This window comes from Schistocerca nitens, chromosome 4, assembly GCF_023898315.1.
Source record: "Schistocerca nitens isolate TAMUIC-IGC-003100 chromosome 4, iqSchNite1.1, whole genome shotgun sequence".
Lineage (NCBI taxonomy): Eukaryota > Metazoa > Arthropoda > Insecta > Orthoptera > Acrididae > Schistocerca > Schistocerca nitens.
In genome coordinates, this window is record NC_064617.1 from 108,165,739 (window position 1) to 108,454,096 (window position 288,358).

At 40.2% G+C, this 288,358-nt stretch overlaps 3 protein-coding genes across 8 annotated transcripts; 1 reads left to right on the forward strand and 2 right to left on the reverse strand.

The window, feature by feature from the left end:
• Positions 1-8,935: 8,935 nt before the first annotated feature.
• LOC126253382 (NADPH-dependent diflavin oxidoreductase 1) lies at positions 8,936-95,882 on the reverse strand. 4 transcript variants are annotated; one of them, XM_049954673.1, is made up of 9 exons: positions 95,584-95,882; positions 66,300-66,365; positions 61,701-61,833; positions 61,303-61,453; positions 59,878-60,114; positions 53,748-54,002; positions 41,553-41,717; positions 27,078-27,304; positions 8,936-9,401 (listed from the first exon to the last, which is right to left on the reverse strand). In XM_049954673.1, the coding sequence occupies exons 1-9, from the start codon at positions 95,615-95,617 to the stop codon at positions 9,170-9,172; spliced, it is 1,500 nt and encodes a 499-aa protein (XP_049810630.1). In that variant the 5' UTR covers positions 95,618-95,882; the 3' UTR covers positions 8,936-9,169. The 4 variants fall into 4 exon arrangements, with proteins under 4 accessions (XP_049810630.1, XP_049810629.1, XP_049810628.1 ...); XM_049954672.1 differs by having other exon boundaries at positions 61,701-61,932; XM_049954671.1 differs by having other exon boundaries at positions 61,701-61,952.
• A 48-nt stretch (positions 95,883-95,930) lies between these two features.
• LOC126253383 (26S proteasome regulatory subunit 8) lies at positions 95,931-140,538 on the forward strand. 2 transcript variants are annotated; one of them, XM_049954674.1, is made up of 8 exons: positions 95,931-96,067; positions 107,407-107,551; positions 114,750-114,973; positions 118,717-118,909; positions 131,595-131,727; positions 131,807-131,960; positions 140,049-140,258; positions 140,344-140,538. In XM_049954674.1, exons 1-8 carry the CDS (start codon positions 96,047-96,049, stop codon positions 140,482-140,484), a joined length of 1,221 nt encoding a protein of 406 aa, XP_049810631.1. In that variant the 5' UTR covers positions 95,931-96,046; the 3' UTR covers positions 140,485-140,538. The 2 variants fall into 2 exon arrangements, with proteins under 2 accessions (XP_049810631.1, XP_049810632.1); XM_049954675.1 differs by lacking the exon at positions 95,931-96,067 and adding an exon at positions 96,084-96,207.
• Positions 140,539-140,551: 13 nt separating this feature from the next.
• LOC126253380 (DNA endonuclease RBBP8-like) lies at positions 140,552-234,844 on the reverse strand. 2 transcript variants are annotated; one of them, XM_049954668.1, is made up of 8 exons: positions 234,538-234,844; positions 197,729-197,834; positions 186,253-186,353; positions 166,493-167,480; positions 160,799-160,966; positions 140,933-141,044; positions 140,750-140,855; positions 140,552-140,670 (listed from the first exon to the last, which is right to left on the reverse strand). In XM_049954668.1, exons 1-8 carry the CDS (start codon positions 234,698-234,700, stop codon positions 140,561-140,563), a joined length of 1,854 nt encoding a protein of 617 aa, XP_049810625.1. In that variant the 5' UTR covers positions 234,701-234,844; the 3' UTR covers positions 140,552-140,560. The 2 variants fall into 2 exon arrangements, with proteins under 2 accessions (XP_049810625.1, XP_049810626.1); XM_049954669.1 differs by lacking the exon at positions 140,552-140,670 and having other exon boundaries at positions 140,751-140,855; positions 140,941-141,044.
• Between the last annotated feature and the right edge of the window lie 53,514 nt (positions 234,845-288,358).

Sequence of the window (288,358 nt, forward strand, 5' to 3'; positions counted from 1 at the left end):
GCATTAACAGGTACTGTAATACTTCTTCACTTTCACTGAGGACACCAATGTTATCAGCAAATCTTATCACTGATATCCTTTCACCCTGAATTTTAATCCTACTTTATTTCTTTTACTATCATCATTCCTCCTTTGATTTACAGATTGAACAATAGTTGCAAAAGACTGCATTTGTCTTGTACTTTTTTTAATCTGAACACATTCTTGGCCTTCCATTCTTCTCGTTCCCTCTTGGTTTTTGTACTGATCGCGTACTACCAATCTTTCCCTATAGCTTACAGTATTTTTCTGAAGAGATTCTAATATCTTGCACCACTTTACATTGTCCAACTTTTTCTCTAGTTCAACAAATCCTATGAGTGTGTCTTGACTTTGCTTAAGTCTTGCTTTCATTATCGTGCGGAAGATCAGAACTGCCTCTCTGGTGCCTTTACCTTTCCTAAAGCCAAACTGAACTCAATTTTCTTTTCCACTTTTCTGTATATTGTTACTGTCAGCAACTTTGATGCATGAGCTATTAAGTTGATAGTACAATAGCTTTTCCATGTATCTGCCCTTGCCATTTGCAGGATTGCCGGAATGATGTTTTTCTGAAAGCCTGATGGTATGTCTTCAGGTGTGTAGATTCTACAACCCAACTTGAATAGGCATTTGGTTGCAGCTTTCCGCAAATGATTTTATACATTATGCAAGAATCTTATTTATGCCTTCTGCCTGATCTGATCTCAAATCTTCCAAAGCTCTGTCAATCTCCAAATCTAATACTGGATCAGCTATATCTTACATACTGACTCCCATTTCTCCTGTAACATCATCAGACCATTCTTCCACATTGAAGAGGCCTCAAGTGTACTCTTTCCACCTACTTGCTCTTCCCTTTGCATTTGGGAGAGGAATTCATCTTACACCCTTAATGTTAATGCTCTTGCTTTAAATTTTATTGAAGATTTTTCTACCTGCTGAAATAGTCCTTCTGACAAACATTTTTTTCCAATTTCTTCATAATTTTCCTGCAACTATTTCGCTTTAGCTTACCTGCACTTATTATTTATTTCATTCCTAAGTCACATATATTACTGTATTCATGTCTTGTCTCTAACATTTTTGTAGTTCCTTCTTTCATTAATCAACTGAAGTATTTCTTCTGGTATCCAAGCTTTCTTCACAGTTACCTCCCTTGGTTCTATGTTTGCCTGCCCAACATTTCTGACTGTAATAATTTAAGAGTAAATGACACCACTCACTGAATAGTATCTGCAACCTAAGAGGACTTGAAATAAACCTCCTTAGAGCACTTAATATACATCTCATCATTCCTCAGTACTTTTGTATCCAATTTCTTTTCACACTGATTCTTCTGGGCAATTCCCTTCAACTTCACCCCACTCTTCACCATTACTAAATTGTGATCTGAATATACATTTGTTCCTGAGTACATTTTACAATGCACTGTCTTATTTCGGAATCTCGTCTCACCATAATACAATTCAGCTGAAATCTGTGCATGTCTCAACGCTGTTTCCAAATACGCTTCCTCCTCTTGTGATTTTTGAATGCTGTATTCAGTATTACTAGTTGAAATTTATTGCAGAATTTGATTTTTCTTTTTCCTGTCTCATTCCTACCACCAAGCTCTTTTTCTCCCACAACTCTGTTTTCTATTCCTTCACATACAACAATGTTGTGCTAATCACTCATGTTCATCAGCACTTCATCTCTCTTTACACAATGAATTACATCTTCAATTTCCTCTACATTTTCTCTCTTTTTTCGTCTTCTGCTTGCAACACCAATATTAATACCTGAGCTATAGTTAGTGTTGGTTTGCTGTTGATTTGATTCTGATGGGAATAAGCCTATCACTGAATTGTTCTCAGTAGCTCTTCCCCTGCCCAATCTTCCGATTCCTGACAAACTGCACTGCCATTTTCTTCTGCTGTTGGTATGACCCTACACTCGTCTGGCCAGAAATCCCTATTTCACTTTACTGAATTCCACCATACCTAGGCTAGTCTATTCATTTCTCTTTCCAGATTTTGTAGCTTTACTACCACAACCAGACTTCAGACATTGATCTTTAACACTTCTGCTGAGAATTCTTACGGGTTATATGGCCGTGGTCCATGGAACTCTTCTATACCTGACGTTTTGTCCAAAGCTACGTTGGATGTCTTCGGAGGTGCTCCTTGTTGTGCTGAGTCTTGTCGGTTGGCAAGACTCAGCACAACAAGGAGCACCTCCGATGTCATCCAACGTAGCTTTGGACAAAACGTCAGGTATAGAAGAGTTCCATGGACCACAGCCATATAACCCAGAAGAATTCTCGGCAGCTGAAACATCTGGTCGTGAAAGCCTTCATTGTGTAGTTATCACTTCTGTTGGTAATTCAATCTCTTTCCCAGGGTCACTCTCCCCTTGGCAGGCCCCTACTGGAGATACGAATGCGGGACTCATCTGGAATTAAAGCACTTTTCAAACTGCTGGGCACATGGTGAGTATTTAATGCAGTGGTTTCTGTTGCCTTCTGCATCCTCATACTGCTGATTCTTCTGTCTTTTAGGAGCAATTTACTACCCCAAGGGCAAGAGGGTGCCCCGAACCTTTGACCAGTCTTACTCCCTCTTTCAATAGTTGACAAAGCGAGGATGACTTCTTATGTCGGAAGACTTCAGCTGCAGCTGATTTGTATTCACAATTTAAGCAGTGGGTGTATTCAAACCCAGGAATTCTTGATTACTAGACAAAGACACTACCCCCTACACTCTGGTGTTTGCCCTTCATTACAGGGCCAGAAACATGCCTTCTTCACCAACTATTTGACCTTGTCAGTAAAAACCAATCCAACACGAGCTGAGATCTACAGAAGACTCTCCTATCTCTTCATTTATTTGCCATGCTTCTCATATGGTTTTCGGTATTTGAATATTCATGTGTTTAAGTTTCCATTTCTCACTGTGAGCATATTACTTCTCATCATGACTTGGTCGCAGTAACAGCGCAGCTTATGAACCCATAATATTGTCTCAACCTTGTGAAGTGAAATTTCTTGGGGTAGGTGTCATATACTGTATCTTGTGCTGCTTTGTTTAGTGATGCACATGGCAGAAAAAGTTCTTCTGTGTTGTATTTTTATGAGCAAGCTATGAGGCTTTCTGCTGAAAAGATTGTGAGTTCCATGGCTTCTGTAATCCATAGGAAAGTCATGTTGTCCCTTTACGATTCTCTGTGATGGCGGCTTATGATATGGTGCCAAGCACAAACTATATCAAAGCTGTAGCCTACACATAAGTCAAGCAAGAGTTGTAAAGACAACTGTCTCTTGAAAATAAAACATCTTTACACACTGTCTGGGAATGTACTTGCTTGTAGGCTTAACGTAGAACTTCCCTAGCCTATTCTTCCCTAGGTCTCAGAGTACTAAAAAAGTGTCTAGGAGAGAGTGAATTATCAGTATGTTCCTGTATTAAGGTATGTTTGCAGGAAGGCAGACTTCACACACACACACACACACACACACACACACACACACACACTCTCTCTCTCTCTCTCTCTCTCTCTCTCTCTCTCTCTCTCCCTTTAAGGGTAGGAATAACACGTAACTTATTCTGACAGAGAGCCAGTGCAACTTACAAGTATGTACAGAGAGATGATAGCATTTCCTTTTTTCCCCCCTAAGTTCAACTGTGGCAAGAAGTATCACTTTAAATTCCAGGAAATCTGCTCCAGTAGAACAACTGGCCCATCCCTAACAGCCAAGTAGAGATAGAAAAAATATATACCTGTTGTATATCAGCCGTAGGCTGCCTACATACACTGCCAGCATGAAGTCTTCACTCTGCAGTTTGCATACCTGTGGCCCACAGATGTGCCTCCTCTGGAGACTACTGCACAGAGAGTGCATGTTATGGATGTTGTAATGTATACAAACAGATGATTGATACAATGTCTGTTAGACATGCCACCAGAGGGCGTGAGCCACAATTCCAAGCAATGCACACATTGGGAAACTGGCACTGCTGCTATCGAGGAAACAGGTACCGTGCACACATCAGATGGCCGCGGACATATTTCCACTTACTGGATACATAAGGCCAAGCACAGCCTGCAGCAGCATTCAATTGGTCACTCAGTTTTGGGACAGGAACTGGCTACAATCGTGACTCCCCAATCTAGACTCACCGCGACCAGGCCCGACACCACACTGCTTCACGGTTCTCAGCACAGAACAGTAAATTTATCTGTGAACTTGGGCTGTGAATATTCTTCACTTCAACATGGCAATCATCATTACCACATCATGTATCAGCCAAACAGGACCTAAAAATAACAGCAAAGGCCTCAATAATACCAAACTTCTCACATAATGACTACGGAACACAAGGGGAAAGGAACAAGCAGTTTTTGTATTTTAAATGAACTCTGCCAATGCTAACGTTAAAAGATTACTGTTTGAACAGATACAGTTGAGAGTAGTGTAAAAATTCATATAATAAGCCTTATTTGCCTCCTCTAATATCCACGAGAGGATTCTATTTTGAAGATCACTGGTGCTGTGTGAAGTTCCTTGACATAAGATGGTATTATTAACAATCTGAAACACAAATGAAAAGCTGATCCTCCTCCTTTAAGGGTAGTACATGAGTGATTTGTCACTCATGCCTACTTACATATGCCGGCCGCGGTGGTCTCGCGGTTCTAGGCGCGCAGTCCGGAACCATGTGACTGCTACGGTCGCAGGTTCGAATCCTGCCTCGGGCATGGATGTGTGTGATGTCCTTAGGTTAGTTAGGTTTAAGTAGTTCTAAGTTCTAGGGGACTGATGACCACAGCAGTTGAGTCCCATAGTGCTCAGAGCCATTTGAAGCCTACTTACATATAGTTAGGGACAGGAAAATTTCATGAAAATGATAACATGAAAAAATAACACAAAATTAATGGTTTTTAGTGGAAAAACATGAAACCAGTGACTTTTACAACATATTGCAAAAATTTGTAATTTTGCATTGCATAAAAATGTTACAAAAATAAGGATGACAATTTACTAACATTCATAACTGATAGTTACTGAATGTCCAAACTTATTTTTTGCTTCTAATCTACTCAAGGCTGGGGGTTCATTTTTGATCTTACAATAACAGTTGATTTCCTGAATGATGATCTTTGATTTGATGACGGAAATAGCACCAAAGTTAGCAAAAAAAAAGCAACAAATTTGGCAAAAAACACAATCAAATTTGTCAGAAATCCATCGAACTTGGAAAAAAAGCAGCACTGAATCTAGCAAGAAACTATCAAATTTGGCAAAAGAACGACAGTGAATTTTGTAAAAAAGCAGCACACACAATGAAATTGGCAAAAAAAGATAGACACCAAATTTGGGAAAAGCACCAAATGTGACAAAAAAATTCACAGAATTTGGGAAAAATGACACATAATTCGGTCATGAAATGATTTTTTCCTGTCCCTACATATAACCAACCCACCTATCACCACCCTTACACAAATTGCACAAATCTCAAACCTGGATTTATAAGTGCTGACTGCTGAATGAAAACATATAGCTGTTTCTGCCATCCACAAAAATATATGCAAATGAGTTCTTCTGTAAACTCAAATATGTTTTTTCTACATTCATAAACTGATCACTGTCATGAAAAATAGAAGAGACTGACATTGTTCAACTTGTGACATGTTCATATTTGTTTGTTGTCAGTCTCAATTCCTTTTATTAGGGGGAGGGGGAGGAGAAGGGTGAGGGGGTGAGAGGAGGTGAAAGATGAACAGTTATGCTTTGAGCTAATAACAGACAACTACGAAACTGAAGTATAACTTACTGTAACAGAATTCTTTTTGTAATACTGAACAAAAGTTAATACTGTTATTGTGTATGGATTTAAAAATAGTCGGGTCTTTTGTGATATACACACTGTCCCTATAAATATCCCTGAAACAACTGAAATTTCAAGAACACAGAATTGCTGTCTATAACTTACCTTCAGGAGTTGACATTGGAGTATGCTAATAATGCACATTTATAAGCAAAGCACACAATTCCTAGCTTTCTGAACTGTTAGCGCTTCCTTCAAGGAGAACTAACAGATAGGTTTTAGAAGACTGGGAAAGGACTGGGAGACCACTCAGAGCCTTGCCTCCTCTCAATGCTGATGAGGATTCACCTTTGACAAGGCAGTGCCAAAGCATCTTGATCAGGATAGCAATTCAGGACTTTCATCTGTGCCCCAATGCTCTTTTCCTGAGTATGGAACAGAGAAGATACTAACATATGTCAGTCTGGAAAAGTGTTAAGGTATCCATTTTTCACTTTGAAAAGCTATCAGTTACACAAAGCGCAAAATATTATGTCTGAAAAGCTGAATAAAATCTTTCTCCCAGTTCACACTGTAACCAAAATGACAACATGAAATGTGGAGCACTCCATTTTATTCAGTGGCTCCTGGTAATGTTCTGTTTATTGTTGGCATTATTTTGTTAATTGTGTAGAAGTGAATTCTCCGTGAGGTTTATTTACCATTTCTTATTATGAGAGAATCCATTTGCAGAGAATCATCCAATAAATCAGTGAAAACTTATACAATTTCTTCCATTCCCCCCCTCTGTAGGAATTGAAATAATTAGAACATATGTGTCACATGTGGAATGTACAAACTCTGCTTTATGCACAGTCCAGTTTCACTCACAAATGAAAGCAATAGGGGTGGAGTCCTATTTGTGATTTCTCCAAGTCACTAAAATTCTTTCTCCTCGTATTTTTCTGAATTATTCATGACTCCTCTTTGCATCTGTTTTGTTAAGTGTGATCTGCACCAGCTGTTTGGAATCCCATACATTCCACAAAATTTTACTTTTTATAGGAAATATCATTTAATTATGTTTATTATGGAGAAAACCCTCCAATTATGATATACTACTTAATGCTCATAATATAATGTGAACAATAAAAATTACAGCATCAGTCAAAAATTGCTGAATACGTTATTTCTGCTTAAATGTGACAGTACAATTGAGTGCATGAATTTCTTGAATGTTTCACAAAATGTGTCAGCAAATGGTTCACTGCTTCCCGTTTCTGGGGTAAGACGATGTCCATGAGCGTTGGATACATTAACACAGTAATATTAGTTTTCCCAGTAGGCTTTAATGGTCCACACACTCACATGCTTTTGCAGGGTTGCAGGAAATACAAAAGAATAATTTTTAACAATAATGAAAATTCATTGACGGAGTAATATGCAACATATAGGTTGACTGTTACAGAGAAGACAGCATGTTATGTTTGTGATATCGCCATCTTTGTCTACATACTTCCATGTGGTGAACTTCTTGGTGTGTGAGTGATGCTCCAGATTACGTGTATACATATACTTAAAAAAAGTGCACCACACAGTCTTTCCTGCTGTGTCAGCACTGGAACGTAATGGTGTGGTTTTATTGATGACACCATCACCCCATAGGAAATTTCATCAGCTGGGAAAACAAAAAGTGAAATCTGTGTACCTTAACGTGAACTACCCATCTGAAGATGAACCTTTCAGTTCAAAACTGTTAACAGTGCTATTTAAATAAATAAACAGCATTGTAAAAAGTGGCTGGTGGTGTTGTCTTTCAGTAAGAGTCAATCTTTATTCTGTACACAGCCGTGGGCTCAGAATGTCAGTCTTTAACAAAATAGTAATGTGCAACATCTTGCAAGAGTCACTGAGTCTTCCCATGGCCACAGGAGTGAGCGTTTAAGTATCTGTGTGGTTGTGTGTATGTGTGAACGAATGTATTTTTGTTTGAAAAAAAGCTAGTTCTTGAAAGATAGTGTGATTGCTGTTTTCTGTTACATGTTTCTGAGCTCCTTGCATTGATCTGTTTTAGGAATGTTATTGTTATAACTTTCAACTTACGATTTTGCAAAACATGCAGATGAACCCTACCTACACACACACACACACACACACACACACACACACACACACACAGGCACTGAGAGGCAACAAAAATTTGATTTTCAGTGATTCACATAATTATTGATAAAATTTAACGTGATGTTGAAACAGTTTCTCGCTGCCAACCCTCACAGAATAATGAAAGGAAGAAAGTGTATCACTTTCTACATTTTTTGCTGTTCGTGCAATAAAACTTCATCATCAGGCTTGACATTTTAATTTATTACTTCATTACTACTAACTATTTGCAACACATTTTGCAAACAGAATCCACGTATACCATTGCATGTATCTGCAAAACTATATCATTGCATGACACACAGTTCAGGAGATATGATATCTTACACACTGAGATATGAGAAATGGATATTTCATACCCGAAGTTTGATTCTTTAAAGAATAGGAAGTGGAGGGAGATACTGGTTTGCACCTATATTATGTAAATATATGAGATACAATATTGAGAAATGCCAAAGGCAACAAAACCCCTGCTCAGTGAGACTGGTTAAGAAAGAATCTCACAGTATCTGCTTTAAAGCTCCCCCTGTGCTGTGGCCCTCTAATATATTTCAAATGCATTCTGTTTACCCTATATCACAGTAGTAACTACACAGTATTTCCAATTATGAGAAGTAAATTTAAGAAATTACACAAAGTTTGTGACATGATCCTGATCAATCAAAGCACATCCTTTGTGCTGAATTACTTGCAGATAGTGCATCAACAATATTTCTGATAGTTTGTAACCTAAAGAAATAACTTTTTTCAGAAGAAACAGAAGATATTCATTCATATTATTACATTTTTGTGAACCAGTGATATAAATGTATATCAAGCACACACAAAGAAAAGTGATCCCATGGCTAATGTAAGTGTGGAATTACCTTAAACCATACCATAAAGTCAGAAATAAAACTTAAATCCACTGGAAGGACCTTATGGAAAATATATCAGGATTAGATAAATAAATATTTTTGAAACAATTAAGTATGAGAATCACCTTTATATAACAGCAACTATGAACAATACAGCTCTTAAATTTAACAGTTTTTAAGCCAGGCCTTTGGAAAACTAGCTGTTTTAGCAAGGCATTTAATTTATCACAATAACAGGTAACATACACACTGTGCAACAATCATAGTACAAAAAAAGATCAGAAAGGAAAATTAGACAAAAACAAAAATATTGGCAGTTCACACAACCATAGTTTGATACTTTCAGCTCCAGGTTTCTGTCTGATATCTTCCATTCATCTCTAGTTGTTCAATGAATTTTGTAGCACTTGTCTCCGGAAGTTCTCCTGCACCACCACAAACGTGTGAAATAAAAGTATCTCTGACTTGATCTGGCATATTTTTTGAATTTCCAGCAACATAAATGTATGCACTCTTCTTATTTAACAAATCCCACAATAATTCTGCTTGCTCGCATAATACATGTTGAACATATCTGCAAAGTATAAATCCATTACCATAGTTACAGAATTTGTGGCAGCTGACTTCACATAAGGCAGCAAAAATAATCAATTACTGACAACATAATATAATGGATACATAAAAAGTCTATTCACCAAGAGGAGCAGGAGAAAACACACACACACACACACACACACACACACATGAAAAAAAAGGTTTAACTTTTACAAGCTTTTGGAGCATGTGGCTCCTCCTCCTGGCAGAAGAGTTGAATGGGAGGGAAGAAGGGTGAAGGAAAATGACTGGAGATGTTTACAGAAAGGGGTACAGTTCAAAAAAGTCACCCAGAACTACGGGTCAGGGAGACTACCTGACAGGATGAGAAGGAAAGACTGATTCCTTCCCCTTCAACTCCTCTGTCAGAAGAAGGAACCACAGGCTCCTAAAGCTTGTAAAAGTTCAACTTGTCTGTTCTCCTACCGCCACTTGGTGAGTAGATTTTTTATCTATCCATTTACATTATACTGACTTCATAAATGGGCATTTTAGATTGGAATCTTGATTTGAAGACAAATAAGCAGCAATATTAACACATAACCAACTGCACTGTTGGCAAGTCCACGCAAAAGACATACTTTGTGGGCATTCCACAATTTTTGCTATTTTGAGTGGGATAAACTAATGCTACAGTGTTCATCTTTGGTACATTACTGTACAACATGTCACAAAATACTGCTACATAAAAAACTATGCTTTTTGAGAAGAAAAGTTGCTACTCACTATATAGCAGAGATGCTGAGTTGCCGATAAGCACAACAACAAGACTCTCACAATTATACCTTTTGGCCATTAAGGCCTTCATCAACACTAGACACACACACACACACACACACACACACACACACACACACACGTACGTGCAATCCCAACTCGCACACGACTGCAGTCTCAGGCAACACTGTGAGCAACAGCACCAGTACATGATGGGAGTGGCGACTGGGTGGGGTAAGGATGAGGTTGGAGCAGGGAGGGGAAGGAATATTATGGTGGGTGTGGCTGACAGTGAAGTGCTGCAGGTTAGACTGAGAGCAGGGGAGAGGTGTGTGTGTGTGTGGGGGTGGGGGGGGGGAGGGAGGGGGTGGTAGCAGAAAAGGAGAAAATAAAAAGACTGGGTGTCGTGATGGAATGATGGCTGTGTAGTGCTAGAATGGGAACACGGAAGGGGCTGGGTGGGTGAAGAAAGTGACTCAACCTTTGTTAGTCACTGTCCTCACCCATCCGGCCCCTTCCGTGTTCCCATTCCAGCACTACACAGCCATCATTCCACCACCACACCCAGTCTTTTTATTTCTCTCCTTTTCTGCCACTCCATCCCCCCTCCCCATCTCTCACATGCCCTCTGTCTAATCTGCTGCACTTCGCTATTCCTCCCCCTCCCTGCTCCAGCCTTCTCCTTAATTGTTGACGAAGGCCTTAATGGCCGAAAGCTATAATTGTGAGAGCCTTTTATTGTGCCTATCTGCGACTCAGCATCTCTGCTATATGGTGAGTAGCAACTTTCCTTCTCATAACATTGTTACATTCCATTCTGGATTTTCCACTGTTTGAAACTATGCTTTCTGTGTGTTTATTTACATATGTAAGTTGACTCCAGGTTTTTTCCCCCCTTGTGTACGACTACATGTGCCTAGCATGTCAGACCTGTGTGTATCTATCGATAGTGCTATGTATTTCATCTCAGGAAGGTAAATATTAGTCAGCAGTTCAATCTCATAATTTATTAGTTTTCTCAACTGAGTTTTCCTTTTGGTCTACAAGATAAGTTCAAAGAAAAGTTTGCCTTTTATCTATCACACAGAATGGGTGCATGTTCAGAGAGAAGTCACCATTTACTGATATTGCAGACAAATATAGTAAGCAATTCCTCAGTTGAGTGAATAGTTTTTTGAGATATTTGATGTATAAAGAAGCATTGTATAGATTTGGAGTGAGATTAATAGCCAGATCATCCCTGAAACAGATCAGATTTAATTTTTGTTTTGTAGAACAAAAGTGGTTTCTTCAAACAGAAAATGTATGGTGCCATTCGTTCATAGGAAATTGCCAAGGGGAATGCAGGTAAAGCAAAAGAAGGCTTATATCAACTTAAGAACCCGGAACACTATGCCCTTGGTGTAAGCAATATTCATATATAACTGTTTTATTCAGTTTGAAAGAAAATAATGTGTTGCTACTGCAGTTTGACTACCTGATAACCTGAATTGTGTGAGCTGTTTACAAATTTTGCAGACACTAATAAAACCTTAACAAGTAAAAAAAAAAATAAAAAATAAAAAATAAAATAATAATAATAATAATAATAATAATAATAATAATAATAATAATCAACAGCCTTAGGCAAGAAGAAATTAAGAGGCAAACTAATAAACAAAATGTAAATTAATGTCACCCAGAAATAATTTGGAAAGAGAGGATGAAGGAGAAAGAATAGTAATTTGGATATCTATTAAAGCATAATAAGGAAATGTTCAGTTGGTTTTCAGTTACTATAATTTTGAGACAGTTTGCTACCAGACCAGCTGATAGCTTAAGAAATCTCCTAAACTGAAACATACTAATAGTAAAATCATTTTCAACATTCGAAACAGTTACATTTTTCTTGGTTTGACCAGATGCATTATTTTCAGATTATGGAGATTTACATTAATGTGGAAAATGATATTTTAGACAGCTAGTTTAACATTTTCAGACAAACGAGTAGTGAGTAGTAATACTGTTGCCAGCCGGTTCAATATTTTCTCTGTGTGTATGCCCATAAGTATATGATTTGTAATGAATTTTTACTACACTACTACGATGACAACAAAAAAGGAACGAGAAGGTAAAACAAATATTAACTAGCTCCGAGATCTCTCGAGTTTATTGCCATCAATTCTGAACGCAATAGTGGTGTTTTGCTATAAGCTTACATCCATTTATCATAGATAACCTATAAAGTATAAAGCTGACATGACATGTAAAGGGGTGGCCATGCGAAAAATAAGTGGAACTCAACATTTTGTGACATTTTAGTGTGATAATTAGATAATATGATGGGTATTTCAGCATGATGCACATTTCTTCTTCTTTGGAGAGTGTGTGGAAAAGATATATAGTCATACTATTACTGACAATTAATACTTTATTTGTCCAGGGAAATTTATGTAGCTGTGTTATGAGAACTGGTGCAGAACGAGTGACTTACCTATGCAGCACTTTAATAAAATACAGAACACCATTGTAAACTCAAAACCCACAACAATTACAGCAGTACTATTACTAAATGTGCATCTATAAGCCTCATGTAAATGCTGTCATTGAATAGTTATTAAACAACAGACAGCGTCATTCCAATTGGAGTCTGGTTTTTGAAGCAGTAGTTAGTACAGACATATTTTATTATAATGAACTTGACTCTTGCATAGAAGTATTGTAGAAAGGAACTTTAGAGACTAATAATGAGTAGAGAGTAGTACAGTAGTCTAGTTACTGACTGATCGGATAAATACTTTAGGTGACTGTTTTTAGTGTAGAGTAGATTTATTGCTTATTGAAATACGAGTTACGTTCAGAAGGTAAACTCCACTTCTACATCTACATCTACACTCTACGAGCCACCTTATGGTGTATGGTGGAGGATACTTTGTGTGCAACTGTCACCTCCCCCTTTCCTGTTCCATTCATGAATAGTTTGCGGGAAGAATGATTGCCGGTAAGCCTCCATGTGTGATCGAATCTCTCTAATTTTATCTTAATACTTTTTCTGCAAGATGTACACAGGAGGAAGCAATGTATTTGTTGACTCTTCTAGGAATGTATGCTCTCAGAACTTCAACAGTAAACTGTACAGTGATACAGAGTGCTATCTCTTGCAGTGTTTATCACTGGAGTTGGCTGATCATATCTGTGATGGTTTCATGCTTACTAAATGAATCTGTTCCTTTCTGTGACAACATTACAATCGCAGTTCAATGTATCGGCAGTAGTTGCTTTGAACCGAGGAGAAGGAGATGACAATTTTAAGTTCTACATGGGTTGTTTAAAACAGCAAAGTTGACTGCAAATCTGGCTGCTTGTGAGATTTGATCTGTAATCCATTTTCTGAATGTGAACAACACTAAACCAGTCAACATTAATTAATAGATTTACAGAGAAAACGTGATGAGCGATTAAAATGGTAGATGGCTCCAACGTTCAACGAAGGACATGATCAATTGCTTGATGATGAACAAAGTGATATTCCATGTTTGGTTAATGTACAACTGATTCATTTAGTTGAAGACATTTTAAAAGAAAACCATAAATATACAGAATTCAATCTCTCTAAGAACTTTCCACAAATTTCAAGATTACTTCTTAATGAAATTTTTTCTGAATAACTGTATTTTTGAAAAATGTGTCCTTGTTATGCACATTGTATCACCAGGAAAGACTAAAACCAAACAAATCTTGACACATTGAAAAGTTATGTGCACAGTCTTTTGGGATGTACGTAGTGTTTTACTGCTGCATGGTTTTATTGTGAGGTGAAACAATCAACGCAAATGTTTACAGTGAGATGCTTACGAAACTGTGTTTTGCAATACAGAATGAGCTTTGCAGAAAGCCCACAAACAGTACTGTTTTGATTCATGACAATGCCTGACCTCACGCAGCAAACAAGACAGATAAGCATTACAGAATGTAGCTGGAGCAACTTTGAATCCTTCCTTGTTGAGCTTTCATCTTGTCTGTATCAATTTCCGTATCTTTTTGCAGCTGAAAATGTCCATTAGTGGTCAAAAAATCAACAGTGGTGACAAACTTGAAGAACATTGCGATGTGCTGACACGCCAAATTCCCTGCATGTTACTTCTATGCCTCAGTGAGGAAACAGAATCCATAGATACAATATCATATAATGCTTGCAGGCTACAAGTTGAAACCGAACAATCCAAGCATGAATCACAGTTATCTGAACACAAATTGGTTGGAAGAGTTACACTTTAAAATGAAGAGAAGAAGATCCTGCAGCTTTTCTATGTTCAAACCACATGGCCAAGTACACCTGGCGATTTTTAAAAATCGTTTGAAGGCGGATTTCCTTCCTCTTGGGATAATCAGAAATGTATACACTGTACAAGTCACAGAAATGTATACATTTTATGAGTTATATACAACATTTAGTTCAATTTTCTTTGCTTCTTTGCTAAATACGGAAAAATTCCAAACTGCTGAACAGTTGAACTAAATCTTCTTCTGTGTAACTTGAAAAACGTATACATTTTTGGTTATCCCAAGAGGAAGAAAATCCACCTTGATTATATGACCAAATATTTGACAGACAAAGTGCAGAACAAGCCTAGATTAGGATCACTAGGCCATTGTATATGTAAGGATAGCTCAGTAGGCTACAGAAATTTCTTGGGGTGACATTTAAACCAGGCCATGTACTCTGATGAGCGAAAAAATACAATAAATGAAGCACAGCTGATTTAAGCACCAATTAGTCGATTGCTGGATTGTGCAAGAGAAAACTTAGTCGAAAAGAGGCGGTTGCACAACACTTACTTGAGTCGCTGGACCAGCTTGATTATTCATATAAAATCAAAGAAAGTAATGATACAAAGATGACACATGGGTAGAGGTGAGAAGAAATAATAAAAATTCACATCAAAATCAGAATCCATAGGTAAACTCTGCACAGAAACCAATATACCAGAAGTAATGGAAGGCCAAAACCTTTCATGACATGAAGTGAACAAAATAATTTTAGGAGTGGTGCACCGAGCAGGATAATAATCAAGTCCATGGACACCCAAAAAATAATGGTAGTGATTAGTACTTTCCTTAGGTACCAAGGGAAGAATGTTCGAACAACAAGAGGTGCACGGGAAGAAAGAAAAAGTATGTTAAACATAAAAGAAACGATCAGAGGAGAATCCTTTGATTTCATAGTAGATACTGCATCAAAAGCACACATTAATGCTATAGAGGTTTGGAAAAGAAATAAAGTGTGGATAAGTCCACACTATCTATTATTTATCTATTGCATGTATAGCTGATATACGGGAACTGAAGAGCAAAATGTTAGGATCAGAGGTGCCGATAACTTTTAAAATTAATAGACAAGTATTCCAAAAATTTTTGTTGGTAATTCCCTACGTGAATATAAATGTGTTATTAGGGGTAGACTGGATGATGGAAAATGATTTAATAACGAATTTGAACCATGTGGCAATGAAAATTAATAATGATAATGGGAGAGTCTTACCTATATTAATTAGAGAAAATAGACAAGAATCAATCACGCTTTACAGCAAATGGGAGAGCGGTGGTAAGCTCTGAAAACACGGTATATGACATGAAAACAAGTCCAGGTCAAAAGTAGAAAATAGTGGACCAAGGAGATTACAGACAAGTGTAATGAAAATACAATTTCAGACATTTCGACATGGATGAAAAAGAGCAATTGCAGAAATTAATATCAAATACAGAAATAATATGGAATCACTTGCTCTATATTAGAACCAGTGTAGCACCCAGCAAAATTGTGAAAGGAAATACTGAAGAGGTATCAATATTATCCCTAAACATATGGAGACAGGACCTAAAGTGGATAACTTTTTTTACTAAATTAAAACACAATGGCAGAGTACAAAGTCATAAAATTTGAGGTGGGAGGTAAGTAAAAGAAGTTGCTTATCAAAAGATGAGAAAGGAGATAATGTATGGTTGTAAAGTCATAAAAAAAGTGACAAAAGAGAGGGGAACATTACAATGTTTTCCCCCTATATGAAGAGCCACAGACAATAAAAAATATTCCCCATTTCAATGTGGAGAGGTTAAATGATCCAGAAACAGAAAGTACCAGAAAAAATTAAATGGGCAAGATGTACAGCCGTGAAGATCACCATACATGAAAACCAACAACGAAGTTGGAAAAGCAATAGGAAAGGAGATATCTACCACAATAACTAAACAAACTTCTATAACTAGTGTGCATGAGGTCACCCAGGTACAGGAGACTCTAAGGAGCATCTGTAGAAGGTACGCAACTTCTTGCATATAAAGAGTGGATCTTTAAAAGTATCCACGAATAACAAGATGGATGTATATATTGAGGTCACAGGTGCAGGTTAATAAGAGAGTAGCCAACAAATTTGTTTGCTGAAGGAGGGGATACGGACAAATTTTATATACTAAAAATAAGACAAATGCAGAATAGGAATATTATAATGTATGCAAGATGGTACTCTAAGGTGAATAAAAATCTGGAGAAGGCAGTGTGACTTATAGGGTTCAGCTTGGTACACTGTTACCAAGAGTCACTGGAAGAATGGAGGAGGCATCAACTAGCAAGGAGTAAGCAGAAAGTGAGAGTAATATTAAGGGTAAAAAAAATGGAAAAACTATTCAGATTTTCCTGCTGCAGGAAAAGGATACCAGTCTACTTACATGTGTTAAATGTAAGGTATCACAGTGACACAGAATGTCAAGCCCAGCAAGTTGATAAGAGCATTCTCAGAGGGAATGAGTAAGTGACCCCATTCCAGAAATCCAGCAGGATCTCCAGTCACCCCTACCACTCCCACACTCCTACCTTCTACATGCTTCCTAAAGTCCATAAACCCAAGTGCCCAGGATGCCCCAGTGTGGCCAGTTACTGTGCCCCCACCGAGAGAATCTCTGCTCTTGTAGACCAATACCTTCAACCTATTACCCAGAACGTACCCTCCTATATAAAAGATACCAACCATTTCCTCCACCGACTCTCCACAGTTCCTGCCCCTTTACCACGTGGTGCACTGCTTGTCACTATTGATGCCACCTCTCTTTACACTAACATCTCTAATGCCCATGGCCTTACCACTATTAAACACTACCTTTCCCAACTCACGATGGATTCCAAACCAACAACCTCCTGCCTAATCGCCATGACCAACTGCATCCTCACCCATAATTACTTCTCCTTTGAAGACATTACTTACAAACACACATAGCACCATCCTATGCCAACCTATTCATGGGCCATCTAGAGGAATTCTTGCTAAATATCCAGAAACCTAAACCCATCGATTCATTAATGACATCTTTGAGATCTGAATCGAGGGTAAGGACACCCTATCCACATTCCTCCAGAACCTCAACAACTTCTCCCCCATTTGCTTCACATGATCCTACTCAACTACACACCCACCGTCCTAGATGTTGACTTCCACCTCAAAGATGGCTATATCAATACCTCTGTCCATATCGAACCTACTAACCAACAGCAATACTTCCACTTCGACAGCTGCCACCCGTTCCATACCAAGAAGTCCCTTCCGCACAGCCTCGCCACCCGTGGTCATCGCATCTGCAGTGGCGAGCGGTCCCTCTCAAATTATATTTAGGGTCTCACTGAAGCCTTCACAGACCATAATTATCCTCCCGACATTGTACAAAAACAAAGCTTCCGTGCCTTATGTTTCTGCTCTCCCACCACCTCCGTAAGTCCCACCATCCAGCCACAGAGGTACAGTCCCCTCTTAACTCATACCACCCAGGACTGGAGCAACTGAATTACATTCTCTGCCAGCGTTTCGACTACCTCTCGTCATGCCATGAAATGAGTAATGTCCTGCCCACTATCCTTCCCACACCTTCCACAGTGGTATTCCGCCGTCCACCGAACCTACACAATATACTCATCCATCCTTAGACAACCCCTGCTCCCAACCCCTTACCTCATGGCTCATATACCTGCAATAGACCTGGATGCAAGATCTGTGCCATACATCCTACCACCACCACCTACTCCAGCCCGGTCACAAACATCATCTATCACATCTACCTGTGAAACCTGCATGTGATCTACAAACTAAGCTGCAACCACTGTGCTGCATTCTATGTGGGAATGACAACCAACAAGCTGTCTGTTGCATGAATGTCCACCTACAAACTGTGGCCAAGAAACAAGTGGACCATCCAGTTGCTGAGCATGTTGCCAATTGTGACATCCTTCATTTCAATGACTGCTTCACAGCCTGCAGTTGCCTGGGACTGCAGTCATGTGTGATTTGTGTGTGTGTCACACACACACACACACACACACACACACACACACACACACACACACCTATCTGTGACTTAGCATCTCCGCTATATGGTGAGTAGCAACTTTCCTTTCCTTTTCATAATATTGTTATAATTTTCCAGCAATTTTCACTTTATAAAACAATGTTTGTTGAGAAAAAAACTGATGTAACTGACATAAAATGATGTCTTCATGAGATTGGTCTTCAAGTACTGTTACACAGTTAAGTTTCTTGACACCAGCACATCTGAATCAGTAAAAGCCTGAAGAATCCATGCTTTGTCTCCTACAACTGCCAAGCTTTAGTCGGCATGGTGGGTGATGGGAGGAATGAGGTTCCTTCAAATAAATTGATCAAAACCATTTTCAAACTGTCCCTGATGTGCATACGCAGCTTTGTGATCGCCATGACACCTTTGCATTACTCAAACACCTCTTTCATGTGTTTCGTTGTTTTGCCACTTGTATAGCTGCTCTCTTTGCATTGTTAAACTGTTTCTGGTTTAAATAATGAAACACTGCACCAATTACGTATTTTTCATACATTTATAGAATTTATTCTTACTGTCAAATGCAAATATTTATGTAAGTAATTTTTTGTGATGTTTCACAAACAGTGTGAGTGATGATTTGAGTATGTGTGTTTACTGCATAATGGAGGAGGCACAATATACTATACAACCTCAAAAATACTGCTACATTGCAAGAGAGGCACAACAAAACCTATGCAAATAACAACAGAAAATACTTATGTAAATATCTGCACTTGAAAATGAGAATAACTTTTCAAAATGTGTTGTTCCAAGCATGAAAAAATACGTAACTTGTTCAGTATTTCATTATTTAAATTATGAGTGACACTTCTCCAGGCTTTCCAAAAACCCCAATAATGATGAATGAAATTAAGTCAAAACAAATTCAGATAAGCTTTATTAGATAGTAAAAAAGTCCCTGGCAAGAATTTTGATGCCTATTACGTATATCATCATACATAAGATATGAAAATGCATGGGGGAATCCTATATCCAACTTTTGCCACTGAAAAAGTTATTTCCTATATTTTACATAATTTTTAAAGTCTCCTCAAAAGTGTAAAAATGGGGTTCCACTGTATGTATTTTATCAGAAAACAATTTAAAATGAGTATGAGTGTACAAATTGTGGGTATCAGGCTGCTAATAGATGGTCAAAGTAATAGTAACTTTCATGGTGTTACAGACAATTTGAAGTTACCCGATCAGACTGAACAATCCGGCGAGATGGGGTGTGGTGTTTTGTTGGTAGAGCACAGACTAGTAGGAAGAGGTTGGTTAGCCTGAGGAAGAGGTTGATTAGCCTGTAGAAATAATATAACTGCACAAAAAATTTTCCCAAGCTACTCTTTAAATCTGCACTGGTCACAGGTCTTTTAGAGAACATGTATTTATTGAGAAAGATATAAAGACAGAAAAGTCCACATTTTGGATCATCTAATGACCAGAAACGAGACAAAGTGCCACAGTGATTGGAGACAGTGGAAATATTAACTTCTTCAATTCTACTCAAAGAAACTGGTGATTCCTGTGGAAATTTGGAGAGCATTAAACCAGACAATATCAGTAAGATGTGGAAAGGTGTCAAGAGTCTTCGCCATCCTGCATCCAGGTAAAGCATTTGACACCCTAAATAACTTCTGACCAATTTCCTTACTGTGTGTTCCCATGCATATTTATAAGGGGAAGATTGTAAAAAGTAGAATTAACCTACATTTCATGGCTATACTTCTCTCAAATCAAGTGGTGAACAGGAATTAGTGAGATCTTCTTACAATCTATGTTGAGAAATATGAAGGAAAAATTAAAATTGTAGATATACTTATTGAACACCATATGTTCATGATTCAGTACCATTTCAGGGAATCCTGGCCAAACTAACACCAGATGAAGGCACATACGTGTTGAACTCGGAAATATGCGAATCATATGACAGCCTAAAGTTAAACCAAAAGAAAGGCCAATGAAAATAACAGATGAAAATGGCATACTGCAGGAACCAGTGCTGTTTCCCCTTTTACCTGTATGTGGTCAAAGTATCAACTTATAACATCATGTGAGCCAATCCATAGTATGCTTGGCAAAAAGGTCCATGATAACTTACATCATAATTCAAATAGGATATGAGGAGAGCAAATAAAAAGGTACACATCTGTATCAATGAGCTATGAAAAAAGCACAAAGACAGGCCAACATAATAGATAATGCCGTAGCAAACTCTCTTGCATACATGCCAGCTGGTAGGGATGAAGTACAAACTGAAGACCTGAAGTTCTATTTTGGCTGAAGTGGCAGGCGTGTTCTGGGTTGTGATAAAAACAGCCTGACAAAAAATTAGTCACAGCAGTGTGCACACACAAATGAATCATTAAACCTTTACAGATGGTGCAGCAATTGAGCCATGCTCTCGACTGTGGGTGCACTGTCTCTAGATGAGCATAAGGCAGTAGTGATCAGTAAGACACTCATGTTTCAAGCGGACATTGTACGTAAACATGGGTAAATGTAAGGACATGACAGAGTTGCAAAAAGCGGTAATTGTTGACCACATGGAAAGTGAAGTTGCTGGATTTGTTGGTGTTTCACAATGGACTTCTCAACAAGTCTACAAGCTGTGGTGTAACGCACCTGGCCATGAAACATGACGTCGCAACTGCAGTCGGAAAAAGATCATGATGGAGAGGGATCGGAGACGTGTCTCATGGCTTATGAATCAAAATTTCTTCCAAGCTCGACAGAAATTGTTGCAGGCAATGAATGAAGGCCAGTCCTCCCAAACAGTTAGTGTGAGAACACTGTGATGAGAACTGCATGTAATGAACATTTGCAGTCGGCCACCTTGCAAGAGGCTATTGCTCACACAGGCACATAAAGATGACAACAGGAAGATCATGGGAGTGGAAGAATATGTGACTGGTTTTCTGAACACTCCCCCACCATATTACATCTTGACTGGTCTGCAAAATCACCTGACTTGAACCCTACAGAGAGGCAATGGGACATGTCGGAACAGCAGTAAAACACTGACATCAGCATTCCTGCAATTTGGTGCAACTACGTGGTCAAATCCTCAGCAAGCAGCTTAACCTGGATGCAATGTACCTGCACAGCCTTGTGGACTCGTTTCCTAACCAAATCCAGGTGGTTATTAGGTGCCAAATCCAGATGGGAGGCAGTCTAGGGGTGGAACTACACATTGCTAAATGATGCTTTTAATGATAGCTCTAGGGGTGACTAATTTTTTGGCCGGTGATCCAACTTTTACTCCAGTACTGTAGGTACAGCAGTGGTAATATTGTTAGACTGGATGTCCAACTGAAGAAGGCAATGCAATAATGTCAGGGGGCTGGGCACACAATGCAATACGGTTCTGGTCCTGGGCCATCTTACACCTTCTGCAGTTACAATAACTACAGAGACAGCCAATAAGTACAAGAAGATTGAGTACAGCTTAAAACTTTCAAAACATAAAAATCTTATAGGCATCAACGGCCTCAAACCCAGACTCCTATTACAACAGAAAGATGAAAAAATAGCAATTTGATCTGAGGAACAATAAAACAAGATGTGGTATGTATCAGTTTCTAAGTACCATTGTGACTGAAGCCAGCCAGTAAGATGAAAGACCACAATGTAATTAAAAATTTGGATGTAGTTTAATCAAGTACAAAAGAAAATGGGCTCATGCATGAAAATGTTTGATGGATTCTACAAAATGATCTTCCTATATTACTGAAGGGTGCAACTTGTGAAATATTTTGTGCAATGCTACGTATCTGAATGGACAATGCTGTAACAAATTTGCACAGCTCTCCATATGCAGAACTGCAATGGCCGCATAAAACTCCAGTCTCGAACTCTGATTTTTCTTTTACTGTTTATTAATGTAGTTTATGTGCCGAACAAGACGATAAATAAAAAACTAGCACTGTAGCTTAATTCTCACGGTCCATATATTCACACTCAGTTTCAGATAGCATATACTTTAGTTAAGGGGAGTTGGAATGCCCTATCTCGCCAATGTTAAATTTGCTAACTTTGTGTACCTTTTTCTTTGGAACTATTATCTTCAGAACTTTGAAATTCTGGCAGAGGTTTTCAGCATATATTGTGAGCCCACTGAACTAGAACCAATGTTTTCTTTTTGTTGGTATAGTATTTATGAATTTTTTACCATTAAGCCATTTTTTATTGGAAAAAGTATAACATAAACTTCCCTAGTTCAGAGAATAAGCCAGTTCTTGTCATGATTCTAGTTCAGTGGCCTCTTTGAACTGTTTTGCAGCATTTCTGAAAATTTGAATGTTGTTGGTTGAGTGGTTTATGAGATAAAGGTACATGTAACACTAAAAATGTCAAATGCCAGAAAATGCGATTAAAGTAATTTATTATGAAAATTCACAAATACCTTTTATTCTATTATCAAAAGTGTCCAGCAGAGTAATCAGGGTCATCTTCTAGTTCTTCTTCTTCACCTAGAAGCTTTCTTCTCCTTGCTGCCCTTGCTTTTTTTGTATTAAATTCAGCTGCATACTGAGCCTTCCTTACTCGCACGCTGTCCAGAAGCTGAAGACCTCTGATGGTGTTGATACCAGGAGCAATGCCGAGCCTTGCCATGACCTTTAGCCTACCCATATGACCATCATTGAATGAAATAACAGCATCACTGACTCCCCATTTCAATGTTTTTATCCCAACAAATACATTCTTAGGTACACGAGTCCAAATGAGGTTGTTGAACGACTCGTTTTGATTCTGGGTACAACCATGAAGACATTTTCGCAGAAGATCAGGATGCCCCAAGTCTCTATATATTGGTTTAATTACTTCCATAACAGCCAATGGAATATAATTTTTATGGTGATAAGGATCCCCAGTAGCTTGAGATTTTCTATAATTGCACCATGACTGAGGACCATCTGGACAAGCAAAATGTTGAGGATTATCATCAGTTGATGATCGATGTAAATATGTGGCCCATACAGCTTGTCTCATTTCCTGCAAATTATTTGCATTATTTCTTATTGCCATACCATAGTATTGTTGTAATTCATTTATAATTTTATCTGACAGGCGACCTCTAATGGTTTTACCATCTGACAAAATTTTGTCCTTCAGATTCTGTTTCAGTTTCCTTAGACGAGTGCCCATTCGTTTCTGAACATGACCGACACATTCTAGTTTAGTTATTGTCTTATTGACATATGGCATGGATTCTGTAACACTTTTGTATGCCTTGGAGTCCCCATCTCCAAGGAATTTTGTGTAAAATACTCCCCGTTCTTTTTCTGATCTGCTAAACATTTTCACAGCAGCGGCAGCCTCCATGCCTCCACTCGTACCTTCATAATTCTTGCTACATATGTGAGCTGCTTCTTTCTTACCAGATGCACAATGGTAACAATGTTTAGTGAGCACTTCATAGTCCAAAACTTTACCGCTGTCCACACTAGTAACAGTAGCAACAGCATTTTTGGATGTGTGACCCCTTTTCTGCCAGGTTCCATCAAAAGCAACAGGGATATCTGGGTTTCCTTCATTTATATATTTTGCTTCACTGGCAGCAGCTTTCATTGATAAATCTGCTACAGACTGAACAGCATCTCCTATCACTTCAGTGTAATTGTCAATTTTAGCAGGTGGAGGTGGAAGATTCATTATGGCACAAAATGTTTGAGCAGCAGTATGTCCTTTACCAATTGCTCTCATTGCATACATTAGCCTGATATTACTCTCAAACAAATTGCTACTGCATGTTTTAGAGCTCCAAAAACAGGTCTCATTTTCACAACTGGCACAAACTATAGCAATTTTGCAGGAAAGTCCTATAGAGTTTGTTATGTTCATATCAAAAGAACCTCCACAAAGATTACAACACAAACATTTCTTCATAAACTCAGTAAAAACAGGAAAGTCGACTAAAACATATTGTTCATTAGAAGCTTCATCTGTAATTTCACTTGCACAGTTTGATAACTTCTTTTTTGATGCACTGGTGGGCGTGTCTCCTTCACACATCTCAGCTGTACAAACGTCAGAACTTTCACCAGCATCAACAGGTGCTGAAGCAGAATCACTTGAACAAACGTTATTTGTAAATCTATTACCGCGAAACTTTCGCTTTTTAAATAATGATGCACTCCTAGGCATCGTAGAAACTACGCACTCACCACTGAAAGTCAAAACAAGACAGATAACAAACTCCAAATGAGCGACAAACTAAACTCGAGGCTCAAAACAAACACTCACAGATCAAAAACTGAACAATAAACACAGCTAGTCGTAAAAACAATGGTACCTATGGAAGGATCAAAGATTCTACAACTGAAGAGTGAAATCCACAGCCTTCTATATGTAATGTTTTCGGAAATGCGAAGATTTAAATGTGTACAAATCACAAGATGGGTAACTTTGCTGGGCGCACATGTAATTTTGAAAAATTAAATAAAAATACTTCCAATTGGAATTTCTTAACAAATTTTGCACCATTTTAAGCAGAAAATTTCAAATTAAGTTATAAGGTTAAAAACTGAAAATGTGAATTTTTTCCATTTTCCGGCATTCCAACTCCCCTTAATGCACACTCCCAACACCCAAGTATCGCCTTCTTTAAAAATTACATACACAAATCTAATTACCTTAGTGTCCCATAGTTACAGAATGTGTATTTAGTTAATCAACATACACAATTTTAATTTTAGTACTTAATTATTCATTTGCTTCTCATTCCGTCTCTGTAGATACAAATGCAGGGTGGAGAAAAATTGTGTCACGAAATTTTAACCCTGGATAGCTGATGCTAGTAGGAACCAACATTACTAATGTTGTGTAGGTCAACAACTCACAATTTTTAAACTACGGAAACTTGGGGCCACACACTCCGATTGGTCGTGGAATTGGCCTGTTGCCCCGTTCATCGGTTGATGGGCAGTGCTGTGGTTGTCGGTTCACACATACAAACATGCCTTGCCCCGTCATTGCCCCAACGTGACACGCATACGTATCGAATAGGTTTTGCTGTTTGTCTTCACCTCACATCAGAGGTATTCACACGCGTAGGCTCTACTTCAGGGCACACACACGTCACCTGCGATTTAGTCATACAGTAAGCCACCTTGAATACATCGGGATCTCCAGCAGGCAAAGCATTTGCGGTCATGCATTGTCCAGAGCATCCGGTAACAGGGCAATCCCGTAGCCAATCGGAGTGCATGGTGCCAAGTTTCTGAGGTTTAAAAATTGTGCTTTGTCGACCTACACAACATTAGTAATTTTGGTTCCTACTGGCATCAGCTATTCAGGGTTGAAATTTGGTGAGAATTTTTCTCCACACTGTATAGTCAAACCTGGGTAAATGAGAACACACACACACACACACACACACACACACACACACACAAGGTTATTGTTTCTCTGCATGACAATAATACTTCATGAGACAAAGACGAATCAATCAACAAATATCAATTTCTGAGGAAGATGTGTCACATTCTCAATATGTCAAAGCAAAAAATTAAAGAGTTTTCATCAAGCATAACATCTGGAAAGTGCTTGAGGGTAGCAAGTCACAAAGTGAGATTTTGTGTGCATTTGGCTTACCTCAGTCCACTTCTTACAACATCATAAAAGACATAATGGCTCCGTGACTTGAGAGACATGGAAATATTAAGAAAAACAGAACTGTTGAATTTATTAATGTTGACAGTGTTTTTTGGTGTGGATGAAACAAAGCTTTGGAGGGTGTGGGGATTCCCAAAGATGGACCATAGTTGAAAGGAAAAACCAGAGTCCTGCAGATGCAGAATTTTTCTATCTAGCTATGAATATTTAGGCTGTTAAAAAAAAAAGACTTTTTTCAAGAAAATCAACTTGGAAAGCAAATGTGGGTCAAGGTAAGTGCAAGCAGTGGACTGAAGATTTACTAATTTTTTTAAATGCGTATCATCCAGATAACACAATGCAGATGAACCTGGTTTGTATTGTAAGTGCCTTCTGGATAGCACCTTTATGTTTAAATGAGAAGAGTGCCACAGAAGTACACAAAGTAAGAACTGCATCACCACTCTCCTCTGTAGAAAACATGACTGGAACAGACAAGCTGCCTCTTCTTATCATTGGGATATCAAAATGACCTACATGTTTCACAGGTAAGTTTGTCACACCATATTTCACATCAGTTTAATACACTGTCTAAGCATCCCATTCAGCATGACACAAGGAGTACGGTAGTGCACTGGCAAGTTGCCAGTGCAGACTTTCCTCGCAGTAATACTGATGACAAAAAACATGTCTTTTTTGTCGTACAAGTGAAAACCTCTATAAATGAGAGCAGCCACGTTTGAACGTATATAAGTCAGGAACCATGTAACAACCATTGTGAGCAAGGAAGCAATATGACAAATAAGAGAACAGAATTTACTTGAAAGAACTTAAAATTCTTAAAACTGAAAACATTACACATAAAATTCGACTAAAATTCTGTAATAAACTGTCCTGGTTGTGTTGGATGCAGCAGTTTCATTCTGTAACATACTACTGATAGTCTTTAACTGCACAAATATTACAAGAAAATAAAATGTACCTCTTCTCCTCCTGATCTCTGGAAAAAGCAACAAACAGCGACAGCTGCCCATTTTGTTCAAAGTTAAGCCACTCTTCCCGACAGTGGAAATCTTGTCTCGAATAACGACAGCCAAAGAATAAGTAAAGTCTTTCAGCTCCAGCTTCACCAAGTGCCACTCTCTCTGTAATAAAACTACGGAACGGAGCTACACCAGTTCCAGGCCCAATCATTATAACAGGAATGGACTGAAACAAAATTGCACAAACAACAATATACTACAAATGTAATACTTCATCATCATCATCATCATCATCATCATCATCATCATCAAGAAATGACCATCTCACATCAAAGATAAGATTTATAAATAATGTTCCCAATAACTTTTGGCAATCAAAGAAAGACCACATAAATATCACAAATTAACATCAATTAAGCAGATTTCTTATGAAACAGTTTTGAGGGACAACAAAGTTTTTGCCTATTTTTCAGGGTACACATTGTTAGTAGATCCAGAGTTTGGTTCTTGATATGGCTCTTCAGTTGATTAGACAATATTTTCTGTCTTGCACAAGACATCCAAAGATATTATTAATTAACTGGAGCCATAGTGTACCTTTTGTTAATTAATGTATTTGACTGTGCCAGTTATATCTTTAGATGATTTGAGTCATATATGAGCAGTAAAAAGCTGAAGGTTGCCTTACACACTCTCGCCTAGCAAGAAATGAGAGGGCATTCAATTGAGATTAATGTTATTTGGGGTATCCTGCTAAGACCACTTTTTAGAGACCTACCTACAATTACAGCAGATACTCTGCAGCGGCTATGTTTGTGGACGATACAAGTGATTATTAATCAAATTGCGCGCATATGGAGTATTATCTCAGTTGTGTGACTGGGTTCGTGATTTCCTCTGAGAGGTCACAGTTCGTAGTGATAGACAGTAAATCATTGAGTAGAACAGAAGTGATATCTGGCATTCTGCAAGGTAGTGTCATAGGCCCTCTGCTGTTCCTGATTTACATAAATGATCTAGGTGATAATCTGAGCAGCCCCCTTAGATTGTTTACAGATGATGTTGTAATTTACCGTCTAGTAAAATCATCAGACGATCAATTCCTATTACAAAATGATCAAGAGAGAATTTCTGTATGGTGTGAAAAGTGGCAAATGGCACTAAACAAAGAAAAGTGGGAGGTCATCCACACGGGTACTAAAAGAAATCTGAAAAATTTTGGGTGTGCGATAAATCATACAAATCTAAGGGCTGTCAATTTGACTAAATACCTAGGAATTACAATTACAGGCAACTTAAATTGGAAAGACCACATAGATAATATTGTGGGGAGTCGAAACAAAGAATGTGCTTTGTTGGAAGAACACTTAAAGATGCGACAAACCCACTAAAGAGACAGCCTACATTACACTTGTCCGTCCACTGCTGGAATATTGCTGTGTGGTGCGGGATTCTTATCAGGTAGGATTGACGGAGGACATCGAAAAGTGCAAAGAAGGGCAGCTCGTTTCTAGATTATCACCTAGATCATTTATGTAAATCAGGAACAGATGAGGGCCTATGACACTACTTTGCAATAGGGGTGAGAGTGTCAATGATATGATACGAAAGTTGGGGTGGCAGTCACTGAAACAAAGGCAGTTTTCTTTGTGGTGATACCTATTTACGAAATTTCAATCACCAACTTTCTCTTCCGAATGCGGAAATATTTTGTTGACATCCACCTACGTAGGGAGAAATGACCATCATAATAAAATAATAGAAATCAGAGCTCGAACGGAAAGATTTAGGTGTTCCTTTTTCCCGCGCGCCATTCGAGAGTGGAATGGTAGAGAAGTACTATGAAAATGGTTCGATGAACCCTCTGCCAGGCACTTAAGTGTGAATTGCAGAGTAACCATGTAGATGTAGATGGTTACCGATTCACGCCAGGAACTACTGTCTTACAACGATGGGATAATTAGTGAAATGGAAGACATCAGATTTTTGGGATGAGGTTAGTTGATAAGTTTTTGGGTAAGATACACACAATCAACGTCCCACAGATTGAATGTAGCTACATTTGCAACTAGGATTTGCCCACGTTCAGCATCAGTAATACAAAATTCATTTACTTTGTATGTCATCTATAATAGTTATGGATGCCTCAGTTCATGTAGAAAGAATATTTTCAGCCCAAAAGTGAGCCATCTGGGTAATATATGGTGTTGATTCAAGAAGCTCATGTAGGCTTCTGTTTAAAAAACTAAAGGTCCTTACACTGACATCAAAGCACAGCTAACTGCTATGACATTTGTGGTTGGCAACTTGAAAACAACAATGTCTATTCAGTGAACACAATACAGCTGAATGATTATTAATGTTGTGAGCACCCATTTGCTGATGATACAAGTACACAAATACAGGGGCCAAAGCCACCTCAACAGAGAGCCCAAATTATAGCTTAACAGGCCTACAACTGGCTCATAGCAATCAGTTTAAGTCTTAAAATCATAAAAATTCATATTATGCACGTTCAAACAAAAATGACCTGCTGGCATCAGAAGTACATTTTTATTAATAGTTATACACTAAATGAAACACTGTGGACCAGTTCAGTAACATGTTTAATTTGACTCACCACAAAGATAATCATGAAGATCAGTTTGGCACTTTTTGCACATAATATGTACCTCTTATTGTGTTACATTAAAAATAAGCATTTTCCCCACTGTCCCATGGAATTATCTTCAGGATCAATGCACCTCCAGAAAATATACTATTTTGTAAATAGTGGGCAGTACAAATATTCTGTAAGGTAAATAACCATGCAGCTCACAGAGGAATCTATAAAGATCTTGGCATTATTACACTTACTGTTCAAGCTCATTCACAATATAATATTTTCTGTTGAAAACAATTGCTTTGAAATTAAGTGTGATTTTCACATCATAACATAAAACACAAAAATTATTTTTAAGTAGGCTTTTCTCCCTGTCTAGGGTTCAAAATGTTGTTCCTTACTTTGAAAGGTTTTCAATGAGCTCTCATCTAACGCAAAGCAAGCAACTAAAGATCCCTACTAATTCAAAAGAAGATTAAAAAGCACACCTAACTAGAAATTCCTGTAAATTATCTGATAATATAGAGGCACACATTTAACATTTTTGGCCACTGCAATTTGCTAAATCTTACTGTATAGCTGCATGGCAATTATATTCCTCAGAGTAACTGTCCAACATCTTCAGGTGGTTGAACCTTTCTGGTGGCTAGGTAGGACTGATGGTTGGTTGGTTTGAAAGGAGCGGTGGGGGGGTGGGGCCTGAACTGCGAAGTCATCGGTCCCCTGTTCCCAGAAGAACAACTACCCAATGGAAAGAAGAAAACAAAGACAACATACGGCACAATTACAGGAGAAAGGAAAACAAGAAAGCAGATCACCATGGCTGGCTGACCATGAGAATAAAAAAAGGAGAAGCCAGCCATTCTGCAACACATTAAAACCAGCACTCTAAAAGCCCTGGGTTGGAGGACACAGAGGGACAAAGGACACTCTCACAAATAAAAGGTAAAACTAAAGCTGCTGTTGAGGCATTGTCGCCCAACACCGAAGGTAGGGTGCTGGGAAAGTTAGAAGTCCGCCACAGAGCGGCTAAGTGTGGGCAGTCCAGCAAGAAGTGGATGACTGTCATTTGGGAGCCACAGTGACACTGAGGTGGGTCCTCGCGATGGAGGAGGTAACCATGTGTGAGCCATGTAGGGCCAAAGAGGAGCCGACAAACGACAACAGATTCCCTGCGACAATCCCTCACGGAAGACTTTCACACATTCGCAGTCTTCTTAATGACATGCAGTTTCTTGTGCATATTGTTAGGCCACTCCGCCTCCCAAAGCCAAAAAACCTTGCAGCGCAAGACAGAACGCAGGTTGTTTCAGAGATGCCCATCTCCAGGAGCAGTTTTTGCATAGCCTTTTTCGCCAGCTGTCAGCAAGTTCGTTGCCTGGGATTCCAACAAGTCCTGGGGTCTACACAAACACCACTGAACGACTGGACCGTTACAGGGCAGAGATGGACTCCTGGATGTTCGCTACCAAAGGATGGTGAGGGTAACACTGGTCGATAACTTGTAATCTGCTCAGGGAGTCAGAACAGAGAAGAAGACTCACCAGAACAGGAACGGATGTACTGAAGTGCACGAGATATGCTCACAAGCTCTGCAGTGAATACACTGCAGCCAGCGGGCAAGGAATGCTGTTCAATATAGCCTCTGTGGTCATGGCGAAGTCAACATTACTATCAGCCATCGAGCCATCGGTGTAAACATCTTCAGAGCCATGGAACACGTCATGAATCGAGAGGAGGTGACAGCAGAGAGCGGTGGGGTTAATGGAGTCCCTAGGGTCATGCAAAAGGTCCAGATGAAGCTTCGCCAAGGTGTACACCACGGAGGTGTATGTGAATGTACCTCAAGAAAATGTGGTGAAGGGAAGGAATCCAGTTTGGAGAGAAGGGATCGCACGCGAACCGCAATCGTGAGGCCTGACCTGGGCTGCCGATGCAGGAGATGAACTGCCACGGTTGGGAGAAGGAGATGGTAATTTGTATGCTCAGGAGAACTACAAATGTGTGCAACATAACTGGCGAGCAGTTGTGTACATCGAATCTGCAATGGAGGGACTCCGGCCTCCACCAGGACGCTCGCCACCGGACTCGTTCTAAAAGCTCCCGTCGCTAAGCGAACGCCACAGTGGTGCACTGGGTTGAGTAAACGCAACGCAGAGGATGCTCCTGAACCATAAACCAGACTCCCATAGTCAAGGCAGGGTTGAACAAGGGCTCTGTAGAGCTGCAGCAGCGTAGAGTGATCTGCACCACAGTTGGTGTTGCTCAGGCAGTGGAGAGCATTGAGGTGCTGCCAGCACTCCTGCTTAAGCTGACAAGTCAATTGGGTGTCGTAAACCAGTCCTAAGAATCGATACGTCTCCACTACAGTGAGTGGATCATCATTAAGATAAAGTTCAGGTTCCGAGTGGACAGTACGACACTGACAGAAGTGCATGACACATGACTTTGCGGCTGAAAACTGGAAGCCGTGGGCAAGAATCCATGACTGTGCCTTGTGAATGGCTCTCTGTAAGTGCTGCTCAGCAACACCAGTACTGGAGGAGCAATACAAATGCAGACGGCATCCTGGCATCCGCACACAGAGAAGGGGAGACCAGAGCAGCTACAGTTGCTGCTAGGCCGTTAATGGCCACTAAAAATAGAGATGCACTTAATATGGAGCCCTGCGGAACACCTGTCTCCTGAATACGGGGAGGGGAGGACTATGGGAGGCACCAACTTGGACATGGAAAGTATGGAGTGACAGGAAGTTTAGGAGAAAAATCGGGAGCAGGTCCTGGAGACCCCACTCAATCAAAGTGGCAAGGCCAGGTCGTGCTGTATGCTTTGCGTAAGTCAAAAGAGACGGCAACCAGGTTTTGGCATCTGGAAAAGGCTGTTCGGACGGCAGACTCAAGGGACATAAGATTATCAATGGTAGAGCGATCCTGGCGGAAGCCGACCTGACATGGAGCCTGTAGGCCATGTGACTCCAGGACCCAACGCAACCACCGACACACCATACATTACAGCAGCTTACAGAGAACATTGGTGAGGCTGATGGGCCGATAGCTATCCACATGAAGTGGATTTTTACCAGGTTTTATCACAGGAATGATGGTGCTCTCCTGCCATTACAATGGAAAGACGCTATCGCACCAGATCTGGTTGAAGATGACGAGGAGATATCGCTTACAGTCAGACGAGAGATGTTTAATCATCTGACTGTGGAACTGATCCGGCCCAGGAGCTGTGTCGGGGCAATGTACAAGGGCACTGAGGAGCTCCCACTCTGTAAATGGGGCATTATAGGGCTCACTGTGGTTTGTAGTGCACAAGAGGACTTTCCTTTCCAACTGCCATTTGAGGGGTAGTACTCTGACGCAGAGGCTCGAGCACAGTGCTCAGCAAAGCGCTCGGTAATCAGGTCTGCATCGGCAGAGAGCACACCATTGATGTTAATGCCAGGGACACTTGTTGGGGTCTAGTACCCATAAAGATGTCTTATCTTCGTCCAGACTTGGGAAGGTGATGTATGACACCCAATGGTCTACATGTACTTCTCCCAACACTCCTGTTTCCGTCGTTTTATAAGCAGGCGAATGCGGGCATGGAGTCGCTTAAAGGCTATTAGGTGCTCTAGGGGAGGGTGCCACTTATGTCGCTGTAGAGCTTGCCGATGCTCTTTAATTGCTTCAGCAACTTCCGGCGACCACCAACTGACTGTGTTTTGCCAGGGGTACCCCCAGAGAACAAGGGATTGCGTTTTCCGCCACAGAAATTATCATTGTAGTGACCTGCTCAATCACAACATCGATGGCACCACATGGGGGAGATTCAACGGTAACAGCAGAGGTGAAGGCTACCCAGCCTGCCTATTTAAAGCCCATCAGGGTAGGCGTCCATGGGCATGACGCCAGGGGAGTGACAGGATGATGGGGAAGTGTTCACTACCACACAGGTTGTCATGTGCTCTCCAGTGGATAGATGGGAGATGTCCTGGGCTGCAAATTGATAAATCGATGGCCGAGTAACTACCATGAGCCATACTGAAATGTGTGGCGGCCCCAGTATTCAAGAGGCAGAGGTCAAGTAAATGACAGTAAATTTTCAACATCTCTGCCACGGCCAGCAAGCATGGTGCTACCCCACAATGGGTTATGGGCATTAAAATCTCCCCAAAGTAGGAAAGGTTTAGGGAGTTGATCAATCAGTGCAGCCAATACATTCAGGGGTACCGCACCATCTGGAGGGAGATATACATTGCAGACAGTTATTTCTTGCGTCGTCCGTATCCTGACAGCCACAGCTTCAAGAGCAGTTTGAAGGGGCACAGGTTCACTACATACTGAGTTCAGGACAAAAATGCTAACTCCCCCTGACACACTATTCAAGTGACTACAGTTCTTGTAATATCCCTTGTAGCTGCTAAAGGCAGGTGTATGCACTGCCGGGAACCAGGTTTCCTGGAGGGCAATGCAGAATGCATGTGTAAAGATTAACAGTCGCCGTAGCTCAGCCAGGTGGTGGAAAAAACCGCTGCAATTCCACTGGAGGATGACATGATCATGAGACTGGGAAGGCATGAAACACTCAATGAGGCAGTCAACGCCTGAGAGTCACCTGCTGCCACTGACTGACTTCCTGAACAGGCTGTATCCATTGTGTCTGAGGGTCTGGGGAGATCTAGGTCCTTAGCGGATGACAGGATCTTCACCTCATTCTCAGACGCAGAGCTTCTAGGCAGTGGTGGTGTGGGTGCACAGCAATCCATTGGTCTTGGGGGGTCTTCTTTCTGGATTTCTCTCACTGACCGTTGGGTTTCTCTGGCTGGGAGGCCTTCACTGATTCAGTCTCTGGGGCTGAAGATGATCGTGAAGCCCTACGACCAGCTGGTTTTGGGCACTTCAGCCACTGGCAGGTGTCATCTTTCCCACTAGCAAAAACCTGGGAAGGGAGTGACCCAAGGGACCCCTTCCTAGAAAGATGAGCCGAAGAAGACTTACGCTTCTCCGGCTGAGAAGTGGGGACTGGTGTTCTCAATGGTTGTGGGAACAGTGCTCTCGCGGTAGGTGGTGCGGGAGCAACAGGGAGGGAAGTGTCCCCCACCATCAAGGGGGCATGTGTAGTCTTCCGGTTCTGAGAGCCGATTGGAACTCGCAGAACTGATGGGGCTACAATGTTCTCTTAGCGCAGTTAGTACAGGGTCTTGTATTCGATGATTTTCCTTTCTCGCTGTAAAATCCTGCAGTCTGGTGAGCAAGAGGAATGATGTTCTCCACGGTTGACAGAGATGGGAGGCGGGGCACGTGGAGTACTGGGATGGGATGGACGTCCACAATCTTGACATGTGATGCTATAAGTACAGCAGGAAGACATATGGCTGAACTTCCAGCACTGTATTGGGGGATGGATATATGGCTTGACATCACAGAGATAGACCACCACCTTGACCTTCTCGGGTAATGTGTCACCCTCGAAGGCCAATATGAAGGCACCGGTGGCAACTTGATTAACCCTCAGGCCCCGATGGACGAGCCAGATGAAATGAACTCCTCGTTGCTCTAAGTTGGTGCACGGCTTGTTGTCAGACTGCAAAAGAAGGTCCCTGTGGAATATAATATCCTGGGCCATATTTAAGCTCTTATGAGGCGTGATAGTAGTGGACCCCCAGCTTGTCACAAGCGAGTAATGCCCGTGACTGCAGTTTGGACAAGACCTGCACCTCCTCAAAATTGCCCTCAAAATGCTCTATAAAAAACTGAGGCTTCATTGAGACATATGAGTCCCCATCAGCTCTTGTACATATGAGGTACCGGGGCGAATAAGGTTCGCTGCCATCCTTAGCCTGGCGTTCCTCCCAAGGTGTGGCCAGGGAGGGGAATGATTTAGGATCATACTTCCTTGCATTGTACTGAGACTTGGAATGCTTAGACACTGCTGGCATTTGATAAGCAGCAAGTGATGACGTGGTACGCTTCATCGCGCATCTTCCACCCTGATGCCACCCACTCTGACCAGGGACCCTCCCCATAGGCACCACCCAGCCACAGCAAAGGCCACCTGGCAGGATGGCCATTGCCGGGAGTCCCAATGCCCCAGGGTGATGGGCATCTACTCCTTGGCATACGTGGGGAGTTAACAGTGCAGGTATCAGCAGAGTGATCCCTGTGTAGTCAGGGGGCTACAACCGCCAGAGTACATGGCGGCCTCACCACAATGGACTGGCTACCGTGCTGGAAATGAGGTGCAAAGAATTCCATGGTCTTCGTTGGCACAGAAAACGACACTGCATAGTGGGTGGAGGAAAACGCACCCAGGAAGGTGTCCTCACTCATGAGATAGAGGATGAGTGGGACTACAATGCCACAATGAGAAAGTGGGATCACAATCTCAATGCACAATGGACACTATGCACCATGTAAGGCGCCCTTCCCCAATCGTCTTGCTCTTCTGGAAAATTTTGAAAAATGGAGGTCAAACCCTACAGGGAACCATCACATAAAGGTCAAAAGGTGTAAGACTCCTTTTAGTCGCCTCTTATAACAATTAGGAACATCTAGAGCCTATTCTAACCCCTGGGCCAGCAGGGGGCTATGACCAGTGGCATCCACATGTTAACTCCCCTGTATATAGAACACGAGCGTGAAGAATGTGCAGGTGCAGAAATAACACATGCGCAATGATTTGCAGATGGATGGTGCCATATTCAAACGCCTTCTGCCATGAATCGCAGGAGCCCCTCCTGTGCATGCGCTGTATGCTGCGTTTACTAACAGTGCGACCAGGCGTTACTCATTAAAAAACCATACCAGACGAGTGTTATGATGGGTCTGTTATAAAAAAACCTTGATTTTATCACTGAAATTTAATTAGCAGCCAATTCAGGGTTTTAGGCTGTGCTCAGTTGAAATACCGCATCCCTGTTGATGAGATTATCAGCTGTATGGATATGTATTGCTTCCTTAATGACGCAGTCCCAGAAAGATGATGCTGAGGATAAAACTTCCATCACTTCATAAATCATGCGATGTCCTGTATTCAGATAGTGTTACCAAATTCCCGACTTTCCTGGTTGGTGTATACACGTATGACACTAATGTTCATCGAAGTGTTCTTGCACTGCGCGACATGTCTGGCCTATATGTGCCGCCCCACACTGACAAGGAATATTATACACACCAAGTTTCCTCAGGCACCCTTAACCAAACCCAACAGGTTTCTCAGTTTTGCAGATGGTTGAAAAGCACATTTAATGTCATGTCTTCCGAGGCCCCTTCCGATTCTTGATGACATGGCACCAAAATATAGGAAGAAGGCCAAAGTGGTGGGTGTCTTTGTATCTTCATTCTGCTCCATGTACTGAACTAGCTTGGGCCTGGACGCATTATGTTGCTCTCTCTCAGAATAACCATTTTGTCAGAACACCATTTTCAAATGTTGTACCTCATTCAACAGGCTTTCAGAATCAGATACCACAAACACTCTATGAACTAACATACGTAATGCCTATCGCATTGTGCAGGGTGATTGCAGCTTGTGACTCGCAAAAATGGGTATGTACGTGTTGGCTTGTGGCAGATGCTGTGTCCCAAGGTTCCATCTGGTTTCCTTCATACCAAAACATCAAGAAAAGGTAAAGTACCACCTTTTGGGCTTCCATTGTGAAGTTTGTATTCGGATGGAGGGAATTTAAATGCTGAAGAAACATAAGAAGAGTATCCAGTACATGTGGCCACACCACAAACATATCATCCACATACCACAGAAGACAAGAGGGTTTGAGAGTGACTGACTGTAGTGCTTTTTCTTCAAAGTCCTCCATAAAATAATTGGACACCACAGAAGACAGAGGACTTCCCATGGCAACACAATCGACTTGTTCAAAATATTGGTCATGAAATAAGAAGTATGTTGAAGTAAGCACCTGTTTAAATAATGCCACTATGTCCTCCTGAAACTTCTTGCTAATGAGCTCTAATGAGTCCTCCAACAGCACCTTTGTAAATAAAGACAACATCAAAACTTACTACGAGATCCAACAATTGCAATCTAAGTGTTTTCAGGTGACCTATGAAATCCTCAGAGTTTCGAATGTGATTGTCACACTTGCCTACAAGAACTCCCAATAGTGATGTCACACATTTAGCAACAAAATAAGTAGGTGCTCCTATGTTACTTACAGTGGGACAGAGACACACCCCATTCTTGTGGATCTTGGGTAGGCCATAGGGTCTAGGAGGATATACTTCCTGTTGACGGAAACCCTAGGTGACTTGTGCTGGAGTCAAGCTCTTCCTGATGAGTTCCAAAGTCTTTCTCTGGATCCTACCCATCAGATCATTTTTTAATTTAATGTACGCAGAATCATCAAGAAGTTTGTATATCTTGTTATTATATTCCGTGCACGAGAGAAACACAGTAGAATTTCTTCTGTCTTCTGTGATGGGGAATTATTTCATGGAGGACTCTGAAGAAAAAGGTGGATGATGCGTTTGTGGTGTGGACAAATGGACTTGATACTCTACCTAAGTTTCTTCAGCATTTAAATTCACTCCATCCGAATATTAACTTCACAATGAAAGCAGAAAAAAATGGTACTTTACCTTTTCTTGATGTTTTGACACGAGGGAAAGCAGATTGAACCTTGGGACAAAGCATCTACTGCAAGCCAACATATACAGATCTATATTTGCAGGCCACAACTATCACCATGCACAATGCGGTAGTGCATTACGTATGTTAGTTCATAGTGCGTGTGTAGTATCTAATCCTGAAAGCCTGTCAAGTGAGATACAACATTTGAAGTCTGTTTCGACATAATAGTTATTCTGAAAGGCAGACACGTAATGCATTCTGGCCCAAGCAAGTTCAATCCATGGAGCAGAATGAAGATACAAAGACACCCTACACTTTGGCCTTCTTCCTGTATTTTGGTGCCATGTCGTCAAGAATCAGAAGAGGCCTCGGAAGACATGACATTAAATGTGTTTTTCTACCATCTGCAACACTGAGGGATCCATTGGGTTTGGTTAAGGATGATCTTGGCCTGAGGAAATGTGGTGTGTATAAGATTCCTTGTCAATGTGGGGCGGCATATATAGGCCAGATATATCGCACAGTACCAGAGCGCTGCGATGAACATTAGTGTCATACACATCTACGCCAACCACAGAAGTCGGGAATTTGGTAACACTATCTGAATAAAGGACATCGCATGATTTATGAGATGATGGAAGTTTTATCCCCGGCATCATCTTTCTGGGGCTGCGTCATTAAGGAAGCAATACATATCCGTACACCTGATAATCTCATCAACAGGGATGCGGGATTTCAACTGAGCACAGCCTAGAACGCTGCATTGGCTGCTACTAAATCACAGTAATAAAATCAAGATTTTTCAATAACAGGCCCATCATAACATTGATCTCGTATGGTTTTTTAGTGAGTAACGTCTGGCCGCACTATTAGTAAACATAGCATACAGTGCACGTGCAGGAGGGCCACTCTGCGATTTTCACCAGAAGGCATTCAAGTATGTGCCACCTATCTTTAAATAACTGCACATGTGTGATTTTTGCACCTGCGCGTTCTTCACATGTGTGTTCTTCGTACGGGGTGCCAGCGTGCAGATACCGTCAGTTGTACCTGTCCACCAGCAAGGTTCAACCACCTGAAGCTGTTGGACAGTTGCTCCAAGGAAATATTGTGGAATTTGCACAATGTCATCTGGTGGCAAACCCGTGAAGACTATTTACAAGTTGAGTGTACTGTAAATAGGCTTTTGTTATTTGATGTAGGTAGCTATTTTCTCGGAAAAACAGCAACATGTTCACACATTTAGCTGGAATAAGGACACACAATATTGAGCTATATAGTGCTAGTGTACAAAATAAATTTTTTTGGTTGCTTCTCTTTTGGTAGTTTAAGATGAATAGCAATTTTTTCGTCTCATTTCATTCATTTGTTAATTATCTGATTAGGATATAGGAAAATACATGAAATATACTTTGCTTATAATTATCTAAAGAGATGAGACAGTTTTCTAAAGTGTCCCCCCCCCCCCCCAAATGAAGTTATATTTACATAAGACTGATAATCAGTGACATCAAAAGTTATTCATTCATCCTTCATGCACTCTTTTATGAAGTGATAACATTTCTGTGTTGGGGTACCATGCAGATTCTTTTTCAGTAGACCTAACTTCGCCTACAGAATATTTTTGTCATTTATTCTGTTGAAGTTTTTAATTCTGGTATATTGTGCAATCTTAGCACACAATTTTGACCAATGAATATCAATGAAAATTGACTATTTTCATTGCCATATCTTTGTTTCTAGTACTATATGCATGCTTTAAAATAAATAATTCCGATGTTATTCAGCAAAACATTATCATCTCACAGAAGGTACTTTTAGGTGTTCCAGGATTTAAATAATGGACTTTTGCTTTGTTCAGAGTCAAACCATTTAGAAGATCCTTGTTTCTCAGCTATTATGCAGTCAAGGGTTTTCTGCTTCAGAATTTTCAAATATTTAACATATAACAGAAAATATAATAAAAGTGAGAAGAGAGCATTGAGTGCCACCTTGTGCAACTATCCAGGATTTTGAATGATAATTTGTTACCTTTGAGGAGATAATTACCCCTTGCTTTCTATTACTTAGGCATGATGTAAGACATCATAGTGCACTGCCCCTAATCTATAACTTGACTTGTTCCACATCCCTGAGGGTTTTTGTTGATGATATCAATGAAACATGATGCATAAATTACTGAATGGATAAATGAATAAAAGCTTAAATTTCTGAGTGACAAACTGGAGGTTTTAAAATCTAAGTTTCAGACTTTTTTCTCCCAAAATGCTGCTCTTCCTTGCAGGAATACTTTAGTTCCCAGATTTTCTATTGTTTTGGTTCTACTTAAATGCATTATGCAAATAAAATTAACTAAAAGGTATAGAATAGTACACAATGCTTGCCACTTGTGAGTGCCTTTCCACTTAATTGCTTTGTGGTGACTGTAACTCACTAAAACATACTTAAAAGTACAAAACTATTGTCCACATAAATTGTATATAAACTTGGTCACTCTGATAGCCTGATCTGTGAATTCAATAGTCCTCTCAAGTCACTACAAATGAATGCAGGGATGATTCCTACAAAAACTGGGTGCACGTAAAAAGGCAACAGTTCAATGTGTTCTGCAGAGAGAGAGAGAGAGAGAGAGAGAGAGAGAGAGAGAGAGAGAGAGAGAGAGAATATCTTGCGGCATCACCAATGTGTGTTCTGTTTTTGTCCCTTGCCTCACACTCCAGCCACTGCCTACCCTGGCAATTGGCAACGCAGAGGCAGGGGTGAGCGTTACACCCAGCCATCAGCCATTCTTTCTGCTTCTGAATCTGCTTCGCAGAATTTACATGCTCAGGAAACTATCACTGCCGCTTCTTAATGTAACACTTGTGTTTGCTTTATACCATCCCTAATGAATACTATAGTGGCTAAGTAACCTCACTGTACCTAAATGAACATTAAAATCAGCACTAAATGTTCTTCATGCACCCCGAAACATGTGGTGCAGACTGATGCAGAAGAATGATGCTATTGGCAGAAGCATTATGTAGTACACTGCTCCTTGCTATTGCGCATCGTCCCAACACCCTCCGTCTTGTTTGCACACCACTTTAATATGTCATGTTTCTGCAAGGCAACAGCACATATTTTTACATGTAACGTCGTGGGAGAGGGGAGAAGGTGCAGGCCAAAAGTGAGTGCACACCAGCAAATATGAACTGACGTATATGGTGGGTAAAGAGGAAGCAAGCGGTTACAAGCATTTTACAAATTTTAATTAACACCTAAAATATAGATCAATGTAGTTTCAACTTACTGTGTCTGAAGGAAATTGGAAGGAGCCTTTCTTTACCCATACAGGTATTCTTTGATTCAAATTTAATGTTGCAATCCAATTGGAGCAAAGGCCCAGACGTGGTGCCAATAATTTTGTGCGATATTTGACTACTGCCACAAGAATATGAACTTCATTAGGATGACCCTGTAACAAAGTTGTCACTAATGATGAATATGCATAAGAATATGTAATAGTTAATTGTATGTAAAGGAAAATGTGCTTGAAGAGATTGTGGGTGTACAAGACAGAATTGTAGTTAGTCGAATAGTAGATACAACTTGTTTTTAACTCATTCATATTGTTGAAACCTTTAAAGACAGTTTTTCCAACAAAAATTATGATGGGTAAATTTTCGATAGTTGAAAAATTTTGAATTTTTTGAAGTTTTAAAAAATGCTTTGACATTTATTTCCTTTTTAAAACGGGCAAAAAATTTGAGTATTCCAATTTTTTTCCTGCGCCCAAAACCCAGGGCACTACAGTTCATTAAAAGTATCAGTTTTTCGAATTATGCGCAAAATGGCAATATACCTTGGTTTTGAGTACTTTTATTTCAGATCTGTTTATATACTAGAAATATATATATTATGTTATACACTGGAATTGAACATCTCACTTTGCAGTACATCTACTCCATGTGCAATTGGGTGATTTCTGGACTCTTATCAATTGTGATTCATACATCACTAGCCGAAATTAAGCTCCTGGGTGTCTCAGCTCTGACTCGTACACATTTATAAAACTACATTATTTACTCTTTATGTTTCTATATTAAAAAACAAATGACAGAAAAATAACTATCATTTGCTGAAACAGGCAAGGCAAAATAGGTCACTAATTATACTTGCATGAAGAAACCGTGTGATACAAATGAAAACTATGTAGCTTTATTATAATTGAAAATGTGGTAATATGTAAACATTTATTACTATCATCACTTCTGACAGTGTAGTTCAACCTTGCACTTGAGGTAGATATATGAGTCACTTCCAATGTTTCAACCGGCCATGTTCCTTGATGTCACCGTAAATGCCTTGAGTTAGAAGAACCAGGACATGAAGATGGATTGGGCCCCGGATCAACATCTTCTTCCAACAGTAAGTCAGCCTTCTTCTAGTATGTTGATTTTGACATCTGTTTCCTCAATAATTTCCATAGAAACTAACACTTCTCCATTTTCTTCATATAAAAATTCTGGCATGCTTTCATAGTTGACTCCACTGCAGTTCTTGCAAATGGAAGAATATTTAAAACCTGATTTTCAGCAGGAGCATGCTCTTCTACAGATCAACTTACATGAGGAACTGACTCAGATGCTGGATCATGGTTCTTTACAGTTTTACAACCTTTTAAAAAGGAAATAAGACACCAAAGTGCTATACACACAAGAAACAGATTTTTGAAGAAGGCGAAAAAGAGTCCAATATTTTCAATTTTTTTTTTTACTAAAGATAGTTTAGCAAACAATTTTTGTTGAGAAAATTTGGTTTTCCAGTCTTTACAACCATACAAACGTGTTTAATAAATAAAATATTCTACCTCACTTTTCGCAAGGGGGGGTTGGGGTTGTTTAGGGGAAGAGACCAAACAGTGAGGTCATCGGTCTCATCAGATTAGGGAAGGATGGGGAAGGAAGTCGGCCGTGCCCTTTCAAAGGAACCATCCCGACATTTGCCTGGAGCGATTTAGGGAAATCATGGAAAACCTAAATCAGGATGGCCGGACGCGGGATTGAACCGCCATCCTCCCGAATGCGAGTCCAGTGTGCTAACCACTGCGCCCTCTCGCTTGGTTTTTCGCGAGGTATAGGCTTTTTTTTCCAACAGTTTGACTGGGATATTGCCAGGTAGCACCAGCTTTCACGAGGCGAAACACTTAGTACTGCGTAATTTTAAACATAATGGTTTTCACTTATAGTATATCTATGAAGAAATCACTCCTCATGTCACATTATCCTGATTTTCGTGAACTTATTTCTTAGTGAAAATGAAACAGAGTTAAACAATGCAGTAAATTTAATTATTTGCTTACTGCATTTACTCTGAGGATAATTGTCCTGGCAGTGTAAACACAAACATCTGTTCATATCAGAAAGAGTCATTTCAATTAATTACAATAATTTTCAAATTACTTTCTGTCACCACAAGCATGTCCTTGTACTGAGAACTTCCTTATTTACAGTTTACGCTGTGATTCAGAAATGTATGCACTTGTCCAAGAATGTAAACAGTCTGGATCACATCAAGTCATTTCAACAATGATAATGCAATTTGTTTTTCACTGTTTTAGCCATTCTGTGTGTTAGTGCCTCAGTGTTAGTGACAGAATATTCTTAGACTCTACCGTATTTACTCGAATCTAAGCCGCACTTTTTTTCCGGTTTTTGTAATCCAAAAAACCGCCTGCGGCTTAGAATCGAGTGCAAAGCGGAAGTTCTGAAAAATGTTGGTAGGTGCCGCCACAACTAACTTCTGTCGTCGAATGTATGTAGCGCTTCGCAGGCACAAAGATAAATACTGGCACCAAAACCTTTGCGTCAGGAAAAAAAAAAGGGGGGGGGGGGTGGAAGACGAGCTCTTTTTTCTCCGCCCTGTGTTTCGACCACTGCATTTTCATACATTATCCAATGAAGTAAATACAAATTCCATATTGTTCATCCACAGTCTAATATAATAGACTGTGGTTAATCTTCAAATGTAGCAGCATTTCAATGCACTACGAAAATTTGACTGGCAAGACTGTTTGGGATGTTTGTCAAAATGGCCAACTCTGCGTTCAGAATTTTTTTTCCTACCTGTGAGAAGAGATGGTTGCTAATAGGAACTTTTATAAATTGTGAATCACATGCAGTATTCTCTTCACCATAATAATAATAAATATAAACATTTTGCCATGTATTCTTTCGTGTTTGCTGCTATCTCATTTAAATCCTGCCTGCCTAATGAACTACGAAACTAGAGTGAGACAACAGCAAACGCGGAAGAATATACAAATCATGTCATGTTTATATTCGTATTATTCTTATGGCGAATAGTGATACAGTCAGAAATGAAGCACGGCAATTGATTAGATTTTTAAATCTAAGATGACTCTAATTGTCCGCAAAGATTTTCAAAAGGAGAAAAATTTTCGCTAAACTTTCGTTCAGAACATCTTCTATCATACACAGTCTATTATTTGGTTCTTGTTGATCATTATTAAAGAAAGCGGCAGTGTAAGTAACAACAAATAGCAGTCTCTTGCTATTGTTTCGCTAATGAGACAATTCCTCTCTTTTTTTAAAAAAATTGCAAGCGGCGGTAGCGCGCACAAAAGCAAGCCATTCCACGAGCGGCGACAGGTCGTAAACACTCATTATCAGAATGCGACAAACAATGCAAGACACAGTACAGTAATGGGTCATTCCATATCAAATCACCCAATAAAAAATAAATTTTACACCCACCTCCTTAGATTTTCATGAAATTTGGCTCAAATGGTTCTAATACCATCCTGACAACACCTGCAATTTTTTTTTGCTGTATCTCTTACAGTTTTTTTTTATAAATTTTTAAAGTTTTTATGTTTTGCGTTTTCTGAACCTTCGGAAATGGCCAATTTAATTTGTATTCAAAACTTTAAATTTGCTTATCTTAAAAACCCTTTTAGATAACATCATGAATTTTTGCAGCAAGTTTATTTATTATACATATTTGAAGATAAAAATGATGCTATTAAAATAAATTAATATTTTCTATGAAAAAAATATATATATGTATTTTTTTTCTTTTTTTTTTTTAACGGATGTTTTGTTTTATAAGAATTGCAATATCTAAAGTCTCAGACCTGATAGAATGCTCAAATTTGTTTTAATTTACTCTTAAACATATAGGCTACTTGATAAAACAAAAATAATGATGGCTTTTTAACATGTTTATTAATTATAGTAGATTACATTAGAATTATGTACGAAGATAGTTTACTTATGACACTTATGTATAACCCAACTGATTGCTTGAAACATTGAATTTTTTGAGTAATTTTGTCTTTTTAATAAACATTAATGCTGATTGAAACTGTTTTTCCACTTCATCCAAGAGCTTTCAGTTCTTTTGATACAGTCTTTTTTGAAGTAATACATTCTCCCAGTGCCGCTTGATTGAGGTGCGTCTACTACACAGACTATGTGCTCCAAAGGCACTATGCAGGAATCTTCTCTTTCAGGCCAATAAAATGATGCAGCGGGTCCTGAAGGATGTAGAAATAGAATTTCTGCATCTTCTTAATCATTGAATATTGTTTTTACCAGTCCAAAGTACCAGTTACCATCATAATTTGCAGCCACATAGCAATTTATGGATGGTTCAACACGAACCCAATCAGAAGAAGAATGGAAAGAAAAGACTAAGGAGGGTTTTACACTATCTGTAGTCCTTCTAATTTCAAGGTTGTTTGTTGGAAGTGGTTTGAAGTTATGAAAACTTCTAGTTCCAGGAATGGTTCGGGTTGCTGAAAAACGTTTTTCTAGTTTTAACTGTAGCAAATCAGCTTCTTTTTTGTCAATAAAGTGAAAATGAATGTTCTCAATATTTTTTTCACAAAACTTATACACATCGATTGCTGTCATTATTTGTTCTATGTCTGAAAGCTGTAGACTGGCTTTCCATAAAATTCTTTTAATAGTTCCTCCTAGGCCATCACAAATTGACTTCCAATGACTTGTTGCAAAAAAAAGAGTGTTGAACCTTCAAATTAAAGTCTCTCAAGTGTTCAGTCAAATTTTTAAAACTGTTTCTATTTTTGTACTGCCCAGCACAACCATCTGTAAAGTAGTGAGCTGAGTCAATGTCAGTATGATGTAATGACAGCCACTTTGTAATTTCTTTTTGTACAAAGTTAACAAAACCAGTGTCATGTTCTTGGTCATCACTAATAAAACAGTGGTTAGAAACAAAAACATTGTTTTCCTCATTTCTTAGAAAAACTCCAACTGGGTGTAGAGTACAACCACCTCTATTCCAGTGGTAACTTTGGATCTCATTTTGTATAACAAAGGAATAATTTTCACTGAAATCCATCACAATAATTGCTGTTTTGGGTGGTGGGTCTTCTTTCAATCTTTTAAAGGCTGCTGATTGGGATTTTGCTATAAACGAGTGCGGGGTGAGCTTTTCCAATGACCTAACCAATAAAGAAATGTAGTCTTCAACACTGATAGACTGTTTGATCATTTCTGCCCTGTCTGTGTTAACCCACTGACTGATTACAATTTCTTCTTCTAAATCATAATCTTCACTTAGTTTTTCAGTTAAGTACTCAGTTAGTGCAGTATTTGCAGGACAGCTGTCGCAATGATGTAGCATGCAGTTTTGGTTTTCCGTGTTGCACACAAGCATCTTAATTAGGTCTTTATAAGATTCTTCAATTTTCACAGCATCCAGTAATAGTTTAACATTCTGGTGGATACTGCATACACATACAGTGTGTGTGCCTGCAGCACCAGCAAGGATACACCATTTAGGTCTCAAGAAACAAAATTTTGAAAATCCTACTTCTACCTCGGGATTCTCCCATTTGAAAGAACAACAGAGTTCTCTCAAGTTACACAAAATGAGTCTTTTTTGCATGTACGCATTTTTTTGAACACTTACTTTGTCTTTTGTTCCAGGTTGCACTCTGGAACTTTCATCCTTTTCATAAAAATCTGTTACAAGTCTTACTGTGTTTTCAGAAAGAGTTTTACCTTTTTTTGGACCAGGAGTTTCCAAAATACCCTTTTCAGATTTTAGCTTTCTAGTTTGTCGCACCATGTACTCACTTACATTAAATTCTTTCATCACTTTATTTCGAGTCCAAGAATCTGGAGCCAAGGTCAGAATCTGGATTTTTCTAGACCTCCGAACAGATGAAATCTTATCTTTCATAAGAGAAATCATTACATCAAAATCCTTTGCTTTCTCAACCACACTTTTATCTTCTTCATCATCATCAGAACTTGGTGCATCATATTTTAATGCTTTTGAAACCGCCTTTTTTGCAGTCTTTTCAATACTGCTAACCTTCCTTTTAAAATAAGACCCTTTACTTTGTTCTGAAAAGCCATGAAGCTTTATCGGTGTTAAACCTAAATAATCAAGAGCAATGTTTGTTTGTACGAGGGATTCATTTCTGGATTCCAATGATTCTAATTCAACCATGACTTCATCATCTGTTTCACTTTCATTGACTTCAACTCTTAATTTTTCCTCACAAAAGTTACGGCATGTTGAGCAAAGCTTTTGTCCAGATTTTATGCTAATATTTTTTGTCAGTAATTATTTAGAAAGATCCAAGCCTACACTTCTCAACGATTTTTTGATGGGCTTTTGTGTTTTTTTAGTGGGTCTACACATGTTGTTTGATACTTTTCAAAAACATTTAAAAAGTAGTAGCTGTGGTGTGAACATATATTCTTAAATTCACACAGATTAATTCCAGATCGTAAGTGGATCAAATCTTTTTCTTCCTCACTCAATTCTGATACCGGTTGTAACTTTTTTGAAGGTGTGTAGGTTGTTTGGAAACAGATTTTTTAAATAACCCTACACTACAGGTTTGAATATCTGACATACTGATTTCACTTTTGGTCTGATTACTGTTCTGGTTACTTTTATAGGATATTGGAAAAGAATAAACTTAATAAAATACTATCCAAGCACTATTTAACACTGTAATAATTTTTTACTTCAAAACAAAGGAGTAACAATACAAAATCCAAGTGTACATTGTTACTCCAAGAAGACAAAAACTTATTTTCGGTGTCTAAGTCACTTGGTATTTTTTATTTTTAAAATATAATTAATATTATTTTAAAAATTAGATAACTATTAAACAGGTTAAAAAGCCAACATAATTTTTCTTTTATCTAATAGCCTATACAATTAAGAGTATTTTAAAACAAATTTGAGCTTTCTATCAGGTCTGAGACTCTAGATATTGCAGTTTTTGTAAAACTGAACATCCGTTAGCTAAAATAAAAATAAAAAACTTGAAAATTTTTTTTCATTTGGAAGAATTTAATATATCTTTATGGTAATTTTTTTTAACATTTAGATATAATACACAAACTTATTCCAAAATTTCGTACTGATATCTTGAGTATTCTTTAATATACAAATTTTTTTCGTTGTGAGGACACATTTAAGTTACAGTTTCCGACTGCTGAAACAAAAAACTATAAGAGATAGAGCAAAAAAATTTTACAAGTGCTTTCAGGATGATAAAAGAAGTAATTGTACCAAGTTTCATCAAAATCTGACATGGTTGGTGTCAAGGCCTGGGTGACTTGACATGGAATGACCCTAATGCATTTTCAGCGTTGAGTGATGTAAACACTTATAACAAAGAGAACGGCACTTATCAGATCAAAGAAAAATAAGCAATCAATTCAAACCAGACGAAGCACGTGAAAAAAGAAGGGTACCCGTATAAATACGGACGGAGCGCCTGACGCATAGCAACGGCTACTTGGTAAAGCTTAACTGCTAAGCTTACGACTCGAACCAAACTACTGTAGCTGTATCGTCATTCATTCGACCTAAATTGTGTCTCATATTACAATGGACCAACTTTGTTTCGATTTGGAGGTGCGACCTAAAACTTTTCTCTCCCCTTGAATTTCGAGTCTCAGATTTCTGGTGCGGCTTAGATTCGGGAAAATTTTTTTTTCCTCGATTTCGAATCTCATTTTTCAGGTGCAGCTTAGATTCGAGTGCGGCTTAAATTCGAGTAAATACGGTAGTTATGGTGAACATTATGGTGAGGATGGTGTCAATAACAGTAACTGTTCTTATAAGTTACAACTCATTTATTAGAAAACTTCAGGCTGATTAGTGGCGCAGTGGCTGCTGTACTAATACATCAGAAACAGAACAGCATCAAAAGGACTTCTGAAGACAGAATATCCAGTGAGGATATGATTGCTGTGAACACAGCTGCATCAAAAGTGCAAACTCTGAAGTGTTTAAAAAACCTTGCTACGAACAAAAACAACATATAAATGTAGGAAACTATACATATAAATAAATGCAGTATATGACATCATGTGAAGGCTGATGCTCGCAAGACATATTGAATACATCATCATGATTCTCTAAAAGACTGTTGTAACAGAGATATGGAGTTGAATTTTGATTAGCAATGACATCTTTGTCCCAAAGAAAGACAATTTATGTAATCTATCTTATTTTAAGAGAATCACTGTGGAGAAAGGAAATAACTGCTTTCTTATTACTGAATTCAAGTAACTCCTAACCCTACTAGTACTCAGATAAGGTGAACTGAAATATTGCGAAGAATAGTGAACGTTGTTATCCCTGAAAAGTTATTCAGAAAATAATAGGAATTTTCTTATTGGTTATACTGTTGTTTTGTTTGGTGAAGTTAATTATTTTTCTTCAAACTCTTCTAATAAAATAACAGCTATTTCTTGCATTAGTAATAAGTCAAGAGATAATCACAGACCCTAATGCTAAAAAGAGTCTTTGGAAATTATCAATCTAGAAGACAATGTGTGATTGATTAACAATTATGATAAAATTTGCCTGACCAGCCCTAAACAAAATTACAGAATAGTCTTCTGGTCTCTCCTCAATTGATAAAATGAATTTGGTGCTGAGTTGTAACTTAATGGAAGAGAAATAATCAAATACTCATAACACAATGGAAGGTCTAGCATTATTATGAAAAGGGTAGATTGTTACTCATAAAGATGATACATTGAGTCACAGATAGTCACAGACAACAGACTGTTACACATTGGGCTTTTGACAAAAGCTGTCTTCAGAATCAAACAAACAAACAAACAAACAAACACACACACACACACACACACACACACACACACACACACATACCTGGCACACCTCAAGCGCGCGTTGTTTCTATCTGTGGCAGTATGGCTAGAATGCAACTCTCGCATTGAGCAATAGCACCAATCTGCAGTGGGCCAGGAAAGGGGGAGCCATAACAGGGGAGGAAGGGGGAGAGGGGGCGCGATAGAAGAGCACTATCTGGCAGAGCATATAGCATTGTCTGGCTGTGGGGCAAGGAGCAGGGTGCAGACGGGGCAGGGGGGAGACAGTGGACCTGAAAAAGAGAGGAGTGGAGCAGGGGAGAAATTCTAACAGCTGAACATTAAAATAAAGTTTTAAATTTTCAGTTCTTATCACAGTACAGAATACCAATATTGTATTTTCATTGGTCGTCCGTGCAATTAACTGACACATCAGTTTCAGCATTTTTTATGTTCATTTTATGGCCGAAAATCATAACAGACAGAGCTTCGACTACAAGGCCTATCTACAATGAAAATAATGTGAAAAGAAGGGCACTGCATGCTTCCTTGTAATACCAGATTTTATTTACTTTCAGTCTGTTACAGTATCTATACATGTTATAAGAGTGCTCGTGACACTAGTAACAATTGCAGAATATATTTATTGTGGATAGATTCTTGTAATTATGTGTCTTAATGTGTCTTAATTTTCAAACAGCGCAAATCAAACATATGCTAGCAGAATTAAAGGCATTGCTTTTTTTTTTGTAGAATGGAGTTCTTAAAATCACAGTTATTGTAGCAGTGAATAGACTCACAGTAATCACATAAAATGTGAATGAGTCATTCTCTCCCCGTATATCTTAAGACATTTCAAACAGATACGAGACGTGTCGCAGCACAGGCAGACAGCTGCAGCAGTACCGCAAGCAGGGCGCTTGATGCAATGGGGTGCTAAGTTGACAGGTTGGCCTGTCAGCTCGCTGGCTCCAGTCTGGTAGTCTGCACTCAGCTGGCCCGGTAAAATGGCCCACAACCCATAGAGGCCATGCTGCAAGATACGGGCTGGGCAGGCTGAAACCAGCACCGTGCATTACTCTACTGTACACCACAAGCATCACACATTGGATCATCCTTATGCTGAAGCAAAAATCCCACAAGTCATAGGGCTGTGTCCTATGTGAAGACGAGTGAAAAGGACGTCGTCCCATCTGCTTGCCTCGAAGAGGTACGCCGTGGCCATGTTGTGTACTTTACCAGATGTAGCTTATTGTCTGTCACTCATATTTCTATACACATTCACCGCCATTATTTCAGGGTTCATTATATTTTTTCATGAGGTTAAAATTCCCATATCATACTCGGCTGCTAAAAGTCCACTAACCGATTAGTTCACTATATTCTGCATGTCATCATCACTTCCAAAATATTTCCTGCCTAGGAATTCATTGTACTTCATGAACAGGTGGCACGCACAATTTCGTTCTTCAAAACATCTCTTATGAGTGGCAGACAGGTGAGAGAAGTTTCATCATGCACATTTCTTCATCCATTATTGAACATTTCCCATCACTTTTTCACATTTTTTTCATTCACTAATAGGGTGCTATACAGTTTGATTGGTTGGTAATACATTTCAACTTCTAAACATTCAACAATAGAACAACATATCCTTTGCAGAACTTCGTATCACAGATTTCACTTATCAGATAAAGCACAATAACAACTTGTAAAATACAGGAAAGGCATCCACCTATGCTCTGGGAATTGATGCATGGAGCACAGAAACATGCAACAGAAAACAGCACCCACACCAACCCTTGAGCACCAGCCCTTTGTCTCTCTCTCTCTCTCTCTCTCTCTCTCACTCACTCACTCACTCACACACACACACACACACACACACACACACACACACAAACTGCACAGACATCCAAATGCACACTTCCGTGGCCATGGCTAGAAGTCCCTTCCATGGAGCCAAGCTACCATGGCCATTGCCCCTGTAGTAATGATCAGTCTCTCTCCAAATGTGCCAAGAAACTCCCTGAGGCCTTCACAGATCAAAATTACCCTCACAATCTTGTCCAGAAACAGATCTTTGTCTTATCTCTCCACTCACCTACCATCTCCTACACTCCCGCCATCTGGCCATGAAGGATCGCCTCTCATGACTCAGTACCATCCAGGGCTGGAGCATCTGAATCACATTCTCTGCCAGGGTTTTGACTACCTCTCATCGTGCCCTGAAATGAGGAATATCCTACCCACTATACTCCCCCCCATCCCTCCCATAGCAGTATTCTACATCCTACTGAACCTATGCAATAATCTTGTCTGTCCTCACTCCACTCCTGCTCCCAGGAATAGACCTAGATGCAAGGCCTGCTGCACACGTCCTCTCACCACTGCCGCCACCACCACCGCTGCCTACTAAAGACACGTCGCAGGGGTCTCCTACCCTAGCAGTGTCAGGACTACCTGTGAAAACCAAGTGATCAACAAAATAAGCTGCAACCACTGTGCTGCTTTCTACGTGACTATGACAACACACAGGCTGCCTGTCCACATGAATGGCTGCCGCCAAACTATGGCCAAGGGACAGCTAGGCCACCCAGACGCTGAACATGCTGCCCAACATGTGCTTCACTTGACTGAGTGCTTCACAGCCTGCACCATCTAGATCCTTCTTACCAACACCAGCTCTTCCGAATTGTGCAGGTGGGAACTCACTGTACAACATATCCTTTGTCCCGCAATACCTTTGGACTTAACCTTTGCTAGTCACAGTCCTCCACCTACCTATCACTTCCCTGGTCTCACTCCAGCACTACACATGCTCTTCCCCTTCTCTACTTCTCTCCTTTCCCCTCTCTCTTTTCTGCTCCCTCCCCCTACCCCAACACAGTGCCCCAACTTTTTAACAGCAGCTCTTTCCTGTCCCCACCATGTCCCTGCATACTCTAACAGGCAGCACACCACCTTTCCCCACCCCTACCCCCTATTGCCAGGTATCCCTCATCCTCTTCCACACCCCACACTGCCTCCTTACCGCTGCCACCGCCACCACCTACTCCAACAGTTGTATCCCGCAAACTGGCCACTGCGGCAGAGACAGTGGGCATGTGTGTTTGAGTAGTGCTTGTGTGAATGTGTGTGTGCTTTCTATTTCCAAAGAAGACTTTTGGACCAAGAGCTTAAGTGAGTAGAAGTCTTGACTTTGTCTGTGCAACTCAACACCACCTCTATGTGGTGAGTAGCAATACATAATTTTCATAATATTGTTGCAATTCCAACCTGGACATTCCATTGTTCAAAATATTTGTATAATTTTAACACATTAAATGCAAGGTTAAAAACTTAAACAATATTTCACTTACATGGGGTGAAGAAGCTATAGAGAATGCTCTCGCTTTAATAGGTGTAAAAAGCTCAAATAAATAATCGAGAGGGATTTTTGATGAAGTATTGGGAAAGTCCTGCAAAACTTCCAACAAAGTTCTCCGAGGACGATTACAGTAATTAAATAAGTCTTCCTGGCCTTCTGAAGATGCAAATTCCTCCAACTTTTCTTTTTCCAGCTCTAACTCGGCAAGAAATGCCATCAGCTCAAAGAAGTATCGCCTGGGAATAGCCTGCAAAAAGACCAACTCTTTGTTAAATAAATCTGCATACATAGCACAAGGTTTATAGTTATAACAGGTACTCTAATGTGCAAGCCACAAAATACCATTTTTCAGCATTTCGACACAAGCAGAATTGTACATTATTTTCAATCCTAATAGATTAAAAGTTTATTAAAACAGTCGTACAATAAACATTAAAAACATTTTGATGCTATATTGAAAGCTTATAAGGAAATTTCCAATAATAGGTAAAATAATGTATATGTGTTTCACAAGAACATACCACATTAAGTGATAGCTGGATTAACACTAATACATTTCTGAACGAATTTATGTCACCTTTGAAGCCACATTTCCCAAAACAAGCAATTAGAAACAGTCACGTAAGCACTGTCAATAAGTCATGGATCACTGCAGGAATAAAAACATCCTGCACAACTTGTAATGATCCAAGGAAATGTCAGCGCTACACTCTTTACTGTAGCATCCTAAAGAAGGTAATAAATAAGTAAAAAAATATGTGCATTAAGTCTGAAATTGATAAGCCTGACAACAAAATATAAACAATATGGAATGTAATAAAGTGCAGGAGGGGGGAGGGGCACACAGGACACCCATTGAAATTAAACAAAGTACCAATATTGTAAAGAAACCAGAAATGGTTGCAGAAATCTTCAGCAGGCACTTTTTGTCAGCAGGAGAGAAAACAGGCTGTAAAGGTTCTGTGGACGAGTCATTGGCTCTTCTACAGAAAGATATCAGCAACAGACCCCCACAATTACCCTTACCTCATGTTACAGTAAAAGAGATTGAAAGAATTATTACCTCATTAAAAAATAAAAAGTATGTCGGTGTGGACAATATTTCCTGTAAAATAGTGAAATATTGCTATAAATATATAAGTCCAGTCTTATGCAACATATTCAATACATCTCTGCTAGAAGGAATAGTCCCCAACAGGCTAAAACTAGCTGTAGTGATATGACTCTTTAAAAAAGGTGAGAAAAACAATGTTACAAACTATCGCCCAATCTCCCTCTTAACCATCTTTTCAAAACTTCTTGAAAAACTCATGCACAGGTTGATTGTCAATCATCTTAGCTTCCACAATATCCTAAACAAGAGTCAGTTTAGATTTTGTGCTGGTCTTTCTACAGAACAAGCAATATTCTGTATCTCCAACCAAGTTCTGGAAGCCATGAACAAAAAAAAAAAAAGTCTTCAGTAGGTATTTTTTTCTGACCTCTCAAAAGCCTTTGATTGTGTAAACCATCTAATCCTTTCGAAAAAGGCAGAATATTATGGTTTGGGTGGTACCATTGGTTCGTGGCTCCAATCATACCTAAAGGACCGAAAGCAGACTGTGCTGCTGAATGGCTCATCCAGAGAACCTGCCTCATCTGAGTGGGGCTCAATAAGTTGTGGTGTGCCACAAGGATCTGTTTTGGGTCCACTGCTATTTCTCATCTTCATTAATGATCTCCCACTTTGTTCTGATACAAACAGTAAATTTGCTCTTTTTGCAGATGACACTACAATTCTAATTGACGATTTTACAGACAACAATCTTGAACAAACTACGAATAAAGTTTTCAATGATATTGTAAACTGGTTTTCTTCAAATGATCTCTCACTCAATACAGATAAAACCCATTATATGATATTCCATACTCCACAAAGGAATTTGGAAGAAATTAACATTAAGTGCAGATGTCAAGAAATACAAAAGGCTGTGGTTACAAAATTCCTGGGTGCTTATATAGACAGCAAATGTAACTGGTCAACACACATTCTTCACCGTTATAAAACACTTAGCTCAGAAATATTCTCACTATGGGTTATTGCTTCAGTGGTTGAAGTAGACACCATTAAGGCTTCGTACTTTGGCTATTTTCACTCATTAATGTCATGCTATTATATTTTGGGGGAACCAACCTCTCGCAAAGAAAATTTTCACTGCACAAAAAAAAAAGCCATTAGAACAATGAGTAGTGTCCAACACAGGCACTCTTGCAGGTGCTTGTTTCGAAAGATAGGGGTCCTAACCACCTCCTCATGATATATCTTTTCCTTGTTGACATTGTCTGTAAAAACCCTTCTATCTACATAGATAACATCCAATTTCATGACTATAACACAAGAACCAATAACAGTCTGCACATTGAACTGAAAAGCCTCACTATGGGCCAAAAAGGAGCTTATTACTCCAGCATTAAGCAGTTTAATGCTCTCCCACCACACATCAAATGCCTTCACAAAAGATTGCCAGCATTCAAACAAAATCTCAAGGAGTACCTGAAAGAGAAATCTTTTTATACAGTTGATGAATATGTGAAAGAAAATGTATATAATCACTAAATTAGTAAATGTTGTAAACTTAGTATAATTAATTTTATTTTAAGTACTATCACAGGCATATGACAATTATTTATTAGTATTCCTGTATTTCCTTTGGAATATATAGTTTATCTTTACTTCTGTATATATTACACATCCTTAACATGTGAAACAAAAATGTTCTGTTAACTGAATGTGCTGTTGTTTAGCTGATATCTTATTTACATTGTATCTTTTATTTATGTAAGATATATTTCAACTGTGTACAATCTGATACATTCCTATCACAGATACATTACTCATCCTTAACATGTGAAACACAATTTTCTGTTAATTGATTGTGCTGTTGTTTAGTTGATTTTTATTTACATGGTATCTTTTTATTGTATTTATACAAGTTATATTGGAACTATGTAGAATCTGACACGTTCCATATCCTTGCGATTCACAGAAGAATTGGGTTGTCATTAATCAGACTTTGAATAGCAAGTACGTAATTGTACAATTGCAAAAGGCTTTGTTAAGCCTGGTTACCCAATTAATAAATTTGTTGCTTGCGAGAAATGTATTCCCCTCCGTACTTATTCCAAAAGTAACTATTTAGTATAAAGGAAGATTGTCTTCAGAGTGAGATTTCTGTTGAGGAATTTCAATTCCATGGTCAATAAAGTTGAAAGTAACCCTTGCAGCAGCTTAGTCAGATATAGGCTGAGATGGACTCCACCTGTGAAGTTGACTAAACATGTTCCACCTTTGTTTTTATCTTTTCTTGTGCTTGTAACATATGAGGCCATCTCAGCAAGTGGTGTGAAAGGCCAGCTCCTCCTTTCTAATCTTCTCCAACCTACCCCTTTTTTTGCTCTCTAAGGAAGAAACTAACAGTTCTGATAGATAGGATGGATTTATAACACTTTTATGCTTGTCTATTTGCAGTACTTAATTTCCACCCATTGAGCAGCCACACTGTCTCACTGTAGTTTTATAATTTTCTCAAGTGGATTTTCTTTCTCATACAATTACTCCATTCTCAGAAATAATTAAGCATGCTGCATGGGGCTAAAGATTCCTCAGTGCAGTGCAGTGTCCACTGTACAGTCTGGTACCTGTACACATGTTATATGAGGTCTATTCAAAAAATTCCAGAATTTCATCCACAACATTTTTCTATGCTTACCTTTTACTTATTATGTACTGTCTCCTTTGAAATACACTCCACCACAATTTATACACTGCTCCCAATGCCGTTTCCACTTCCAGAAGGTGTCTTTATGTGCCTTTTGCTTAATCGTGTGAAGTGCCGCCTGCAAATTTTCTTTTATCTCGTCTATTGTTGCAAATCTTCATCCTTTCAAATGGGGTTTTCAACTTTGGGGGGGGAAAAAAAAAAAAAAAAAAAAAAAAAAAAAAAAAAAGTCCACAGGGGCCAGGTCTGGAGAGTACGGTGGATGAGGCAGCATAGTGATTTCATTTTTTGAGGAATAGTCACACAACAACGAGGATGAATGTGTGGGTCAATTATCAAGATGCAAGAGCCGTGAATTGTCTCGCCACATTTCAGGCCATTTCCTCCTCACAGCATTTCATGACATGACCAACTGAAATGTTACATTCTTCTGCAATCTCTCTGACAGTCAGTCTTCAATTGGCCTGCACAACTTTATTGATATTCTTGACATGGGCCTTGTCAGTATATGTCAAAGTGCATCTTGAATGAGGGTCATCTTTAACTTCCGCCTGGTCATTTTTAAATCGTGTGAACCATTTGTAGCACTGAGTATGACTTAAGCACCCATCAACGTAGGCTTCCTGCATCATTTGGTGTGTGTCTGTAAAAGTTTTCTTCAGTTTCACGCAAAATTAAATGCAGACACATTGCTCCTCTAACTCTGCCATCTCAAAATTTGCAAACTGTGTACTGAACATTAACTAACAGGCGTACAACAATGAAATTTCTGGCAGTTACACATTAAACACGGGCGTATACACAGATGTCAACTGCTCCAACACACCACTGGCATGAAATTATGAATGTTCTGGAATTTCTTGAACAGACCTCGCATAGTACGAGTGATGTGCAACAGTGCATTCACAATGTCATGCTAGTGTCCTGGATGGTAATGATGCCTCTCAAGACAATAACACGTTTACCACCACATGTGTCTTGTGTGGGAACAGATGAAAAGGAATGGCATCATCTTGGGTGAGACTATCATCGCATCATCTGCTGTGCCAGGCAAGTCTCGATCCTGCTGAACACTTGGGACTTTGTAGATAGGTGTCTCCTCATTCAAAAATTTCCTGACCTTTACAGAGACAGTGCCTGTCATATCATATGCATGTAAGGCACGCCAAAAGACTGTTTTGAACATCTCATTCCAACAATGTCATGTACAATTTGTGTTCCATGGAAGATAAAAGGAGCACCAATATGTAATTTGCTGGGTCTTCACAATGTATAGAGGTTCCAAGAACAATTCAGGATTGTAACATCATAAAACTACTGTGTGCCACACTGAATGGCACCTAGTTATTTAGTTAAACTGAGTTTGTTACACATGGATGACAGTAAATCAGTATCTCCAGAAGAGAGAGTAGTGCAGTTCAAGCATAATTCCTTTATTATGGAATTTCCGCATTATTACTGCGTAAATTGTATGGTGCATTACAGTAATGACTGAGCATTCTCTCTAAGTAGTACTACAGCCAATGATGTGAGACATTCTACACATTGTTACATATGGAATGAATGAACTTTAATTTTCAACACCTGAAAATACTGCACTTCATTCTTAACATTTTTTAAAGTTTCAGCTACCCAGAGACAATGAACTATTTCAAGCAACTACTAACATGTCATATGTTTCAAACTTTCATCAACTAGCTGAACCCCAGTAAGTGCACATTTCTGCATCTCAGAAAGGTCTCTCTCTTCATTCAGCAGTTATTTTGCATATTAGGATGTTCTCGGTTAAGGATCTGTAATATACTTGTAAATTTTATATCATCAAGTGCAATGTTGCTGGTGAGTTCTCACAACTGTTAATAAGTGATTGTTTGCACAAATTCTAATAACATTATCTGTTTGATTCTTACTTTTGAAATTTTCTTAGCATCAGTTTATGTGGAAATAATTGAGCTACCAAATGAGTGGAGCTTATTCCATGGGGTAACACAGATATACTTTTTGCCTGTCAAAAGCAAATATAATGTCTTCTCTTACTCTGAAACAGAGTGTGCACTATTTTTAAATTTTCAGACATTTTAAAATGAGATTAGTATTTGACCCAGCACCTTGCCTTTTGCAGTTAATGATATTCCACTATCTAGGCACAGTTCATGATTCGCCCTCACAATTTTAATCTGTATGGAAGTTCAAAATATAAACTCAAATGTTTCACTGTCAACAAAATTTTCTCTAGAAATTTCTAATTGGCATATCCTGAAAATTGACAGAATATATTACCCAAATCACATTATGGCATGCAGTCATTTTTAACACTCTTACCCGTAAATTATTGAACTTCTAAAAGTAAGTAAATAATCTTACACTGAGGTCCAGAAACTGTTCAACACACTTCTTCATGCTGAATGGTTTCCTCAGCAGAATCGGAACTGGAACATCAGGACTCTTTTCTGTTACCGATACAATAGAATCTGGATCAAACTGCGGCAGTAATTCAAAGAATTTCTTTACATTTTCTGCAGAGTTATGTGGGGTTACCATTAAAACATCACCTGGGTTATATGTAAGCATCGATGTTGAAAGACGCAGCAGTCTCACATCCTGTTACACATAAAGAAATAAAAAAGAGAGAAAGTCAAAATTAACAAACAATTATCTATGAGCTCTTAAAATTGCAAATAATTTGAATTAAAATTGTTAAATTAGTTTTAATATATAACACACAAATGTAAGCAACACAGACATAATATCTGATATCAGCAGAGCATACGCAATACAACAAATCTCACCTTAAAGTCTCATAATAGCCACAAAGATTCTATGTATAAGCACCAGTCTACAAACTTTCAAGTAAAATGTTTATAAGTTATTTCAGAGTATGAGGATACTTATGCACACATTTAACACACACTCTGAAATCAACACAACTGATCCACCCCCCCCCCCCCACCACCACCATCTCCCCCCACCCCCACCCAGAGAGACCACTCTTATGACGTGCATCACAAAAGCTCAAGTAAGATTTTATTTATCAGGAAGAAAAAATTGCACTTCAAGGTGTCAGTCAAATGTAAGTATAAACCAAAGTAGAACATCAGGTAGTTGTTGAAGCTATAGTCTGATCTCTGACACAGCATGAGTGGACAGCTTCGTTAACTTTTCCATGCTCTCTGTGTCACTAGAGCACCAGCAAATGAAATTAACTAGCTCTTACAAACACATTTCTCTTTCTCTGCAGAGAATTTTCATGTCACTGAAAACCCAATTTCAAACAAACTGTTTTATGAAAGTCTTTTAGGAAGAACATAACAACAAAGGCAATTTCTGCACATTATGCCCTCAACTGAGCCACCCCCAAAATTTATTTGCGTCTTCCATAATTGAGTACACAAAGTATTTTTGACCAGATCCAAAACAAAAATCTACAGTTACTAAGTTTGTAGATAAGCAACAGCCCTTCTCTATGAGAAACATGTGGTTTCCATCTAATGGCTGAAATTCAACAAACTGGTTAGGTGCACCACAACATTCTGTGCATCTACTGAATATTCTCACGGATGTGCCTATAAATAAGGTACATCACTCTCTGCACTACATGCATAGGCAAAAATAATGACCTCTTTCCAGCATCTTATCAAGTTAAATGTGACCCACTTGGCAGCTTAATTTCACATTTCAGGAAACTGCGTAATCTTTCATGAAGCCCTAATAAAAATTATCACTTCCTTTTATCTTTACATCACAAAGAAACAAGTGAAGAATACCATTTTTAAAAAAAACTAAACTAACCTGAAAGTGTGATTCAGATGTTGTTCTGTGGTTTTCAATAACAGAAGCTTTGATCAAATTTTCCTTTATGATGAATGGATCTTCTGTGCCCTGTATCATTGACATCAGTCCCTTATGTAAATGCTGTGATGTTACACACGTCACAGTCCATCTGAAAGACATTAATGAAACACATTTCTTCTTAGTTAATTAGAAGCATCACTGTCTCCTTCAAGAAAAATTAAAATTTCAGGACTCACAGACCTATGAAAGCTCAAGTAGCAACGAAACAACTAACTTTTTCCAATAAGCACCTGTGTCAAATTAACAAAAGCCATCTTATATTATGCAAAATGTAACTGTTATAAACTGCTAAACACACAATAAGAATTAAATGCAATGTTTTCTGTCATAGTTACCTTGGTGCATATACATGGCTTCTGTCCAATGGTTCTGCACCTTGGGGTAATGGAAACAAAGTGAGCAACTTGGCCCACAAGTCTTTTAGCCATGGGTCCACTACAGCATCCACACCCAAGTCATGTTGATCATCTGCAAGTCCAAGATTCACTATATTCTTTCCACCAAGTTGTAGCAAACGTCGATAAAGTTTCTTCGCAGCAAAATTGAATTTGGCATATGAAGAATCACCTAAGCCCAAAACAGCAAATCTGGTGAGAAAGAAGCAATATGTACAAGAAACACTTCCAGAAATGTGTGACTGTACACTGAGAGCAACTGAATTAGGGATGGCTGCTGTGCATGAGAGAGAGCACTACAGTTATCTCACAACTTTGTGAATGGAAGAATCCTGTTCTCGTGTGATCACAGTCCCATCTTATATTGCACTGGCTTTCCAGGTAACGGTAGTTAAATGATGAGTTGCAGAGCAGCAATTCATCCACTAATTCAGTGCTGGACAACTACACGAGTGCATCCACACCATCCACAATGATCTTTTTTTGACGGGGTGTACAGGGACCACTTCCAATATGGTTCTATCTGTTCTGAATAGAGATTACAAGACACAGAGATTAGCAGGGGTATAAGAACATAAATACTGAATTATTGAAGAGGGGACTGGGGTCAATCAAACTAATGTCATGATACATATTGCTTAATATTATCGAAATAAGTGCAAAATAGTGAAGCCAAAACCCAGTGGGTTATAAGTCAAGCCAATGATGGTATTCTTCAGATGCAGGGATAGGAAAATTATCTTTAAATGATTACATGATGAATTATGTGAAAGAAGCAGTTTTTAATGACATCTGAAAAACAATAGTTTTTAACAAGAATTTCCTTTGCTTGAGAGTAAAGCCATTTGTGAATCTGAGAGTGGCACTTGATTAATAGTGGCTTTATGCAACAAATTCCTTGCCAGATACTAAAGTAAATGCACTTCTTGTAGAAACAATAACTGACAAAGCATGCAACAGCGATTTGATGAAAATCATTTTCTACCTAGTATGTCCATGAAAATTCCTCTTCACATTAACTGTATTCAAAGCTAAAACAGCAGTCACAGCTTTAGTATTGAAGGAAAAGATTTTTTTTCTGCGAATGCACTGAAGCTTCTAAATAAGGACAAATCCTACACATTGAAGTGAAGCAAAATACTGAAGCAAAGACCATAAAAGATCTGACAGACCTAAATCACAAAATGTTTGTATCTCTATATACTTGCTTATATAATAATAAATTACATAGGAAAAATTCTGTATGTACAGTCCAGAAGGATTATTCCTCTGTAATTATCTGGGTTGGTTTTACCTTCTATTTTAAATAATGGATGGATTATTCCTGTGGTCCAGTGCTGCAGAATTTTCTGTGGGATCCACATTTTGATTAGATGTTGGTGGAGATTTACGATTGCACGTCTCTCTGCATTTTTCCCCGACTTCTGCACAGATTATACATTTGCCACTTACTGTGTAATTTTTTAGTTCACCACATTGAAGGTTTGAGGATCTATCAGATTAGGGGAGGTTAAAACTGATGTGTCCATGTTTAGGTCAAATGTATCTTTCCGCATTAATGTTGAAGGGTCTTATTTTTTTTTAAAGATATCTGCCAAAAGTTTTATCATATTTTTTTGACACAATCACTTTTTTATGATACAATCAAAACCAGTTTCTGCTTTCAAAGGCTATCTTGATTTGATAGGGCAGCATTCGATGGACAGGTGTTCTCGTCTTAGTTGACAACGCATGAACACTTGTTCATCGAATGCTGCCCTTAGCACCTGAAGATGGCCTCTGTACACGGAACCAGTTATGAATGTATCATAAAAAAGTGACTTTTGTGTGTGTGTGTGTGGGGGGGGGGGGGGGGGGGCACGCACACACACGAGGGGTGGGGTGGGGGTGGGTGGGGGGAAGGTCAATTAATATTCCACAAATGGAATGTCCCCCCCCCCCCCCCCCCCCCACACACACCAAGAAAGAGTCGTGTGACATAAACGTAAGTTGGTAGGCATGTTTCTATGTCTGAAAGATGATGTCTGTTCAAATTTTGCACCAGACGCACGGGAATGGCACTAGTAGGGCCATTATGAGGACACAAATCAGGTTTGTTTTAAATAGACAATGTAACGATCGTCAGCATTGGTTACCTTTGAGATTGGATGTGATGAGCTGATATTAGTCAAGAACGCCTTTAAGGTGACAAAGAAGCCATTATCAACATCTCATTGAGTTTAAATGAGATCATGTAATAGAGCTATGAGAACTTGGATGCTGCTTCTGCAATACTGCAGAAAGACCTGGCAGGAACGTAGCCACTGTACATGACTGCAGGCAGCGGTCGTCATGAGAATGTATGGTCACAAAATGACCAGTCTTCGGATGCCCTTGTGGCTCTAAGGAGAGGGAAGCTAAGGAGAGTGATGCCCATGGTGTTCAGCATATGGCTCTGGTGCATCATAACGCATCTGCAGCAGCAATTGGCACCACAGTGACACAATGGTCTGTTACAAATCGGTTACTTCAAGGACAGCTTTGAGCCAGACACCCTGCACTGTGGATTACACTGACCCAACACCATTGACATTTGCAACTTCAGTGGTGTCAAGCAAGAGGTCATTGGAGGGCAGGGTGGAGGTCGGTTGTGTCTTCTGATGAAAGCTAATTCTGCCTTTGTGCCAATGATAGCTGTGTGTTGGTTAGGAGGAGGCCAGTTGAGAGCCTGCAGCAACCAACCTGTCTGTTACACACACTGGACCTAGGTCTGAGGTGCCATTTTGTATGACAGCAGTAGCACTCTTGTGGTTATCTCACACACCCTGACTGCAAATTTGTATGTCAATCTGGTGATTTGACCTGTTGTGCTGCCAATCATGGACAGCATTCCAGGCTTTTTTTCCCCAACAAGATAACACACTCTACATACCATTGTTGTAACCCAACATGCTATACCCAGTGTGTCGACACGTTGCCTTCGCCTGCTCAATCAACAGATCAGTCTCCTACTGAGCAAATATGGGACACCACTGGACGACAACTCCAGCATCATCTGCAAACGGCAGACAAGAGCAACAGGCAGGGAACTCCTCCCACAAACTGGCATCCAGCACCTTCTCAACACAATTTAAGCTTGCATTCAACAGTCTGGCAGTTACACTGATTATTAATGTACTGCCTGCAATTACATGTGGTTTGTGGTGGTGGAGTGCAGTTGCATGTGGGGGGCCCTCAGGAAAGGTTCAACAGTCATCATACTCACAAGAGGTTTGGTTGTGTAGTTTTTCTGGTCTACCATCGCACCTAATCAACAGCCCACCATCTATCACTTAAATCTGGCACAAATTCACTGTGTATACAGTTAGGCAGTCACACATAAAAGAAGAATGAATGAAAAGTATCTTCACTAGGCTTCTCATCTGCCGTTAATTACTTTTGATGACATGCTTCTGTCCACTTTTCTCACTCTGATATTGGAAGGCTTTTCTCCCCATTTTTGTGTTTCATAAGTTAACGTTCTTTATTTTCTTCAGAGTGGGGCCCCACATAGCCTCAAGAAATTTGAAAAGTGAGATGATACCACCAGGCTGTGTTTTAAATTACTTTATTCACACTACTAGTTTCAGACACACTCCATTTTTAAGTGCATCTATGATAACAGACGTGGACACATTGTTGTCCACTCATTAAAAAACCACGTGCCATGCATACCTGTGCACAGCATGGTCATCTCCTAAAATATAGGGTGCATGACATGCAAAGTGCTTTCGAGAATTACAACATTACTGTATTATTAAAATGTTAAATCAAGCCAGAAGCAGCAGGGAAACAAACCTTGTAATGTTTGCTACAAATCACACTCTATGCACTTATTCATATGACAGTCATAGTGCATATAGTGTGATTTACAGTAAACATTACAAGGTTTGTTTCCCTGCTGCTTCTGGCTAGATATAACATTGTAATAACACAGTAATGTTATTCTTCTCAAAAGCATTTTACATCATGTGCACCTTTTATTTTAGATGATGACTGTTGACAACTATGGCTGCATGCAAATATGCATGGCATGCGATTTTTTAACAAAATGATGATGATGTATTCACATATGCAACCACAGATGCACTTGAAAATGAACTGTGTCTGACACTAATAGTGTAAATAAAGTAGTTTGAAACACAACTTGGTTGAGTCACGTCACATTCAAATTTTTTACCATACTTTGCTTCACTTTCTACTCCTAACATGGAAAGCCCTTTACTGGAAGCACAATATCCACCCCTCATATACGTGTAACAGGAACTGCAGCTGCTGCATCTTGTGCTTGTTACTGTATGACTTTTACATCTTTAGTTTATTAAGTGGTAATTTCACAGACATATTTGTAACACTATTACACAATTAGAAGGTAAATAATATTAAAGAAATGACAATAATTACCTTACAGCCTGTAACGAATTTTTTGGGAGATTTTTTCTTAACAGAAATTTCCAAAATTGTTTCATATTATCAGGCTCTTCACCTTGCCCTGTTGTTGAACAAACAAAAACCACTAACCGTTCATATATAAGCTGACTGACAGGATAATCATCCATTGCTCGCACAGGACCCATGAAGTGATATCTGGAAAGCAATTTTCAATAATTAAGAGATTCACATTGTTTATTTATTTATTTTGCATATGGCAATACAGCGACAATATTTTACATAAGTACAACAATATGTAAATGAAATGTATAAAACAAAACAATGTGTAAATAGTACATGTGTAAAAAAAAAGGATAAGGTACAAACACACAAAACAAAATAACTACACATTAAAAGTTGGGCAAGCCTGACTAGAAACTCATTCATATATTTAAAGCTCAATATCTAGATTGCACAGCCAATCCAAAGCAGAGGGTTTCACATTTATAACCTCAGAGATAGGTCCGGCGTATCTTCTTAAGGGGCATTCCTCAATAATATGGAGGACGTTCTGTTTGGGTGCTCCACAGTCACAGGCTGGTGAGTCGCATAGACCCCACTTGTACTTATATGCATTGCATCTTGCATGGCCAGTTCTGATACGGTTTAATTTAGTCCAGGTACATCTCTTCAGGTCAAAGCTCGGTAATTCCAGAGTAGAATCTTTGATACCTTGTTCATTAATTCCAGAATCATTCCAAAAGTGCCGCTATTGCTCCTTGATGTCAGGTTGATGTTCTTGTGTATTAACCCATATAGGCTTCTGTGACTTCAAGCCTATATGGGTTAATACACAAGAACATCAACCTGACATCAAGGAGCAATGGTGGCACTTTTGGAATGAGTCTGGGATTAATAAACAAGGTATCAAAGATCCTACTCCGGAATTACTGGGCTTTGACCTGAAGAGATGTACCTGGACTAAGACAACCTCCAAGATGGTGCACCCCAGGCAACGGACTGCGACAGCAGGACGGCAGAAAGTCTACACAAATGGCGGCCAAACTAGATCATTGATCTCTCACGGCCACGCACAGCGAAAAAACAAGAAAAAGAAGAATGTACAGTGTGAGAAGCTATTACTGTAAACAAAAATCATTCTTATGTATCCTTCCTAAATCCACACAACCCTGCCCTCTCTTTGGTGGTGGTCTCTGGGGATTCAAAATGGGAGTTTGAAGAAAATTCAAACCATGTGCTGTAAAAGATGAGGTGGTGGTGGTGGTGGTGGTGGTGGTGTTACAGGAACAAGATACTAAAGGTAGATGCAGAAAGAAAGATCTACCTACATGTTGCTTAAGTGCAAAGTGTCCCTGAATCATAATCCATTCTTTAAGCTACATAAAAGCTCTATTATGCACAGCACTTGTATTTAGGTGTTCCATCAATGACAGGAGAAAGATTTCCATGCGCAAAATTGCCAGTTTCAGTACTGCCAGCTAAAATTTACCCCTGGAGGCTGGAAAATAATACCACAATGAAACATTGTTTGCTATTGTGAGCTTTGCAATATGTGCCTGGACTTAATCCCTCAGTTTGGTACTACACACAGCTGGCCTAAACTGTGCACAGAGAGGTTTTTTTTTAAGGATGACCGAAGAATTCAATACTACATCAGCAGAGACTCTTCTTGTTACTTTGGGAATATATCTGACTGACATCACTGTGAGATATCTTGCTGCAACATATTAGTTAGGGTGAGATAACTTAAAGTACAAGAAATTACAGGTTCCAGAATAAATAATAAGTCAGATCTCTGAAACTGGACACTTGAGAAATGGCAATGGGATTGGGAAGCTGGAAATACAGAATTCTGGGTATACAGTTTTCTTCTGAATGTCAGAAAAAGACTACAAATGAATAACCGCTTTTAAAGTAAAATTCAGCTGTTAATTAAGACTACAGATACATTTATATTACTGAATCTTGTAACAAAACACATACCAAAGAATGTACTAAACAAGTTCTGAGTAAATATTAAAGACAGAAACACAAGTCTAAGTGATGTTAGCAGATGAGGGGTGATGAGTGAGAGGGAAGAATGATCAGGAGCTATGAATAGACATTAGTAGTATATACATCAGTAGCACCGATAATGAAAACGTAAGTGTCACGGTGAGATATGCAAGTGACAATGATGAGGAGTAAATGCATAAATATAAGCTTACAAGTAGCTCAAAAATACTGTGCAATCAATGAAGGGATGTATTGTTGTATAACAGCATATTTAGTTGGTTGGTTAGTTAGTTAATTACATTCCTACTCCAAAGAGTTCATGAGGAACTCGATCAAAAATTGGCAAATACTAAGCAGACTACTGCTTGAAGTTGTATAGAACAAAAATTCAACTTAAAAACAACAAAGTGCTCAGGAACAGCCAGATCATATATTCCTGTATGGACTTCAAGAAATCATATGATTCCATCGATGGGCAATCCCTTTTTGACATCTTCAAAGAACAAAGACTCAACCCAAAAAAACCCTAAATTTTATCAAACGAACACTCATCCACACAACCTACAAATTAAAGTTCATGGGTGAGTGTTAGAGCAATTTCTGATCAAAATGGGTGTTTGGCAAGGCAACGGCCTATCTCCCATCCTTTTTAATCTGGTTTGGGCAAAGTCATCCCAAAGTGTGAAAAGGAACTTAAAAACCAAATCTATTGAAAACCCATACAACTCGATATACCTAAAAGTGTCATCCAAATTTCTTGCCTAGCTTTTGCAGATGATTGAGTAGTACTAACAGACAATTTGACGATAGCACTTGAATAGGCAGAGGCCATCAAGGAATGCAATGAAAGAGTCGGCCTCCAAATAACCTCAAAAAACAGTACATCTGGTCAAAACATCCTACTCAGAAACTGATCACAAAATAGAGACAAATCGAGAGTATTCCATACTTCCCAAGTGTTCAGTCAAAATTCTCAAACCTCCATGGGGAGAAAAAATGGCACACATTATTTGGATATAAACAAAAATCAGGCACTATATAACACAGTTATAAAGCCTGAAGTCTTCTATGCTAATGAAAGACATCCACTCCAGAGAAAAAGTAATCTGGCAGATAAACTAAATGGAGAATGCAAAATTCTAAGCAAGATGTTGCTGCTGCTGCTGCTGCTGTCGTCGTCGTCTTGCTTCTTCAGTCCAAAGACTGATTTGATGCAGCTCTCCATGCTGCTCTATCCTGTGCAAGCCTCTTCATCTCCGAGTAACTACTGGACCATACATCCTACTGAATTTGCTTAGTGTATTCATCTCTTGGTCTCCCTCTACTATTTTTACCATCCACACTTCCCTCCAGTACTAAATTAGTGATCCATTGATGCCTCAAAATGCACCCTATCAGCAGGTCCCTTCTTCTAGTCAAATTGTGCCACAAATTCCTCTACTCCCCAATTCTATTCAGTACCTCCTCATTAGTTATGTGATCCACCCACCCAATCTCTGACTGGCAACAGACATCAGAATGGGAAGACTGAAATTTTATGGATATACCCACACACTTCCAACAACTAGACTCACTCACATAATTGTGACATACAAAGAACAACTCAAAACCAAACCCTGGATCCATCAGGTGAAGAAGGCCCATATAAGTCCATTACACTTTCAACAGAAACCCATACAGACAAAAAAATTAGCAAATGGAAAGTACTTTCACGCAACCATGGCCCCTTTTACTGCTCATAACTTCTCTGTAATGGCCATCCCATATCATTCTCTGTTCCTAGCTTTCAAAAGCTGAAGATACATTGTTGACTGGAAGTCAGATCGTGACAGACACAGCTCCAAGATTTCCATCTCGGTAACCTCCTTTGGGGTAAGTCCAGGCGGAGCTTTGTGTCAGGTAGGCACTATTAGATGAGAGGGAGGGGGCAGTCTGCAAATATGACCTAACCAGGTGATTCCTTGGAGTATGGTGGAGGATGGACCAAAAAGACCATAGACAAGCTACTAAAATGACACCAGACCTTACTCGCATTTACAAGAGTTGAATCCCCCTGTTGGGAAAAGGGATATGGAGTTTGACGAAAGGAAGATCAGTGTCTGACATCCCATCAATGACAATGTCATTAGAAATGAGACATAAGCTTGGACTGGGGAAGGAAATCAACTATGCCCTTTTAAATGGACCATTCTGGAGTTCACCTTAAATGATTTAGGAAAATCACACAGAACATAAATGTAGCTGGCCAAACGAGGATTTGACCACTGGCCTCCCAAGTAGGAGTCCAATGTCACACCACAGTACCATCTCTTTTGGTAATATGGTAATTTAACTGCAAACAAATACTGCATACCAGAATGAGATTTTTACTCCGCAGCGGAGTGTGCGCTGATATGATACTTCCTGGCAGATTAAAACAGTGTGCCTGACCGAGACTCGAACTCAGGACCTTTGCCTTGGACCTTTGCCTTTCGCGGGCAAGTGCTCTACCACGAAAGGCAAAGGTCCCGAGTTCGAGTCTCGGTCGGGCACACAGTTTTAATCCTCCAGGAAGTTTCAAATACTGCATACTTCAGAACTAACAGCTGGCATCTCATCAGCGAAGTTGGGATCCCAGTCTCTGCCAGGAAGCTGTCCACGGGGCTTATTGAACAGCATTAGTTGGTCTTCAGGGAACAGCACCCGTAATGCCATTGAGGCAGCAAATCCAGCTAAACCAAATTCCTATAATCTAATTAAGATAGGATTAGATTCATGAAGGTGGAGCAGCCCTTGCCCCAAGATGTGTGACTGACACACTGAAGCCCATTAAATTTCAACTGGCATTTCTTTATATGTTGGTGAATATGTTGTAGCTACATTGACTGAGCATCAAATGAAAGTTCCAAAGAGTGATACGACACTATCCCACTGAGCAGCTTATAACGAGGTTAAAATTCTGTGTATGGATTAATAGTTATAAATCAGTAGAGCTGATTAACACACGTTTCAACAGTGTTACACAGGAAACTGTGGATGAGGGACCAAGTCTGTATTTTCTTTGTGGTGCACTGCATCTGGTGTTCAGCAACATTCGCAGTTCAAGAACCAGTAAATACAAAAGTTGTCAATATATAGGGACAATAAGGCCATATGCCCCATAGCTTCAGCAAGCCCGTTGATCACAATCAGAAGGAGGGCCACACCCAGCATGGATCCCTGTGAAATTCCATACTCCTGTGCACTGTCTCGACTATGAAACAATTGGAGAGATCTAAAATTCTGCATGAAAATAAGGAAGTGTCTTTGGAACCCGTTCAGTATTCCTACCTTTCCAGAAAGTGTGACACAATGCCATACTGTTAATAAAGGTCCGAGCATATTGAACAGGATCTAAGATATGTGAGTGGCTCAGTGATTTTTAAGTAACAGAACGCAGTAGGTTGTTCTAGACAGTGAGTGTTCATCGGAGGCTTACCAGGAAAGTGTAACAGGGCTGTTCTTGTTCTCTATACATGTAAACAATCTGACAGAGGTTGAACATCAATCTGCATCTTTTTGCTGATGATTTGTAGTGTAAAGTGTCATCCTTCGTAGGAGGGTTCTACTAGACAACATGGATATAATTACTACTTGGTTTGATGAATGATAACTTGTACTAAATGTGTGAACATGTAAGTTAATGAAGATTAGTAGGAAAACAACATTATAGCGATTGAATACAGTATTAGTGATTGCTGCTTGACATAGTCTCATCTATTAAACATTAAGATGTAAAACAAGCAGGTAAGGTCAGTTGTTTGGAAGACAAATTGCTGTCTTTGATATACAGGGTGAAGTCTAGGAATGTGTAATTTATCCGTAAAGGTGGTCACCTACAGAGCAATTGTGGTGACCCATTCTTGAATACTCCTCATGTGTTTTGAATCCCCACCAGGTCAGATTGAAGGAAGACACTGAAGCAATTATGAGGCACACTGCCAGATTTTTTACTCATAGTTTCGATAACTGGGCAAGTATTATAAAAATGGTCTGTGAACTAAAATGGGAATCCTTGGAGGGAAGAAGAGGTTATTTTCGCAAAACCCTATTGAAAAATTTAAGAGAACTGGCATTTGCAACAGACTGCAGAACAATTTTGTCACCAACATACATGTAGTAGAAGAACCAACAGCATAAGAAAAGATAGTTTTCATACATAAGCATTTAGACAGACCATTTTACTCACTACAGTTGCAAGTGGAGAAGGAAACGGAAACTTAAAAAATAATCACATAATTGTGAGATAAAGCACGTTGGGTACTGCACAATAATTAATGGTCACAAGAGGTTAAGAAAACTACATCTTTCTTCTAAACACTAAAGTACTACACAGAAAACATGAAATGGTCTGAAAATTTAAAAGTTCTCAGAGAAAGTCAACTGCCAATATGATGACACTAGATAAAAGAGCGGTGCTGTATGAATAGTCTTCTTAGTGCTGATCTGTCCAGAAAAACATCTTCTGCAAGCTTTCCAAGTGTGAGGCACAGAACAAAGCCACTAATTCGTCACCGCTTATGCGCCAGCACAACACCAATTTTACCAACATGAGACAACAAATTTACTGTCTCTCGTGGGACAAATAGACAGCAAAAGATGCAAGGGAAAGGCACACTGTTATCACAGAGTGTACCGGCCTAGATGTGTGGCAGATCAAAACTTGGGTAATACCCATGTGGACACCACCACTTGCCATTCAAAATGTCTTGCAGCATTAAGCACAGATTTACATACCAAGCTGCATAATATGTTTAGAGACGGTGCAGCATGGTTGAGCTTCAATACTTTACAATAGATGTCTCAGATATGACGTGCATTATCGCATGGTGTGTCTGTCAGTGCATGCCCAGGGGCGAAGTCCATGTTCTATTCATCCCTGTAGTTTGTGACTGTAGTAGGTGCATAACTGGTCACATGGCAAAATTAACAGCTTGGGGCGGAATTAGGTGGCTGAAGAAAGAAACTCGCTGTATTAGGAGACAGCTGTAGTGAGCTAGGAGCTAGGAACATATGAAAGTGTTAAGACTGATGTGTAGAGAAACACCAAAACACGATCACACAAATACCCCCCCCCCCCCCCCCCCCCGGTCACGAGAGCAGATAACTGAGGAGGAGTGATGTGGGAACGATGATGACTGGTACCACTGGAGGGGTGTGTTTACCAGTGATGAGGCCAAGGGTGGTGATGAATGATGCTGAGGGTGCTGGTCATACGATGGAGGTGGGTGCCGGAATTCAGGACACCGGACAGGGCAGTTGGTTGCTAGTAGCGACGATTTCCTGTGTGATAGCAAGAACCGGAACGAAATCAGCAGCGAGTGTGAGGGATGAGGAAGCTGGCAGCGCATGGGGTGGAGGGTACCGGGTCAGTTTGGCCTGAGTCTGTGTTCAGAACTGCATGTGCAGTGGTGAGCAGGTGCTGGACATGGTTGCCAGTGTGGGGAGGTGAGAGTGCTGCAGCATTGCTGGGTGGTTGTGAGAAGAGACTGATAGCCAAGATGCCTGCATTTGACAGACAAAAATCCACATGTAAGATACTTCGATGTGAATCAGTGGGCCATGAAATAACCTGCTCTGGGAGTGGTGGAATCATCAGAGGTTGTGTTGGGGTCTAACGACTGTTGGCAGCTGTGGAGGGGAACTTGCTATGATGGGCATAGGCTGCAGGAGCGGTAGAGATGCAGGAGCATGACTATCCTGGATGTGCCTTTATTGTTGATGACTGGTGGTCCAGGGGTAGCAGCAGTTTAGCTCGCTGGGTAGCCGGTGACGTCCTTGGCAGTAGTGTGGTAAGCTGGCATCTCGCGAAGGTTCTGTAATGTGGGTGCTTGGAGCAGAGTTGGCGGTGGCGCTGCGCATAGCGTCATTCCCCAGATGCCAGCAGAAAAAGTTTAACACGCTGAGGAAGTGATCGAGGTGCTTGAAGGTCTCAAGTAGTGGAAATTTCAGGAGGGGATGTTCTTGATTGGGCAGGGCATGTGAACTGGTAGCAGTGGAGGTATGGCCCAGGAATACCATCTTGCTAACACCGAAGACATGCTTTCCAATGTTGACAATGATGCTGACATCCTGGGGGTGTTCAAAAAATACTATGGAGTTGTTTGCAGTGTTCCTCACACATCAAGGAGAAAATGAGTATGTCATCTGTGAAGGTGCCATACAAAGGCAAGCCACATAAAATGGCACCCAAGGAATGCTGCCTTGTTTGGCCAGCTTTATCGTGGCTGTAGGTCATAAAGGCAATTTCACAGAAGTCAAATGGCGTGATGATGGCCGCATTCTAGACATTTTTGGGTGCGACTGGTATCTCGATGAAATCTCTTATGCAGTCAATCATGCTGAAGTTTGTAGACCAAGCCAGCATGTTGTAACTGCATAGTAATGTTATTAGGTACAAGTTAGGGATGGTACGCGTGGTTAGCTTCCAGTAAACACCGCATTGGCACCAGGAGCCATGCTGCTTCTTGACAAGCTGACTGTTGGATGCTCATAAGTTCTATGCAGGGCACATTATATTGGCAGCAAGTAGCTTGTTAAACTCGGCATTTGTGATCTTGACCTTATCAGATGATAGGGGCCGTGGCTGGCAGAAGATGGGTGGCTGGGGGCATGGTATCAATGTAATGGACAGCTGAATTGCAGACCTCACGTAACGTGCTTGACGGGCATTTGAGAGTGGGATATTGTACCAGGAGGTCAGTGCATGGGCTGGATTATGCTACCTGATATGCATCGAAGAAAACAGCAAAATGAGTGTGGACTTCATTGATCTCCTGGTATTGTTATCAATGAAGTGTCAGTCAGCAACACCAGGAAGCACCTGGTAGTGCCCAATGAAGTTCACACTGATAATGGGATCAGTGACATCAGTGATGGTGAAGGACTTGGGGAGGTCCTATTGCAGGCTGAGGGTGAGGAAGTTATGATGCATGCCGTAGGCGCATATGGTGGAGTTATTTGTTGCCATCAGGAGGATGGCTGAGGCAGTGCAAGAGTCCCATACGAGCCGCAGTGTGAAGATAGACAACAGCTGGTACCGAGCAGGAATGCAAGGCAGAGCAAACATCGCAAACGAACACGTGCAGGTTGACTGAGCAGCAGCTGGCAGCTGTTCGAGTTTGGGTGCCAAGAGCAAGGGTTCCTGCATTAGCAGTGTCCAGGCCAACCCACGATGGCACTGTGGTGGCCAAAGATGTCATACTCCCAGCTGCTGGACACTGAGCTGTATGCCTGTGGAGAAAGGAGCAGCTGTGACATCATTAGCAGCATGTTGAGTGATGAGGGAGACCACTTGGCGGGGTGACTGGCAGCATGACAGCCATCTGGTGGCATTGAGTGGGAGTGCAGTTTATGCACAGCAGCAGAGATCGCAAGCAAGGAGGCCAGCATCTCATGCACTCTTTCGTTGAGGTTGGCGGTGTGAGGGAGAGGTCAGTCTTTTGATACTGCAGCTGTCTGTATTGGTGCCAGATGGTGAACTACCCATGAGTCATACAGGAAATCTTTCGAGTCCACGTGTGGCTCCGTCAGGCTTTAGTAGTGGCACAAGAATTGTGAGCATTGCTGGTCCCTGCACTGCTTGAGTGTATGGAGGACCCTGATGTGCTGCATCTTGGAGGAAGTAAGTTCCATCATGAGGTGGCACTGGTGTCTCATAGCGATTGGTGACTGGGGGTGATGAGATGATGTCACAGAGCTCCATCGTGTACGTCGGCAGGCTGATCACTGACGTGAACTTGGGTCACTTTGTAAGTTATGATGTAGCCAGCGAAGATAGCATCCGCTGCAGAAAGCCACAGCTGCAGGTCCCAGGGACTGAAGGGCAGCAAGTGAGCCATAGCATGGCCAGACTTATTGGTGAAATGTGAGGTGGGCTTGGGCATTGACGCCAGGGGGACAATGGCAGCACTTATTCAAGAGCTGGTGTGGGTGTTGCCGTGGAGTCCAGCACTGGGGTTGGGCTGCTGGTTGTTCATCACTTCAAGTCACCTACATAGATCGGCGTTGCAGGCCTGCGAGGTGCGCAGTCAGGTTGTCGATGATGTTGGAGGTGCTGGAGATGTCAGAGGTTATTGTTGGGTCACCAGTGTACAAATGTTTCCCTTTCTAACTTAATAAAACAATCACAAAATTGCAACATGAGGCATGTTGGGTAATGCGCAATGCTTAACGTTCACACTACATTAAGAAAATGACACGTTTATTCCAAAAACTGAAGTACTGCAGAGGAAATGAGAAATGGTCTCAAAATTTAAAGGATCTCAGAGTTAGTTACTTGCCAATACGATGATGCTAGATAAAAGGGTGATGCAGTACGAATACTATCCTTAGTGCTGACTCAACCAGGAAAATATTCTCTGAATGCCTACAATGTGAGTATGGGACACACAGTAAAGTCATTAATTTCTCGCTGAGTATTCACCAGCAAAACACTGATTTTACTGACACGAGGTATGGGACTGATCACCTGTCGTGGGAGAAATGGCCATGGCAAGACCTGAAGGAAAGTTATCAAGTGAGAGTACTGGCCATGACAGTAAGAGTTCAAAAATTGGATAGTACCAATAAGGGCACTAACACCTGCCATTTGGAATGTCTTGTGGTGTGATACACCCATTTACATACTGAGCTGAGTAGCAGGTGTAGAGAAGGCCCAGAGTGGGTGAGTCTCCATACTTTATGACGGGCATCTCAAGAGACAAAATGCTTTGCCACGTGGCACATGCGTGGGAGTGAAATCCGATGCTGACACTACAAGCGGAAGACCAAGACCGAGGGCAAGGCTAGGTCAGTGGAAGCCTCACTACAAAAGGGGCTATTCTATTCATCCCAATAAGTAGCAACCGTAGTAAGCAGGTATCTGGTTGTATGTCAGAATCGATGGCTTGGGGCAGATATAGACGCGAGATGGTTGTAGTGAACTAGAAATGCCCAGAACTGCTAACACCAATGTGCAGCAAAGGGCCGCCACATTAGTAAGGTTGTGGTAATAATGTGTAAATCAACAAAGACAGCAATGAGGCACTGGCAGTGGGTGCACAAATTGATAAACTCACACAAATGACTCTTAAGTTAGGTTTGCATAGTTGGTGGAATGTGCATCAAATTGGCAACCTTCTGTGTAAAGTCCACACTTTTGTAAGATTTTGAGGGAATGGAGGTCAGATGCAGATGCAAGTATCAAATATGAGTTAGTCAAAATGATAAGAAACTATGCAGACATCAAAGATAGTACTCATAATCACTATTCTGTAATTACACAAAATTGTCTACAAGGAGAATGTCCTACATATCAAATCAAGGTCTACTCCCAGCCATAAATGACTGGGCACCTGAGGTGATGAATCTGAAAGAGCAAAGTTAAAAACAGAGCACAAGAGAGGGAAGTACTTGAAAGGGCTGGGGGGAGGGGGGGAGGGAGGAGGAGGAGGAGAAGTAAGTACTGAAAAGTACTAAACTGAGATTGCCAGAAAACTTACGAACTGCTTTTGCAAAACAGATATCACAATACGAACATACTTGGCTTAACCCCTTTGCACTTTTACTAATTACTCTACAAGTATCATATAGCTAAGAAGTGTTAAGTGCTTGTCTTTTCTGTGTACATTCAAGGTTTGTCAACACAACATTTGGCAAAATTCATGAGGCACCTACCATTCACAGCAGCAAGTAATTTAACACCATATATCATTAGCAAATGGACAAACTAATTCCTATGAATTAAATCATATTAATCTGCAGAGGGAGCACTATTTTAAGGTGCCAGTCAGTATAGCAAATATACCTTTATAATTCAACTCAGATGTTCTTTTTGCCTAAATGAATCATCAGAGTAAAACTACAACAAACTATATTAGGAACAAATGTATCAATGGTGAAGTACTTGCTTAACAAAATTTAGGTAACTATGTTGTCTTAATTCACAGGCAAGGTTTTCATCACTGCTTTATTAACACAATTCTAAACTTTAATTCTTATTCCATTTACAAAATTTGAAATGAAACTTGTTTCACAAACAATAATATTATATATCGACAGAAAATTGACTATAATTGTTCTGAAATCACAACTTTGGAATGAGGTGTTACTGTTAAAAACTACAGATCAACCTGTCAACACAATGTTTTGAGTTAGCGACGTCATGGCATGTTGATTATTAGCACTCACAGTGGAGGTAACTGACCTGCCCAATTTGGAGTTGGCTGCTCCACATATCACAATGTGGCTTGTGGCGATGAACCTGGCACTACACAAGCAATCAACATGGCACATGGAACTGGACAAGGCACACGAAGACACATAATGACAACAGAAGCCTGGCACTCCTTACTGTACTCGTAAACAGCATCAGTTATCACGTCTTGCATCAGAAGTATGAAAATTGAAGCTATTAGTCTTAAATGCACCATTGAAGACACTGATGAAGACACAGTTACTTCTGCAAGCAGCAGCACTACCAATGACATGAAGACACTGAGCACGACTGTCACCAGAACAATTGTACCTGAAGGAAAAAATAAACTGATGCTGAAGATGGATTTTTACTACATTTTTGTTGTCATAGAGCAAGTGAAGCACTGATGACAGTGAGTGATCCACCATTATTACACCAAACGAAAACAGCACAGAACTAATGCCAAAAGAACCAGCACCAACCTCCAGTGAGCCACCAGTGTTGCTGATTGTTAGCTTTGACATACTCAGATGACTATATGGAGTTCCAGAATATGGTAAAAGAAGTTGTTTCTTCATTAACCACCATAATTGTTGTTGCCTTGAAGATGTGTGGGAAATGTTCCCGATTACAGTGCTGTGAAGAAACTTGTGGTTAGCAAATGTTACCCTACTATTCACATGTCATCATGTCTCAGACGCTACTGAGGATTACCTGTCAACATCAGACTCACTGATGTCTAAAAATATTTGGAATCTGAAGCCTGTGACAACAGAACCACGTAGCTTTTGAATCACCACAGACACGTAGATGGAAACCTCTGGCGAATGCAATTCTCATCGACAACATCTTCAACAGGAAGATATATCAGCTTAGATATGTTGGCAAGTCTAGACTGCTGTGGGAGAAATCAGAGTAAAAAAGAGGCTTTCCAGTGCTTTCAATGTTCACGTTTCAACCACATTGCCAAGTACTACAGCATGGCCATAAAAGGCACCATGAGAGTAATGGGCCACAGCACCGGGGAGTGTCTGATAAAGAAAAACCCAGTTGTTGCTTGTGCCAACTGTGGCAAAAAGTATGTTGCCAGCTATCATCAATGTTTAGCATTCAAGTGCGCTGTCTCCAAGCAGTGATGACAACATGTGATTCAATCTACGACAGCAACCATATCCAATACCCGATTGGAGCAGCAACCCAGAAGGCCTGGAAGGATCACCAAGAAAGACCAGAGAAGAACGAGTTGAGCCAAACCATGCCCTCACAGCAATGATAGCTGAGATCACAAGGAGCCTGAATGATATCTCCAGAGCCCTGACCATTGTCTCCGAGGTGATGGCCAGTCTCCCAAAGAAAATCAGTGCTGCAGTGAAGTTTACCTTCCAGATGGCCTTGATGCAACCCACCACTGTTAAACAGGGCTGCTAGACCCCATGTGCTTATCATCTGCAGATGGAGCTGCAATGATATCCATGCACATGATGCAGAATTCTTAGAGTTCATGAGATGACATGGTCAAAATGTGTCTGGTGTATGAGAATCACCTGAAATCTGAGGTAAAGGTTAATGTGTCTAATTTCAGTATCAGCAGGAATGACCAGCCAACAGCAGGTGGAGGGATTACCATTTATGTACAGAACAGACTCTGCTATCATATAATATAGTTCCACACACTGGGAACAATGGGAGCAACAGGAGTTGTGGTGGAAACAGTATGTCAATTTCATTGCAATATACCATTCTCTACGTAGAGCTCTTCAACCTGACAACATCGAAGCACTACTTGCTCTCTGTGGCAAGCTATTCATCACAAGGGACTTCAATGCCAAAAGTGCTGCTCGGAACTCCCAATTTACCAGTAACATTGGAAGACAATTTCAAAGGGATTCAGATGAAGGAAGGAATATTCAGGTTTAACATCTAATCTAACCTAACCTAACATCCCATCCTCTGTAGATCAAGCCCCCATCATTACTGTAGGCCTCTTTGACTCTAACACGTATCCTGAAAGTGGCTAGCCAGTTATTCTTGATACCAATCAAGGGCATCTTGTAGACAGAGCCACAATGTCGAATGTGTTGCCCTCCGACAGTTTGGACAGTTCTGTACCAACACAACAACATATAGACTTCAGAGGAGTCAACTGGGATGCATACTGTGCTGAAATCAGTGCAGCACTGGAGGCCCCCACCCTCCCTAGCCCTTTTTAAAGACATTCACGTTGTAATCCAACAATTCACAGACACCACAGCGGCTGCTCTTCAACAACATTGACCTATGCGAGAACATTGCCATAGCACATCTTGGACCTCATCGCACACAGGAATAGAATTCATAGGGAGTGACAGCTCACCAGAGACCCTGTGACTAAATGACAAGGAGTTCAAGGCATTAGCAGATGCTCACTGGAATAAAGAATGGTCACAGAGTGTCTCTGCACTGTGGTTAGATGACAAAATCATCTGAGAGGCCACCAAAAAGCTCCTGCGATCCAACAAGCTACTACCACTTCAAGCTGGACTGGAAGTGATATGACATATCTGTTGCTTCAAGAGTCACAAGACAGTAAGGATGGCCAAGTGATGAATCACATGATGAAGTTGCCGCCAGAAGCAACCAACATGACTGCTGACATCTGCAACCTTATCCTTACCAGCAGCTATTATCATACTGCATGGAATCATGTAGAGACAGTAGCCATCCCCAAGGCAGAGGCGGATTTGCTATTACCTACAGACCCATCAGTTTACTTCCAACACTTCTGATGATCCTCAAGCAGCTATACTGTGTGCATCAACTGCAACACATGCAACAAACAAACAGACCCGAACTTTTCGACTCTGTATGTGCAGAACAAGGAATCGGTGATCATAAGGCCGTTGCAGCATCCCTGAATATGGAAGTTAATAGGAATATAAAAAAAAGGGAGGAAGGTTTATCTGTTTAGCACGAGTAATAGAAGGCAGATTTCAGACTACCTAACAGATCAAAACGAAAATTTCTGTTCCGACACTGACAATGTTGAGTGTTTATGGAAAAAGTTCAAGGCAATCGTAAAATGCGTTTTAGACAGGTACGTGCCGAGTAAAACTGTGAGGGACGGGAAAAACCCACCGTGGTACAACAACAAAGTTAGGAAACTACTGTGAAAGCAAAGAGAGCTTCACTCCAAGTTTAAACGCAGCCAAAACCTCTCAGACAAACAGAAGCTAAACGATGTCAAAGTTAGCGTAAGGAGGGCTATGCGTGAAGCGTTCAGTGAATTCGAAAGTAAAATTCTATGTACCGACTTGACAGAAAATCCTAGGAAGTTCTGGTCTTACGTTAAATCAGTAAGTGGCTCAAAACAGCATATCCAGACACTCTGGGATGATGACGACATTGAAACAGAGGATGACACGCGTAAAGCTGAAATACTAAACACCTTTTTCTTTCTCTAAATCCTCGCACAAACGAAGAAATGACTGACATCGAAATAAGTGTCAAAGGAATAGAAAAGCAACTGAAATCACTCAACAGAGGAAAGTCCACTGGACCTGACGGGATACCAATTCGATCCTACACAGAGTACGCGAAAGAACTTGCCCCCCTTCTAACAGCTGTGTACCGAAGTCTCTAGAGGAACGGAGGGTTCCAAATGATTGGAAAAGAGCACAGGTAGTCCCAGTCTTCAAGAAGGGTCGTCGAGCAGATGCGCAAAACTATAGACCTATATCTCTGACGTCGATCTGTTGTAGAATTTTAGAACATGTTTTTTGCTCGAGTATCATGTCGTTTTTGGAAACCCAGAATCTACTATGTAGGAATCGACATGGATTCCGGAAACAGCGATCGTGTGAGACCCAACTCGCTTTATTTGTTCATGAGACCCAGAAAATATTAGATACAGGCTCCCAGGTAGATGCTATTTTTCTTGACTTCTGGAAGGCGTTCGATACAGTTCCGCACTGTCGCCTGATAAACAAAGTAAGAGCCTACGGAATATCAGACCAGCTGTGTGGCTGCATTGAAGAGTTTTTAGCAAACAGAACACAGCATGTTGTTATCAATGGAGAGACGTCTACAGACGTTAAGGTAACCTCTGGCGTACCACAGGGGAGTGTTATGGGACCATTGCTTTTCACAATATATATAAATGACCTAGTAGATAGTGTCGGAAGTTCCATGCGGCTTTTCGCGGATGATGCTGTAGTATACAGAGAAGTTGCAGCATTAGAAAATTGTAGAGAAATGCAGGAAGATCTGCAGCGGATAGGCACTTGGTGCAGGGAGTGGCAACTGTCCCTTAACATAGACAAATGTAATGTATTGCGAATACACAGAAAGAAGGATCCTTTATTGTATGATTATATGATAGCGGAACAAACACTGGTAGCAGTTACTTCTGTAAAATATCTGGGAGTATGCATGCGGAATGATTTGAAGTGGAATGATCATATAAAATTAATTGTTGGTAAGGCGGGTACCAGGTTGAGATTCATTGGCAGAGTGCTTAGAAAATGTAGTCCATCAACAAAGGAGGTGGCTTACAAAACACTCGTTCGACCTATACTTGAGTATTGCTCATCAGTGTGGGATCCGTACCAGATCGGGTTGACGGAGGAGATAGAGAAGATCCAAAGAAGAGCGGCATGTTTCATCACAGGGTTATTTGGTAACCGTGATAGCGTTACGGAGATGTTTAATAAACTCAAGTGGCAGTCTCTGCAAGAGAGGCGCTCTGCATCGCGGTGTAGCTTGCTCACCAGGTTTCGAGAGGGTGCGTTTCTGGATGAGGTATCGAATATATTGCTTCCCCCTACTTATACCTCCCGAGGAGATCACGAATGTAAAATTAGAGAGATTAGAGCACGTACGGAGGCTTTCAGACAGTCGTTCTTCCCGCAAACCATACGCGACTGGAACAGGAAAGGGAGGTAATGACAGTGGCACGTAAAGTGCCCTCCGCCACACACCGTTGGGTGTTGGGTGGCTTGCGGAGTATAAATGTAGATGTAGATGTAGATGAACTAGAACATCTGCTGTAGGACACACAATTTGGATTTCAAATGGGCCACATGACAGCTCATGCAATAAACCATTGACACCTTGGAACGCCGTGAATACTCAGGCACACTGTTCCTCTGTATCTCCCAGGCATTTCACTCTGTGTGGCATGAGGGGCTCCCGTTTAAGCTACTTGATCTGAGAGTCCCAGTACCTCATGTCTCGCTCTTCAAATTATATATGGCTGGCACGACCTACAATCAATGAGGAGGTATCTAACAAAAGATACATCCCCACAGGAGTAGAGTAAAGATCTGTCCTGGAGCCAATATTTTATATGCTCTTATGCCCGATGTTCCAATGAAGGGCTGGGTTTTAGGGCGCACAACTACAATGGTCATTAGCGCCGACACTAAGTTATGAATGCACTGCAAGACACAAGGTTAAAACAGCAACTAAAACTGACAACACTATAAAAGGCATATTAACAGGCAAGGGATTAAAAGAAAACAGCATAATCAAATGTGCGTAGACAGGCTTGTCAAGTGGATAAAATGAAGAATGTGAGCAGCTGCTCCTGGGTCATCCGCTAAAATGGCATCCAGAGTACACGGCAGGCCAAGATCAACGCGCAGTGTATTAAAATTCAGACAGGACGTTAAAATGTGGCGTATCGTCAGCAATTGCCCACACGGGCAGAACGGCGCTGGCGTGGCCTTCAGCAGATGGCGATGGCTGAACCGGCAGTGTCCAATTCGTAACCGGGCCAAAACGACCTCCTCCCACCAAGAACGGTGTGAAGAGGTCGTCCAAGCTGTGGGAAGAGGTTTCAAGGCCCGAAGCTTGTTGTCTGTAAGTGTAGCCCAATCGGCATGCCACAGCGATAAAATGCGCTGACAAATGACCCTGCTAAAATCAAATGAAGGCACACAACAAGAAGCTGTCCGAGGCTGGAGGACTGCAGCCTTGGGCGCAGCATCTGCAGCTTCGTTCCCAGGGATACCAACATGGCCAGGAACCCACATAAAGGTAACCGGAGAACCGTCGTCTGCCAGATGCTGAAGAGAGCGTTGGATCCGGTGCACGAAAGGGTGAACCGCATACAGATCACTGAGGCTCTGGATGGCGCTCAGGGAATCAGAGCAGATGACATAAGCAGAATGTTGGTGGCAGGTATGTAAAGAACAGCCTGGTAGAGGGCAAATAGCTCAGCTGTGAAGACCGAACAATGGCCATGGAGCCGGTATTTGAAACTGTGTGCCCCGACAATAAAAGATCACCTGACAGCGCCATTGGTCTTAGAGCCATCTGTATAAATGAAGATCATATTAATGAACTTCGAACGAAGTTCAACAAACCAGGAGCGGTATACCGAAGCTGGGGTAACCTCCTTTGGAAGCGAGCTGAGGTCAAGGTGAATGCGAACCTGAGCCTGGAGCCAAGGTGGCGTTTGGCTCTCGTCCACTCGAAAGGTTGCAGGGAGTGAAAAATCAAGATGCTGAAGGAGGCAACAGAAGCAAACTCCAGGGGTAGCAGGGCAGATACATACAACCCGTATTGACGGTCAAGACAGTCGTCAAAAAATGAACGATAACACGGGTGGTCGGGCAGTGACAATAGCCAACAGGCATACCGACAAAGCAGTATATCACGCCGGTAGGTTAGTGGCAATTCACCGGCTTCAGCATGAAGACTCTCGACGGGACTAATATAGAACGCTCTGATCGCAAGATGTAACCCCCGATGTTGTATAGAGTTGAGGCGGCGTAAGATGGTCGGCCGTGCAGAGGAGTGTACGAAGCTCCCATAATCCAGCTTTGAGTGGACGATCGACTGATATAGGCTAAGTAGGACGGTTCGATCCGCTCCCCACGACGTACCGCTGAGAACATGGAGGACATTTAGGGAACGAGTACAACGGGCAGCCAAATATGACACATGTGGAGACCAGCTAAGTTTCCTGTCAAATGTAAGACCTAAAAATTTTGTTGTCTCCATGAATGGGAGAGCAAAGGGACCGAGACGTAAGACGGTGGGAGAAACTCTTTGTAGCGCCAGAAGTTAATACAGACCGTCTTCTCGGCAGAAAAACGGAAGCCATTGGTGACACTCCAGGAGTAAAGACGGTCAAGACAACGCTGAAGACAGCGCTCCAGGAAACATGTACGCTGCGCGCTGCAATAGATGGTAAAATTGTCCACGAAAAGGGAGCCTGATACATCAGCTGGAAGGCAATCCATTATTGGGTTGATCGCTATGGCGAAGAGAGCGACGCTCAAAACTGAGCCCTGTGGCACCCCATTCTCCTGGTCAAAGGCGTCTGACAGGACAGGACAGAACCCACACGTACCCTGAACTGTCGATCCATTAAAAAGGCACAAATAAAAAGAGGGAGGCGACCGCGAAAGCCCCATGTACGCATGGTGCGGAGAATGCCCGCCCTCCAACAGGTGTCGTAAGCCTTCTCCCAATTAAAGAACACAGCCACGGTTGGGCGCTTCCAGAAGAAGTTATTCATAATGAAGGTCGACAAGGTAACCAGATGGTCAACAGCAGAGCGGCGCCTACGAAATCCACATTGTACATTGGTAAGTAGGCAAGTAGGCGTCGAGATTCGAGCAGCCAAACCAAAGGAGAGTTAACCATTCGTTCCACCACCTTACAGACACAGCTGGTAAGGGAGATGGGTCGATAACTGGAAGGCTTAGGAATCGGGACAACAATAGATTTGCGCCAGCATGTGGGAACATGACCCTCAATCCAGATGCAATTATAAGAACGAAGAAGAAAACCTTTACCAGCAGAAGAAAGGTTCTTCAGCATCTGGATATGAATAGAATTAGGCCCTGGAGTGGAGGACTGTGACCGCGCAAGTGCATTTTCGAGTTCCCGCATGGTGAATGGGGCATTATAACTTTCAAGATTCAAGGAGCGGAAGTTAGGTGGCCTTGCTTCCTCTGCCTGTTTTCGGGGGAGGAAGGCAGGGTGGTAATGACCGGAGCTCGAAACCTCTGCGAAAAAGCGGTCGAAGGCATTGGAGACATCCTCAGGAGCCACAAGGACACCATCAAGCCAGAAACTGGTGAGTGGACCTTAGTGCCAGATAGCCGGCACAGGCTACCCCAGACAACAGAAGAAGGAGTAAAACTGTTAAAGGAGCTTGTGAAAGCAGCCCAGCTGACTTTCTTGCTTTCTTTAATAACACGACGACACTGCGCACGTAATCGTTTATAATTGATACAATTCACCATCGTAGGGTGGCGTTTAAAGGTGTGTAAAGCATGTCGACGAGCACGTAAAGCGTCTCCACATGCTGCGGTCCACCAGGGGACCGGTACGCGACGTGGAGAAGAAATAGTGTGAGGGATGAAATATTCAGCAGCAGTGAGAATGACTTCTGTGAGGTGTGCGACCTGACTATCACAGCTTGTGAAGGTTTGATCCTGAAAGGTTGCCCTGGAAGAGAACAGCCCCCAGTCTGCTTTGGAGATGTTCCAACTAGTTGAGCATGGAGAGGGGGTATGATGCAGGAGATGGATAACACAAGGGAAGTGGTCGCTCGAATACGTATCAGAAAGTGCGTACCACTCAAACCGGAGTGCAAGTTGGGTAGTACATATAGAGAGGTCTAAATGGGAATAGGTGTGAGATGTGTCTGAAGGAAACGTAGGGGCACCAGTATTGAGGCAGACAAGATTGAGGTGGTTGAAAAGGTCTGCTAGCAGGGAGCCTCTCGGGCAGGATGCTGGAAAGCCCCAAAGGGGATGGTGGGCATTGAAGTCTCCAGTCAACAAAAATGGTGCAGGTAGCTGAGCAATAATTTGCATCATGTCTGCCCTGGTAATGGCAGACGACGATGGAGTGTAAACGGTACAAATGGAAAATGTAAAAGTGGGGAGAGTAATTCGGACGGCAACTGCCTGCAGGTCAGTGTGCAATGTGATGGGATCGCAGTAAATATCATGCCGGACCAGCAACATAACCCCTATATGAGCCGGAATACCTGCCACAGGGGGTAGGTCAAAACGCACAGAGGCATAGTGTGCCAAGTCAATTTGATCGCATGGGCGTAGCTTCTTTTCCTGGAGAGCTACGACGGGTGGACAGTGCAAGCGTAGCAGCAACTTGAAGTCCTCTCTGTTGCAGCGAATATTCCAATGAAGAAGTGCCATTGAGAGAAGAAAAAGAAAAAGGAAAAGCAAGAAGGGGTGACCTCGAAGGACTCTGAGGACCTGGCTTCGAGCGAGCACTGCCGCCGCTATCAATTCAATGGGCGGAGAGTCATCGTCCATTTGTTCAATAGGTTTGCTGGCCATCGTGTTAACATGGCCGGGAGGGGGAGCTTCCTCTGCCGGTGAACGGCCAGACGTTCGGCTACCAGCGGTACGGCCAGGCGAAATGGACGACGGCCTGGGGCGGTGCAGGAGAAGAAACGCGCCGTGGCGGAGGAGAACTTTGCTTCGTATGAGCCTTCTTGGAAGGTTGTTTAGTTGAAGTACTGGTCGATGGCTGGGAGTTCGAGGTACATAGGAAGTCTTCACGGGACGGTTCCTTCTTGAAGGCCCGTGCATCTGAATCAGGGGCTTAGTCTTGGCAGAAGCTGATGAAGGTGCTTGTGTCTTAGTGGTGACGGGAGGAAGAGGAGACGCTGATGGGGCGATCTTAGCACTGGCCGAACGGACGACCATAGTGCTAAAGGTCAGATCGCATGTCGGCATCGACATCTCCCTGGTAGTCCGAGGAGAGGCGAGGACAGTACTGTATTTCCCAGCTGGGAGCAGCGTGGGCTTCCTACTAGCAAATAGCTTGCGAGCAGCTGAGGTGGACACTTTCTCTTTGACCCGAATTTCCTGTATACAGTGTTCATCCTTGTAGATGGGACAGTCGCGGGAGGACGCTGCATGGTCACCCTGACAGTTCACGCAACGAGGAGACGGAGGTGGACAGTCACCCTCATGGGCGTCCCTGCCACAAGTGACGCGTTTAGCTGTATGAGAACAAGACTGGCAGGTGTGATTAAAACGCTGACGCTGGTAGCAGCGTGTAGGTGTCGGGACATAGGGGCGAACAGAAATAACCTCATAGCCCGCTTTGATGTGCGACGGCAGCTGAACACTATCAAGGGTCAAGAAAAGTGTCCGGGTCGGTACAAGGTCATTGTTGACCTTTTTCATGACCCTATGGACAGCTGTCACGCCCTGCTCAGAGAGGAAAGATTGAATCTCCTCGTCAGTCAATCTGTCGAGTGATCTAGAATATACCACACCACGCGACGAATTCAAAGTGCGGTGAGCCTCCCCCCGGACAGGGAACGTGTACAGGAGTGTGGCCCGAAGCAGTTTTTGTGCCTGAAAGGCGCTCTCAGTTTCTAACAACAAGGTACTGTTACGCATCCTGGTACAAGACTTGACAGATCCGGCTATGGCATCTACGCCCTTCTGAATAACAAAAGGGTTGACAGATGAAAAATCCTTTCCGACCTCAGATCTAGAAACTACGAGGAACTTTGGGGCAGGCGGTAGTACTCTTGTCACTGGTGGCTGGTCAAGTTTCTGTTTTTGGGCAGAAGTCAAGAGAGAAGAAGAAGAGAAATCCATTGCGGAGGAATCCCCCATGATTGCCAGCGTCTCCGATGGCGCGCTCCTTCCTTGTGGGGAACCTCTCGGAGGGCACTCCCGCCTTAGGTGAATGTTTACACCTCAGGTCACACCTCCCGAGAAAAGGACGGAAGGACCAATCGGCATGGTCGGAAGGTGTCAGCTCAGGCAATCACCCCTCCCTGAGCCTGGCCTTTACCAGGGGGTACGTGCGTGCCTTACTTCTCTACCCAGGGCAGGGAATTACGCGTTACCCCGTCACCGGCTACGCGTGCGAACGCGTGGGTCGGCCTTCAGGCATGCACAGGAAGGAAAGAAGAAGAGGAAAGAAAGGGAGAGAGGGAGAGAAAGGACAGACTGTCTCAAACGCCAAGGCGGAGACCAGAGGGTGGACAAGAAGGCAAGGAGAAGAAGGCAAGGTAAAAAGTAAGGAAGACAGTGAGAGGGAGAAGGGCAAAGAAAGGAACCAAACAAAGGAAGGAAGAAACCAGAATAAGTGAAAAACCAAAATGACCACAAATATAAGTCGTGGAACCGTCCGTCTCCAGATGCAGGCGCAAACTACCCCCTTGAGGGGGAGGGACTCCTTTTAGTCGCCTCTTACGACAGGCAGGAATACCTCGGACCTATTCTAACCCAAGGACCCACAGGGGTGATGAATGGCTGAGTCCATCTAGCACTCTATGCTGATGACATGGCCTCATTCACAAGAAGTATCAATGCTCGGGCTGTTCAATGTAGACTCCAAACTGCTCTTGATGAACTAGAATACCGGTGAAATAAGTGGAGACTTCAGTACACTGCTAAGAGTCAAGCCATAGTTTTTGCCACAATAAAGTTCCAGTTCACCTGCCACAGCTAAGAATCAATGGTGGATATATCATGGGGTCAGTGACAGCAAAATACCTCAGTGTCACATTGAACTGTGGACTAGAATGATGCCAGCACATCAAGAATATCTGTGGGAAGGCCATCTGCCAACTGTGGACTTTATTTCCACTACTTCATCCAGGCTTCACACAGTCACTACAAATAGGATGTGTTCTATGTATGACACTAGTCAGATCATCGCTTGACTAAGCATCACTAGTTTAGGGAAATGTGGGTGACACCCATGCCAAGAAGATGCGAGTCAAATAATGGGCCCTAAGGCTCACTTCCCATCTCCCATGGAACTTGCCCCTCAAAATACCTAGCACAAGTTACCAGAGTCCCAACACTTCACCAGAGATATTATCAGACTGCGTGCCAATTGTACAGAAAAGCGACACTTTCAGAGAACTGCCTCATCAGGGTGTCAGGTGAAAAAATCCACCTCAACCACATGACCAGATGTAATTTGCACAAGATTAGTTAGTATTATCCTAAATACAGAATACAAAGCAATAAAATTATCACAACACTCACTACAAACTAATGATATCTGGAGGGCAAATTCAAAAATGTGATGCTGAACTCATGCTTCGCCAGACGAGATCTTGTGAGGCAAAGGATACTTTAACACAGGCTTTATTTTACATTCACATTTACTACCTTTGCCAACTTGCAACTAACGGTCACTTGTCAATGTCAATGTAACATAAACCACAGCTACACTATAGATAAGTTCGTCGCAATATACGGCCAGAAGGGGGGATGTGTTTCAATCACAAACTACTTATGAGGATTAAAAGAAATTATAATAATTAAACAAATGAACATACAGAAACTGAATGGCCAATGAAAAGCTGGTATGACAAACTGCCTATTGGCTTCTGTCTCGGGTTCTTCGGCCGACGTTCATCTAATGATTTTTCTGACGTTTCGCCAGCACGAGTGGCTGGCATTGTCAAAGCTTCACCCTCCATTGCCGGTGGTGAACTGGAGCCGAGCTCGCGGGCGCAGACTATATGTACCTGGCGCGCCAACGTCCGAGGGCTTCTCCGCGGTCATTTCCAGTGCGGTTCTCCTCTTGCTACCTGCGACGGTCGTTCGCTGCAGTACGGGAAGCCAGGATCCGTTTACCTTAAGGCTTTCCTCTTTCTTGTTCAAACTGTTCGCGTGTTTTTGTATTTCTACAGCGTCTCTGAACAAGCGCGTGTGATAGTGGTTCTCTACAGCCAGAACTTACGTGTCGGCGAATTTTATTACGTGGTCGGTCTCATTCAGAGCGTGTTCTGCCACGGCCGATTTCTCCACCTGCCCCAACCTGCAATGTCGCTTATGCTCCTTGATCCTGGTGTTAATGGATCGTCCAGTCATCCCGACATAAACTTTTCCGCATGTGCATGGTATGCGGTATATTCCCAACATTGCAAGTGGGTCTCTTTTCTCCTTCGCCGATCTAAGACACTCTTTGATCTTCCTTGTCGGTTTGAAGATCGTCTTTACGCCATGTTTGCGCAATATACGGCCGATTCTGTCCGTCACTCTGGGAATGTACGGCAGAAAGGCCGTACCCGACATTTCTTTTTCTGGTTCCTTACTTCGCCGAGTGTTTGGCTCAGTTACACTTCTAATATAATTTGTGGAGTACCCATTGCTCCTCAGGACTGTTTCCAGGTGTTGCATTTCTCGTTTGAGGTGTTGCGGCTCACATATTCGTCCTGCTCTCGTTACGAGCGTACTAATCATGCCCCTTTTCTGGCTCGGGTGGTGGTTTGACAGTTTGTGCAGGTATCGGTCCGTGTGAGTCGGTTTCCGATACACGCTGTGTCCCAGGTTTTCGCCGTCCCTTGTGACCAGCTCATCTAGAAATGGCAGTTTCTTGTCCTTTTCTACTTCCATGGTAAATGTTATGTTGGCATGGAGGCTGTTCAAGTGTCTTAGGAAGTCACCGAGCTGTTCTTCACCATGGCTCCACACCACGAAAGTATCATCGACGTACCTGTACCACACCTTAGGTTTGCAAGTCGCCGAGTCCAGTGCCTGTGCTTCGAATTGTTCCATGAAGAAGTTGGCCACCACTGGACTGAGAGGACTACCCATGGCGACGCCTTCCAGCTGTTCGTAGAAGTCGCCATTCCACGTGAAATAGCTCGTGGTGAGACATGCATGGAAGAGCTTTCTGATGTCTAGCGGGAAAATGGAACCGATGTGCTCCAGAGCGTCACTGAGTGGCTCTTTCGTAAATAACGAAACAACATCAAAGCTGACCAGGATGTCGTTTGGCACAAGTTTCAGTTTCTTCAGCTTCTCAATGAAATGTCCTGAGTCCTTAATGTATGTGTCGGTCTTCCCCACGTGTGGTTGGAGCAGAGAGGCCAAGTGTTTTGCCAGTTTATATGTCGGTGATCCAGGAGCGCTAACGATCGGTCTCAGTGGAACGTTGTTCTTATGGATCTTGGGTAATCCATACAGCCGAGGTGGTAGGGCTTCTGTGTTGCGCAGGTTTCTCTGTATGTCCGCCGGCAGAGAAGACGCCTTGATCAATCGATTCGTATTCCGTGTGATACGTTGCGTCGGATCTGCGCTTAGTTTTCGGTACGTCGTCGGATCTAATAGGTCTCGGATCTTTTGCTCATAATCTTCGGTCTTCATTACGACGGTCGCATTCCCCTTATCGGCAGGCAGTACCAATATACTCTTGTCGGCGCTGAGATTCTTAATGGCTTGTACCTCTTCTTTCTTCAGGTTGCAAGCTGGCGGTTTTGCTCGGCGCAGTATCCTGGCTGTTTCCGTGTGTATTTCCTCTGCCCTTTCACAAGGAAGGGCACGAATGGCTGCTTCGGTGTTGGCAATGATGTCCTCCATAGGTATGGTTCTCGGGATGATAGCGAAATTCCCTCCTTTTTTAAGAACAGACACTTCCTCTTTGGTCAATTGTCGTTCAGTGAGGTTGACCACTGTGTGTGACATGTCGGGAGTCGCCTTGTCGGTCTGCTTCCGGCATCTTTCAAACTTTTTCTTCTGTCGCTCGGTGCAGCGCTCGAGTTCGTTCTGCATGCTCCTGTGAGTGATGCTGTCGATCTTGTCCCAGTCGTCTCGATGCATTCTGCTACTTAGTTGATAGAAAATGTCCAGAAGTTCCTGATCCGTTCTTGCCAAGTCTCTCCGTGTTGTATGTATTCGCTCACGAAGAAAAGCTCGTTCCATTCTGTCGTAGATACGATGTGCTTGGGCGGTGGTGAATAGGCGCTTGCATCTCAAGAACTTCGGTGTAGCACATTCATCTCGGCACCGTGACAGAAACGCGAGAGAGGACATCAGTCGCGCTTTCTTCTTCCGTCGTTGGTCAAGGCGTCGGTACAATCTGCAAATCTCCTCCCCGTAGAGGCGTAATACAAAATTGTTGAGGCTTTCGTGGCCACTTGTTGACAAACTGCCTATTGGCTTCTGTCTCGGGTTCTTCGGCCGACGATCATCTAATGATTTTTCTGACGTTTCGCCAGCACGAGTGGCTGGCATTGTCAAAGCTTCACCCTCCATTGCCGGTGGTGAACTGGAGCCGAGCTCGCGGGCGCAGACTATATGTACCTGGCGCGCCAACGTCCGAGGGCTTCTCCGCGGTCATTTCCGGTGCGGTTCTCCTCTTGCTACCTGCGACGGTCGTTCGCTGCAGTACGGGAAGCCAGGATCCGTTTACCTTAAGGCTTTCCTCTTTCTTGTTCAAACTGTTCGCGTGTTTTTGTATTTCTACAGCGTCTCTGAACAAGCGCGTGTGATAGTGGTTCTCTACAGCCAGAACTTCCGTGTCGGCGAATTTTATTACGTGGTCGGTCTCATTCAGAGCGTGTTCTGCCACGGCCGATTTCTCCACCTGCCCCAACCTGCAATGTCGCTTATGCTCCTTGATCCTGGTGTTAATGGATCGTCCAGTCATCCCGACATAAACTTTTCCGCATGTGCATGGTATGCGGTATATTCCCAACATTGCAAGTGGGTCTCTTTTCTCCTTCGCCGATCTAAGACACTCTTTGATCTTCCTTGTCGGTTTGAAGATCGTCTTTACGCCATGTTTGCGCAATATACGGCCGATTCTGTCCGTCACTCTGGGAATGTATGGCAGAAAGGCCGTACCCGACATTTCTTTTTCTGGTTCCTTACTTCGCCGAGTGTTTGGCTCAGTTACACTTCTAATATAATTTGTGGAGTACCCATTGCTCCTCAGGACTGTTTCCAGGTGTTGCATTTCTCGTTTGAGGTGTTGCGGCTCACATATTCGTCCTGCTCTCGTTACGAGCGTACTAATCATGCCCCTTTTCTGGCTCGGGTGGTGGTTTGACAGTTTGTGCAGGTATCGGTCCGTGTGAGTCGGTTTCCGATACACGCTGTGTCCCAGGTTTTCGCCGTCCCTTGTGACCAGCTCATCTACAAATGGCAGTTTCTTGTCCTTTTCTACTTCCATGGTAAATGTTATGTTGGCATGGAGGCTGTTCAAGTGTCTTAGGAAGTCACCGAGCTGTTCTTCACCATGGCCTTTCTGCCATACATTCCCAGAGTGACGGACAGAATCGGCCGTATATTGCGCAAACATGGCGTAAAGACGATCTTCAAACCGACAAGGAAGATCAAAGAGTGTCTTAGATCGGCGAAGGAGAAAAGAGACCAACTTGCAATGTCGGGAATATACCGCATACCATGCACATGCGGAAAAGTTTATGTCGGGATGACTGGACGATCCATTAACACCAGGATCAAGGAGCATAAGCGACATTGCAGGTTGGGGCAGGTGGAGAAATCGGCCGTGGCAGAACACGCTCTGAATGAGACCGACCACGTAATAAAATTCGCCGACACGGAAGTTCTGGCTGTAGAGAACCACTATCACACGCGCTTGTTCAGAGAAGCTGTAGAAATACAAAAACACGCGAACAGTTTGAACAAGAAAGAGGAAAGCCTTAAGGTAAACGGATCCTGGCTTCCCGTACTGCAGCGAACGACCGTCGCAGGTAGCAAGAGGAGAACCGCACCGGAAATGACCGCGGAGAAGCCCTCGGACGTTGGCGCGCCAGGTACATATAGTCTGCACCCGCGAGCTCGGCTCCAGTTCACCACCGGCAATGGAGGGTGAAGCTTTGACAATGCCAGCCACTCGTGCTGGCGAAACGTCAGAAAAATCATTAGATGAACGTCGGCCGAAGAACCCGAGACAGAAGCCAATAGGCAGTTTGTCAACAAGTGGCCACGAAAGCCTCAACAATTTTGTAAAAGCTGGTATATTAGGGAAGCGAGAAATTTTAGAAAACAAGGGTAAGCCAAGGATGCAGCAGACCACTGAGAAATAGAATCTGCTGGTAGATTACCTATGACAATGTGGGCCTGATGCTTTGATCTGCCTCTACCATAAGTTCAAAAATGGCTCTGAGCACTATGGGACTTAACATCTATGGTCATCAGTCCCCCAGAACTTAGAACTACTTAAACCTAACTAACCTAAGGACATCACACAACACCCAGCCATCACGAGGCAGAGAAAATCCCTGACCCCGCCGGGAATCGAACCCGGGAACCCGGGCGTGGGAAGCGAGAACGCTACCGCACAACCACGAGATGCGGGCTCTACCATAAGTAAATCTTCTAATCGCATTTACGTCCCAACGTAATGGACGATATAAGGACCTGTCACTAAAATTTGTGGCCAATTTAATCAACTAATTCATTATCATACTGCAGGCACACGTATCGCAACATATTATATGGGGAGTTTTTTTCGTATTACCTCCGTGCTTCCCTCCATATCCTTTCTGCAACATCTTGAGCTGATCCCGTCTGGCTTCCGTACAATATAGTGAGTTTCCTCTTGCTCATTATTTCACTTTTCCACTACTTACATGCGACGCACGAGCAACTCGTACATACAGCAGCCTAAATTTGTTCTTGTTACTAATCACAGTTTTTTAGAAGGCATACACCACTACTTCTAGTTTCTTTTTCAGGTACTGTGCTATTGCACCATGTTGTTAAATTTAATTACACTTTTCCCATCTCCGCCCAACGATAACCTTCCTAACGAGTAACGACAACGAGTAACGACACATAAACATATAGTAGCATCTTTGATTTGCAGCCAGAGATTTCTATACGACGAAATAACTGTTTGCAGCTGACAGGAACTTCTTTATATCGTAAAGTGTTGGCGCCAGTTAGTATTTATTGTGGAAACGTGAGACAGCAACATAAAAATGACGCATACGAACTTTGAGGTTTGTATTCAAGATTTTAGCGCACATTATTAAATAGAGCTATCAGTCAGATATGCATTTTGTTAATAATCCAGTATCTGGAGAGGCATAGTGCTGAGTAATCGTTACTGTTAAAGCAACGCAGTGTGCAACATTGAAAGGTTCTTCAAGTTAGATTATTGCAAATGTTATTGACATTCTTTATTTACATGGTGAAAAACCTCAAATAAGTACTCAGGGATAATTCATGTAATTTCAGTATACGATGACAAGTACAGTAGATTTGTTTATTCGGAGTACCGAAACATAGATGTTTCCTCGTAATCCGTGAAGCATTAGCTCTCATATTATATAGTTTCGATAGAAAAAATTATGCTGCAGATAACCATTCATTCCGAGGGAAGTTATTAAACTACCGTGTAAATCGTACCTCGGCTACTATCACGAAAATTGGAGAAATTTCATTTTCCTGTAAGCTAGCATTTGACTTGACCGAACGATTGGCATATTGCAGTAAGAATACAAAATGAATTTTAATCGAATTCTTATATACAGGCTAATAATTTCTATTGCTTATTAGGGATGCGTTCTCCTCATTATAGCCTCCATCACTGCCAGTTCTGGCATGAAGAACACAATATGCTCATGGAATTGAAAATGAGCTTCTCGAAGATATTTTCAAATTCTTTGTGATTTTAATATAACAAGCGTATGTATGTCACATAGGTCTTTCAGTCATCTCTTCCACAATTAGTTAAAAATCTACATGAGTGGAACAATTGTCACATTCCTCAGTGCATCTTGTTAGGGTAAGAGTCGCAGCATTTTCAGTTATCTGTGACTTGTTGCCTAACAACAAACAAAACTTACTGAAAGTTTTCCAACCAACTTTCTTGTGCTACTGTGATATAGTAGACAGTTCCGTTTCCTACAACCCACTTAGGAGAAATGTCTTGTTGAACTCATTAGATGGGTTTGTATTCCCAGGCAGTGATTGTGGAAGATGCATATTTGTGGGCCTATAGCCTACTTGCTATCATTGTATGTTTGTCAGATGGCATTGTAGAATTTGGTGAGATGATTCTTGTGTAAACGCTTATACAAGTGGTGTAGATGCAAGGAGTTGTTATAGAACTTGGAGACAATGTCGGGGGGGGGGGGGGGTCCATAGGTTTGCATTAATGAAGTTTCTAAGTACATCTCCACAGCTTTACAGATTTCTTTTTATAGCAACATATTGTGAATGCTGAATCAACTACACACTGTTAGACAGTGTTGAGAGGAGAGTGTGTGTGAGAATGTCAGTGTTCTGCAGTTGGTGCTAATATCCTTGGTAAAGACTCCTGTATAAGGTCCATATTTTTCAATGGTTATTGTTATTTGTTCCTGCTACAGCCTTCTAACTGCCACAAATAAGGTTTATATATATTTTACATTCTTCAGTTTTTGGTAATTGGGTTTAGCAGGCATCAGTAAATATTCAGTTTGTATGATGAGAGGTCGACAGAAATGAGATTGTTGTTCTTCCATTTGAAGTACTTAATGGGAGTTGGAATGCCCTATCCCGAAAATGTTAAATTTAGTGACTTGTCTTACCTGTTTTTCAGGAATCACTGTTGCCATTGACATGAAACTTTTACAGGACATTAAACTGTATGTTCTGAGTCTACTGAACTACAATAATTGCATTTCAGCCACTGCTTTCGGAAATACAATTGTTTAATTACACGGTTAAAATTTTGTACTAGGCTACTTTTTTTCTACGTTATTCCAAATAATTTTAATTATCGATAACATTATGTTCTTCTTTTAGTTCAGTAGACTCGGGCTATGTATGTTATTACTCCCTAAAAATTTGAATACTCTACTCGAAGTGGTTTCTGAGGCTTAGCGAAAAATGCACTGAAAATGTAAATTTTCAGGAATGGTTTCTAAAGTTTCAAAAGACTGTAACTCATTCAATATATGCTTAATTTTTTATTTTTAGTCACTCAGAAGCACCCTGCACCATACTGTGTACCATCCTCTTGATCTTTTTTCCGAATTTTTTCTTCTTTACTTCTTTCTGGACTCCTTAGTGGTCAACTATGTTGCATACACTGCTTTATCAATGTGAACCTTGTCCATCCGTTCAAGTTCTCTGGTGCAGTTTGCTCCAGAATTAATTCCCATATGCTGTAGCAATTTCACCCTACCAATGTTGCCATCATTAAAAGCAATAACAGCATCACTGACTGCCCCCTTTAGTGTCTTTACTCGAACAGAAACATTTTTTGGTAAGCGAGTCCATATAAGATTATTAAACGACTCATTGGAATTTTCAGTCTGACCATGCAGACACTTCTTCAGTAATTCAGGATTTACCAGGTCTCTGTAAATAGGTTTTATGATATCTATGATTGCTGCTGGGATGGAATATGTATGGCTGTATGAACTGTTTGAGTACTGGGCATTGCGGTAATTGCACTGTGAATCAGGTCCAGGAGGGCAAAGGTGGTGTACTGGTTTTTCATCAGTTGACAGTCTGTGGAACAAGGTAGCTTGTACTGCCTGCTTCATTTTCATCAAATCCTCAGTAAGTTACTATGGCCATCCCATAATACTGCTGTAGTTCATCAATCAGTTTGTTTGTCAGCCTACCTCTGAGTCATTCCATGTCAAATAAACACACCTATTTTACCTCACCCTCTTAGATTTTTGCTGAAAGTTGGTATACTTATAGTGGGCACTGAGACTAAGAAAAATACCAAAATTCAATTTTTTTTATCTCAAACCATTCCTGAAATATGGCTATATAAACTTTTAAAAAACCAGCCAAAAATGTGTGAATGGGCTTTTTTTTAAATTGTCCTAGGAGCTGCCCTAATTGAGCTAGAGAACTGGGAAAGGTGTCATTTTGCAGCATTTTGCATGCTCTTTCCAGGGATATACAACAAAACATAGCTTCTAATTAATAACCTTTTTCAAAATACTAATTAATATTTTGATTTAATTTTAATTTTTTTACAAAAAGAACATAATTTAAAATTTTCAAAATATTTCCATATCTACTTCATACTATTGTAAATCACATGGCAAAATATAAATCTGGGATGATGATTGGTTCATTGTTAAAAAAATTATTCCGGACTGTTGTTTTTCACTAATGGCCCTAGTTTGACCAAATTGACCTTTAACAAACAGGAATTTCTTTAAAATATACTGAAAGGTAAGTAAAAAAAGTATTAGAAATACCAAAACATCATCTGATTAAACCAAATCTAATCAGCATATTTTATAATTAAATACGCAATGCTTGTTTTTGAGTAACAGGTATCTGTACATAGCTAAATTTAACACAATAGGTACTAACAATAATTTTGAAACAACTTTCTATAAAATATACATTAACACTAACCTGAGACAAAAATTAAGTTTTGAGTTGAAAGCAGTTTCCCAGTAAATTGTCTTGTAACTTCACATATTACATTTTAATAAAGCTGACTGGGTTTGGTTTACATCACTTTCATTAAGAATATATGTTCTCCCTGTCGGAGTAAATGGATTCACTTTTGTGAGAACATCCACAACCCACACCCACTGGACATCTGCTTTTGCAGGATAAGAGAATGACTTAGCTGGTCCACATGGATGAAGAAAAGTTATTTTCACTTCATCAAGTTCTTCGTGTTTCTTTTCCTCTCTAAAATGTACCCAAGCCACCAGTTTCTGCCATATTGAGTGGTGACTTAGCCTGATACATCTAGTATCTTCAGTTTGTCTGGTGATATAGTTACTTCCCTCTCCCAACTCTACATATCACCTGAGAAGTATTTGACTATAATTTTGATGTAGTGTTGGGAATGAAAGCGTGAAATTGCTGTGTTCCTTTGATTGTCAATGCCTCTTCAAGTCGGCTTTTTAAGAATATTTATGAAGGAGCGTAGTCTTGTTGTTGTTGTTGTTGTTGTGGTCTTCAGTCCTGAGACTGGTTTGATGCAGCTCTCCATACTACTCTATCCTGTGCAAGCTTCTTCATCTCCCAGTACTTACTGCAACCTACATCCTTCTGAATCTGCTTAGTGTATTCATCTCATGTTCTCCCTCTACGATTTTTACCCTCCTTGCTGCCCTCCAATGCTAAATTTGTGATTCCTTGATGCCTCAAAACATGTCCTACCAACTGATCCCTTCTTCTAGTCAAGTTGTGCCACAAACTTCGCTTCTCCCCAATCCTATTCAATACCTCCTCATTAGTTACATGATCTACCCACCTTATCTTCAGCATTCTTCTGTAGCACCACATTTCGAAAGCTTCTATTCTCTTCTTGTCCAAACTGGTTATCGTCCATGTTTCACTTCCATACATGGCTACACTCCATACAAATACTTTCAGAAACGACTTCCTGACACTTAAATCTATACTCAATGTTAACAAATTTCTCTTCTTCAGAAACGATTTCCTTGCCATTGCCAGTCTACATTTTATATCCTCTCTACTTCGACCATCATCAGTTATTTTACTCCCTAAATAGCAAAACTCCTTTACTACTTTAAGTGTCTCGTATCCTAATCTAGTTCCCTCGACATCACCCGATTTAATTTGACTACATTCCATTATCCTTGTTTTGCTTTTGTTGATGTTCATCTTATATCCTTCTCTCAAGACACTGTCCATTCCATTCAACTGCTCTTCCAAGTCCTTTGCTGTCTCTGACAGAATTACAATGTCATCGGCGAACCTCAAAGTTTTTACTTCTTCTCCATGAATTTTAATACCTTCTCCGAATTTTCCTTTTGTTTCCTTTACTGCTTGCTCAATATACAGATTGAATAACATCGGGGAGAGGCTACAACCCTGTCTCACTCCTTTCCCAACCACTGCTTCCCTTTCATGCCCCTCGACTCTTATAACTGCCATCTGGTTTCTGTACAAATTGTAAATAGCCTTTTGCTCCCTGTATTTTACCCCTGCCACCTTCAGAATTTGAAAGAGAGTATTCCAGTTAACATTGTCAAAAGCTTTCTCTAAGTCTACAAATGCTAGAAACGTAGGTTTGCCTTTTCTTAATCTTTCTTCTAAGATAAGTCGTAAGGTTAGTATTGCCTCACGTGTTCCAACATTTCTACGGAATCCAAACTGATCTTCCCCGAGGTCCGCTTCTACCAGTTTTTCCATTCGTCTGTAAAGAATTCGCGTTAGTATTTTGTAGCTGTGACTTATTAAACTGATAGTTCGGTAATTTTCACATCTGTCAACACCTGCTTTCTTTGGGATTGGAATTATTATATTCTTCTTGAAGTCTGAGGGTATTTCACCTGTCTCATACATCTTGCTCACCAGATGGTAGAGTTTTGTCATGACTGGCTCTCCCAAGGCCATCAGTAGTTCTAATGGAATGTTGTCTACTCCCGGGACCTTGTTTCGACTCAAGTCTTTCAGTGCTCTGTCAAACTCTTCATGCAGTATCTTATCTCCCATTTCGTCTTCATCTACATCCTCTTCCATTTCCATAATATTGTCCTCAAGTACATCGCCCTTGTATAAACCCTCTATATACTCCTTCCACCTTTCTGCCTTCCCTTCTTTGCTTAGAACTGGGTTGCCGTCTGAGCTCTTGATATTCATACAAGCGGTTCTCTTCTCTCCAAAGGTCTCTTTAATTTTCCTGTAGGCAGTATCTATCTTACCCGTAATGAGATAAGCCTCTACATCCTTACATTTGTCCTCTAGCCATCCCTGCTTAGCCATTTTGCACTTCCTGTCGATCTCATTTTTGAGACGTTTGTATTCCTTTTTGCCTGCTTCATTTACTGCATTTTTATATTTTCTACTTTCATCAATTAAATTCAATATCTCTTCTCTTACCCAAGGATTTCTATTAGCCCTCGTCTTTTTACCTACTTGATCCTCTGCTGCCTTCACTACTTCATCCCTCAGAGCTACCCATTCTTCTTCTACTGTATTTCTTTCCCCCATTCCTGTCAATTGTTCCCTTATGCTCTCCCTGAAACTCTCTACAACCTCTGGTTCTTTCAGTTTGTCCAGGTCCCATCTCCTTAAATTCCCACCTTTTTGCAGTTTCTTCAGTTTCAATCTGCAGTTCATAACCAATAGATTGTGGTCAGAATCCACATCTGCCCCTGGAAATGTCTTACAATTTAAAACCTGGTTCCTAAATCTCTGTCTTACCATTATATAATCTATCTGATACCTTTTAGTATCTCCAGGATTCTTCCAGGTATACAACCTTCTTTTATGATTCTTGAACCAAGTGTTAGTTATGATTAAGTTATGCTCTGTGCAAAATTCTACAAGGCGGCTTCCTCTTTCATTTCTTCCCCCCAATCCATATTCACCTACTATGTTTCCTTCTCTCCCTTTTCCTACTGACGAATTCCAGTCACCCATGACTATTAAATTTTCGTCTCCCTTCACTACCTGAATAATTTCTTTTATCTCGTCGTACATTTCATCTATTTCTTCATCATCTGCAGAGCTAGTTGGCATATAAACTTGTACTACTGTAGTAGGCATGGGCTTTGTGTCTATCTTGGCCACAATAATGCGTTCACTATGCTGTTTGTAGTAGCTAACCCGCACTCCTATTTTTTTATTCATTATTAAACCTACTCCTGCATTACCCCTATTTGATTTTGTATTTATAACCCTGTAATCACCAGACCAAAAGTCTTGTTCCTCCTGCCACCGAACTTCACTAATTCCCACTATATCTAACTTTAACCTATCCATTTCCCTTTTTAAATTTTCTAACCTACCTGTCCGATTAAGGGATCTGACATTCCACGCTCCGATCCGTAGAACGCCAGTTCTCTTTCACCTGATAACAACGTCCTCCTGAGTAGTCCCCGCCCGGAGATCCGAATGGGGGACTATTTTACCTCCGGAATATTTTACCCAAGAGGACGCCATCATCATTTAATCATACAGTAGAGCTGCATGTCCTCGGGAAAAAATACGGCTGTAGTTTCCCCTTGCTTTCAGCCGTTCGCAGTACAAGCACAGCAAGGCCGTTTTGGTTAATGTTACAAGGCCAGATCAGTCAATCATCCAGACTGTTGCCCCTGCAACTACTGAAAAGGCTGCTGCCCCTCTTCAGGAACCACATGTTTGTAGTCTTCTTGAGTGTAATATGCAAAATCAACATTTGTGACATTATCTACTGCCCACTCAAATAGATCTCGTGCGGTTTGGATCTGATTTTGGTATGGCCTTTGCAAACTTGCACGAGCTGCCAGTCTCTTTACTGAACCCCCTGCTCCATCACAAGGCCCTTTCCCATGTGCTGTGGCTGAAAAGTGCCACCCAGCTTTTATGTTGAATTCTTCCTCATGAAGGCAAAGGTTCAGGAAGTTTTTCTTATTTTTATACTGAGCGGCAGAACCATCAGAATAGTAGTATATCTTTTTTGGAATCTTTTAAAATTTATTTATTAGATACGAAATTAGCTTCTTTTGAAAGGTGTAAACCGCAGTTGTATTGTGCTCCAGGCAATCAGAAACAATGACAAATCTCATATGCTCAATTTTGTCTTCCTGTTTGTAATATATAACAAAAGGATGAATGGTAATCTGTTGTCTTGTCCAGTGGAAACTCTGAGCTTCATCCTGTAGAACTATACTATAATTTTCTGAAAAATCACATATGACAACAAATTCAGATTCCATAAGGTTTTCCCTTGTGGAGTTAAGGACTGTTCGTTGTTGCTTGGCAATGAAGTCATGCCGAATCAAAGTCGAGCTCTTACTACAAAATAAATCTATGAATTTTTCAGAAGTTTTCTGAACAATTTCCAGATTACATCGGTTAACTGACATCCACTGTCGGAACTGAACTTGTTCAATTAAGTTTTCATGAAAAGAGTCTTTTAAAATTTTACGTATGGCAGTTTCTTCTGGGCAGTATACACAGTTTCCCATGTTGCAATCAACTGATGATGATGATGGGTTGCAAAGCATTTTGCAATGCACTGCTTATAATTGTTTAAGCTGCTGTTTATTACTGTATTTAGTTTGGCATTTTATGGTTGGTTTGTGGAATTAAAGGGACCAGACTGCAACGGTCATCGGTCCCTTGGCATTTTCTATCATTAATTTTATGTTTTGGTGAGTTGTGCACGCGCAGACAGTGTGTGCCACTCCGGCCAGCTAATACACAATGTTTTGGTCTCAACTCAGCAAATTTAGAGAAACCTATTTTTATGTTACTTGTCTTTTAAATGCTTGTAAGCTTCTTTAAGGTTACACAAAATAAGTCTTTTATATTTTTGTTTTATTTCCACTTGTTACTGTAATTGTCACACAATCTTTAATACCTGGCATTGCCCTGCTAACTTCATGATTTTCATAAAATGAATGTACAGTTTTGACAGTTTCTGTTGGTAAACACTTCCCTGCTTTTGGGTTTGGACCTTCCACGAATCCTTTCTCCTTCAAAATTTTTTTGGACTGCCGAACAATGTAATTAGGAGCATTAAATTCCCTCATTATTTTCCTGACACTCCACTTTTCAGGTAAACTTGTAAAAATCATTTGTTTTTTTGCTCTACTTACAGGATTTTTGAAGTTTCTTTTAAGATTTTCAATAACGAATTCATCAGTATCGGTATCTGACGAAGTTTCAGGAGCAACAAAAAGTTTACGTGTCATTGATGAGATTTTCGTCACTTTTGATTTGGCGTAATGCCTAGATGTTAGTTTTCTCTTGTCAATTGGGGACTCACCTAGTTCTTGAAGTGTTGTGTTAAATGTTTTAACAGCTACTGAAGTTGGAGTGAAGTCAGGCTCTTGGTCTCGGATGATTATTTCTGATCCAGAAGATTCTTCTTCAACACTTGCATCACTGATGGGCTCTGGCGTATTTTTCAATTTGGTTACATCTTTCCTACATTTATCACAAATCTTGGCACCACTTGGTATTTGAGGAAATAATTTGGGCATCCATGTTGTGACATTTCTCAGTTTTTTTCTGTCTCTAATAAAATGATTTGACTTCTTAAATGGATTACAACACTGCACTCTTAATAATGCTGTAGGCACACAGTCTTAGAAGGTAACATTGCAGACTACATCGTCTCAACAATGGCTCCAGTCTCTGAATTACTGTACAGACATCAAGCCCTATGTATACGGTCCTCTACTGACGTACTACCTTAAAGGTCAGTTTGGTCAAACTAGAGCCGGTAGTGAAAAACAAAAGTCCGGAATAATTTTTCTTTAACAATGAACCCATCATCTTCCCACATTTATATTTTGCCATGTGATTTACAACAGTATGAAGTAGTTATGGAAATATTTTGAAAATTTTCAATTATGTACTTTTGTAAAAAAATTAAATCAAAATATTAATAACAATTTTGGAAAAGTTTATTAATTAGAAGCTATGTTTTTTTTGTCTATCACTGGAAAGGGCATGAAAAATGCTGCAAAGTGACACCTTTCCCAGTTCTCTACCTCAATTAGGGCAGCTCCTAGGGAAATTTTTAAAAAGTCCGTTCACACATTTTTGGCCAGTTTTTGAAAAGTTTATATGACCATATTTCAGGAATGGTTTGAGGTAAAAAATTGAAATTTGGTATTTTTCGTAGTTTCAGCACCCACTGTAAGTATACCAACTTTCAGCAAAATCTAAGAGGGTGAGGTAAAATTTTTATTCAAAATGTGTTGATTTGACATGGAATGACTCCTCTTATGGTTTTGCCATCAGAAAGTTTCTGGTGTCTCAAACTTTGTTTCAACTTCCTCAGACTGGTGCCCATCCTCTTCTGAACATGACCAATACAAACACGTAATTTAACCTTTATAACACAGCAATCCACAGTGTTCTATATAAAAAAGAACAGATTTTATTAGATCTTGAAGTAATGCACCTAAAAATTTTAACATTTTCAACCGGTGTAAATTAGATTTAACAAAATAAAATACTTCTCATGTTAGTTTATAAGTGATATATTTATCATTTTATTCATAAAATTGCAAATTTTATAATGAGATAAAAATCCGAAAATGTAGAAAAAAAATCCATTGTAACTCCCCTTAATAGGCATTTTATGAAGGCTAATTACAGATTGACTTGTTTGATATACCTGAGTGACTTGAAGGTGAATCCTACCGTTTTATTCAGATTCTGAAGTGAAGTGAGCTACTAAAAATCAAATTTCCAAAATGTGTGCAGTCTAGCTTCATATCAGTGCTAGGTGCTCTGTTTTGTGGCATACTGTTCTGCAAACACTGGAACAATAGAGCTTTTATCAAGAAATTTAGTTCTACACTGATCATTAGATTAATATTGAAAGGATACTTGGGACCAGTATGGATAATGTATGAAAGCTCCATAAGTTACAATTATAGCCTTTAAAAACTGTGGTAAGAATGAGAACCTACATACATTCCTAAGGACTCTCTCTTCACATAGTTTGTGTTAAGAGTCAACAGTACTTGCTGGAAAATAATGGCAAACAAGGTGCAAACCAACTACAAGCCAGAGGTGATCAGTAAGTCACATGTCAGGCAAATGTGGATGTTAGGAAACTTCATTGAACAAGTTTTTCTTTGAAGAGATGTTTTACATTTCTTTACCGCGTATAGTTGGGCGTTCTCCTGCTGGACTGGAACGTGTGGAGGTAAGCCTTCCTGGTACAGCGATTGATTCTGAGACTTTATTTGATACGTACAAGTCCCTCTTTCTGCACAAGGCAGTGGATCATCGGTGCAGGCGTGTCAACACCCATCACAGTGCTTCAGTGGTGAATCAACAGTGTTTATGAAGCTTTATTGTCAGTTGTAACATTGTGGACAAGATGAAAATCATCCCAAGCTGTGGTTGCATTGTGTATTCCAGTCGCAGTGTGCAACACTTTACTGCCTACTGGTCTCACATGTGACATTGTATCATACCCTTAAGAGCCCATATTTTGCAGCATGTGGCAGCCACATTTCCCATAGTTCAATCATTCTTCCCATTCAAACTCTTAATATTCTGTCATTACATCTTTTGACATCAGAGAAACATAACTGGCACTGCTTTCATGTGTGCACTTTATTTGGCAGTGCTTCACGATTGAAGTTTGACATATCATTGTCCTTTTCTTTCAAGCACTGCACTGTTGCAGTTGTTGTTGACTAATATGAATATGATCTGTTGTCAGAACCTAGACGCACACCAGTAGGTTCTTATGACATTAGGAATCACCATCAAACCAATGTTTTACGCTTAGGTAATCACCCAGCCTCCCAACAATCAGGCACTCACGTTTTGTGAAATGAAAATTTTTGTTCTAATAGCACCCAGTTCATTTTGGTGCATGCTGTAGATTTATTATTTTTTTATCCACTGATAATTATATGTTTTTTTTTTCCAGATGGAAGTAGATGACAGACCAAGTAAGGGTGAAGGCTTTCGTCAGTATTACATAACAAAAATAGAGGAATTACAATTAGTAGTTGCAGAAAAAAGTCAGAACTTGAGGCGACTCCAGGCCCAGCGTAATGAGCTTAATGCCAAAGGTAAGTTGTATAAAATATGACTTTTTATTTTTTGTGGTTGAATTTATTTGGCTTACAGCCTTAAAATGATGTTATTCTGGATGTCTAAAGTATGTTAATATCTGAAACTTCCTGGCAGATTAAAACTGTGTGCTGGACAGAGACTCAAACTCGGGACCTTTGCCTTTTGCGGGCATATGCTCTACCAACTGAGCTACCCAAGCACGACTGACGCACTGTCACTGTCACTGTCACTAGAGAACTTGTCTGCAAAAGGCAAAGGTCCTGAGTTTGTGTGTCGGTCCGGCACACAGTTTTAATCTGCCAGGAAGTTTCATATCAGCGCACACTCCGCTGCAGAGTGAAAATTTCATTCTACTTCATATCTCCTCCCTCCCCCCCCATTCTACCACATGTTAAGATTTCTTTCTGGTCCATTAACATATGAAGTGTGAGAAGAATTACTACTTAAATGCATTTGTTCACACTGTAATATATTTAATGCTACCTTCACAGTCTCTAAAGGAGTGATATTTATGGGGTATAGTATATACCTAGATTCCAATAGTTCTAGAAATTTTGTAAGTATACTTTAACAGGATAGTTGATCTCTTTTCAAGAGTCTGCCAGCTCAGGTTTTTCATATCAAAAGGGGAATTCAGTAGAGAATATTCTTAAAATTATAGAGACCGATGCTTAGTCAGTTCATACCGTCAGGAGGCAAAATTCCAATATCTGCATCTACATTTATACACCGCAAGCCACCGTATGGTGCACCTCAGAGGATACCATGTACCACTATAAGTAATTTGCAAATGGAGCAAGGGAAAGGCTTTTATATGCCTCCGTATAAGCCCTAATTTCTCTTATTTTTGTGGTCCTTAAGCAAACTGAAATGTATTTTGGCGTTGGTAGAATTGGTCTGCAGTCAGCTTCAAATGCTGGTAACAAAGATGTTCCAGAGGTCAGTGGTACAATGCAAGACTACAGTGGGTCATTTTAAAGGGTGGAGGGAAGAGGGGATATCAGGAAGAGAAGATTTAATTTCAGGGCTTAACATGAGAAAGTCATAGTCTTGATAGAATGATGTATTGTGGCATTTGAGGCTTGGATGGTACAGGGTAACAAGGACTTACTTCTAAAGCCTTTTGATAATGCAAGCTGTGTCAGTCGGAGGATAAGAAGAGGATACTGTGTGGAAGATTTATTTGTGAATAAGATCTATGTGGTAAGTCCAAAAGAGGAAGGACTGGTTGAGGTTGTCGAAGTAAGCTTGAGATTTTTTGGAACTTTTGTGGCACTCTTTCATAGATCAAGCAAATTAATTAGTCCTGTTTGGTATGGGTTTCACAAGAAGTTCCTGTGTCACCCATGAGTGTCTGGGAACTAACTGTACCAGCCTTTATATGTGACCAGACTTTCTTTATGTTTTGTGAGAATTATTTCCCCAAAATTCTGCTATGATAGTTGAAATGCTTCAGACATTCCCTCTTTGACATGTTTCAGGTAGCATCGATCTATTTTTAGTCCTCTGCTGTACTTTACATGTCTTGTGCAGTAGTTACTGATTTCTTAGAAGTATCTGTACAGAGAATAAATAGTACGATGGTGCTTCCCAATCTTAACTGTTCTGTTAGGCATATATCTATCCAGAGCTTAGTTACATATGAGGGTTGTCCACAAAGTAAGTTCCATTCCTATTTCTATCCGTGGCAGCACTATGATCGTAGTTCCGAGCATGCGCGGCAGTTACTCTGACTTACGGAGAAGACATGTACTCCATTTTTAGATCGCTGCTGCCAATGTGTACTTTGTTGTGCTTCTGTATAATGTCAGCCATAATTGAAAATGCTGCTGCATGTGAAGTCAGATCTGTGATTCAAGAAAGTTAAACCAAAGGAAATTCATCGACAAATCTGCGAGGTTTACGGACAAAATGCTGTGAGTGATTCAATGGTTGGAAGATGGGTCAGACTGTTCAATGAAGGATGTGATCAAGTGCACAATGAAGAACGAAGTGGACACCCATCTGTGGTTACTGATGAACTGGTTCACACAATTGAAGGGAAGACTTAAGCACAACTTTAAGTTTGCACTTAGTGCCCTTGTTATGGAAGTTCCGCAAATCTCACGATCACTAATTCATGAAATTGTTACTGAAAAACTGAAATTTTGAAAACTTGGCTTATGTTGGGTACCCAAAATTCTTGCTGAACAACACAATAAACAACGGATGGGCAGTGCACTTCAGTTTTTGACACGCTGCAATGAAGAAGGCAATGGTTTTCTTTCTCAGATGGTCATGGGGGCTGAAATTTGGGGATCATACGACACCCTTGAAACAAAACGGCAGTCAATGGAATGGAGGCACTCTTCATCCCCAATGAAGGTTAAGCTTAAGCAAATCTTGACACCTCAAAAAGTCATGTGCACCATTTTATTGGGACAGAAAAGGCATTTTGCTGATTGATTTCGTACCATGAGGCCAATCAACAATGCACATGGTTACTGCAAGACCATTAAGAAATTGCGCTGTGCAATGCAGAACAAGCGCCGAGGATTACTGTCAAAAGGTGGTGTTTTTCCACGATAATGCCCGGCCTCACACGGCAAATGTGACCAAACAACTCTTACGGAAATTTCATTGGGACGCGTTTGATCATGCTCCATACAGCCCGGACCTCGCTCCTAGCGACTTTCCTATCTTCTTTCGCCTCAAATCTGTCCTTGGTGGTCAACATTTCAACGATAATGACGAGCTGAAAGAACATGTTACCACATGGTTGAATACACAGGTGACAACCTTCTAAGAAGAAGGCATACAAAAACTTGTGCCACGCTATGACAAATGCCTACAAAATTTCGGAGGATGTGTAGAAAAATAGTTTAACCGTTGTAGGTTTTTGTACAATAAATATTTTTTTTCTGTATCTGTACACATTTGTTTTGTATAATCAAATGGAATTTACTTTGTGGACATACCTCATATAGCGCAAAATCCTGGATGAAATAACAATATAAATATTAGGATAGATTGCTACCCACCACATAGAGGGGGCATTGAACAGCAGACAGGCACATGTAATACCACACGGGTAGATTTTAACTGTTGGACAAAGTCCTACATCAGGCAGAGAAACAATACATACTCATTTGTACATGCACAACTTGCACACACATGGCACTGCCATGTCAAGGCGCTTTTGTTCCACAGGGCAAGTAGTAATCTTTGCAGGGACAGGTGGTTGCCATATGGAAGAGATGGAGTGAGGGAGGGATGGCAGAGTAGGAATGGGGGAAGATGATGTAGTGGTGCCTGTGGCAATATCCTGGGATGTGACATTGCCAGGATGATGGGCTGCTATAGTCGCAACGGTGAAAGAAGATCCCTCATAGCTTGCAGTGCTCTAGCCATATTTCAACCGTGAAATGCTAACAGCTACAGAATTTCAGAGCATGTATTCCAGGCAGCATTTTCAAATACTTTCACTAAATCTATAAATGCTATAAACACAGGTTTGCTTTTCTTCAGTCTATCCTGTAAGACAAGTCGTAATGTCAGTATTGCTTTATGTTCTCCTACATTTCTACAGAACCCCAGTTGATTTTCCCAGAGATCAGTCTCGGGAAAATTCAGGATCCATCCACAGAGCTGTGAACTGCGGTGTTGCCATACAGACATTTACAAAATTGCGTTACATTATTGCTTGAGGTAGGCTCACGAAGCTGCTACATCCAGCCAACTGCAGTTGTCAACGATCTCCTTATGCTGACTCAATCACAGTTGCATAATCAGGAGGAGTGTGCTCGGAGAGGAGAGTGAGAGGAGACAAGCAGAGAAAAAGAAAGAACCATGCAGGTGAGCTGGGGAGTAGAAGCAGTGTGTGAGGCTGGAATGGGAGCAAGAAAGGGGATGGGATAGAGGCAGATGGAAACTGGGACTAGCAAAGATCGAAGATTGGGGGTGGGGGTTACGGGAATGAAGGATATGTTGCACTGACAGTTCCCACCTGTGCAATTAAGAAAAATCTGGAGTTGGTGGGAAGGATCCAGATGGTAATGGGTAGGTGCTGACAGGTGTGAATATTACCAAACCGTCAATTTGATAAGTCATGATTGCAAAATACAGACACGAATTATTTACATAAGAGTGGAAAACTAGTAGAAACTGATCCCGGGGAAAATCAGTTTGGGTTCTGGAGAAATGTAGGAACACACAAAGCAGTACTGTCACTAAGGCTTGTATTACAGGATAGCTTGAAGGAAGGCAAACCTGTGTTTATAGCATTTTAGATTTAGAGAAAGCATTTGAAAATGCTACATGGAGTACATGCTCTGAAATTGCAAAGATATAATACAGATAGTGAAAGGTTATACACAACTACACAACTTGTATGGAAACCAGACATAGTTTTAAGAGGCGAAGGACAAAAGGGCAGCCATAGTTGAGAAGGGAGTGAGATATGGTTGTAACCTCTTCCTGATGTTATTCAGTCTGTTAATTGAGAAAGCAGTAAAAGAAATCAAGGTGAAATCTGGAAACTGATTGAAAGTTCAGAGTGAAGAAATTAAAACTTTGCGAGTTAGGAACACAGAATTTTGTCAGAGACAGCAAAGGACTTGGAAGAGCAGCTGAACAGAATGGATAGTGTCTTGAAAAGAGGCTGCAATATGAACAATAATGAAAATAAAACAAGGTAATGGACTGCTTTCGAACTAAATCATGTGATTAAGGTGTGATACATTAAAAGAAGTTGACGCATTTTCCTTTTTGGGCAACAAAATAGCTGATGATGGACACACAAATCAATTACCATTTGAAAATTCAGTCTGCACTGCGTAACATAGGTAGAGGGGTAAAAATTTGACACACATGCTTAAATGATATGCGGTTTTCTTGAGACAAGAATATGCACAAAGAACAACAGATGGTGTGATCTACATGCCTCGAGTTGCCACCATCCTGCGAATTTAAACGGGATGCTCAACACACTGGTTCATAGGGCATACTCGATACTGGACGAACAAAGTCTGCACAAAGAACTCAAACACCTAGAAAATGTGTTTCACAAGAACGGATACAGCAAACGACAGATTCAGACAGCCCTCAGACGACGGAAACACTGCAGAAACCCAGATGAAGAACAATCTAAAGATGAGGAAACAAGCCTTGCCTTTCTACTGTATGCAGGCAACGCAACATAAAAAATTGGAAGACTGCTAAAACAACACAAAATTGACACGGTCTTCCGACCACCATCTGAGATACGGGCCCTACTGGGGACAGTGAAAGATGGATTTGGCCTCAAGAGAGTGGGTGTATATAATATTCCATGTGGTTGTGGCAAATGCACATTGGTCAAATAATCTGAACAGTCGAAGACCGCTGCAAAGAACACCAACGCCACATGCGCCTAGGCCAGCCCACCAAATCGGCATTGGCAGAACACTGCTTGGAACTGGACACAACGCGAAATACGAAGACACCAAGATTCTGGCCCCTACCAGTTTCTACTGGGGCAGCATATTCAAGGAGGCCATTGAAATTCGCGTAAAGGACAATCTCATAAACCGAGGCACAGATTTTCAACTAAGCAAGGCATGGCAACCATTACTTAACTCCATCAAGGAGTCACGCCACAAGCGGACACAAGACCCTTCTACGACGGACGCAGAGGACACTCCACAGGATTCTGCATCTTCCACCACCCAGCGTGACCCCTGGGTGGGCACGGACCTGGGTCGGCAGCCGCAATCGAAGTGTCTGCGCAGGGAATCGAAGCCCGACAGACGGGCATAAATAACACTGACAATGAGCAGACAGACCATTCCATCAGAACCACCTGATGATGGTGGAAAGGTTATTCGCCGAAATATCGTGGGACTTCAACGATCGCATCCGGCTGGACACCTGAGAGCCCTGGAAACAAAAACAACAACAGATGGTGTTTTGTACGATACAAAAGCAATATTAGCATAACAGTTGATATTTAGAAAAGGCAGTGTTATCTATAACAAATGCTCAACATGTTGGCCGTCATGCATCAGTAGTACGTGTAATTGAAGGACAATGTTGTGAATGGCACTGCACAGCATATCAGTAGGTCGGATGGGATATTGCTGTCAAATGTTTTTTTAGGCATCTCTAATGAAGTCAGACAGCTGCAGTAGGCTAGTGATGTTTGGTAACCCCACAACCAATAATCACACAGATTGATGTTAGGGGACCTGGGAGGCTGAGCGTCACAGAAGTGGTGGCTCAGCATATGATCCTCACCACATGATGTGTGCACAAGAGATCTTTCACAACTGTAGTAGTATGGGATGGAGTGCCATCCTGTTTTATCAACTTGACTAAGGATGATGCAATTCTGTAACACATTGGTGTACATCACACCTGACGTGTTGCTGTTCAGTGCCACCTATTGGCCAGGTTTTGCACCCATTTTTGTTCTCAGTAAGATCCCATGTAACTTCAGGAATGTGTGTCAAGTTTTACCTCTCTGCCTACATTATTCCATGAATTAGTGCATTTTCAAATGTTAATGGACATTTGGGGCACCCTGTATTTGTGTGTAGCCTTGTACAGAAGGGAAATGCGGATGATAATTAGATGGCTAGATAGAGCAACTAATGAAGAACTACTGAATCGGATTTGGGAGGAAAAAAAAAAATTAAGATTCAACTTGAATAAAAGAAAGGATCCGTTGATAGGACACACCCTGGGGTACAAAGGAATAGTCTGTTTGGTAATGGGGGAACAAATTATAAGGGAAGACAGGTCTTGACTACAGTAAGCAGTTCAAATGGATGTGGGCTGCAGTAATTATTCAGAGATGAGGAGGTTCAAACAGAATAGACTAGTGTGAAAAACTGCATCAAACCAGTCTTTGGACTGGAGCCCACAAAAACAAGTCTATTTTGAGCAAATACAGCAATCACTTCATAAATAACGTTTTGTTGGCTCACTTTTCAAATGCTATCTGATGCATGTCTGTTTAAGAATTCCTTAAAATCAAATGTGAGTGAAAATTAATAATCTTTTTGTTCTTTGATGTACTAAATAATTAATGCTGTGTTTAATATTTGTGAAATGAAATAGCTTGCCAAAAATTTGTACCGCAATAGGGCTAATGTCTGTAGAGTAAATCTACTGTGTGGCTGGCAGGCAAGAGTTATTTTTAATAAGATATCATTTAGATCTGGTCTTTCTTTCCAGTTCGAATGTTGCGTGAAGAACTTCAGCTCTTGCAAGAGCAAGGATCTTATGTAGGTGAGGTTGTAAAGCCTATGGATAAAAAGAAAGTCTTGGTGAAAGTGCACCCTGAAGGAAAATTTGTTGTAGACTTGGATAAGAACATAGACATAAATGATGTAACAGCAAATTCTCGGGTAGCTCTTCGAAATGAAAGCTACACCTTACACAAAATACTTCCTAATAAGGTAAGAATATCTAGTGTTTAATAGCCTTTTAAGTTTAGTTATTTAATTTGAATTGGAAGGTTGTGTCACATTTTTGAATAACAAATTTTGGAATATTTTCATTACACAATGTTCCACAGCCTCATTGAAATGTTTGAAGGCCTTTACCACTCTGGGCTCTAAATTGCATTGTTGGTATGGCAGTTTTAACCTTTAGGTTATTCTCAAGTAAAATCTTTGACATACTGTTGGCATATACCATACACAGAAGGAATGGCGGATTCAAAATGAATGTAACTGTTCCAATATCATTATAAAAAAATATGCATAATATTAATACACATCATATGTAGACATTCTGTATCATAGCCAGGATGCTGACTGGTTCACCAGGATACTACTGCAGTTGCCCTAGAGCAAAAATGAGATGAAAAGTAAGGTGCTCACAAGTGATCAAGCCCACAACTGTCTTGTGAGCGTGTGTGTGGCAAACGTGGGGACCAAAGACACTGCAGCATTTCTTCTTACTACAAGATGCAGTTCCCCTACCCAACCATCCTTCCACTACGATTTGTAAATCGCGATGGCTTCTTTGATGCAGACCAAACTTATCCTACATTTCACATTCTGGTCACACTTCCAACTTTTTAGGCAATATTGTATCTCTTTTTCTGACTAACCACCTATGGTCCCAGTTTGATCATCCACTTTTTAAAATTTTCTCTGAAAAATGGTCTATGGGTGAGGCCACCCAAAGTGGCACACATCCCACCAGATGTGCAATTCCACCTATTCACCTAATGCATGGGATACATGCAAAGTGCTTAAACCCCAACACAGTAGTCAGCCTGTTGTGGGGGAGAGGTTGTCACGTATTTTCATGGCTATTGCCCCCTGACCACACAGGTATAGCACTGGGGCACCCAAGTTGTCAGCTTCCAATAAATGGCTTGGAGTGTGTGTTCATTTTCTCTGGACAAGGGGATTCCATGCAACGAGTGTGACTAAGGTTTTAAAGTTTCGAGGTGTGTCTGGACTCTGGCCTCAAGTTTTAGGCTGGAGGTTTTAGTGTGTTGCAGAGTGGCTGGCTTCTCCTTTTTTCGTTCTTGTGGTCAGCCAGCCATATCCACCTGCCATATTGTTGTAGCTCCTTACACCACTTTCTTCCTGTGTCATTGGTATTTTACTACCGATGCAATACTTCATCCCGTGGTTCTGTCCGGGTACGCACGTAGTTTTCCAACTTTTGGTATCCGTGTTTTACATGCTGTTTTATCTTCCTGTTTTGTGTATTTTACTGACACTCATGTCAGTCAGTTTCTGCGCGGGTGCTAAAGATCTTGCTGTCGTGTGCCAATACGAACATGTCCATGTCCATATCCTCCATAAAAGTGGTTTTTATTTCCAGATATAAAGTTTTAATTAACTGTTGGAACAGGGGCAGAGTGGTTGTGGTTGGGACCTCTCTTCATGTCCTCTTGGTCTGGGGCCCCATGACCACACACACATGAAAGGACCACCCCTTTTTCCCAGTTTTTAGATTTGGTCTCACCTTTTATGCCTTTTACTTTGTGTATTTCAACTTCATTATTTTATAGTTTGACTCCCAACTGGATCCGTCCAGTTTTAGCGGATCCTCTTTCATCTGTGACTCGCTTCGGAATCACGGAACTGATGATCTCGCCATTTGGTCCATAAACCCTCTCAATGAATCAGTCAACCAAGGACAGGCTGCATTGAGACTTTATACTGTCTCAGATGCAGAATTATGTGCGATATTGTGGGCACTGGAGCAGATGAAACGTTCTTTTAGTGCTAAATTTCTTGTCTGTTTCAATTCTTTGAGTGCTCTTCACTCTCAATATTGTTTGTACCCAGCAGATAAAATAGTCCAGAATATCCAGGATGCCCTCCTCAAACTACAACAACTGGGGTAGGAGGCGTCTTTCTGCTGGGTGCCAGGGCGCATTTGTATTGCAGGGAATGAAAGGGCGGATCTAGCAGGCAAGGTGGTGTGTTGTGATCCTCTGTTGTTTCGGTGTGCCATCCCCCTGCATGCTATCTCTGTTATTTCAGTGTACCATCCTCCTGCATGCTATGGCCTCGCTTTTGAGATCCATAGTCATGCATAGGTGGGAGAATGCATGTTTGGAAGTGATTGACAGTAAGTTACGTCTAGTAAAGCCCACAGTGTGGCTATGGCGTACCTTCTTCCAGCTACATCACCGGGACGAGGTCCTTCTTACTTGTCTTTGCATAGGCCTCAGCTCTGTGACACGTGGCTTCTTGCTCCAGGGAGAAGACCCTCCAATGTGTAGTGTTTGTGGCATAGAGATCACTGTGCGCCTCATTTTATTGGACTGTGTTTTATTTTCCGACCAAAGAGCCGCGGCGGATTTGGCGCTGGACCTGTCCTCTATTTTAAGTGACATTCAAATGAATGTGGTTCAAGTTTTGTGGACTGTCCAGCATTTTCCTAAGATTTTAGAGAGATGGTTTTAATGTGTTAACAGGGTGACTGGCTCTGCCCAAGTTTTTTTGTAAGTGGCAGTTCCTTCTGCTTTTGTTTTAGCTCCTTTGTCATTTTATTTGTTTTTTAATTTCATTTATAGGTAATTTTCTTCTTTTTAAGTTGTTTTAGCTCATGTGGTATACAGTATTGTGCGGTCCTTTCAAGTGCTTGAGTGTGCAACAGCTTTAGAGATCATCTCCACATTTGTTTGTTTTAATGAGTATAAGGCAGCTGATGACATCACCGTTGAGCACCCATAAACCCCAAAACACACACACACACACACACACTTTTCCACACTTTTTTTGGACAAGATGTCAGTGACTTGATTGTCATTTTATTCTGTGTTATAACACCATAATTATATTCTGTTAAAATTTGCTGAACTGAGACAGTTCAGTTAACACTGCCACATGTTCAGTGTGGAAATGTAGCCAAGGACCAATGGTGCTTTGTAATTATTGTTGTTTAATATTGATGTTTTTTGATGGACAGTGTGAGCATATTTCAATAGAATTACCACCACTTATACAGCCAGTATCCATCATTCCATAGGCTGTAAACAGTTATGTAGAGGGGTTTTGGGGTTTCAGGTACACATACTACAAGTCTTAAAACTGTCTTTTGCCTTTACTTTATTGGCTTCCACAATGTCTGTACTGCATAATACACAACTTGGTCATAGTAACCTGTTGTGAACTTTCAAAAAGTGTACCTAGGAAATTCCCAAGAAGACAGAAAGAAAAAAAAATTGCTTTCTGGTAATTCCATAGTTTCATCCAAACTTCAAAAGGACTGTTTATGCTTTTATGAAAAAAGACACTGTCTCTATGAGGAAATCTTGATCACTTCTTGTTTGCGATAGAATTTTTGGTATCAATCTGAATAACTAGTAGACTGATCCTTGTGGCTAATAAATACTCCAGTAATTGTTCTTGTGCTGGATTTAATGTGTTGGTAAGAGCTATGTTATCACCCTTTGCCCCACTCAAGGAACTGAAACCAGGAAGCATGCTACATATCTTCACACTTAATATTCTTAAATTACTAGGAAATACAATACTATAGATTTTCTTAAGCAAACATTAGCGCTGTTTGTTGGCACAACTAGGAGACCTATGTCCAGATATAGGGCTTTTGAGAAGTTCTCCTCTTTCTGTGTGATTATCTCTCACTTTATTTTCAAATGACCTTAATTGGAGCTGCATTTTACTCAGAATTAAGTATCTTATAAGTTGCTTTTTTATTTCAGGTTGACCCATTAGTCTCCCTCATGATGGTTGAAAAGGTGCCTGACAGCACATATGAAATGGTTGGTGGCCTAGATAAACAGATCAAAGAAATAAAGGAGGTTATTGAATTGCCAGTGAAACACCCAGAGTTATTTGATGCATTAGGCATTGCACAGCCAAAAGGTGTTCTACTTTATGGACCTCCAGGAACAGGTAATATTTTTTTCTTTATGGTCTGTAATCAGTTCTTTAGCCATGTCATAATTATTTTCTTGGTGATCTGTCATGAGTTTTTAGTCATGTCATAATTTTGCCCACTTTTTTAACTACTCTTGAAATGTATTAATATGCCATTCAGTTTTGCTTATTGCTCCTGTCCAAGATATTTTAATTTTGGTCCTTTCAAGTGTGTGTGTGTGTGTGTGTGTGTGTGTGTGTGTGTGTGTGTCACAGTTTTGTACGTTTGTGTTTCAAAGTAGCTAATTAAATTGCTTTGTGACACTTCTAGTAAAACAGTTCTATAAGAATCAAAATTTGCAGGTCCTTGGCTACTGTTGCTGGCAAACAAGGAGTAAATTACTTGATTTTTTTTTGTCCAGTTCCAGATCTCCTTAATTAAAATAGAAGATTTTTGTCTGGTATCACATTAAAGGAAAATTAACTCACTTTTCTCATATGTCACAATGCTTAATAAAATATATTACCTTTACAATAGCACAGTATTTATAGCGAATGCTTTCTGTATCTATGCAAAATCTGGGTGTGACAGATTGCTTCAGGTGTACTGTTTTTGTTTCAGTTATATCTAGTTTGTTGTTATCGGTATATAACTGAAGCCATATGTTTTATTCTGATTCATTGCTCCTCTTAGGCATTCGAAACAACATTGTGGTCCAGGGTCCTGATGAGTTATAAGTCTTCCCGTGGAGGCTGCAGAAACCAGCTTTGATGATGAGGGGCTAGATCAGGCCATGTCTTTTATGCCCACACATTGTCAGACTCTGTGGTGTTCAAACCAGTGTTTGATACCTGGACTGCTTTTGCAGGAATCATTTCAAATGCTAATTCCCATACACCATATACTGTATTTATCCAATTATAAGATAATATTTTTTCCCAGTTTCATCATCGGAAAAATAAAAGGTTGTCATATTCACAGATTAAACTATTGCTGGTAAGGTCAACGTTTTTACATTGTTTAATGGATTATCATTAGGGTCACTGTACGTTTAAGGAGGGGAGTGTTAGAACGTCAAGTTTAACAAATATATTTCAGAACGACACAACACATATAAGTCACAGAGTAAGTTGACAAGCAAGACATGTGTACACGTTAGCATTCGAATGAGCACTGAGTCCCAGTCTAGCGGCCGCTGCTCGGCTGGCCGCTTAGGTGGCGCAGCTGCTGCATGGCTGGCAGACAGCGCCGCACGTAGAGGACGCGCGTAATTGTGCGGCGGCGCTTTGAATGATCGGCGAGTCACAACAGGGAGCTTTGGCCACTGAGGTTCCATAGAAAATTAATTTTGGAGAATTCCGAAGAGTAGGGCTTAGCAAAAACTACTTGTTCGAATAGGCCCAAGATTTTCTGATATGCCAAAGTGCTTCATACAGTATGGATCTTACTCGGAACGGTCACATGACATTTGACTCGCAGTACTAGTGCAAGGGATAGTCGAGAACTTGTGAAGTAGTTACCACAACAGACTGATGCTGTGCTTTAAAATTGACAATTTTGTGAAACCCAAGAGAAAATAGCATTAAATTCTATGAACTAACAAGGTGTTGTTTTTTTTTTTTTTTACTGGTTTGCAATAAAAGTTCTTGTAGATCTTAGATACTGTAAACATACATTTATGCTGCTTTTTAAGTAAAGGTAACACTCAAAGGCGAAAATGTCCGTCAAAATCCATTACCTGATTCTGAACTCCAGTCAGTATTCATTTGGTTCTGAGAAACTGTAACAATTTACCAAGTGGGTTGTAAATAAGAAATTTGGTTGCTGTTCACATCTTAGAATCCTGTGGGGGAAAACATTAGCAGCTTTTGAACAAGAGGGTGACATTCAGATGAAATGAGGAAGAAAATTAAACCAGAGTGAAATGTCTAACAAACAGTAATCACAGTAAGCAGACAGCAGTTGTTATCACAAGAATAAATTATGGCAGAAAGACCTGTTGTAGAAATAGCACAGACAGATGTCACAGGAGTATGGGATGAGCGAAATTTCGAAAATTGTACTGAATCGTGATTGGGATCTTTTATTTACATACTAGTTGCTGTTGTTGCATATGACCTGGACCCCAGAAGATATTGCTGTGTGTGTTTCACTGTCGCTCAAGCACAGCACAATGGAATGGTTGCAGGGGGGTGCAGTCACACCAGCTTGGCTGAGAAGTTGAACTACGATGAACGTGGGATGGGTGGGCATGCACAGGCAGCAAATTTCACTGTACTGCCAACCATTGGAATCTACACGGCATACTTGGGCTTTTTATGAACATCTACTATGTTTAAACTGCAGTTTGCCTGAATCCATTTACACTCACAGTCGAACTGACTTTAAAATTGGACAAATACTCAACAATAGCACATACTTCTACGGGAGATGGTAAAAGTCTAGATTGGAGCTAGTGCAGCTGTGTTGTCGATGCTCGTCGTGATGTATGGCGGGGATGATAGGGGCTGTGTCAGCTGATAGTTCTAAACAGCCAATGAGAGATTAGTGGACAGATAGTATGTTTGGAAGCAAGAGACATTGTAACATTCTCACACCAGTATAGAAGCAAAATCCGCTATTCCTTCAGGGAAAAAAAGCTGACTCAGGTCCCACCATAACCACAGCCAAGTACTTCTGATTATGAAGGTATAAGTTTCACAGCTGTCCTCTTAGGATGCTGAGAATGATGATGGTTTAAAAAAGGGATACCAAAGACGACAGGCTACCTAAACTAAAAAGGCAGTAAAGATAAAAATTAATGTAAACATTTTCTTTTTGTTTAGTTCTTCTTGTATTATCAAAATACAGTCTGTCAATAAATGGCAAAGTTTAGAATATGTGTAACGTAAACATTTTAGGCAGATACCTTAGGTCAATGAAAGTATGTAACTTTGATTAGTCAGAATACATAAAAAATATATTTTTCCAAAGAAGCCTCTTAAAAAAGTGGGTCATCTTATGCTCATGTAATATGGTAAGTCCTGTTTTTAGCAGTTTGTCATCTATTCCACATAAAGTCAGTATCGTTAAAAATAATTTTAGCATCCTTGTGACATATTTGGCTTCATGTTTTACTTTAGTAAAACAAGCATTATTGCAACTCACATGGAATGTAGGCAGATACTAATATGTATGGATTTTTGATACCTTGGATAATGTGTGCAGTAGAATGAACCTCGGAACCTAAATGTTTGTCCTTTAAGAAGACATTAGCTCACCTATACTGAAACAATGACTCACAATTTGAATTTTAGTTGAAAGTAATATTCAGTATTTTTATTAACAAGTTATTTTGTTCAATTATAGACATAGGATAAACATGATGATAAGGATAAAGGAAATCTTTTAAATCCTCAAAAATGATGTCAAGTCCTTGCACAGCTACAGAAAAATTTGGTGCGTTTGATTCTTCGTTTTCACCCTTCCCACCACTATAATGAACTTCAGCTTCCCCCTCTTTATGAGCCTCTCGTAATTCAGTTACATCTATCTGAGGTGTGACGGTCAGGATGTCATCACAAGAAGACAGGCCAACATACTACACTTGATAAAACACCCATGCTGATTTCCCATGCTCCTTTTGAGAAGTCAGTAGCTATTGGAGCATAGGCAGCATTTTGGAAACAGTTCCGAAAAGTGTGTTAAGTCATAGTGTACCCAGACAGCAATAAGCTTGTGCATAATCTCAAAAATATTGATGTTCCTTACTTCCCTTCTCTCAAAGAATTAATTTGAACTCTGCACAACCACCATTGTGTACTCTAATTTCACGAAATGAATTATGTTCAGGTATCTCGGCTTGACCACCCTCAGCGACCACTTTGTGGTGCGGCGGTGGAATGTTGTGTGTCTCAGGGAATGGGGATCTTGGCTTGACCACCCGGATCGCGAGGACAGGGTAAACCTCCATTAAAAAAAAACAACCCTCTGTCTCAAGGTGTGCTGCGTGCTGATGGGATGCATGGCTGTTGCGGTGGAACAGTCATTAGCGGACAACCTCTGGGGGAATCTGTCTAACCTCAGTTGTATAAGGCTTACTCAGGCATGGGGCTCTGAGTGGACCCTTATTTCCCTAACTGCTTGTGGGGCCAAGATGGAACCCTCGAAATCTTCTTCTTCTTCTTCTTCTTCTTCTCCTCCTCCTTGTGGAAAGGGTGTACCACCTGGGAGTATTCACACCCATTCATCCAAAAGAATGAGAGGCTAGTCCTCCTGATAATAAAAACACTTTGGACTGCGGTAACAGGCCTCGTGGAATCGTGAACAACAGTGTGTTTCTGGTGATAAAAAGGAAGGAGAGGACTTTTGAAAAAGTATCTCCCATCTATATCGATAATGCTTGGAAGGCCTTGCTGGAACATTAAGGTCTATAAACGATTGCGTAATGGCTCAGTGTTGGTCAAAAGTAACAGGTCAAAGCAGGTAGACCATCTTAAGAAATTGCAGAAACTGAGTGATTAAGATATCATTGTTGAGATGCACACCTCTCTCAACTCCAGTAAGGGCGTTGTCACATGCCAAGATATCATGGACGTAGACATAGCAGAACTGAAGCAAGAATGGGCATCCCAGGGAATAGTCAATATGGAGCAACGAACGCGCAGGAATAATGGAGCAACTGAAAAGACTGCCACTTTCATTGTCACATTCAATTCTCCGACACTGCCTGAACACCTTGTGGCAGGGTTCCTTCTACTTAATGTTCGGCCGTACATTCCAAACCGTATGTGGTTCTATGAGTGCCAGTGTTTTGGTCATACAACCATGAGTTTTGGAGGTGAAGCAATCTGCGGGAACTGCGGAAAAGGCGTTCCTGACGCTGGGACTGATTGCCCGTCTCTGGTGATCTCCATCGACTGCTCTGGGAACCACCCAATCTGGAGCCAAGAATGCCCCGTTTTTGGTGAAGAACACAAAATACAAGAGAGAAGTGACCAAGCAGATCCCCTATGCTGAAGCCGAAAAAGAATATAAGGCAACGAAACCCCCTGTCTTTGCCACCCTATATTCTTCCATGGTGCTGAAGCCTATTCCCAAGGCGGAACTTCAACACAGTTGATGCCTAGTGTGCCAGCATCCACCACAAGCACCTGAACTTGCACATGTACATGTCGAAGGAAAAAGAGTAAGGACAAAGCAGTCCAGGCAGCTGCACCAGAAAAGACCAACAACAGTTCCGCAGTGAGCATCCAGAAGGTACAAGGAAAGCAGAGTCCCTCTCAACGTCCCCTTTCCCCCTCATCCTCGAAGGGACAGGGTGCAGTGAAAGGCTCATGACGTTCGGGTCAAAAGCTGTCCAGAGTACCATCAGATGTCATTCTTTCCCGCCTGACTGACGAGAAGGATATCATGGAGTTAGATGCCTTGGATCCAGGCAGTCCCTCCACTCCCCCTTGCCCTTAAAGTGCTTGACGCCCCCCCCCTCCCCCCAATTATTTCGTATTACAGTGGAATGTGAATGGGTTCAGGACTCATATGGAGGAACTGAAACTCCTAGCACTGGCACGTCCCTCGTGCTTTTGTTTACAAGAAATGCATTTTAAAGTTACAGATATCCCTGTGCTACAGCGATATACGCTATACCATGAGGATGACCTGCCAGGGGAAAGGGCCAAGGAAGGTGTCACAGTGTTTGTTACTAATACACACCACTGTTCTGTTCTCCCCTTGGCTACTGACCTGCAGCTGCTGCTAACTTCAAATTCATGTTTGTCTTTGGATCACTGATTACTGCAAGATGCACTAGACTCTGAGGCTCTCACGGGTCTTATTGCACAACTCCCGCTACCATTCCTCCTCCTGGGAGACTTCAGTGCCCATCATATCCTGCTGAGACAGGAAAGACCGTATGAAGATGGGCAGGCAGCACCAAAAGCCCCATTGATGCAGCTGTGCGAGAATACACAGTCTCCAAGTAGTATCGTATACCTTGCTTATACTGAAGAATATGCCGAAACAGTGATCTTTACAGAGGAGGCTCGACCAATACTTGCCCTCAGGGTCAGGTTTTGGAGGGCCTCATAATGTCTCACGAGCTGTGCATACTCAACAAGTTACTCAAACATTTCTCTACTGCTGCTGGGTCATTCTCAGCCGTCGACCTCTATTTCTGTTCTCCCACACTCACTGATTCTGTTCAGTGGGAGGTCGTTGACGACCTTCATTCAAGTGACCACTTCCCAATCCGCCTTCACCTACCAAATGGCTCACCACTGGAAGTTAAGCCCCCAAAGTGGATGGTCAGCAGGGCTAACTGCATGCGTTCAGCTAACTGGCTGTGTTCGAACACTGTGACAGCATCCAAGGATGGGTGGACCATATCACACAAGTGATCCATCATGCTGCTAACTTCTTGATCCCACAGTCCGCAGGTCATATTAGGAGGCAACCATTACCTTGGTGCTGTTCCGCAATCTGGGAAAGGTGTGCAGCTCTTGAACATTTTAAATGGCTAACGACAGCCGACAGCCTTAGGGCCTTTCAAGTCGTGATGGCCAAGCCTTGACGCGTTAGGGAGAGTAAGAAAAGTTCATGGCAAGTGTTCCTGGACTTCATCAATTGTTCCACTTCTTCTCTAAAAGTATGGGAAGCCATCCAGAAGACTTCTGGTAAATGCAGCCGTCTACCGATAGCAGCAGTGCTGAAACAGGGGTGCCTCCAAACAACACCCAGAGACATTGCTCGGACGCTGGCCGAACATTTGTCACAAACTACTGTCAATACAAGACAGGATATGGTGTTTCTTTGCTATCGTGCAACTGTAGAGAGGGATAAGTTGGACTTCAGGTCCAACAGTTCTGATGCCTACAACTCCCCTTTCTCCATGTTGGGGCTTGAATTGTCACTGACTGAGATTCATGACATTGCACCCAGTCACGACCAAATCTGGTACTACATGCTTCGACTTTTGCCAGTGGCATCAAAGGAAATCCTCCTCAAATGTTTTAATCTAATATGACAGACAGACAACTTCCCCAACTTGTGGAGGGAGGCAATTCTGATCCCTGTCCTCAAACCAGGAAAGGACTGCACATGTCCCCGTGGTTATCGGAGTATTGCCTTGATCAGCAAATGGTTAACCGTCGTCTGGTCTGGTTCTTAGAGACCAGGCAACTCCTTAGCCCCTCTAAGTGTGGATTCAGAAGATTTCGGTCCACTGTCGACAACCTGACCCTTGTAGAGGCAGCTATTCAGCAGGCTTTCCTCTGTAAAGATCACTGTTTCGGCATATTCTTCAGTATAAGCAAGGTATACGATACTACTTGGAGACAGTGTATTCTCGCACAGCTGCATCAATGGGGCTTTTGGTGCTGCCTGCCCATCTTCATACGGTCTTTCCTGTCTCAGCAGTTTTTTTAGGACCCAAGTTGGTGACACATTCTCTGATCGATTTGAGCAACTGGTGTTCCTCAGGGGAGTGTTTAAGTGTTACCTTCTTTGCCATAGCCATCAACAGTGTCACATCTACAGTAAGGAGTCCTGTACAATACTCCTTATTTGTAGACAATTTTTTCTGTTTTCTGTTCCTCTTGCAGTGTTTCAGTGTTGCAACAGTGAGCCATCAGTTGCAACTTACAGTGCGGTTAGAGGAGTGGGCTGCAAAGACAGGTTTTCAGTTTTCTGCACATAAGAGTGTGTGTGTGTGTGTGTGTGTGTGTGTGTGTGTGTTCGCGCGCGCGCACGGGGTATCGGGTTCGATTCCCGGCGGGGTCAGGGATTTTCTCTGCCTCGTGATGACTGGTTGTTGTGTGTTTTTCATCATCATTGACACACACAAGTCGCCAAAGTGGCGTCATCTAAAAAGAACTTGCAATACGGCGGCCGAACTTCCCCGCATGGGGTCTCCCGGCCAACAATGCCATACGATCATTTCATGTGACACACACACACAAATTAATAGATTAAATTTCTGAGAAGAGTAAATTCTAAAAATTTATTTGGTAGAAACCGAAAATATGTCTGTGCATATATCATTGTATGACCTATGATAAAGTATTGTTCTAATATTTATTTTATTTTTTGATTTATTTAACCTGAGAATACTAGGGCCATCAGCCCCCCCTCCAAGATCTAACCAGGCATTCTACATATTTTACATTGCATGTATTACACTAAATCAATGAAAATATAATGTAATTGGATTGATAAAAAAAATCTACTTGCCAAGTGGTAGCAGGAGAAAACACATATGAAGGTATTCAAATTTGCATGCTTTCGTGCTTTTGGAGCCAGTGGCTTCTTCTGACTGAATGGTTGAAGTGGAAGGAAGAGTGATGAAGAAAAGGACTGGTGAGATTTGGTGAGTTTCAAAAAGTAATCCAGAACCCCAGGTCAGGGGAGACTTCTATACTTTTTCTTAAAAATAGCAGGATTTCTTTCCTTCTTATCCTGTCTGGTAAGTCTCCCTGACCTGAAGTTCTGGACAACTTTTCTGAACTTTGCTCATTTCCTAAAGCTCACCAGTCATTTTCCTTCAACTCTCTTCCTTCCCCATCAACCCTTTTGCCAGAAGAAGGTGCAACTGGCTCCAAAATCTTGTAGATTTAGGTACCTTTATATGTGCATCCTCCTGCCACTGCATGGTGAGTAAATTTTTTATCCATCCAATTATATTATACACACATTGGAAAAAGTTTTGCATCCCTTCGGTTCTGGAACTTGTACAGAAAATTGGAATAGAGATAAACATAAAAGTTATTTCCGCCCTTTTTACTGCTCATGAAAACCACATATTGCTTGTTGTACCGCCATACAGTTAGACCTTCAAAGGTGGTGGTTCAGATTGCTGTACACACCAGTACCTCTAATACCCAGCAGCACATCCTCTTGCATTGATACCGTATTTACTCGAATCTAAGCCGCACTTTTTTCCCGGTTTTTGTAATCGAAAAAACCACCTGCGGCTTAGAATCGAGTGCGAAGTAAGCGGAAGTTCTGAAAATTGTTGGTAGGTGTCGCCACAACTAACTTCTGCCGTCAAATATATGGCGCGCTACACAGGTGTGCTTTGCAGGCACAAAGATAAATAATGGCGCCAAAACCTCTGTGTCAGTAAATAAGTTAAAAGGGACAATAATGTAAACATTATGCCATGTATTCTTTCGTGTTTGGTGCTATTTCATTTAAATCCTGTCCGCCTAATAAACTACGAAACTAGAACAGCAAACGCGGATGAATATACGTATCATGTCATGTTTATATTCGTATTATTCTTATGCTGAATAGTGAAACAGTCAGAAACTAAGCACGGCAACTGACTAGATTTTTAAATCTAAGATGACCCTAATTTCTGTCCAGAATGTAATGTACTAAAGAGTCGTCTGCAAAGATTTTCAAACGGAGAAAAATTTTCGCTAAACTCTAGTTCAGAACATCTTCTATCATACACAGTCTATTATTTGATTCTTGTTGATCATTATCAAAGAAAGCAGCAGTTTAAGTAACAACAAATAGCAGACTCTCGCCATTGTTTCGCTTATGAGAAATTCCTCTAATTTTTTTTTAAAAAGCCGCGGTAGCGCGCACAAAAGCAAGCCTTGCCGCGAGCGGCGACAAGTCGTAAACACATGTTATCAGAATGTAACAAATAATGCATAACACAGTACAATAATGCATTTTCAGCTTAGAGTGACATAAACACCTGTAACGAAGAGAACGGCACTTATCAGATCAAAGCAAAATAAGCAATCGATTCAAACCAGACGAAGCACGCGGAAAAGGAAGGGTACCCGTATAAATACGGATGGAGCGCCTGACACATAGCAATGGCTACCTGGTAAAGCTTAACTGTTAAGCTTACGACTCGAACCAAACTGCTGTAGCTGTATCTTCATCCATTCGACCTCAATTGTGTTTCACGTTACAATGGACCAACTGTTTTTCGATTTGGAGGAGCGGTCTAAAACTTTTCTCTCACCTTGAATTTTGAGTCTCAAATTTCAGGAGCAGCTTAGATTCGGGAAAATTTGTTTTCCTTGATTTCAAGTCTCATTTTTCGGGTGCGGCTTAGATTCGGGTGCGGCTTAGATTCGAGTGCGGCTTAGATTCGAGTAAATACGGTACATGCCTGTATTCATCTGACATACTATCCACAAAATAATCAAGGCACTGTTGGTCCAGATTGTCCCACTCCTCAATGGCGATTCGGCGTGGATACCTCAGAGTGGTTGGTGTGTCATATCGTCCATAAACAGCCCTTTTCAATCTATACCAGGCTTGTTTGATAGGATTCATGTCTGGAGAACATGCTGGCCACTCTAGTCAAGCGATGTCATTTTCCTGAAGGAAGTCATTCACAAGATGTGCACAATGGGGGCGCAAATTGTTGTTCACGAAGACGAATGCCTCGCCAATATGCTTGCCATATCAGTCAGAGGATGGCATTCGCATATTGTACAGCTGTTATGGCGCCTTCCATGACCACCAGTGGTGTACGTCGGCCCCACATGAGTCGTAACACGATGTCCTGTGACAGCACGAAAAGCATTATTCAACATGGTGGCGTTGCTGTCAGGGTTCCTCTGAGCCATAATTGGTAGGTAGCAGTCATCCACTGCAGTAGTAGCCCCTGGGCGGCCTGAGCGAGGCATGTCATTGAGCGTTCCTCTCTCTGTATCTCCTCCATGTCCGAACAACATCACTTTGGTTCACTCCGAGACACCTGGACAACACTTCCCTTGTTGAGAGCCCATCCTGACACAAACTAACAAGGCGGATGCAATCAAACCATAGTATTTACAGTCTAGGCATGGTTGAACTACAAACAACACGAGCTGTGTACCTCCTTCTTGGTGAATGACTGGAGGCTGATCGGCTGTTCGACCCCCTCAGTCTAATAGGTGCTGCTCATGCATGGTTGTTTACATCTTAGGGTGGGTTTAGTGACATCTCTGAACAGTCAAAAGGACTGTGTTTGTGATACAATATTCACAGTCAAGATCTGTCTTCAGGAGTTCTGGGAACTGGGGTGATGGAAAACTTTTTTGTTGTATGTGTGTATTACAGTAAGTATGTTATACTAAATTAAGAAAAATACAAATTACGGTAGCACAGGTAAGAATAACATACACACATGGTAAAAAAAAAATAGCGGTTACAATAGGGTAGATTTTTAATTATGAATGCTAGCAGCAGTGGGCAAGGAGAAAGAGATGGATGAGGAAGGGAAGATGAAAGTGATAACACGCTGTTAAAGAACATAAGGGAGAATAAGGTGTTGATTCATAGAGAAAGGAAAAGAAGCATAAGTGGGAGAAGATAGGAACATTGGCCTTGCTTTTTGACGTAAGGGAAAACTGGCCATATACATCAGTTGTGGAAAAGTGCGTTGAAGATGGCAGGAGGAATTTCTTCAACTTTTTCTTGAAAGTAGCAGGACTACAAATTCTGTGAAGACTGCAAGGCAGCTTGTTCCAGAGGCAGATAGCATCAACAGCAAAGGAGTTTGCCAGTGTTTTTGTTTTATGAACTGACACAGCTAGGATACTAGCTAAGTAAAACCTTGTGTTTTTATTCTGAATTTACAAAAGAGATATAATCTTTGAGGCTAGGTACTGGAGTGCTTGCACACCTGGTTCTCACTGTTTCTGCTTACATTTATGATCTTCTTTTGATTTGCTTGGATAGCCAAGTGTGTTAACATGCTTCTTCCAGTATTCTGGGAGGAGAGCCTGCCCTAGATTGAATCAGTCTCACAGATTAACAACAAGAGCTTGTGAGATGGCCATACTCGATTGGGTTTTAAGCAGTTTCCGACATCCAGCTAGGTAAATAATGGAATGGTACCCACATCCTGCCATAGATGAACGCTACATAAATATTTAGAAAAAAATGTTATCACACTTCGAATGTGAAATGAAGGGGTACGCAAATTCAGTCAGGAGGAGGAGGAGGAGGAGGAGGAGGTGGTGGTGGTGGAATCAGACCATAGACTGTCACTAACGTGTCAAAACTCTTATGACAATGCTGATGTTGTAGAGACACTGTATTCTCTTGCAGTACATTTCTGTCCGTGTGAATGCTTCCAAGTCTCATTCTTTGGTACCATTTGAGGAGGATGATTCTAGATCTTTGACTGATGAACTGCAAGTGCTTTCTTTTTATTTTGTATGGAGACCTTTAACATCTACATTCTAAAAAAATGTAAATTATTTATGAGTGTTTATAACTCACGAAGAAGACAAGGCCAAATTACATTTCTTTGCTATGTTAAGATGTTTAACAATATAGCTGTCTTGTGAATAATAGTGAGCTTCTTCTGAATAGCGAGTTTTCTTTATTTACACACCATGTGTATACAGACAGTATGGCACTTTAATAAACATGCTACAACTAACCACTATTTCTGTTTACTCTATCTTGCACATGATGTCTTTCAAGAAGCAATTCTCCCTCACAATAAGTAAACTATGATGATGTTTGTGTGCTTTATTTTTGCACACCACTCCTCTTTAGAAATAATCTCTCCTCCATGAGTCAGTGATACTATGTAAAATACCTTAAGAATACATAGTACTTGCAATTAGTGGTGCAAATGCAGGTACAGTAATCCATACTGTCACATCAGAGAAATACAGCACTGAAAATAATTTTATATTTTCCACAGTTTCTGTAAAACTTTTTTGTATTATTGATATGTCTCACTTAGATCGACAATGACAGCTTTTGCTTTTGATGCAGGGAAAACGTTGCTTGCCCGTGCTGTAGCACACCACACAGAATGTACATTCATCCGTGTTTCTGGTTCAGAGTTAGTTCAGAAATTTATTGGAGAAGGTTCTCGTATGGTTCGTGAATTGTTTGTAATGGCAAGGTAAGTTGTTTTGTGCAGTTGTGATTTGGTAATTTAGGCGAACAGAATATATGATGATTATTTTGTTTTTATTCTCCAGGGAGCATGCACCATCCATTATTTTCATGGATGAAATTGATTCAATTGGTTCCTCACGAATAGAATCGGGAAGCGGTGGAGACTCAGAAGTGCAGAGAACGATGTTGGAATTGTTAAATCAGTTAGATGGATTCGAAGCTACAAAAAATATCAAGGTATAATTTACACTGTGATGACTGTGAACATTTTCCATAACATATTTCACAATTCGGTGATGCTGACAAAGGAGAAAAATAGGTATAATAATCTTTATGAAGAGTATAGAGAATTAATGAAATCACTCAAAAAGCCTGTTTGGCTTGGAGAAATAAAACGGGCAAAGGTGAAAGAGATATTGTTTAGTCAGGGTTGAGGGCAGGTGTGTGCTATAGGAACTAAGGCTAAGTAAGTTACTAATAGAGATAAGCAAAGTTGTTGTTTCAGAAATAGGTGGGAGGAAATGACGAACAAAGAATTTTGGAAGGAAAGGAATGGAGTTTGCCTAGAGAAGTCACAGAAACTGTTCTGGGAAGAAATTATTTGCTTAAGAGTTCAGAAATGTTATTGGGATATGTAACAAGAATCCAGGTTCTTGAGTCATACTGTAGTTACGTTCTGCAACAGGCGCTGAGAATTTCCGACCTGTCTTCCATATATTGACAGATTGTTTGTGGTTATTCTAACACTGAAACATTTTCAGCCATGATATAGAAGGTTTCTAAGTAGGATACCATGTCATAATGTAAAAAGCTATACAGGAGAAATAAACATTGAGGCCATGGTTACAGTGGCCTCCTTTCACTATCGAGTAGACCCAGGAGGAGGCCACTATAACCATGGCTGAAATGTTTGTTTCTCCAATACAGTTTTTTATGTTATGACCTTGGTACCGCACTTGAAAAACTTTTGTATCAACTTACTCTGGTTGCAGAAGCCCAGGCAATTATATTTGCACTCATATTGATAAGTGGAAAGTGTCCCAGCACCCCCATTTCCTACCTTCATCCTCCTTTTGATTTTTTAGGAACTGGCAAGTGTTCTGGTTCATCCTCATCTCCACTTTCTTCTTGTTTCTCTGCCACCTCTACTTGCAAGACTTTATCAGTTGTTACAGACTGACAGAAGGCAATACTTTCGACACATTTAAAAGGCATAGAATCCAAGGTAGGAAATGTTATCTTCTTGACCCATTATTACTGCCATTATTGAACTACAGTTCCTTGCCGATGAAAGCCAGCTTCTTGAAGCAGTTTGAGATTGTGCTTTTTTGCATGGAATCCCACTGACTAAACGCCTAGCATCCCACATCATTAACTTTCTCATTGTAGTATTAAGACAGGCAGCCTCATCTGTACAAGAATTTTCCTGTATTTTCATTTCAGGCATTTTATAGTACCTAGGTTGAGTGGCTGAAGGTGGCTTACATACGTGAGAGGAAGAAACACTATATATATATATATATATATATATATATATATATATATATATATATATATATATATAATAGACTTAGATGCAAGACCTGTCCAATACATCCTTCCACCACCACCTACTCCAGTCCGGACACAAACATCACCTATCCCATCAAAGGCCAGGCTACTTGTGAAACCAGTCACGTGATGTACTAGCTAAGCTACAACAACTGTGCTGCATTCTATGTGGGCATGACAACCAACAAGCTCTCTGTCCGCATGAATGGTCACCGACAAACTGTGACCAAGAAACAAGTGGACCACTCTGTTGCAGAGCACATTGCCCACCACAACCTCCTTCATTTCAATGACTACTTCACAGGCTGTGCCGTTTGGATTCTTCCCACCAACACCAGCTTTTCTGAATTGCGCTGGTAGGAACTTTCCCTGCAACACATCCCATGTTCCCATAATCCTCCTGGCCTCAACCTTCTTTTGTAATTGTCCTCACCTATCCAGCCCCTTCCCTGTTCTCATTCCAATACTACACAGCCCTCATTCCACCATCACACCCAGTCTTTTTACTTCTCTCCTTTTCTGCTAACCCCCTCTTCCCTGCCCTCTGGCTAACCTTCCAACTGCACATAGCTCCCCTACCCTCTCTCCATTCCTGTGTGCTCCCCAGCAGCACTTCACTGTCTCCCACCCCTAGCGACATCCCTACCCCTCCCCGTCCCAGCCTCCTCCATATCCCCACCCAGTTGCCACCCCCAACGTGCACTGGTACGCTGCCCGCAGTGTGGCTTCAGTTGCCAGAGACTGCAGTTGTGTGTGTGTGTGTGTGTGTGTGTGTGTGTGTGTGTGTGTGTTGTTTATTTTTGATGAAAGCCTTGCTGGCCGAAAGCTTACTTGTGACAAAAAACTTTTATCCATTCTGAATTTGGAACACTGTGACTATCTTGTTAAGGTTTCAGGAATTACTGCAACCAATCGCCATTTGTTCTTCAATTTTTATTTATTCATGACCAGTTTCGAATCGCCTGGCAATTCATCATCAGATGATATAATTTAGTTGGAGTGTTGTTGGGGTCGGGCATCTGTGGCAAATACAGAGATGAAAAAGTGAGCACTGTATGTGGGAAGAATATTAAGATTGTAAGATTAATTTTATGTTATTACTCACTGTTTTTATTCTTGTGGCAGGCACTGCTCTGGTAAACATAATATATACTTACCAGTATTGTTAAATATAAAGTGAAAGAGACACTTTTCCACCAATGGCGACTCCCACATACTTTACAAAATATAAACAAACCAAAGAGTGTGGCTGTTGTCTCCAAAAAGTTTTGTGGAGGCAGAGATTTTCTTTGCTCATTTTTCGTTTTTTGTGGCATCCGTAATAAAATATATTTTGAATTTGTGTTTGTTGTTGTGACATGTGTTCAACAGTAAACTGTATTTTGGAATGTATATTATTTAGTTTAGTGGCTAAATTTTCTATTGTGTTGTTGTTTCATTGTATAGTATCAATGTGTCATCAACATAGCATTTGTAATAAATGTCTTTGCCTTTTTCCATTGGTTTATCTTTAAAGAATTTGTTTTCCAGATAATTAATATAAATGTCAGCTAGGAGGCCAGCTAAGCTACTGGCCATTGCTAAACCGTCTTTCTGAATATAGATTTTGTTATTAAAGGAAAAGTAATTGTGAGACAACACTAATTCAAGCAAATCCATCAGTTCATGGATTTCTATGTTACTTTGCTTTTTATGATGCAACAAGTTGTCTTTGATTATTTGGAGTGTTTCTGTTAGAGGTATGTTGGTGTACAGGTTTACTATGCCGAGGGATGTAAATTTTGCTGTTGTGGGAATAGTGATATCTTTTATGCTGTCAATTAGTTCATAGCTGTTTTTTATGGAGTACTTGTTTTTAAATGTGTAGGATTTACTGAGAATTTCATGAAGTTTTTTGGTTATTTTGTATCCAGGACTGTTTATTGAGTTGACTGTTGGGCGTAGTGGGTGGCCTTGTTAATGAACATTGGGTTGTGATCTGAGCTTTGGGGCTGTTGGGTTCATTATTATGCAGTGTTTGGCTTCAGTAGTAGTTAGGAGGAAGTTGCAATTCTTTAACAAGTTCTTTATTTTGTTTTTTGGGGTAGGATCAGATTCTAGTTCAGTTATGTCGTTATTTTTAAAAAATTCTGTTGTTTTGTTAATGTACTCAGATTCACACATTATTACAGCTGTATTGCTTTTGTCAGCCTTAACCACAAGAACATTATTATCAACTAGTTTTTTATTAGTTTGAGTGTTGTAGCCTGATTATGAGCAATATTGTGGAGTTTTTTTTTTTTTTTCATGTTTTTCTTTATTATTTTATTTGCTTCATGTGTCAAGGCCACCCACTATGCACAATAGTCAACTCAATAAACAGTCCTGGATACAAAACAACCAAAAAACTTCATGAAATCCTGCACATTTATAAACAACTATTCCATAAAGAACAGCTATGAACTAACTGGGAGCATAAAAGGTATCACTATTCCCACAACAGCAAAATTTACATCCCTCGACATAGTAAATGTGTATACCAATATACCCCTTAACAGAAACACTCCAAATAAACAAAGACAACTTATAGCATCATAAAAAGCTAAGTAACATAGAAATCTGTGAATTGATGGATTTGCTTGAATTAGTGTTGTCTCACAATTACTTTTCCTTTAATAACAAAATCTGTGTTCAGAAAGACGGTTTAGCAATGGGCAGCAGCTTAGCTGGCATACTACCTGACATCTATACTAATGATATCGAAAACAAAGTCGTTAAAGATAATCCAATGGAAAAAGACAGACACTTATTACAAACACTATGTTGATGACACATTGATACTATACAATGGAACAACTGAAATAGAAAAATTAGCCACTAAACTAAATAGTATACATCCCAAAATACTGTTTACTGTTGAACACCAAACAGAGCAGGGAATTAATTTTCTTGACTTAAACATAACATGTCACAACACCAAAAACAAATTCAAAATTTACAGGAAACCCACCACAACAGGTGTTGTTATAAATAATACATAATGCCACCCAAATCAGTATAAATTAGCATTTTTCAAATCAGCACTCGACTGTGTAAACAAAATTCATGCTGAACCTGCTGTAAAAACCAAGGAAATAAACATTTTAAAAACAATAGCTCACAATAATGTTTATGACCCAACAATAGTTGACAAACCAGATGCAAAAATGAAAACTAAGCAAAAACCATCAACAATCCTTTCCTCAGCACCAGAAGAAACTAAATATGTCTGTATGCCTTTCCTTGGTAATGTATCACATCAACTTGCAAAACTATTTAAACCACACAAAGTCAAAATCAGTTTCCACACAAACAACAAAACACAAAACAAAGTAATTCACAACATTAAAACAACCAGCCCACTATATCACAAATCCGGTATATACAAATTAACTTGTGACAGCTGTTCTTGCTACTACATAGGACAGACAGGAAGAAATTTTGAAATCAGATACAAAGAGCACACTGACACACTCTGTTTAAATAATTTAAATAAATCCACTTTTGCAGCCCATCTAGGCCAAAATAGTATTCAATCACAGATATAAAAACCAACACACTGTAGACAAAGGAATAAAAATGGACCTCTTGGAACAATTAGAAATTTTCATGCATAACAAACACCCCACACCGTCTTAAACGAACAAATTGATTTAGCAAATAACCCATACTTCCAAAATTTTGAAGTCCTTAAATTTGAGAAACTAATAAATACTGTACTCATCCACTCCCACTCCCATACCCATTCCCCACCTCACTCATACCACACCTAAACACCATCCTCTCTACCTCTTTTTTTACACACACACACACACACACACACACCCCTCCCTCCCTCCCTCTCTCTCTCTCTCTCTCTCTCTCTCTCTCTCTCTCTCTGCCCCCCTCCCACCCCACCCCATATGTATACTATCCTGTTTATTGAGCAATGAGAAACATGTCTAACATAACTTCACTACCAGAAATATTGTCCTAAACACTTTGTTGTAGATTTTGTAAATAGCATAAGAACATTTGCAATGTAAAAACATAATAATAATTTTTATAAAGAAAGTAATGTAATAAATATATATTTTATTATGAATGCCACACAAAACGAAAAATGAGCAAAGAAAATCTCTGGCTCAACAAAACTCTTTGGAGACAACAACAGCCACACTCTTTGGTTTGTTTGTATTTTGTAAACATATATTATGTTTTCCAAAGCAGTGCCTGCCACAAGAATGATGACACCATCAAGTTAAGAGTATTTTTCAAAGGCTTTGCAGTGTCAGTGTTTATGCTTCCTGCCTCACCTTGAACACATTTATACACTAAATTGTGTTGGTTCTTGAACCTTTCTAGCCAACCATTGGATGGCTTTGAAGTTGGTAAGTCCCACCTTTTGTGCAAAATATATTGCTTTAGCACAAACCACAATACCATCAACTGGGATATTCAAAGCATAAGCCTGTTTTATCCACTTCAATAACATATTCTCCAGTTCTGAAAACATACTGTTGCACTCAGGTTTTTGCTTATTCACTATTGTATTTAATGTTGATGGAGGAATGTTTAGTTTTCGTGCAATATCAACATGCTTCATGTGTCAATTTTTGTGCACTTCCTGAATAATGCTCCACTTTTCTTCTGCCATTAACTGTCTTTTTGCCCATGATGTATTGGTACACTGTTTGGAGGTGGGGGGGGGGGGGGGGGGACCCACACCATGGACTGAATACAACACAAACAAAGAACACAGGTTATTGTGTCATATGCTAATAAATATTTTGTTTAATATTGGGCTGCTACAGTTTCACCCTCTGCCTCAATTGGTACCTGTTGATAGAAGTCATTTCTACCATAGCAAAGTTTCTGGCACTGAACAATACTGTTTCACCACACGTTTCCTCACTCTGTGGCTGCAGACATCATACTTGAAGAACTCTCGGCAGCAAAAATCGCAATGGCCAAACAGTACCTATACCATCAAATTTGAAACATTTTAACATGTGTTTAATACAATTCAGACTCTGACTTCAAAGATGGATATACTATGTGGGAAAATGTGGTAATGAGAGATGTACTTACGACGTTTCCACTGTATGTCAGCTGCATTCATATTCGTCTGTTGTCATTGGTGTGAGTGAATAGTTTTCTGGTGAAAAGGCATTGGCCTGGAATAACTAATACATTGTAAATGGCCTGCTGGAGTGGAGATACATTTGTTGTGGGCAGCTACTTTATAGTATACCAGATTGGAACTGCAAGCAAGGAGACAGATATTTTGAGTAAGAGTTACTAGAAACTTTAGTTGCAGCCTTGACAGCTAGGGAAAATATTAAATTCCATATATGTGAGCATTGATGTAGAAGAGTGACATAAGCTATTTAATTGTAGCAGAAATCCATTTGTCTGCAGGAAATGTGGTAGCCATTGATTTCATATCAGACATTATCACCAGGGCAATGTTAATGACATTACGTTGAAATAGTATTAGGTGTAAGAAATCCTCTTCAGCAATTTGTATTGGTGGTATAAGCAATAGAATCCATTTAGTAAAAATAGGGAAAATTTGTGCTACATGGTTGGTTTTGTTGCCTGAGCAGTCAGGAGTTCTCACAGCAGAGTAATAGTGGAGGTGCCAGTAAGTGGAGGAAGATCGACGATCTGTGACTGGTCATTTAATTGATTCTAGATGTATAAAAAAGCATGATTGTGTTGCCAGAACTTTATGCAGAGTAAGAGTTGGAAGTAAGGTGTCCAAATTGACTGAAAATATGCTGATAATGTCACAATACAAAATGTCCAAATGTTGTGTTTGAAGCGGAGTCTCTACGTGAGTGAATGCTGGGACTTAGGGAATTACCAAACAACATGGGAGAAGTGCAAAAGACGAGATAAAGAACAGTAATGTACCATAACTATTGCTAGATGTAATACGGCAAAGCTTTGCATTCACACACAAAAATTCAGTTTTTGTTACAGTCAAAGTTTGTCTTGCATTCGAGATAATGTATTCATACCAATCTGAAAGCAGTAGTCAGTCAAAATCTAAATAGATGTAATGCAGTGCTCTGATTTGTGAAGAAGAAAGGGCTGTAAAGTTTAAACTAAGTGATGTCACAGACCCACATTGACCTTTATGGTAAATTGTGAATGTGCTGCATTGCTAGTACAGGGAGATCTGTATCTGTTTCACACATTGTTCCTGTTCGCTACATGATTAAAAAACAGAATTTTGCTTTATCTCATAAGACAAACCTATCATGAAAACTTCCCTTGCATAAATTTCAGTTTTGCTGAAAAAGTAAAAATTACCTGTGCTGTGAAGACTTGGCTTTTAATGAGCAGTGTTTCAATTATAGCATGGATGCTTACATTCTACACATCAGCATCCATAAGGCGGTTAATGTGTGTCATTTTCCAAACTAGAAATGTTCTTTAAATGGAAAGAAATCATAAAATTGATGTTTTGTGGTGGTGCAGACTTAACTGTAGTTTTCAACATTGTTTCTGTAAGTACTTTTACATGAGATTCAGAACTTTCAATTATGACAGAAGAGGTGGCACCAAGAAATGCATCTCATGATTCAGGTAATAATTGCTTGGTTAGTTTTCACTGCTGATGGCTTTTGAAATCCAATTTATATTTTTATCCTCAATAGAAAATGCTGTGCTGACTTCGGATACTCAGTCACAACTTCATTATTGACAGATCAGTATATTATACATAAGTACAATAATGATACATAAAATCATTTTGGATTTCTTTAGGTCATAATGGCTACAAATAGAATTGATATTCTTGATCCTGCTCTCCTGCGTCCTGGACGTATTGACCGAAAGATTGAATTCCCACCACCAAATGAGGAGGCACGCCTGGACATATTAAAAATTCATTCAAGAAAAATGAATCTCACTAGAGGTATTTATCTACGGAAAATTGCAGAGCTGATGCCTGGTGCTTCAGGAGCAGAAGTTAAGGTAATAATGTGTTCAATGTACACTCACTAAATTATTATTATGTTTGTGTATGTAAGACTGTATATTTTCTCTCATAATGTTTTAGGGTGTCTGTACAGAGGCAGGGATGTATGCTTTGAGGGAACGGAGAGTACACGTGACACAAGAAGATTTTGAAATGGCTGTAGCCAAAGTCATGCAGAAGGACTCTGAGAAGAACATGTCAATTAAGAAACTGTGGAAATAAAATATTTTTACTTTGGAAAAAAAGTCCTAAAAATATACAGCTGCATGTACATAATTTTTTTTATTAATTATTGAATTCATTTGGTGCACTTTTTCCCTTTGGTTTTACTAATATTGCTTGCTTGAGTTACATCAAGCATTTTGCTGCGGCACTGCTGTGTTGTAGGGAAGTCTGGATCCCAGAAACCTATAAAACCAATAGTGTAGTTTAGTACAACTTTCATAAAATACTTCATTATGAATTTATTTAGGATTTCAACAAGTACCTGGTGGTGTTTTAGCTCTTACAGGATATTTATCTCTGTGCCTTGAGCAGTGATTCATGTGTTGTTTTTGTGCAGCTGCAGTGTCATCCTTCCCTGTTTCATAGTACTGAAATTTATGTTTAGTATGAAATGATTGAATTTTACAACAAAATAAAAAAATCGAGGTTCAATAAATATTCATACCTTCTTACATATATCACATTCCCAGCCCTCTAGTGCCTGCCTCTGGTCCTTTTTCCTTACAGCTCCACGTCTATATTTGTAATCTGGGCTTGTACCTGTTTTTGTGGGTATTCTGTAACATACATCAACATAGAACAGATATGGGTGCAAAACATGTAAAAAAAAACTGCTGTAGATCATTATCTAATCTTAAATAATAGACACTGCACGAAATAACCTGCACATAGTGGTTAATACGCTATAATATTCTTATTGCTGTTGTTAAAAATGAAACAGAATCAATTAAGCTATCCTAGCCTTGTCCATTGTAGCACAGCAAACAAGTGTGTGGACTTGTTTGCAATGAACTGTCAGGTCCAGTGTTGCCACATCAAGAATATAAGTACAGAAATTCAATATTTGAAGCTGAAAAATTTGTGCCTCAATTCTTTGCTGCCTGTGCGGCATAAACTAAGTACTTAACCTGGAGACAAATAGCTATTGTCAGCATGAATGTATGAAATAATCAAGTTGTACAAGAGCTGTTCACATTATCAATATCTCCCAAATAAGACTTCTGTTCTTTAATGTATATTTCATTTGTTAATCATCAAGACTACTTCTTCTGGTAAGTAACTCATCAGGAGAATTTTTGGCAACATGAGTGAACAATGCTTGCACATTAGACTACATATATGGAATGCAGGCTTCAACAAAGACACACTTAAATTGCTAAAAAAAAAAAAAAAAAACTGCCAAATGTTTTGAGAAATGATTTCTCGAAAAGTGAGGGGGGGGTTGCAGATTAGAACATGATTTTGAGCATAATTTAAAGGCACCTCAAATGTTCCTCTAATTTATTTCTTACTTTGAGACAAGTCAAGTCATTTCACAAAACTTTTGACTTTTCTCACCTTCAATTTTCATATTCTGTTCAGAACGATTTTACTGCCATGACATGGATATTTTTCTTGTGTCTTTTGTTCTCAAAATATCATACCAATGTAACTTTAAATGTGCAAACCAATTAGGCCTTGAAGATATAGAACTTTCTGGCAGTTCATTCACATAACTATCAGCAGCTGTATGTGAAATTTTTCAGTTTTTCCTCAAATCATTAACAACATTTACTCAATTACAGTGATTTCTTTTTGCAGCAGTAGACCTCACTCAGGTCAATTTGATACTCCTTTTGTCCATGAAAATTTCTACAAAAACCCATTACATAATTTTAGGGAGCCTCGTTTCGCTCCACTCGCAGTTGTCTTACATGGAGCCCTATGGACAACATCAGTGCCACTCCAAACATTTGACCAAAAAGAAGTTACTGTATGGTCCACTTCTAGTTGTACAATATTTATTGCAATGTGACATCAGCTCATTTTGACTAGCATGTCATTTTCAAGTTAACATCTTGTAACATATTAAAGCATTCTCATCCTTTTCTGCAGTAACAAGTGACCTGATATTAGAAATTGTCCAGCAGTATTGACAATTTCAATGAATAAATTGCAGGCTGATAAGTAAATAACATTTAAATGGGAAAGGAGCAATGTCCTGGTATTATATCACTTAGAGCAAATCTTACTAATTTTGTACAAAATGGGGATGGATGTAATGTTAAGAGTATTGGCACAAGCCCTCCATACCCATGTCTGTTAGAGGCAGCTCACTGAATTTAGGATAAAGGACAAAAGAAGTAACCTGGATTGGCCAGCTGCATTTCGATTTATACCGAAAACAAATACTATGCTGTGGGGAATTCAATGTGTTCTTGGGACTGCAGACAACTTTAAATACACAAATGTAGCTCCTTCAATATTAATTAATTTTTTTTAATGTTGGTTAAAACTGATTCCCTTCATAATAGACTTGTTAGAATCTTTTTCTGCTAATGAAAAACTATGGAAATAACAAACAGCATATTGCTACAGCACACTTGACAATTATTCAACTTTTAGAGCGTCATAATACGGATGGCACTTTTTGTTCACGAACGGTTTCAAATCCTGTCAACTGTAAAATATTTTACCCTCAAATTTCAGTGACTCAGTATACACATTCCATGCAAATGACTGTTCTCTTTGTTCTAGATGTGACTGCCTGCTTTCTTTTTATCTTGTAGAAAACATGCCTCTAATTGTTTGGGTACTTAAACATCATTTTGAGTTCAGCCAGCTTTGATCATAGTTGTGTTCTTTCTTGAAACTTTTGGATCTCACAGTCTTCGACTATTGAATAGTGAAATAGGCAAGGGACTGTGTTCATTGTTTATGGTTACCGGGGGAATTGTCCAGTCTACAAACAGCTAGACACTGTACTGGCCACATTTGACAGGTTTCAGGCAGCTGCCTTGGGCGATAGCTGTAGCACCTTATGTGCTAATGCCATTGCTTGGGAATTGTGGAGCTGCTGCGCCTCCTGATATACAAAACTAGCCTCACCTGAGAGAGAATAGGAAACAATGGTTGGGGATTAGATTTCTAGTCAGAGGGTGAATGTGATGTAGACACCGGCATACAGTTTCCTATTGCTGAAAGTGCTTCTAAGCCAATAATTCGTGCGGGTCACCTCAACTGATTTTTAAAAAGAGATCCAATGCTGGCCTCTCATGGTAGTAGCACTTAGGTTGGAAAGGAAGTCCAGTGTGGACTCTGAAAGCATTCCAGGGGTATCATCAAAGATGAGGTGGGGGCTCTGCTGGCAATTACAGAATGCCCTGCAAAATGGTGAACGGTGTTAGCCTCACTCAGAGGGTTATAATACAGCTTGCAATTTGCCGACTCCTCGTGAGGACAGACTGGCCCTGTGTTGGGAATCGTGGTGGATGGCCCAAACCAGATTGTCAGCAGAGTTTTGTCTATTCTGTAATGATATGCTGTGCAGATTTCTTGGCCTGGGTGAGGTCAAGAATGTAATATATTCCTGAAGCAGCTGCTCTGGTAGCAGTGTTTGCACATGAATCTTTAGATTGGGAAGGCTGCTCCGTATATGGCATAAGCCATATCACTTCAGGCAGGGGGGTTACCTTCATAGTCTCGTATGTTATTGAATTTACCATATGTTAAAATTCAGGAGTATGTAAGAAACACGTCTTTTTTTGTTTTCACGCACTGTGAACACCATTTTGAAGATGCGAATATTGGAAAATTTTTTAAAATGCTGTATTTCTGTAACAGTTCTAGATATTTTGTTAGAGTTCTTTATTTGAAAGATAACTGCTTTATGATTACAATGGTATCCTCCGTTTGGACATATCTGTCAAAGTTCTTTTACTGTTGCCTTTTGAATTTTTTTATAACTTACAGAGAAGTTAGATTTTTTTCTGTTTATCAGTTACCATATAAGTACTATATTTTCTGTAAAGGAGAGCTTCCACTTTTAAGTTGGACAGGTTTTATTTTAAAAAAATTCTTTTAACTTTCAAGGGTAATGTATGTCTTCACTAAAGATGTTTCTTACTAATTTCTTTGTTACAATGTTTATTTCTATTGTCTTTGTTGCAGTTATTTCTTTTCACTTTCACTGGTGCAAATATTTCTTACACTTTGTTGTAGTTTCTTGTCAGTTTCTTTGTTGTGGTTGTTCATTGCAGGTTTCTGTATTGTAGTTGTTCAATGCTAATTTGTTTACTGAAGAGGTTTCTAAGAAATCCGAGACCATCCAGTGAGTTCTGTGCTATCATGAGGAATTTGCCAGTTGACACAGTTGCAGTGTGTTTTGTGAAAAGGACTGTTTGAAATGTCTTCTGACTGGGGCCACAGGAGAGTGAAGTGAGCTGACTATTTGCATCTCCATAAAAGAGTGATGTATAAGACAAACAAAAAAACAGACTTTATTCAGGCTGGGAATAAGTGTTTAATTTTAAGACTCTGTTTCAAAGTGAAGATGTTTCCATTGACGACTTTCAGTGTCCTAAATGTTTTGATAGAATAACAACAATGCTAGTATCTGAACAAGGCGAAGCCTCCCATGGTGAAGATAATTCAGATTTTGCATCAACAAAGGAAGAATTAAATACCCTGAATCAGTCAATTACACAGGTAAGTATTAGTCCTGTTCAGAAACTGTGGTCACTGAAGTCAAGTCATCAGCTCTGTGTGTCAAGAAAGTGCAGAGAAATTACTGAAGGTATGGATGAATACACTACACCAAAACTGACAACACTCCTCAAAGTAGAAATTCCATATTAAGAAGAAAATGAACCAAAGCACTCTTGCACCACTTGTCAGGAATTTTTCACAAATATCAATTCAGCTGTTGAATATTGTGCATCCTGTAATGAAAAGGAGCAAGTTTTAACTATTATTCCAAAGACATTTTCAAATAAAACAATTTTGAACATGGTAGACAAATCAAGAAATGTGAGGTCTGTAAAAGGAGTCTTTGGAAGACCAGATCCCTAATATGGTCATCCTAAAGAGGCAGCTCAAGTTCAAATAGTGCAGTCATTTTATCTGGATGATGAATGGGACTGTTCTTGCCAGAGAACCAACAAAAAAAAAAGACACTATAACTGTAACAGTTGAATGTCTAAAAGTTGTGAAAGTGAAGAGGTATGTGACTTGCAGTATTAAAGAAACTTTTGCAATTTATAAGGGCAACTATACAACACCACATATTAGAAGATCAAAATTTTACGCATTATGACCTAAGTGGGAAGTTCCACACCCACCTTGAGATGTCTGTTTATGTGTGTACCGTGTGGTAACTTCTAAGAACTTACTGGAGCACATGGCATATGAAACCTTGGTTGGGAGTGTGAAATCATTAGTAGTCTGTGACTTAAAGTGAGAGGTTTGTTTGTTCCAAGAATGTGGTGACTGCCCTAGAAAGGGAGAAAAATAAACTAATTAAGAAAACTGCTGCCTTTGACAGTTTCATTGATGAACCCGGTAAATGGTCAGTGAAAGCAGTAACACATCAGCATCTGAAGAAATTGCAACAACACATTGCAGAAGTGAAAGGGTGTGTACAGGCTGAAGAACTGTGTTTAATGCTTCACCATGATTTTGCTGTGAACTGGTCTGTAATTCTCCCACAAAAAGTACAAGGGTATTGTTGGAGTAATGATCAGGTTTCAATTTTTACAGGTGTGATATATTTTCAAAACAATACCGCAAGTGTTGCAATTATAAGTGATGACACATGGCATGACTCAGCACCTGCTTTGCTAGCAATGCGCGAAATTCTTCAACTGCAAACAGGAGCAGAGAAGATCATCATTATTTCTGATGATGCTCCTAGTCATTTTAAAAATCGTTACCAGCTGTTTGAATTGAGTAAGTCGCTTGTGCTAACTGACTGGGTATACAGTGCTACTGGTCGCGGGAAGTGGCCTTGTGATGGTGTAGGTGGTCTGTTGAAGCACTATGCTACAAAACATGATCTTTCCATACCAAATGTAGCTGCAATTCAGAATGCTGAGGATTTTACGAGAGTTGTGAAATCTTACACATCCACAGCCCTCATTCTATTGTCCAAAGAGGAAATCTAATAACTCCGTGAGCAGAAAAAAGAAGAATGGTCCAAACAAACTACTTCTGTGAAAGGAATTCAGAAGACACATTTTTGGACTCAAAGTGATGGGGGAACTCATATTGCATGCGCTTTAAAGAGCAAGAAAGAAGAAATTTTGTTAGTTCAGCCAACAATTGTAAGTGCTCCAGTTCCTATTGGTTCAACTGTAAGGCATCACTCGATATCAAAGGAAGATACTGAAAAGTTGACTGACTAGCTTCAGTACAAAACAGAGTGCACAGAAGTTGTATAAATTGAAACCTTTAAGTCTTTGGATCTTTCACATACATTTTGGAACCATTTAAAATGCTTGAAAAATGAATCTCTTATACATCTTTCAAATCTAAAATTATGTTGAATAATGCTAGGTTTTGATTTTTATGAGCCTGTTATGTGATAATGTGCAGTAATAAAACAGGTTTTATGTATGGCAAAAATCTGAATTGTTTATAAAACCTGTTCAACCTAAAAGTGGGGGCTCTCCTTTTCAGGGATTGTAGAACTATATGGTACTGATCAACAACAACAAAATTATCTGCTCTGGATTGGCAGTCCTGGGGGGGGGGGGGAATCTGTAAATTATAAAAAAATTCAAACGGCAACAGTAAAAGAACTTTGACAGATATGTCCAAATGGAGGATTTATTTGTAATCATGAAGCAATTATCTTTCAAATAAAGAAAAGCCAACAAAATATCTAGAACTGTTCCAGAGATACAGCATTTTAAAATTTTTTCCAAAATTGCATGCGCAGTGTCATTTTTGGAGGGTTGTATCTCGGAGTAGAAGACAAAAAAATACGTGTTCCTTACTTAGTCCTTCATTTTAACATATGCTAAATTCAATAACATCTGAGACTATGACGGTAAGATTTCTTCCTTACCTGCCTGAATTGATAAGGACTATGCCATATGCTATTAACTGTAAGCTACACGCAAATGACATGTAGTTGTTATAAAGGGGAATAGATACCATTATAGGTCACAAAAAATCAAATCCAACATTAAAGTGGTATAGAACTGTTTAGGGTAAGCTCATGAGTGACAAAAACTGATCAGTAACGATGCACACAGAAGACTTTAACAGGGAATTAGTTGAAACCAGAAATACAAAAATCAGTTAAATATTGAAGTCAGAATGGAGTTTATACTGAAAGAGTAGACTGTGTAGCAATGACAGTGATGTATTTATTGTTGTAAGCTACAACATTATGTCCAAGGAGACCAATTTCGACAGAATATGATATAATCTGGGAGAAGGTAGCACCAAAGGAGAGCTTAAAATAAAGAGTTTACTTTTTCTATCATTCATCCACACGAAGTACCAAAGTGGTAAAACACTTCAAAACAACTGTGGAAAAAATATCACACACATTCTTTGTCATAGTTACAGGGGAAGATTTTGGTCTGTCACCTGTAGGTTGGGAAACATGAATTTAAAATGGGAAGCTAAGAATAACATGACTGTGCTATACATCTTATTTAATGCAGTTAGCGAGAGGTCACCAGCAGGGGAGTTTTATTGGATCAACTATCTTCCAAAATGCCTTACATTTTGATCCAGTGAATGCAGATTGGAATCAAAGAACACATGCTTAGTATACCATCTCACATAGACAAGGTATAGCATTCATGTGATCCAAGGCAGGGTGGGGAGGGGGGGGGGGGAAGTAATAAATGAATTTTTAACTATAGCATCGTTGGTCCCTGGTATTCAGTGAAAAGTTGAGTGAGGCATTAAGGTATTTATGTTTAACAAATGCTGTACAAAACAATTAAAAACTATCTAATCAATCGGCAGGCTTCAGCTATGGAGAGAAGGCAGAAGCTCTTAGCACAAATTCAGACATACTGTACGCCATGTGCTAGATAAGTTGGTGCCATGGGATATAGTGAGGTATGGGAAAGAACCGCAATGGTTCAGTAACAATAATAATATAAAGGTAAAATAAGGTGCATAACAAAAACGAACAAAATCAAAACAAGTATGACGACAGTTGTACACGTAGCATCCAATGAATTCGAAAGTAAAATCTTACTTGCTGAGTTATCAAAAAAGGGAGGTGAAACGATTTGGTCTTATAGTCACTGAAATAGTCCTCTCTCAAAATGATCATGTGGCACCAATACAGAAGATGACAGAATTATAGTAGAAATACTAAATTCTGTCATCCAAAATTGTTGCACCAAAGATCACCAATGCTTGTATGTTCAAACATTCCATAGAGGAAAAAATGACATATAAGTTATGTGCACAATTTAAAAAAAAAAATGTTGAAGTTGCTATTAGAGGAAAAGCTGCAGCCCCTGATGGGCTACCAGTTCGATTCTAAATTGAATATGCAGATGAACTGTTCTTTCTTCTGCTTAGTTTATGGTAGTCCACAGCAACAAAAAACATGCAACTTGACTAGAAAACAACAAAGGTCATTACAATCAATATAAAGGGTCACAGGACAGATGCACAGAAATGTAAACTGATATAGATTTCTTGAAGAGAAGACATAATGTGATCATATTTCTAAAGACCAAATAGCTCTCGCATAGAGAACACGGCTTCTAAATCCACCAGTTGTCTAGAAAACAGTTTGATGTCTTCTTTCATGAGTATCAGAGAGACTTTCATACAGTTAAGCACTCTCACCCATGACACTCAATATATGCATATGGAATATCCAGGAAGATATGCTTTTGGACTGAAGACTTACTTAATACCAAACAAAATTTAGATTATTAATTTTAAAGGGGAACTATCATCACAAGTGAAGGTAGGTCCACTGTACCTCATGTTGATGTGATAGGCTGTGAAAGGTGTTCCAGTACTGAATGACACTATCCAACTACCATCATTAAAGTGGCCCTTTGCCAATATTATTTATTCTAATTCAAGTTCAAATAGGATGGACAGGTCAACAGAGAATTTCCAAAACCGTGTTCCTACTTTGGTATGAAGAGCCATAGGAAATGAAAATTATTTACTTGAACGTGGTATGTTATACTATAAAATATTGATTATTAATTCATTTGCAGTCTTTTTTCATCCTATTTTGTTGCCACTAATAGACTACATAAACTTACTCATTTGCAACTTCTAGATAATATAGCTTGGGAGTAATATTGAGCACAATAACATACACTCTACCTCCTGCTGTTGCTACTAGTTTTGGAAGTAGAAGAAACCACAGCTTCTTCATAACATGTGTTGCTTCTTTCTCTGGGATATGAAAGATGTATTAAACTTCTTTGCAATTTCCTTCCTTGAATGTGATGCAAAATATCCAAATCAATTATTCAAAATTTCTTTCTCTCAGTGCAGCTTTTCTCTGATTCATTTCACCAGTCCTTACACAGGTGGAGCATTGCATTTAATGACTCAAATTATATTTTAACATAAACTGAAGAACTTGTTCCTCTGCAAGAATGTCTTAGCACTTTAGGGGTAAGTTACCAAGTCAGTTTAAAACAGAGCCCAGTTTCAATAACTTTTTTCTTCAGGATGTTCTTATACCATCTCAGGTTCATGCATATAAACATTATAATGGGTCAATGTTGGTGCCTTATTGATGCTGCAGCATACAGAATGAAGCAACCACCCAGGAAAACATTCAAGTCTCCTACCTAATAATTCGACCAATTCACAGAAGTTTAAAATACACTCATGCTAGTCCTTCGCTTAAACTATGGGCAGCCCTTCTGTCAGAATATAAAATGCAATCAGTTACAAGGAGCAGGAAGCCATGTCCTTAACATTAGAACTGTCAAAGCTGTTATAATGACTGTTTAAAAAAAATTCTGTCTATGACAATATTTTTTGTTCATCAACTTTGAAATACTGTTACTAATTTATTTTCAAAACAGACTCCACAGCATAAATTACAGATCTGTAGTTACGCTCATTGCTTTTATTCCTCACTGTATACCTAGAAATTCGGTAGTGGTCTTTTGTCCACTTACCATTTCTTTGCTCAGTTATGCTGCACATGACAGTGACATGGCATACTTAAAGTGCTTTGTCATGATACAGATATTCAAAATAATTCACAAATTGTCAGACAAGGAAGCAGTATGTATAGTATCTATAGCAAGTTTCAGTAGTGAAACTGAATGGCAAGTAAGAACTAGTTTTGATTAATATATTCAAGACAGTGCTGAATCAAGTGAAAGTAGTTGTGAAGTGGCCAGAGAAGTTACTCTACCGATTATTACACCAGTAGACAAACTCCTCTGTCAAAACCATGTATCATTAATGGACAGATAGAAAAGAATGGTGAATGAACTTGGATGACCACAAAAGAAAAATATTTTATGCTAAACAGCAATGATAAACCACTTGTGAAATTCACAGCGCTGCTACTTCTGTTGGCTGTTTGTAGATTACTTAATGCTAAAATATAAACAGTTGTCCACAAAGGCGGAAGCCTATAGTTGGTGCATCTCTCTTTGTGATCTGGACACATTCATTGCAGTTCTCTGTGTCCGTGGCTTATTTTGTGTCAGTGAAATCTAAAAAGATAGATTGAGGTCAGAAACCTGCCGACCAGTTCTTCCTCTAAACAATGTAAAGGGATAAATTTAGAGACATTGTAAAGTTTTTACACTTTAATATCTGGGGAAAAATGTTAATAAAACTCTTAAGCAGAGCACTTTCCTTTGGTGCCAAAAGTCTGAAATTGTGTCACCAAAAATTGTTTCCTGCTTCACAGACTGGGACAAAACAGCTCATGAAGAACTCTGACCAATTAATGCCAGATGCAGATCCTGGTTAGCAGCTATGATGAAGCATGGACGCATGTCCATTCATAAAGGCAAGAAAAAGATACATGTTCTTGTTCTCAGCCTGCTCCACTCGATTGTAAATGTCGGGATTTAATTGGAAGTCTTCCAGTAACTGTGGAAATTTAAAATAAAATTTTATATGGAGTGGATGTACTGAACCAGGTGACAACAAAATTTTCCATGTAAGCAACTTCATAGAGATGGCTAGTATAATTGCTTTGTAATATATTGGAATTCTCTATAATAAATGCATGGATTCTTTATAGAGCAGGTCTAAGGGAAGGTATCAGCAGTTTCTGCAACAACTCAGAAAAAAATTAAGAGATGAACACATGAAAAATAGATGTCAAAAAATATTTCCTACAATCAGCAAAGGACGAGATAATGAAGATGAAGCAGCATGTAGAAAACTTAGAAAGCAGTTCAGATGTGTCAACATACAAAAACAAAATGGCTGAATGCATGTGACCTGTAAGAAACTTGTGTGTGTACAAAAGGAATCTCTGTGGAATGCTTTGTTTGCTTTCATGTCTCGATTAGAAGGAAACACAACTTTATTTTCTCTTGTATCCTTATCCCAAAATGACTCCATTCATAAATATGAAATCTAGAAATGAAAATAATATATATCTTCAGTTTGGATGATATTTTCACAAACAATCACTTTTTACACTTAAAAATGTGTTAAAACAGAGACGTGGACAACTTGTCAGTGTGATCGATTTGACACTGCCAAAATTTTAGATGTATAAAAAGTCCCAGTGTTCCAATTTTAAAGGAGTACTGCACTGCAAATACACAAGTGTATAAGAACAACTTCTTCTTCTTCTTTTGACAGTTCAACAAAAGTAGCCCATGGTTTTGCGAGATTCATATGTCGCAGTTTCCTGTCTTTAACACCCTACCACAAGTTTTCTCGCTAGTATATCACTTTATTTATTTGTTTATGCATTTACTTAACCAAAGAAGACCATGTCCTTCACCACTCTCTTACATCTAACCAGACTTGTATAATGAGTTAACGTTACAATTTTGCACAGAACATAAGTAATACATATGAGTAATAATAATTACTACTATTACTACTGCTGTTACATCAGAGTTAAGAAATGCTAGTCTTATTTTAACATAGTGTTAACACTAGAAGCACAGATGGTACTATTTGCCACATGGCACAATTTTTGCCCTCTCCTCCTAATTGTTTTTGAGGGTGGATGAAAGTCCATTATTTCACAACCTAGTTCATTTCGAAATAAAAACTGACACTATAAATTCTGTAGTTTTTGAGAAAAAAATATACCTAGAACTGCTGATGGTACATTTTTGTCCAACTGAATAATCTAGAAACTGCCAATTGCTACACATTATTGGTAGCCTTGACTGTGTCAGCTGCTGCAAAGCAGATATGAAACTGAGTGCAGCATCTTTTACAGAACAGAACTCTTTATACATGTAAAACAAACAGATACCATGCAGTAGAGCAGCGTGGATTGTCCTTGCAGTCTCACAGACGACCAAATGTTACCTTTGATTAATAACGCTGAAGAAGTTGAATCCAACGGAGACGATATAGACAGTAATTCAACTGATTTTCATTGTTATCCTACAAAACATTATGATGAATCGCCATATGTACATAGTAATGTAAAACGAAGAAGGAAAAAAATTTCTGAGATTTTAAATCGTTTTATTGATGAATCTGTTCTCAAACATATTCACAAGTGCACTGAAGCAGAGGTGCATCATCATTGGGAGGTGAAGAACTGTCATTACTGTTAGAACAGCTTGAAACATTTCTTGCAGTTCTTTATGGCAGGGATGCCAATAAATTGAAGGAATAGAAGTGGAACTTTTTTGTCAGAGAAATGCAGAATACAAATACTAACAAAGAGATAGAGGGGCTGGCCAGTACTTACCTCAGCTCAGTACAGCCAATAGTTACACAAAACAGAACAGAAAATTTACATTCCTAGCTTTCGGAACTTTATTCCTTCATCAGGGAGGAGAGAGGGGAAAAAAGGGAAGAAGGGAAAGTGGATTCAGTTACTCATAACCCAGGTTATGAAGCAACAGGGAAAGGTAAACAGGGAGGGTAATAAGGATAGAGGCATGGTCGTCAGAGGGAAGCCAAAGATATTCTACTGTAAGTACTGTGCCAGCTTCAAACCAAAGAGGATGCATACAGAAGTAAAGAGGCATATAGTATAAAGATAAACACAACTATGTAGGAAGAAAAGATGTGTGAATGGCTAAAGAGGAGAGGTAAAAAGGAGAAGACTGAAGAGTAAATGGGAGTGAGGTTGATTAACGTAGGTTCAGTCCAGGGGGATGGCGGGATGAAAGGATGTGTTGGAGTGCAAGTTCCCATCTCCGCAGTTCCGAGGGACTGGTGTTGGGTGGGAGAAACCAAATGGCACGTACAGTGTAGCAGGTTCCTAGGTCCTTAGAATTATGCAGGAGGGCATGGTCTGCTACTGGGTATTGGACATCTCCTAGGCGGACAGTTCGTCTGTGCCCATTCATGCGCTCAGCAAGTTTAGTAGTAGAGGGGTTTTGTGGGCGCACCTCAGCAAGTTTAGTTGTTGTCATACCGATGTAAAAGGCTGTGCAGTGCAGGCATATGTTGTTTCACATGTTGCCCTGCCTTGAATTGTGTATGTTTTACCAGTAGCGGGACAGGTAAAACATACACAATTCAAGGCAGGGCCACATGTGAAACAACACGTCATTTATCAGCTGACATGCCTGCACTGCACAGCCTTTTACATCGGTATGACGACAACTAAACTGGCTGAGCGCATGAATGGGCACAGAGGAACTGTTCACCTAGATGTCCAATACCTAGTAGCAGAGCATAATCCCTTCGGAACTGCGGAGATGGGAACTTGCACTCCAACACATCCTTTCATCCCGCCATCCCCCTGGACTGAACCCACGTTAACCAACCTCACTTCCATTTACTCTTCAGTCTTCTCCTTTTTACCTCTCCTCTTTAGCTATTCACGCACCTTTTCTTCCTACATAGTTGTGTTTATCTTTATACTATATACCTCTTTAGTTCTGGATGCATCCTCTTTGGTTTGAAGCTGGCACAGTACTTACAGTAGAATATCTTTGGCTTCCCTCTGACGACCATGCCTCTATCCTTATTACCCTCCCTGTTTACCTTTCCCTGTTGCTTCATAACCTGGGTTGTGAGTAACTGAATCCACTTTCCCTTCTTCCCTTTTTTCCCCTCTCTCCTCCCTGATGAAGGAACAAAGTTCTGAAAGCTAGGAATGTAAATTTTCTGTTCCGTTTTGTGTATCTATCGGCTGTACTGAGCTGAGGTAAGTACTGGCCAGCCCCTCTATCTCTTTGTTAGTATTTGTTTCACATGTCACCTAATCACTTCAGGGAAATCATAATTTACCTCAGGTTTGATTTGTTGTTGGGTTTGACTTGTGGTTGACATGACTGGAGCAATTAAAAATGATAAGCTTGCTCTCACGTCAGACATATACAAGAGAGCTATAGCAAGCTGTAAAAACATGCACAGTCCTTGTCCATACATTTGCGTAGATGAGCAGCAATTTTTGTCCAAGAGAAGATGTCAGGTCACTCATTTCATGGCTTCAAACCTTATAAGTATGTACAAAATTGTTAAGGGTTTTGTGGCCACTCGTTGACAAACTGCCTGTTTGCATCTGTCTCAGGTTCTTTGGCCGTCATTTGTTTGATGCTTTTTCTGATGTTTCGCCAGCACAAGTGGTTGGCATCGTCATAGATTCACTCTCCAGTACAGGTGGTAGACTGGAGTCGAGCTTGTAGCTGTAGATAATATGTACCTGGTGCGCTAGTATCCAAGGGCTTTTCCATAGTTATTTTCAGTACGATTTTCCTCCTGCTATCTGCAGCGGTCCTTTGCTGCAGCACGGGAATCCAGGATCCACTCACCCTGAGGCTTTCTTCTTTCTTGTTGAAGCTAATCTTATGTTGTGTATTTCTACAGCTTCTCTGAACAAGCGACATGATAGCTCTTCTCTACAGCCAGAACTTCCATGTCAGCGAATTTTACTGTGTCAGGGTGTCTACATGGACAAAGAAAAATAATTCCCGGATTTTTCCCAGATTTCCCAGTTGAAAATACACTTTCTCCCGGATGAAAATACACTTTTTCCGTGTTAAGTGACAGCATACTTTTTCTCAGCACTTATCAATTCTTTTACGATTTATGGTTTTATACACCGGCGTAGAATTTCCAGGCACTTTAAAAAATGAAACTCAGGGGGAAAAAAACACATTTTGGAAAGATCTTTGATGTGCAGCAACATATACACTGCATATTTCCGTGTTACGAAGGTATAAATTCAAATTCCAGCAAACACCACATGTTACTTTCCAAAAGATTAAAATCGAGATTGCAACGCGCTTTTGTCAGCCAGTCACAGCTCATGTCACCTGATCTCGCCAGCTGATGACAGCATTTGACACATGATGTAGTCAGCCAATAGCAAGATCACTCTTAAGTAGCGCGAACGCACAAATAAGAAAAATTAATGGCTTAAATTAATGTATAATTGTTGCTACAAGAAAAGCATAACTATCATATATAATATTTGTCTCTAAGATTAATAAGCTGCAAGAGAAGATATGCTTCCACATATATTGTTGATCTTTTTTGCGCATCATACATCACATAAATGTGCCAGTAAAATTTTTTAATAACGACGTAACTGTCTGATCTTCTGGGCTCAAAATTCTTCATATGGTCGTCCCCAAAGAGTTGATTTTTAAATGAGAGTCAAACGCTCTGTGATTTAAGAAATTCGTTGTACACTCTCATATAGTTTATCTTACATAAAAGGAAATTTACTTTGAAAGTAACGCTTTTCAAAGCAATATTCGCAATATTTTTCCATGACCTATTAGAAAAGTACGTTTCAGCAGTTGCCAGAGAGCACCAGATAACAGGCATCACTGCACTTGCGCAGCTACGATGATGCAGGAAGCCTGCATGTTTGACCGTGTGAAACATTAAAAGATCTTGCATTAAAATGAATCTGATGTAAAAAACTGTCATGTCACGCTCATTGGAGGCAATTTGTTGTTAAGAAGCACTGCACACACTTCCTAAAGCCTTTGACACACTTTGCTGTTGGCAGACACTTGTATGAGCACTGTGTTTTGATGTTGTTTATGGCGCAATTTTCTTTGCGACTTAAGTTTTATTTTCGTTTTTTTCTCTCGTTCATGTTTTGTTGTTGCAGTATTATTCTGCAGAAGTGGGATACAGTAAATTTTTTTGTTAGAGTATTGGTTCTCACCAGTCAAAATCACAAAAATTTAACTGAAAACTAAAACAATGAAAAATTCCCGAAACTCAAAATGATTTGTGGGTTTTTCCCGGTTTTCTCCCAGATGAAAAAATTCCCGGGTTTTTCCCGGATCTCCCGGGTCGTAGACACCCTGCTGTGTGGTCAGCCTCATACAGCACATGCTCTACTACCGTGGCCAATTTCTCCACATGCCCCATCTTCAATGCCACTTATGTTCTGTGATCCTGGTGTTCTCTGATTGTCCAGTCATTCCAATAAACTTTTCCACATTTGCATGGTATGCGGTATATTCCTGACATTTCAAGTGGGTCCCTTTCCTCCTTTGCCGACCTGAGACACTCTTTGATCTTCTTTGTCAGTTTATAAATAGTCTTTATGCCATGTTTGTGCCCATTCTGTCCATCACTCTGGAAATGTATTCAGAAAGGCCATGCCCGACATTTCTTTTTCTGATGTGACACTTTGCCAAGTGTTGACGAGGCATGATTAATAGGCTTGTAACATGAGCAAGACGAATATGTGAGCTGCAGCACTTCAGACATGAGACACAACACTGGAAAGCATTCTGAGGAGCAATGGGTACTCCATCAGTTATATAAGAAGTGTAACAGAGTCAAAGAACCTTGCTCGTTACAATCAACAAAGTTGGAAGGGAAGTGCCTGAGTGTATGAAGAAAGCTTGTGAGAAAGTATGCAAAACTGTAGCTCTCAAAAACAGTATTACCCTCACAGTGTACCAAGTAAAGCCAGATACACTTGTAATAATTCTGAGTTCCTTGCATCCAGATGTACAAATTGAAACTTACATGTACTGAAAGCCTAACAGTGACATGTTACACGGAAACTCCAAACATGGTACATGATGTTGAACAGATGGCTTGCCAGTACTCTGTGAAAGCTGGTGGAAAAATGTGCCCAGTTCATATTTTTATAATATTCTACATTTAGCAGGCATCAATGATTGGGTAACCTACAGAGATGAACAAAGATCAGAATAACAAGGTGAAACTTCCTTCTAAAGCTCATTGTGGAACTTCGCAGAGATTATACAGAAACCAGGGTCAGTCTACAAGAAATGTTCTGGGGAACGAAATTTTCACTCTCCAGCAGACTGTGCGTTGATATGAGACTTCCTGGCAGATTAATACTGTGTGCTGGACTGAGACAGGAACTTGAGACCTTTTGTCTTTCGCAGACAAGTGCTCTGCAAGTGTTCTACCAACTGGCCTACCCAAGCATGACTAGTGGAAGTGAAGCTGTGAGGACAGGTCGGGAGTCGTGCCTGGATAGCTCAGTTGGCAGGGCTCTTGTCCGTGAAAGGCAAAGGTCATGAGTTCGTGTCTTGGTCTAGCACACAGTTTTAATCTGGCAGTAAGTTTCATATCAGCATATACTCTATCGCAGAGTGAAACTTTCATTCTGGAAACATCCTGCAGGCTGAGGCTAAACTGCATCTCTGCAGTATGCTTTCTTACAGGAGTGCTACTACCGCATGTTTCGCAGAGAAATTCTGTGAAGTTTGGAAGGTAGGAGACGAGGTACTGGTAGAAGTGAAGCTGTGGGGATGGGTCGTGAGTCATGCTTGGGTAGCTTAGAGAATAGAACGCTTGCCCACAAAAGGCAAAGGTCCTGAGTTTGAGTCTTAGTCCAGCACACGGTTTTAATCTGGCCCGCAGATTGTAATGTTTACCCTTAGACAATATGTATCGAAGTGTAGACCTCTAAATTATGGTAACATATTGAGTCTATATTACATGTTCTTTCTCACTTGTTGAAATATCATATACTAACGAAAGCTTTTTTGACTTGGCTGTATTTCTTATACGTATAAAAGCCACAAAGATATCTTTATAATTTGATGAACATTTTTCAAGTATTTGGAGAAAAATATGAAAATACTCCATAACAAAATAACAGACTATTAGGGTGCCTATTTGTAACAGAAAAAGTTATCCCCTACAATACAAAAAGTCTAAGAACAAGCTGTAAATGTATTGACTGGAGGATTCGAAAAATCCGGCGGTTCTAGTGTTAAGCATTTTCGCATTACTTTCTTACTGAACGTGAATAATGACATGTTACAAAAATAAACAGCAGAACAGAAGGAATAAAACATGAGAAAGAAGTTAACTGGTAAGAGAAAGAGTGAGAAACAATTGGCATGATTAGCAGATTAGATGGAAGGAAGAAGATTTAAATAAATATGCATGAGAAAAGCAAGTATACTGTTAACAGTGTGATAGAGATAGTGCTTTACTATTGGACTGAACAAAAACAACTGGCATAGGCCAAGAGGGAAGCTGTGCTGATGATAATAGATACAGCTTTAACCAAAGTGGTTTAGAATAAGATGCAGGCTACAGGGCAGTTTGTTCCTCAGTTATGTAGTTGATACAGAGGAGATGGAGAAAGATTTAGTATTATGCAAAGGTACAGCCATTATGCTTGACACATTGTAGATGTGGAATGATGATAACAGACACCATTAGTGATTCTGCATCTGTACATATACATGATGAAGAGAAATTCAGACACCAGCTGCAGCCAGGCAGTGTATAACACACACACACACACACACACACACACACACACACCTGAAAGAACAGACACTTGTAAACATGTCCTGATGGCAAGTAATGATACCTTCAGTACAGGTGCAGTCTTTGTTTGACCTCTTGCAGGAGACTGGATAGGCAAAGTAATGAGAATAATGGACACGGAACACTATGTATGCAGTGTATGACATATGGGAATTTGGTTAGACAGGAAGCATGCTCAGATAGCAAGAGTGGTTAAAGTGACCACTCTCAATAAGTGGGAAATCTGGATTATTGTCCTGGTCTAGTGCAAATTTTCACTTGTCAAAACTGGATTTATTTCAATGAGCGATTATGGCTGATGTCAGATTCTTTTGCGAGGTATACAGTATGAGAGTACAGATATGGAGAACTAAGAACCTGATGAAGAAAACTGTGTGTATGAAATTTATGTCGCCTATCTGCTCACACAGACCCTAACCGAGCATAGAAGGCGTAATCAAACAATAGAATGTTACACACAAATTTCATGTAAGCATTCATGGCTAGCTCAAGTTGTCAAGAGTTTTCAGTCTTTGTTGTCCCATGTTGCTCTAAATCAGAGTAGTAAGGATTTGCAGGGCTGAAGGTTGGAATATTTTTCAAAATTTTTGAATTACTAATAAGCAAGAAAGATTTCTTGCATGCTTTAATAGCTTGTCCTTTCCTATGTATATGTCATCCAAGATTATGTTGAAATTTTACTGGAAAATGTCCACTGATCAACTTTCAGTGTGATATGATGATGATGACCTGTGACTTCTTACAGTTTAGTTTAAGACACAGGTTTTTTGCCCCTTGCGCTATTGAACACAGGCCGTCATTAGTGCCTGATATGGCAGCAGCAATCTTTTTCGGGGCTGTTGTGTAACTACAATTGGATGTCTCAGCTTATAAGTGATAAATTACAAGAATGTAACACAGATATTCATTATCAGTATACAGTGAGAAAGTGCAATAGGTCAAAGAGAAAACGCTGGGGCCTCCAGAGATCACATGTTTCCATGGTGACTTCTCTGATCCACAGATCACTCATTGACATCTGTTTTTAAAGTATCCATCGAACCAAAGTACTACAATGTTTGAGAAATTCAGCTGTTTCATTTTCATAAGTAATATATGGATATAAACAGCATCAAAAGCCTTGCTGAAATGAAGCAGTGTTAAAATTGTCACTTCACCACTGTCCATAACGTGCTTGATGTCATCAGCCATCTTTATAAATGCAGTAGCTGTGCTGCGGTGTTTTCAGAAGTCTGATTGATATTCATCAAGAGTGTTATCAATTTTATGATCAAATGTCAGTTGTACATGAACAATGTACTCCAAGGCTTTAGGTACTGCAGGTGATGATTGGCCTGTAGGTGCTGGCTGATTTTGTTTTATCATTTCTGAGTACTAGTTGAATTAAGCTTTGCTTTGACTCAGTACTACATGTACCACTTGTACAAGGGAGAGATTGAAGATGTCTGCGAGGACTGGAATAATAGTATTGGCAGTGTGTTCAATCATACCTATGTTCACTTCATCATTACTTACTGCCTCAGAAAAGATTCTCATGACTGCTTTCCATACTGTATGTGTAGAAAAATATTTTAAGAAAAAAACATCTGCCAAGAAGGTGCTATCTTGTGTGTGTGTGTGTGTGTGTGGGGGGGGGGGGGCTGATATTTTTTTTTTTTGTGGTACACAACATTACCTGTCAAAGCTGGTATTTCCTTTTTTATCTGCATCTAAATTTGTTGTTGGTCTTTCATTTTTTGCTTTGTTTTCAATGCAATTAGCTTTTGATACTGATGAAGCGCCACCATTTGAACGCTTTTCCATATTGGGAGGAAGAAATATTGTCATATCTGTGTCACAGACCCTAAAGCAAAAGAAACATTTTATTGTATTGTTTTACACTGACATAGTATTCAAAACATCTTACATTTGTCATAAAATAAAAGTAACAAAATTAATGTCACACATAAGGTTGTAATAAAAGTAATTAGCAGACCTGAAAACTAAGCATGACATGTCAATATGTGTTGTCTGCTATGATATTGATTGTAAAGCAGAAGGGAGCCATTAATAGTAGCAATCACCATATATCTTATGAATGCCAATTAAAATATATTATATGTAAATTGTAATTTCTTGATTTTAAAAACATTTCATTACATATTCCACTGTCATTTAACATCTAGGTAACAGCCAGTTACGATAATGAAAACTCTAAGAGAAAATTCTATGAGAAAACAGAAACAAATATGACCCCCCCCCCCCGCTCTCTCTCTCTCTCTCTCTCTCTCTCTCTCTCTCTCTCACACACACTACTTATGTGGTCATTGCACTACATTGTGGTCACTGAATGATTATGAGGGAGGGGGAGGACATGCACAGCAGCTCTGAGCAGTATTGGCACAATAAGAGTTAATATTGGCAACAGGTATAAAATTGAAGTTGTATAGTATGAGAGAAAAAAAAAGAGGAAATACAATAACATAATGTACAAAGCTTATGAGAAAATTATGAGAGACGGAGCAAAGGAGAGTCACAGAACAGGGAGTAGTAGAGATAGGGAGCCTGTCCAGTTTAGAGGAATCGGTACTTTGAAGAGGGAGGGGTGTGTATCCAAATGACAGGAGTATTGAAGTAGCTTTTGAAAGTCATAACTGCTGTGTTATGCAGAGTGTTTTTGAATTAGATGTTTAGGTTTGAGGTTAGCCACAGCCTGACAGTGGCCACTCATATGAGTACATGCACTTTAATTGGAGCAAACCTTGTAAATGTTGCGGTTACTTTCACACAAGGCCTTACATTTGGTTGGTTGCGATACCCCTGTAATAGGACTGGAAGACTGGTGGTGGTGGTCAAGTGCATGGCATCTTATTCATCCACAGCAGAAAGCCTCATGGGACAAAGGACCACACACAGCAATAGCGAAGGAATGAGTTAGGATACTGTGTAAACTAGGTACTCAGAACAGCACTTGCCTCTGAAACATCCACATGGGAAATCCCCATGTGGCACAGTACTGGGAATGAGAATGGGGAAAGAATCAGTAACAATACCGCATAAACAGGATGGCCCAAAGAATGCCACTTCAGAGGAAGGGGAGGGGCAGTGATGAATGAATCTTTTTGAATAGGATGTCCTCATCTGAAGTCACATCGAAGTGTAGTTGAAGCCTTGGCAAATGGGGAGGCCGAGTTTGTCAAAATGTTGGTGATAAGGGAGGTATTCTATGAAGCATGGTTTACAGTGGCAGCAGGGCTCTTAGGATTAAGGAAAAAAGGAGTGCAAGATTTGTTTGTAGATGAGCCAAACAGATTAGCTTCCTCAAATGACATTAAGAATACTAGCTGTTGATGGTACTGGGTAGACTGGATACTGATCTCAAAGATGGGACAAAGAACACACTTGTTACACAGTACGTAGACACAGCACAAGCTCGGATGAGGATGGCGAAGAAAATCTCTCTCACAGACTTTCAAAGAAATCAGCTCAGCATTTATCTTAACACATTTATCGAATATCTAACTTTGAACTGCCACAAGGAAATTTTATCATTTCTCCCAAACAGACCAGTGCCTGGGGTACAGTGTATAAAACTAAGGTTGTGAGGATCAGGACTGATGGAATGAGATCATGAAAATCTTTATGGAAGTTATACAGTCACCTTAGAGGACACTACATTTCAGACGACACAGTGGTATTTCATTGCTCACTCAATACATGTAATATCTCAGTCCAATTGTGTTGCATTCCTGGTTCCGACCTTGCTAGCCATGCATCTTTCTCCTGTGCATGACTCCAGCGCAAGATCTTTTTTTATACATCCACCCATCATCTCCTATTGCAATCCTGTCACAGACACTTCCAATCTGATATGTAATAGGGCCACACATGAAAGCCAGCACACTGTAAATAAGCCTCCTATACATTTAGAGATTTTAAGCTTTTTTCATGAGTCTCTTGCATTATTATGCACAATACTGATACTTGCGTCCTAAGTGACACACTGTTGCTAGGTTCCACACCATAGAAGGTAGCAAAGGTTGTTGCTGGATTGTAGAATTATGATTAAAAAGGAATTATCTACAAAAACAAATAAACATAAGAAAAGAGCATACAGAAAACATAGTAATTTTATGTGAAGATTATAAATTTTTAAGACCCATGAACCGTTTAGGCTACATCAATTATAACAACAAGCGTAGGCCAACAAAGAATGTGGGACAGCTCAGCTAATAATTTATCACTTTCCATTAGCCAGCCATAGACGACAAGGAAGAAACAACAGAACAGTGGTGTCTGGTGTAATGAGTAGATGTGCAAGTGTGTGCACTGATTATTTTGGCAAAGTCTAAGCACAGAGGTGCCAACACAGGTGACACCTATGATCACTATGATATCACAGGTCTTAGAGGATACATCTGACTTTACACATAAGCAAACAGACTCACTGTAGTTTGGTAACTGTATTGCAACTATAGTTATGAGAGCACACCTGCTGCCACATTGTTGCCCCTACACCATGAGAACAGTTAAAGAAAATGGAATATTGAAAGAAGTGATTGAGTCACCCTTGGTATTATTGTACTGATACATGATTGGAATGGTTAGTGATTAACAATATAGTTTATGGAATTTTGAACTGCGTTTTGATAACTTTAAATATGACACCTGACCATGAAACCAAACTTGACCTTCCTTTCCTTGTTCTTTTTCTTGTAGTGGTGGTGGTGGTGGTGGTGGTGGTGGTGGTGGTAGTGGTAGTAGTAGTAGTAGTAGTAATAGTATTTCATTATCCTTAGTTAAAGTCATTGAGTAAAGACTATGTTTTATTTCACTTTGTTATGATTCAACTTCCCTGTTAAAAATGTTTAAATGGATTAAAAGACTTTCCCATTTTCCACCTTGGCTGTATTAAGATCACTGTCATTTTTTTTCACACTATTAACTAATTTCAGTAATGTGCCATTTTCAGCTGCTTGCTCATATGGACGTGTCAAATAAACTGATGGAGAGCAAGGTTCCGTGCAATGTATCATTTTTATAATTACTTATGAATGCTATTTAGACAATTGACGGCCTTGTTGACATGTTTAAATGCAGTCTGGAAATAATGTTAATAATCACTACACATTTACTCAAAAGAAACCATAGATGTGCTTTTTAAATGTTGGGGTATTTCTCTTGACGAGTGTTTTCCGTTTGTGTGTAATGTGTATATAGTGCACAGGGATTTCTGAAACGCTGAGATTGTCTTTTCGTGTTGCTATTTGGTATATTTACTTCACCCGTCTACACAAACTGGACTAACTAATAACACAGCCTGCAAAATTAGTTGTATAATATGTTAAAAGTATTTGGGGAAATGATGTACTCAGTATTGTATAAAATACCAGGCATATGTAAACTTTGAGACTTTAAGATTAAACAAGGCCACTGACCAAAAAGCAGAAGTGTTGAGTATTCAACAGGCACCCACAAAGGAAAGACAACTTGCTAGCTTTTGGAGTTAGCCTTTGATGATCTAGAATAAAATACATTAACACTCACACACAAACCTATGCCACTACATCGTGCTGACTGGACTAACACTGCCAATGCTATTTTGCAGCAGGTGGACTGGTTGTGGTGGGGATAATGTTGATTGGGGTGGACTGGGGGAGAGAGGCAGAGAGAGGGCTTGAAGTGGGTGGCTAGTGTCTCGGAGGGAGGAGGCTGGTTTTACGACTAGGAATGCAGTAGGGAGAGGTGGCAGATATATGGGCTGGCATGACTAGTGGCCAGTGGTAACAGGCACATGCTGAAGGCAATGTGGGGACTTAAACCGGCAGGGGGTGACAGGACAGAGGAAGAGGAAACTGTTGGGTGGAGGGTATGGGGTCAGAGAGTTACCTACAGTGGGAAGAGGCACATGCTGAAGGCAATGTGGGAACTTAAACTGGCAGGGGGTGACAGGACAGAGGAAGAGGAAACTGTTGGGTGGAGGGCGTGGGGTCAGAGAGTTACCTATTGAGCCCAGGACAATAATGGGAGCAGAAAATGTGTTGCATGCATGACTTCCATCTACATAGTTCAAAGCTGCTGGTGGTGAGACAGATCCAGATGGCTCATGTTGTGAAGCAGCCATTGAAACTGAGCATATTATGCTCATCTGCATGTGTGTCCCCATGTGGTCAATTTTGTTCTTCACAACAGTTTGGCAGTGGCCATTTATCCTGGTGGACAGCTTGTTGGTCATACCAACATAAAAGGCTGTCTTGTGTTTGCAGCAGAGTTAGTATATGGCATTGCTGAATTCACATGTGGTCTGGCTTCTGGTGGGGTAGTATAAGCCTGTGACAGAACTGGAGTAAGGTGCTGGGTGGGTGGATTGGGGAGGTCTTGCACTTCGGTCTGCCATGGGGATATGAGCTCTCTGTCAAGGAGTTGGGAATGAGAGTGGCATATGGATGGACTAGAGTGTGGTGTAGGTAGTGTGGACAATGGAACACTGCCACAGGAGGGGTGGAAAGGATCTAGGGCAGGATGTCTCTCATTTCAGGGCAGGATGAGAGATAATCAAAGCCCTGGCAAAGTACATGGTTCAGTTGTTCCAGTCCTGATCTGAGTGCTTTTGTTTGGGTGAGGCACAAGAAATCTGTTTGTGGATGAGGTTTGAGGTGGGGGGGGGGGGTAATTGCCTGTTGGTGAGCCCTTTGTGAGGCCCTCAGTAACACTGGGCAAGGGAGTTCTCATTTCTGCAGTAGCTAGGTTGTATCAAAGGGATTTTTTGGCGTGGAAAGGACGGCAGCAGTCATAATGCAAGTGCTGCTGGTGCTTAGTGGGTGAGGCAGAGGTGTGGATGGAGCCATCAGAGAGGTTGAGGTAAATGTCCAGAAAGGTGACGCATTGAGTAGAGGCGGGTCAGGTGAAGTGGATGCAAGAAAAAGTGTGTAGGTTGTTAAGAAATGTGGATAGGGTGTCTTGATCCTGAGTCCACACATACAACAATAAACCTGAACCACACAAATATCAGCAATAAACCTGAACCAGATGAGTGGTTGGGAGACTAGAAAAGTTTTACTTTTTTGTTTAACATTTGTAAGCCATCTATACAACAGCTAATTTTAAATGGATATTTAATGCAGGATCCTCAAATATTTCTCCGATACGACAGTGCTGTGTTCACTCATTACAATGGATTATAAAAGGCTGTAACGGTATGATCCAATATTTCTTCATATCATCTATTCACACACACACACACACACACACACACACACACACACACACACACTCAATGCCCCAAAGCAAAAAGTCAGTGTTTATACCTAATGCATTCCATGTAATATTCTATGGTTTTAACAAAGACTATCATTCAAAGTATTTATGAACTTCAATAAATGTATCTTACCTGTTTATGTTATCTTGCAGGGGGTTTGCTTTTTTCTTCTGTGTAGCATTTGGGCTTTCAGCAACAATATCATCATCCTCTGATACGCAAAGCCTATCCTCTGAATACTTGAGTGATTCCTGAATGGCTTTTTGCAGTAGTTCATCCTCCAAATCAGTGCAAATTTTTGCTGAGTACTGTGTTGAAGTTTTTCGGATTCCTTCATTAAATTCCTCAAGTGATCCAACATCTATCCTTTTTGCAAAGGATCCTACTGAGAGCTGAGTCTGTTTCAGTCTACGACTTTGCTTATCTCCAGGTTTTAGCTCAACACTGTAGTTGGGCTTCAAATTCCAAAAATCTGGCTTTTTACCAATTTTGTTTGTCAAGTCTGCCCGTGACGTGTATTTCCCTAAATCCTGGTTTTCATCAGCAGTTGTGCTTTTAAGAGCTGCAACAGTATTACTTTCTGCATTAGAGGTATTAACTGATAGAACTTTACCAGGACTGTTACTGGAAACCTGAACTTCTGATAAATTCTTGACATGCTTTAATGATGGCTTTATTGGTGTGTTGCTGCTAATTACAGGACTTGTTTTACCTGAATTTCCACCAGAACATTTCTTCTGAACCTCTTTGTCCAATATGTTATCTGCAAGTTGCACCGGGCATTCAGTTGCCTGTGGAAATGACCAAAGAGTTTCTGGAATAACAATATTTTTTGAAGTATGAGCAAGGTCATCTTTCTGCAACATATCTGAGTCATGCTGTGGTGTGGATTCTTCAGAGTCTGAAATGCCCTCCCTGTGCTCTAAATGTTTGTTTGTTGATCTTATCTTTTTTCTCTTTGACGTGTCAAGATTCCTTTCCTCCCTACATCGTCTTTTTGCTTGAACTGGAGGCTTGGTGGTTCCGAGAAGCATCTGAGACACCAGATCGTATGCTCTTGCTGTAGACTGCTTCTCATCTGGCTCACTGTCTTGTCCATTCTGAAGGTTTAAAATATTTGCTGAAAAGGTACAGAAGCCTCGTCATGAATTTTCTGTAACAAATGTCTCATCTTACAAGAAATGTAATATAAAAAAAACTTCCACCACATAAAATTTAATGCAAAATTCATAGCAACTTATATAAGACTAGGACACAAATAATGCCACAATGTCCAACCAGTAACACAAAAAGGACAATACATATCCTTATGATATTTAAACACATTAGGATATTAAATTACATAATTTACTTTTTTTTAATTTACTCTAAGCTACCCAGTGGTTATGTGTACCTGGACAACACAGGGTCACACTAATGTAAAAAAAAAAAAAAAAAAAAAAAAATACTTCAATTATTGCTTTTCAGTTGATTTTTGGTTGTAGCCTATATACAAGACAGTCTTTGTAAAATGTAAATCAGCCCACCCATTTAGCTGTGCGGTCTAATGCACTGCTTTCTGGGTGGAAAGGCGTGCCGGTCCCTGGCACGAATCCGCCCAGCGGATTAGTGTCTAGGTTGGCTGTGCCGGCCAGTCTGTGGATGGTTTTTAAGGCGGTTTTTCATCTGCCTCGGTGAATGCGGGCTAGTTCCCCTTATTCCATCTCAGTTACACTATGTCGGCAATTGCTGTGCAAACACTTTCTCCATGTACGCGTACACCCTAATTACTCTACCATGCAAACATTGGTGTTGCACTTGTCTGGTGGAGACATTCCTGAGGGGTCCACTGGCGGACGAACCCCACAATAATTCTGGGTTCAGTGTGGGGTAGGGTGAGTAAACTGTTGTGGGGTTGTGTACCACTGCAGGCTACGGCAGGGACGAAGCCTCTCCGTCGTTTCTAGGTCCCCAGTTCCATACAATACAAAGTGTAAGTCAATCAAGCCAATTATATAATTATAAAATACCAGAGAGTACTGATATCTTTAATAGCATAACAATAACTTAATATAAATACATGTTGATAAAAAATAGTTATTTCATACTTAAATATTCATATTCTGCATATATGAATTAATGTCGAAGCAGTTTACTTAAAAGTTTGAAATTTCATTTTATTAATCTTCTGAAGATTTATCAGCAATTGTTATCATCAAAGATGTAAACTCTTTGGTTTGTATGTTATCTCTCTGTTCTTCTTCCTTGTACAGTCTTGGCAGGATCATAGTTGTAAATGGACAGTCTTGATGGGACTGGATGTGGTATACTTTTGTAGAACTGCTAAAGGCAGATGTATTTTGTGTGATTAGTTCAGAGTGCAAAATATTGCTGAATGTAATTATTTTAAAGTTCAGGAACTTTATTTTATTGAATAATCTTTGGGAGCTACCTGAATATCACACTCCTTAAATCAGTTAATGTTTCTTATTATGAGAATAGGATGTGTGACAAGCAGGACACAAAGAGATAATCAGCTAAGTAATAACTTAGAATTTGAGATGTTGATGCGCAATTCCATGCAATTGCTTCAAAATTATAGTCAACTTCTGGTTCAAAGATAGATCGCTGAACATTAAGCAACGAAGAGGAACATTACAAAAGCCATATTTAAACATTTGAAATTTACGTTACTTTGATATATATAAAATAGAGGGAAACATTCCACGTGGGAAAAATATATCTAAAAACAGAGATGATGTGACTTACCAAACGAAAGTGCTGGCAGGTCGATGTGATTTGAAGAGAAGTAATAAAATGAGCTCTAACATGGAAAGTAAGCGTTTCTGGACACATATCCTCATAACATATTTTCTTTCTTTGTGTGTGAGGAATGTTTCCTGAAAGTTTGGCCGTATCTTTTCGTAACATCCTGTATATATTAAAATAGAGGGAAACATTCCACGTGAGAAAAATATATCTAAAAACAAAGATGATGTAACTTACCAAACGAAAGCGTTGGTATGTTGATAGACACACAAACACACACACACAAAATGCAAGCTTTCGCAACCCACGGTTGCTTCATCAGAAAAGAGGAAAGGAGAGGGGAAAGACGAAAGGATGTGGGTTTTAAGGGAGAGGGTAAGGAGTCATTACAATCCCGGGAGCGGAAAGACTTACCTTAGGGGGGAAAAAGGAACGTATGTCTGCTTGTGTCTGTATGTGTGTGTGTGTGTGTGTTTATATATATATATATATACGTCCTTTTTTCCCCCCTTAGGTAAGTCTTTCCGCTCCCGGGATTGGAATGACTCCTTACCCTCTCCCTTAAAACTCCCTTTCGTCTTTCCCTCTCCTTTCCTCTTTCCTGATGAAGCAACAGTGGGTTGCGAAAGCTTGAATTTTGTGTGTGTGTGTTTGTGTGTCTATCAACATACCAACGCTTTCGTTTGGTAAGTTATATCATCTTTGTTAGAGAGAGAGAGAGAGAGAGAGAGAGAGAGAGAGAGAGAGAGAGAAATTCTATATTGAAAGAATAATTTCAAAACAAATTGTCACTTCTTTAGTGTAAGTCTCACATCTAATATGTTTTTTCTTTTTCCCTAAAAAACAAGAACTTCTATGAAATTTCCCATTAGAATAAAATAGTACACTGGGCAGAGACTCTGATGCACATCATTGCCTCTCACAGTGAATGCTCTTACTACCTGAACCATACGAGCACAACTCAGGATCCACTTTCACAGCGTCAGTTTTGTAATTATCTCTCCCCTATTTGCTCTGGAGGTAGTCTGTGAATCATGCCTCAGTGATTCTGTCGGTAAGAGCATTGACTGTAAAAGACAAGAGTCTAGATTCACATTCAGCTCCAGCACACAGTTTTGACCTGTCAGGAAATGTGGCAACAGTACACAATCCACTGTTGACTGAATTATCCATTGTGATGTACTTCAGTATTTTAACAAAAGAATTTTTTGAGTTGTAAGCAACACCTGAAAGTAATACTTACAGTGACTGGTTACAACATTTTGAACACACTTTTAATATGAGAACGAGATCTCCTGTGTAATGTGGAAGGCATATAACATCATTCTATAAAGGAAAATTCACTTGAGAACACTGTAAAATTTAGTCAGTATTGCTGGCCAGTACTTGCCTTTGTGAGGTAAAATTTTAGTACTTCTCGTGTTGTTGTTGTTGTTGTTGTTGTTGTTGTGGTCTTCAGTCCAGAGACTGGTTTGATGCAGCTCTCCATGCTAATCTATCCTGTGCAAGCTTCTTTATCTCCCTGTACCTACTGCAACCTACATCCTTCTGAATCTCTTTAGTGTATTCATCTCTTGGTCTCCCGCTACGATTTTTACGCTCTGCGCTGCCCTCCAATACTAAATTGGTGATCCCTTGATGCCTCAGAATATGTCCTACCAACCGATCCCTTCTTCAAGTCAAGTTGTGCCACAAATTTCTCTTCTCCCCAATTCTATTCAATACTTCCTCATTAGTTATGTGATCTACCCATCCAATCTTCACCAGCCGGGGTGGCCAAGCAGTTCTAGGCGCTACAGTCTGGAACTGCGCGACCGCTATGGCCGCAGGTTCGAATCCTGCTTCAGGCATGGATGTGTGTGATGTCCTTAGGTTAGTTAGGTTTAAGTAGTTCTAAGTTCTAGGGGAATGATGACCACAGAAGTTAAGTCCCATAATGCTCAGAGCCATTTGAACCATCTAATCTTCAGCATTCTTCTGTAGCACCACATTTTGAAAGCTTTTATTCTCTTTTTGTCTAAACTATTTATCGTCCACATTTCACTTCCATACATGGCTACACTCCATACAAATACTTTCAGAAAAGACCTTCTGACACTTAAATCTATACTCGATGTTAACAAATTTTTCTTCTTCAGAAACGCTCTCCATGCCATTGCCAGTCTAAATTTTATATCCTCTCTACTTCGACCATCATTAGTTATTTTGCTCCCCAAATAGCAAAACTCATTTACTACTTTAAGCATCTCATTTCCTAATCTAACACCCTCATCATCACCCGATTTAATTTGACTACATTCCATTATACTCGTTTTCCTTTTGTTGATGTTCACCTTACATCCTCCTTTCAAGACACTGTCCATTCCGTTCAGCTGCTCTTCCAGGTCCTTTGCTGTCTCTGACAGAATTACAATGTCATCAGAAAACCTCAAATTTTTTATTTCTTCTCCATGGATTTTAATTCCTACTCTGAATTTTTCTTTTGCTTCCTTTACTGCTTGCTAAATATACAGATTGAATAACATCGGGGATAGGCTACAATCCTGTTACACTCCCTTCCCAACCACTGCTAACCTTTCATGCCCCTCAACTCTTATAACTGCCATCTGGTTTCTGTACAAATTGTAAATAGCCTTTCGCTCCCTGTATTTTACCCCTGCCACCTTCAGAATTTGAAAGAGAGTATTCCAGTCGACATTGTCAAAAGCTTTCTCTAAGTCTACAAATGCTAGAAACGTAGGTTTGCCTTTCCTTAATCTTTCTTCTAAGATACGTCGTAGGGTCAGTATTGTCTCACGTGTTCCAACATTTCTACGGAATCCAAACTGATCTTCCCCGAGGTCGGCTTCAACCAGTTTTTCCATTCGTCTGTAAAGAATTTGTGTTAGTATTTTGCAGCTGTGACTTATTAAACTGATAGATCGGTAATTTTCACATCTGCCAACACCGGCTTTCTTTGGGATTGGATCTATTATATTCTTCTTGAAGTCTGAAGGTATTTCACCTGTCTCGTACATCTTGCTCACCAGTCGGTAGAGTTTTGTCAGGGCTGGCTCTCCCAAAGCTATCAGTAGTTCTAATGGAATGTTGTCTACTCCTGGGGCCTTGTTTCGACTCAGGTCTTTCAGTGCTCTGTCAAACTCTTCGCGCAATACCATATCTCCCATTTCATCTTCATCTACATCATCTTCCATTTTCATAACATTGTCCTCAAGAGACCATCACCCTTGTACAGACCCTCTATATACTCCTTCCGCCTTTCTGCTTTCCCTTCTTCGCTTAAAACTGGGTTTCCATCTGAGCTCTTGATATTCATGCAAGTGGTTCTCTTTTCTCCAAAGGTCTCTTTAATTTTCCTGTAGGCAGTATCTATCTTACCCCTAGTGATATATGCCTTTACATCCTTACATTTGTCCTCTAGCCATCACTGCTTAGCCATTTTGCACTTCCTGTCGATCTCATTTTTGAGACGTTTGTATTCCTTTTTGCCTACTTGATTTACTGTATTTTTGTATTTTCTCCTTTAATCAATTAAATTCAATATCTCTTCTGTTACCCAAGGATTTCTATTAGCCCTCGTCTTTTTACCTATTTGATCCTCTGCTGCCTTCACTATTTCATCTCTCAAAGCTACCCATTATTCTTCTACTGTATTTCTTTCACCCAGTCTTGTCAATCATTCCCTAATGCTCTCCCTGAAACTCTTTACAACCTCTGGTTTAGTCAGTTTATCCAGGTCCCATCTCCTTAAATTTCCACCTTTTTGCAGTTTCTTCAGTTTTAATCTACAGTTCATAACCAGTAGATTGTGGCCAGAGTCCACATCTGCCACTGGTAATGTCTTACAATTTAAAACCTGGTTCCTAAATCTCTGTCTTACCATTATATAATCTACCTGAAACCTTCCAGTATCTCCTTCCAGTATCTCCAGTATACAACCTTCTTTTATGATTCTTGAACCAAGTGTTACCTATGATTTAGTTATGCTCTGTGCAAAATTCTACCAGGCGGCTTCCTCTTTCTTTCCTTACCCCCATTCCATATTCACCTACTACGTCTCCTTCTCTTCCTTTTCCTACTATTGAATTCCAGTCACCCATGACTATTAAATTTTCGTCTCCCTTCACTATCTGAATAACTTCTTTTATCTCATCATACATTTCATCAATCTCTTTGTCATCTGCGGAGCTAGTCGGCATATAAACTTTTACTACTGTGGTAGGCAAGTGCTTTGTATCTATCTTGGCCACAATAATGCGATCACCATGCTGTTTGTAGTAGCTTACGTGCATTCCTATTTTTTTATTCATTATTAAACCTACTCCTGCATTACCCCTATTTGATTTTGTATTTATAACCCTGTATTCACATGACCAGAAGTCTTGTTCCTCCTGCCACCGAATTTCACTAATTCCTGCTATATCTAACATTAACCTATTCATTTCCCTTTTTACATTTTCAAACCAACCTGCCCGATTAAGGGATCTGACATTCCACACACTGACTTGTAGAATGCCAGTTTTCTTTCTCCTGATAACAACATCCTCCTGAGTAGTCTCCGCCCGGAGATCCTAATGGGGGACTATTTTACCACCGGAATATTTTACCCATGAGGACGCCATCATCATTTAACCATACAGTAAAGCTGCATGCCCCTGGGAAAAATTATGGCTGTAGATTCCCCTTGCTTTCAGCCATTCGCAGTACTAGCACAGCAAGGCCATTTTGGTTAGTGTTACAAGGCAGACTGTTGCCCCTGCAACTACTGAAAAGGCTGCTGCCCCTCTTCAGGAACCACACATTTGTCTGGCCTCTCAACAGATACCCCTCCGTTGTGGTTGCACCTACGGTACAGCTATCTGTATTGCTGAGGCACGCAACCCTCCCCACCAACGGCAAGGTCCATGGTTCACTACATTATCAGCTGCACAAAAATTTTGCCTCTTAAAGGTAAGTACTGACTTGTAATTTTGTCTCATAATTTTATATAAATTAATTTGACAACAAATAAATAATTCACTCACGAAGCAAAGGCAGAAGAAAACACACATAAACCTTAAAAAAGCATGTAAGCTTTCAGAGCCAGTGGCTCCTCCTCCTTGCAGAAGGGTTGAAGGGGAAGGAAGAAGGATGAAGGAAAAGGACTGCTGATGTTTAGAGAATGGGGAGCATCCAGTAAGTCTCCGCTGTCCAAGGGTTCTGTGCAACTTTTCCGAACTCTCTCCGTTCCCTAAATCTCACCAGTTATTTTGTTCGCCTTCTTCCAGAAGAAGGAGGCACTGGCTCCAAAAGCTTGCACATTTATTTAACCTTTATATATGTTTTCTCTTGCTGCTGCTTGGTGAGCACATTTTTTAATCTATCCAATTATATTATATTTTCAAAAATTGATTATTTTCATTGATATATTAATTCAAAAGGTGTATAACAAGTGATGAGATGCAGAAAAATCACCTGATTCAATCTATGTACTGAGTATTGAGAAAGTAGAGGAAATAAGTAAAGAGCAGAATGTGGACCCCAGTGGCAAGGTGGCCAAGAATCATGAAAATTGTAAGGCTCAGCAGATATTAGCATGTTCCCATCATAGCATCTATCAAAATAACTATGGAACAGCTAGTGAATCAAATGTTTCAGTGAAACGCTCACAACACCATGATTTGACCACTGGACAATGTATACAAATTTCCTGTTATTCCAGGAATGCCAACTCCATGACAACTGTCAGTCAACAGACGTCATGTGGGATGTAAACATGGAAATAGTAGTGGTACAAGGTAGCACAGAGAAATGGGAAAATTTTAAGTTGGTGCTAACAGAAATGGGGGAAAGGCATCATACTGTGTAGCACTAACAGACACTAAGTTACCATGGAGCAGTCAAATGGAGCAGTCAAATGGTTCAGAGCATGCAGTCACCACACATTCGTTTCACCAACATAGTACAGGCAGGCTAGGAAAAAATGTTACCTTCATAGTTTCAGATGTTATTGAATTTGGCATGTGTTAAAAAGAAGGACTCCATAAAAATTTCTGCTTGGAGATACAGCCCTCCAAAGATCACACTGTGCATACCATTTTGAAGATGCAAAGTTTGGAAAAAATTTTAAAATGCTGTATCTCTGGAACAGTTCTAGATATATTGTTGGCTTTTTTTTTTCATTTGAAAGATAATTGCTTCACAATTACAAAGAAATCCTACATTTGGACATATCTGTCAAAGTTCTTTTACTATAGCATTCTGAACTTTTTTTATAATTTACTGATTTTTTTTCTTCAAAAATTCCAGTGCATAAAATTTTGATTTTTTTTCTGTTGATTAGTAACATATAGTTCTACATTCCCTGAAAAGTAGAGCTTCCACTTTTAGGTTGAACAGGTTTTATTAACACTTAAATTTTTGCCGTACACACAAAACCTGTTTTATCACTACGTTGTTACTTACAGGCCCACAAAAATCAAAACCTAGCCTTATTCAACATAGTTTTAGTTTTGAAAGATGAGTAATGGTGTAATTTATCAAGCATTTTAAATGCTTCCAAAATGTATGTGAAAGATCCAAAGACTTAGAGGTTTCAATTTATACAACTTCTATGCACTCAGTTTTGTACTGAAATTAGCCAGTCAATGAAATAAAAATGTGTTCCACTTCTTCACTATCTTCCTTTGATATAGAGTGATGCCTTACAGTTGAACCAATAGGAACTGGAGCCCATACAATTGTTGACCGAACTAACGAAATTTCTTCTTTCTTGCTCTTTAAAGTGCGTGTAATATGAGTTTGCCCATCACTTTGAGTCCAAAAATGTGTCTTCTGAATTCCTTTCACAGTGGTAGTTTATTTGGACAATTCTCTTTTTTCTGCTCACGGAGTTCTTCGATTCCCTCTTTGGACAAAAAGGTGAGGGCTGTGGATGTGTAAGATATCACAACTCTCTTAAAATCATCAGCATTCTGAATCACAGCTGTATTTGCTCTGGAAAGATTCTGTTTTGTAGCATGGTGCTTCAGCAGGCCTCCTACACCATCACAAGGCCCCTTCCCGTGACCAGTAGCACTGTATACCCAGTCGGTTGGCACAAACAACTTACTCAGTTCAAACAGCTGGTAACGACTTTTAAAATGACTAGGAGCATCATCAGAAATAATGATGATCTTCTCTGCCCCTGTTTGAGTTTGAAGAATTTTGTGCATTGCTAGCAAAGCATGTGCTGAGTCATGTTCTGTGTCATCACTTATAATTGCAACACTTGTGGTCTTGTTTTGAAAATATGTCACTCCTGTAAACATTGAAACCCGGTCATTACTCCAACGATACCCTTGTACTTCTTGAGGGAGAATTACAGACCAGTTCTCAGCAAAATCACAGTGAAGCATTAAACACAGTTCTTCAGCCTGTACACACCCTTTCACTTCTGCAATGTGTTGTTGAAATTTCTTCAGATGCTGATGTGTTACTGCTGTCACTGACCATTTATCAAGTTCATCAATGAAACTGTCAAAGACAACAGTTTTTTAATTAGCTTATTTTCCTCTCATGTTGCATATGTAATTTCTGCAGAGTTATCTGCTATGTCTTCCAGGCCAAGTGTCTGTTAAGACAGTCCTCCCTTTCCAGAGCAGTCACCATGTTCTTGAAACAAAACAGTCTCTCGCTTTACGTTACAGACTATTAATGACTTCACACTCCCAACCAAGGTTTCATATGCCACGTGCTCCAATAAGTTCTTAGAAGTTACCACACAATACACACATAAACAGACATTTCTAGGTGGGTGTGGAACTACCCACTTAGGTCGTAGTGCATAAGACTTTGACCTTCCAACATGTGAAGTTGTGTAGTTTCTCTTACAAATTTCAAAAGTTTCTTTAATACTGCGAGTCATGTACGTCTTCCTTTCACAACTTTTTGACCTTCAACTGTTACAGTTATAGTGTCATTTCTGTTGGTACTCTGGCGAGAACCGTCCCATTTATCTTCCAGACAAAATGACTGCACTATTTGAACTTGAGCTGCCTCTTCAGGATAACCATAATAGAGGTCTGGTCTTCCAAAGACTCCTTCAACACATCTCACATTTCTTGATTTGTCTACCATGTATGTTGATACTGATAGAACATGGTTCAAAATTGTTTTCTTTGAAAATGTCTCTGGAATAGTAGTTAAAACTTGCACCTTTTCACTGTAGAATGCACAATATTCAACAGATGAATTGATATTTGTGAAAATTTCCTGGCAAGAGGTGGAAGAGTGCTTTGGTTCATTTTCTTCTTAATATGGAAGTTCTACTTTGAAGAGTGTGATCAGTTTTGCTGTAGTGTATTCATCCATAGCTTTAGTAATTTATCTGCACTTTCTTGATGCATGGAGCTTATGACTCGACTTCACTGACCATGGTTTCTGAATAGGACTAACACCTGTCAGTGTAGTTGACTGATTAAGGGTATTTAATTCTTCCTCTATTCATGAAAAGTTAGTATCGTCTGCACCATGGGAGGCTTCACCTTGTTCAGATACTATCATTGTCGTTATTCTATCAAAACATTTAGAACACAAAAAGTCGTTAATGGAAACATCTTCACTTTGTAACAGAGTCTTCAAATGAGAACACTTATTCCCAACTTGAACAAAGTCTGATTTTTTGTTTGTCTTATATATTACTCTCTTATGGATATGCAAATAGTCAGCACACTTCATTCTCCAGTGGCCCCAGTCCTTTTCACAAAACACACTGCAACTGTGTCAACTGGCAAATTCCTCATGATAACACAGAACTCACTGGATGGTCTCAGATTTCATAGAAAACTCTTCAGTAAACAAATTAGCATTGAACAACTACAATACAGAAACCTGCAATGAACAACCACGACAAAGAAACTGACAAGAAACTACAACAAAGTGTAATAAATATCTGCAACAGAGAAAGTGAAAAGAAATAACTGCATCAAAGGCAATAGAAATATACATTGTAACAAAGAAATCAGTAAGAAACAACTTCAATGAAGACATATATTACCCTTGAAAGTTAAAAGAAATGATTTTTTTTAAATAATAAAACCTGTCCTACTTAAAAGTGGAAGCTCTTCTTTATAGAGAATATAGTACTACATGGTACTAATCAAGAGAAAAAAATCTAAATTTTCTGGATTGGCATTTTTGAAAAAATAAATAAATAAATAAATAAATAAAAATGTTCTGCAAATTATAAAAAAATTCAAAAGGCAACAGTAAAAGAGCCTTGGCAGATACTTCCAAATGGACAATACCATTGTAATCATAAAGCGATTATCTTTCAAATAAATAAATAAATAAATAACCCTAACAAAATATCTAGAACTGTTGCAGAGATACAGCATTTTTTAAAAAATTTCAAAATTCACATCTTCAAAATGGTGTTCGCAATGTCATTTTTGGAGACCTGTATCTCGGGGCAGGATTTTTTTTTTTTTTTTTTTTTTGGAGAAAACAAAAATATACGTGTTTTTTTACTTACTCCTGAATTTTAGCATATGCTATATTCAATAACATCCAAGACTATGAAGGTAACCCTCCTGCCTGAAGTGATATGGATTATGCCCCATGTCATATCTGGCTTCCAAATTTGCTTGGTATCAGCCCTATTGAACATATATGTGATGTTCACTCAGAGTTAATAAACACTAACACAATTTCGGAAACTATGTAGCCTGTATGCGGACATCTACAGTTACACAAGATAGGTAGAAACTATTTCAAGAAAAATTACATGCATCTACATCAAATATAAATCCTCTTTCATAACTAAATTTTGCACTTTTGAAAACTTGCAGCTATCACTGTTATTATTTATGTTTTATTTATTTTTAAGTGGTAAGATTCCATTTTTGAAAAGTTTTGTTTCTGTGTACTTCATATACAGCATCTGTGTGATAAAATTTTTAAATTTATCAGAATGTTTTCTACTTGTTTCTTACTAATTGGTCTGTAGTAGTTGCTGCATATTGTACTCATTAGGACTGTAGAACATGGAAATCATATTGTGACTTAAAAATTTTTTATTTTCAGTTTCCCAACAAATAACAGCCAGCCTTGACTTTAGATTGTAAGTCCGTTGCAACAAAAAAAAAAAAATGAACATTATGGTTTAATCTCCCATCAATGAAAAGATCACTTGAGGTGCAGCACAAGCTTGGATGGGAAGGAACCATCCTTGCACTTGAGAGAGTTAGGAAAATCCTAACCTAACCTAAATCTATACGGCAGGACAGGAATTTGAACTGCTGTGTTTCCCAAAATAAGTCCAGTGCCTTACCACTGCACTGCATCACTAATGTTGAGTTATTTAACCCCCGCTTAATATGACGATACTCTAAGGATCTGAGAGTCCAGCACATCCTGCCACAGTTTAACATATTATGGCAATAACTGTGAATGAAATGTGAATCTACTGATGGTTTTCATAGTACTGCGTATGTTATATATGCAGTCACCCTTCACATTTTACCTGTAACTATGGATTGCTCTTGATTGTGTGGGAGCAATATACTACAGCATTTTCACTGTGGGTATTTGCTGTGTAGAGATACAATGGGACACTATCCACAAACTACTGCAGTTTTACGAACATTGTGGCCTGGCGAGGCAATGTTTTATCATGGAGTCCCACGGCATAAACTACACACAGACTTCTATGTAGTAACAAAGTTTTCTTCTGTCAGTAATTAAAACACACTTGGTAACAATACACACACCTGTTTGAGATCACTCATCACTTGATACCATTTCTTTCAATAGATCTCATGACAACAATGAAATACTCATCTCACAGAATGTTTGTTTGTTATACAATAACAGCTATTTGGTAATTAGGGGGAGCCCGACTAGACAAGCTTAATACAATTGGTGTACCAGAATTACCCCAAAGATTACACATTAACACTCTGTAAATAAAATACGATATATTATTTCACAGCCATAGAGTTCTCCAACTGGCATGTGTGAGGTGTTCATGTAATTTACAATTAAAGTTCCTCTATGAGTGTCCGTAAGTTGTATTTAAAAAGCTATAGTTCCCAAAACAGAACCATTAGCATAATAATGTTAATTCCTTTCATTGTTCTGATGGATGGGTTTGTTTTTATAATGTGACATACAAAGTAACTACTATGTACTCTTTCTCTATATTTAACCTTTCACAATATTATAAGTGTAATGAATTCAAAGCTTAAGCAGTCATAACAATTGAGTGAGTAGGTTGTTGCTTGACAGATCTGAAACTAAATGGATATAAGTTATAGGGAATTTCCCCAATACTGATATAATGGATGTGCATGTTTTCGAGAGAAGTCCTATCAAAATATGTTCCAGTAACAAACGAGATTAAATTTACCAAATGAACTATGTGTAGCAATTTTGAGTTGCATGTCTTGTCTCATTTTTGAAACTCTGTTCTTAAAAACAAACAAATTTACATTATCAAAATTTGAATAGCGTTCAACAATAACGCACATGTATCTGAACTGGAACAGCATAACTTCATTCTGGTATGCCCTCTAATAATTGCACTCTCAATAAGACAGTATAGATACTGCTTTTACTTCTTCTCCATATCAGAAGACTCCTTTTACATAATTCCAGTTAAAAAAAATAAAGGAAAAAAAGAACAAAACAGGCATTTTAAAAATAAAATTGCTAGGATCCTGTACGTAATAACTGAATACACACCGTGGCTCCAGGCTATCGATGCGTTACACTTCAAATAGTCCACCAACGGCAGCCGCGTGAGTCAGCCACCAGAGGCCACCTATAGTGGGTCACAAGACTACTGCACATGGTCAGACACCCACCACACTGCCTACTGGAGCCTTCCTTTATATAAAGACAGTGCAGCCGGTGCTCCTCTGCAGATTGTGTTCTACAGCTTATAGTACTGTTTCTACGTCTGATATTTACCTGTATCTAGGTAAACAAACTTTTGTTCTTAGTGCCTGCACTACTGGTTGTGTCCAGCACAATGGCAAAAATATTAAACTTTTTTTAATGAAAAAAAGGTGCTTATTTTGAAATCTTCTGAACTTCTTCATCTGCTTTTCCATACACACTCAAGATAACTAGTCTGAGTAAAATCAGACAAAATTTTGCAACTTAATTTAGAAATACTGTTTTGAGTTAAACTTTCCTGAAGGCACTAGAGCAAACAGCAGATCAGTGACCTGCATTTATATTATTATAAGAAATTATCAGTTTGAAAATGCAAATACACACCACTTCGACCTAGGCATTTCTGATAATCAGTTCTGTTTATTGAGCACTTAAAAGCAGATCAATTAAGCCTTCAGAAGTGCATATAAAAAGAAATTTTCAGCAAAAGTAATATGGATCTAATCTGGAATAAACTCAGTATTGTAAGCTCACCTGTAGACTACTACAGTTCAAAGATCATAAACTATGGCAAATTCTTAAATTGTTTTTTAGATATATATCGTGAATCTCCTCCTCCTAGATCTTGGTAAAAGAAAGTAAGCAGTAAACCTAAATGGATTATACCAGGAATAAAAATTTCTAGTGCCAGAAACAGAAAACTACATGATGAGTTAAAATCAAACAGAAATCCTGATTTTGTTGGTATTTCAAACCCTAAAAAGGTGTATTATGGACATTTGTAGAAGTGGTTAAAGGAATGGCAAATAACATGTTTATCCCCAAACACGGAAAGAAGACAAAAGCAGTGTGGTCAGTTGTTCAGTCATAATTGGGAGCCAAAGTCAAAAGCTGAAAGAATTTAAAAATTGTATTTGAAAATGATATTATAATACTCTCTTCAGATATCAAATTATTTCAACAAATCCTTAAATACAGCAAGATCAGATGTACACATGTCAGCCTATCAAGACAAAGCAAATTTCATAAGCTTGGAAACAAACCAGAACACATCTTTCAAACAGTTTGAAAAAATCATTCAAAGGGATGTGGAAAATGAAATATAGTCTTTAAAAAGCAAAACTTTTGTCTAGGTGGGATAAAATACCTATTTCTGTAATCAAAAAGAGTGCATAATATCATTTCAGAACCACTTACACACACACTCATGCAAACGCAACTTGCACACACGTCTGCAGTCTCAGAGAGCTGTAGTTTTCAGCTCTCTGAGACTGCAGACGTGTGCAAGTTTGTGTGTGTGTGTGTGTGTGTGTGTGTGTGTGTGTGTGTGTGTGTGTGTGTGTGTGTGTGTGTGTGTGTGTGTGTGTGTGTGTGTGTACTGCTGACAAAGGCCTTAATGGCCGAAAGCTATGAGTGTGTGAATCATTTTATTGTGCCTAACAGGAATGTTTTCCAAACATATTGAAATATGGCAAGATAAAACCATTATTCAAAAAGTGACTGACAGAAGATATGGGAAATTATCACCTATCTCTTTTCTGCTGACCTTCCCTAAAGAGTTTGAAAAGATTTCAGCAAAACAAATTCAAAAAATTTCTTACTACAAATGACATAATTTTAAAAACTAGTTTGGATACCGACAGGACAAAAACACTGTAAATGCCATAAATGAGTTTATTCAAACAAGACGCTCCACATCAGATGAGTGTGATAAGATCGCAAGAATATTCTGTGACCTGACAAAAGCACCTGATTCACCATTCCTTACTTAAAAAAAAAAAAAAGGCAGATATATGGAATCAAGGATACTGCTTTACTCTTACTCAACAGATATGAAACAAAGAGTAATTGTAACTTCACATTCAAGAAATCACTGAAACTGATAAACAATTTCTCAAGGAATCCCACAAGGTTCAATATTAGGTCACCATTTGTTCCTTTTCAACATGAACTACCCAGCACTTGCTACTGACGCTCATTTTTTTCATTTGCAGCTGTAATTGGAAATTAGGTACCTGAAAGAATTCCAGAAAAGTATCAACAATACTTGGTTCCATCAAAATGCACTAAAAGCAAAATTATGCGATTTTATACTAAATCATTAGAACGGAGTTAAATAAAGGTAGCTTCCACTGATCAGATCACAGAGGCAAACTGTCTAAGGTTCTAAGGCCTAAATCCTGAGAAATACTGAAATTGGAAGGTACACGCTGACTACTTAGCAAATAAACTTAACAACTTACCATTTCCAACAGCTTACCATTTGCAATATGTATTTTGGCATGTGACACAAACACAGACACCGGAAAAGTAGTCTATCACTGCTACTTTGAGTCAGTTATTTGTTAAGGCATAATCTTCTGGGGAAATTCAGAAAATGTCATGAGACTCCTAGTATCACAAAACAAAAAAATTGGAATGTATGTTGCCTAACAATGTGTATCCTTTCGACCACTGATAAAAAAATTAAAAATACCACACACTCTTTCACTTTACATATTTGAGTTGGTCTCATTGTTATATAAAAATCAGGATATACTAAACTCTTTCCATTTTGACCACAAGTACAACACTTGCCATACAGAGCAGTTCTTTGATGCCTGCCAAGATTTATTCTAGTGAGCAATTTTATAATCTGACCAAGAACCTTAGTCAAGATTCAACTTAAAACAATAGCAATAACAACAACAACAACTACTACTACTACTACTACTACAGTGTTCAGAAATTAAGTTTGCCTTTGTTTACACAACAGTGAAAAAACAACAATGTGTTGTTATGTTAATGGATCATGTTCATGCCTAAGTAAAAGAAATTCTGATTTTAACTGTTAGAGGCTACATAGTGTACTCACAGACCAAATAATCAATAAATCCATATAAATAAAAATGTAAATGTTCATTTGTTCAGAATTGTGTATCTCTGAAAGTTCTTGACTGACTGCTTCGAAATTCTGACACAATGCTTCATTCTAATACAGGCATGTTATTAGGTACCTATTTCTTTACAACAATATATATAAAATACATTACTACATGTTCCTGTTATTAAATTTAGAAAAAATTATATATTACATATATTTTAAAAGAGATATATAAAAATACACGCGTACTCCAGTGCAACATTTTGTCAAAATTTCAGAGCATTTGGTCAAAAACTGTCAGGTATTTGAGATTAGGAATATTTATAGTTTCTTCAAAATCTCAAATCTCCAAAAGTTCTCAACAGACTGCTTTGAAATTTTGATGCAAAACTGAATGTGGGTGTGTTTTTAGGTACCTAATTCTTCAATATTTATAGTTTCTTCAAAATCTCAAATCTCCAAAAGTTCTCAACAGACTGCTTTGAAATTTTGATGCAAAACTGAACGTGGGTGTGTTTTTAGGTACCTAATTCTTCAATATAAACAAAGACATTGTTACCAAAAATCTCAAAATATACCTTTCCCATTTACTTCAGATTTTCACATATTACTGTAATTAATGTTTAGATGCATATAAACTACAGTGGAATCTCACTTATCAAGCATCTCCCATAACGCTCAATTCGCATAACAAGCAAAACAAATTGTACAAAAATGACTCGCTTAGCAAATTATGTTTCACATTAACGAGTGACATGGAGATTTAGTGTAACGTCACCATCTATTAGCGCACGGTTGGGAAAAAGTTCAACAATATGAACACCTTTCATTGTTGGCAGTGGCATACGAGCAATGTCTTTAGTATGTACTGCAGTCTGGGTTTAGCACTCTTTCTGCAGTCATCTTCCTGCAGCTTGTGATCACACATTTCTCAAAATTTGTGTTTACACAGCATTTTTTGTGTGCAAATTTTAGTAACCTTTGTAGAAATGTCCCCGAAGATAAGGCCGCAAGAAGACGACCATAAGAGAAAGAAAATGACCTTAGAAATGAAATGTAAAATCATTGAAAAATGTGAATGTGGTGTGAGCATTGATGATTTAGCATGCACATACAGTCGGTCTACACCAACTATTTGCACTATCCTCAAGAACAACATGATTAATGAGATTGATGCTGCAAAGGGAGTGACAATTGTACCTAAACAATGGCTTCATACTCTGGACAAAGCTGAAGGGTTGCTCCTTATATGGGTAAGTGAAAGACAATTGCAAGGTGACACTATTAATGAGATCATCATCTGTGAGAACATGAGAATGATTTTCACCAACCTCGTTAACAAGACGCCAGGATCACAAGTGGCTGAAGAAGTGTTTAAGGGAAGCCGTGGGTGGTTCGAGAGAAGAACTGGCATCCACAGCATTGTGAGGCATGGAGAAGAAGCCAAGTCTGACATAAAGGCAGCAGAGAACTTCACCAGCAACTTCAAGATCCTCATAGAATCTGGGGGGGGGGGGGGGGGGGGGGTTATCTGCCACAACAGGTTTTTAATTGAGACGGGTCTATTCTGGAAAAAAGATGACTTGTATGTTTGAAAATTTCCAAGATACATTCTGGTTCAGAGTCCACATTACACTTTTGGTTGTCCACATTACACTTTTGGTTCCTCCAGTAATTGGCTGGGTTAATTAAGATTGAGGAAGGCATATGCATACCACCTTCAACATGATCCTGCCTTGTCAAGCACTGTGGTTTTCAAACCAACCTTTGGGTTAATAACAGCTTTACCTTTGCTTTATAAAAGGGATTACTGAGTAAAACAGCTAGCAATTTTAAATCCACACTTACTACAAATGTACAGATTTTTGTGAAGAAATTAGCTTTCCAGATTACCATCAAATAAAATACTTCAATTATCAGTTTCTCTGTCTTACACTTATTGCAATTAATTAAAGAGAACTTTACACCAAAAGTGTTTTGCTTTTATTTACAAAGCATCTTCTGTGGTCGTCCTGGAAATATGGATACATGTCTCTACATTTTCTTTGTTACAGATTAAAAACACTATTTCTTTATAAATTTGGCATGCAATTTACACTTGGTGTTTCTGTCTCTTGTTGCATATTTTCATTCATTGTTAGTGGACATTGGGGTCAAAAGAAACTTTGTCGTAGATTTACACTTGGAGTTTTTCAAAAGCACTTTTTCATGCATTGCAGTGGCATTATTTGCATTTCACCTCACTTTAGAAAAAGAACTACAGTTACATGTGTTCCACACTCATCACAGTATTACAGTGTTTACATTTGTTCATTTGTTTTTTTTGTGTGGTTGTAAGCATTGCCAACCTGCGATTTTTTATGTGCAAACTAAATGCAAATTTTATATTTACGTGAGAAAAATATGAATAGGAATTACTAACCTATAGAATTAATGCGAGATTCATGGTCTTTCAGTTTCTTGACATACTTATCAACTTCTTTTTCCAAAATTAAACAGTTCTGACATGAGGATTCGTTGGCCCTACAAGCAAAAATTATAATTAAGTAGTGAACTCTGACAATTACACACACTTGCAAGTAAATATTACACACTAATTTTACCATGGTATTGGTTAATGATGGCATTTTCTTGACAAGTCAGCTTGAAACATATAATAAAAAGAGTTAGTCTTTATTTTTCTTTGGTGCTCAATGCGATGTATGAATAAAATAAAAGTCTATTGAATCCATTATTACAGTAAGTGATCAGGAATGCTACTGAATAGATGATATTTTTGTACAAGAAATAATCAAAAAGTATTTGTACAAAAAAGGAATGTTACTACCATTCGCCACCACCATTACTATTCTATCGAAAGCACTCTTTGAATTTGTCTTTTAAAAGGTTAAACCTCTCTTTTTTTTGTTGTTGTTGTGTATCCTTCAACTCTGGATTTTTAATGGAATATTTTTTTTTAGAAATGAAGAACTGTAATGGGCAACACAGTCTCATCATCAGTGCGACAGACAGAGAGAGACAAGTGTCACCCAAGGAACTGCTGCAGACATGGTAAATGCATGACAAGAATAACCTATTTCACACATAGTTATAAGAAGTTTCCCTCAGAAAGTGCTAAATTAAATCATTTGTATAAGGCCCTTAGCTATTTTCAATTTTTGTTCAGATGATGCTTATCATGATGATGATTTTGTCACCTGGTTTAAAAACTGAGACATCTCTCAGTAAATGTTAATCATGTACACGACTGTGATTGTATCACATCTTATCTGTTTTAAACAGCACCTGAAGCTAGAAAATCTTGACATTGGGGGAACAGCTAACAACTGGCTCAGCTCTTATCTTAAAAACAGGGAAAAGTATGTGGAAATATATCAAGAAAGGGACAATGTCATTAGGAAATATAATTCCAAGCTACTGACTGTTAAATATGGAGTGCCACAAGGATCAGTAATGGGTCCTGTTCTGTTCTTACTCCACGTAAATGACCTAAACATAAGCAATGACAGCAGTAAAATATTTCAATTTTCTGATGATACGAGTGTTCTAATTACAGGAAACTCAGAAGAAACTCTTGTAAAAAACATAAAAGAAGCCATTGACAGGCTAACATGTTACTTTGACGACAATGACTTAATAATAAACACTGAAAAAACTGTAGTTATGAATATACACACAGCACAAACAAAAAATCTGATATCACCCAATCTAGTGATATACGGACAGACAATTGCCAAAACAGCCTGTACCAAATTTCTTGGACTTCATCTACAAGACAACTTGAAATGGAAAGCACATATTGAGCAAATGAACAAAAAATTAAGTACATCTTGTTTTGTGCTGCGTACATTAAAAAATTGTACCAGTTACAACACCCTTCAGTGTGTATATTATGCAGTTGTACACTCTCACCCGTGGTCTAGGGGTAGCGTCTTTGATTAATAATCAAAAACGTCTTTGGTCCCCTGTTCGATCCCCGCCACTGCCTAAATTTTGATAATTATAATCAGCATTGGTGGCCGAAGACTTCCGGCATAAGAAGTCAGCCTCATTCTGCCAACGGCCTTGTCAAAGAGGGCGGAGGAGCGGATATAGGTTCAGGGCACTCTCTTGTCCTAGGGGTGGGAAATTGCCCCTAATGGCGGAAGAATCAGCAATGATCAACGACATGAGGATGCAGAAGGCAATGGAAACCACTGCATTAAAGACACGTAACGTGTATCCACAGGACATGTGGCCTGTAATTGAAGAAGTGTCATGATGATCTTTCCATTGGCAAAAGATTCCGGAATAGTCCCCCGTTCGGATCTCCGGGAGGGGACTGCCAAGGGGGAGGTTACCATGAGAAAAAGACTGAATAATCAACGAAAGGATAACGTTCTACGAGTCGGGGTGTGGAATGTCAGAAGCTTGAACGTGGTAGGGAAACTAGAAAATCTGAAAAGGGAAATGCAAAGGCTCAATCTAGATATAGTAGGGGTCAGTGAAGTGAAGTGGAAGGAAGACAAGGATTTCTGGTCAGATGAGTATCGGGTAATATCAACAGCAGCAGAAAATGGTATAACAGGTGTAGGATTCGTTATGAATAGGAAGGTAGGGCAGAGGGTGTGTTACTGTGAACAGTTCAGTGACCGGGTTGTTCTAATCAGAATCGAAAGCAGACCAACACCGACAACGACAGTTCAGGTATACATGCCGACGTCGCAAGCTGAAGATGAACAGATAGAGAAAGTGTATGAGGATATTGAAAGGGTAATGCAGTATGTAAAGGGGGACGAAAATCTAATAGTCATGGGCGACTGGAATGCAGTTGTAGGGGAAGGAGTAGAAGAAAAGGTTACAGGAGAATATGGGCTTGGGACAAGGAATGAAAGAGGAGAAAGGCTAATTGAGTTCTGCAACAAGTTTCAGCTAGTAATAGCGAATACCCTGTTCAAGAATCACAAGAGGAGGAGGTATACTTGGAAAAGGCCGGGAGTTACGGGGAGATTTCAATTAGATTACATCATGGTCAGACAGAGATTCCAAAATCAGATACTGGATTGTAAGGCGTACCCAGGAGCAGATATAGACTCAGATCACAATATAGTAGTGATGAAGAGTAGGCTGAAGTTCATGGCATTAGTCAGGAAGAATCAATACGCAAAGAAGTGGGATACGGAAGTACTAAGGAATGACGAGATACGTTTGAAGTTCTCTAAAGCTATAGATACAGCAATAAGGAACAGCGCAGTAGGCAGTACAGTTGAAGGACATCTCTAAAAAGGGCCATCACAGAAGTTGGGAAGGAAAACATAGGTACAAAGAAGGTAGCTGCGAAGAAACCATGGGTAACAGAAGAAATACTTCAGTTCATTGATGAAAGGAGGAAGTACAAACATGTTCCGGGAAAATCAGGAATACAGAAATACAAGTCGCTGAGGAATGAAATAAATAGGAAGTGCAGGGAAGCTAAGACGAAATGGCTGCAGGAAAAATGTGAAGACATCGAAAAAGATATGATTGTCGGAAGGACAGACTCAGCATACAGGAAAGTCAAAACAACATTTGGTGACATTAAAAGCAACGGTGGTAACATTAAGAGTGCAGCAGGAATCCCACGGTTAAATGCAGAGGAGAGAGCAGATAGGTGGAAAGAATACATTGAAAGCCTCTATGAGGGTGAAGATTTGTCTGATGTGATAGAAGAAGAAACAGGAGTCGATTTAGAAGAGATAGGGGATCCAGTATTAGAATCGGAATTTAAAAGAGCTTTGGAGGACTTACGGTCAAATAAGGCAGAAGGGATAGATAACATTCCATCAGAATTTCTAAAATCATTGGGGGAAGTGGCAACAAAACGACTATTCACGTTGGTGTGTAGAATATATGAGTCTGGCGACATACCATCTGACTTTTGGAAAAGCATCATCCACACAATTCCGAAGACGGCAAGAGCTGACAAGTGCGAGAATTATCGCACAATCAGCTTAACAGCTCTTGCATCGAAGCTGCTTACAAGAATAATATACAGAAGAATGGAAAAGAAAATTGAGAATGCGCTAGGTGACGATCAGTCTGGCTTTAGGAAAAGTAAAGGGACGAGAGAGGCAATTCTGACGTTACGGCTAATAATGGAAGCAAGGCTAAAGAAAAATCAAGACACTTTCATAGGATTTGTCGACCTGGAAAAAGCGTTCGACAATATAAAATGGTGCAAGCTGTTCAAGATTCTGAAAAAAGTAGGGGTAAGCTATAGGGAGAGACGGGTCATATACAATATGTACAACAACCAAGAGGGAATAATAAGAGTGGACGATCAAGAACGAAGTGCTCGTATTAAGAAGGGTGTAAGACAAGGCTGTAGCCTTTCGCCCCTACTCTTCAATCTGTACATCGAGGAAGCAATGATGGAAATAAAAGAAAGGTTCAGGAGTGGAATTAAAATACAAGGTGAAAGGATATCAATGATACGATTCGCTGATGACATTGCTATCCTGAGTGAAAGTGAAGAAGAATTAAATGATCTGCTGAGCGGAATGAACAGTCTAATGAGTACACAGTATGGTTTGAGAGTAAATCGGAGAAAGACAAAGGTAATGAGAAGTAGTAGAAATGAGAACAGTGAGAAACTTATCATCAGGATTGATGGTCACGAAGTCAATGAAGTTAAGGAATTCGGCTACCTAGGCAGTAAAATAACCAATGACGGACGGAGCAAGGAGGACATCAAAAGCAGACTCGCTATGGCAAAAAAGGCATTTCTGGCCAAGAGAAGTCTACTAATATCAAATACCGGCCTTAATTTGAGGAAGAAATTTCTGAGGATGTACGTCTGGAGTACAGCATTGTATGGTAGTGAAACATGGACTGTGGGAAAACCGGAACAGAAGAGAATAGAAGCATTTGAGATGTGGTGCTATATACGAATGTTGAAAATTAGGTGGACTGATAAGGTAAGGAATGAGGTGGTTCTACACAGAATCGGAGAGGAAAGGAATATGTGGAAAACACTGATAAGGAGAAGGGACAGGATGATAGGACATCTGCTAAGACATGAGGGAATGACTTCCGTGGTACTAGAGGGAGCTGTAGAGGGCAAAAACTGTAGAGGAAGACAGAGATTGGAGTACGTCAAGCAAATAATTGAGGACGTAGGTTGCAAGTGCTACTCTGAGATGAAGAGGTCAGCACAGGAAAGGAATTCGTGGCAGGCCGCATCAAACCAGTTAGTAGACTGATGAAAAAAAAAAAAAAAAAAAAAAAAAAAAAAAAAAAAAAAAAAAAATACTCTCACCTCCGGTATGGAGTTATGTTCTGGGGAAATTCTGGATATACTATCAAAACATTCAAAATTAAAAAAAAAAAATAAAATAAAATTATAAGAATAATGGAAGGGGTAGGTAATCGCAAATCATGTAGACCATTGTTTCAAAAAAGGATGATCCTGCCACATTCTTGCATAATATACTTGAGAATATAATGTATTTAAAGCAAAACTTACATACAAAAAGACCACTCATCACTCAAAATCACACAATACACAGCTATGATACAAGACAAAAATTGAATGTACATGTTCAAAGTGCCGACACAAAGTTATTTCAAAACAGCCTTATCCATCCTAGTATCAAACTATACAATGCCTTAGCAGATACCATTAAACACATACAAAACATTGGTCACCTAAAATCTAAACTGCAGTCGTACTTGGTTGATCACTGCTTTTACACAGTAAATGAATACCTACAAATCTAAATTTTTGTGTGTTTACCCAATGAAGTCTCATTCAGAAGAACATTTGTATCTTATCTCTCTGTATATAGCGTAACAACATTTATTTAAGTATTAATCATTAATTGATATATTAATGTGTGTTATTATGTACAAAGGTATATTATATGTAAAACTGTTAATATTAACAAAAAAGCCAAATATCTCTTGCATATCGTGCAGTTGTAGGTGAAAATGGATCAATAAATCAAAATCAAATCAAAATAACAACATTCTGACACAGTGCCTGTCAGGGAATGTGGATTCCATGTAGATGGGTAACTGGAATGACATTAATGTTGGTTGCAGGTAAAGTATTAACGGTATTTATTCATAGAACTGTTGAGTGCATGTACAAGACATTCACACTATCGGACAGCTAAGAACAAATTTCAAAGACAAAAAATGTCTGACAAAGATAATTATGCACAGAGTTTGTACACAATAAGTTGTTTCTCAGAGGCCAAAGTCCACATAAAAAGATTAAAATATCCCTTTATTTTACTTCCATTATTTGGCATTTTTGGCAGTGAAGCTTTTTTCAAATAATTTTCTGAAATACGTATCACAAACTATAAAACAACTATTGGGTGTTTAGCCAAATGAGAACTTGCATAGCATAAGCAGTCAAAAATGGACGTATCTGGGTTACAGTCCAAGTATTCATCAAATCACACAATGGTAAAAACACAAGGAGCTTGACTAATTTTCAATAGAATTTAATGCAACTTAAGTAGAATTAAAAATGATGGGCATACAATAGATGAGGAGACAATTTAAAATACACATTTTGCCACACAACTGAACTGATTTTTATTGTGTGAGTAGTTAGCAGGACATTGGACTCACATTTGTGGGGGGGGGGGGGGGGGGGCAGTGGTTTAAACATGCATCCACCCATCCAAATTTAGGTTTTCCATGATTTCCCTAAATTGCTCCAAGCAATCGCTGGGATGGTTCTTTTGAAAGGGCGTGGCAGATTTCCTTCCCCACCCTTGATGCAATCTGAGCTTGTGCTCAGTCTCCAATTACCTCAATGTTGACAAAACGTTATACCCAATCTTTTTTTCTTCCTTTCTTCTCATCGTGTGTGCTGGCTTCATAAATAAATTGTATCTAAATCATATCTTAATATGGAAACAACTGGTAGTATCATAATCACAATTTGTTGCAATAGTAATTAAATGTGACAGCATTCTTTGTCAGACTTTTGCTTTATACGGTATAACAGAATACAAGACAAGTCCACACACAGTTTTCTTTCTTCCTCCTTAACAGCAGCAGCAATGGAAAAAAAACCTTTGGATCAAAACAGACACAGTGGACTGTGCACCTACACATGAGTAAGGCACCTTACCATTTGTACATAATCATAAATTTAAAAATCAGCTTGTAAAAATGATTTATTAAACAAAAGTAAGTGACCTATATTACAATAAATACAAGACAATGTAAATGCGCAATTTTTTATCTTCCTCAGTACAAAAAAATACAAAGAATGGACATCTAGATAACAGATTTAAAGTAAATGGGTAAAAAGACATAAGGGATAGATGTAACAATTGGAATGCAGCAAAACTGAAGTAACAATCTGAATTCAACAAAACTGAAGTAAAACAAATTTTCTAAAACAACGAAAGCTAATGCCCACACATATTTCTCTTTCTTCTTCTTAACAGCTGCAACGATGGAAATAGCCATATAAAAAGAGAAAAGCACAAAGACCAAAAATAAAACACCTCAAAGAAATGGAAATACTTATTCTTATAAACAGAAGGCAGAGCTCTTCTACTAATGAGTTTAGAGACACCCACATTGAGAGTAAACCAAAAATACATAAACACACTAACTCAATTATTTGTATCTATTGACAAGAATAATGAATTGCATTCTTACATTTCACGTATTCTTAAAAGTCTTAAGAGGTATGCTACATCATTGCTGTTTCATGACAGACTTAGTGTCATGTCATCAACTTTACAACACATTTATGTGGTAAAATGCATTATTATTTGATGATCTCCTTTATTGTATGCCCACCATTATTTACTCTACTTCACTTGCATTTAATTCTATTGCATACAAAGCTAATCCCCCATGTATACATGGAGGGACAGCATTCTATATTGTTCTTCATAGTGCACAGGTAAGCTCTGACCTTCCCTCTTGCCTTTTTAACAACCAGTACTTTCTTTTGAATTCAGCTCAAATCTAAGCTCTCTCTTTCTGGAAACTCTTTAAAATTTTTGGCAATCTGAATCTCAGTTTTACTTCATTCTTACTTGTGTGCTGTTTCCTGCATTTTTTGTCGTTCCTTATTCATGGCCGAAAGTAACAATTCCAATCTTCTAGCAACTGAACTTTGTAATTTTTCTTCTTACTATGCTGAATACTTGCAATCACTGTAGCTATACAATCAGAGAGGGACAACTTTTTTTCTACATCTGTAAATGATCTTGTCAAGTGCCCCTTGTCACAAAAGTGCTCTTTGTTAGCGGCTCAATATCAAGAAACTTCTCTGGAAAAAGGGAGGACGCAGGGATATTCTTCCGAACAGAACCTGTCTGACAACTCACAGGGATACTTCATATGTCTGCAGCATTTCTTTGCAACTTTTGTACTGGCAATGAGGAAGTCAACACAATTCCAACAAGTTCCAACACCACAAGGCAAAAGGTTGACAAAACAAGCATGTGGAATCATATATGGAAGTTTTTGTTTGTTTTCTGGTCATTTTTTATGTTATACTGTTTTGAAAAATTCAACATATTATATTCAATGTTAGCGCACTCCTTGCAGTAAACACAGGAAAGTTTACCACTAGCCAACAAAATTGGATGATATACAATGCCAAATTCTAAATAGTAATAGTAATAATACAAATAATAATAATAATAATAATAATAATAATAATAATAATAATAATAATAAAATAATAGGCCTCCGGTATGTTCTGCAAGTCGTAAAAGGCGATGAAATGAACAAACCACAAATAGGGCTAACCCCCCTTTTAGTGTGATTAGTTGGTTCAGGACAGAACTAAAGAAGCCTTGGACAAGCGCCGTCATGGTCGGGGACGACGCTTGGACCCTATGCCCGCCCACAATGGTAACGACACTGCTAGCCAACTGGAAAATGATTTAAATCCAAATAGAGGTGTTTTGCAGGATATGCTTCCTGCAACCACCCTAGAAGGAAAACAAAGACAGAGGATGAGATGGTCAGATGAAGTTAATCGACACCTCATGTTCTGTTATTACCAAGCAACAAACCTAGGAACCAACACAACTGGATACAGATCACAAGTATACACAACATTTATTACCAGATACCCAGAATTAAAATTTTTAACAGAACAACGACTAGCTGATCAGATTCGTGTAATAATAAAAAATAACAGGATACCCCAGTCAGAATTAGAACACATCAAACAACAAGTACAACAAATACTGGAACAAAATAATGTGCAATCAGAAGAAGAAGAAAATACAGTAATGGACTCAAACATCCCAGAGCAAACAAACAAAGAACAACACGTATCAATTAAACAATCAGAGGGAAACGAAATCTTAAGACAGCCACCAGAACAAGCACAAATAGAACTCGAAGTAACACACATGTTAGATATAGAAGAAAAATTTGGTTGGTTGTTTGGGGGAAGAGACCAAACAGCGAGGTCATCGGTCTCATCGGATTAGGGAAGGATGGGGAAGGAAGTCGGCCGTGCCCTTTCAAAGGAACCATCCCGGCATTTGCCTGGAGAGATTTAGGGAAATCACGGAAAACCTAAATCAGGATGGCCGGATGCGGGATTGAACCGTCGTCCTCCCGAATGCGAGTCCAGTGTGCTAACCACTGTGCCATCTCGCTCGGTAAGAAAAATTTCAGCTGACATATATAGAATACAAAGACACATTAGACCATTCTCGCATAGACCGCCAAATAACCCACAAGTCGAAACAACAATAAAAACTATCAACACAATCATTCACAACAAAATAAATGAAAACACAACTATGGAAGAGTTACAACTACTGGTTTATATAGGAGCACTCACTACACTAAATATACACACTAGGCAGAGATCAGAACCAACCAACACACAGAAGAAACCCACAAAACCAGCATGGCAACACAGGCTACAGATCAGAATAGAAAAACTGAGAAAAGACATCGGACAGCTAACACAATTTATAAGAAATGAAATGTCAGAAAAAAAAAAAAAAACGAAAAAGGTTAGGTAAAATCTCACAACAAGAAGCGATAGAGCAATTAGATGAAAAGAAGCAGAAATTACAAGCATTGGCCAAACGACTTAGGAGATACAAAAAATTGAAAATAGAAGGAAACAAAACCAAACATTCAACACAAAACCAAAAGAAATTTTATCAGACAATAGATAACACACACATTAAAATAGACAATCCACCAAACATAACAGACATGGAACACTTCTGGAGCAACATATGGTCAAACCCAGTACAACATAACAGGCACGCACGGTGGATACAAGTAGAAACAGACACATACAAGATGATACCACAAATGCCTGAAGTGATAATTTTGCAACACGAAGTCACCCAAGCAATTAATTCTACTCACAATTGGAAAGCCCCTGGAAAAGATAAAATAGCAAATTTCTGGCTAAAGAAGTTCACCTCAACACATTCACATCTAACTAAATTATTTAACAGTTACATTGCAGACCCATACACATTCCCTGATACACTTACAAATGGAATAACTTATTTGAAACCTAAAGATCAAGCAGACACAGCAAACCCAGCTAAATATCGCCCCATAACATGCCTACCAACAATATACAAAATATTAACTTCAGTCATTACACAGAAATTAATTACACATACAACACAGAACAAAATTATAAATGAAGAACAAAAAGTCTGTTGCAAAGGAGCACGAGGATGTAAAGAGCAACTGATAATAGATGCAGAGGTGACATATCAAGCTAAAACTAAACAAAGGTCGCTACACTATGCATACATTGATTACCAAAAAGCTTTTGATAGTGTACCCCACTCATGGTTACTACAAATATTGGAAATATACAAAGTAGATCCTAAATTGATACAGTTCCTAAACATAGTAATGAAAAATTGGAAAACCACACTTAATATCCAAACAAATTCAAATAATATCACATCACAGCCAATACAGATTAAGCGTGGAATATACCAAGGAGACTCATTAAGTCCTTTCTGGTTCTGCCTTGCTCTGAATCCACTATCCAACATGCTAAATAATAGAAATTATGGATACAATATTACTGGAACATACCCACACAAAATCACACATTTGCTATACATGGATGATCAAAAACTACTGGCAGCAACAAATCAACACCTCAACCAATTACTAAAGATAACAGAAGTATTCAGCAATGATATAAATATGGCTTTTGGAACAGACAAATGTAAGAAAAATAGCATAGTCAACAGATAAACGCAGACTTTGCAAACAACAAATAGAAACAGTAGATCACATCACAAGCGGATGTACAATACTAGCAAATACAGAATACCCCAGAAGACATGACAATGTAGCAAAAATAATACATCAACAGCTTGCCTTACAACATGAACTTATAAAACAACACGTTCCCACATACAAGTACGCACCACAAAATGTACTGGAGAATGATGAATACAAATTATACTGGAACAGAACCATTAAAACAGATAAAACACCACCACATAACAAACCTGACATCATACTCACCAATAAAAAGAAGAAATTAACACAACTAATCGAAATATCCATACCGAATACAACAAATATACAAAAGAAAACAGGAGAAAAAATTGAAAAGTACATCCAACTGGCTGAGGAAGTCAAGGACATGTGGCATCAGGATAAAGTTGACATTATACCAATTGTACTACCAACTACAGGAGTCATACCACACAATATCCACCAGTACATCAATGCAATACAGCTACATCCAAACTTATATATACAACTACAGAAATCCGTAATTATTGATACATGTTCAATTACCCAAAAGTTCCTAAATGCAATATAACATATACCGTACAGTTAAAAGGAAGTCACCCTTGATCAAGGTCCGCGTCACTTTCCATTTTTGACCAGACATAACGTCTGAGAAAAGAAAGAAATAATAATACCTCTTTAGTTCTTTCTTCAGCTGATTTACTTCTACCACTGATGCTTGTAATTCAGTCTTGATGGTCCCATATTGATCTTCTGCTTCTTTCAACTTGGAATGTAGCTCTAGAAAAGAAATGAGGCAATTAGAAATACAAAGGATACCATGGAAATTTTGATAACAACTAGCCAAACATTGCACTTCCAAGAAAGTAAAAATATTAGAAGTGGGAAATGGACCTCCATTGTTGAGCTCTAATAATGTTCAGTTGCTTTCAGCCATAGACTGCAAAGAAGATTTTCATGATACAAGTTTTTGTGACTTCTATATGGGTCTAACAAAATGTTATTCCATTTCATTGATCTTTTTCTCCTTGGCCACTTCTCTCACTCCTTTAATTGACGCAGACAAAAAAATAATTTTCTTTTAGAAGATGAAAGCCAGTCTTGGCATGCAACAGCAGTCATCCTTAAGATGTTTCACCGTAATGTTTGACGCATCACAACTAGTAGACTTTAAGATACTGTGACAGATCTAGTACTATTTCTTCTAAAGCTTTTCTAGGCCAACTGAGAAAAAGCAGGCAACAATATGTTTACTTGGGACCTTGTCCATCTAAAGCACATCTGCTCACAGGGTGGCAAAAAAACCACATATTTAGTGAAGATCCTGAATATAGGGGCCTCCACACCCATCTTAAAGCACAGATTTGTTCACAATGTGTTTCTTTTGCTGGACCCTATTCTAAATCACTAGAAGCAACTGCGTCTGCCTACAGACGGACAGAGTGTACCTGAAATAGTTCCCTACAGAGGCAAACCACAATATGATTAGAGAAAGTGCACTACAATATTATCACTTGAAAGTGACTAGTTTCAATTATATAAAAGTAAATATTAAGAAAGCAAAAAGTTTGCATTGCTTTCTCAAAACCTTTTAAATGAATCTCTAAGAGTTATAGCTACAAAATTTTTAAATCTTGGAATTAAATTATGAATGTACTGATTTTGAGATTGCATATGTTCAACAGCACATGTTCAGCAACACCAAGCCAGGCACCAAGTCAGTGTACTGGGAGGGGGAGGGGGGGGGGGGGGAGAGATTTAAATGGGATGCCAGTGACACATTAAGTTTTCAATAATCACTTAAGAGCTGCCCCAGGTTACATAATAATTTTTCTAACAGTAACAAAAACTGTAATCTCTTACACAAAAGAAATCCAAGGAATTTGTAGGAAGTGGATCTGAAGAAAATAAAAAGGAAGAGAGAAAAAAGACTATTGGATAACTGAAGGGTAAGGTCTCAAGTTTATGAACAGTTATCAAGGGCAGCAAAGATTTCTAAGCTGCATTCTAGAGCTGTAAATGTGTAGTCCTAAAACATTGACTACATACTGAACAGCACAGCACCACAAAACAGCATCAAGAAGGCGCTGACCTGCGAGCTAATGGACAGAGCAGGCAGCGTCACACCTCCAGGAAGGCAGAGTTCAGCGTCCTCTGTCAACACTGACTTAACCAGCAGCCCATTGCTGGTTGGTCCCAGTTCAGCTGCAGGCTTCGAGAGCATCAGTACTGAGTAATAGGAAGATGATATTTAGCCTGCATTCTGCAAGTAGTAGTAGTAGTAGTAGTAGTAGTAGTAGTAGTAGAGAGTAAATGTAATTGCATGTAGGAAGCACAGGAAGCCACTTAATAATGAGAAGTTATGTTTTTTTTTTTTTTTTTTCCTTTTTAGAAATAGAGAGTTGTATTATTTTAAAGGTGTTATGTATAAATTCCTAAGGTGTTGCAAAAAGCTGTGTTGAAATTTCCCCACCACGGATATGGTGAATGTACACATAAAACAGTTAGCGCATCGGCACTGTACTTGACTAGGCATGGGTGCCCACATTGAACAGATGATGTCACACTGTCTAGCTTGTGCTGAAAATCTATCGGCCCCACCGCAAACGTTTTCAGCTTGGCCAAAGTCTCGATCACCGTGGAAAAAGTGCATATTGACTTTGCTGGTCTCTTTTGGAACATTTGTTGGCTTATTGTTGTGGACTCTCTTAGCAAACATCCATTTGCAGCATCCATAAAATTGACTACATTGTGTAGCACCATTCAGGCTTTGTCATTTATTTTTTGCTTGGAAGGTTTGCCTAAAGTGTTGGTCGCAAACAGTTTATAGCTTAGGAATTTGAACTGTTTTTTACAACCAATGGTATCACTCACCTTACTACTGTTCTGTTTCATCCTCAGTCAAACAGAGAAGCTGAACAATTTGTGGCTACATTCAAGCAACAGATGAGTGAACTATGTGTCCCCAAACACATGGGAGCAAGCGCTGCCACTCTTCCTTGCAACATACTGCTCCCAGTCTCTCGATGATACATCACCGGTGGAGCTTCTACATGGCCAGCAACACCGAATGCTGCTACAGTTGCTTCACCCATCACAATGTATGGCACCTCCCACACTCCACAAGTATCATTGCTGTGCCGCCATCAGGACCAGATTCATGCTTGTCAATTGCAAGACTCTTACACATATTTTCTGTCCCAAAATTTGCATCCTCTCAGGATCTTGTGGCTGGTGCAGCTACTCCCAGCGGCCTCTTTGGCACCATCTGTGGAACTGATGGAGATGAACCCATTGCCTTTGCCGCCACAATAGCTCAAGTTCCCAGCGCTCGGCCTGGTGCCACTGTGGACCTGGCACCAAACTCACTGTTTTTCATCAGACCAGCCCAGAAAGAGGGTGTGTGCCCTTTGGCGGTTATCCGATCTATGTTCCCATCGGAGCACAGGATGGATGTTGGGGTGTGGCTGGGGACTCGGCGTTGGTCTCAGTTGCAGCTCTCGGGGCTCCTCATGCCACCCAGCTTCCTGACCCCCCCCCCCCCCCACCACCTCTTTTGTCATAAGACGGCTCCCTACATGACAATGGTGTGTCATTTTTGGGGTGGGGGGTGGGAGGGAAGGGGAATGCACAGTCCCAAAGCATCGACTGCACCAACCAGCACAGTGCCGCGAAGTGGCATCAAGAAGGTACTGACCTGCGCACCAATGGAAAGAGTGGGCAGCGCCACACCTCCACGAAGACAGAGTTCAGTGGCCAATGTCAACACTGACTTAACCAGCAGCCCATTGCTGGTTGGCCCCAGTTCAGCTGCAGGCTTCGACAGCATCATTACTGAGTATTAAGAAGACAATACTTAGCCTGCATTGTAGTAGTAGAGAGTAAACTTAATTGCATGTAGGAGGCACATGAAGCCACTTCATAACAAGAAGTTAAGTTTTTCTTTCCTTTTTAGAAATAAAGAGTTCTATTAATTTAAAATTGTTGTGTACAGATCATTTTGGATTCCTGCCACCAGTCATTGCAACTTCTCTCCATCCTTGTTTGTGTCAGAGCGGACTCCCACAGTAGACGAGACAACAGTACATTTGCTACACAGAACTAGAATACACTACAGAATACACATATATTATTAAAATAAAACAAAACAGAATATTGTGAAGTATTCTAGTTCGTGGGTGATACATTCCTTGGGTCACTTTCAAAATATGTCACAGTACATGAAATCGGTCAAATTACATGTTATTAATTAATTTCTATTATAGTATGACTGCAAGCTGTCAATTTACAGAAGAGTTTGCATACAGAAAATCATACTTTAATAACAATATGTAATAATTTTGCTCAAAATATGCATAAGTTTCTAAACACGGGATTTCTCTGTGAAATAGGAGTTCACCAGAAGTGTTTCTTAGCTTACTTTCAAATTATATACCATAGTATTATTAACACAGGTGTTCAACACAATAAAAATTAACATCTTCAACTTTTAGTCCTGTTGTAATATTGGAGCATGTTGATAATTTTTACTTTTAAACTGTCTACGTGTTCAGTTCCTCGTGCTGTGAAGTCTGCAAAACAAAAATTCAAGATGGAACAAAACCACAACATGTAGAACAACATCCACAAAACCTGCCTCTGAAGATACACTCCAAAGAATAAAGGCAAAACATTTGTTTCATTCAGGAAGTCCAAAAGTAAAAATGATCATCATATTGTGAAAACGTAATCATAGATATACAAGTACTACATCATGATAAAGGACTCTAAAAAGTGCTGTGAACAACTCTTGTACAAAAGGCAAAGGTCCAGGTTCAAGCCATGATCCAGAGCACAGTTTTAATCTCCCAAGATGTTTCAACTCCTGAATAGAGGACAAAAAATTGCAGATATGGGTGTCCAGCACTTAAAGTAGCAAAGGAATTTTGCTATTTGGGGAGCAAAATAACTGATGATGGTCGAAGTAGAGAGGATATAAAATGTAGACTGGCAATGGCAAGGAAAGCGTTTCTGAAGAAGAGAAATTAATTAAAATCGAGTATAGATTTAAGTGTCAGGAAGTCATTTCTGAAAGTATTTGTATGGAGTGTAGCCATGTATGGAAGTGAAACATGGATGATAAATAGTTTGGACAAGAAGAGAATAGAAGCTTTTGAAATGTGGTGCTACAGAAGAAGAATGCTGAAGATTAGATGGGTAGATCACATAACTAATGAGGAAGTATTGAATAGAATTGGGGAGAAGAGAAGTTTGTGGCACCACTTGACTAGAAGAAGGGATCGGTTGGTAGGACATGTGTTGAGGCATCAAGGGATCACAAATTTAGTATTGGAGGGAAGCGTGGAGGGTAAAAATCGTAGAGGGAGACCAAGACATGAATACACTAAGCAGATTCAGAAGGATGTAGGTTGCAGTAGGTACTGGGAGATGATGAAGCTTGCACAGGATAGAGTAGCATGGAGAGCTGCATCAAACCAGTCTCAGGACTGAAGACCACAACAACAACAATGGGTGTCCAACAGTAAATGAATACTTACACTGAATACTTCAATAGTTTTCAGATTGATAATGAATAAATAATCAGGCAAAAGAACTGCTCAAAGTGTACCCCATTTTGACACCTCACCATATACAACATTAAAATTATTGCACTGTAAAGAAAAAAAAAATCTAATGATAACATTTCCTTTCTTTTCTAATATTGGTTTAAGTTAACACTATTTGTAGCCTCTTATATCGATGAGGTTGGGAATTACTCCAACATTGCTTTAAAACAATGATATATTCCACATCAATTTCTAAAATTTAGATTCTCATAAATGTAGAAATATTGGACACATTTTTAAAGTGTTCCTTTACAAAAGAAAATCTGGAGAACTGCTCCAGTTTAATTCTTGCAGCATTACAAAGATAAGTGACAAAGATATTAGTGTCAGTGGTGTGGAGATAACAGCTGAAATTGCTAAAACTAAACAAAGCTCCAGGACCCAACAGAATTCCTATCAGATTTCACAGAGCATTTGTGACTGAGTTACCCCTCTTGTGATCATAATATACCACAGACCCCTCAAACAAGAAACTGGGCCCACCAGCTGAAACAAAGCACAGGTTATGTCCGTCTGAAAGAAGGGTAGCAGAAGTCATCCACAAAACACCATCCAATATCTATTACGTATCGGTACATCTGTTGTAGAATCCTAGAACATACTCTGAGCGCCAACATAATGAAGTATCTAGTACAGAATCACCTCCTGCCTGCCAGTTTTTGAAGGCATCAATCTCACAAACACACCACACACTTTCCACATGACATTCAAAAGGACACGAATTAAATATGCCACATTGATAGATGCAGTGTTATTACTTCCAATAAGCATTTGATTCAGTACTGCACCTATGCTTATTAATAAAGGATGACCACATAGGGTATCAAGTGAAATTTGTGACTGTAATGAGTCTTTCTTTGTATGAAGACATAGCGTGTTATCTTGAATGGAGAGTTATCAATAGAAGTAACTACTGACATGCCCTAGGAAAGAGTGTTGTGATTTGTGCTGTTCATATTGTGTATTAACAACCTGGCATATAATGTTAACAGTAATCTTGAGTTTTTTGTGCAGATGTGCAGTTACCTTTAATGAAGTACTATCTGAAAAAAGCTATACAAATATCCAGCCAGAATTTGATAAGATTTCAAAGATTGCAATCTGCCTTAAATTTACAGAAATGTAAACTGTATGATTAACAAAATGTAGAAAAGTAGTACCCTATGACTACAATATCAGCGAGACATACAAACCGATTTTGCATTTGTTAATTTGATAATACTAGCCATTTAATCTTGGTGATGAAGTCATACCTCGAAACATGTTTCAATATGAAATAACTTAAGCTAGTTAACAAGGAATTGTGACTGGCAGTTTTTGTAACAGTGAGTTACACATGACATAGCAGGGAGTAACACTGATTTATTTAGAACAAGAAATACATACATGATACTCCCTAGAAACCAGGAACTCAAGTCCGTACTTCAAAGCAAAGTCCAGTCTGCACCGTATCAAAGTTCCACCTATGACATAGTCCACAATATTAACGCCATCACTGTGTATTCGACAGATCTCATGGGCTGAGGCTCAACGGAATTTGTGTGATTCATCACACGATTGGAGGTCCACTGCGAACAGAAAAACATTTGTTGACCAGGATGATGGAGGTGAAACTGATTATGATGGCACCACCGAAATCTGTGGGCAGAGGCCACAGGATACATCACAGACCCATGGTGGGTGAAGATAATCATGCTGATCCAGGCTGAGTAGCGACTGAGCTCATGGGCCAACATGGGTATGCTCACCTGGATGAGAGAGGCCTCAGCGACATTATGCTAGCAGAGGACACAACATGTCCAAGAGGATGTTGTGATGGGCAGCCATGCCACTCCACTGGGCTGTAACCTTCACTTGGTGAAGCCATGTGAGTTGCTATAAAACCACAGAAAGCGTTAGGTGCAGTGTTACACATCATTTCCTTACGGGTGATGGTCACGGCACAGCCCTTCTTTGTTGCAAGTCCACTGGCCAAAGTTCTGAGCACCAAATGTGTCTAGGATGGTTGCAATAGATGGTAGAGTGAACATGGCAGAAGCTGCCCCGACATGGAGCCAGTACGCCATGTGACTCCAGGACCCAGCCCAACTCCTGACACAACATACGTTCCACCAGCTTACGCAGAACGTTGGTGAGGTTGATGGGCCAATAGCTATCCATATCAAGCTGGTTTTTACCAGGTTTGAGCACCGAAATGATGGTGCTCTACCACCATTGCAATTTAAAGACGCCATCACACCAGATCCGGTTGAAGATGACGAGGAGATGTCACTTGTACTCAGATGAGAGATGTTTAATCATCTGACTGTGGATCCAATCTGGCTCAGGAGCATTGTCGGAGCAATGTGTAAGGGCACTGAGGAGCTCCCACTCTGTAAATGGAGCGTTATAGGATTCACTGTGGCATATAGTAAATGAGAGGACTTTCCCTTCCAGAGAATGCGAAAGGCTGGGGGGAGGGGTAATTTTCCGATACGGAGGGTCAGGCATAGTGCTCAGCAAAGCGCTCGGCCATCGTGATTGCGTTGGTAGATAGCGTGCCATTTATAACAACACAGGGAACACCTGTTGGGATCTGGTGCCCGAAAACATGTTTGATCCTTGCCCAGATTTGGGAAGGTGATGTATGGCACCCAATGGTCGTTTGATAAGTTGGCAAACATGGGCATGGAACCGCTTAAAGGCTATGAGGTGCTCCAGGAAAGGTTGCCGCTTATGCCGCTGTAGAGCTCGCCGATGCTCCTTAATTGCTTCAGTTACTTCCGGTGACCACCAAGGGACTGCCTTTTGCTGGGGGCACCCCAAAGGAGCAAGGGATCACATTTTCAGCTGCAGAAAGGATTGTTGCTGTCACTTGCTCAATCATCACATCGATGTTTCCGTGTGGGAGAGATTCAATGGTGACAGCAGAGGTGAAAGTTTCCCAGTCCATCTTGTTTAAAGCTCATCTGGGCAGGTGTCCGTGGGTCTGACGCCGGGGCAGGAAGATGGGGAAGTGGTCACTACCACACAAGTCATCATGGGCTCTCTCCAGTGGACAGATGGGAGAAGTCCTGGGCTGCAAATTGATAAATAAATGGCTGAGTAACTACCATGAGCCACACTGAAATGTGTGGCGGCCCCAGTATTTAAGAGGCACAGGTTGAACTGAGACAGTAAAGCTTCAACATCTCTGCTTCGGCCAGTAAGCATGGTGCTTACGCAAATCTCCCAAAAGTAGGAAAGGTTTAGGGAGTTGATGAATCAGTGCAGCTAATAGATTCCGGGGTACTGCACCATCTGAAGGAAGATATACATTGCAGACAGTTATCTCCTGTGTCATCCTTATTCTGTCAGCCACAGCTTCAAGAGGGGTTTGAAGGGGCACAGGTTCACTACAGACTGATCTAGGACATACACGCAAACTCCACCTGACACTTGATTATAGTCACTACGGTTCCTGTAATATCCATTACAGCCGCGGAGGGCAGGGGTCCGCATTGCTGGGAACCAGGTTTATTGGAGCGCAATGCAGAAAGCAGGTGTAAAGCTTAACACTTGTCGTAGCTCAGCCACGCAGTGGATAAAACTGCCGCAATTCCACTGGAGGACGATGTCAATGTGAGACTGGGAAGGCAGGAAACACTCAATGAGGCAGTTCACGCCTCAGGGTCACCTGGTGCCACCGACTTATTTCCTGAACAGGCTATAACCATTGTGTCTGAGGGTCAGGCGAGATCTAGGTCCTCAGTGGACGCCAGAATCTTCACCTCATCCTCAGACATAGAACTTATAGGTAGCGGTGGTGTGGGTGCCATCGCAATTCCCTTGATCTTCACTGCTCCTTGGGTTTCCCTGGCTGGGAGGACCCCACTGATTCAGTCTCCGGGGCTGAGGATGATTGTGAAGCCCTATGAGCAGCTGATTTTGGGCTCTTCAGTGACTGGCGGGTGTCATCTTTCCCACTAGCAGAAAGCTGGGAAGGGAGTGACCCAACGGACCCCTTCCTAGCGAGAGGAGTCAAAGAAGACTTACGCTTCTCTGGCACAGAACTGGGGACTGATATCCCCGACAGTAGCGGGGGGGGGGGGGGGGGGGGCTGTTGCTCCCAAAGTAGGTTGTGCAGGAGCAACAGGGAGAGAAGTGCCCCCCCCCCCCACCATCAAGGGGGCAGGTATAGTCTTCCGGCTCTGAGAGGTGATTGGGGTTGGCGGAACTGATGGGGCTAGAACTGTTGTAGCGGCGGCATAAGACAATGACATATGTACAGGATGTAGATGTTCACATTTCCTCTTAGCCTCAGTGTAGGTCAGTCAGTCCACGGTCTTGTACTCCATGATTTTCCTTTCTTTCTGGAGAATCCTGCAGTCAGGCGAGCAAGGCGAATGGTGCTTACCGCAGTTAACACAATGGGAGGTAGGGCACGTGGAGTATTTGGATGTGATGGGCGACCGCAATCTCGACATAAGATGCTGGAAGTACAGCGAGAAGACATAAAGTCAAACTTCCAGCATTTAAAGCATCACACTGGGGGAGGGATATAGGGCTTTACATCACAGCAGTAGACCATCACCTTGACCTTCTTGGCTATTGTATAACCCTCGAAGGCCAAGATGAAGGCACTGGTGGCAACCTAATTATCCCTTGGACACCGGTGGACATGCCAAACGAAATGTACACCTCGCCGCTCTAAATTAGCTCACAGCTCATCGTCAGACTGCAAAAGAAGGTCCCTGTAGAATATAATATCTTGGACCATATTTAAACTCTTATGAGACATGATGGTTACAGAAACACCCCCAGCTTGTCACAAGCGAGTAACGCCCATGACTGGGCAGAGGATGCTGTTTTGATCAAGACTGACCAAGATCTCATTTTGGACAAGCCCTCCACCTCCCCAAACCTGTCCTCTAAATGCTCTATAAAAAACTGAGGCTTCGTCGAGACAAAGGAGCCCCATCAGCTCTCGGACATATGAGGTGAGGGGGCGAATAAGGTTCGCTGCCATCCTTAGCCTGGCATTCCTCCCATGGTGTGGCCAGGGAGGCGAACAATGTAGGATCATACTTCCTTGCAATGTACTAAGACTTGGAACGTTTAGAGACTGCTGGCGTTTGATCACCAGCAAGTGATGACGTGGTAAGCTTCATCGTACGTATCCACCCTGATGCCATCTACTCCGACCAGGGGGCCTCAGCACGGGCACCACCCAGCCATCTGGGAGGATGGCCATTGCCAGGAGTCCCGATGCCCCAGGGTGACGGGCATCTACTCTTTGGCATACGTGGGGAGTTAACGGCGCACGCATCAGCAGAGCGATCCCTGTGTGGTCAGAGGGCTACAACCAACAGGGTGCATGGCGGCCCCACCACAACGGACTGGCTACTGTGCTGGATATCAGGTGCAACCAAGCAAACAAGTCCATTATCATCATCAGCAGCATAGAAGACGATACTGCACAGTTGATGGAAAAATACGCACCCACGAGGGTGACCTCGCCCAACAGTTGGAGAAAGAGAAGAAGAGCAGATCCACGTCGAAGGATGTGATAGGTCTCAACACATGATGGACACAATGCACCATGTAAGGCACCCTTCACCAATTGGCTCGCTCTTTGGGAAAATTTGGAAAATGGAGGTCAAACCTTACAGGGGACCACCACATAAAGGCCAAAACGTGTGAGACTCCTTTTAGTCACCTCTTACGACAGGCAGGAATACCTCGGGCCTATTCCAACTCCCGGACCCACAGGAGGGATGGAGGGTAGTGTTGAGACGGCGTAAGAGGAACAGACATGCAGATGCATAAACAAAGCACCCATAGTCTAGTTTTGAACAGACAAGGGACTTGTACAAATGGAGGAGAGTGGTTCGATCTGCACCCCAAGAAGTACCACTGAGGACACGAAGGACACTGAGGGACTGCATACAGCAGGTTGATAGATAAGACACACGGGAGGACCAAGTGAGTTTCCTATCAAGCACGAGCCTCAGGAATTTCAGAGTTCCAATGAACTGAAGAGCAAGAGGCCCAAGATGTAAAGATGGTGGGAGAAACCAATTGTGCCATCAGGAATTCACACTGGCAGTTTTGTCAGTGCAAAAACGAAAGCCACTGTCGATGCTCCAGGAGTAAAGTAAGACAATCAAGACATCACAAGACTCCACTCAGTGGGACGGGTCCGTGGAGAACTGCAATAAATGACAAAATCGCCAACAAAAAGGGAGCCAGAGGTGCCTGGCAGGAGACAGTCCATTATAGGATTAATGGCAATAACAAAGAGGATGACGCTCAGGACAGAACCCTGAGCACACCAGTTTCCTGGATAAAGGAGTCCGGCAAGGAAGAATCCACACACACCTTGAACACTCGGTCTATTAAAAATTCCTGAAGGAAACAGCACAGGCAGCCACAGAAGTCCCACGTGTAAAGAGTCTGGAGGATATCAATTCTCAAGTAGGTGTCGTAGACCTTCTCCAAATCGAAATACACAGCCATAGTCTAGGACGTCTGCAGAAAACCATTCACGACATGGGTGGACAAAGTAACAAGATGGTGAACTGCAGAACAGTGTGCTCAAAGTCCATTCTGTGCAATGGTTAGTAAATTGTGAGACTTGAGCCACCACAGCAGCTGGGAATACATCATATGTTCCACCACCTTTCAAACACAGCTGGTAAGAGAGAAAGGGCGATAGCTAGAAGGAAGGCATGGGTATGATGGTAGTGTCAAGCCAATGTCCGGCAAACATGCCCTCTGCCCAGATGCAGTTATACGTATTATGCAGAAAGTGCTTGCCTGCAAGAGAAAGGTGCTGCAACATCTGGATGTGGACAGCAGAGGATCGGGATGAACTGAGAGCATGGTCTAGCTCCCTCATAGTAAAGATGGCATTGTGGCACTCACGATTCTGAGAAGAGAAGTGTATCACCCAAGCCTCCTCTGCTCATTTCCAATGGAGGTTGGCAGGGTGATAGAGGGAAGAGCTTGAAATTTCCACAAAATGGCGGCCCAAGGTCTTGGAGATAGCGACAGGTTCCAAGATGACATCGTCTGCCATTGTCAAGCCAGAAATTGTCGAATGGATCTTGGTCCCAGACAGCCATTGGAAGTTGGCCCACACGACAGAGGAAGGAAGTGTATGGTGAATGCAGTTTACCATCGTAGGGTGACGTCTCCACACACGAAATGCTTCATGGCATGCCTCAGTCCACCAAGGGACTGGGACACGGCATGGTAAAGAGGAAGTGCAAGGAATGAAACGTTCTGCAGCAGTAAAGATAATGTTTGCCAGATATTCCCCCTGGTCATCAAAGCTGGGGAAATCTTGTTCTTTGTAGGTCCCCAAGGAGGAGTGAAGCCACCAGTCAGCCTTAGTAAGCCACCATTTGGGTGTGCACGCAGTTGGGGTAGGAGTCAGCAATGGATAGCACATGGGAAATGGTCACTCGAGTAGGTGTCGGAAAGAATGGACCACTCAAGACAATGAGCAAGTTGGGCAGTGCAGAAGAATAGGTCCAAGTGGGAACAGATGTGCGAGGAGTCGGAAAGGAATGTGGGTGCTCCAGTGTTAAGGCAGAAGAAGTTGATAGGATTAACAATATCAGCCAAAAGGGCACCTCTTTGACAGGTTCTGGGAGAACCCCAAACGAGATTATGTGCATTAAAGTCACAGAGTAGCAGAAATGGGGGAGATAGCTGCCCAATAAGCTGAAGGAAGTCTGCCCTGGTGACACTGAATGATGGAGGGACATAAATGGCACATGGGGAAAAAGTCAGGTGAGGAAGGGAAAGGCGAACTGCAACAGCTTGAAGACAGGTAGTCAGGGAGATGGGTTGACTATGAATGTCATCCCGTATGAGCAGCATGATGTTCCCATGAGATGGAATGCCAACCTCAGGGGGAAGGTTAAAACGAACCGGGAAGAAATGTGAAAGCTCAAAGCAAGGATGCAATTTTGTTTCCCGACGGCAAACTACAAGGGGATGCTGTGAAACTAAAAGCAGCCATAATCCTCTTTGTGGGACCGAAAGCCATGAACGTTCCACTGGAGGAGAGTCATGATGAGGAAGAAATGAAGGGATGTCGTCTCAGCTTCTGCCGAGTGATAGCCTGCGAAGACTTGCTGCTACAGGGCGCAGAGGCAGGAGGATCCTGCTGCATGAGGTCCATAGAAGTATCGGCTTGCTTGTGCTGTTGGTATGTGGAGTCCAATGCAGAAAAACAGTTGGTGGTGCACACTGGTGACACGAAGGCCGGCCGGGCTAAAGTATCAAGTGGCAACACCGTCAAAGAGGATCTTCGAGTCACCGAGGAAGAAAACCGTTTGCCTTTGGTGGACTTCTTTGAGCCCTTCCAGTTAGCAGAGGAAGACTCAGATGTTGGTTGGCTGGAGGGATGTAGGAAGTCTTCATGGGAGTACTCCTTCTGTCCTTTCCAGCCTACCAGTTGTGAAGCTGGTGGCTTCGCCCCTTGAGACGAGAGTTTAATGGCTTGTTGCACAGTGGGATGAGGGCATGGCGATGCTACCTTGGCACTGGGCAATTTCACAACCTCAGAGCTGAATCTGAGGTCGCATGTCTGCGTGGCCATGTCCTTCATGGAGCAAGAGGTAGCAAGAACTAAACTATAAGTGCCAGATGGGAGAATGCAGAGTTTGCGACTAGCCAGTAACTTGCGAGTGACGGGGTAAGGCACTTTTCCCTTTACCCAGGTCTCCTGGACAGCCTGCTCATCAAGATACATGGAACAATCCTAAGAGAATGTGGTATAGCTGCCACTGCAATTGATACAGCAGGGAGAAGGAGGTGGGCAATCGCCCTCGGGTGCATCCCTACGACAGGTTACACATTTGGCTGGGTGTCGACAAGACATTCTAGTGTGGTTGAAACGATGACACTGGTAGCAGTGCATCGGGTTCGGAATGTACGGTCGGACTGTGATAATTTCATAGCTTGCTTTGATCTTGGACAGAAGCACCACTCTATCAAAGGTGAGAAAAAGACTATGGGTGGGCACTAAGGAGGAACCTGCCTTTTTCATCATCTGATGGATTGCAATGACACCCTGATCAGAGAGGTCTGATTGGATTTCGGCCTCGGTCAGACCGTCGAGCAGCCTAGTGTAAATAACACCACAGGAAGAATTCAGAGTTCCATGGGCCTCGACATGAACAGGATAGCCGTGGAGAAGTGATGTGGCAAGCAGTTGTTGTGCTTGAGAATCATAAGTAGTCTCCAAAAGCAAAGTGCCATTCCATAAACAAGAGCAGGATTTCACAGGGATAGCAATTGCATCAACATCTTTCTGAATAATAAACAGATTTACCATTGGGAAGGACTGGCTGTCTTCAATACGTGAAACTATGAGGCACTGTGGTGCAGCTGGAAGGGTCTTTGAATCGTTAGCTTCACTCTTGGCTCACTGCCAGAAAATCCTCCATGATTGCCAGCGTCTCCAATGGTGCGCTCCTTCCAACTGGGGGCCCTCTCACAAGGGGGCACCCGCCTAAGGTGATTGTTTACAATTCAGGTCACAACTCCCAAACACCTGACAGAGGCACCAATCGGCAATTTGGGAAGGTAGCAGCTCAGACAGTCACCCCTCTATGGGCATGGCCTGTACCAGGGAGTACATCCAAACACTATCTGTCGACCCGGAGCTGGGAATTATGTGTTACCCAGTCACCTGTTACGCATCAGATGTGTAGGCCAGCTGTCAGGAGCGCACAGGGAGGAATAAGAAAAAGAGGAATCTCAAACGCTGAAGCAGAGGAACCAGAGGAGAAGGGAAACAAAGAAAGGAAAAGGCAACAAAAAACAATGGTGGGACTGTTCTTATGTCAGCAATGGACAATGTGAAACATTCCCAATAACACTCCAGACATGTTCCCCAAAGGAGGGGAAGAAGAATAGCAAGAGGATTGACATGCAGCACGGGAGGGAAAAGATGTTGCAAAGGTTGGGGCCCCATGGTAGCTCAGCATGAACCCACCAAAGAGCGGCAAGCCCTCTGGGGGATGATCATTTTGGTGGTCCAGTGTTATGACGTGGGAGGCATAACGTTACAGTAGCGTACCGATCTCCAACCCTTTGAACAAGGTACACTCACCGGTCAATGTTATTGTGGCTTTGTACTCCTCCCCCATGTGGATTTTTCCAGTAGAGCATTTGGTTCTGATTTCATTTTTATGGATGACAGCAGAGATGGAGGAACTCCTGGAATGAAAGGATATTTGGCCAATGGACTGTCTTGCCCATTCTACTGACTTAAATCCCACTGAGCAGGAGTGGGATGTGTTGAGGAGATGTCTTGCAGCATGTCCATGTGCACCAACGACCATCCAGCATTTGTCAACTGTATTGGTGGAAGAATGGAACACCCCACCAACCAGCATGGGAGCATGTTGTAGAGTGTGCATTGCTGTCAGTGGTGACCACACACCCTATGTCCAGGGGACCATCATAAATTGTGGCACCTTCAGTGTAATTGTTGTCTTTGAGTAAAAGCGCTATCTCTCTTCATCTCATTGTGTATTTCTTTCAGTTACCTCCTGTACTGTACTGTCTTGAACTATACTAGCAGTTTTTTCTCGTATGGTCAAAGTTTCATTGAGTTATGTTACTTCGCAGTGATGAGTCATAGGAAAGTACTTAACTTTTGCAAAGCAGTGGACAGTTGTTAGCAAGGACACAGAACCACTGGTGGGCAGAAGTAATTTCACAGAGTGTTTGCCTATGAATAAGTTTTCAACATTCAAAGCCTTCCAAATATACTGACACGGATGATGGCCCACAATTCAGCTCAATTTTTGCATCTTTTCAATACAGCAAAGAATCACTCACCTTCTCAAGCTAGCTTTTCACACCTAATCTAAAGGTGAAGCAGAACCCATGGTCCACATCTTTATAAAACCACTGTGCACATGGTTTTAAGCCCTGCTACCATTTCTCCTGATAAAGTGCTCACCACATTTCTCAGTTCTTACAGAGCTGCTCCATGTGGGGACAAAAGCCTGAAAGAACTGTTACATCAATGCCAACAATGCATGCTACTGCACTCTACCAGCACCACTATTATTACACACTGGGAGCTCTGGTCTGGCTCCACCACCATTACAATCAGCATCCAGCATGACCACTGTAAAAGGTCCACGCAGCACAGCAATCTCCACTGCAGTTAATCAGGTTGCATCAGAGTTGGCACCCTTACCAGATGAGCACCCCATTTTGTGTCTTGCATCTCCTCCTGGGCAGATGTATTTCGATCACAGTAACACAGATTCTGAGAACCATAGCACTTCTGGAGTTGACCCAGCAGCACAGCACGTTTCCGTAAGTAGAAAAAGCTCCACTGCCCAAACTGCAGAGCCCAACAAATGTTTTCGCCACAGGCTATAGATGTAATCTGCGTAGAACTGTATAGATGTAATCAGCATGAGTATATTTTTATTAGTGCTTCAAGTGTATTCCTCTTGTGTTCAATAAATCACACAGATAAGTCCACAGCAAACATCACAAAAAACTAGTTTCTGAGTACATAAAGCTGACTTACAAAGAGTCGAAGAACTTGTATCCCAGGAAGTGGATCTTCAACCAGCAGAGAAACAGAATCACTGAATTTCCACAAGAAAAATGAGAGGCTTCAAAATCATTCCTTATCAAGACATGCTATTGTCCATAAGATATAAGTCACTGATTATTACATGGAAAAGGTTAAAAGGCAATGTGTGTATGTACAAGGCTTTTTCAGTTACTTTGGTTGTTACTGTTAATGCCTCTGGTGAGGCAACTAGTAGCGTTAACAACTCCTGCTCTAGAAATACAAATTACTTCTCGTTTTTTATAATTTAAATTTGTGTAGAAGGAAGTGAAATGTTTACTGGATTTTTCTTCTTTTTTTACTAATTCATGCATTTGGCATAAGATGATATTTCACTAGTTTTTAATGGAGTTTAAACACTCATGAAATCTGTTGGCAAGGGAAAATTGTGTGTAGAACCAGGAATCAGATTTTCTGTCTTTCAGATGTAGTGTAGGAGTTGCAACTGAAGTGCACGTGAATAGTGTAGTTGTTAACACACTACTTACAAAAGGCTGGACTCTGGATCTCAGTGTCAGGCAAGCATAAAATTTTGCACTGAATGTTCACATTCCACTTTGTAATGAGAAACTGTGAATACTGGACCATTAAAGAAATTGACAGATTGTAAAATCTGGAAACAAATAAGAATTTCAGTTAACTCTTCCAAGTAAGAACACGAAATTAATTAATTGTCTGGTGTGTACACACAGCATAATAGATAGAATGTTAATTTATTGGTGGCAACAGGAAAGGTCTGTACTTTGGTCCCACAATTCTTAGATTGAATGAACTGTCTGTTACATGTCATGTAAGATGCTCTGTTGTACCATAGAGCAACAATAGCCTGTTGTTAGAATAGGAACTAGTCTATTGGGTATCTGAACATGCCCACTGTGCTATTCTCTACTGAACAGCTTCAGTTGTTTAATTCCACTCACATTGTCTGTAATTCTAGCATATGTGTGTTGGTGGAAAGTAAGAACAGTGTTGCGACCACCACCAGTGAAGCTGTTTCAGTAGATGGAATCGAGTATTTCTACCTTTGATTTATGAAATACATTTCAAGAAATATGATCAATGAGTATCTGGGACAGATAGCTTTGACTCATTAATTAATTTAAAATTTCTTGAAAAATTGCCTGTTACCTTCTGTCTCAGGTTCTTTGACTGATGTTTTTCTGATGATTTTTTTCTGATGTTTTGGAAGCATGAGTGGCTTAAATTGTCAAGGCCTCACCCTCCGTTGCTGGTGGGGGACTGGAGTCAAGCTTGTAGTCGCAGACTAAATGTACCTGGCACGCCAATGTCCAAGGGCTTCTTTGTGGTAATTGTCACTGTGGTTATCCCCTTGTTGCCTGTAATGGTTGTTCGCTGCAGCACAGAACCCAGAATCAGTTCACCTTGAGGATTTTCTCATTCTTGTCGGAGCTATTGTCATGTTTGTGGATTTCTATAGCTTCCTTGAACAGGCAGGTGTGGTAGCTCTGCTCCATACCAAGAACTTCCATGTTGGCAAATTTTATTATGTGGTCGGTCTCACACATGGCATGCTCTAATCTGGTTGATTTCTTTACCTGTCCCAATGGGCAATGCCGCTTATGTTCAGTGATCCTGGTGTTGATCGACTGTCCAGTCATTCCATAATAGACTTTTCCAGATCTGACACTGCAAGTGTGTCCCTTTTGTTCTTTGCCAATCTGAAACACTCTGATCTTGTTTGTCAGTTTATAAACAGCCTTTATGCAGTGTTTGTGCATCACTGTCCATCACTCTCGGAATGTATCGCTGAATGATAGTACCACACGTTTCTTCTATTGATGTGTCGCTTCACCAAGTGTTGGATTCCGTGACGCTTCTTACGTAACTTGTGGAGTACCCACTGCTCCTGAAAATACTTTCCAGATGTTGCATCTTGCATCGAAGATGCTACAGTTCACATATTCGGCTAGTGGTGAGACATGCATGAAAGAGCCTTATATTGTCTTATGGGAAAATGGAAACGACATACTCTAGATAATTACTGACTGGCACTTTGGTGAAAAAAGAAAAAACATCAAAGCTGACCAGGATGTCATTTGGTCTGGATTTTTGGTGATCTATACAGCCGAGGTGGTAGTGTTTGTGAGCTGCAAAGGTTCAGCCAAGACTGAAGACTCCTTGATTAAATGGTTGGTGTTCTGTATGATCCGCTATGCAGGATATGCACTTAGTTTTGGGTTCGTCGTCGTATCTCATAGATCTTGAAGCTTCTGTTCATAATCTCCATTCTTCATTACAATGGCCATATTTCTGTTGTCGGTAGGCAGTATCAATATACTCTTGTCAGGATTAAACCTCTTGATAACTCATAACTCTTCTTTTTTCAGGTTGCAAGCTGAGGGTTTTGCTTTGTGTAGTTTTCTGGCAGTTTCATTGCATGTTTCCTCACCTAATTTGAAAGGACATGTCAGGCAACAGGTTAGCAACAATATCCTCCATAGGAATAGTTTTGAGGATGATAGTGAAATTATAAGAAAGACTGAAGATCAGAGTAGAAGCTTCGAGACATATTAAATCCGACAACATACCGAAAACTAAACGCAGATCTGATACTACCAATCACATGGAATAAGAGTCAGTCAATTTATACATCTTCTCTCTCGGCCAACATACAGAATTACCATGTTCTTTCATGCATGCAAGAACTATATAATGTGGAATGGCAATGTCTTTGAAGAGCTGGAAGGCATTGTCATAGGTGGTCCACTTAGACCAATGATGGCCAACTTCTTCATGGAACATTTCGAAACACAGGCGCTGGACTTTGCTGCACTTCATACACCTAAGGTGCAGTAGAGATACATCGAGAGAGAGAGAGAGAGAGAGAGAGAGAGAGAGAGAGAGAGAGAGAGAGAGAGAGAGAGGGCGGGGGGTGGGGGGGGGGGTGGCTTTCTAAGACATCTGAACAGTCTCCACGCTAACATAAAGTTTATTGTGAAGGTATAAAAGTACCAACAGCCACCCTTTCTAGAAAAGTTGGTTATGAGGGTTAATGAAACCCTGGGACAAGGAACGGTGAGTTGAAAACCAACACAGGGTCTAATACCTGCACAAACTGTCAAATTAGAAAAAGAGGGATGATTAATACCCTCATAAAATGCGCAAGACAAATATGTGAGTGGCAGAGCCTGAGACGCAAGATACAACACCTGGAAAGCATTCTGAGGAGCAATCGGTAATCCACCATTCACATAAGAAGTCTTGTGGAATCAAACGCTCGACGATGTGACACACCAGAAGAAGAAATGTAGATTACGAGCATTCTGTCACACATTCCTAGAGTGACAGATATTGTGCATGCATGGTATAAATACTCCACTGCTCGACTCGCTGCGGGTCACATCATCACTCGTTTGCCTACATCAGTCACACTTCACCAGTCGAAATGTCTGGACGTGGAAATGGAGACAAAGTCAAGGAAAAGTCAAAGTCCCGCTCAAGCAGGCTGGGCTGCAGTTCCCAATCAGCTGAAACCACTGCCTTCTGCACCTGAAACCACTGCCTTCTGCACAAGGGAAATTATGCTGAGTGCGTTGGCACCGGCACGCCTCTCTACCTCGCCACAGTCATGGAATACCTGGCAGCTGAGTTGCTCGAATTGGCTGGAAACACGGCCCACGACAACAAGAAGACACACATCATCCCGTGCCAATTGCAGCTCGCAATCTGCAATGACAAGGAGCTCAACAAGCTTCCGTTTGGTGTCATCAGTGCACAGGGTGGTGTCCTGCCCAACATCCAGGCTGTGCTGCTGCCAAAGAAGACCGAGAAGAAGGCCTAAAGACAGCGGCCTGCCCTACTGACTTGTGGCTGCCCAGCACTATGTTCTCCCTGCATGCAGTGGGCCCAGCCACAGCACCTCAGCTAGAAAACAAATCAATGAAGAAGATTAAGACTGTCTCAGATCAGCAAAGAAACAAAAGTGACCCACTTGCAACATCAGGAATACATCGCATACTATGTACATGTGGAAAATCCTATGCAGGAATGAGTGGGCTATAAATCAATACGAGCAATGAACTAAAGTGGTATCTGCAAGTTGGAAAAGTTGGAGAAATTGGCCATGGTGGAGCATGTGCTGTGTGAGACCAACCACATAATAAAATTCACTGACATAGAAGTTCTTGCTGTGGAGAAGAGCTACCACACTCACCTGTTCAGGGAAGCCACAGAAATCCACAAACAACATGACAACTGTTACAACAAGAATGAGGAAAGCTTGAAGGAGATTGGATCCTGGATTCCCGTGCTGCAGCGAATGACAGTAATGACCATGGAAAAGCCCTTGGACATCGGTGCACCAGGTACATATAATCTGCGACCACGAGCTCAACTCCAATCTACCATGAATGGAGGGGGCAGCTTTGACAATGCCGACCGCTTATGCTAGCGAAACATCAGAAAAATAGTCAAACAAACATCAGACAAAGAATCCAAGACAGAAGACAAAAGGCAGTTTGTGAACAAGTGGTCACAAAAGGCTTAAACATTTTGTAATTTCTTGACGACTCAACATGTTAGATATTGCTTTTGAATTCACTGAATGCTTTTTTACAACTGCTGCTGGTCAGTTTTGAAATTGCTCAGCTTTCGTTTGTCAATTACAACTGAGCTTCATTTGACTCTTTGAATAACTTTCTAATATTGTTAGTGAAGTGTGATGCACCTGCCCCACCTGACACTATCTACTTTGGCAGAAATTTTATCTAGAATGTATACAACTTTGCCTCTGGCTTTCAGAATTTTTTATAATTTCTTCACCATTTTAAAATTGAGGGCAAATATGAAAGTTCTGACACAAAAAAACATGAAAAGCACATGTAAAAGATAGGGATGTAACAATTAAATACTCATAGACAATTTCTGATGATATCTGTTAACTATCCTACCCTGTCATATTAGTCCATCTATGCCTATTGCACTCTGTGTGAGTGTGGTTGATATAGTTTCCCTAGCTTCTTGTGAGATCTCTGCTTGTTGTACTAATCATAATACAGCATACCCAGTAGTACAAATGTGGTGATGGGATGAATGACTGTTGAAGGAAATCACTCATTAGTGAGAACCCCTGAGACATCTGCAAAATCTCGCAATTATAATTCCTCCCTTGTAATGGGCTCTTGTTTGTTGACTTCTAATTCCCTGGCTGCTCATCAGAACACCACGATTTCCATTTCTTCAGTAAAACATTCCATGCAGAAATGGAGTACTATGACACCACCAATCCAGAGGACTGTGGATAAACCAGCAAGAATGACTGTTCAAAGAGAAAGCTACTTGGTAAAACGACACAATAAGAACTGCACAATGTTTTCTTCATGTGACCAAGAGAGAGAGAAAGGCTGTTTTGAAAAGTTATTGCCGTCATACTTCCATATGCTTGCAATGCATACTAGGTTCAATTAGACCTGTTAAGGACATGAGAAATGGTACCCTTTCGATAGAAACAGCTAAATACAGCCACCAGTCAAAACAGATCCAAAGAGTGAAAGCTCTTAGTGATTGCCCCTTTGTGTTTGAATTGTACATCACCTTCAATTCGAGTAATGGTACTACCTCATGCAGGCACTTTATGCACATAGAGGTGGAGAAACTAAAGGAAAAATAGGGAGGGAGTTGCATTACAAATGCAAAAACTTTATGAGGAGGCTTCAGAAAGATTCTTCTGCATGTGTGAGGCTGCTTCATGATATGGTAAATTACTGATGTTTTGGTTACTACTTCTGGTAACCTCACAGAGGTAACTTTGATCAAGGCTGCCTCAACTGTACCTGAAACTTCAGTAGTTTAGCATATCATGATGGTATTACACATCCAGGAGAATTTTATTTAAATGGACTCTGACTGTGGAAGCCTACACTCATATATTATGCAGAGGGTGAACAGCAAGTCATAAAAGATAGCCGCATTTAAGTTTGATAGTAAAATAACAATAAAAGTATTGCTCCTCAGTCTGGGACCATTACCAGGTAGGACTCGTAGAGGAAATGAAGACGATACAAAGAAGTGCAGCACATTTCAACATGGATTCATTTAATTAGTGTGAAAGTTTCACTTATCCAACTCCAGTGCAGGTATTATCATAGAGGCATTGTGCACCACAGTGTGATTTTTCCATTAAAATTCTGAGAGTGTATGTTTGTAAAAGTCAATCAACATTTTGTTTCCTCCGACATATATCTCGAGAAATTTCCCTGAAGGTAAAATTACAGAGATTCTAGCACAATCACAGGTTTACCAACAGTTAACCTTCACACACACCATTCACAACTGGAACAGGAAATGGGGAAGTGCCAGTTGTACTGGGTGATTATAATTTTTAAGAGCAGTTACTCACAGAGGACCAATGTGGGCTGTAATTATTGTATGACAGTTAAATTTGGTAGTTATGCTAGTGTGTTAATACAGAACCGATTTATGGTAGAAAAAAATTAATTCCAATTTCAGCCGCCAGATGCAAATCTGACACAGTAAACTGTTTGTATGATGGGAGTGACAACAACACTGTCATTTGACAAGCCATAATGCAAGTGAACAGTATGGCTATCAAGAAGAGAGACTGCGCACTGTTAGCAAAACTATTTTATGTGAACATCAGCAATTTGCAATGCTGTACTGAGAGTGTTTCACTGACTGAAAGGCCTGAGGAGAGGTCCAATGTCATTAAATGGTTTAAAGAAGATAATGAAATTCGAAAATACATATGAGCTTGCTGTGGTACCCAGAAGAGGAAGGTGTCCTATCCTGGAGGAAATTATTGGCAAGGTTGCTATTGGTGTAACTGATCGTGCAGCACATATCCTGGGTAGTGATAGTGCTTGTGCAGTGTCATGAAGATAGTACAGGAAGTTTTACAGAGTATATTACACTGGTACATGTAGAAGATCCAGATGATGCAGCAACTGACACCTCATGATCCACAATAACTGTCTGAATTTACAATTTGGTTTCTGGAACGGATTGAAGTTGATAACATGTGACTGGGCAATATTCTATGGAGTGACAAGGCACATTTTACACTACAGGGTGCAGTGAATATGCAGAACTGCTGAATTTGGGATTCTGTTAAACTGTGTATCTCGCACAAAGACTCTTTCCACTCACAGTATGTGACTGTCTGGTTTGGATTCACAAGCTCCTTCATTCTTTGTCCATTCTTCTTTGAAGATAATATACCCAGTAGACCAGTCAGGTGCACTGTGACATCAGCACATTATTGAGACCTTCCTGCTTTGAAAGAGCACAAATGTGTAGAAACCAGTTTTTGTGCAAGATGGGACAACACTTTCTGTCACTCGCCCAGTAAGAGATCTGCTTATGCAACCTTCCACAAATGTGTTATATGCAGATGTTTTCCAGATGCATGGCTGCAAGATCACCTGATCTGAATCCATGTGACTTTTGGCTCAGGAATGCATTTACCACGTTTGGTCTCTACCCGATCTGAAAGCCACTATACAGGACCATGTTGCTCAGATTCCACCTGAACTGCTGCAAGCAACTGTTGATCATGTCATTTTACGGATGCTGCATATCACTGACGCCTCTGGTGCCAATACTGAACAAATGGTGTAAGTGGCAGTTAATAATAAAATCAACATTATGCCTTTCTCACTTATTTGACCTTTTCTGCCAACATCCAGTTCCTAAATCATTACATATGGAATCATTCCTACATTTCTTTCTTGCATTCACAGTACCAGATTTGCACCTGATGGCCAAAATTTGAGCTTTTTTTTCTTCTTCTTCCAGTGTAAATCGGTTTTGTATTAATGCATTAGCTTATATACCAAGTTTCGCTGCCATATGATAATTACAGCCCACACAGGACCTCTGAAAGTAGCTGCACTTTAACTATAACCACCCAGTATGTAAAGTATCATCCAACCCCTTAGTTGGGTACGCAGTGCATGTGACTGTCATGCAGCAGGCCTGGGTTCGATTCCCGGCTGGGTCGGAGATTTTCACTGCTCAGGGACTGGGTATTGTGTTGTCATCATCTGTTCATAAAAAACAATACACAAGTCACCCAATGTGACATTATCTGAAGAGACTTGCACCTCAGCAGCCAAATGTCCCCAGGTGGGGGGACTCCCGGTCACCAAATCCATGTAAAGTATACTCTGACACACACTGTAAGTTGGCTTGCAGACTATATACGTAAATGTAGATGCACAAAAAAATTCCCTATTCAAGGAATTTATCAGTCAATAATATCATAATATATTATGAGACACAATTGCTGCCCAGTAATTACCTTCAGAATACAAAATGTATAGTACTGCCAATAAGTTGTAGACACTGAAGTGCCAAAGAAACTGGTGTAGGTATGCATATTCGAGTACATAGATATGTAAACAGGCAGAATACGGCACTGCAGCCAGCAATGCCTATATAAGACAACAAGTGTTTGGTGCCATTGTTAGATCAGTTACTTCTGCTACAATGGCAGGTTATCAAAATTTAAGTGAGCTTGAACTTGGTGTTATAGTCAGCGTACAAGTGATGGGACACAGCATCTCCGAGGTAGTGAAGAAGTGGGGATTTTCCCATATGACTATTTCACGAGTGTACCGTGAATATCAAATCTCTGGCACCACTGCAGCCGGAAAAAAATCCTGCAAGAATGTGACAAACTACGACTGAAGAGAATTGTTCAACGTGACAGAAGTGCAATCCTTCCGCAAACTGCAGCAGATTTCAATGCTGGGCCATCAACAAGTGTCAGTATGCAAACCATTCAACGAACCATCATCAATATGGGCTTTTGGAGCTGAAGGCCCACTCGTGTACCCTTGATGGCTGCACAACTCAAAGCTTTACTCCTCAACTGGGCCCATCAACACCGACATTGGACTGTTGATGACTGCAATCATGTTGCCTTGTCGGATGAGTCTCATTTCAAATTGTATCGAGCGGATGGATGTATATGGGTATGGAGACAACCACATGAATCCATGGACCTTGCATGTCAGCAGGGGACTGTTCAGGCTGGTGAAGTCTCTGTAACGGTGAAGGGCATGTGCACTTGGAGGAATATGATATCCCTGATATGTCTAGGTACGACTCTGAGGCTGACAAATATGTAAGCATCTTGTCTGATCACCTGCAACCATTCATGTCCATTGTGCATTCCAATGGATTTGGAAACTTCCAGCAGGGCAACGTGACAACCTACACATCGAGAATTGCTAGAATGTGGCTCCATGAAGACTCTTCTGAGTTTAAACACTTCAACTGGCCACCAAACTCCACAGGCATGAACATTATTGAGCATACGTGGAATGCCTTGCAACACGCTGTTCAGAAGAAATCTTGTCGTACTCTTATGGACAGCCCTGCAGGATTTGCGGTGTCAATTCCCTCCAGCACTACTTCAGATATTAGTCAATCCCACGCCATGTTGTGTGGCAGCACTACTGTGTGCTCGTGGGAGCCCTATAAGATATTAGGCAGGTGTACCAGCTTCTTTGGCTCTTCAGTGTAAAAGTGAAAATGACACATTTCACAGCTTTTAGAATTAATAGTTCCTTCCTCAGGGAGGAAAGAGGGAGAGCCTACATTGGGGAAGGTTAAAAAGGAAGGACAAATCATTTAGACCTTTCAGTTACTTCTTACTCGCGATAAGCAAAACTACTCTAATCTGGAGTCGAATTCCCAAGAGAGGATGCATTTCCACACTGAAATGGAATCTTGAATGCCCTTAATGCATTTTTGAGGTACAGCTTGTAATGGTCGCCTAGTCGTAGATATTGCTAATTGCTATAATCGCACTATTTCACTCCAATTTACGGAGCTTGTTAGCACTTGATGTTAGGTTGGCGCCATTAAAATGCATTGTAGTAATCGCTGCTGCTTGCTGGATCGCTGCTGTGTCTCGATGCTGATGCTGGCTCTAAATCTGGTTGTCTAGGGTAAAAACATGAGGTCCCGTGTTTTTTATGTGCCTTTGATGATAAAGAACGAGCGAAACCAACAAATATGTAAGCTTCAAATATTTATTACTCTGGTGGCCATCTTAATTCCACTGTCCACCAAAGACCATGACACAACACAAAGTAGTACTTCCTTTACATGTTCTTTGCATTGTTTATCCACCTCAAACAATAACACACAAACACACTTTACCAAAGTGACATTCCGACTGCCTCCTGACACTTCTTGCTGCCTGTATTTATAACATTGTCAAAAGAACTACTTAAAAGAGATATAGTTTATAAGTCACATGTACATCTGTTATCATAATTTGTGCAGAAAAGTTATTAATTTGCATCGAGTGACATAATTTAACATGTTATTAAAATGACAGACAGATTTGTTGACTTGACAGAATAATTCTTTGTTACAAAAAGGCCGTTTTTTAGAAGTTTGTCAATTGACTTCTCTAATTTGCATAAATAAGTAAGTAACATGAATTATTAAGAATTACATTGGTTTATGTCTAAAATAGGATTGATTACGTGAACACTGAGTGAAAACGCTCCTAGTGAACAAATAGGTTTCACTGGGTGATTTTTATTCAAGGAGATCCAAAATACCTAAGTTGGCCACTATTTTTTGTACTTCATATTAATTATTTAAGATGAACTTAGCATTTTTACATGATGACATTTGCTGTATCAGTGATCAAGTGATATTAACTTTTGTGTGGGTCAGTTATTCAGTATAATTTAATGGGTTGACTGTTTATGGAGACATGTTATGCAATCATTGTTAACATACACAATAACTTTTCTATAATCATAAATACTCGTTAAACTGGTTGAATTTGGAGCGTATCGCATACTTCATTAACGTAAAGCCTTTAATATGTTCCGTTACAAGCTACAACTATTATACAGGACACAGCCAAATATCTTCAACAAAGCAGTATCACCATGCACAACTATTTTGTCATGTGCACAGTTAACGCCAGCTGCCAGCATCTCCCTTCTTGGCAAAGAATATGCGGAATTTCATTGCACCTCCTGACAGATGACGAGGATTGATACTTCAGAAATCTTTGTCAGGGATCAATACACTAAGATTAAACATCCCACCACGGCGAGCCAAAAGTGTGCACAAATGGATGCAACAACACGAGTCCTCAATATGCCTCAGTCCCAGCAAAACACTGAATTCTCAGGGCCATTTCCCTATGTTGTGAAGTTTGATGTGGTGGATGCATTTCACAGACTGTAACATTATCAGGGTATCATCCAATGGCTGCCACTGTGGTGCTGGAGAAGAGCATAATAGTAACAAAGATATAACGACTATGTGATGAGGCACTGAAGGAATAAATAAGGAATTACATGGGGAATTTCCACACAATGAACCAATATTTTCAATAGTCACTAGACTTAACCACATAAGGAGTAGTTAAGAAGTGCACATAAAAATACAGCACATGAAGCAGGCAAAAGGGAATACAGACATCTGAAAAATGAGATTGACAGAAAGTCAAAATGTCTATGGTAAGCAGGAATGACTAGAGGAAGATGCAAGGTATGCATACCTAGGGGAAAGATAGATGCTTCCCATGTCAGGAAGTTAGAGAGTCATTTGAAGAAAACAGAAGCAGTTGTTTGAATAGCAGCAGCACAGGTGACAGGCAAGATGACTAAGCAATGAAGTGACAACTGCAAGGAGGAAGGAAATATATTGAACGGCTACAAAAGGGAAATGAACTTGTTGGCAATATTATGGTAATGGAAGATGTGATACTGTGAGAAGAAAATGTCAAGAGTTTAACAGTGAATTACCCAAAGCATTTATAACAATGTCCCTTAATTTACTGCCCTGCAGGAAAGCTGTCATGCTCAAACTATACTCTCAGCTAAGTGTTGGGTGAAATCTGAAGTTATATGTCTGAAAGAACAGACACCATGCAGAAACCGCACCTGTGATGTGTATTATGTAAATTGAAGGTCAAGGGGGAGAAAGGAAAGGAAGGAACTATTTATGTCAGCTGTCTCGGGACTTTAGGTGGAATCAGCGGTGACAAGTGAAAGTGTATGCTATACTGGGATTCAAACTCAGGATTTCCTGCTTACTACGCAGTCGCATTAACCACTGTGCCACCCAGACATAATATTTATTGCAAACTGCACGGACTATTTTGGCACGCCTCTCAGTCAACCTACATTCCCAACTAGCGTCACCTACTTGTATCTGCACCCCCATCCATGTCCGAAAGAACAGACACCATGCATTCATATAATTGATTCACATCAATAGGCAATGAATCAACTATGTTTGACCTCCTGCAGAAATATTAAAGTAGCGAGCATGGAGGACATGGACAGGATTGCACAAGGTAGTCTGTGCAATTGTGATAAACATTGTGTGTGGGTGGTGCAGTGGTTAATGTGACTGCCTAGCAGCAGGAGACCCCGGGTTCAAGTTCCAGTCCAGCGACGACGATTCCGCATAAAGTCTCGATGCAGCTGACAGCAATAGTTCCTTCCCCTTTCCTTTCCCCACCTTCCATCTTCAATTTACAAAAGATAGGTTAGATGTCACAGGAGGGGGAGTTTGATCACTGAGGTCAACAAAATTGTTCGCTGTTATGGTGTAAAAGTTGAGTGACTGCGAAGTTAACTGGATGCAAGTAACCAACCTAACTGAAATTATCAGACTTTTTAATGACCACCTGTTTTCCCTGTAACAATTGTAGAATCAGGCAAAAAAAGTCTACATCCAGAAGAGTGAAAGCATCCCAATTGTGCAAGAGTAGTTGGAGGTGATTTTAACCTATCTAGTATACACTGGGATGTTTGTGGGTTCATTGCAGCTGGTGCAGACAGACAGTCCAGGGAAGTAGTTCTCAACATATTCTCAGGAAACTGTTTTGATGAGCTAGTTTGACAACTTATAAGCAATGGAAATATTTTAGATCTTTCATGCACATGCAGAAAGTGTCAGTATACAGACAGGGATTAGTGATCATGATGTCCTAGCGATAATTGTTGCTGAAGTTAATAAATCCATCAAGACTGCTAGGAGAGTATTTATGCTGGAAAGAGCAGATGAGCATCCTACATAGAAGTGAATGGACATTATTTATTTCCAATATTATTGGCACAGAGGAATTATGAGCAACATTTAAACTGACTGTAAATCACGCTCTACAGAAGAATCTGCTGAGTAAGAGAATTAAGGAGGGAAAAGGCTCACTGTGGTTTTAACAACAAAACTCGCAAAATTCTGAAAAAACAGCGAATAAATAGGTATCCCTGTTGCTAGCAGCTGACATAGTCTGGAAGTAAAAAAAGTCACCAGGTCAGGATGGAATTTCAGTTTGGTTTTACAGACAGTGCTCTTCGGCACTGGCCCCTTCACTGATCTGCATTTACTGTGAATCTCTCGCCCAGCACAAAGCGCCAAGATACTGGAGAAAAGTGCAGGTGAGTCCCGTAGGTAAAACAACAGACCTGCAAAATAACTATCAATATCCTTAGTATTGGTTTGAAGCAAAATTCTTGAACATATTCTAAGTTTGAATACAATAAATTTCCTTTAGCCTTAAAAGCTTCTGTCCACAAATCAGCTGATACTTTGTAAGCATCGCTCATGCATAACTCAGTTAACCCTTTCTCTGCATGTAGGCATGTCACATTACGAAGGATGGGCACAAACTTATAATCAGATCTTTCTACCACGCATCAGAGTCAATCCACCTCAAAGGTAGTCGAAAACTTCAGAGTTCATTAGTATGGATGTTCCCAAACATATAATAATAATAATAATAATAATAATAATAATAAACCCCGTGGAGGTCCGGGAAAAGACTAGGCCTCCGACATGTTCTGCCAGTCGTAAAAGGCGACGAAAAGAACAAACCACTAATAGGGCTAACCCCCTTTTTAGTGTGATTCGTTGGTTCAGGACAGAACTAAAGAAGCCTCGGACAAGTGCCGTCATGGTTGGGGACGACGTTTGAGCCCTATGCCCGCCCACAATGGTAACGACACTGCTAGCCAACTGGAAAATGATTTAAATCCAAATAGAGGTGTTTTGCAGGATATGCTTCCTGCAACCACCCTAGAAGGAAAACAAAGACAGAGGATGAGATGGTCAGATGAAGTTAATCGACACCTCATGTTCTGTTATTACCAAGCAACAAACCTAGGAACCAACACAACTGGATACAGATCACAAGTATACACAACATTTATTACCAGATACCCAGAATTAAAATTTTTAACAGAACAACGACTAGCTGATCAGATCCGTGTAATAATCAAAAATAACAGGATACCCCAGTCAGAATTAGAAAACATCAAACAACAAGTACAACAATTACTGGAACAAAATAATGTGCAATCAGAAGAAGAAGAAAATACAGTAATGGACTCAAACATCCCAGAGCAAACAAACAAAGAACAACACGTATCAATTAAACAATCAGAGGGAAACAAAATCTTAAGACAGCCACCAGAACAAGCACAAATAGAACTCGAAGTGACACACATGTTAGATATAGAAGAAAAAATTCAGCTGACATACATAGAATACAAAGACACATTAGACCATTCTTGCATAGACCGCCAAATAACCCACAAGTCGAAACAACAATAAAAACTATCAACACAATCATACACAACAAAATAAATGAAAACACAACTATGGAAGAGTTACAACTACTGGTTTATATAGGAGCACTCACTACACTAAATATACACACTAGGCAGAGATCAGAACCAACCAACACACAGAAGAAACCCACAAAACCAGCATGGCAACACAGGCTACAGATCAGAATAGAAAAACTGAGAAAAGACATCGGACAGCTAACACAATTTATAAGAAACGAAATGTCAGAAAAAAAACGAAAAAGGTTAGGTAAAATCTCACAACAAGAAGCGATAGATCAATTAGATGAAAAGAAGCAGAAATTACAAGCATTGGCCAAACGACTTAGGAGATACAAAAAAAGTGAAAATAGAAGGAAACAAAACCAAACATTCAACACAAACCAAAAGAAATTTTACCAGACAATAGATAACACACACATTAAAATAGACAATCCACCAAACATAACAGACATGGAACACTTCTGGAGCAACATATGGTCAAACCAAGTACAACATAATGGGCATGCACGGTGGATACAAGCAGAAACAGATACATACAAGATGATACCACAAATGTCTGAAGTGATAATTTTGCAACATGAAGTCACCCAAGCAATTAATTCTACTCACAATTGGAAAGCCCCTGGAAAAGATAAAATAGCAAATTTCTGGCTAAAGAAGTTCACCTCAACACATTCACATCTAACTAAATTATTTAACCGTTACATTGCAGACCCATACACATTCCCTGATACACTTACACATGGAATAACTTATCTGAAACCTAAAGATCAAGCAGACACAGCAAACCCAGCTAAATATCGCCCCATAACATGCCTACCAACAATATACAAAATATTAACTTCAGTCATTACACAGAAATTAATTACACATACAACACAGAACAAAATTATAAATGAAGAACAAAAAGTCTGTTGCAAAGGAGCACGAGGATGTAAAGAGCAACTGATAATAGATGCAGAGGTGACATATCAAGCTAAAACTAAACAAAGGTCACTACACTATGCATACATTGATTACCAAAAAGCTTTTGATAGTGTACCCCACTCATGGTTACTACAAATATTGGAAATATACAAAGTAGATCCTAAATTGATACAGTTCCTAAACATAGTAATGAAAAATTGGAAAACCACACTTAATATCCAAACAAATTCAAATAATATCACATCACAGCCAATACAGATTAAACGTGGAATATACCAAGGAGACTCATTAAATCCTTTCTGGCTCTGCCTTGCTCTGAACCCACTATCCAACATGCTAAATAATACAAATTATGGATACAATATTACTGGAACATACCCACACAAAATCACACATTTGCTATACATGGATGATCTAAAACTACTGGCAGCAACAAATCAACACCTCAACCAATTACTAAAGATAACAGAAGTATTCAGCAATGATATACATATGGCTTTTGGAACAGACAAATGTAAGAAAAATAGCATAGTCAAGGGAAAACACACTAAACAAGAAGATTACATATTGGATAACCACAGCGACTGCATAGAAGCGATGGAAAAAAACAGATGCCTATAAGTATCTAGGATACAGACAAAAAATAGGAATAGATAATACAAATATTAAAGAAGAACTAAAAGAAATATATAGACAAAGACAAACAAAAATACTGAAAACAGAATTGACAGCAAGAAACAAGACAAAAGCTATAAATACCTATGCTATACCAATATTGACCTACTCATTTGGAGTAGTGAAATGGCGTAACACAGACCTAGAAGCACTCAAAACACTTACACGATCACAATGCCACAAATATAGAATACATCACATACATTCAGCAACAGAAAGATTCACATTAAGCAGAAAGGAAGGAGGAAGGGGATTTATCGACATAAAAAACCTACATTATGGAGAGGTAGACAATTTAAGAAAATCCTTTATAGAACGAGCCAGAAATACACAAAGCAATCACTCATATAAATACATCGGCTACACCACTACAATTTCATAACCACCTCTACAACCCTTTAGATCACATAACATCAACAGATACGAAGAAAGTAAATTGGAAAAAGAAAACACTACATGGCAAGCACCCGTATCATCTAACACAGCCACACATCGATCAAGACGCATCCAACACATGGCTAAGAAAAGGCAATATATACAGTGAGACGGAAGGATTCATGATTGCAATACAGGATCAAACAATAAACACCAGATATTACAGCAAGCATATTATTAAAGATCCCAATACCACAACAGATAAATGCAGACTTTGCAAACAACAAATAGAAACAGTAGATCACATCACAAGCGGATGTACAATACTAGCAAATACAGAATACCCCAGAAGACATGACAATGTAGCAAAAATAATACATCAACAGCTTGCCTTACAACATGAACTTATAAAACAACACGTTCCCACATACAAGTATGCACCACAAAATGTACTGGAGAATGATGAATACAAATTATACTGGAACAGAACCATTATAACAGATAAAACACCACCACATAACAAACCTGACATACCCACCAATAAAAAGAAGAAATTAACACAACTAATCGAAATATCCATACCCAATACAGCAAATATTCAGAAGAAAACAGGTGAAAAAATTGAAAAATACATCCAACTGGCTGAGGAAGTCTAGGACATGTGGCATCAGGATAAAGCTGACATTATACCAATTGTACTTTCAACTACAGGAGTCATACCACACAATATCCACCAGTACATCAATGCAATACAGCTACATCCAAACGTATACATACAACTACAAAAAATCTGTAATTATTGATACACGTTCAAATACCCGAAAGTTCCTAAATGCAATATAACATATAGGCTACCGTACAGTTAAAAGGACGTCACGCTTGATCAAGGTCTGCGTCACTTTCCATTGTTTACCAGACATAACGTCTGAGAAAAGAAAGAAAGAAAGAAAGAATAATAATAATAATAATAATAATAATAATAATAATAATAACTATTATTATTACTGAGAAGACTTTAATCATTCAACAATCAAATGAAAAATATAAATATTTAAAGAGGAGTTAATGAATTGAATTGGGGACTTGTCAGTCTGGTAATGGAGGGATGTGAAAAGATATAAGTCAATGGGGGAAGCCAAGGCTTAAATATAGTAAGCAGCTGCAAATGGATGAAGGTTGCAATAATTATGCAGAAAAAAAGAGGCTTGCACACAACAGAGTGGTATGGCGAGCACATTTATCAGATAGCAGTATAGCAGAGTTAGTAACGTAACTCTGCCTCAATGATGCTATCCAAAAGCTCAGGTTGCCCATGATTAATAGGCCTCTTAGCCTGCCTACTTTATAACACCCAACAAACTACAACATCACACATGCAGACTGGAAAGACAGTGACCACATTTTAAGTTGGAAGGTATGTGATGAACAGACAACAAGTGACCACAATTTCACATCCTTTACACCAACAACTGCGGGCAGTGAGTAAAGACGCTAATATCTACATCCACACTCTGCAAACCACTGTGAAGTGCCTAGCAGCGCAGTCTTATGAAAGTGAATATACAAGCAATTTTCAGGGAATAAGGAAGTTTTAAAAGCAGAATTCTGAGTGCAGCCATTGCAAGATAGTATATTTCATGTCGATGCCAAAGTACAACAAACTGGAGCAAGCACTGCAGACAGTTCAACGCAACATGGTATCCAACATGGGTCAGAAATGAAAAATAATTCTGTAGAGCCTTGCGCTGCATTCTCTACAATATAGAATCAGAAAGAAGAGAATATAGTACCAGGAACAAACAGGAGAAATAGATAGAGGAAAAAATTACATTTGCACCACACAATCAACAATGATCATAAAGAACTACTGCGTCAAACAAGTGTACTGAAATGGGAGGTGTATGACAGGTGCCAAATGACAACAGATAAAAGATAAAACTGGAGTTATCAAACCACCTCCAATTACGAACTCATTTCATTCCATCCACTCTTATCAACAGTCCCTATAATAAAACACTGGATTAATTTTCTGAGGAAAACTTATTACCTACCTCTCAATTGGACTTCTGTGAAGATTCTTCACACAGAAAAACGCGAAAAAGCGTGTTTGTCGACCACCAAACTCTATTCAGAAAACTAAACTTTAATGACTTTAATGGTGTTCCCTCTTGCATGGGTAGAGTCATACCTTCAACTGCAGAAAGCAGATGATTATTACTGTAATCTTCACACTGAAGACAGGTTTGATGCACACTAGTTTACCATGTGGAAGGCTTTTCATTTCCACATAACTGCAACTTACATCCATTTGAACCTGCATTCTATATTCAAGCCTTATATCCTTCTATAATATCCCTCCTCCCAAATTACCAAACTGACAATTCTTTGATGCTTCAGGATGTATCCTATCAACCAATCCCTTCCTTTGCTCAAGTTGTATCATAAAATTTCTCTTCCCTCAAATCTGATTCAGTACTTCTTCATTTGTTACCCACTCTACCCTTCTAATCTTCAACATTCTACTATAGTATCACATTTCAGGAGTGCAACTGGCATCAGAATGTGGGAAGGAAGAAGCAATATTAACATATCATCAAGGATAAGGTCATTAGATATGGAACAAAGGCTCAGATGGAGGAAGGATTGGGAAGAAAGGAACCATTCCAACATTTGCTTTTTAAGCATTTGTGCGTGGTAATGATGAAGGTGTTGCAGTGATGTATCAGCATGCACATTCACGTTTTTGGGGAGAGGTGAGGCAGGGACACAACCCCAAGTTTTCCATATAGATACTCCCTCTTTCTTCTGATTGGTTCTACAGAAGTATAATATTAGCCTGTATTCATGAAAATGGATCTGCTCAGCTATCAGCAATTACTATATGATCTGCTGAAATTTCTTCTGTCCTTTCATTTTTCTGTATGGGTACAACACAGTTCATCTTTTTTTATTTCTGAAGCTTCCAATGTTTTGATGGATTTAACACTACATGCATTTTCTTCAATACAAAATGGTTGAAAAATTGTTGCAATTGTTTTTATCCAAACTTCACATCCTATAGCAAGAAAATCGTGAATAAAACAGCCTTGAAATTGTAACAGCATAAAGAGTACAAAAACACTGTGCAGCTGATCCTCATACATCCTTTGATCGCCGCTAGTTTCAGTTTTAAGACATCATAAATTTTCCCAAAACTATCACAGAGCTCATACGACATTTTGGAGTCCACTAATGAAAGTCTTGTAAAACGGTGAATTGTTTTGTATCTTGAGCTCCAAGTTTCCACAGGTTAATTCATTCTATAAGGGACATCTATTTAATTTTCATTCATATTAAAGATGGTCATGTAGGACTCCTAGTTTACTTGGTGTCGTATTTAGGAATGGATAATTAGCCTCACGTTCCCCAGATACTAATCACTGCATAACAGTTGGAAATCCTGCAAGTCCACACTTTAAGAACACTTTCTAAAAGCTGTTACGGTCTTTAATTGGAGCACCCAGTGAAAAACAAAAAGCACAAAATACATGCTAAGGAATATTTGGAAACATTATTACAAACAAAATATAAAATCCAGGTTGAGCCATGTTTAGTGAAGGGTTTGAGTGGTCTATAGGGCTCACAACAAAATAAGGCTAGATGTAGAGTTCAGTGTTCAACAGAATTATTTCATGTTATCTTTTGCGGGGCAATTATATAATCAATCAAATAAAACTTACTTTTGAATAACATAAGTAGTGTATTAACAAGCAATGTGACTTCTTGCAGTTCATGTTCTTCAATAACAGGAAAAGTGTCTAAACTAAACACAGAGCACCACAACGATCTGAGTCCCACGTCTCCTAATTTCTGAGCACTTTGCACAGTACGTGACTCACCCATATTTCTCTATATTTAAAATAACAAAAAGTGACACGATGTGTCAATAAAACAATAGCAACTTAACAAAATCCGAAAGGAACTGATTAATAAAAAACGTCTTCCATCACTTGTTTGTCGCTCACGCTCTTGAAACAACTGGATAGAAAATTTAAAAACATTGATACAAAAATAATACACGCAAGTAACACTCGGCGATATACAAAATTTCGCGCGCTTAACTCGCATTTGAATGACAGCTCAGGTACGCAAAGATATTATAACAGCAAACAAAATCATTGAAGGTAATGCACATTGCCAATAAACACCAATTACCGGCGCCAAAATTACTACCGATGGCGAATACTGTTCACATTTTTATTAGTGCAGTAATAGTAGTTGTAGTTTTATTCGTCAGTGGATCAGTTATACAATGATATCGAACATGGGATAATATTAGAGTTTAAACGAAATTCATGTGTACAGGCAGTTACACATTAACGAGTTTAGATCGACAAGGATTGCTCAGGTAGTCAAATGTAGACTGAAAGCGGGAACCAACCTGGAATTTTCTCGAAGCGATTTGGGGAAACAACAAAAACATAAATAAGGGCTACTGGATGGAGGCTGGATCCGCTGTCCTTCCGAGTAAATGTCAATCCGTTTAAAACAGTGCCATCATAAGCAATTCCTTCTCGCTACAAAACTCATTTCCACGTGGAAAAACGTACTTTGTCAGAATCCGAGTGGAGTCCAGAAGCGATTGACGTACATACATGGATACTTAACATAAAATGTCTGCAAGGACGGTACGTATCTTTAAAATCATATTACTTCCCATTCTGAGCACTTAATACGAACATCTAATAAAATAATGGTAGCGGTGACGACATTGAATCTAATATTCTTCGTCGTGAAGTCACCAGTATGATAAGCGACTCCAGGCCACAATGCAATTGCAGAAGTTCGTAAGATGAACACCACAACTAATAATGTAATTTTGTAGTTTATAATATGGAACCAAATATTTAGTTCATATTAGTGTGAGGCATATGTAACCTGTGACTACTTAGTTTGCTGAATGGGTACCTGGCCTCTTAAACACCAGCAGTCCAAATGAAGTAAATGGATTACTGGCAGATCCCTTTACAGAAAAGGTAGTAAGACAGATATCAATAATTACCAACCAGTTTCACTACTTACCTTCTTCTCCAAAGTAGCAGAAAAGATTATGTTTAAGAGAACTTTAACACACATGTAACAAAATAATATAGTGAAATTCAAGTCGAATTTCAAATGCGTCTCTCCCCAGATCATGCAATTTTTTAATTTAGGAATCAGATTATACTAAAATGAAGACATATTGACAACTGGTGTCTTCTGTGACTTGTTAAAAGGAATTGACTGTACAATTCACAATATTATTGTAGTGGAGATCAAATAGTATCATGGATGTTGCGCTGATAACAGGGTTTCATACCACCAAACGAGAAATACTCTTGGTGCCACATTAAGAAACCCAAGGAGGGTAAACAACGGAACAAATTCTACAGAATGAGGATTAATCACTATGGGTGTACCCAGGGATAAATATTTGGCCCTTTTAAACATGTCATATATAAATGATCTGCCATTATATATCCTAGAAGCAGAAATAGTTCTGTGGTGCAAGTCCTATGCAGAAACTTCAACACATACAAAAGTAAATAGAATTTCCTTGAAAATCAATAACGTACTGTCAATAAACTGGCTCTTTTTAACTTACCCAAGGGATAAATTTCGATTTTGATCAGCTTTGAATATGTTCTAGCGTAGAGAAAAGTAAGAGACATATATATTATTATATGTGACCATAAAGCCATAAAGGGGTTAAACACCACCCTTCACAAACGTTTAATATTTATAAACGAATACCTTTGAAACAGTAACAGACATAAAAGAACTTAAAAATTCTGTGGTTATAATGTGCATTACAACAGTCCACACAGAATTGTCAAAAAAATCATTTTTTTCGAACTCTTCCCCCCACCCCCCTCCCACCACTTTGCTTTCCATTTCGACATTCAGATTAACATGGCGCCGGTAGGATTATATGGCGATAGGATGTTCCAAAATCAGTTGAAATTAAATAGTTCTTCGTGCAGAAAGTGAAAACAGTGTAGTCAAAGGAATTCGGTGTGCTAAGTGCAACTTTTGGTTACACGAGAAGTGTGCAAACGTGTGCATAAAATTTATAAATGACGATATTCAGTGGATATGCCTCGAATGCATAAGTGACGAAACTGCGCATTTAACATCCGCATTACATTTTAAAGACGAAGTTATTTCTGTTCTTCAAAGTGGCATTGACTCCCTAAAAGCAGAAATGATGTTGGTAAAGCAGGAACGTGAATATTGCGTTGGAACGTGAATAACGTTGTATATTAGTAGGTCCTACGTCAGAAAATACGCGGAGTGATACAACTAACAAACCACGAAAAAATTCAGCCGCTATTACGAAAGAGAAGGAAACTAACGATAGAGAAGAACTAAACATCTATAAGTGGACCGGTGTAACGTACAAAAAATACAAAAAGGGTTATAGTAATAAAGAAAGTGAATTCTTTATTATAGCTGAAACATTGTTGAAAAACATAGTCGTTCCAAATTCCGAAATCGACGTTCGAACAGGAATAAGGTCTCATCAATTGCATAAATATCTAAACAACGTCAAGTGAGAGCACAGCAGATAAGCATAACAGAAGTCTAAAAGGCGTTTTTATCCATGTGGGAGGAAATTCCCTTCAAAACTACAGCAAAGAAGAAATTGTAAACTACACAAGGAACCTTATTCGAATGGTTGGAAGCCTCTACCCAAACTCCAGAATAATAAGCAGTGGTAATGTGTACAGGATATTAGTGAGTGACAGTTATGTGCAGGGAGTAAACGGCAATATTAACGAAAGTACAATAAATTAGGAGTCTTTTTCACTGATCCCAACAAATTTCTAAGTGCGAAGTGTCTTCCCAAAGATGGTCTACATCTGGATAGACTGGGCTCATAAATATTCGTCTACATCTGGACAGAGTGGGCTTACAAATTTTCAGTAAGATGTTCATAGATACTCGCTAGGTTATAAAAAAATTTGGGAAACTGATAAGTAGTGATGGGTGTGAAAAAACTTGTGTAGAATTAAGAAAGACAAAACCAAACCATTATCTGGCAAGGCAAGAAATGTGCAAAAGCCCACAAGTAATAGTCAAAGTTATGCACTGGAATACAAATGATTTAAACACTGATGCTTCAAACAATAAAAGCTCTAAAACAGACAAACTGGAAATCATTGTAAGTGCGTGCAAATACTAGAGTTGTTTGATTAAATGCGCATTCATTTACTAAGCACACAATTAAAATTTTAAACAAAATAGGGAACTCCAGGTTAGCAAGTAGCAGAAGTCATGTATAGCTCATGTGTACTTCTACATAGTGATCTAAACTACAAGAGCAGAAATTGTTTTAATTATATAAATGAAGAATTTGTGTTTGATAGCTGTTGTGTAGAAATAGTGGACTCACTAGTAAAAGTCATAATAATCTCAATATACAGAATCCCAAGGATGTCAACAACAGAACTACTTTTATCGAAGCTTCAAATTATGCTTTGTGGAGAAAGGAAGAAAATAATTGTAATTGCTACTGACATCGCATGTGATAGTGCTATGCTTCAAGATTCACTGATTTAGTGAAGAAATGTGGTTTCAAATTGAATTCGTTTGAATCTACCAGAGACAATGGCCAATCTGCTACCTGTATTGATAATGTTCGAACTAATATGTACATGAAGATGTGTATAAATTTTGTCTAGATCTAGATATTTCAGATCATTGTGCATTGTTCACTGAGCTGCCACAGACAGACAGGAACATCTGAGATATGCAAACACGTATGTGAAGGTACTTTAGCAAAGAACCCTTACTAATATTTAGAGAAAGAGAGAAAATGGCCTTTTCATCATTGTAACTTAAACAATGAAAACTTTGAGAAATTCCTACATTGTTTTCTTGGTGTCTTTAATGAAACATTTCCACCTAGACTCTACAGCAGTAAAATGACAAATAAAGTGAATTATCCAGGGTATAAAAATTTCCAGTGTAAGGAAAAGGCAACTGCACAGAGAATATATCGTTGATGGCAATATATCGTAAAATTATGGAACAGGTTTTGTGCTCATTTATTATGACGTTTTGGAGAAAGAAAATCTTCTCTACAAAAATCAACATGGATTCTGTAAACAGAGATCATGTGCAACTCATCGCTCTGTTCCTCCACGAGATCTGCGATCTCATGCAGCGCTGTAGACATCGGCATTCAATTTGATGGCGTGTTGGTCGACTTTTGGAATTTTTTGACACTGTTCCACACTGGTGTTTAGTGAAAAAAAATACGATTATCAGACGAGATTTGCGACTGGGTCCAAGACTTCCTTGCAGGTAGAATTCAGCACATCGCTCATAACAGAACAAAACGACAGAAGTAAAGATAATTTCGACAGTATCTCAAGGAAGTGTGAGAGAAATGTTACAGAATAAATAAATGGTTTATGTGTCAGAAGCTGTTTAATGCTGTTCGTAGATGATGCGTTTGTGTATAAGAAGACAGCAACACCAGAAGACAGTAACAATTTGCAGCAGGCCCTACAGAGGATTGATGAATGGTGCAGGAATTGATAGTTAACCCTGCATGTAAATAAATGTAACGCATTGTGCATAGACAGTAAAAGAAATGCACTACTGTAAAACTATCCTATTGATGAGAAATTGCTGTAAACAGTGTCCATCGTAAACTATCTGGGAGTACCAATCCGGAGCCATCTTAAGTGAAATGATCACGTAAAACAAATAGCAGGAGAAACAGATGCCAGGCTGAGATTCAAAGGGAGAATCTTAAGGGAACGTAATTCACCTTTTATACCGCAAGGAAGATAGGGAGAGTATGTTGTAATGTGTGGTTGGTATCCCCTTTCTACAACACAAATGCACACGTGGATTAATATGGTTCTTTATTTACATGAACTGGATACTTTACTTAATTTGAACAGGATCTATGTGTTGTGGTACAAGCTCATCAGTAATAGTCCTCTTGCAGACTGAAGAAAGGTACTAGTCCCGCTATAGTCACTAATCTGCTCGCTATGCACTGTGATGAAGTAAACCCGCTCTGCAAGTAAACTGACAGACGCCAAACTCGATGAGTGAGTGAGTGAGTTCGGCCCTTCAGTCAGTGGCGGCGCCTAAATACATGCTGTCGAGAGGCTGTTGGCGGCATGTTGCTTCTGGGTGTGTCTCTGGCCTCTCTCATGATATTCGCACTTCATCTTTGCCGACTGGTGTGGTGGCGACAGCTTACACCAGCCAACATCACCTAAAGAAGTGGCCTACAAGGTGCTTGTTCGACCGTTTTGTCGGTCCTTTTCATCAATATATGATCCTTACCAGGTAAGACAGATAGAAAAGATACAGAGGATCCAATGGCCGCGCATTTCGTCAGTGGAGCGTTTAGTTGGGGCGAGAGTGTTACTGAGACGCTCAGTAAACACGAGTTGGAGACGTTGCAGGAGAGGCGTTGTGTATCACTAAGAGGTTTACTACTGAAATTTCCGTAGAGTGCTTTCCAGAAAGAGTCGGACAGCACATCACTTCCTCCAACATTTTTTTGTTTTTAATCAGTCTTCTATCTGGTTTGATGTGGTCTGACACAAATTCCTCTCCTGTGCCAACTTTTTTCATCTGAGAGTAGCACTTGCAACCTACATCTTCAGTTATTTTCTGGATGTATCCCAAATTCTGCCTCCCTCTACAGTTTTTACCATCTACAGCTCCCCCTAGTATCTTGAAAGTTATACCCTGATGTCTTAACAGATGTTCCGTTGTTCTGTCCCTTCTTCTTGTCAGTGTTTTCCAAATACTCCTTTCCTCGCAGATTCTGTGAAGAATCACCTTATTCCTTACCTTAACAGCCCATCTAGCTTTCAACATTCTTCTGTAGCACCACATCTCAAATGCTTCTATTCTATTCTGTTCCGGTTTTCCACAGTTCATGTCTCACTAACATAAATGCTGTGCTCCAAACGTACATTCTCAGACATTTCTTCCTCAGATTAAGACCCATGTTTCATACTAGCAGGCTTCTCTTAGTCATCAATGCCCTTTTCTGCCAGTGCTGGTGTCACTTTTTATGTCCTCCTTGTTTCGTCTGTCGTGGGATTTCTGCTACCTGGGTAGCAGAATGTCCCAACTTCATCTACTTCATGATCACCAATTACAATGATAAGTTGCTTGCTATTCTTACACTACTGGCCATTAAAATTGCTACACCAAGAAGAAATGCAGATGATAAACGGGTATTCATTGGACAAATATATTAGACTAGAACTTACATGTGATTACAATATCACGCAATTTGGGTGCATAGATCCAGAGAAATCAGTACCCAGAACAACCACCTCTGGCCGTAATAACGGCCTTGATATGCGTGGGCATTGAGTCAAACAGAGCTTGGATGGTGTGTACAGGTACAGCTGTCCATGCAGCTTCAACACGATACCACAGTTCATCAAGAGTAGTGACGAGTAGTGGCCTATTGTGACGGCCACCATTGACCAGACGTTTTCAATTGGTGAGAGATCTGGAGAATATGCTGGCCAGGGCAGCAGTCGAACATTTTCTGTATCCAGAAAGTCCGTACAGGTCCTGCAATATGCGGTCGTACATTATCCAGCTGAAATGTAGGTTATCACAGGGATCGAATGAAGGGTAGAGCCACAGGTCGTAACACAGCTGAAATGTAATGTCCACTGTTCAAAGTGCCGTCAATGTGTACAAGAGGTGACCGAGACGTGCAACCAATGGCACCCTATACCATCACGCCGGGTGATACGCCAGTATGGCGATGACGAATACGCGCTTCCAATGTGCGTTTACTGCGATGTCGCTAAACACCGATGCGACCATCATGATGCTGTAAACAAAACCTGGATTTATCGCAAAAAATTACGTTTTGCCATTCGTGCACCCTGGTTCAGCGTTGACTATACCATCGCAGGTGCTCCTGTCTGTGATGCAGCTTGAAGGGTAACCACATCCATGGTCTCCGAGCTGATAGTCCATGCTACTGCAAACGTCGTCGAACTGTTCGTGCAGATGGTTGTTGTCTTGCAAACGTCCCCATCTGTTGACTCAGGGATAGAGGCGTGGCTGCATGATCCGTTACAGCCATGCGAATAAGATGCCTGTCATATCGACTGCTAGTGATACGAGGCCGTTGGAATCCAGCTCGGCGTTCCGTATTACCCTCCTGAACCCACCGATTCCATATTCTGCTAACAGTCATTGGATCTCGACCAACGCGAGCAGCAATGTCGCAATACGATAAACTGCAATCGCGATATGCTACAATCCGACCTTTATCAAAGTCGGAAACGTGATGGTACGCATTTCTTCTCCTTACACGAGGCATTGTAACGTTTCACCAGGCAACGCCGGTCAACTGCTGTTTGTGTATGAGAAATCGGTTGGAAACTTTTGTCATGTCAGCACGTGAATGCTCTGAAAAGCTAATCATTTGCATATCACAGCATCTTCTTCTGTTAGTTAAATTTCGTGTCTGTAGCACGTCATCTTTGTGGTGTAGCAATTTTAATGGCCAGTAGTGTATTTCTGCTACTTCTCATTACTTTCGTCTTCCTTCGATTTACTCTCAGTCCATATTCGATACTCGTTGGATTGTTCATTCCGTCCAGCAGATCCCATAATTCTTCTTCACTTTCACTGAGGACAGCAATGGCATCAGCGAATCTTAACAGTGATATCCTTCCACTTTAGTTTCATTCTTAAATCTTTCTTTTATTTCCGTCATTGCTTGTTAGACGTACAGACTGAACAATAGGGGCGAAAGACTACACCCTTTCTAATCTGGACATGAAATGATAATTAAATGGACACCCTAGCTGCAAACAGGCGATGATGTACTTCCTTGGGGACATGTTGAAAATGTGTGCCCCGACCGGGACGCAAACCCGGGATCTTTGCTATTGGCTTTCCACACTTATTGTCCTCTCTTGGTTCTTGCACATATTGTATATTACCCGTCTCTCGCTGCAGCTTACCCCTATTTTTCTCAGTATTTCGAACATATTGCACCATTTTACATTGTAGAACGCTTTTTTCAGATTGACAACTCCTATGAACGTGTCTTCATTTTTCTTCAGTCTCTCTTCCATTATCAATTCCAACATCAGAAATGCCTCTATGGCGCCGTTACTGTTCCTAAAGCCATACTGATCGTCATCTAACGCATCTTCAGTTTTCTTTCTGTATGTCATTCTTGTTAGTAATTTGGATGCATGAGCTACTTAGCTGATTGTGCGCTCACTTGTCAACTCTTGCAGTCCCAGGAATTGTGTGGATGATGTTCTTCCAAAAGTATGATGGTATGTGACCATACTCATACATCCTACGCACCAACATGAGTAATCGTTTTGTTCACAGTTCCATTTCGCCCTAGCTTCTCTCCACTTCCTTTTTACTTCATTCCTAAGTGGCTTGTATTTTTCTATTCCTGAATTTTTCTGAACATTTTTATACTTCCGTCTTTTGTCGAGCAACTGACGTAGTTCTTCCGTTACCTATGGTTTCCTCATAGTTACCTTCCTTATAACTGTGTTCTTCTTCCCAACTTCTGCGGATGCTCTTTTTAGTGATGTCATTTCCTCTTCAACTGAACTGCCTACTGAGCTATTCATTATCGCTTTAGTTATAGCCTCAGAGAATTTCAAGCATATCTCTTCATGCCTTAGTATTGCCATACCTTACTTCCTTGTGCATCAATTCTTTCTGAGTAGTCTCTTAAACGTAAACCTACTCTTCATCATTACTAGATTGTGACCTAGTCTTATATGCCTCTGGCTACACCTTACAATCAAATATCTGATTGCGGAAATCTCTGCCTGTCCAACTGAAATCTTCCCATATCGCCTGGACTTTTCCAAATACATGTCCTCCCCCATAAAAACTGATCTCTGTCTGAATAGGCATTGAAGGTCCGGCGGTACCGAACAACTGCCGTGTAATGCTCTGCCTAGGCATGTCTAATGACCACAACGAGAACTTCCGAGAAATTAGAGTAATACAGAACCTTACCGACACTCATTCCTCCCACATGCCAGTCGCGAATGGAGCAAGAAAACGGGGATCACATAATGGTACCAGAAGTATGTTCCGCCACACATCATTATGTGGCTTGCAGAGTACTGATGTAGATGTAGGTCTGGAGCATCCAAGTAAGAAAATTATGCATACATGGAAAGTGACCTGCTTGATGTCACACTCAATGAACAATTTACAAATAAGGGCATCATCTCCTCGCTCTCTGAAAAAAAAAAAAACAAAAAAACATGTTAGGTGTTTGTGGAGGACAGACCTGTAGATGATGTCAGTTAGGTCTAAGTGACACAGTTAGCTTTAGTTGGTTTCCTCAGATGGTTGCATAGCATAAATATGAACAGTCACATAGGGGGTGACTTTAACTTGTACTTAAAAGTTATACTTTTGGCTGTGACAATAACTAAAGATTTAGACTTGATTGGATCAGAGGAAGAAAGCTTGTGTAATGGTTATATGTCCGTTTAATTATTTTGTTTAATTATTTTTTTTATATTGAGTGAATGTGTGAGTGTATGCAAATATATATTGTCTTTAACTAAATTATTGAATGAATGGATGACTGAGCACTAGATACAATACTGGATTTATTGTGTAGCATGTTGTAACTGCAAGTGGTGTGCTTACTCTGTTGTTGTTAGCAAAAATTTACAGGAACTGATTGGGCAATGCAATTCCCATTACCAATAAAGAAATACAGTAACTGTAAAATATATTCAGCCCCATAGGCACTGAATCCTCTGGCCCTGTTCAAAACTGATTACTTTGGTCCCTGTGCACATAACAAATATGTTAAATTGTCTTGCCTCTAAAGCAGCAACAGTGGAATGCGATATATTCTTTTCTCTCAGAAAAAAATATGGTAGCTACAGGCTCAGCAGTGTGCAATGCTAGCCATAATACTTTGAAATGCACATGAAATTCTTTTGGCTGATAAATGAAGACATCAAAAAAATCCACTGTCTTTGAAAAACATGACTTGGAGAGGGAAGCGTTACTGATTGTGGTAAATTATTAACACTAATTTTTTTTAGTGAAATTATATTCCAAGTTAAGTTTGGCTTTTCAAAACATCTGACAATTGAAATTGCGCCACTCAGAAAAATTGCATCATTTTTACTACTTGATTCATAAACAATAACATTTATGCAGCAAGTATTGTCCAACCTAACAAAAAAATCATGAATACAAATCATAAAATTACACATACCTGCGTTAACAAATTTCAGAAACATTACAAAAGGGAAATATCTAACTAGCCTTTTTGTCAAATCAGTTTACATACATTCTGGGGTTACTCAACAACTTACAAATTATCAGCCAACTCATCTACACTAACGCACTGGTAAAACGAGGATCATAAACATTTAACATCTTTACTTTGCTTGTGAGAAGACTTCTGCTTACATGTTCTCGTAATTTCTAAATTAATCTTACCGGTGGGGGCTTCAGAGAGCACACCACAAAACTGCCTACTCCATCCTCTTTCGCTCACAAACAGCTACCCACAACTGTGTGGAAGTGCTCTCTGACTACAACACTACTATCTCAGACCAGAAGCAGTATCTTCGTCTCTGCAGTCGTGCACAGTCAGCGATCCACTATATAAAGCTTATCAGAGACATACATAATTTATAATATAATAGTTTCAGTTTAGTTCACATGAATATTGTTATCATATTAAGGACCACATACAAATGTACCCCAGTAGACTCCTTTCATGGTAAACACAGTAACAATTATTGTTCTAATCAGTGCTGTGGTAAATAATCACAGAAGGTCTTCTGGTGTTAACTGCGTGTGACAGTTTCATAGCAGGGAGGATTGTGGGTGTTCAGTGACAGTACTATCCTGCCGCTTCGTCATTCCAGCAGCATATTTAATTTAATGACTTACAGAGATTGTTGCTTCATCAATGTTACATTATGAAGACGATTAGTTGCAGTGACAGTTTCGTAGCAGTGGAGAATTGTGGGTGTTCATTGACAGTACTATCCTGCCGCATCAGCATGGCAGCAGCATATTTAATTTAATGACTTACAGAGATTGTTGCTTCATCAATGTTACTTTATGAAGACGATTACTTGCAATTAGTGGCTGCTGTGAAGGCTCTAAGGATTCTGGTGAATTGCATTTTGATCTTCGATTAGAAAAATATTAATAATGTATCCCAACTTAATTGGAGACACAGGGTCTCTACAATATGGCATTTATTACCAGACGTTTTGGGTACTTATTTTGTTGTCAAAGCAAACTTTTCCCGCAGACCTCTCTTCTTAGTCAAAGACTGTACTCATAAGTACTACCAGTTGGAGTTCAGTATCAGGACGAGTTGCAGACTAGGAAGGAAGAGTAGGGTATAACGTCCTCTCCACTACAAGATCATTAGAGATTGTGCACAAGGCTGCTGTGTTTTAAGGGTGGGGAAAGAAATCGGTCGAGTCCTCTCAAAGGAACCATTCTGGCATTTGCCTGGAGCGGTTTAGGAAAACCCTAAATCGGGATGGTCGGACGCGGTTTTGAACCATCGTCCTCTCGAATGTGAGTCTACTGTGTGCTAAGTCCTGCGCCACCTCGCTCAGTGAGAGCAGACTAGGTAACGGAGGTAGGATTTAACACGTTGCAAGTGCCTTGGTCAGCACCGAGTGGACCCATGTAAGATTCAAGTCCCCACTATTCCGCCAGTTATCACATGAAATTTTCTTGGTCTAGAAAGTCGTTGAATGATTTCGTCCTTTTCACCTCTCTGTTAAAGATCGATGCATATATAATAATGGACTAGGTAAAGCAAGGTTCTCTTGTGGGCTTAAAAAATAATTTGTGAACTCGTCACGGATTTATTAGTTGAGTTAGAAGCTTTCTGTGGTATGTTTTGTGGCTCAGTAAAAATAGGAGCACGTGCCTGGGATCATTTCACTTGTCTGTAAATCGTGTGATGCGAAGCCTTCTTGTGGGGTATATTGAATCTTTTATTCAGCAATTTGCCTTGAGCAATAGCGGACACACTCAGCTGCAAGGGTGACAGTTGGTATTTTCTCAGGTTGCAGCAACACAGCTTGTCAGAAGACACGGAAAACCAAAGCCTTAATACCAAATGTGTTATCTACAGCCATTCTAGTCTTAGACACTCAGTAATCAAGAGTTCTTTCTTTTGTTCATTGAACATGCCTTCCTGGGTACGGTTCCACAGTGATTTCGTGTAACTGAAAAGTTTCAACTGCAAAGAAAATACAATATGTGGTAGCGCCTTTGCCCCTCCAGGCACGCATTTGGTTTGTGGCAAGTTCGTTTTCTGTTTGTTTTTTCGTATTAATTCACTAATGAGCTCGTTCTTGAATACAATGCCATCTGAAATACTTCTTTGGCAGCAAATACTTGCATATAGAAAGTTGTAGGTGGCGTCAACAACAGCAAGCAGCCCGATGCTAATTGACCCTTTGGAATTATAAAGTTCGCTTGGACTAGCTACAGGACGCTGCACGACTACACGATACCCAACAATTGCTCCCGCAGAATGGGGGAAGTGAATTACCTGTGAGAACATACATATGCAGTTTCACACCAGTCGGTTTCACTCGCTGGTATGTGAAAGAAAGAAATTTGATTTCAGGTTTTGGAAGATTCAACAGGAGGAGGGGGTGACGAAACGAGGAAGTTGCTGGTCCTTATACTACATCTTCTGCGCCACAGGAAAAAATGTATGGCAAAGATGGGAGGCGAGACAACTATAATCTCGCTTCTCAGTTTCTGCTGACAGTTTTGGAGAAGCAGGAAAATAAAGATACTGACGAACGAAGTGCCTATGGCAAGTATGTGCCATGCATACTATGGAAGGTGACACAAATACAGAGGGCAGTGACAATACAAAAGGCGAACGAAGTCTTGTCCTGCATCACTCAGAATTAACCTTCTACAAGAGAATGAAGTGATTAATGTGTGTGTGTGTGTGTTTGGGCACTGACGTCGACAAGTAGTGGTCATTCTCCTGTCCCATTCGTAAGCAATCTAGGTACTAATAACACATTAGTGGTATGTGTTGAGTTCTTGAATGAAAATGAATAAAAATTCAATAATATAGATATTTAAAGTTGTTTGTCATTTAAATACTCCTTCAGGAGTTCCACAGTGATCTACAAGTTTCAAGTAAAAGAGAAATAAATCCGCAAGGCCATGAAATGAACCTCCATTTGCATAAAAATGGGGATTAATGGCATATTTTTGGTTGAATGAAACTACATTCCTGAAATTTTTGTCTTTTTTGAACCAGAATTTCACAGTCAATGGATGATATCCCAGTAAAGTTATGGATGTTGGAGCTGTCTTCCACAAATAGCAAGTTATTCCCGCCAGTTCTTCTACATTCTGTTATCGTTGATCAATGACGACGACGCCTTTCTCTCGATTGCTTCAATCATCAAGTATAATTAGTGTAACAGCACATAACAGTACAATTTCCTTGTCGCTAGATATAATGTAGCAGACAAAGTGAATACTATACAAGAAATAACGATATGAGACAAAATATAGTGATGTATTCAGTCATAAAAATGTTTGACCACTTATTGAGTGATGCGGAGAATTTAAACAAAAAAAGAAAACGTATCTGCTTCACAAGTCCTTCTGCTCCATACAAGAAATTCTGAATGTGTGGTAATATGGTGTGTGTGTGTTTGTTTGTGTGTGTGTGTGTCTGTGTGTGTGCATGTTAGTGTTTCTGTCTGTGTGCATTTAGGAGGGATGGAAGGTAGGAGGGAGACATATGATAGGTAAGTGTAAATTACTGTACAGAAAAATTACACTGTCCAATCACATTAATGTGACCATCTGTCAAAAGCCTTTTGCAGTGCAGACCACTGCGATACATGCAGAAAGAGAGCGAGTGAGATTCTTGAAGGTACTGAAAGGGATGTGGATCCATGCCGACTCCAGTGTCGAGGACAGTTGCACTAGTTCTCTCAGCTGAGGAGTCACGACGCAAACAGCCCAATCGAGATGGCCCAACAGATTTTTGATTGATTTAAATCCAGGTATTTTAATGGTCAGGGGTGAGCAGTAAATTCACCTTGGCACTATTTAAAATGTGCATGTACACTGCTAGCTGTGTGACACCTTGCATTGTTCTACTGGTAGAGGCCATCTCGTTGCGGAGAGACAAATTGCATATAGGGGTGGACATGGTCCCCAAGGGTAGATGCATACTTGTGTTGGTCCATTGTGCTTTCCAGAATGACGAGATCATCCAGGGAACGACCTCCAGCTTGAACCCTTCCAACAATTGTTGCAGGGTGTTTGCTTTCAGATGTTTCACACCATACATGTCAATGGCAATCTGTTTGATGGAGCATAAAGTGTGATTCATCTAAAAAGGCCACCTGTCGCCATTCAGTTGACATCCAGTTGCGGTACAGGCCTGCCAATCCCAGTCTTCATCGTGGATACACAGCAGTCAGCATGTGTGAATGAGCGCGACTCCTGCAGAGGAGACCAATAGGAAGTAATGTTTACTGAACAGTCATTGAGAATAAACTGTTGGTATCCCCTTGGTTCAGCCAGGTGGTCGGTTGCTTAAAACTTACACATCTATTCGCCTGTACTCATCTCTGCAGCCATCATTCACTCCTTTAATCTATGGTCTGTGGTGCAGCACACTTGCCCTTGCACTAGTTTTAAATATTGATTTTTTGCCACTATATGTTATTTGCAGGTTGCTGACATTTTGCACAAGTTTATCATCTGCAAACTAATCAGGATTTCTTGATAGTATTGTACATGTATATATCGAAATGTTAGGCCTAAAATGAAACTACTGATTTTTCTCCACTTTTTAAATATTATTGTATAATCCTGTCATTATCTTCCAGTCTGCAATCAACACTAACTTGTTAATTACCTTTTAACTATCATTTGCTAGGTTAATATTATGGTTTTAGAAATATTATGAGGACACATACCTTGTGATATGGTTTGTAAAGTGGTGAGTGAGAGATGGGGAGTATATAATTTGTGTGTACTTACTTTTCATGTTTACATGTTGTCATGCTCCTATGCAAAATGTTCATTGTAACATCACTACATTGCTGTTTACAAGACATTCATCACTTCTACCATTTTGTTTTGTGTGTTCTGGCTGGGCATTTCGAACTTTGTATTGACAACTGGTTCTGAGGGGATGTCTCTGTCTGTCTGCTTGTCTGTCTTTCTCAAACATATGCTCTGTCTCTCTCTCTCATGCTCTCTCTCCCTCCCTCCCTCTCTCTCTTACTCACTCACTCACTCATTGTGTGTGTGTGTGTGTGTGTGTGTGTGTGTGTGTGTGTGTGTGTGTGTATGCTCGCCTTTGTAATGTGTTTAGGTCTTTTGATAATTCTTTAAGGGCAGAGAATGGAAATCCATTGCAAAGTGCTGTGTATTCACTTAATATTTCTTTTCCTTCTATTATGGCTTTTTGAGTACAATAATTTTCTTCTATTATAATTTTGTATGTGGGGTCTTGCCGCACAGTTTTTAGGTCAGTGTCTATTTCTGTCGCCCAGTGGTTCATATCTATAAGATACTCTGCAAATGTAGAGTGACTGCTGATATTCTCAAGTGACCTCCTGTGTTCACTGTATCTACTGCTGAAATTTCTACCTTCTGTGAGATAGAAACTGAGTGACGGCCTTCACATATGAGGTGACAGATTTTGCATGCATTGTGTTAATGTTGGTTGTCCTCAATTTATTTTGTATAGAGTAATCTGTTCTATAGGCTGTTTTCAGTCCTTGTTTTTTGTATATGTTTCCATCCCTGTGAGCTGTGAGCCACTTGTTAATTGTTGTGGTTGTTTCTTGTTCAGGTATGTTTTTATTCTGTGTGTTATTTTCTATGTGTCAGTGTTTGTATGTTGGTGTTTATCTACTTGTTATTATGTGTTGGAAGGTTGGCTCTTTCACTTTAATTTTTATTTTGCGATTCAGTTAATCTATCATGTTTGTCTCTCATTCAGTTTCAACAACTATTTTATTGTCTGCAGCTCATTTTTATAGCATTGTCCAAATTGACTGTAGTTTTATTCAACCTCTGTAACATGCTTTGGAAACTAACTTTTTTGTGCATTGAAGGGTAGTTGGGTTGCTGGTAGTGGTGGGTTTCCCATATATGGAATACTGATGTTGGTCATTGTGTCTGTGTACTGTGAAGTAAATAATTATGATTTTTTTATCATTTTTTGTTGCTGTGGTGAATTAAAATCTTTGGAGGGACTGTGTTATGTCATTGTGGAGAGGTTCTATTTTCTCAACATAATGATGCCAATATCTTATTCTGTGTTGTTTGAGTTTCACTATAAGTTCAACTATGTTGTTCTCAGTGTGATTTGAGAAGTTGTTAGCTAGGAATCCAGTGATTGGTGATATCATGGGATGCTCATCTTGTTGTGAATAGACCTGTCTGTCAAATGAGAAATAATTTTCCTTTGTGATTAATTATTGACTATTTCTCATATCTTATGTGTGGTCTGGAAAATCTGTTGTTCGTCTAAGGGCCCTTTTATGATGCCAGTGGTTTCTGTAGTGATTATATTAGTGTATATGGATGTATTATCAAATGATGTCAGATGGTTGTTGTGGGATGCTCTGCTCATGAATTTTTGGTAAGTTGTTTATAGTTGGTGTCTTGAGATATTTTGTTTCATCAGCCGGTGTGGTCGAGCAGTTCTATGTGCTTCAGTCTGGAACCGCGTGACCGCTACGGTCGCAGGTTCGATTCCTGCCTTGGGCATGGATGTGTGTGATGTACTTAGGTTAGTTAGGTTTAAGTAGTTCTAAGTTCTAGGGGACTGATGACCTCAGATGTTAAGTCCCATATTGCTCAGAGCCATTTGAACCATTTCTGTTTCAGCCATTTTGTTTTCTGTTTTGTTTCATCAGCCGGTGTGGTCGAGCAGTTCTATGTGCTTCAGTCTGGAACCGCGTGACCGCTACGGTCGCAGGTTCGATTCCTGCCTTGGGCATGGATGTGTGTGATGTACTTAGGTTAGTTAGGTTTAAGTAGTTCTAAGTTCTAGGGGACTGATGACCTCAGATGTTAAGTCCCATATTGCTCAGAGCCATTTGAACCATTTCTGTTTCAGCCATTTTGTTTTCTGTTTTGTGAATGTGTGGTGCATTTTTCAAAAGTTTACATGTATATTTCTGGTATCTTTGTAACTGAACACTGGTTTCTTTAGATATCTTGTTTTTCTCTAGAAATTTTAGTCTTATGTTTGTATTCTTCCTGTGGCACTGTGACTGCAGCAGTGTCCTTGTAGCTTACAAATTTTGGCAGGAGAGTTCTGCATTTTTAATCTTACCCCTTCTTTTCTGGATAATTTTCCTTTGGTACTTTTGTTTCCTAACTTTATATTTCTATTCTGATTACGTATTGCACATCTAATTTCCTCTGTTTTTAGCTCTTTTGTTAGCCCTACATTGAAGTTTGAAATTATTTTTTCTTGATGTTTTATTATACAGTCACTTCCCGTTATTTGATTCTCCACTAGTATGTAACAACCTTGCAGAAATCGTATTTAGGTCATCTTTTTAACATACATAGTTCTTTTTTGGTACATATATGTTAACGAGGCTGACCAGTCGTTTGTGAAATGTGTGGTTTGTTAATCTTCTGTTTCTGCCATCAACTAGTGTGTGTCATTTCAAGAGTGTGTTCAGTTTTTGATGTTATTCCTAATTTATTTCATTTTATGTTTATGTATCATGTTTGATACTATGCATGATGTGATTACATATTTCTGAGATTTTTATATGATTTGCTAATTCAAAGCGAATTTTGAGCAACTGTAATGAAAAAATATAAATTTTCCTTTTACAACCAATCAACTATTGTTCTGTGCTTGGTTTGTTGAACTGAGGGGACATATTGTGTAAAGCAGCATGTATGCATTTTGGAAGGACAGATTTTCTTGAGGTTCGTAACAAGTATAGTTTGATGTAGTTCTCCTGAAGTACTTTGGAATTTATTGCTCAGCTTCCTTACCATTATACATTTTGTAAGATAATATGTAAATCATCAGCTGGAAAAATGTCAGTTAACAAGGTACTGATAAGTTGTACATATGAATTTTATGTAACAGTGCCACAGATTATCTCAGAGCCAATGGCAGTTTAGTCAACTAAACTAAATTATTATGTAATCGATTTTCATGAAGTTTTTCACTGCAAAATCTGTTACAAATATATATTGTAAACAAACTCTTATTCATTATAAGCTACATATTGATCCAAAAAACTTTATAATTTCAAATCTGGAAATTTTCTAATAATGAAGATACACCAACAAATAGATTAGTTGGAGTTATGTGGTTGTTATTAATAAAATTGTAGATTATTCTAATTGAATATGATGCCACAAAATGATTTGGCTTTAAGGACCTTAACTAATGATATCCTGGAAAATATACAGAAACGTCAAAATTATAGGGTATCAAACATTAGTTTAATATATATGTTTTGCAAATTCTTAACAGGAGGCACAAAAAATTGAAATATCACTTTCCAAGGGCATAATGTAATTCTAAAATAATAAACAACTTTAAAAACCAATAGTACTCAGTTGCATCAACTACACTCCTGGAAATTGAAATAAGAACACCGTGAATTCATTGTCCCAGGAAGGGGAAACTTTATTGACACATTCCTGGGGTCAGATACATCACATGATCACAATGACAGAACCACAGGCACATAGACATAGGCAACAGAGCATGCACAATGTCGGCACTAGTACAGTGTATATCTACCTTTCGCAGCAATGCAGGCTGCTATTCTCCCATGGAGACGATCGTAGAGATGCTGGATGTAGTCCTGTGGAACGGCTTGCCATGCCATTTCCACCTGGCGCCTCAGTTGGACCAGCGTTCGTGCTGGACGTGCAGACCGCGTGAGACGACGCTTCATCCAGTCCCAAACATGCTCAATGGGGGACAGATCCGGAGATCTTGCTGGCCAGGGTAGTTGACTTACACCTTCTAGAGCACGTTGGGTGGCACGGGATACATGCGGACGTGCATTGTCCTGTTGGAACAGCAAGTTCCCTTGCCGGTCTAGGAATGGTAGAACGATGGGTTCGATGACGGTTTGGATGTACCGTGCACTATTCAGTGTCCCCTCGACGATCACCAGTGGTGTACGGCCAGTGTAGGAGGTCGCTCCCCACACCATGATGCCGGGTGTTGGCCCTGTGTGCCTCGGTCGTATGCAGTCCTGATTGTGGCGCTCACCTGCACGGCGCCAAACACGCATACGACCATCATTGGCACCAAGGCAGACGCGACTCTCATCGCTGAAGACGACACGTCTCCATTCGTCCCTCCATTCACGCCTGTCGCGACACCACTGGAGGCGGGCTGCACGATGTTGGGGCGTGAGCGGAAGACGGCCTAACGGTGTGCGGGACCGTAACCCAGCTTCATGGAGACGGTTGCGAATGGTCCTCGCCGATACCCCAGGAGCAACAGTGTCCCTAATTTGCTGGGAAGTGGCGGTGCGGCCCCCTACGGCACTGCGTAGGATCCTACGGTCTTGGCGTGCATCCGTGCGTCGCTGCGGTCCGGTCCCAGGTCGACGGGCACGTGCACCTTCCGCCGACCACTGGCGACAACATCGATGTACTGTGGAGACCTCACGCCCCACGTGTTGAGCAATTCGGCGGTACGTCCACCCGGCCTCCCGCATGCCCACTATACGCCCTCGCTCAAAGTCCGTCAACTGCACATACGGTTCACGTCCACGCTGTCGCGGCATGCTACCAGTGTTAAAGACTGCGATGGCGCTCCGTATGCCACGGCAAACTGGCTGACACTGAGGGTGGCGGTGCACAAATGCTGCACAGCTAGCGCCATTCGACGGCCAACACCGCGGTTCCTGGTGTGTCCGCTGTGCCGTGCGTGTGATCATTGCTTGTACAGCCCTCTCGCAGTGTCCGGAGCAAGTATGGTGGGTCTGACACACCGGTGTCAATGTGTTCTTTTTTCCATTTCCAGGAGTGTATATAAATACCAATAACATTCAATTGCATCAGATGTATAAACCTGACTATAGGTGTTGATTAAGATACTACTAAGTCAATTCCTAATCCCAAAATCACATGAAAAATAAATCAAAGTTCAGCATTAAGAACAATTAATTTAAGATAACTTACATAAAGCATAAAAGCTGCGAGGAAACCAAAAAGAATAAAAAGTTTTTAGGAAATATATGTACTGCGACAATGCAACTTACTTGACTTCTAAAATTATGAAATAATTAAGAAAACAGAAAGCATTACAAAAAGTTCATAACAGTAAAGCCTCTATCATATATAAATAAAACAGTGATACAAATCTAATTTGCTAATGAATGTATTGTTATTAACTGAATTACAAAATCTTCATTTTTATAATTAATAAAGAAAATTTAAACAATACAAATTTTTTTTTAAATTAATATTTTCATTTAATATATAATAACACACAATTATATGTATTGTATAATATAATAACATTTAAATTAGTAGCTTTATTGCAATTTTTACATCAATGTTTATCTTCATGTAGGTAGTTAATTGTTTCAAAGTATTATATGCATTTACATTGCTAAAATATGTTATTACTCAATATTCTATACACTTTCAAAAATATGTCCACACACATTTGATAAATATGCAGAGCAAGATAATTACCTAATAATTATTACACCAAACTTATAGTCATATATTTAATCAATGGTATTATATTACATTTAATTGTTTAACTAAAGGAAAAAAGTAAAAAAATATTATTACATACTGTAATGCCCAATTAAATTTTTTCACAGGGTAAACAAACTAAATAAAATAACCTCCACAAAATACTACATAACAAGCTTCATGCACATTAATATAAAACTAAGAAAGTCAAGCTACTTCATCTATTGGCTTCATACTGCAATTAAATATGTATTTACTCTCTCTTTTTTGTAACGACCAAAACTTTATAAAACTTCTCTTTCTATCAACATTATTGACAGAAACAACGAATTTCTTCTCACTAAATCCTGAGTTGGAATTTGAATTGGAGTAGAATCGATTAACTCTCATTTACTGCCTATTATTAAATTTATCAAAACATAATAATATACGAATTATCGTTTAAATAGTTTATTGTTCATGCTATAGCATCAACAAAAGCATTATTTTTAATTTTACTTATTCAGGTGAAATATCTATGAGGATGGAGAAGAGAGATTATTACTTAAATTTTGAGTAGCACTATTCCTAGAAATTGTAGGAGGACGAAAATAATTAAGCAGTTAGATGCATTAAATTACAAAATACTGTTCAAATAAAAATTTTATTTTATTGTATTAAAATAAGAACAGCAATTTTCACAATTATTTTTCCAAGTATTATTGTTTGAGCATTTGGAGAGTCACTTCAAACATTAGTATGAACAACTATGCTGAATTATTGGTTCATTACTCATAAGAGAAAATATTAGTGATCAGTACTGTATAAGAATTTTTAAGACTAATTATAGTCTTTATACTTAAACAAATGGTTTACTTCTTCATGAATTAAATTTACTCAGCAAGAAAAATAAAAACAGAAATTATATTTATAGCACTTTTAAGCTTACTATCATTTGGTGAATAACCAACATTTGTTTGATCCTCACCAAAGTGAATTTTTATATAATCATCAAAAGGCAATAATGTAGTAAACATTAAACAATTATAGCAGTATTAATGCCTAAGACATCACACTACAGTATATGATTGCAGCTTTTAGTTCTTAATGTATTATATACAATATGTTCATGAACAGTAAAATATAAGTCTCAAAAAGCAAATTTTATATAGTAAGGGCCTAAGTTTAGCTACTGAAGGTTTTTAGAATTATTGTTATAATATTGCTCTTAAAAGCTCTAGATAAATTTACACATCTAGAATTGCAGTTAACAGTTATAACCAAATATAAGACCTAGATTATGATAACAGTGTCAAATTTCTTACAATAAGATTTACAGTCTTTTGCCTAACATTGGAGCCATCTTTCTGAAGAAATGACTGTTCTGAACAAACTAAATAGACATTGGTACTTCATTTTTTTTATAATATAGACAGAAATATTAGTATCAATAAGCATACTTGTTGGAAGCAAGTTACGTCAGTTCAGAACTCTAACTGGTGGTGTAAAATATATAATGCAATTATTACATCCCATTCATTTGTGATAATTATATTTATAATAATACCAATTGTAGTTGGTGGATTTGCTAATTTACTTGTAGCATCAGTAAATAATTTAACACTTTTTACATACGCTGTAATAGGTACATGATGAACCACTTCTCCACCAATAGCAGGTGTTCAAAGAGGAGTGCAAGTACATTTCATAATATTATTATTAAACATAGCAGGTATTCATTTTAAGTACAGTCAATTCTGTTACGACAGAAATAAACGTATGATCAGAAAGCAATATCCTACATCAAAAACATTCCATTTTGTATGTTCAGCAACCCTTTATCTTCCACTTTTCAATAGCTGTATTTGCAAGGTATGACTTCAGGGAATGGAATTCAACCGAAACAACAGTACATAACAAACATTTTGCATCCTCATGTATTACCTCTCATGTGACAGTATAGTGGTGCAATATTTAAACGGACAACACTCATCCACATGTGGCACATGTCTCTATAAACTGTCTGCATGATATTGAGTTATGTAGGAGATCTTATGTGAAGTTGGGAAGGTAGGATATGATGTACAACATCTGTAGATATGTCCGCGATAGAAGATGTGTGGGTCTCGCTCAGAGACCAACTTTGTTGCAGTGCCGAGGGTATCAAGGATCAGTTCCTAAGTTACGAGCCAGCTTGTCTCAGGAGATGGTTCAATGGCTGTATGACACTCTTACCAACCAAATCAATGCATGCATCCATGCCAGAAAGGGGTGGGTGTAGCAGCATCATTCTGATAAGTGGGCTCATACTGCCAAGTGGTTTGTAAATCTGACTTGATAGTGTAATAACTGAAGTAACACCACATATCCCCTCAATCCATGAAGTTTCATTATGTTGCCTCCAACACTTCTGGGTGTTTCACTGTTTCCTCAGCCAGTACAAATTATTAATATTATGACAGGTATTTTACAGTCATTCATAACAGTAAAGGTAAAAACTTGGACTCTCTGCAGCGTAGTGATCGTTAAAGTGAATAGTCCTGATACATTAAAAGTGTGTCTTGGGCTAGGGTCTGAACTGGGGCGTTTGTCTTTCATGCTATGCTATCCACACATGACTCACAACATGGCATCACTGCTTTACTTTCGCCAGTATCTCACTTCTTACCTTCTCAATTTCACAGACGTTCACCTGCATACTTTGCAGGACTAAAACTCCCAGAAGAACTTATACTACAGAGAGATGGCTTAGCCTGGTCCAGTAAGAAATTTTAATCTGTCATGAAGTTTCAAATCGCCACAAACTCTATTGAGAGTAAAAATTCATTCTGGAAACAATTCCCCAATCTGTGGCTAAGCCATATTTCTGAAATACCCTTTTTCCAGTAGTTCTAGACCCCAAGTTATGTAGGAGAATTTCTGTGAAACTGGGAAGCAAGGTGATGATGTGGAATTAAAGCTGTGAGTACTGGACCCAAATGGTGCTTTGCTAGGTTAGCAGGTGATGGCACAGCAACTCAGCATGTTCGGGCAGTGGACTAAACCAACCTCTGCAGAAGAAAAAGACCTCAGTGAAATTCTCATTGATGGAACTTGGCTGATGGCTTGTGACATCTGCACGGAATCACTAATGAGAAAAGATGAAGAAACAGATTGGAGAAATACTCAGAGGAGCATTTGCACTTGAAAGGCGAAGGACCCAAATTCAAGTCCCAGTCTGGACAGTTTTAATCCGCCACGAAATTATTGTTGCGCATAAACTTTGTAACTTGCCACCAGAAGCTTCAGTAATATCCCACTTGAGGAGTACTGACACCAGATTTATGATATATGCTTCTTGCAAATACTTATTTTGGTAGGCATATCGAAACAGAGAGGCTGAGGATGTACAAAAGGAAGAGCCAGCTGATACCCAAGAGGAGACATAATAGAGTTAACACCTTAATAAGAGAGCTTTGTAGCTCCAATGTCTAGGGGTGGTGGAATTTATGAAACAAATAAATAATTAGGGTAGTCAAAGCAGAGGAAGCTTCTGAGATCAGGAAGAACACAGAAATTTCAATTTATTGATGAATGTTTAATTTTTATTAACTTCGTGTGTGATGCTCGTACAGAAGAGAGATACTAAATAGTTAGTGACACTACGTAAGTATAGACTAATGGTAATTTCCACAAGTATGGTGTTTTCAGTTAAAAATAAGCCTTTATCGGAACTTGAACATTGCCTCATACACTGCAGTGCCAAAGAAACTGGTATAAGCATGCATATTCAAATACAGAGGTATGTAAACAGCAAGAATACGGCGCTGCGGTCGTCATCTCCTATATAAGACAACAAATGTCTGGCGCAATTGTTAGATCGGTTACTGCTGCTATAATCGTAGGTTATCAAGATTTGAGTGTGTTTTAACGTGGTGTTACAGTCAGCGAACGAGCGATGGGACAGAGCATCTCCAAGGTAGCGATGAAGTAGGGATTTTCCCGTACGACCGTTTCCATTTCATGAGCGTACTGTGAATCTCAGGAACCCAGTAAAACATCAAATTTCTGACATCGCTGCGGTGGGGAAAAAGGAACGGGACCAATGACTGAAAGGAATCGTTCAACGTGACAGAAGTGCAGCCCTTCCGCCAATTGCTGCAGATTTCAGTGCTGGATCACCAAGGCCTTGATGACTCCACGACACAAAGCTTTACGCCTCGCCTGCGCCCGTCAACACCGGCACTGGACTGTTGATAACTGGAAACATCTTGCCTGATCGGACGAGTCTCGTTTCAAATTGTATCGAGCGGATGGACGTGTATGATAAACAAACAATGTCATCAATCCATGGACCCTGCATGTTAGGAGGGGACTGTTCAAGTTGGTGGAGACTCTGTGATGTTGTGGGGCGCGCTCAGTTGAAGTGATATGGGACCCCCAATACGTCTAGATATGACTCTGACAGGTGACACATACGTAAGCATCCTGTCTGATCACCTGCATCTATTCATAAGCATTGTGCTTTCCGATGCACTCAGGCAATTCCAGCAAGAGAATGCGACACCCCACACATCCAGAATTCCTACAGAGTCTCTCCAGGAACAGTCTTCTGAGTGACTGGCCACCGAGCTCCCCAGACATGAACATTATTGAGCATATCTGGGATACCGCTTTGTGAAATCGTTGATACTTAAATAATCAGATATATATATTCTGTTCTCTCATTCACTCTATAGTGATAATAGTAGTTTGATTTTTTCTGCACAATGCACACTGTCTGCCTTCCTAATAACATTTTTAAGCACCTTACAATACTGTTTGTAATGGGCTACTGTAGCTTGATTATGAATACTTCTAACATTTTGATATAATGTGTTCTACAAGATATCATTATCCCACTAGTGAGCCACCCAGGCTGCCTATTACTGCTAGTACCCCATTTAGAACGTTCTAATGGAAAGCAACTCTCTATCTGCATATTGGTTGGAAACGACTCAGTGAGGCATAAGAGACCAACTAATCAGTTTACTCAACTTTGAATACTCCAGTTTTCCAACTATCACCCAGTTTTTTGAGTACATTGACCAACAAAACCAGTACCTGACCGAACCGTATAGTCAATCTGCTCTCATACAATTATGCATCTCGGAACTTCCAAGTTCATTACGAGTTTCCCTTCTCACCATAAAGCAAAGAGTAAGTATTTCAGAGGCTTATTACAATTTATAGCAATTCAGCAATTGGACTATTGATTTGCTAATAAGAATTTTAATAACGGCAATAAAGGGCATAACTCATTCGCTTACAAGGAGCAAGCCCGCCCATTCCATAACAAGAGAAATAAAGGATTTGATTCTGACAACGATCTTTATGGACGTGCTAATAAGAGACAACATTTTGATAACCAGTGCATTCAGCAGCAGCAACAATATCAAAATTTCGACGCTATCAATCACAGTTCCCAGCTGCAATTCTTGCTGCAGCCGCAGCAGCCCGGAAATATTCAACAACAATACGTTGTACAAAAAATGTGTGTGAAATCTTATGGGACTTAACTGCTAAGGTCATCAGTGCCTAAGCTTACACACTACTTAACCTAAATTATCCTAAGGACAAACACACACACCCATGCCCGAGGGAGGACTCGAACCTCCGCCGGGACCAGCCGCACAGTCCGTGACTGCAGCGCCCTAGATCGCTCGGCTAATCCTACGCAGCTATGGTGTACAAGCTCAACCGAAGGTCAATGTGCCACTGTCTAGCTTTGCCAGTACATCCAAGTCTAGTAATTTTACGTAACCGCAAGGGAATAACTTCTCCAAAAAAACCAATGGTCGCAGTCACATCGAAACGATTAACAGCAAAAAAATTTTCACCACAAGCATGATAGGAATAGTCAACAATTTAAGCGTAATTTTGGCAACAGCAACTTTCATCACAATCAGTACAGAATGAGATTTTCACTCTGCAGCGGAGTGTGCGCTGATAAAAGACTTCCTGGATGATTAAAAATGTGTTCCGGACTGAGACTCGAACTCCGGACGTTTGCCTTCCGCCTCCACGCAGAGTGAAACTCTCATTCTGGAAACATCCCCCAGGCTGTGGCTAAGCCATGTCTCTGCATTATCCCTTCTTCCAGGAATGCTAGTTCTACAAGATTCGCAGAAGAGCGTCTGTGAGGTTTGGATAGTAGGAGCCAAGGTACTGGCAGAATTGAAGCCGTGAGGACCGGTCGTGAGTCGTACTTGGGTAGCTAAAATGGTAGAGCACTTGCCCTTGAAAGGCTTAGGTCCCGAGTTCGAGTCTCGGTCCGGCACAAAGTGTTAATCTGCCAGTTAATTTCACAATCAGTACAATTCATATAACTGAACCTTCACAGCAACATTCTGCCATCAACCAGCCCACTTGTAACGCATGAATAGAAACTACCAACGCTGTTCAGTGGGAAAACGCACATTGTTATTCTGCTACTCATGATACCGTTCAGCAAAACGTCATAACTTTCCACGACATTAGAGACACACTATTACAAGAGAGGCAAGAGACTCAAAAGAATATTTCTCATCCCATAGTTGAAATTAAAATTGGCTGATAGATGAACCAGCATTTCAAAATACACTCCTGGAAATGGAAAAAAGAACACATTGACACCGGTGTGTCAGACCCACCATACTTGCTCCGGACACTGCGAGAGGGCTGTACAAGCAATGATCACACGCACGGCACAGCGGACACACCAGGAACCGCGGTGTTGGCCGTCGAATGGCGCTAGCTGTGCAGCATTTGTGCACCGCCGCCCTCAGTGTCAGCCAGTTTGCCGTGGCATACGGAGCTCCATCGCAGTCTTTAACAATGGTAGCATGCCGCGACAGCGTGGACGTGAACCGTATGTGCAGTTGACGGACTTTGAGCGAGGGCGTATAGTGGGCATGCGGGAGGCCGGGTGGACGTACCGCCGAATTGCTCAACACGTGGGGCGTGAGGTCTCCACAGTACATCGATGTTGTCGCCAGTGGTCGGCGGAAGGTGCACGTGCCCGTCGACCTGGGACCGGACCGCAGCGACGCACGGATGCACGCCAAGACCGTAGGATCCTACGCAGTGCCGTAGGGGACCGCACCGCCACTTCCCAGCAAATTAGGGACACTGTTGCTCCTGGGGTATCGGCAAGGACCATTCGCAACCGTCTCGATGAAGCTGGGCTACGGTCCCGCACACCGTTAGGCCGTCTTCCGCTCACGCCCCAACATCGTGCAGCCCGCCTCCAGTGGTGTCGCGACAGGCGTGAATGGAGGGACGAATGGAGACGTGTCGTCTTCAGCGATGAGAGTCGCTTCTGCCTTGGTGCCAATGATGGTCGTATGCGTGTTTGGCGCCGTGCAGGTGAGCGCCACAATCAGGACTGCATACGACCGAGGCACACAGGGCCAACACCCGGCATCATGGTGTGGGGAGCGATCTCCTACACTGGCCGTACACCACTGGTGATCGTCGAGGGGACACTGAATAGTGCACGGTACATCGAAACTGTCATCGAACCCATCGTTCTACCATTTCTAGACCGGCAAGGGAACTTGCTGTTCCAACAGGACAATGCACGTCCGCATGTATCCCGTGCCACCCAACGTGCTCTAGAAGGTGTAAGTCAACTACCCTGGCCAGCAAGATCTCCGGATCTGTCCCCCATTGAGCATGTTTGGGACTGGATGAAGCGTCGTCTCACGCGGTCTGCACGTCCAGCACCAACGCCGGTCCAACTGAGGCGCCAGGTGGAAATGGCATGGCAAGCCGTTCCACAGGACTACATCCAGCATCTCTACGATCGTCTCCATGGGAGAATAGCAGCCTGCATTGCTGCGAAAGGTGGATATACACTGTACTAGTGCCGACATTGTGCATGCTCTGTTGCCTGTGTCTATGTGCCTGTGGTTCTGTCAGTGTGATCATGTGATGTATCTGACCCCAGGAATGTGTCAATAAAGTTTCCCCTTCCTGGGACAATGAATTCACGGTGTTCTTATTTCAATTTCCAGGAGTGTATAATGCCGACAATACCTGTCCTACTTTTCATCTTGGTAAAACTAAGGTTCGAGGCACAGTCTCCAACAAGAGAGTAGACGAGAAACTGCAAACTCATCTATCTTTTATACTTGCTAATTTCTGGATCGTTCCTCTCTTAACAACCGACGTCATACTTGGCATGGATTTCCTTGTGGAACATGACGCTGTTATCAACTTTAAGAAGTCATTACTTACATTGAAATCCGATACACAACAACTGTCTGTCACTTTTCAGAATTCTTTGTGAGATGAGCACAAGACATTAAGAGAGTGGAGGTCATTTCAGCATCTAAGAATACTAATTGGCATGCAACACTGTTTACAGACCGTATTTTTGCAGTAAAGTACCCCTGATGAACTTGACTCTGACGTTGTGCAGACGATCAACAGAAGGTAAATGAATGTAAAGCTTCGAACGATGATGAGCGCCAACAGTTACAGAGTATTCTTTTACAGCACTCTGAAGTATTTAATAACGTACTGGGAACCATGTCCAGTTTTGTTTACGAACTCCAAGTAAAACCGCATTATATGTTACGGAAAACATTATTCTATTCTGTTCATGTATAGAGATCAAGTCAAGCAAGAACTTCAGGTTGTATTAGAGGTATCATTGAACCAGCCGTTATTCAATATATTAACCCTTTTCACGTTGTTAACAAGAAAGATGGCTCACTTCGTCTTGTGTTGGATTCACGTCAGATCAACAAAATCATTATTACTGAAACCGATCGTCCGGAAATGATGGAAGCGCTCTTGCAAAATATTTCAAGGAATGACAATCTATTCTACTCTGGACCTAACATCTGGATTCTGGCAAATTCAGCTGCATCCTAGTTGCAGAAAATACACTACTTTCCTTTGTTTCAGTAACTGCAATCAGTTTTGTAAATTACCTTTTGGTTTAACAATTAGCTGCGCTGCTTTCATCCGTGCGATGAATACTATTCTTCCAAATGAATTAAAAGACAGAACACCACATACATTGACGACATTCTAATTGAAGAACCTTCTTGGTCAGAACATAATTCTGTTCTTTGCATGCTATTGCAAACTTTTTTTTTACAGAAGATGTTACTGTGAACCTTAGTAAATCTCATTTTGGAAAGACATCCATTAAATTCCTAGGTAATGTAACTTCATCCCGACAAACTACAAGCCATCCCAGACATTACAATTCCATTGACAAAACGGAAACTTAGCAGGTTCCTCTGTTTGATCAATTTTTTTGCCGTTTCATACACCACTCTGCACTAGATACCCCTACATTTTCTTAACTAATTATACTACAATATTGCATATACAAGGCCACTGAGAGCCACAGTATAATGTTATGAACCAGTGATGCTCTGTGTAATGTTAGGTTATTCTATGTCTAATTGGCAGCTTGATGCCACACTTATTAATGTTGTCTTATTTGGAGGTCACTTTCAATTTTGCCTATTCACTCTGATGTAAAGGATTGTTGCTTCATCCAGCCTGTAATTTCATTAGGATACTGAACTTTTTCTGATCAGATAGATTATTCGATGTTGACATAGGTAGAAATGGTCGTTTTCCACTACCTTACCATTGCTACATTTTTGTACCTTCCATTATCCAGTCTCCTACCTCTGTTCATGGTATTGGAGCAATTTACTACTGGTACTCATACTTCAATATAAGTGACTTTGTTTGGATCTAAATCTCTACTATGAAGAGCAGAAATGATGCTGGTCATCACATTCCTGACATTATGGTAATCACCAACTGTGGTTGCTGAATACTTCTTGTATCTCTGCACATGAATGAGGAAAATAATATGGAGTTCAGATGTACTGGTACACTGAATGTAATACACATTGGTCACTACTAAGTTACTGAATCTGTACAAAACAAAAAAGGAATTCACTTTATGATGCAGTCACTTCAACATGCTCATAGGCTTCAGCCATCATTCTTCCTTTCCCTTGCCCAATCCTATACCATTATCTTGACGATTAGGATTGTATACTGATTCTGCTTTACATGACTTATTTATCAGCAACCGTGTTTACGAGACACTTTACTCATAACCAGATTATGATTTATACTAGTGCTCATGAGCACTATCAATTCTTTCAAGTTTAATGATGTTATAGAGTTAGATAAATTTACCACACATTTGTTGTACAAGGTACTTCCAAATATGTGTCAAATTTGCTAAACCCCGCTGGAGGGTTGTGAAAGGGATTTACTGGTGTACATTTGTATGTAGCACCCAAATATGATTCTATAAACGATTTATTTATTTGATAGGCTTTATATCGTAGACCCAGAGATATTGCTAGTCTTGCAGTAAGAGCGCTTGGGGCACAGTTGTAGGTAGCTGTTTGTGAGGGCAAGATGGTGGAGTAGGCAGTTTTTGTGGTGTGCTGTGGGAAGCCACCACGAGTTAGATTATGGAGTTCAGATGCATTGGTACACTGAATGCAACTCACATTGGTCACTAATAAGTTGCTGAACCTGCATAAAACAAAAAAGAAATTGACTTTATGATGCAGTCACTTCTACATGCTCATAAGCTTCAGCCATGACTCTTCTTTCCCTTGCCCAATCCTATACCATTATCTTGACGATATTATTGAACTTGGAAGCAGGAGTCTTCATGTAAGCAAGGTAAAGATGTTAAATAATTATGACTTCCGTTTTTGCCAGCTCATTAGTATAGATGAGTTGGCTGATGATTTGTAATTGTTGAGTAACCCCAGAATGTACGTAAACCATTTTGATAAAACAGGCTAGTTAGATTTTTCATTTTTGTAATGCTTCTAAGATTTGTTAACAGAGCTATATTGAATTTGATTTGCATTTATGTTGGATTAATGAAGTCAGATAATACTTGCTGCTTAAATCTCCTTGTAAAAATGATGTAATTTTTTGAGTAACGTAACTTTAATTGTCAGATGTTTTTGAAAAGTCTAACTGAACTTGCAATATAATTTTGCTAAATAAACTCAGTGTTAGTAGTTCACCACAATCTGTACCGCCTCCATTTACAGGTCACATATTTTTTAAAGAAGTGGGTTTTCAAAAATGTTTTCTTTTATCAGCCAAAAGAATTTCTTATGTATTTCAAATGTTAAATCCAGCATTGCACACTGCTGAGCCTGTAGCTAGCTTATTTTTGTTTTTGACAAGAGACCAGAATATATAGCATTCTACCGGTGCTGCTCTAGAGGTAAGACAATTTAATTTATTTGTTAAGTGCACAAAAATTATAAGTTTTGAACAGGGCCATATGAGTCATTGCCTAAGGGGCTGAATGTATTTTTGCAGTGATTGTATTTCTTTTTAGTATTTAGAGTTGCATTGCCCAATCAGTTCGTATAAGGTTTGCTAACAATCACACAGAGTAAGCACACCACTTGCACTTACAACACACAACACGACAATACGAATTCAGTACCCATTCCACAAATCAGGCATTCAATCAACGTGATCGTAAAGTTTATTATTTCATTTATTTAAAGAACGTTACAAGGTTTTAAATAGCACCAAAAGCTAGTGATCGATCTCAGTTCGGTAGTCTATTTTCTATGAGGGAGGCCAGTCTTCTACGTTTGCTTCAGTCTGTTTCCAGACCACATGGACCTACAGCTTAGGCAAGAGTTCAAATGAATGCCTAAGAGATCAGAAGCTAAGAAGTAGAACTGTTGGTTTTGTCAAGCAAAACTATTTACAGTTATACCGCTCGTTAGTCATGACAGTTAAGTATAACGGAATTACGATGGTAGTTCGTAATCGAGGCCGCATCCACACCATAGACGCCTCTATGACGCCGCTAACACAAGCAGTCTTCTACATTCTACTCCCGACCTCGTAAGATCTGGTGTTCTGCTAGCATTACTAGACGTAATACATCTCTCTCTGCTTAATTTGCACTTTTGATTTTTTATATTCATCTATGTTCTATCATGATTTCGTGTGTGTGGTTTTTCTTTATTGACAGAGTGCTGTCTGTCAGTCTCTTGACCAATGTTTCTTTACAATAGCAGCACTTTTGTCATTTATTTCAGTAGTTCGTATTTATTATATGTTTGAGCCTTCTTGTAAATGTATTTGCAGGCCTCTATGAAAAATATCTTGTTTAAATGAACCTTTAGTTAACTATTATTGTAGTGGATTCCCACTGTCTGATTCTGTACTTAATTTAATCATGCTGACACTATCACTGTGATCAAGGCGAATTAAGCCTGTTGCACGTAGGAGAAAATATGATGATTTAGGCAACAATCACGACAGTCAGTTGGGATGTTAGGAATGCTTGTATTAAACCACGCTGGTAAACGAAGGGTCCGTATTTTTCGCTTTTCCCATTATTTATTTCAGTCTTTGGCGGTCTGAATCAAAATTGTAGTGGTAGCTTGTTTCACTTGTTGAGAATATCCACTACGATCGCCCCTACATTATTAAAAACAGAAAGGGATTGTGTAAGTGTATAGGAACAGGAACATTTATTTTATGGAATGATAGAGTAGATCAGACATCCTAAGTAACAGCTTATTTATTACAACCGTCAAAAAATAAATAATAGAGGCATTGAAGCAAGAAGGTATAGCTTAAAATATTGACAGTGAACTATGGTTTTGATTGGTACTATGAGTTTTCGGAGGCTGCCCCCAACCTGCTGGTGGCTGTGCATGCATTTTCTAGTAATGTGGTTGTCTTTTCATATTTCATGAGCTGAGGGTAGATTCATTACGACAATATCTATTCTTCCAGATTACCTCCTTCAATTGTTGCCTTGCACTTGATACAGCATGTTGAAGAGAGAGTATGAGCCATTAAGAATCTGAAATATCAACAAACATAGACATAAAGTAAAGTTTAGTAAGAAGGAAAATACAATTTAAGGATGAGTGTGTGGAAAAGAATATTCGAAAGTGTCATGCAAGTGCGATTTTTTACATGAACATATAGAGAAGTTTTAAATTAATTTATTTAGATAGTGTTTCACCAAATATTTAGATCCTGTGTAATGCGCTTAAGACTTAAGACACAAATACCACGATTTCGCAATTATTTTCCTGAAAATTAAGGGGCGCTTTTAGCAGTCAGAAACACATATGTGCTTAATTTTTTTTGTTTTTCTTAGTACACAATTAGTAACACTCTTCTAGACATACATATAGACAAAGTGAAGTCTAGTAGGAAGGAAAACAGTTTAAGAATGAGTAGCCTATACTTCTTGAGAAAGTCAATAACGGTTGCCTGTGTTTGAAGTATTTAACATGATGAACTTATAGACAAACATACAAATTATTGAATATTAAAGCCCTCAAATTTGACACTGTTAAAAATGAAACTGGAAACTCTGTCATTTTTTTAAGAAAATGCTGGAGATGGAATGACTCGTACAATTTGGTTCCTTTCAATGTCACATATGTCTTCAGTTTCTGGCCACTTGAACTGTTGGCCCTCTATCTTTCTCGCACATTTTATAGTGAAAGTCTCTTCGTCAGGAACACTGACAATCTCTCCCAAATAATGTTTTTCAGTTTTCTTTGTTTGGAAGGTAGCAATGATCCATTTTCCAGTGCCTGGTTCATCATTCAAAATTTCATCAGAATCACTGTTACTCAAACTCTCCAAGCCATTATCAAACTCACATGGAGACAGTTCTTCACTTTCAGAAGTTTCTACTTTCGGCTTATTCATTTGTTTCTTGTTTTCAAAGTTCAGCCTCTTAGGTCTTCCCACAGGTTTCAATCTTTATGCATTTCTTGCTCTGAGTTCTTCCTCAAGTTTATCTTTTACCAGAGTGTTTGCTAGGATTGCGGTACATGCTCATTTCCTTCCTCGTCTAGTTGTAGTGTGAGCTGCTGACTTAGGGTGTGGTCTGATATCTTCAAAGGATTTGTATCCAATAGGGCTAGGTCTAATTCCGGAAGATGAAGGTGTTGATACTGAAACAAACTCTTTTGGAGAATCACAGACTTCCTCAAATTGTAAGTGGTCTGTTGTATATGCAGGCAAAAATTCATCATCTGTAAATATATCAGAGTTAAATGGCCATATGCCTGAAACCCAAAAACCACTAATCACGTTGTTGGGTGTAAAAGCTTTAGGGAAAGCTCTACCAAAAATCTCGGAGATATCATAGATAGAGATAGTTTTCCCTGGATGCGCTGTCATCCAGTCTCCTGTAGCAGAATTGTAATATGCCTTCAGTGGACCATACACTGACCTATCAAGGGGCTGCATTTTATGGGTTGTATGGGGAGGAATTGTCAAAAGAGTAATTCCATTTTCTTTTGCCAAATGTAAGGATTCCAAACTAATATGACTATCATGATTGTCCATGATAAGTGCTTTGTGTTGAGCACTGCATTTTACATATTTATGAAAATGTTTTAAAAACAAAACAAAATTATCAGCTGTCATCCAACTGCTGGAATGAGTGGAACCACTGGTTCCAGGAGCAGCTCCATGCAGCATCCTATACTGCCAGTTCACACGTGGAAAGATCATGAAAGATGGGACGTGGCTTCCTATAGCATTTATTGCACAACATGCTGTCACAATTTCACCTCTCTTGGCAGAAGTCACTTTTCCTACCTGTTTCTCTCCTCTTACAGCCACTATTTTTCTTGGTTTGTGGACTGTAGTAAGACCCGTTTCATCTATGTTCCAAATAGATTCTGGTCCAAGAACTTCCCTAATGATAATCTGGCGAAGATTATCAAAAAACTGTCTAACATTGTGTTTATTAAAGCTACTTCTTCTGCTTATACTGATTCCTTCTGGTGTATGAAAGAGTTCAGGATGCCTTCTCATGAAACGTCTGAACCAGTCATTTCCAGCTTTGCCCTCTTTCTTCCAATTTTCTTTTTATTTTCAGAAGAAAATTGATATGCAAATGCACGCACACTTTTTGCACTCAGGCCATGGTGTAATTTGCTTGCCGTTTTCAAGAATTCACATAAAGAATTTTCTTCCTCAGTTGAAAACACCTGAGACTTGTTGTTTGTAGAAGAATAAGAAATTTCAGTATCTTGACTTAACTGCTTCCTAACATCACGTTTTAAGGTCATTAGTGGGACTTGAAATTCCTTTGATGCTCCTCGGAAACTTTTTCCCCCAAGGCACGCCATTACTGCAAGTTCCATACTTCTCGAGTCAATTTTTTTCCTAGCTTTGACTCCCTCTTTCCTCTTATATGTAAGACCCATAGTTCTGCAATATAAAGCAAAATTATGATACTTTTTGTTTTAATTTATTAGACCTGAGTTTCATTTTCACCCATATTGTATAATTCAATTCATTATATTACAATAAAATGTCTATATAATATCATTTGTTGCGTGTTTATTTTTTCTACAATAATGTGATACCAGGAAAACAATTAAATCTTTGGGAAACTTTTGAACAGGGACACTTGATCCCTGGATCAAGTCTCACCAAGTTCTTGAGGATCAAGTCTCCCCATAAGACACAAGTAAACAAAATTGCTTCTGAATTCTCCATATCCTACAGTTAGCATTTATTTTCAGTTAAACTTTATGCCTTAAAGTATGAACTTTTATAGGAAACAGTTACCAGCATTATTTCTTACAGAATTAATATGTAAAAATAATTGGATTCACTTACCAAAATAAAAGTTAATTCGGTGAAAAATCTTTCTTTCCCTCTTACTGGACAGCAACAACAGTTAAACTCACAGATGTAAATTACAACAATGGAAAGTGGTTGGCAATAAACGCTGATGCCAACAAAAAAAATTTAATTCCCCAAAATGGCCAAAGTAATGGGAGGAACAAGTCTCCCCACTGATCAAGTCTCACCATCCTCCCCTATGCGTAAAAGAATGTTCGAAGGTGTCATGCAAGTACCTGCCATGGCAAGGAAAACCAGAGGAGAGTAATGAAGATACCACCTCGTTTCAACATACGAGATGAAGAAATTAAAACTGACCTGAAAATTACGAAGCAAACAACAGTCTCAACATTATTCAACTGCTGTGCAGCGTACTGATAAGCGATTCTTGATAAAAAAATGACGCGTGTTCCGTGAGGCTGTTAACTCCCTTGCTGTAGCCGTTGAACGTCGAACGACGGCCGTAAACGGCTCGTCACGGAGTTCCCTGAACGTAGAAATTGACTCTACATCTAGGGGCGGAAAACTGCAAACTACAGGAATTTAATTGATATCTCAGTCCCAGCGAAGGCAGGCAGTAAACATTGATCCTACTTGCAGAGGAATCCAAATTAATTAGGAAACTGAGGAAATTTAACAGAGGATACAACTCTAATTAAAACTGAGTGAAGTGTAATAATGGGGTATATTACCCTAAAATTTATAAACGTGTAACCGACAGCAGCCCTCACTGAAAAGATAAGCTACAGATGCAAAGAGACAGTAATCAATATATATAATCACAAAAAAAATTAACGCACCCATAAATTTTAACGAACAGGAAAGAGCTGAATTCATCTGGGGAGAATCCTAACATATCACAGAGAGAGCTAAATATAGGGCCGACATTTTTATGATCTGCTCAAGATAATGTGCAGGCAAACATTAATCTGACTTAAGGCGGCAAGTGCTGAGATTTCATTACGCCCGCGTCGAAGTCACCTTGCTGCAACAGCTGGACCGAAGAGAAGGTGGCAAACTGTGGCTGGGACGGGTGAACTCTGAGGTTTTGTGACATCTGTTAGGAACAGCAAAACTCCGATCAGCTCCCGACCTCAAAAAGTGGGCCTTGTACCAACTGCAAGCAGAGGCAGTGGTAAACGACTGCCGGCTGCGACTTACAGACCAGACAGTGACTTTTGACCACAGAGGTTTCCCATTCTGCATTGACAACAACTGTCGAAACGCAATCCTTTTTGTAGCACTGCGTCCCTTCTACGAAGAAGAAGAGAAGTTTTATTTTTTTTTCTGAAATTAACAGTTGGCGACATGTTGAGTGAATAATCAGATTCTCTCAAAATGAAAGCATTGGAATTTAGATTCTGGCTTAATGTTCGCCAGTGTGTCAAGTATGTATTTATTAGGGCTCTTTCCTCTCTGAATACTTAATCTGGAGGAAATTAGCATTTAATGTTTAGAGAATTTGAAATAAAATTGATTATACGATAACAAGTTCGCCCAAGAGTAACTCATTAAAAATGAGTCGGGAATTGATTTTTACTGATCTAAGTTTCTTTGTTAATGGCCTCTTGAAAACGAATACGCTCGCGTCCCCACGACGACGCGCCTTGCTATGGTTGCATTATAAGTTCGCGTACTCACATTAATTGAAACAGGCCTCACCTGATAAAATGAAAATCTGAGGAGCCAAATGTCCCAGTATCTTTTCGTTCAGAGAACGAAAAAGAATAGCTTGGTCTGGAATTTATATGGACTAAGATGCAGGTCCTTTCCTACAATGTTCTAATGATTGGCTAACTCCCACATGCACAGCTAATTAGCATTTCTTTTGAGTCGAACTTATTTGGAACATATCTTTCACTTGGGATACGTTTTCTGGTGTTCACACTCATTTCGGATAGTATTCCAGTGATCGCTTTACATTTTGTATTACATTGGCGCAAAAAAAAATCCTTTGGGACTATTTTTTAATGCCACATGTACACTTGAGGGCATTAAAATTTTAACACTATGAAGACGGAATGTAAGAAACTTCCAGTTCGCATGGAGTGTACTAGATGGTCGGATTTGCAAATGATTTGCGACCACAGAAAGAACACAGTCGTAATGACATCTACATTATTATATAAGTAAAGACTACACTAGACCTTTCTCATAGAGAAATCGCACTCTAATGTTGTTTGTTTGTGAGACGAGTGTGTTACGGCGTGTCCAAGGTGGAGAAAGGTCTGCATGAAATTTGAAATTGACGAGTTCAGGAGAACTATAAACTACACCCATGCTCATAAATTAAGAATAATGCTGATACATGGTGAAACAACGCTCTGGTGGGCGGTTTGCGGGTTTAAATAACTTCGGGGTATTACGATGTGGTGCATTTGACTTGCAGTCGTTGAACGGTGGCGCTGGCAGCAGTCCGCATACACAGAGGTTTGTTGGTGCTAATGGGACTGTGTGTTGAAAATGGCTCAAAGAACACATATTGATGTCGTTATGAGGGGTAGAATACTAGGGCGACTGGAGGCTGGTCAACAAAACGGGTCATAGTACGGGCCATCCGTGTGCCACAAACTGTGATCTCAAGATTATGGCAACTATTCCAGTGCTACGGTCGCAGGTTCGAATCCTGCCTCGGGCATGGGTGTGTGTGATGTCCTTAGGTTAGTTAGGTTTAATTAGTTCTAAGTTCTAGGGGACTTATGACCTAAGATGTTGAGTCCCATAGTGCTCAGAGCCATTTGAACCAACTATTCCAGCAAACAGGAAACGTGTTCAGGCGCTACAGTACGGGACGTCCAAGGTGCACAACACCACAAGAAGACCGATATCTCACCATCAGTGCCCGCAGACGGCCACAGAGTACCGCAGGTAGCCTTGCTCGGGACCTTTCCGCAGCGACTGGAACAGTTGTCTCCAGACACACAGTCTACAGACGACTGAACAGACATGATTTATTCGCCCGGAGACCTGCAAGGTGCATTCCACTGACCCCTGGTCACAGGAGAGCCCGTAAAGCCTGGTGTCAAGAACACAGTATACGGTCATTAGAACAGTGGTCCCAGGTTAAGTTCACGGACGAGTCCAGGTGTAGTCTGAACAGTGATTCTCGCCGGATTTTCATCTGGCGTGAACGAGGAACCAGATACCAGCCCCTTAATGTCGTTGAAAGGGACCTGTATGGAGGTCGTGGTTTGATGGTGTGGGGGGATTATGATTGGTGCACGTACACTCCTGCATGTCTTTGACAGAGGTCAGGTGTATCGGGACGTCATTTGGCACCAGTATGTCCCCCTTTGCAGGTGTGCAATGGGTCCCACCTTCCTCCTGATGGATGATGACGAACGGCCCTACTGAGCTGCCATCGTGGAGGAGCACCTTGAAACAGAAGATATCTGGCGAATGGAGTGGCCTGCCTGTTCTCCAGACCTAAACCTCATCGAGCAAGTCTGGTATGCTCTCGGTCGACGTATCGCTGCACGTCTTCAAACCCCTACGACACTTCAGGAGCTCCGACAGGCACTGGTGCAAGAATGGAAGGCTATACTCCAGCAGCTGCTCGACCACCTGATCCAGAGTATGCCAACCTGTTGTGCGGCCCGTGTACGTGCGCACGGTGATCATACCCCGCATTGATGTCGGGGTACATGCGCAGCAAACATTGGCGTTTTGTAGCACATGTGTTTCCGGACGGTTTTCTCATGATTGTATTTAAACGGTCCTAAGCTATTAGCGCCCGAAGGCTGTGGTGCGCCCAGCTACAACCATGGACACTGCAGGCGGCACTTCGTTGTCTCTTCAGACTAGTCTCGGTTCTGTATGGAGCGACACAATGGCCATACCCACGTGAGGAGGCTCCGAGGAGAGCGCACGTAGCCAGATTAATATTTGAGATCGTCATGCTACAGTACAACACCTTCGAGGAGTACTGACAGCTTCCGGAATCCAAAGATGACATTGAGTATACACGTAACTTAAAAGTATTCCGTGTCAACTTTTTATTTGCAGTTTGTTTAGAGAACAAATAATGTGGCGTCAGCATCTACTACTATCTTTTCTTTTCTTGGCACTACTCCTGACTGTTCGTTAGGCAGAAGATGGTTTCATTCTTTTTTGTATATTTTATGATAACTGTAAAATTAATGAGATGCAGTTGGTAATTACACATTATTTTAAACCATTCCTTGTCGTAAATTGTTTCTGTGAATGTTTTTACAGAAAAGTCGTTGGAGAGTATTAATCAAGTCGGTCATCTTAATGCAGTGATGCCATTGGTCAGCCCCGCCATTGTAGCAACTGTGATTGCATATCGCAAGATCAGTGATAGAACCTGCCAGCGCTTTAAATTTTCATTTCGAAGTCCGATATTATTTTGAAGAACCATTTTTCTACAAGGCCAATTTTGGCTCTGAGATCCTTAATTGTCATCTCATGGTCACGTATCACCTCATTAACGACTCACAGATTACCACTAGTTAAGCCAATTTTCCCGCCCTCCTCCTCAGTCATTTGTAAACTGCCCTTCCCCAATTTATTAACTTTACCCATTGCTGACAATATTTCAAAAAGTCGGTACAACGGGAAGTGTAGATTACAATACAGGTTCAGTACCTTGGGTGATGGTGTGGAGTGTCAGTACGCAACCCAATCACCTTTGGTTCACATAGCGGTTAATTTGCAGAGCAACTGTTACATTTCTGACGTGTTAAAGTTGTTGGCTGTGCTCAGTCTTAGAGGTTATCTTTCAACAATATAAGACAAGAAGTGTTTCCCATGATTTAATGACCTGTCTACATACAGAGTTCTCTGCTGTTGCTCTGGCCAACGCGTTCTCAGGAACCTTCATCCACTGAACACATCTGTTCTTGGTATGTCATATGACAGTCACGCCTTCACTCACGAGCCACTATGATTGGTAAACTGTGCGATACATCTGTGTCATCCAATCTCAGATCACACTCAATCTGTAAAGCTTCATTCCCTTTTCTCCTCCATATCTAGGTGCTTCACTCTTTTGGCAGGTGGCGTACATGCAATGACTTAGAAAATTTCATGGGATAATGGGGCACAGATGGCGCAGGTAAGGTGAATGCGCACTGCATGGTCTCTGTGTCAGCTGCTTTCTGAGAAACTGTTGTGCAAGTTATATGTGTAACATGCAACATCGTCGTGAGCTACGCCGTTCGAACTGGATATCGTGGTCGGTGACCGAGGTATAGGAGTTCCGATATCGGCAGTGGTGCAGGAATTAGGCTTCACGCGTTCAACCGTGTCCAGGATGTATCGTCAAAGGCTGAATGAGGGTGTCACAGTCCACAACAGACAAACTACCGGTCTTCCAGCCGACCTCGATGACCGTCACCAGAGACATCTGAGATGGATCGTGAATAGTGACAGAAAGGCAACAACGCAACAAATCACGGCTCAATTTGACACACCTCCCAATGGACAACCCACAGGAATATAGGTGTTCCATGGGGTACGGGAGACGGCGTGACACACTGTTACCACTTTTTAACCCAATGTGATTGGGCAAAACAGCTTGCATTTTACACCAGTCATCAGGGATGGGCCCTGGAACATGCCGTAATGGGCTGTGGTTGGACGAATCACGTTTCAACTGCACCATGCAGCCGGGAGGCACCTTATGTGGTGCACACCACATGAATCGACGGATCCCGCCTGCCAAGGGGGGAATGGAATGGACTCCCTAGTTGTTCTGGAGCGGAGTTTGAACGATCCGCCGTATGTTGAGCTGCTCGGAGACCATCTTCATCCATTTTTGGCCTTTCAACACCCTGACAGTTCTGCGTTTTTTCAAGATGATAATACACCACCACATTGCTTCCATGATGCACAAGAATGGTTTCAGGAACATCCAGGGGAGTTTCAAAGACTGAGATGGCCATCCCAGAGCCCAGATTTGAACCCCATCGAAGATATCTAGGCTCCATGCAACGTGTCCTGCAACCACGAACAGACCCGAATTGGCTGCCGTTCTGCAAACGATTTGGTGTCAGCTGCTTCGAGAAGAGTACCAGGGACTTGTAGACTCACTTCCACGGCGTCTCATTGCAGTCTGCAGGGACTGAGGGGCCCCCACGCTATATTAGGTGCCTATCCCGTGACATTTGCTAAGACAGTGTACACTCCACTGCTTGGGTGGGCAAAAGCGCTATTGTGGGTGCGGACACCCGTGAGTGTCCACACCGCCTGCCCGTGGGCGCTGTCAGCCAGCAATTCCCCCTCCGCTGAAATCGATCGTTTGTTATCGATACTCGCGATGGCGATGCAAGACAGGCCTGCTTACTTCGTTGGCGGTGTCGAAGTCTCTTTGGTGATCGTGGTAGGACAATATTAGTGAGAGGAAAATGGTTAAGTAGGCGTTAACGTCCTCAAAACTAATACCTACGCTCCATGTCACAGTGGGAAGAATATTACTTTTTCAGTGAAACGCAATCCGGATCTCTGTCAGTGTCTGTTCTGTAATGCTAGTTTATAGGGGTGGGAGAAGTACCATGTGAAGCGACAGTTTCAACTCCTTCTTGAGAAATTAGTGATCACTTTTGATGGTGAAAGAAGGAAGGCCAAACTTCTAGAGCTAAAGTAGGAAAGAGAGAAAGAAAAAAGTTCATGTAGATATATGTCACTTCTTGAAAACGTTACTAGCATTTATAAAGCGTTATGTGGTTTTGCCCTCTATTTTATCTCCACCTGTAATGCACTTTGTTATGAGACACCCTTTTCTAACATAACCTTATTTTCGTAGAAATAACCGATACCATTTATACTATCGACTCTTGTAAAGGTGAACATTATCTCAGCTGTTTAACTAAAAGAATTTCATGTGATTTTGCATATGATGTATTATATTTCAGATTAAAATATATAAAAAGAAATTAATTTGTTACTCTCTGTTCTTTTAAAAATATTTGAAATTACGAAATATGTGGCTTATTTAAAATTCATGTTATTAATTGCACGATATAACGCTAAATTATTAAATTTATTTCTGGATTCATTTATAAAATAATGATATAACTTGGTGATGATTATTCTTTTGTCAAAAAAGTTTGTAAACTCTTTTGCTTTGTAAACTCTTTGGAATATTGTGAGTACAGCGGAATGTAGTTAGTAGTGGCCATGCCTCTGAAGGAGACAGACGACAGTAACAATGTAATTTGGAATATTAAGTGGAAATTGTAAAAACGCTGTGATATTGAAAAATATGACAAAGAGTAAATTTAAAAAGTAGTATAGGCAAATCTGCATCAGTTATTTAGTCATCAGGAAAGTTAATCAAAATTTCAGCCGAAAGAATGTACTCCTAGATGCAAAAACTGGACCCAGCAACAAGATAAAATGAAGATAAGTAAAAAGTTTTCCTTTTTTGTATCTTACGCCTCTCGGAGCTTTCAAAATTTGTGCAGAGACAGAGAATTTTAATAGGGATGTGTGGGAGAGTAAATATGTTTGCACATGGTCTACAACTCATCAAAAAGAAGGAAACTTCTATTTCCGTCATTCCACAAATGGCAGTAAATGTTTTTTTATTAGCATCTCGATGTTTCGACCGAGATTACCAGTCATCAAACGCATTACTCCAGTCAGGTGAATATCAACAATACTACTCATGTTTCAATTTTCTTAATTTAATTGTTGAAAAAAAAACGCTTTCACTTAGGTATGTGGTCCAAAGCATAGTGCAGAGTCGAACAGTTATTCGAAACAACTGTAAGATCTGCTCTTGAGGAAAGTTCTTGTAAAACATTTCAACATTTTCTGCAATGTGAATCCTCTCTGCGAGCACACGACTACACTGAAAGTCAGTTAGCTCCAATTACGTCTCAGTAAGATTACATGTATTAAATTAATATCAGTTTAATAAAAATATGTTTTGTTTCATTATTAATTTATGACTACGTTATATTTGTCACCAGGAAATTAAGTCGACGGTGGTATTTTATTCTCTTTTTCTTGATCCCTGTGCCCCTCTTCCCCCACCGCCGCTCTCTTCTGATCTTAACAACAGAATTTGGAACTTTCCGTACTGCTTGTAATTGCTACCAACATATGCAGTGTAATTCTTTGAAGTGGTGAAGTACTCATTTCGGTATTACGCAGTGAAAAGATTAATCGTTATCTGTTTCTTCGTCGCTGTGTTGCGCCTTTATCGAACTGCAGACGAAATGCCGCTTTTCTGTCTTTTACTGATGTCATCTGCGAGTGTGTGTCTGCCTTTATTTTTTCGAACGATGCTGGAACGATATATTCACGTTCGGAAACAAGAGAATGAAACATGAAGTACGAGCTGGTCGCACAGCGACAAACACCAAAAACAAAATTTTGCTCACTGACAAACATGGGAAAGCAACACCGCTGGTATTAAATCGTAATGATAAACATGCAAGACCAGATAGCGCATAACAATATGCACACTAGAGTAAAGAATTTACTTTTATTCACGACAGAACTGTTATAAGCTGTTATATCTGTTTCGTTCGATGGCAATTTTTTGTAACCAGCATTGGTCTTTGAGGCTACATTTTCGTAAATACAATGCACGTTTTATATTGCGTCATAAGTATTCATTGCAATGTCGTGGTGTAATAATTACGACAATGAAAAGAATACTTGTAACATGACTACACCATTGTGTACTACCGGCATTTTTCAGTCGTGTCCGCGAGTAAGAAAATGGAAGCTGCGCGAGCATCGTGCCCTCTCGGCGCCCGCGGACAGCTGAAGCGTCCAGCCCTGCCATATTGCTTTTGGCCCTCATTAACATTTCTTTATCTCAGAAAGTAGTGAAAAGCAGGAATACAACAATAGGACCAAAACCAACCTGCACAAAGACATCAGGTAACTGACAGTGCGAGAAGGAGACAATTACACGAGTTGTCATGCATTCAACATATTTTCAGAGGATGTTAAGTGTCGTGTAGGTAATGCAGAAGATACGGATTTAAAAAGCTTGTGTTTGGGCAGCTCTTTCTATACAGCTGAAAAGTATCTTCATGTAAACTCTTAAAATTAATGTGTTAGATTACAACATACACTGCCTGACAAAAAATGTGAAGCACACAGAAGGGGAGAAGGAAATACATTGGAATACCTCGGGTTGAGAAGGTATATGAAGTTAACACAACTTACGGGAATGCCGATGACTGATGTCGTCGACAACCGCTGATATTTCGACAGGAGCACACCGTCCCATTTTCAAGGCATTAACTGCAGCAAGTTAGCGCTGTGGAAGGGAATTTAAAACCTCGATTTCCAGAGAAACTCCAGAAAGATAACACTAACACACACTGTAAAAACGGGCACCATCTCAAAGTCGAAGATGGCCGACGTCAGAAGTTGTGGGACACCCGTTGGCATCTGTTACTGCCAATTTGTTTATGGAAGACTTCAAGTCTTAGAGTCGGCGACTTTGAAATCTGTGTGTTTTTTCAGATATGTAGACGATGTTTTTGTTGTTTGGCCTCATGGCTGTGAGAATTTGAAGAACTTCTTACAACACCGAATACAATCCATCCGAATATTCGTGTCAAGATGGAGGTAGAAAAAGATGGCTGTCTTCCCTTCCTTGTTGTGTCGGTCAGGAGGAAGACGGATGGTACCTTGGGGCATGGCGTTTACAAAAAAATGGTTCAAATGGCTCTGAGCACTATGGGACTTAACATCTGTGGTCATCAGTCCCCTAGAACTTAGAACTACTTAAACCTAACTAACCTAACGACATCACACACATCCATGCCCGAGGCAGGAGTAGAACCTGCGACCGTAGCGGTCGCGCGGTTCCGGACTGAGCGCCTAGAACCGCTAGACCACCGCGGCCGGCTGGCGTTTACAGGAAGCCTACTCACATTGCTTGTATCTGCTGGCAAATCCGCAGCTGGCTCAACGTAAAGGGATACTTAGTACCTTGACTCACATGGCCCATGTCATTTCGGACCCTGAGGGTCTGTCAGCTGAGTCAGCCGGTCTCGAGTCACCTTTCGACTAACTAATTTCAGTGAAGAAAAATCAGACGTTCGTTGCGCTATCGACCAACTGAGCGCCGGTTGAGTGATGATAATACTGAGGTAGCTCCAAAGCCTATGGCCTGCTTGTATTAGGCAGGGAGCATTTCGAACAGGATTCGTCGTATTTTTCGGAAATATAATGTGTGGTTTTCGACCACCATCTAAGGTCAGGGTCCTTTTAGGTGCCGAATAGGGTGATCTTGATTTGCATAAGGCTGGTGTCTACCGTATTCCTTGCGGTTGTGTCATCTCATACACTGGTCAGACTATCAGGACTGTTGAGGACCGGTGTATCGAGCATAAGCGGCACAAACGCTTACAACAGCCGAGCAAATCCGCCATTGCAGAACATTGTCATGGCACCGATCATTCTGTGGAATATAACAACATGGAGATTCTGACATAAACCTCCAGCTACTGGGATAATGTTATTAAGGAAGATGTTAAAATCGAATTAGCAAATAATTTTATAAACAGAGATGTTGGTGTTTGTTTAAATTTTGGATGGAATCCTGATCTGTAACTTGTCAAAAAACAGAGGGACTGAGCTAATACTACTCACTTGTTGATTAATAATTTCACTGTCGATAACCTCTGACGTTGGTCGTCTTTGGTTTGTGATTTCCGTAGTTTCTCTAAAAATCGAGAGTGCTTACCTGATTCAGCTATGCCTTGAAAATGGCAGAGTATGCTCCTTTCGAAACATCGGGGGTTGTCGACGATATCATCTCGCTAAATTCCTGTAAATTATTTGAACATTGTGTACGTCGGAAGAAACTAAGGTGTCATCTGTGAAGTTATAATAAAGTCAAATCCAGAGGGATCGGGTACATGCACCGAGTCTGTTCGGAAGAGTGTCATAAAGTTGCCGTATCCTCTCTGGCGCAACGTGGCTCAACCCACTGTAATTGGTCCTTTACGTCCTCGATACCGGACTCAAACATGTTCTGTCGGCGTAAATGTGGATATCTTGCTGGCCACATTAGTTTCTCGACGTAATGCAGACAGTTCATAGATGCACGTGCCATGTGTGGAGAAGCGTTGTCCTTTTGAAAAGTGGCGCGATGATAATGACACATGAGGTCGCGGGATCCATGACGTATTTTTATGCTGTCATAGTTCTCTCAATCACTACGCGCTGTAACCTGAAGCAGTAATCGATAGCTCTCAACACAGTGTTACTAGGAGGAACACCATAGTACCTCTCCAAACCACTGGAAGAATGGGATCTCTCCAGAGGTCCTCAACTTACTGGTCGACGATAGTCATCCACGCTAGTGCAGAACAGCGATTCATCGCCGGACCCAATGCGACACCATTCATCAGTAGTTCATGCTTCTCGGCAATGGAACTACTCCAAAAACAGTTGTTGGAAGCCTACACATGGGACAGTAATTCACTGCTAGTCTCTGATCATTCGTGTAGCGTGACACAGAGTGTTGGAGGAAGTCCATTACTTGCCCTTGGATGGCTGGCACAGTATGAAGAGGTTACGATGTGGCTGGTGCACAATATGGCGATTCTCCATTGTGGTGGTCAGACCAGAACCTCGACGACGAATATTCCTGCCCCCACGCTCCCATGCAGCTCCTCATCATGCCACTGTTTCTTCCTGATGTCCTATAAATCTGTATATTGAACGATTCGACCAGCAGGCCAAATGGTGACCTATAATGAGGTCCATTTCAAAATCTCATGCTCATAATGCTGTCTCTGACGAGTACGTGGCACCCCATCTCCTCCACAGAGATCACTCAATATCTGATGCTGTTCACACCCCTTACATATCCTACTAGGTCTGGTAACAACACTAAATACGAACAGCCCTAATGAACTCTGTCGCCATTATACCTGTTACAGAGAATCACAACTCTAATAATTTACTAACTGTCGATGGTGCGTACATTTTCTAAGTTACATTGATATCAGCGCATCTCATTTTGCGTCAAGCAATGTAATTAATTTCAGCACTGTAAACAATGAGCAAGATAAGCTTTCCTCAAAAGCTAAACACCACAGTGTTTTCATAGGCATGATGTTACTGAATGTTGTCGAGTGGTAGCTCTCACAGCAGCAGCAGTACTGCAAGCTGACACAGCTTCTCATTAGAAGCGACTTATTTTAAATTTCGTCAGTGCTCTTTAGCTTCGGCTCCTATATTTCGTGTGTATTTGTATATTTATCAGGCACAGTTCTACGCCTTACTGACTGTTTAGTGCACAGAAACGATGTTTTCATAGCACCAACCATTTGTTTTGTGTTTCAAGAGCCACTTGGTAGCAGTTAGATCTTTCAGCCAAATGGTAACTCTCATAGCAGCAGCAGTCAGAGTACTGTGAATTTCGTCAGTTCTCTTCAGCTTCAACTCCTATATGTCGTGCATGTCTGTGTATTTGTCATGCTGTCTTTAGTATGGATGTGAACTGTGATTTCTGCGTTCAGATGCGAGTTGAGCTGGTGACTTTTTGCTCATAACTCCAGGTGGTATTGGCTTTGGTCACACATCGAGGCTGTGGCCAATGGGCATCACTGTGGGAGGGGAGTAGGACAGACAGGATAATCCGAGGGACATCCAGCACGACTCACATGCCTCCCGACTGGTCCACTACAGTGGTTGCCCCGAGTACTACCCGCACTGATGTTGAACCCTCACCAGTGGTCGAGTCGGAGTTCGTTCCAAGATGTGGCTGGAAGTGAAAGACTTTCTGGGGGTCGATAGGAGGCCCACCCTGGTTCGTCTGACAAACAGGTTTCAGTTGATATCTGTGATTGACGAAGCCCCTGAGCAGATGAAGTTGCTCACCTAGTTCCAGAGGACACCGCTCAGCTTGCAAGGTCTGGGCATTCACAGAGGTGGGATTCCTGGTAGTTGGGAGCTCCAATGTTAGGTGCATAGTGGAGCCTCATAGGGATACGGCTGAGAATGAGGGGAAGGAATCCAGTGTCCATCCTGCGTACATACTGGAAGGAGTCATTTCAGATGTGGAACAGATGCTTCGAGATGCCATGAGGAAACAGGATGCAACCAAATGCAGGTGGTGGCTCATATTGCTACTAAAGATGTGTGTTGCTCCGGATTGGAGGAGCCCTCTCTAGTTTTGGGCGGCTAGCTGAAGTGGTAAAGACTGCCAGTCTCGCTTGTGCCATGAAGGTGGAGCATCTGTGGCATCGTCGACAGAACCGACTGTGTTTCATTGGTACAGAGCTGAGTGGAGGATATGAGTCAGAGGCTCAGATGGTTCTTTGACCGTGTAGGTTACCCCATAGGGTGGTAGGCTTCCAGGTTCCTCTACATAGGTCAAGAGTCCACTACACACAGGAAGCCGTTACACAGTTAGCAGGGGCTGTGTGGAGGGGACTGGGCGGTTTTTAAGGTTAGAGAGTCTTGAGAAAGTGCAGAAAGGGCTTCAGTTTCAAAGGGTGCTTGGCGAGTACAGGAAGAGGATAGACATAACAACAGTCAATATCGTGGTTGTAAACTGTCGTTGCTGTGTTGGGAAAGAGCCAGCGCTCCAGATTCTAATACAAAGCACTGAATCTCAAATCGTTATAGGTGCGGAAAGCTGGTTAAAGCTGGAAATAAGTTTGTACAAAGCATCTAACCATGTTCAGAAATGATAGATTAAATATAGTCGGTGGTGGAATGTTTATTGTTATCAGATGTAGTTTACCTAGTAGTGAAATCGAAGTAGATAGTTCTGTGGGTTAATATTGGTAGAGGTTATACTTGACAGCCGGAATAAATTAATAATTTGTTTCTTTTACCGACCCCCGATTCAAATGATACAGTTGCTGAACAGTTAAAAGAAAATTTGAGTCTCATTCCAAATAGGAACCCACTCATAAATTGTAGTTGATGGTGACTTCAGTCTACCCACGGCATTCTAGCGAAATACATGTTTAAAGTCCGTGGTAGGCATAAAACGTCTTCCGAAATCACACTGAAGGCTTCCTCAGAAAATTATTTTGAACAGTTAGTTCAAGAGCTCTCTCGCCGTGCAAATGGTTTCGAAAACATACTTGATCTCTTAGCAACAAATAATCCTGACCAAATAGGGAAAATCATGACAGATACAGGGATAGGGTACACCAAGTTATTGTAACTAGACTGAACATCGTAATATCCAAAGCCTCCAAAAATTAATGCAAAATACACCTATTTAAGAAACAGATAAACATTCGCCTGACAACTTCCTAAGAGACAGTCTCCACTCCTTCCGATCTTTTTAAGGGTAGGCCAGATGTGGTTTAAATTCAGAGAAACAGCCATTGACTGCAATAGAGAAATATGTACCATATAAATTAATATGAGCTGGTACTGATCCCCAATGGTACATAAAACAGGTCAGAATACTGTTGCAGAAGCAACGAAAGAAGCATACCACATTAAAAGATCGCAAAATTCCCAAGATTTACGAAATTTTAAGAAGCTCGAAATGTAGCACGAATCTCAATGCAAGATGCTTCTAACAGAATTTCACAACGAAACTCTCTTTCGAAATATTGCAGAAAACGCAAAGAGATTCTGGTAGTGTGTAAAGTACACCAGCGGCAAAATGCAAACAATACCTATACCTATACTCCGCGATAACAACGATGATGTTACTGAAGACAGCATAACTAAAGGAGAGTTAGTAAACACAATTTTCAGAAATTCCTTCACAAAAGAAGACGAAGTAAATATTCCAGAATTCGAATCAAGAAAAACTGCCATCATGAGGAGCTTAGAAGTAGGTACCTTCGGTGTAGCGCTGCAGATTAAAACATTTAATAAAGGCAAGACGTGCAGTCCACGTTGTATACCAGTCATATTCTTTTCAGAGTATGCTGATGCAATAGCTCCATACTTAAGAATCCTAAACAACTGCTCATTCGTAAACAAGATCTGTACCCAAAGAACGGAAAGTTGTACTAGTCACACCAACACCCAAGAAAGAAAATACGAGTAACTCGCTGGATTACAGATCCATTTCACTAAAGTCGATTTTATGAAGGGTTTGGAACATAATACTGTGAAGGAACATTATAAATTACTTCGAAGAAAACTATTTGTTGACAAATAGCCAATAACGATTCAGCAAATATCGTTCTTGTGAAATACGGCTAGTTTTTTTATCATCATGAAGAAATGATAGTATGGGAGCCTTTATATTTTATGAAGTAACAGCTTATTCATGAGATGATAAAACATTTTATTTTCCAAGCACAGATCAAAAACTAACAAGAATAAACAACTCGTAACCAAGCCGACTACGGCAAAGATAAATATCTATCAGCTGCAGCTTTCACCCGCTGTTTTCGGCGCAGTGGATAAATGACGTTGCCACATCAGTCCCCCTCCTTTTGAAACCGGGTGCACCAAGTATGTGGGGAAACTTGCACTTGATTTTTGTACCAGCTCTCGTGAAAACATCTGGTGCAGGCAATGGCTGCTCCTGTTCTGCACTTGCTGCTTCGTTGTCCTCTTCTGAAACCGAGGGCTCGGCGAGACTCTCTGCTGTTTCTTTGGCCTCCACGTTTGAGGGTGATTTTGCAGACCGAGGAAGTAGTGTACCCTCTTCGGTGTAAGCAGGTTTAAGCCGCTCAATTGAGACTGTCTCTTCTTTACCATCCTTATCGATTTTGAAGCTGTGGCTTCCTCTTGTGATTACCCTGTATGGTCCAGAGTAAGGCGAAACAAGCGGCGGGCGCACCGTATCATCCCTAAGCCACACGTGGGACGTTGCTTGCAGGTCTTTATGTACAAACACTCTCCGGTCTCCATGTCTGACAGGGTTAGTGGGTTTGATGTTTCTCATTCTAACGCTGAGTTGTCTCGCGAATTGCGTGCATAGCTCAGGGGCGAACGGCTGTGTAGATGCTGGAACGATAAATTCTCCAGGAACCCTCAACTGCTCGCCATAAACCAATTCTGCGGAAGAGCATTGTAATTCCTCCTTCACGGCCGTTCTCAATCCGAGTAGGACCAGCGGTAGTGCTTCAGGCCATGAAGTGGAACTACACATTAATGCAGCTTTGAGCGTGCGGTGTAGTCGTTCCACCATTCCATTACTAGATGGATGATAGCTTGTGGTGCGTAGGTGGTTGCACCCGCACGGTAGTAAAAGTTCATTGAAAAGTTGGCTTTCAAACTGCCTTCCGCGATCTGTTGTTATGTTTTGCGGAACGCCAAACCTGGAGAACCATGAATGCAACAGTGCTTTTGAAACCGACTCCGCAGAAATGTCTTGTATTACAACTACTTCTGGCCACCTGGTAAAACGATCAATGATTGTGAGCAAATAGCGTTGTTCTGAAGAGCATGATACCGGGCCCACAATGTCCACATGTATATGTGAAAATCTTGCAGATGGCGTCGGGAAGTCAGCAATAGGTGCAAAGACATGTCTGCTGATTTTATTACGCTGGCATGTTAGGCATGTACGCGCCCATGCACGACAGTCTTTTTGTATTCCAGGCCACACTACTTTGGAGGAAACTAACTTGGCTGTAGCTCGTACTCCTGGATGTGATAGGTTATGTAGTGCACTATAAATCTCGCGACGATATTGTTCTGGTATGTAAGGTCGCTCCTTTCCTTTTGCTACATCACACCAAATTCCGTCTGGAACATTTGGGACACACACACGTCTGAGCTGCAGCGCAGTTCTCTGTTCCTCTATTAGACGGCGCAAGAAATGATCTCGTTGTTTAGACGCTAACTCGGTCCAACGAATTGAATTTAAACTGGCACAATTCCTAGACAGGCAATCTGCGACCAGGTTGTCTTTTCCTGAAATGTGACGCACGTCAGTTGTGAACTGTGCAATGTACTCGACTTGCCAGCACTGACGTGGTGAATTGAGCTCTGTGTCTCGTTGAAATATAGCTACTAACGGCTTGTGATCGGTAAAAACTGCAAAGTGCCTCCCTTCGACAGACGTGCGAAAATGCTTTTTGGCTAAGTAAATAGCAAGCAACTCACGATCAATAGCACTCCATTTTTGCTACTGTCGAGTCAGGTTTTTAGAGAAAAATGCGAGCGGTTGCCATCTGCCATCAACTTCATGCTGTAGCGCTGCACCCACTGCTGTTTGGCTCGCATCAACCATGAGCGCTAAAGGAGCGCTCAATCTTGGAT

Excerpts from the sequence above, each read along its gene's own strand:
- LOC126253383 (XM_049954674.1), top strand. The coding sequence starts at position 96,047 with ATGACGCATACGAACTTTGAG. Across the intron at positions 131,728-131,806 it reads GAATTGTTTGTAATGGCAAG|GGAGCATGCACCATCCATTA; the intron begins GTAAGTTGTTTT and ends TTTATTCTCCAG. Across the intron at positions 131,961-140,048 it reads AAGCTACAAAAAATATCAAG|GTCATAATGGCTACAAATAG; the intron begins GTATAATTTACA and ends GGATTTCTTTAG.
- LOC126253382 (XM_049954670.1), bottom strand. The coding sequence starts at position 95,672 with ATGAGCAAGAGGAAACTCACTATATTGTACGGAAGCCAGACGGGATCA. Across the intron at positions 66,366-95,583 it reads ATATGGAGGGAAGCACGGAG|ATATCACTTCATGGGTCCTG; the intron begins GTAATACGAAAA and ends ATTGCTTTCCAG. Across the intron at positions 60,115-61,302 it reads CATCTGAATCACACTTTCAG|GATGTGAGACTGCTGCGTCT; the intron begins GTTAGTTTAGTT and ends TATGTGTAACAG.
- LOC126253380 (XM_049954668.1), bottom strand. The coding sequence starts at position 234,700 with ATGGGTGAGTCACGTACTGTGCAAAGTGCTCAGAAATTAGGAGACGTG. Across the intron at positions 141,045-160,798 it reads GGAAATACCAGCTTTGACAG|AATACCCACAAAAACAGGTA; the intron begins GTAATGTTGTGT and ends TGTATGTTACAG. Across the intron at positions 140,856-140,932 it reads AATGTGATATATGTAAGAAG|TACTATGAAACAGGGAAGGA; the intron begins GTATGAATATTT and ends CATAAATTTCAG.